The sequence below is a fragment of the Rhinolophus sinicus genome, linkage group LG04 (genome assembly GCF_036562045.2).
Source record: "Rhinolophus sinicus isolate RSC01 linkage group LG04, ASM3656204v1, whole genome shotgun sequence".
In the NCBI taxonomy this organism is placed as follows: Eukaryota; Metazoa; Chordata; class Mammalia; order Chiroptera; family Rhinolophidae; genus Rhinolophus; species Rhinolophus sinicus.
In genome coordinates, this window is record NC_133754.1 from 30,332,733 (window position 1) to 30,621,090 (window position 288,358).

The 288,358-nt window shown below is 35.8% G+C and overlaps 1 long non-coding RNA gene and 1 pseudogene across 1 annotated transcript; one reads left to right on the forward strand and one right to left on the reverse strand.

The window, feature by feature from the left end:
- Positions 1-8,153: 8,153 nt before the first annotated feature.
- Positions 8,154-211,887, forward strand: LOC141571291 (uncharacterized). Its single transcript, XR_012496051.1, has 7 exons — positions 8,154-8,218; positions 118,165-118,258; positions 120,106-120,273; positions 173,482-173,565; positions 197,048-197,148; positions 198,717-198,889; positions 207,698-211,887. It is a non-coding gene; the product is annotated as an uncharacterized LOC141571291 (long non-coding RNA).
- LOC109453078 (translationally-controlled tumor protein) lies at positions 19,070-19,574 on the reverse strand (annotated as a pseudogene).
- Positions 211,888-288,358: the final 76,471 nt, after the last annotated feature.

Sequence of the window (288,358 nt, forward strand, 5' to 3'; positions counted from 1 at the left end):
TACAAGAGTCCAATAGGTGAATTACTTCTCAAGCTGGTACATTGTCTAGACAGGTATTGATGACTATGTTGATCAAGTTAAGAACTATTTTTTAGGCCCAAAATATTTGGTCTTGCTCTCTGCCATGGGGCCCACTAGGTCCTGAGTAATTAAAATTCAGACTTGAATTGTCTTTAATAAGTATAATGAATATAATATTGAAGTTAAAGACAAGTGATTAAAAAAAAGTATGTATAGATCCAAAATCATGTTTACAGCTCTTTCTTATCTAGGACTAAAGTTTTACCTATTTACTAAATAGTGATGTTTTTATAAGCTCTCTTTGGGTTTGAAATATATATGTTTTTCTAACCATGTCAAATAGTCTGAAAGGGTGTCTGTGTATGATGAAAGAAAAAAAAAAAAAACCCACAGGAATCACATCTGCTCTTGCACCTGATTTAAGAAAGACTTACTACCTGTCTGTGATCATACTGATAGCAAGATGCTCATGTTTGGACCTGCATACCAGACTGGATTTTTATAAACAGTTACTGATAACAGAATTGCTCCTGTGTTTCTTTCAGAACTGTATGATACAAGAGAACCTTAGGAATACATCTTGCTTCTCTTTTCTTCATATCGTCTTTCAGAGGTTTCAAACTAACAAAAGTTAATAAGAGTAATTTCTGTGTGTATAGCACACATGTACTAATTCAGAATGATATAAAGATGAACATATCTTACAAGTTTTTACACTGGATGTCATTTCATTTCCAATATCTAAACATATGGATGTTTAAACCTGTGCTTCCGTATAGATTGTATGACTCTTTCTGAAAAAAAAACAAAAAAAACCTGATCTTAGGGCTAAGTCTGACAATGACTTATTTTTCTGGCTTACACCTAAAAGTTTTTCTTCAGTTATTTGTTTTATTTTTAAATTTAATTCTTCAAGTCATATATAAATATGTCCTCATTGCAAAAGATGTAAACAATACAGATAAAACGGAAGTCCCACCTGTAACCACATCTCTATCGCCTAATCTCTCCCTTTCCTAAGAGTGACCAAGACTAGATATTTGATGTGTGTTTTTGCTAAACTTTAAAACACATATTTCATGTATGTTAATGTATATGTTAAATATGTCACCTAAATATATCAATAAATATTTCATGACTTAGATCAAACCACTCTCTTTCTTAAAACTCTCCAGTGGCTTTCCATTTCAGTTAGTATGCAACCCATGTACCTTGCCCTGGCCTACAAGGCCCTTCAGGTTCTGGTCCTTACGTGCTTCTCCAACTTATTTCCTACACTCTCCCACTTGTTTACTATGGTTCAGTACATTGGATCACTCCACCTCCTTAATATGTCTTGCATGTTCCTCCCTCAGAGTGCTATCATGGGCTGTTTTCTATACTCAGAATAGTCTACACCTAACCTTTACATGGCTGGTAACTTCTCATTGTTCAGAACTCAGCTCAAATACCATTTTCACAGAGAGTCCTTTCCCCAGAAGCTATTCTGATTATTTAGTCTCCTGCCAGTTACTCTCTAGCTAATGATTCTGTTTGAATGTTCACAACACTTATTATTACTTAGAATTGCATATTTTAAAAAACATGATTATTATCTTCTTTCTCTACTAGAATACAAGCCTCATGAGGGCAGGGTTTTTGAATGGTTTGTTGACTTATTTATATCTCCAGTGCCTAGAACAGCATCTGGCACATAACAGCTAATTGTTGAGAAATAAAACTCGAAAGGAAAGGAATGCCTGTTCACACCATGATTCATGCAAAGGTTTTTAAAGTCCTCAGGAAAAGACAACGGTGCCCACTCTCACCACTAGTACTCAATGTGGAAGTCCTAGCCAGAGCAATCAGGCAAGACAAAGAAATAAAAGCCATCCTTATTTGAAAGGACGAAGTAAAACTATCTTAGTTTGCAGATGATATGATCAAATATTTAGAAAATCTTAAAGACTCCACCCAAAAAATTATTAGATTTAAAGTTAAAATTCAGTCAAATTTCAGGATACAAAATCAACATTCAGAATCAGTTGCATTTCTATATACTAATAATAAAATCTCTGAAAAGTAAATGAACAACCCCAGTCACAATAACATCAAAAACAATAAAATACTTAGGAATAAATTTAACCAAGGAAGTAAAAGATCTGTAAACTGAAAATTATAATACTTTAATAAAAGAAATTGAAGAAGACACAAGCAAATGGAAGGTATTCTGTGTAATGGATAAAAATAATCAATATTATTAAAATGTTCATACTACCCAAAGTCATCTCCAGATTCAATGTGATGCTTATCAAAATTCCAATGACATTTTTCACAGAAATAGAATAAACAATCTCAAAACTCATATGGAACCACAAAAGACCCCAAACAGCCAAAGCAATCTTGATAGAACAAAGCTGAAGACATTAATCTTCATGATTTCAAATTATGCTACACAGTTATAGTAATCAAAACAGTATGGTGCTGGCATACAAACAGACACGAGACCAATGGAATAGAATAGAGAGCCCAGAAATAAAGCCTCATGTTTACAGTCAAGGATCCAAAAATATTTAATGGGGAAAGAATATACTCTTCAGTAAGTGGTGTTAGGAAATTGGATAATCATGCAAAAGAATAAAATTGGACCCCCATCTTATACTATGCACAAAAATTAACTCAAAAGGGATTAAAGACTTAAACATAAGATCTGAAACCATAAAACTTCTAGAAGAAAACATAGAGAAAATTCATGCAATTAGTTTTGGCAATGATTTTTTTTTTTTTTTTTGGCTATGACACCAAAAGCACAAGCAACAAATGTAAAACATAAATAAATGGGATGACATCAAACTAAAAATCTTCTGCACAGAAGAAGATACAATCAACAAAATCAAAAGACAACCTATGGAATGGGAGAAAAGAATTGCAAATTGTATATCTGCTAAAGGGTTAATATCTAAAAAATATAAAGAACTTATACAGCCCAACAGCAAAGAAACAATCCTATTAAAAAATGGGCACTGGAACTGAATAGATATTTTTCCAAAGAAGATATCCAAACAGCCAGGTACATAAAAAAATACTCAACATCACTAATACCAGAAAAATACAAATCACAGCTACAATGAGGTATCACTTTACACCTGTTATAATATCTGTCATCTAAAATACAAGAGATAATAAATGTCGGTGAGGATGTGGAGAAAACGCAAACCTTGTGTCCTTTTGGTGGGAATGTAAATTGATACAGCCATTATGGAAAATAGTATAGTGGTTTCTCAAAAAATTAAAAATAGAACTACCATATGACCCAGCAAGCTCACTTCTGGGTGTATATTCAAATGAAATGAAGTCACAACCTCAGAGAGATATCTATCCTCCCATGTTCACTGCAGTATTATTTACAATAGCAAAAGTGTGAAAACAACCTCAGTATCTGTCTATGGATGAATTAGATAAAGAAAATATGATGTTATTAACCAATGTTACTCCAATACACTTAATTTAAAAAAGAAGAAAATGTGATAGATACACATGAATATTATTCAACCATATAGGAAGAAGGAAATCCTGCTATTTAACAACATGGATGGAATTTGAGGGCATGATGCTAAATGAAATGTCAGACAGAGAGAAATGCTGTATGGTATCACTTATTTGTGGAATCTAAAAACCTGAATTCATAGAAACAGAGAGTAAAATGGTAGTCACCAGGAGCTGGGCATGGGGGAGATGTTGGTCAAAAATAATAAATTTTACTTTATACGATGAATAAGTTCTGGTGATCTAATGTACAACAAGTTGACTATAGTTAATCATTATAAATACATGAAAGTTACTAAGAGAGTATATCTTAAATGTTTTCAACACACACATGTGTGCGAAGTCATGTAGGTGTTAACTAACCCTACTGTGGTAATCATTTCCTAATATATGTTTCAAATCAATGCATTGTATACCTCAAACTTAGACAATGTCATATGTCAGCTATATCTCTATAAATCTAAACAGAAAATGACAGCTAAGAGAAAAAAAGTGAAAAATAGAACTAGATTTAAAATTTGGTGTCAACTAAGAAGTGATATTTCTGAGGCCTCTGTCTTTTTTTTTTTCTTCAAGTGTTTTAGCTCAGTGTTTCTTACTAGAGAGAAAAAAGAAGTGTTTTTGTTGCTATTGGGGTGTGTGTGTGTGTGTGTGTGTGTGTGTTTTAATTTAAGAAATATGAGAGCGTAGGAAGGGAAAGATAAACGACCTTGGAAACTCATTTCTTCTTGCCCTTGGATGGCTCTGCCTCCTGTCTTTTATTTTTTGGAAATAATTCAGGTATGACTATAAAAGGAGGATGTGGAGACAGAACCCCTAGAATTCATTATTTATTTACTATACTGTTGGATGTGTACTGGTCGTGCAATCCTGTAACTACACAGTTTAGTCTATCCTCAGTGGGCAATTAGCCATATTATAAGCTGCAAACCTGAGATAGTCAGTTTGTTAGTTTAGGACTTATGCTTGGCCATTTCTAGTAGACAGAATTTAAGTTTATCTAAAACTGTAGACAAGCCTTTCCTACCAACCAAATAATCTCTGTTGTTTACAAACAATTGCAATTTGGAGTCCCATTTAATTTATTCATGAAGATAAACAGGAAGGGAAAGAAGTGAAATTCTTAAGACTCTGCAATATAAACAATTAACCAATGAAGAGATACAGACCATTACAGCCAGGTTCTCCCTGGCCCTCTCACTCCTTCATCCTCTTTTCCTGGAATTAAACCAGAGTGAAATTAATCTGGTTAGCAGGAATTTCTCTTGTTTAAATGTTATTTAAAAGTAGGGTGGAAAACTATACAAAATGTATGCCTTGTATAGCAGCATAAGCTGAAACTATCCAAGTCTCAGCCACCACTTCAACTATCTGTAACAACTCTTGTTGGAGGGGTCTGCAGTGGGGAAAGCTTTAATCTGGGAAGTTATAAGCACAGGATTAGCTGGGAATGCCTGACCTTGTAATTCAGAATAAGAAATCTACTATATAATGAACTGATTCAGCACCTTTAGATTCAAGAAAACATAAGCAATATGCAGTAGTTTCTCTCTTAATTCCTATTTTGTCCTTAACTGAAAAGTCAGTGAAATCCTTAATGTGACATATTGTCAGGAGATCTGGTTTTATCTAATTTTAGATTTCTCCTCTTGCTTTGTCTCTGTTCTGCTGCTTCTGTTCTCTAGTTCCTTGGCCTTTCTGTAGCACATTTCCTTTTCCCCTTCTCTCTTAAGAACCTTGCAATGGGTCCCCCTTGGGTAGAATGTGGAGAGGAGCCAGAGGGGGTTTCTGATCTGAGCTCGGCTGCTTCCAACGCGGACTTTCATGGAAGTCACTTAACCTCTCAGTGCCTTGCTTTTCTTTCTCTAACTGAGATTTAATTGACATGTTCATGGGGTTGAAGTGAAGATTAAATGATTTAACAAATGAAATGTGTTTAGAAGGTTTCTAACACATAGGAAGTGTTATGTATACTTTACCTATTATCTTTATTTCCAGTGGAAGATTTGGTTTAGTTTCCGCTGCGTTTGTTCAGTTTACACTTTTACGAATCAGTCCTTTCAACAGTATTCTTGAAGAGTTTTCAGCATTATTATTAATAATAATTATTGTTATTATTCTGCAAACTGCATCTACTAATTGCTTATTGCTCAAGAAACAGTTTCTGTAATGAGCATTATTATTATTATTGTTGTTATTATTTCCTGTCCAACAACCATGCCCCCTTAACTTTTAAATAGCATCTGGTTTTCTTTTGGGGAATTCTCTCATTAACTTTAGGTACAATCTGTCAGTACAGTGCTTTCTTTTCCTCCTCAAGCTTAATCTGGCACTCCTGAAATTGAGAATTTGTGTAGTGGGCAGAGCGACACATACACTGAAAATGGTTGGACCTGTTCATTCCAGCTCTAGCGAACCTGGACGAACTTCTCAAGTAGTTCCATGTAACTTAAATTCTCTAAAAGCTACTGATGGCTACTTGAGTTTTCCTCTTAGTTCTGAATGGTCCCCCTATATCCATCCAATCCATTATCTTCTTATATACTTGAGCTGGCCCGAGTAAATTTCTTTTACTCAAACATGATGAATCCTATCTGATACAGATTCTTTCCCCATGCGTTAGTGCTGCAGCCCTGCTCTCTGCCCACACGTTCTGGGCCGACCCCGGTGTTTTGCTCTGCTGTGTTCTTTGTGCTCTGTCCAGCTGCCTCTGTGTTCTTTCCCACTACTGCCATTGTAAGCATATTTCATTCTAGTGTATTTGGCAGAAAGAATCATTTCTTGATTAGTATCTGAGTTGAAAATGGTTTCTCAGTTGAGAAAAAAAAAAATCAAAGCTGTACCAGACTTGTTTACAGTGGCATGTTATTTCCTCAGCACCTTCTAAGGGAAGCTGCTGTGGTCTTTGCTAGCTAATGAGTGGGTGTGTTCTGGTCATGTACCGTGTAACCACACTATCTGGCTGATACTTATTAGACCAGGGATGTACATCTACCCCAAGATAGCAAGTCCAGCATGGCAGGAACTTAGGACTTACACAGCCTGGCTCAAAAAAATGTAAAGAAAGCCAATCAGATCCATCTCTGAGGAATTTAGAATGGGGCAACAGACCTGCTGAAGGCAGCTAACCTTAGGGATATGTATCACAGTGACAAATGAAGAGTCATTGTGTAGGGAGAGCTGAAGTCTTCACTGGAGACTTGTGCAAGTTGAAGCAGAAAGGAACCCTGGAAGAGTGGCAGATGAATAAAGTAATCTAGCATAAAAAAGCAGAAATGCATGAAAACATGATCAAGACAGGGAGACAGGGAGACTGGCTTCTAATGGCTTTCCTGGTATAGTTCTGGCGAGGCCTGACTATTTAGCACTACAGCTGTCAAACTTTGAGGACATTTATATATCCTCAAAATAGTATATCCTACACTTTCCCCTATGATTCGTGAGGTGAAATATTTCCGGCTTAAAGCAGATATTATGACACTTCCTATGTAACACCGATAATCCTACTCCTTGGCAGTAGATCAGGATTATTTCTGTTAAATAGCATAGAGATTCTCTTGTTACATTTCTTGTTTTTTATTAAGTTATTGGCTTTGCGTATGCTACCCCTTCTTCCTAGGTTGCCTTTTCAACTTACTATCAGGCTGGTAGTGACCTGTACCAAGACCCACGACACCATTAGTCTGTCCCTATTGTCAGTGTAGCCCACCAACTCTGTGTGACTCATTCAGCGGTGCCATGGTTCAATCAGAAGTTTAAAGCTCTTTAATTTTTCCCTTAAGTTTTCAATGGAATTGAGACTGTTGCTTCATTGAGATGTCATGTAACTATCCCCTCTCCTTTTGTAAATGCCAATTCCTTTTGAAAACCAGTGTGGAAAATCTTTTAGGAGTTTCTTGGAATCATGCTGTTACAATAGTACAATGACTTTTATAAACTCTAGTTACTCAGGTAGCATTGCATGGTGGCCAGCACCATGGGGTTCTGGAGTTATAGTTGGTTTGACCTCAGCTTTTACAACTCACTAGTTGTTGCTTTGGTTTAGTTTCTTAATTTCTCTGATCTTCATATTTAAAATGGTGATAATCATAGAACCTGTGTAATTGCTCAAAGGGGATAATCTATAATAATAAATATTCTAACTACAGTGGATGAGAAAAACACAGGAATTTATTTTTCATTCACATAATACCATGTTTCCCTAAAAATAAGAAAACAGGTCTTATATTAATTTTTGCTCCATTAGGGCTTATTTTCAGGGGATGTCTTATTTTTTTATGTATAACAATCTACATTTATTCAAATACAGTCATGTCATCTTCTTCTGGAACATCGTCATAAGGTACTAAATGTGTCCACCTTGCTGAGATCTTAACTAGAGTTTATTTTCAGGGTAGGTCTTATTTTTGGGGAAACACAGTAGTCTAAAGGTATTTAGAGTAGGAAAATTGGCCTTATAATTCCTACACCCAGCTGCAACATGTGAGTCCAAAGTGGTTACTAAAATGTTCACCATCTTCATCTAGCAAAAAGGAGAAAAGGATGAGGGGATTGTATGATAATTTTTGTTTCTTTACAGGAAATACCTGGGAATCGCTCATATATTATATCATTATCCTTTGCTGGAAAGTCACCTCTAGCTACAAGGGACGTTGAGAAATGCGTTCTTTGGGTGAGTAACCATGTGCCCAGCTTCACGACTGGGGAAGATGAGAAGAATGGCTAGTACGGTCATTTAGTTTTCTGCCACAGTGCTTCATAAAGTTGTGGTGAAGTTTACATTAGTTAACATAACTAAATTATTCAAAAATAAGTTAGCACTCAGAAAATAGAGTAATAAATCATATACAGATTCCCAGTTACATGTCAATTCATTTACAAAAAAATTCGCCTTCTTTGAGAAGAAAATAGAAATTTTTTCTAAACAAATCACAAACACAATATAACATATTATTTAATCCAGGGTTACTAAACTTGATAGTATTGACATGGAGGGCCAGATAATTCTTTGTTTTTGGGGACTATCATGTGCATTGCAGGATGTTTATTGGACTACACCCAACAGATGCCAATTGCACCCTTACTCATAATTTCCAAAACCAAATATGTCTCTAGATCTTGTTAAGTATTCCCTCTGGTGGACATTTGAGAATCACTGGTCTAATCTCATTAACTGTGTCATTATGATTGTTAATGCATATGTTGATTTTAAGTAGCCTTCTGAAAAAAATTAAGAGTATCTTTACCATTTATGTCAATGAATTAGTAAATAACATTCATGGTAGCTAATTAATGAGGATAGTTTAAAAATTTGCTGTGTCAAGATACATATTCTCTTGGATTTTCTGGAGTTTTTCATGTGTTCTTTGAGTTAAAAATAATCATGGTTCTCTGTTTTCAGCTAATGTTAACTTTTTTGGCTCCTCCTAAATCTCTAACTGCATTCTTGAATTTGCAAGAAGCTTTCTCCACAATATGTACCATAAAATGGCCACCAGTGTGTAATTTTGTGTTCTTTAGAGATCAATATGGAAGGCTGATGGGTAAATGATGGGAGTTTGAAAGGGACATTTGGGAAAATATTATCTGAAAATGCCATTGAAAATCCCTCAAAGTAACAACGTATGTTTTTCAAATTGCCAATTAAGGCTAAAGGGATTGTGAATCCTCAGTGGATAGAAAAATTTTGTACAGCTTGACTGATCTGTAGTTGTTTATTTAGAAGAGTTAATGCATCTTTCCCATGATAATGTTCTAAATTATGCTGTGTAGGTGGAACTGGGTTAAGACTAAGAATCCCAACCATTTTGTCTACAAAATTTACATGCCCTTATGAAATAATACATTTTTTGAATAGAATTATTGTAATCTCCTGGCATAAAGCATGAGAAACTCGGAAAAGGTCAAAGATAAAAATGACTAAATTTTATTCCTCTCCCCCAATGAACTATAGTTAATATTTTGATGGATGTCCTTCTAGTTGTCATTCCCTTATCCTCTTCCTCCTTAGATACAGATGCTTCCAATTTATGTCATCATAAAATAATGGTCATTTTATCATCTTTCCCTATATAAGACTAATTCTTTTTCTTACCTATTACATCATCTGGAATTACCAAAAATTGTAAATGTAGAGAATAATAGCAGTAGTAATGGAAATAGTGGTATCTTAATCTTGTGTCTGACTTTATTGGAAATATTTCTGTCATAATCAAATGTGACATTAGCTATTGTCTCAGAATAATATTGTTTTGTATTTATTTTGTATAGATATGCCTTACTATATTAAATATTTATATACTTATTGATGATTAAGGTTTTATAAGTGGATACTGAATTTAATCGCATGTTTTGATTCCTATTAACATCCTCTTTTTTTTTTTTTTACTTTATTTTTGATGTAATAGATTATATCAGCAGATTTTATCATATTCTATTACTGGAATTAACTATACTTGGCTATTGTGTGTGGTTATTCTCAGATAGTGGTGGATTTCCTGTATTCTTTAAGATTTACTCTATGTATAATTGAGATTGGCTTGTGTCATATTTTAAATAACATATTTTTTTCAGAATCCTTTTCTGACAAGAACATTTTCCACAGTTAAAGTAGGTTAAGAAATGGTCACAGATTAATATTACCCATTATCATTTAGATACTCTGATTAAATCCTTTAGTCAGAAACTTGTTTTACATATGTAAACTTAGTATTTCCTAATTATGTTTAACTAGAAACTGCCAATTTCCCCAAGAAATATGTAACATTATCCCAGATAACTAGAATTCTCTAGAACTCACCTTGGGGAACATTGGTTTGCTCTTTTTCTTGTTGGGGATACCTTGAATGATTCTAAGTCCTTTAAGAAAAAAAATGGAATAGTTTCATCTATTTCTATGTGCCTGACCGATTTAAAAAGCACTGTAATTATTGACTCATTTAACTTGCTGCTAAATATATGTTAAGAATGCAGTTTTCCGTTGAAGGAACTTTTTTGAGAACATTGCAGGCACTTCCCTGGTTATAGCTCTAATTCAGCTTTCTTGTCTTTCCTGAATAACTTATGATTTGTATTTCTCCAAAAGTAATTTTTCTTTGGAAAAAATTTACTAATACAAAGCTCTATTAGTATTCGTCTATAATTAAGAAGAAAACCTCTGTAATGATATCTTTTTTCAAAGGCCTACTACAATGTTTGTCATTTATTATTTCTTAATCTTGTTAGGTGTTTATCAATTTTATTAGTCTTTCTGATGAACCAGCTCTCTTGATTCTACTTTTTCAATTCTATTGTCATTCTGCTCTATAATTTATTAATTTTTGTCTTTAATTATTTTAAGATGTTTTGTTCTTTCCTACATTTAGTTGAATTTCCTGAATTTAGTTGAATCTGATTGTATTTTGATTGTCTGCCTTATCCTTACTCTTTTAGGGACTTTGTTATTAATAGTCCTATGTCCTGGTGACTTCAAGTTTATAAGGAAATGGATAATAATAACAAAAAAGGTTGAATAGCCCACTTTAGATCATTCTAATTACTGTAGCAGCTTCTTAAAATTCTTCTGTGGCACAATTATTTATAAAAATGTGAACCTTTATATCTATTCCTCTATTTTTTGTTCTCATTTGTTTCACAAGTGCTTGGAATATTGTTTTCAAAGATGGCTACAATGTAGTCCCTTAGTAATGTGACTTTATCCTTCTTTTTTTTTTTTGGAGACATGAAGTTTCTCCTCCCCTTAATCTGTGCTGGTGTTGTAATCTGCTATGACCAATGGAATGAAACAGATGTGATATTGTGTAACTTCTGGCCCTAAGTCTTAAGACATCTTGAGACTTCCATTTTCACCCTTGGAAAGATGCTTAGCCTATAGACTATCAAATGATAAAAATAAACTAAGACTACCAAGTACAGAGACAGGTTATGTGGGGAACAACTGCCAGTATCACATTCCCAGATATGTTAGTGTGCTATCTTGGACCTTGCAGCCTCAGTCAAGCCACTTCAACCAGTGTTGTATGGAGCGAGAGCCAAGCTGTCTCCTATTAATCATGCTTGAATTCCTGACCCACAGAATGGTGAGCAATAAAATGACTGTTGTTTTCAACCACTAAGATTTGGAGTGGATGGACCTTAAGGGCATGATGCTAAGTGAAATAAGTGCAGCATTAGATACTGGAACTATCTTTTTTTCTTCTTGACATTATGCTCTCTTTCAGAGCAGGAACATTTTTTGGTGTCTCCCCACAGAGCAATGTACTGACTGCACAATAACTGTAACTGAGTAAATTGATTCTATTTCGTATACCCGGGGAAAATTTCTCAAGGTTAGGTTGACAGAGTTCAGTGACTATTAGTGTGTTTTGGAAAAGCACAGCCAGATAGTATACAAATGAAAATGTGACTACTATACAACTCCATATTTTCTCTAAGAAAAATACCACAAATTAAGGAAACAAATATTAAATGACAGCTGTAGTAAAATGTGATACAATATACTAAACACAATCTGTGGTCTTTTATCATGAGGACAAAAATAAAAGCTAACCTCTGAGTAAAGTATAATATTTCAAAGCAGATGTGTACATCATTAAAGGTTTTACTGTTTTGAGTTCTCCCTCCCTCCATCCCTCCCTTCCTTCTTCCTTCCCTTCTTCCTTCCTTCCTTCCTTCCTTCCTTCCTTCCTTCCTTCCTTCCTTCCTTCCTTCCTTCTTTCCTTATAGTGGATGGGATAACATATATAAGAGAAGAAAAATCCAAAGTGCCAAAATGGATTTTTTGCCATGTTCTTTCAAGTAACTAAATTCAATGTTTTGATTGGTTGAAAATCACTTCCTATCTTACTGTCACCTCTGACAGCTACACATGGGAAGTTGTGTCTTTACTTATCTATTTTTATTTCTTCCATTAGTGTCTAAATAACAGCTGCTTGTACTGAATTACGGGAGGGATTGTCTCTCCTTCTTTCAAAAGAAAGTCATTCATTAGGGCGCCTTACCTTTACTAAGAGACATGTTCTCAGCTTCATGATGGCTGGCAGCCAGAGAAGCAATTTCCTTTCCTTTAAAAGGGGTTGGAAAGCATCTGATTATATCGGGAAGAGGTATTTCAGTTTTCAAGGTGAAAGAACACTTGCTTCTTTTATAGATAATGAAAGAAATAAGATACATTAGTGAAAGGCAGAGGATATACCAATTAAAAATATCCAGGAAGGGCGGGATGTAGTCTCTCCACATGTTATCTCAATGTAAATTAGCAGAGCCGGTAACAATACCAGTTTTTCCCTTTATGACTTAAATAGCTCAGCTTTTAAAGCAGGTTTCCTTGAACATATTTTCTATAACAGAACAACCGATAGGAAAATATTTACTAATTATGAAATCTTAAATTTTGTTTCCCTGTGTCATTAAATGCCTGGAACAGGAGTTACAACTCTGGGAAAAAACACACAAAAAAAACCACAAAAAAAAAACCCCACCTTTCTATCTAACTAATTTTACCCGGACCTTTAGAATTTTGTTTAAGAGAAAGAAAACGTGGAGATTCCTGGGATTAACAGATACAAGAATAATAGCTATTGAAATTATCTTCATTATTGTGACTTTCAGATAAAATAACATAAATGAAAAAATACCCAGTCCCCACAGGGTATTTCAATTGATATTTGTTGTCTACCTTTTTCCACATATCCTCTAAACCAATACTGTTCAATAGAAATATAATGTGAACCACAAATATGAGGCACCTATGTCATTTTAAATTTTCTTGTAGACACATTAAAAAAAGCAAAAGGAAACCTGCAACACTAGTTTTAATAATATATTTCATTTAACATGATATAGCCAAATGATATAATTTTACTATGTAACCAATATATACATTATTAATGAGATATTTTATATTCTTTTAAAAAAAATACTGGGTCTTCAAGATCTGTTATGTACAAATTTTACATACAGCACATCTCAATTTAGATTAGTTACCTTCCAAGTGCTCAATAACTACATATGTCTCAGGGCCACCATACCAGAGGCACAGCTTTATGTTTTCTTTATTCAATTTCTATGTTTATTTCTTCCTCATGTTTGCTTCTAGGACCATGTCTGTAACTTCTGGTGTATGTGGTAAAGTTCTTCTGTGTCTACACTGGGGGAGACACATGAATTCCCCTCTTCCTGCCTGTGCCGTTTTTGTGTGCCATTTTTATAAATTTCCTTCCCTCTTTATTACCGCTTTATGAGCCAGCTATCTAGCATTTACTTAGGAATGCACCAGCTTTCTATGTTCAGATCATTCACACACCTACTCTGTTTATTTCTAATGTCCATCCCCACCTACTTCTCTGAGGAAGCTAGTTGACATTTTGCAAATCAAAATCTTTGAGGCTCAGTTTGATTTGTAGAACAAAGGGTGTTAATTAGATAATTTCAAAGGTCTTCTATACGTTTCCTATTCTGACTCTAGGGCTCTTCATGTTAATGGTGCAGACTCAGCGTTGTGAAGGTGGCTGCTCACTCACTCAATGTCCAGGTTCCCCATCACAGTGGGTCATTTCTGTAAGCACAGAATATCCTAAGCAAAGACGCTCTTTTACATAATGTATTGCATCAATTCTTCCTTCATCATGTATCACCTATATCTAGACCCTAATCATCTCTCCAGATATTTTATAGCTGTTATTCCATTCCTCATGATGTCTCTCTCTAGTGTTGGTTTAAGTTTGTTTGATTTATCACATGTGTAACTTTGACTATATATTTATGGGGATAAACCAACAGGAGAGGCCCTATGTTTCTATATGTGAGAGAATATGAACTAGACATTGGGGAATTAAGGTCCCAAATTCAAGAATGAAATTTAATATCAGTCTAAATGTGAGCAGTAAAAGTTGGTCTGATCTAGAAAACTTCAAAGAAGCTAGAATGCAGGAATATGTTAGTTAAGAATTTAATATATCTTATTTTTACCATCAAATGGATTCTGTACCTCTATAGTGCAAATTATGAAACTCTCTGATAATGAAGTAGTTTAAATGCCATAAAATTTGAATTTTATAAATCATATAATATATGATTTAAGACCAGTATGTGAAATTTATATAGCCATCTGTGATCATGGGATATTTTAAAAATATGCCATATAATGCCAGCACAGCCAGGCCCCATGAAGAAATGGAATATCATTTACCCTGTCCAGTATATGGTATATAGCAGCCCTTTCAGGACCGATGACATTACTTATTATCCAGCAGCATATCATCAGCTTGCCATTCCCAGAAGGTCCTTCTCTTCTAGCTATTTCACTGTGCTCATGGTTCAGTGCTCTCTACTGCCTCCCTTGTTACTACTATCACTGTATCTGCTTCTGTTAATTTGGTCTTATTGAAAACATCCAGAGATAGTTGGTCTATATATTACACATTCAATATAGAACAACTTTCCTGCTTAGTGTTCTCCAGACTGAAGTGTAAGGAGACAGCTTCCTTTATGTCTAACCTAGAAATGGCTTATCATTTATCCATTCAATTATTATAGGGTTTTACTGTCGCGTAACTTGAAGCATAGTAACTTCCATGCAAAGAACTGTCTAGAGCTGCTTTTCCTAATTCAGTTTTGGGTATGTAGCAGATACTTGGGGCTTTATGAGTTTCCTAGGGCAAGCACCTACTGTCCTCAAGGAGCTCTTTGAAACACTGGTACTATAAAACAAATAGTACATAGGAGCTAAAGGAGCTCATAGTCTGTCCTAAAGTTGCTTGCAGTCCAATGTAGAAATGCAGATTATTGTTTATTTATTTATTTATTTATTTGCTAAAAATGTGGTTATGCAGAGAGATAAGTGGAGGTGCAATGAAGAAGTGGTTAAATTTGGTTGGAGTGTCCAAGAAGCCTTCATAGGAAAGTTGATTTTGAAAAAGTGTCTTAATTGTAGATGTTTCCAGTTAAGTGTGGAGATAGGTAAGGAAAGGGGAATGTAATTCTAGAATGATGATGTAATTTGAATGAAAGTACAGACGTGTAATACAGAAACTGGAAGAAATGTCTTATGTTAAAGTGTATAATGCAAGGATGGTACAGCAAGAGATAAGTGGGGTACGTACCTGGGGGCCTGATCAATGAAGGCCATGTGTGATGGGTTTGGACTTTATCCTACAGTGAATGGCAAGTGATTGAAAGATTTCAAGCTGTTGAGTAAAATGACAAGATTTGTATTTTAGGTTAGATAACCCTGATAGCAGTATAGAAGATGAATTAAAGATGCAAGAGACCTGAGGAATAATACTTAGAGTGGGGTTATTACCTCCGTGTGTGAAAGTGCTGATGAGGTAAGGCTTTGAAAAAGAAAGCAATAGATAGAAAAAAGGGATCAAACAAGGAAAAAGAGAAGGATTAACAATATACAAGTGTAGGTGACTGATGTGGGGCTAAGGATAAAAGAGGAGACTAGAATCATTCCCAAGTTTTGTCTTCTATTTTTATGTGAATCATGGTGATTTTGAACCACGATTCAAAGGTAACCCAGAAGGAAAAAGAGATTTGGGAAAATTCTATATACAATACTTGTCATTTCAAGAGCTCCAACCAAGGAGGCATGGTAGCTGTTGGGGCACCTATTTTAGCTAAAGTTATAAAGAAGAATGTCGGAGAATGTCTAGAGAGAAGAAGAGAAGACCCAACCAAAGCTGTCTCCATATGTAGAAATCTCCAAAAGTAGGAGTCTCAATACTGTTTTCCATATGTGGAATCTGAAAACAAAACAAACAAAAGAAAACAAAAACTGACACATAGAAACAGAGACCAAAGTGACTGTTACCAGAAGGGATGGAGTGAGGATGAATGAAAAAGGTGAAAGGGAATATGGTCAATAATATTGTGATGAGTTTGCATGGTGACAGATGATTACTATAATTTGTGGGGTGATCACATCGTAAGGTATAAAAATGTCGAATCACTATATTGTAGACCTGAATGTAATATAATTAATATAGTATTGTATACCTACTATATTTAAAATAAGACAAAGTTGTAGAGACTCCAAACTTTAAGAAGTCAGCAAGCAGAAGAGACTGAGGAATATTTAGAGAGGTTGGTGGAGAACCAAGAGACAGTAGGAAAGAGTTTAACCGTGACAAGGAGTATACATAGGTCAAATGAAATAAGGACTAAAACAACCCATTACAAAATAGTGACATTTACTGGAACATTTATAGAGCAATGGGAAGGATAGAAACTTGTTTCAAGTCATTTGAAAAAGTAAATGTGAGACAGTGGAGACAGCGATTTCAGCTCATTCTTTTGGAGACACTTTAAAGGGGAAAGGTTAGCATAACGTACAGTAGGAATCAATGGAGATCATGAGACAGGTTCTGCTTTTCTTGATTACTCAATTAATCTATAAATGGGGGGAGCCGTACTTAGCATATTTATAGCCCATAAATTAGGAACTGAAACCAGGAGGGAAAAATTATGCAGAAGAAAGATATAACTGTTGTACCAATTCATATCAAGAGTAAAACTTGGAGAAAAAAAAAGAGTAAAAATTAGCTTTGAGGAGGAGAAAATCTGAACAACTTCCTTTAAAATTAATGACAGGTGATATTAATTGCAAACTCTTTTTAAAAAGGCAAAATGATCAATGCAAACTCTTTCTAAGAATCTGAGCCTCTTTAAGGTAGCAATTTCTGAGACCATTACATGAGATAATATGTGCAAAAATGCTCAACATATGATGTGATTAGTGCTGATTAATCTATTTGCTTCAAACCTTACAATTTTCTCTTTTCAATACTTGTGTCTTATAAATTTTTCCCCCAAATTATTTTTGGCACCAGAAAATTCCCTCTGAAAATAAACCATTAGCATAGATTCTCATTTCCATTACTACCAGTGCCTGTTACTTCAACAAGTTTAACCTTTAATGGTCACAGATCTGGTTAATTTTAAGTTGGAGCTTCTTTCTTTAAGCCCAGAACTTGCTCCCAGGTTGTTCCAACATGCCATATAATTTCTTTAAAAAGCTCAAAGCTTAACGTCCAATAAAATTATTTCCTAAAATTACTTTAAAAATAAATAAATATAGTAATAAGTAGGGAAGTAAAATAAATAAATGTATAATTTTCATAAAAATTGTATTCCAATATTTGTATAAGGATTTTTTTTTTTTATGTAAAGCGTCTATTCTCCTCTCCTTTTTTCTACCTCTCCCGATCAATTTCAAATCTTTTATCTATTTCTTTGGTATTTACCTATAATTAATGAAAAATAGTCTTAACTACTTTAATAATATAGGTATACTTTTCCAGTTTTAGACATTATGTATTCACTTACTACAGTGAAAGATAAATTATAGCCCCAATCTTCTGCACTTTTTTATCCCATTTTTCCAATATGTTTATTTTTGTTTGTTTGATCAATAATCAGTTTTTACATTATTGTGAGTATATAAATATTTTTCACAGCTAACCCATATAAGTTATTAAGTTTATATCAGGCATTTCTTATGAATTCTATCTGCTTAAAGATGTCCTTCTAGGAGAGTTTTCTCCTACTGATCTCCTCTGGAATTACTGTTTCTTGGTCCTTTGTATAACTATTTTGTTTTGGTGGGGGGATCTTCCTTCCCAATCACCCTAGGAATTCCCATTGTATTTCACCTGCATTGAATCTCCTGTGTGTTGGTTCATGTTTTTATTTTTCTTGGTTTACACTCTCATTTTAGTGACATGTCTTCTATTAATTTCTTGAGAAAAAGCTCATGGTAGATCAAGTTTGTGGTACTTTATAAATATGAAATGTCTTTATTCTACTCTCACACTTTATTCCATTTGGCTGCTGTAAAAATATAGGCTAGCAATAATATTAATTCATAGTTGTGAAGTCATCCTTTGATTTGTGTATTTGTTCGTTTGTTTAGTGTTGTTGCTGACAAGTTTGATGCTATTCTGTTTTTTTTTTTTTTTTCTCTGTTGGAAATTGTATCCCTGTGTTCTACATTTTAAAGTGATATGCACTGGTATGGGTCTTTCCCCCAACTGTGTGAGATATTTCATGGACTTTTCACTCTGAACTTCAGTTTTGAAACATTTTGAATTATTTCCTTGAGAATCTCCCTGCCATAATTTCTTGTGTTTTCTTTTTCTGATTGTTCTATTATTCGGATAATGAAACTCTTAGATGGGCATTCTATTTATCTCTTCCTATTTAATTTTCTACATGTAAACTTTTTATTCTAATTTTTTAGAGATTTCCTTAAGTTAAAATTCAGCATTTTGTAGTTGTTTTTCTTCTTCATTTCTGCTATCATATTTCTTTTCTTTTCTTATTCTTTTAAAGGAATATTATTTTTAGACAACATATGTGACATGTTTTTCTTAAAAACAATGCCTCTGCTCCAAATAAATCAAGGTCAAAATAAATGAAGAGCTCAACATTAACATCACTCCCATTTGTCCAGTCCTGGTGTGTGGATGAAAAGCAGCAGCCAGTTATGATGACAGGTGGTAAATCCAAATTGCCAAATTTGTTAACATTTTTCCATTTCGAAACTGTTCTTAAAGAAAGTAATACATTGGGTCACACCATCCTCACGGTAGTCCAGCAGAGCACCCGTCCCGCATAGATTCATGTTTTCACCAATAAAGAACTTGCAGTTTTTGAAATTGGCAAGGATGTGCTTGATTTGTTCTGCAGAAAGATTTTACTCTTTTTGGTCTCTGTTCTTCAAGTTTCCCTTTGACTGATGTCTTGTAATCCCTGAGGTACTTGAAGACTTCTTTTGTGAAGATGGTTTCATGCAAATGATAGTTGATGATGATCTCAACAACAGTGATTATTGTGCTTCTGGTACCTTCATCCTTGGGTCCTTCAGAGGAGGCATTTCCACCAATGAGTGAGTGATCAATGTTACCCTCTGTCCTACTGACCATCCTCTCCTCCACCTGGAGGAATAGCCCGTCTGCAATCTCCTGGATTTTGTAGATGTCAGAGAACATCTCATCATGGCTGATGAGGTCCTGGTAGATGATCATGACTGTGGCTGGAAGGAGACGTCATGGGTGCTGGCTTAGCAGGAACCCAGAGTCAAAAGGGAGCTTGATGCAGCCAGAGCAGCAGTGTGTGTGTGTGAGCGTGTGTGTGTGTGTGTGTGTGTGTTTGTGTGCGGGGGGGAAGTGGGTGAGGAGTGGATGGAAAAGCTCTGCTATCATATTTCTAAATTCCAAAAGCTTTCCTTTACTTTCTGGATATTTATTTATTTCCACTTTTCTTTTGCATTCACAACTTGGCTAACTGTTTGGCACGGGTGCCTAGCTTTCGACGTGCCTTCCTCACTGAGCTTATTCACTTGTAGTTTTTTTCTTTAATATTTAAAAAAAGTATATATATATATATATATATATATTTAATATTATGGTTTTTTTGTGGAAGCTAAATTTTCTGTCTCTGGTAGACAATGTTAAACACACACACACTCACATAAGTTTTCTTCTGCTTCCATCACTCTATTTTATTCAAATTTGTTATTTTTGTTTGTTTGGTCTGTGTACTTCATGCTAGAGGCTTTCTTCAAATATCTGGGGATCCTTGGCTGCCCATAAATTTTTAAGAATGAGTCACCAAACACTTGATTAGAAACTGATGGGCTTGTCAACTGGTGAAAGTCCACCAGTTGACAACTAAATCCATTTAGTTATTTTAATAGAGCATCATGAGGAAACAGAGGTGCTGGCTTAGCACCTGTTGGTTTTGCTATACAATTTAGATAACTTGAACTATGTAATTTTTGATACAACCTCTTAAGATATAGCATTACTTAACACTGATCTAAGCATGAAAGTCACAACTTCTAATATGTTATAAAATGCAAAAGATTAAAAAAACACACAAGTTTCTAAAGGTGATAAAATTGAATCATGAATCCTTTTGATAACAAATAAGCTACATCTATTTTAATGTGTCTCACACATCTCTGAATAACCATGAAGGGATTACAGTATTCTCAGTAGATCAATTCCATACTTCTTCTTATTAATCATTCTAACTTTTATAATGCTGGAAGTGCCAAAATATCTCCTCATTGCAGCTGCATATTCACGGTCCAAAACATTCTTTCCAGTATGACTTGATTATCCTCATCAAATTTGTAATAACCTTCATATGTGAGGTGAGAGAGTGAAAAAATCAATCTTGCCACGAGTAAGAGTGGATTTGGAGTTCTAATGTGAATTCAGATTAGAAACAGTGCACGAGTTGTGAGAAGAGGTAGTTGGAGTGCATTGCTCATTCTGTACCAGAAACAATGACAAAAATGAAAAAAAAAGTTAAGTAGAGTAAAAATCTTTGGAAACTCCTAATTTTTAAGAACTTGGTCAAATATTGAATAATTTCAAAGAATAAATAAATGTTGGATCAAAGAAGTAGACATAATAGTAAATGTTAAAAATCAAGGCAAAGAAGATGAAAATGTCTGTATATAGTGATATCAGTATGGCTTCAAGCCTATACGCTAGTAGAAAAGAATAAATAACATATAAATTAGGATGAAGAACTGCCGCCATTTCTGTCAGATGCAATTTTGAGGTTTGAGGAATTTCTATAAGAGTTAAATTAGTCCACGTCAGTGAGTGGTTTTTATAGGAGACCTCTATATGGCAAAAGAAATTGAAGAAGGTAACAGAGTTCCCCTGAGGGCTAACTGCCCTTATTCAAGTTAATGAGATATGTGCCTGAATAAAGCCTTAGTCAGACATTTAAAAAAAAAAAAAGAGGTTAGAAAAAAAAAAGACCATTTTTCCAAATGACCTTCTTCCTAATGAGCACTTCAGATTACATTAATTAAGAAAAGAACAAAATTACATGAATTCTTTTTTACCAGAAAAGTTTATATATTTTTATGCCACTTGTCTTTCTGTAAAGAAAAATATTCTTATTATTACTATTGCATAAAACAAAACTGAAAACACAGCAAAAAGATTGGTGGAAGGAGAGGAAGGGTGGTGAGATGTTCTGAAATTGTCAGAACAAAAATGGAGAGTAGTCATGTTTCTTTTCTCTTGATTCTGTTTCTAAATATGCACTTTCAAACTAGCACAGAAAGATAATTATTAAATATTTAATGGCATGTAATTCCATTAGAGAAAGAAAATGAAAGCTATATTTACAAGTTATATCCAACTCTGAATTTTAAAGCCAACACAGAAAGCAAAGTAAACAAATTAAAAATAGAAAATAAAAGCTAAGGAAACAGTGCAATGCAGAACCAATTCTAAGGGGAAAAAAAATCTATACCAATTAAAAAATTAGTGGGCCTATTTTATTGTGTTGATGTATGAACTCAACTTCAAAAGATATCAAATGCACTTTTAGTAATTTGTCAAAATTGGTCCAATTGTTCAATTCCATTTAACCTAAGAAGGTGAAAATTGCATAATGTTGACCAGGGCTTAAACAGTTTACTACTTACGTCAGTTATATAGCTATCATTCATTCATTGACCTTATGAGCATTTACTGAGTGTTTATTATCAGCTGGGTATCACCACATTGAAGAGGAAAAACACATGGTTTTTATTCTTCAGAAGCTTGGCGGTTGGAGAAGGCACATATAAGAACATATATAACAATGGAACTAGCTGCTATGTGATAAGTTTTTAGAGAGGTGAAATGTTAAGTGTTGTGGTGAGGAGAGTGAAGAAAGATTTCAGAAGAAGTCATGCTTGATTTCTATCTAAGTATGACTGAGTTCTCAACACTAAATCACTTGAAGAATTATTTCAGGTAGAAGAAAATGTGCAACAGTGAAGATCATGAATGGGCATGGATTGTTTTGGAAACTACAGCGTAAGCTTGGCAGAATTTAAGGAAGTGGTAGGAGATGAGCTAAAAGAAAGGGGTGTATAGGGTCTTATGCATGCTACACCAAGGAATTTGTACTTTAGTATTTAGATATTGGGGCATCAAAGATTTTAAGTGGGAGACAGACATGATTGGATTTGCCTTTGGAAAGATCTCTGGTAGCACCTTGAAGGGTGAACTGGAAAAGATGGAGTAGTTAAGGCAGAGAGCACAGTAAGTAGCAATTGTAATATGGGAGAAAAGAATAGCTTTGGGAAATATTTAATAGTCAGAACTATCAGGTCTTTATCACTAATTAGATTCAGTGGAAAGGATTACCTGGCTTCTAATTTGGCCAAATAGTGAATGGTGTTTCTATTACTCAGGTAAGGAGAGGAAAAGCAGAGGAAAGGTAATGAATTGGGTTTGAGTAAATTGGATACTTTAACAATGGAGAGTAAAATAATGTACTTCAATACAAATACAAACAGAGATTTGGGAGATAATAGTTTATCCTCTAAAATGAATAAGCCTTTTAAAAAAGAAAATCCTGGAAACGTATTACTAATACCAATTGATTTCCACATATCCGTACATCTATATTTCCCATTCCTGGAATCAGGTATTATTTAAACTTACTTCCTCTGGAACATTGCCTTGGCAAATAGCCTGAAGAAGTATATAGACTTAGGAAAGTCTTTGCAGATGGAAATTCTGCTTTCCCCATCTTATTAACATTAATGTCCTTCCGTTTTCTTGACCATGAAGAGGAAGAATTCAATTAGAGGACATTTTTAGATTTGAGATTTGCCTTATAATAACTGGATTTATTTAGTTATTATAGGCCCTACAGATGTGCCTGAAAACCACCTTATATTTCCCAACACAATATTGTTGATCTCTGTTTTGTTTTTTTTTTCCTTTTTGGACCAGGGACGAGACAAATGGTGACCAGACGGTCCCGTCTAGAGAAGCATAATTGCCAACTCTGATTTAAGCTGGAAAACTCCTCAAAGGAAAATGGGAATTTAGCTTCAAGATAGTAGTTTCCATGTGTGAGTGGGTTTTAAATTCTCCAATGGGAACAAAAAAGGAATAACAGGGAAAAAAAAATCATTTACAGGATTAAGACGATACGTTTATTTTTAGGGAATCTATTTAAAACAGCTATTTCTTGCTTGTATATACTTGTACTAGTAGAAGTAATTAACCTTTTTTTTTTTTTCAGAACTTAGTGTTTCCCATCAATACTTTAGAAGGAGTTAACTGAGCTGACAGATTTGATTACTCAAAGTGGTCAGTTTCATTTTTTATTTTGCTTTGACATAAGACTTGGCACAAGTCTATTACAAGCTATGCTCATTTATTGCTTCACTTCTAAGTTATAAATCTGGTTTACATCTATGGAAAATGTAGTGCAGAACTGAAGACATGTCCAATTATCTGGGCAATTTGTTTTATGAACTTATACCAAATTAAATAGAAAGCATCACCAGTATTTGTTCTTCCTCTGTGGGCTGCAAATCAGTTAGAAAAAAAAACACCTTCTTGAACAGGGGCATTGAAAGTTCTGGCTTTTCAGACTGTTTCCTGAATGTGTTCTGATTAAAACAGGATCTGAAAGTCTGATTGATAGTCTCTATTTCCTTTCTTAATGTCACAAATACATTCAGAATGTTGACTCCTATGAAAGGTAGAATTGCTGAGCTGGATTGCATTGCCTTCAGCAGTTCTTCATATTAGAGGAAATGATTTGACTAAGCATTTAAATCATGGATATGCAAGGCTGGTTTTCTCAGGAAATAGTTATTGAAAGGGATTTTGTGAGTCTCTCACCTATAAAAATGAAATAAAATTCAGTCTAGGATGGGCAATCAAGACATAACATTATATGTATACACTTTTGAACTTTTATGAATAGAGTGACTCATCTGATCAAGCATAATATGTAAAGGTGAATTGCTAATCATTTATATATAATCACTTTTTTTTTAATCAAAGGACAAAAATATCAGTAGGGAAAATATTTTTATTTAAAAAATTTTTTCAATTATAGTTGACAAAGTTATTTTATATGTTTCAGGTGTACAGTGCGATTAGATATTTATATAATTTATGAAGTGATCCCTCCAATCAGTCTAGGACCCACCTGGCACTATACATGGTTATTACCATATCATTGACTATATTCCCTATACTGTTCTTTACATCTCTGTGACTATTTTGTAACTACCAATTTGTATTTCTTAATCCTTCACATTTTTCACCCAGCCACCCCTAACCCCCCTCTCATCTGGTGGGTAACAAGATGGGGAACAAACATCAGTTTGTTCTCTGTATCTATGAGTCTGTTTCTGGTTTTTTAGTTTGTTTATTCTGTTCATTAGATTCCACATACAAGTGAGATCATATGGTATTTGTCTTTCTGTCTGACGTATTTCACGTAACATAATACCCTCTAGGTCCATCTATGTTGTTGCAAATGGGAAGATTTCTTTCTTTTCTTAATGGCTTAGTATTTTATTATCTATCTATCTATCTATCTATCTATCTATCTATCTATCTATCTATCTATCTATCTATATCACTTCTTTATCTAATCATCTATTGACGGGCATTTGGGTTCCTTCCATATCCCTGCTTCTGTAAATAGCACTGCAGTGAACACAGGGATGAATATATCTTTTTGAATTCATGTTTTGGATTCCTTTCGATAAATACCCAGAAGTGGAATTGCTGGCTCATAAGGTGTTCTATTTTTAATTTTTTGAGGAACCTCTAAATTATTTTCCATAGTGGCTGCACCAATTTGCAATCCCACCAGCAGTGTATGAGGGTTTCCTTTTCACCACATCCTCACCAGCTCTTGTTTGTTGATTTATTAATGATAGCCATTCTAACAGGTATTTTAATTTGCATTTCTCTAATGATTAATGATACTCAGCATCTTTTCATATATCTGTTGACCATCTGTATGTTCTCTTTGGAGAAATGTCTATTCAGGTCCTCTGCCCATTTTGTAATTGGATTGTTTATTCTTTTGGTGTTGAGTTGTATGAGTTCTTTATAAATTTTGGATATTAAGCTTTTATCAGATGTATCTTTAGTGAGTATATTCTCCCATTTGGCAGGATGTCTTTTCATTTTGTTGATGGTTTCCTTTGCTGTGCAAAACCTTTTTAATTTAATGTAGTCCCATTTGTTTATTTTTTCTTTTGTTTCCCTTGCCCGAGGAGATAGATCAGAAAAAATAATACTAAGGGCAATGTTGGAGAGTTTATTGCCTATGTTTTCTTCTAGTTTTATGGTTTTGGGCCTTACATTTAAGTGTTTAATCCATTTTGAGTTTGTTCTTGTATATGGAGTAAAATGGTGATTCAGTTTCTTTTTTTCTTTTCTTTTTTTTTTTTTTTTTTTTGCATGCATCTGTACTGTTTTTAGGAAGAAATATTTTAAAGTTGAAAACTAATGGACACTTTACCTCACCCTTAAGACAACTTGCAAATATAAAATACTGTTAGGTTCAAATCTGCATTCACATATGGCAAATCAATCAGCACAAATAGAAGGATTTAGAAAATAGTGTTTTGTGATAAAGGCATGATTTAATTGCCTAGTAAAAATAATTTATCTTTGTAGATGAGGATTTTTTACCCCTAGAGGTTGGTCAACACTTTTCTCTTTTGAATTATATATATGAATTTAAAACTATTTTTCAGAAAAGCTACTGTGGAGGCCTTAAATGGAATCTCCTTATTTCTATACACATTTTCTGATCTGTTTTTCTTCCCGTTGTTAAAATTAGGTGGATACTGTATTGAAACTTATCCTCATTGTTTTTTATTTTCTCCAAAAAATAAAACTATTCACATAATAGCTTATTTTTATCCAGTTACTATATTAATTTGCTTTAAATGTGACAGTTTTCCTCATGTTTCAATGCATTGTTTTGACAGAGTTACTCATCAAGATTTTACTTAAAAAAGAAAATAATTCACCTTCACATTTTAAAGTTAACTCATTTTAGTCTTTCTTTTTATTTCATAGTCCTATGTACATTACAATGACAGACTATAACTGACAAGATAATAGATTAAACTTTATAAGTTGATCTAATTTAAGAGGGTTCATTGGATACTAAAAAGTAAACTAAAAAAAAATTAGAAAAAAAAGTTAGAAGAATGTCAAAACCCCCACAAAAGATGGACAGTATGATTTATTTTAAAAAGATAATATTTTTTATGCTTAATCATTAACAAGCTAAATTATATACAATTTAATCCTGTTCTTTCCTCATGGCATGTATGACTGGGATTGGTATGTCACTCACTGACTTATGAATAATATTACTTTACTTTAGTCTTCACTCTACCTCTTTCCTTGTTTGCATATTCCCCTTGAAGAATGAGTTTTATTTATTTCACTTATGTCCTTCCCTATACTTTGTCTTTTCTATTTTTTGATTCAATTATCTATCTATCTATCTATCTATCTATCTATCTATCTATCTATCTATCATCTATCTATCTACATATTTATCATCTATCATCTATTTTCTTTCCTGCTTCTCTCTCAAGTATTTCAATAATACCCTCTGACATGGTTCTGATGATGACTGTAAGGTTTTCTTTTGCACATTCTTTTCCATTTCCTCCCACCTCCTATTCCTCATAAAGTTTGACAAAGACGATTGAGAAGTTAAAACTCTTTGACCCTAAAGTTTAGTTTTTGGAAAGAACCTTTTGCTTGCCAGTGTTTACAGGTCCATTAAGCAAAGTTATCCAACAGTCTGCAGAGCGTGTGGTGGGCAGCAAGCACATAGGTCTTTACTCGGTATGTTTTGTCAGGTACCATCAACCAACAGCCCTTGAACTGGACTCTGTCTAAAGGATAGTGAAAGACAGATATGGAGAGGAAATTCCTGCCCCATTCTGAGTCCCCTTTTTTTCTTGTTAGCGAGACCAGCTTGGGGTGGACTCTGGGGTAGGATGGAGTTTTCTTCTGATATAGAGTCAAAGGATTTCATGACTTTCTTCAAAAAGTTCACATGGGAGCCCATGGAGTAGAACTAAATAGCTTCCTATACCTCATTCAGGATAATTAAGAAAAATGATTGAAAGCATTATACATTTTGAGTGTGAGTTTTATGAACACAATATGAAATAATGCTTTTAATTTAATATTTAATTTGCTGATAACCCTTGTTTTATGGTGATGATTTTAGTTTTTGAATATTTTTGGATTATAGTGATCATGCTAAAATCCATGTTAATATGATAGAGAAACATAATAATCCTTTGCATAGATTTTTTAAAAAGCTTTTTCCAATATACATATAATTTTATTTAAAAATGTTGTGAAATGATTAGTACTAATTCTACAGAATGTATATAGAATTGTAACATGACTGTACTTTAACAATTATTCTTAAATGAGGTCATTATCACTTAAGTACATAGCTGTTGTGTTTCCCCTTCTTTGAAGCACTGTTCTAGGCAATGAATGGATAAAATCATTCTCATTCCTGAAGGTCAATTTAAATTTAATTGTGTGAACATCCCATTTACTTTACAGAAAACCACTACTTATTAGAAACATTTTGACAAAAATTACTTCTCACAAAGAAGTTAAATACCAGTGTTCAATGTTTTATTACAGTGCTGGGAACATGAAATAAATAACAATGGAAATAAAACAGGACAGAAAGGCTGTTAAGCAGGCTGGACTTATTCACAGGAGAGACTGTTGAAATTCATGCTCAAGTTACTGAATACCAATGTATATAACATCTGAACATGTGGGTGCCACATTTAATTCTTTAAAAAAATCTGCTTTTTAAGAAATATTAATTGGACAAATACCTGATACTTTCTGAAACATAGAACTTTTGTCAATCCAGTAGCCCTACCTTTTTAGCTAGAACCAATACCTTACCCCATTTCATTGTCCTTGAGTTGCCACTTTACTACGCAATAGTTGATTAATTTCAAATCGGAAAAGTTATAGTACCCCATTTCCTTAGCCTCTGATTAATCTAGTTATGAGTACATGGTTAAGGTTGGCCAATGCATTCCTTCTGTAGTATTTTCTTGTTACCATGTGCATTTATAGTGGGTAAAGTTTTAATATATAAAAAGATCAACATTTGCAAATAGCCAGTTGCCATGCCTCATTGGCTAGAAGAGCAAGGTGAGTTACCTGGGGAGTAGGTAAGGAAAGGGACAATAGAAAGAAGGAGAACAAAAGAGAAAAAAATAAAAGAATAATGAAATGGACAGAAAGACACCCCCCTACACACACACACACACAGAGCAAGAGAGAGAGAGAGAGAGAGAGAGAGAGAGAGAGAGAGAGAGAGAGAGAGAGAGAGCTGTTAAGTAGACCCACAGGTCAACTTGGAAGAGAGATGGGTAGTCCTGATGGCATTCAAATTATTTGAATTCTTGGTTCTCTGCTTTGCCTATAGCTTGGTTGTTTTGTAAGATATCCCAATATCTTTCCAATAAAAAGTCCTCTTTATAATTTGTTCTTATTGAGTATCCATCATTGCTACCAAAATATTTCTAATAAATACAATTTATAATTTATTTTACAGGTCTCATTTAAAGAGATGTCCATTCAAATAAAGACAGATTTGCAAATACAGCTATGTCCAAATCCAGAGATCTCCATAAACCTATTTAATAGCAGTTATGGTTACCTTTTAAAGAAAGCAAACAGCCAAAGTAAAACTGCTAAATTCTGTTGAGATACTTATAAGTCTTAGGCTTTGAGACAGTCTTTATTTAATGAGTTAGAAAGGCAGTTGATGAAATAAGTTTACATAAGAGATTTGATTATTCAGTTTGTCTCATGCAGACCTAATGATCCCAGTAATTCTGAATGGCTTTATAGAATCACCAAGTTGTCAAATGAATTTTGCCCATTTCCCTACATACATCCAGTTCATTATTGCCTATAAAATAAACTCTTAAAACCAACTCCGAAAATCTTTCATTCGATTGGTTGCCTCTTTATTTTGTTGATGGTTTCTTTTGCTGTGCAGAAGCTTTTTAGTTTGGTATAGTCCCATTCATTTATTTTTGCTCTTACTTCCCTTGCCTTTGAGGTCAAATTCATAAAATCCTCTTTGAACCCAAGGTCCATAAGTTTAGTATCTATGTTTTCTTCTATGCAGTTTATTGTTTCAGGTCTTATGTTTAGGTCTTTGATCTATTTTGAGTTAACTTTGCTACACGGTGACAGATAGCAGTTTAGTTTCATTCTTTTGCACATGGCATTCCAATTCTCCCAGCACCATTTGTTAAAGAGGCTGTCTTTCTTCAATTGTATATTTTTGGCTCCTTTGTTGAAAATTATCTGTCCATATTTTTTGTGGGTTTATTTCTGAGTTCTTGATTCTATTCCATTGGTCTATGTGTTTTTCTGCCAATACCATGCTGTTTTGATTATTGTAGCCCTGTGGTACAAGCTGAAGTCAGGGAGTGTGATACCTCCTGCATTATTCTTTTTTCTTAGGATTGCTTTGGTTATTCAGGGTCTTTTGTGGGTCCACACAAATCTGATGATTTTTTGTTCTTCTATTTCCTTAAAAAATGCCATTGGGATTTTGGTGGGGATTGCTTTAAATCTGTATATTGCTTTGGGTAATATGGCCATTTTAACTATGTTGATTCTTCCAATTCATGAACACAAAATATCTTTCAATTTCTTTGTATCTTCTTCAATTTCTTTTACAAATGTTTTACAGTTTTCAGTGTATACGTCCTTCACATCCTTCCTAGGTATTTTTTTCTTTTTGCTGCAATTGCAAAAGGAATTGTTTTTTTTATTTATTTATTTATTTATTTATTTATTTATTTATTATTTTATTATTTTTCTGAGATTTCTAATAAGAGGTAATATCCAAAATATATAAGGAACTCATACAACTCAACAACAACAACAACAAAACCCAATTAAAACATGAGCAGAGGACCTGATTTCTCCAAAGAGGACATGCAGATGGCCAACAGACATATGAAAAGATGCTCAACATCACTAATCATCACAGAAATGCGAATAAAAACTACAATGAGCTACTACCTCCCACCAATTAGAATGGCCATCATAACAAGACAGATAACAGGTGTTGGAGAGGTTGTGGAGAAAAAGGAACCCTCATACACTGTTGGTGGGACTACAGATTGGTGCAACCACTATGGAAGGCAGTGTGGAGGTTCCTCAAAAAATTAAGAATAGAATATGACCCAACAATCCCTTTCTAGGGTATATACCCAAAAAACTTGAAGACATTTATCTGCAAAGATATATGTGTTCCGACATTCAATGCAGCTTTATTTTTGGTGGCCGAGGCATGGAAACAACCAATGTGTCCTTCGATAGATGATTAGTTAAAGAAGATGTCATATATATACACAGTGCCATACTACTCTGCCATGAGAAAAGGTGAAATAGTGCCACTTGCAACAACATGTTGCATCTCGAGATTATTACGCTAGGCAAAATAAGTCAGACAGGAAAAGTCGAGAACCATATGACTTCACCTATATGTGGGATATAAAGCTGAAAGCAACAAAGGAACAAGACAAAAAATGAAGAAACAAAAACACAGATACAGACAATAATTTAGTCATTACTAGAGGGGAGGGTAAAAGGAGTATAGTAGAAGAGGGTAAAGGGAGTCAAATATATGGTGAAGAAAGGAAAACTGAGTCTGGGTGGTGAACACACAATGTGATATATAGATGATTTATTACAGAATTGTACACCTGAAAGCTATGTAATTTTACTAACCATTGTTACCCCAACACATTTTTTTAAAGTTTCTTGGGGTGGTGATGGTTAGTAAAGTTACATTGGTTTCAGGTGTACAATTCTGTATTACATCATCTATATATCACATTGTGTGTTCACCACCCAGAGTCAGTTCTCCTTCCATCACCATATATTTGATCTATTTTACCCTCACCTACCACCCGACGCCTCTCTATTAACCACTAAACTATTGTCTGTGTCTATGAGTTTTTGTTTCTTCATTTGTTTTACTTGTTCCTTTGGTGTTTTCAGTTTTATATACCACATATCAGTGAAATCAGATGGTTCTCGACTTTTTCTGTCTGACTTATTTCACTTAGCATAATAATCTCGAGATCCAACTCCAAACTTCCTGTATTTTTAACACCTCTTTTAAGGGCCTTCATTAAAGCAGTGTTCTCAGCTCTATGTTGATATTAATATATAGTCCTTGACATACTGCAACTTTTACTTAACAGAGGAAGTAAATAAAATATGTCACTATAATACTGAGTGATACACACACACACACACACACACACACACACACACACACATACGCACACACTATAAGTGTTAAAGGATCCTTAGATGCAAAGGGTCTGTGTCTGCCTTCTTGGAGATCATCACTATTCTCTGGGCTTCAGCCATCACCCAGAAAACTGGGAAATACAACTTATTGGGTAGGCCAGCAACCACTGTTTATAATTCTATAGTCAAGGCATTTTTTTGAGGACAATGGCTGAGTGGAATATTTTGTGTGGAGTGAGAATCAGAGCAGAGCTCTGCCTCTGAAAGATACGCTGAGGAACACACACACTGGGCAGGTCACCAGCTTTCCAGAGGAAGACTTTAGCAATGGCTGAACACTGATGATGTCATTCTGGCCCCTCATAATCATTTCCCTGTTTTCTTGACTTATTTCTTTATCAAATTCTATAGCTCCAAGTCTCTGATTGCCCCCAGAGCTCTGCTTTGCTGCTTTCCTGCTTTGCTTGCTTAACTTTTGCTCTAAGTCAACTTTCTTACTTTTGACCTATGTTCATGACTTCTAGGTGATGACACACTCACTACATTGTCCCTGTTTTCTGACATTGGTTCACACTCAGCTTTGGCGTCCCTGCTCTTCTGTTTTCAAAGCTTAAGTCTCTCAGGGACTGCAATTCACTTGTACCTTAGTTTTATTAGACAAAATTAAATTCATTTTTGAAAATTTAAATTCATTTTATTTAAATCCATGTAAATCTTTTTCTGAAATCTACTGCTGATTTATGGGTTATAAGGAGTGATTGGAGGTTTTTCACTAGATTAGAGAAGGGTATGATGAGAAAACTGACAATGTCAAGGATAGAATAGAGGCTAGGAAGAATTTAAGAAAGAAATACCACTTAAAAGTAAGGTTATTATATGATTCCATGTTTGCTTGTCTGTTTCTCCCAGTATAGACATTAAAAAAAAAAAAAAAATATTGAGTTAGCACAATGTCTGACACATAATTGATGGCAAATAATTACTGTTTCAACAAATAAATGAAAAACAATAGTGAGAGTGTAAACCAAGGCCTCCAGGGCATGAAGGAGAAATTCTAATCAACAACAGTGCTTGATCCCTCTTTGGAACATGAAGGAAAGGAAGAAATTCAAGCTCTCTCGATTTCAGGTTAGTGTTTTTCTGAGTGTTTGGAGGTCTCATTGACAAAGCAGGGGAAATACGGGAGCTAGCTATGTTCTGAAGGTACAGATTATGACTTTGATTTTATTACATTTAAGTTTTGGTACCCAAAGGACATGCTAAAGGACCTGTTCAGGAAGGGGTTAGATATTTGGATCTGGAACTCAGAAAAGAGATGGAGGCTGGAGACCTGGGCTATATGATGGGATCCTTAGAGAGGGCAACCCCAGTATTTAAAAAGGGAACTACAAGAATATTATATAGAAGAGATGGAATAATTGACCCAGGAACTGGAAAGGTGAACAAAAGAATAGTGTCATGGACTCGTAGAGAAGAGAAAATATTAAATGTTAAGAGACGGCATAAGTATACTTCCTGTGGTAGTCCTATGGTTCGACCTAGCCGAATGGGAGATGCATAACGAGATAATACATAATAAACATTAGGAGAGAATCTTAACACCCTGACCTGGTTCTTTAATCCAAATCCACTTCTGCAGGATTGGCTGCAGAGGCTACTAAAGGCTGCATATTTCTTTTTTTCTAACCGGAGAGCATTTGCTTGGATACCTGAGAAAACTGTCTTTGCTTTTAGGTGAATAACTTAACTTCTGAGTCCTTAAAATTGTCTCTGGGCAAACAGTCCCACTTTAACCTGTAATTATTTGTTTCCTAAATAGTATTTGGACACAATTTGTAGTACAGTGCTTCGTACATAGTGTGTGTTCAGAAAATGTCAAATGAGTGAATGATGTTGATATTGACTCCTTCATTTATTAATCGGTTCACATGACACAAATGAGGCTGATGCAATAAATCTTTTTACAATATGCAGGTGGGTAAGATCACTAGTCAATCTAACACATTTGGAAAGACATTTTTGGTAGCTTTAAAGTGGATCATTCTGTGAGATAAGACTGGAAATTAAAGGAAGTGAAAAACGATGAGTTCAATGAATAAAATGTTCATTCAAACATCCCTTACTCATGGTAATTTTGAGTTTCCTTACTATGTCTATGCTTTAGTTTTTGATTCTGGAAAATTGGACTTGGGCCCTTGGCCTATTTTTGTGTTTCCAGTTTTTGCAAATTGGAACATATCTGAAATTTAATCATTTCAGAGTCCCTAAGCCAAAAGTATATTAAAAAATCCCCATTTGCTCTTTTCTAATGGAAAAAAAAGAAGTGATCGCCAATGGAGAAGGACTTTTGGACTCATTGTGCCAGAAAGGTGTTGTGTTTTGATATATCCAATCAGTCATTCTACTTTTTTGTGAAGAATTTTGTGTTTCACAGACTATAACTCTGGCTTATTGCCTTTAAATATTCATGCAGAGTCATATATTATTTTTAAAAATTTATATTTTTCTTGGCATGATTCTTAGATTAGAATTAAGAGCTTCTATAATTTATGAACAAATCAAATGAGTTTATGAATATAAAGTGAAACCAATCAAGCCATCAGAGTGAAGATGCATAAGACAATGCATAAGACAAGATGCTCTGGAAATGATTATTAGTTACTCATAGTTAAGAACTGTATTTTGCTGAGAACAAAACAGATTACCTCTATGAGAGATATAGCATAATCAAGTCAAATAATCAAGCAATTGTTTTTGCTGTTGTTTCTAAATCTGGAATGCTCTTGTTATGGACTGAATGTTTGTGTCCTACCAAAATTCGTGTGTTGAAGCCCCAAACCCCCCAAGTGATAGTATTTGGAGATGGGCCTTTGGGAGGTAATTAGGGTTAGATTAGGTCATGAGGGTAGGGCTCTCAGGATAGAATTAGTGGTCTTATAAAAAGAGGAAGTGAAGACACAGCCAGAAGGCAGCAAGTCAGGTAGAGCATTCTCATAAGAAACAAAATTCACCTGGACCTTGATCTTGCACTTCCCTGCCTCAAGAACTGTGAGAGAAGAAATTTATTTTGTTCAAGTCACCCAGTTCATGGTATTTTGTTACAGAAGCCAAGACAAATCAATAAACAAAATGTTCAGAGATTGCGAGGTATCGTATAGGATATAAACAGGGTGATGTGATAGAGAAGTAGAGAGTGATCCGGGAAGACCTTTTGGGAGATGTGGTTGTCAAGAATAAGTTTGTTTAGTGTTGTGAAGAGTAAGGGAGAGAGAATGTTTCAGGGTGAGGAAATAGCCATCTCATTTTGTGTGTACCCTGGCACCTCTCTTTGTGTAGTCTAAATATTAAATAGAAATAGTTGACAAGAAGTAAACAAAGGTGAAGTTTGTTTTGGATTTGGCTGGGGATTGAGAGGGACTCTGAAAATACTTTTTTTTTTTCTGGGCATGTATGCAAATTATTTAAAAGGAAATAATGTGAAATGATTTAAAATTGTAACAATTATTGAAAATGGAGCTTCTTGGTAAAATCCATATTGTTAGTTTACCTTCTTTCTCTTACTCTGCCTTCTGCTTTTGTGTTGCAAAACAATTTTATGTGTCTCTGAGTTCTGTAGGATCTACATTCACGATTGTAAATGCCTCTTTACAGATGCACATTGGAAACTATGAATGGATTTGGGAAATCGGTATATATTTGCTTGCTGGAGTGCAGTGTTTTATTTCTGCTGTTTAAGTTAAGGTCTAACCTCTGGAGCCAGATTTCTACACCGATTTCCTGGCTGAGGCTCTGCAAATGTGGTTGGCACCATACTAGGGGAGCTCAGGTAGCCGGGAACTGAGATTATGTTTACCATTTTCATAAACCCTCATGGAATAAATATAGGCTCCAGTCATTCTTTATTCTACCCCCCACTATAGCCTTTAGCAGGAAGGAAGTATCATTTTCATCTCTTGGTACAATGAAACCTCTGAGAATCTAGTTACAATTTCTCTTAGCAAATGGAATCCCAGAAGTGTCTGCACATAGCTAAAATGCACATGTATTCTCCTCTTAGAGTTTCTTTCTTTTTTTTTTTTTCAGACCATGGTTGAAAAATATCTGCTCTTTAAATTATTCCATTGCTTTACAGAGGAAGTATTAATTACATGACTGCGAGCATAGATCAGGCTGGGATGTAATTACAGGGCTGGCTTTGTCTCTGTTGTCCAACAGAATTAGGCAGGAAGTGTTCATGATGCCAGCAGTTTAAGGTGTTTTGGAGCCCATTATGTTTCTGGTTCTCGCAAGAACTTCAGCATGGATCAAATAACATTTCTGTTGCCCAATTGTCTGGAAAAATGACAAAGCAAGTATTAACAGAGATACATTTTTACAAGTTTTATGTTTGTACATTGATAGAAAATGTTGTAGGCAGCCTTAAAAAGGTGGTCTTCTGTAGCATCACTCTTGTTATCTGATTGTTCTATCTTTTGTCACAGTGTGAGTCCATTACTGGCTCTACATTTGGTTTTACATTAAACAATGATGTTGCTGAGAAGATAAACATGTTTTTGTGTTATAAAGTTTATTCCTTTTAAACAATACTTTTACATAAAATTATTTTCCTTCAATGTCTAATTTCAAATTAGAATGTCAGAGTAAAAATAAATGTTTCTAAAATGACCCTTCTATCTCATTCGTGAGTTACGATTTCCTGTATTATGATTTTTTTCTGTCATTCTTATAAAAATTGAATCTATTTACGTTTTTATTTGTTAATTCCTTGGAAATTTCCTTGCAATGATCATCTTTACTGAGCTTTTAAGCTCCCCCCTCAAGCAGTTAAAGCAGCTTTTTCATTTTGCTGCTGTTTTCTGTCGTTTGGGATTCTACATCTTCTGAATTTTTTTTGCGTAGTAATGGATTCTCCTCCATCACTTCTTGCATATCAAATGTTATAACTCTTGATATTTTTCTTGTCGCTGTTGGGCAATCCATACTACATCCTTAGTCTTTCCTCAGACTTTCACATGATTAGAATGTTGGATTTCCTCAAAAGCCACCCCAAATTGCACTTTGAGTGCACCTTTTTTTCTTTAAGCATGTGTGCATATAATTACTTTTAGTCCCAGTTACATAACACTGACACTGTTACTATTTTTGCAGTCATTACTTTTATTTTTTATAAAAAGTTTCATTTTTCATATTCTTATTCTTTTCCTTGTAAAGCAGGATGACAATTTCTATCATATATAAGGGTGGAGGAAATGAACCTCCAGGATTGTACGTCTCCTTCCCCCTGTCTTTTTTAGGGGGATCATATTAATAAAAGCCATCGCTTGAAAGACAAAAAGACTTTGATTTTGACTAGCATCTTCATTCTTTGCTAGGAAAGTAACACTAAATAAGACTGGTTGGTTTGTTTCAGGAGGAAATGTGAAATTATATTTAATGTAATGCAAGTGTTGAAATCTAGGTAAACTTAGGTACTATGAAGCAAAACAAAAATACTCAGAGTGAGGACAGTGTGTTCTACACAGCTCCCTAGTGCAGCAGCAGGAGCAGTGATATGAAGTCGGACGGCCTAGGGCTGTGTCTTGGCTCTGCCTCCTGCTTGCTCTGTGATATTGCTGGACACGTCTCCCAATTTCTTTAAGTCTCAAGTGTCTCATGTAAAAGGGAACAGGTTCTTCCATCTCCAAGAGTTGTCATGTTACAATTCAAATAGGATTATAATGTGAAAAAGCCTAATTTTCTCTTGTTATCTTTTGCCCTACACCTTTATGCTAGTTTATTGGTGCTCATTTTCATTAAGATAATGCTTTGTTTTTAAACCTGTACTTACCGTGGAGTAGGAAGCAGCGATGTACCTTTGGTACATCCCTGTACATGAGTGACTCAACCATCACGGTGAAGAGCACAGAATCTAGTCACGCGGATTTGTGTTTCCATATCAGCTCTCCTGCTTCCTGTGGTGCGATCTGGGGCAAGATGCTTAACTTTTTATATTGAAGTTTCTTCTTGTGTATATTGGAAATAATGTGAAACAGCACTTAAAGCAAGTAGCATGCAACTGGCACATAGTTCATAAATATTCGATCAATCTTGGTGATCACAAAAACCACCTACAAGTCCACAATCTCATTGATAAGCATCATAGTATCGGTCAGGGATATAGTGTTCTGGCTGTTTTTTTTCTTCTTTTCTTTAAAATTGTTACAACATAATATCCTAGCATCACTTCGTATGTAGAATAATTCCACTTCATAAAAAACAAAAACAACAATAACAACAAAAAAACACCTTAGCATATTTGCTGAATTAGTCCACAGTACAAATATTGGGTTTTGTTTAAAGAAATGAAAATATTCATATATTTTGTATTTAGTTTTCTCTTTTGTTTGATCTTTACATTTTCTATAATCTCTGCCTCCTTGCATTTATCTTTTCTAGTCAGAGGAAACAGGTACAATTTTATGAAGACAAAATGGCAATTGTGAAATGGTCTTAATATTTTTCTTGAAAAATATACAAATACGTGACAAAGATAAGAATTCCTCATTTCATTGTACATAAGGTATCTTACTTTAGTTAACTGGCATCGGACTAGACCAATATGAATATGTTTCAATTCTGAATTTTTTTCATTGAGGTATAATTGACATGTATTCTATTAGTTCCAGGTGTACAACATAATGATTTGATTTTGTATATACTGAGAAATTATCACCATAAAAAGTCTAGTTAACATCCATCACCATACATAGATTTTTTTCTTATGATGAGAACTTTTAAGAAGCACTGTCTTATCAACTTTCAAATATGTAATCTAGTATTATTAATGATAGTCTCCGTGCTGTCTGTACATTATGAATTTTAAAAAGTGATTGAAATACTAGTGCTTTCCATTTCAGAGAACTGAACTCTTGTATTCTTTTGGCAAAAGTTTTAAGGAGACAAATTATAATAACTAGGCAAGGATGATTTTAACAAGTATGTGAATTACTGATATATTCATACATCTTTCCCCCATTCTTAAAAATGTTTGGTTTACCAACACTCAACATACCATAATAGCCTCTAATTGAACAGATAGGTAGTCTTGCATCAATGATGAAGAAACTGCATTTATAGATTTTTAAAAATTTTCTTTTTAGAATTTCTTGTTTTTAAAGTTTTGAATTATATTTTTATTTTTAAATTAAATTTGTTGGGGTGACATTGGTTAATAATAACATTATATAAGTTTCAGTATACATCTTTATAATATGACATCTGTATACTCTATTGTGTGCCCATTACCCAAAGTCTTGTCTCCTTCTGTCACCATATATTTGACACTTTTTGCCCTCTTCATCCCCACCACCTGTTTCTTAATAAAACATTAACTTTTAGTTCCTCTTCTCACATCCTATTCAATTATATATACTCCTTAATTAATATCTCAAATGTTTTACACACTTCTGTACTACCTAAATTTAGAGAACTGACACTTTTCTGAGCCCAGGAAATAAAATAAAACCCTCCAAATCTTGGCTTTCAGAAAAGAGATCTGAGAATGATGATTCAACAGTATTCTCCCTAATCTTTTTGTAGTTTGCATTTCCCCGGAAGCAAATCCTGAAACAAGTATTAAAGTTCAAGTTATTTATTTGAAAGATAATTTCAGGAAATGCCAGTAAAAATGGAAAGTCTAGTAGGGAAGGAAAGACAGCCAAGAACAAATGTATTAGCAAGTTATTAATGGGAATAACTACACATTGCTCTTGTTGAGAAAATTTGGGTGCATTTCAGAGTTACATCGCAGTGGGGAGAACAAGCTGGGATATTTACATACCAAACTTTCTTCCATCATTGGTTGAGGGATGCTCCTAGGGGGTGTTAATTAGGCCTTTCTAGGACACAGTGGCTTTGGTAGCCAGATGAAATGTGCAGGCAATGAAATGCAGGTGTAGACAGCTGGAAATATGGAAAGCAGGTATTGGAATGGTTTGAGGGAATTTGAGTGGGGCACTAACTGTGACAGTTTCCTACTTCAAAATCTTACAGAATAGGAAGCATAGAAATGGAAAACTATAAAACGTTGGCATCTTCAGTTACCATTTTATTTTCTAATGATATGTACACAATTCTCTTTTTAGCCTAATTTTTTATTCTTATAACATCAAGACCAAAATTTTCATTTCTTCCGTGTTACTATTTCTTCTGGTATCCTATCCTTAAGGTATATATCACATGGTTTGGTCTCTTGGACATCTGGTTTTGTGTTAAAAAAAAAAAGCATCTTTGTTTTACATAGTGATTTTATATCAGTTCATTTACCATAATCTTGATTTGGATAGTTACATTAATGTGGTTTTGCTAAAAGAATTATGGAGGATAAATCTAGATTCTGAAGAGGAGAAAGAAAGGGAATGATTAGAAATCATACTTACGCCTCCTACTTTTCTGCTCAGGGCAGATATCACTAATGGATTACATCATTCCCCTTGACAGACACTTCACCTTGAGCTTGAATCACGTTTGTCAATATCACTAACTTTCATGTCCTATTATACTTCCATTGAGTGTCTTTACAATTAAAAACACAATGTTTGGTCAATTCAATGGCTGACCTTCTCTTTATTTATCCTCAGACTACAGAATACTTCTGCAGAAACGTACACACCAAACTGATGAATACTATTGCCATTTATTGTCTCAAACTTTATTTGGTCCCCATAACAGTGTCTGGTACTGGTTAGGTGTCCTGTAGTAAGCTCTATTGCTAATTCTCCAAAACAATTTTTATTAATTATAATCTTTTCATTGCAGGGTCAGAATATCAACTTGAACTGGTTTAAGCAATGAGGGAATGGTTATTAAAATCCTTCTTGGATGGCTCTCAGAATCAAAGAACTAGGAATAGGACTGGTCCATTGTTACAACTGGAATCAGGGGATTAAATTTCATCTCTCTCCATCTTGTGTTTATTATCTTCTTTGTGAATCAATTTAATTTCCTTTTTTTTTCCTGTGTAGATCACATCTGTTCTGTGTCCCAGATGGGAAGAAACGTGGGAAACACAATGAAAGGACAATAGGATATGACATTCAGGTTTCCATCTTAAAACCCAGAAAACTAGAAAGACAGTGACTTTTATGGATCAGTTCCAGAAGCTCTAGGTGAACACTCTGATTGGTTACACTCACGTCTGGTGGCTGTTTCTGGGTTAATCAATTGTGGCCAAGGAGACATACGAGTTTTGGGGATAGAATAGTTGGGCAGTTCCAGTAGAAACAGTATGAATGAAGCAGAATGGACAGGACAGTTACTGGAACTAGAAGGGTAATGGACAAATACTACTATAGATGTGGATTCATTAACCTTTCTACTTTCCTTAAATTGTAACCTCACCATCCTTCTATTCTTCTCAAAAAATGAGAATTACTTTCTAGTTCATAAAAATAATATCAGCATGAATCTGAAACTCCATTTGTTTTGTCTTCTAGCCACCTGTTTTTATAATAAAATTGTTGCACCTCATACTTATGGTGAATTTCTAGGTCCTCATTACTTATGGTCTGTCGTATTGTCTCTGAACTGGTCCCTACAACTTTTGCCTTTACACTATCTGGTTCAACAACACGCTATTGCCAGATAAACCTTCTGAATCAACATTTCTCTCCATAATATTCTTTTAAGAAGGTACCTTTTTGGGATCCTTATTCCAATAAAAAAAGTAAAAAAAAACAACAAAAACATTTAGTTTGACATTCAGGGCTCTCTAGTCCATAATATGTTATAACCGACTACCCAGTTTAATCTCTTATTGCTCCCCTATATGTATATATTATACTTTATTTCCTTGATTTCTTTAACAGACTCTGAGTTTTCCCATTCAGTGACTTTCTCCTTCCATTGCCCGTATCTGTCATTCTGTTTTTATGTTTTGAAATCACATGCACTTTTCAGCACTCATGTGAGTAACCAGCTTTTCTGAAATGCTTTTCTTCATCCAAAATAATTTCATGTTTTTTACAAAGTCCATTGTACTTCATACTCTGGTTTATATTGTGGTAACTGTGGTACTTGTGCTAGTCCATCCATTTACCTAAATTTTTAACCCAGACATTACATAGAACCATCTTTGCCTTTAAAAAAATTTGCATATTTGGAATAGACAAGCATACTCGTAGACTTTATGTGATCCTATGGGTGAAAAATACCTTTTCAAATTTCCTCTAGTAGAATTTACTTACACACAGCATTTGCCACAAATGTAGACTTTACTGAAATTTACATATGGGCTTTAGTTGTGGGGTTTCTATTAAAATGTACACATAGGTAGCATGTTTTCACCATAGCACCCTTTCTCCTTCTTGTGGACTCCTCACTTTAACATCCGTTTCTCTTCTCCTTTAGTCTTTTACAGGATTAAAACAGCACCATCCTCCACCCTTCTCACTCTCTTCCTTAGAGTAAGTTCTCTCCCTGAAGCCTTGGCATGGGCCACATCCTTCTTACATATTTTACTGAATTGCAGGCGGGGGCTGGGTCTTTATTATCTCCGTGTCTTCTGCAGCGTCAGCAACCAAGCCTTATGAACACTTGAATTGCTAAGTGGCATTGAGCGACTCACGTGTAAGTGTCCCATTGCTTCAACACAGATACATAATATAGGGACAGAAACAAAACTGGAGAATTATCGAACCCATATCACACTTTCAGCTGTGCCTTTTAAACTTGTGAGCGTTCTAGCAATTATGAACATGTCCTTCTGTGAATTTATACCAGCATATTCCTTCCTCTGTTGGGTAGGAAATAGTAGAAGGGAATTAAGTGTATGATATAAATTAGACTAATAGCCTGTATGGAGAACTGTATCAGGGGAAAACATTTGTATTCATAAATAATTTTATTAGCTCAGCTCCTGGTTTCACTTACAAAATATTTTCTATGTCTTGAAATGACTTCTCTTATTTTCCCAAGTGTAAGAAGAATTAAGTCTTCATGATGTTAAAACTGGGAAGTGGTTTCAATGTTTTGGATTACAAAACTCATCCATGTCCTAATTAAGAACATTGTTCTCTTATGACTGAATTAATTTCTCTATGAATGTGGCTTTCAGAATGGTGTATGGGAGGTAATCTTAAGTTTCCAATAATTTTGTGTTTACATTTTACCCATGGAAAACTGTTTTAAAAATAAAATTATTTGAAAGGGGAGAAAGTTCAAAATATCAACTTAACACGATAAATGTGGATTTTTTCTCCTTTACCATTCCAAATTTTAACATTACATGAAATAGGTCGTTGAAGGCTATTTTACTAGATATTATCCCCCTGAGTAAAACAGATATGCATATTTTATTAGTCAAATTTGAGTCAGAGAAACAGAGCAACTAGGAGGGATAAGAACTAGGGGATTATCACAGGAATTTGGCTTTACACATTTGTAGGAGCTGGTTAAATAGTTTATATGAGCCTGTTTTTCTATATTGGCTGCTGGGCTTGAAGTCAGCAGGGCGGACCATTGGGAAGGAAAGCTGGTGAAGCTGGTGAGGGCCAGGGTAACTCTGTACCCACGAGAGTGACTGGAACCCATGCCGGTCTCTTGCCACAGCCAAGTCTCATCGTCAGTACTGCTGGTGTGAGGCTGCTGCCCTTCACCATGGAGCTAAACACATTACTGGCCCAACAGTCAGAAACTCAAAAAAGAGACCTGACAGGAGTTGGAAGAGCAAGTGCTGTTGCTGCCTCAGGAGCTGCTCACATTGGCTTGGGATTTGAGGGAGCTGAAGGAGACCCAGTGGACTGGAGTTGTTGCTGGCTGGCTGAGATCCCTTAGCCAAGGTGAGCCAGCAACTCAGAAGCAACGTGCCAGAGTTGCAACAGCGCTTGATGCCTTGCATGAACTTTCCCAGTGTAAAAGAATATGGCTGCTGCTTCTTTCCACCTTGCAAATGTCACCCCGAATATCTCTTGAGGCCCACAGGAACTTGGAACTACGCAGGAAAAGGAATTCTGAGAATCACCGTTCCAACATAGATGAACTGACATAGTGCAAATCACCTTGCATATGTTAAAACAAAAAATGAAATAAAAATCTAAACCACCTCATTTTCTCTCTGGAACAAGCATATTATCTTTTGGTTGATGTTATGTTTTCATCAGAGCTTCAGTACCTGCATCAGATAACATCTTAGGAAGTCTCATCCACGTTACCTTTCCTCCAGACACACTGGATATGATCTTAATTGCCAAGGATATTAAGAGAAGATAATAAGATAATAAGGGAAGCAACAGCCATATGATGTGGTAATTGCCAGTCCGGGATGTGGAAGCTTTAAAAAAGATATTGGGAAATAAGGACTTGGAGACTTGCATGTTTAATGTCTTTATCCAGAGTGACTTGATGGGTGTGTTTAATATGATGGTAAAGATCTTATGTTCAAATTCAAGCCCCACCTGAGAGGACTGGAAGACTATTTAAGTTGTCATTGTAACCTGATAATGGACCAGAGCTGCATACAAACATTAGTGCAAAATACGAGGGTACATGTGGCACACAGGGCAATAAACAAAGAGAACCTTGCATGGCGTGTAAGAGAAGCATAATGCCTACAAACTTCCCGAGCCTTTGAAAGCAATTTACTGAGAAAGCTTTTACAGTGGCCCACTTTGGAGCCATTGACAATTAACCAAACAAATAATTCAAAGTACATCCAACTGGTTTTAGCAAATTTCCTTAGGGAGTTGAAATACTTTAAATTTCACATTATGATACTATTGGATCTGTGTCTTCAGCTGCAGCATGTAAACACACAGAACTTAATTCATGATTGTGTGGGTAATAACCTACGATCAATATTTTAAATGATGTAATAGAAAAGCAGCAAGGAATCTCTCATAAGTAATAAAGAGTAATTGAGCCTTAGTCGTGGACATATGGAGCCATTATGACTTCTGCCAAGCCTATAGATTTATGCTTATACAAATTACTGACTGATAAAAGAGATAACATGTTCTCATCATAGCACTGTAGTTTCATAACTTATTAAACACTATGGATGTATGCGTGTCTGAGACCCATAAACCGAAAGTATCATTCTCTCCACTTATTTTTATGGAGTCTGAATGTAGCTGGTATTTCTGCTTTGCAGGGACTCTGTTTTTCTCCATCTTGATATGTAGGCATAAAGCTTGTCTCACTCATACTCTGACATTAGGGAAGAAGCTTAGACTTTAGTCCTGAAGACCATGTGCTTAAGGGATCTGCTTAGTGCTAGTTTCTGCTTCTGTATAAGGGAGGAGGGGGCGTCATTATTCGTCTCTCACAGGGTTACCCTGAGGGTCATCAGACATAGTAGAAGGCAAAGGACTATAAAAATGACACTGAATTTCTGATTTGCATCTCAGGTTTGTAGTACATCAAGGGCTAGTGACAAAGGGCAACCATTCATGTAAAAGGACCTAAGTCAAGATGTCTGCTTTATTTGTGAAACTCTCAGTTTCTGCCCTAGGCACACTCTTTATGATGCTCACTGAAATATACATAATTTGATCTTTCTCATAGCTTGATATTCTTTTCCTTTTCAATGAACTATAAAGCATGGCAAGAAGCATCATAGTCTCTCTCCATTCTCTTCATTATTCTAACTACTTGTGGTCAGCAGAACTTTCTATTGTGCCATTGTGAGTCATAAGTTATCCATATCCAGAATTTTGATTTGATTTGAAGTACTGTGTTTAGATATGGGATTGCCTTTTCGGTAAGCAATCCCATATCTAAACATACTCTCTTTTTTCCACTCACTTGTTCTATAGCCATCCAGTCCCCTATTCTCCGATTTATTAGCAGACTTCTGCCAGCTCTTTTCTTTTTTCTTCTTCTTCTTTTTTTTCAATCTTGCCTGGATCATTGCTTGTTGATTTTCCAACATTCTTGTCCAACTGACATCAAACCCTGAGTTATTCTAACTATCCAATTTCTTTGTTCCTACTCCAGGCCTGTGGAGATTACTAGAGAAAATCATGCATCCTGGATCCATGTATACCCTTGTAAGTGTCCTGTCTGACCCTGCTGAAATGCTCCTAACCATAGGCAAAATGAATGGAACAGCCAAGTAATTGTTTGCAAAATGCATTCTCCTGAACCAAGTCTCCACTGCCTACAGACTTTGCTCTCTTCCTTACTGCTCAGGCGCTGACACTTTGCCTCCTCATTCCATCAGTGTTTGTCCCATTTCCAGTCTTGGCATCTCTGCCTGCTCTTACCTGTCTGCTTTAGTTGCTGGCTTCAAGGTAATCTCCACTGGTTGCCATGTTTGAACTGATTATCTAATATTCTGAATACTTTGGCTTGGCCCCAAGACTATGTTTTATGAAATTTTCCCATGGATAGTCTCAGCAAGGTTGGTGTCCTTTCCTGAGGGGATCCAGAGTTAGACATTTGTTTCCAACCCAAACTAAAACCACAAATCTTCTTGGCAATACTTTTCCTCCCTATTCTAATCAACTTTGTTTTTCCAAGGCAGATATTGAAAAGCCTACCACTTTCATCAAAGTACTTTACTCCAGCCCTTTCATTTTTAATTAGTGACTTTGTCTTTTACTTCCTAGAGAAAATGGAAGTCATGAAAGTGCATACTCCCGTTGGTCATCCCACCACCCCCAATACCTGTATCCGTAACAATTCTATGCTATTTTCTTCAGATCTCAGAGGAAGAAAATTTCTTCTTTTTGATAGTATCCCCTCTTTTCTCCTGTCATTCTGGAATCTTATTTTCAGCCTATAAACATGTTGAATTCTTTCATGTTGTTGGTAACATGCCTACAACCTTTAAGCCATTACTCTTACCCTATTTTCTTCACTTCCTCAATTCTTGCAGAAGTAACTTCTCTTATTGCCTATGTACGTAACTTCTGCAGGATGTGCAGTTTAGCAGCTATTTGCCTCAAAGTAGAAGTTTATGGGAGGGTTGGCTTTAAGGAATTTTGTGAAGTAGTAAATACTGAAAAGTTTCCTCATCCATTTGTTCTTAGTTCCTCTTCAATTTGGCATTTTAAAGCCTAGAGACTCAGTTTCCTCTTGGTGCTTATTCCCTGATGGTCTGGTTCCCTTACTGAGTAACTGCATCCGGATTTTCCTTTTCTGGTACCATCTCCTTGAATTCCTCTCCACTATCAAAATCTGTCCACTTTCTTTTCCCCGTTTTCCAAGGTTACTTGCCTACTGTTACATAGGCTTACTTCAGTGTTTTGAGCATGCCTTATAGAGAACAGTAAGAATTTTAAGACAATCCCTAAAATGTCTTAATCCCATCATTATTATTGTTGTTGTTGCTATTTGATGCCACCAGAGATTTCTGGTTTGTAGTTTTTTTGTTTTTTAAAATATATTCTGAAGTCATGCCATTGAGACAGCTCCTTATTTTGCCTATAGTGTAGCTTCTTTCCTGAGAAGTTTTGGGGAAAAGAATTGAAGAAGAGAAGTAGCAGAAATAATTGTCATCTTAATGAATTCCTTTTTTCACTTTGTTGTTTCATTTCCCCCCTCAGTTCCTATAATTTTCCTTAAGTTTTATTTTCATTTTATAACATTATTTCTTAAATTATCTACCTTGATTTCTATTTATAAGTATTCTAAAGTGAGCTTGACTTCTCAGCATAGAATACTTCATTGTGGCTTTCATATAATTCTTACTATTCCTATACATAATAGGCATCTAATATGTTTTCATGAGAAAAAAAATATTGTAAACAAATATAAGTGGCCAAGAAATAGTTGGTAGAAAAATAAAATGCAGTAAACATCAGTCGATAGACTATTTATTTTGGTTGTAACTCTAGCAACATTTGAGGACCAAAAAAAAAAACACATGGCCTACAATACATATTGACATCAACCTAGGTTTTAATTTTGTGGAATGTGATCTCTCTAGATGAGCTCCTTTGTTCCCATTTGTAAGCCTGATGAGCATGAGCATTATAGTACATCTGTGAAGTATGTTGGAGTAGATTTCATTATTTTCATTTTCAAGTTGGAAACTGAGGCATTGAAAGTTTAGGAAAGTTACATCAATCAGTTCCTAGTGACAGGTTGTAAGTTCCTTCAGGTCAAAGGTCACATCTTATTGCAGCCTACTTTTCTGAAAATTTGTATCTTCTTATAGTCAGCGCTCTGGACTCAAAATGCCTGGGACTAGTCCTAGGTGTCCTCACCTTCTGCCTAGAGTTCTTTCCACAGCACTATTTTGCTGTATAAAGAAGGTATTACAAACTGGAAGTGGACTCCTCATTAAACTCCACCTCCTGCCTATAGCCTCGGGCAATCCAAGGTTGAACAATGGGTACAAGGTTAGGGTAGGAAGGGTACTTTGTATTTATCACATTTACCTGCCTTTTGCTTATGGAACTAACCACTCCAGTTGATGACTATTGGCTCCTCTCATTCTTAATAGAGTCTAAATCATAACCAAGATGTGGATTATAACCAACATTGTTGATCCCCAGCCAAATTTGCACCAGCTAATGACTTTTTGTTGCCACTGCATATTAGTTTTAGCAAGTAGTCATAGCCAAGTTTCATACTGCCTTCAGGGAAGTACGCTAGATGTTGAAATGGAAATAGGTGAGGGGTGGGAGCATATGGTGTACAAGGGGCACATTTCAGAGAGTGAGGCTTAAGGGGCGTGTCATTGTATTGGTTCGTACAAAGCAGGTCAAGTCATCAGGAACTGTTTTTAAGTAACATGGTTAGAAATGCCAAGCATCTGGGCATGATGGTGCATTTATAGTGACTATCCCACAAAACACCTAAGTGCAGATGGTCATTATATTTCATTTACCCGAATCTTAGAAGTGTCCTTTTAATTCTATGTAACTGCCCTGATTGCCTAAAGTACACATACAAAACTGGTTTAATCCAATTTGGACTGGGTGATTAGTCATTTATATAACTGATGTGGCAATCTTTGAAAATTTCTCACTCTATACTGTATATGCTAAAAAAGTCAAAACCAGACATTCTGTTCTTAGCACTTACATATTTACAGTTTGGTTACAGGATGGAAGAGGTAGGTTTAGAAAAAATGAAGTTTAACCTCCTCAGTCTAGAGAAATTCTTTTAGATAAAACCACCATCTATTTTTCAAAGTTGAAATGAAACAAAACACTGGCAATAGGTATCCAGACAAAGATTCTTACGAGGGCTACCGACAGACAAATCTTTAAGATCATCATTAATCCAGTGTGTAACTGGAATATGGAACATATGCAGTTAATTCATCATTAAGATCAAGGCATGAGAATTTTTATGGAACTGAGACAAAACTGGTTAAATTCCCCCCCCCCCCTTAATCCTATGTGTCATAATGTAGCATACAAAATAAACATTATTGTTTTAGAGTCTTCCTACTGAGAAAAAGAGTTTTACATATAAAACATCAATTGTAACTCCTTGTCTTACAACTTTTATTTATTTTTTTTGGTGGTACCGTTCCTGCTGAGGTTGAAGTGATTCAGATTTCTCATAATTTTGTGCTAGTATCTTCTATGTGTCCAGCTGGCTTCATGGCCAAGAAATTTTTTTTAAAGCACCACATACACCTTGACTAGATAATGGAAATGTGATTAGAAAGTAGAAATTTTGTCACACCAAGAAATCACAATACCTTGTCACTTTTAAGCTTCATATTTTGGAAACTAGGAATCTTTTAGAAACAATGTGGAAAAATCCATAAGGAAACAATGCAAACACACCCAGTGTAAAATCGAATGAATCAGTAGCTCCACTTTCTCAGGAAAAAGCCAACATCAGTTGTATAACCATTAGTGTCAATAGTTCAAGAGCGTTCATGAATGCTGCAAAATTGGATCAAGCCAATCTATATATATGTAGAAAAATAGATTTTATAACAAAAAGACATGCCTTTCTACTTAGCAATGTATTTAACGTAACTACCTTTATTTTAATGTCATCTTCATCTAATTTATCATTAACATATAGCAAATTATATTTGGGATTTAATTCCCAATGCATAATGGATAAAGAAGCACATATATCTCATTCCTTCAATGTGTCTCCATGCTTTCTTCCTACTCCCTCAAAAGGATGTTATTATAAAAATAAATGAAATCTCAGCTTTCCATATATCCTTTTGGTTTTATAATTACTGGCAGGAAACATGCTGACCACAAAACTGAACAAGCCAATAAACAATAAGTCAAGAAGGAGACTGGTGAACAGGGATTTTAGTGATGCTAAGGTAAAGAACCAAAAGACGTTTCAGGAAGTAACATGACTTTTTGATTCATTCCAGAAGAGATCTCACATGTAGTTCCGATGGCATCAAATTCTTCCAGGAAATTATGAGGACAAGGATAGGAGAGGCAATAAAACTGAGCAGACGAATGGCAATAGTGGTTTGGTGAACTTTTAATAAAAATTAAAATGCGATAGACCTTTAACTCGACTGAAGCAAAGGGACCTTATTTCACTTACATCTTATAGGATAGGGATTGGAGAAGGAGAGGGACAATAGGAGAACGCTGTCCACTGTGGATCTTCTAATATCTTAATTGAGGCTTTGGAGCTCTGGCTGTAAACATACCCACCTTCTGAATTTATCCTCAATTTGTGGACATGTCTTGCCCCCATTAACGACATTTTGCTCACGCTAATGCTTACTTCAATCTCAAAACAATGAAAAATTCCTTCACTCAGTGTCTAGACATCAGTGCATTATTTAATATGAGTTGTTATAACAGCGCCTGCAGTCTTAGTCTCATACTTACATACATAATTTACATTTAAATAGGCAAGGTGGCCACCCAGCGACACCTGGCACAAGCACAATGCCACCTGCATGAAGGAAAACAGTGTTTTATGAGACAAATACATCAGTTATTTTCAGGAATGTGCACAACGTGCTGCACTAAGTAAAACAATATGATTCAAAAGATTTATAGAAAACAAAACCAGAGGGCCACAAGGGCAAAAGTAAAGGGAGTTTTTAGAAAGAGGACATACTTATATTTGAAAATTTACATAAAAAATAAAAACAATTTTTCCCAAGTTTCCAAGAGACTTTCTGCAAAGTTGCAAATCAGAGGAGAATGAAAGATTCAGGGGAAAATTTTTTATTTATTTAAATGAGTGGCCTTGTATTGTTTGAAATAACGTGCATTTTAATATATAATATTTGGAAAATATTAGAAAGGTCCAGAGAAGTATATACACACAGATAAATCAGAAGTAACCTCTGAAGTATTTTGGTGTATATCTTTCTAGTCATTTCATTTTTCCTTTTCATAAATGTTTATGCATTTAAAAAAGTGAGATATTTGGGTTCTTCCTTTTTCTCTGAGAAATAGTTTTCTGAATACCAGGTGGTCATGGGTGTCTCTTGTTGCATATGGGAAATCTACTAGCATTCTCTGGGAGGAATCTAGTCTTTTGTAGGTCCTTTTCTTTCATTTTTTTGTTCAGTATGAGGACTCAGTGGATGACTTCTTTGACCACTGTGTCCCCAACGCAGAACTTCATACTCTCCTGCTTTGTGGCCTGAGCTAAATTACAGAACTTTTTGTTCTCTGTTTCTGCCCAAATTTTAAATGTTAGGAGATATTTCTGAAATGGGGAAATGCTCACTTTCCCATTAATTTTAGCGATTTTCTCTATCCGTATTATATTTTTCCCTGTTTATAGTTTTGCCAATAATCATGACATTAAAAGAATAAAATGTGAGATCATTTTTGAAACAATAATAGGAGAACCATACTGCTTAATACTTTAGTAAGTTGGTTTAAAAAATTATATATACTTTCTGATAAATTGATCACAAATTTAGTAGTGACACCAGAAAAACCAACACTTTTAACTAAATCAAGCTTGCTGTTAATCTTAATGATTAATCTCCTTAAATTGGTTAGATTTAAGCATGCAGATTCACAACGGCTAAGACCTTAAAATAACAAAAAATTGTATTTTGATAATTGTTAAGTGCTTACTTAATATGTCATATCATTTTTACTCACAGTCTTCTACAGGAGGTATCTAAACTGAGAACACATTTGTTAATTTTCAGTGCTAGTTCAGGCTCAATCAGTTGTAGAGGGGTCATTTCTTTTAAAAATTCTATAGTGCTTTCTTGGGGAAGTACGAGTATATATTAGCAGGCTTGAGAAATTGTTTAGCAAATTTACAATGCTACACCATATTATGTTTAAATGTCTCCTACCTAATATATTGAATTCCATTTTTACCCTTTTCTAAAATTAACCACAGAGTAAGATATTTTTAAAAAGCAGATATTAAAATGTCTGTGTGGGACATATGTTAGGAAATTTTGTCCTAAATCTATTATTTTGCAACCCTATAAACCATATATTCAACATCAGTTATAAATATCTTTTATGCATTCATCTTCAACACAAATTTTTAAAAGCCTATTTCACAAGAGTGCCTAGGAGTTCCCAAATGTTTCCTATTAATTTTTTTTTTTTAATGTAGTGTGTTTGTGTAGCCACCTTTTCATAACTGCCTTGGCTTTGGATCTTGGTTGCTGAGTTTACAACTAGACTCCGTGGCTCTGAACTTTTTCACTATGCCTTGCATTAAACTTTTTCTCTAAGAAATCACCCTCTCCTGCATTGATAAAGCATTATGTATATTGCCAGTGTGACTAACATGTCACTACGCATCAGATCATTCTTGATGTGTTTCTAGTGTTTGTATCCATTGTACACAGGTATACAGAAGGAACTACTGTAGGTGGTAGTGATTCTTTGGGAAACAAGACGCACCAAGTCCCTGACTGTGGGTGTGAGCACACAATGTGATAGTAGGTGATGTATTATAAAAATGTACACTTGAAACCTATGTAATTTTACTAACCATTGTCACCCCAATAAGTTTAATTAAAAACATAAGTAAGAGCATTAAGAAATATCAGGAAGTGGTCAGAGCGATGAAGAAAACTGAAGCTGGGTAAGGGACTAGAGAGTGAAGACGTTTCCATAGACAGGGTGCTCAAAAGAGTTCTCTCTGGAGAGGTGACCTTTGAGCTTGGAACTTTTTAAATGAGGAGGTGTACGAAGTAAGGTTCCCAGTAGAGGAAACAGCAAGTGCAAAGGCCCTGAAGTGAGGCGTGTTTTACATGTCTACTGAGAAGATCTGTATAGCCTAAGCATTGGAAGAAGAAGAAAAAAGTAGAAAATGGCTGAAGAAGAAATCTGGGTCCAGAAAATACTAGAGCTAGTAAGCCATGGTTCAGCCTGTTTACACTGGTACAGTCAAACTCATTATTTAAATATTGAAACACTTCCACACTGTTGAACTTCTCAGAGCCCCTTATTATCTCCTTGCCTTGGTCTTTCCCTCAGGATTGATTCATCAGTAAGGGGTTGGGTGGTCAATGCTATTGCACTAATGATAATTTTTTTCTAAAAAAATTCATCCATGACAATGAGAATGTATGCCTCTACTCTTAATGTTAAGAAAAGCTACTGGATGGTTTTAAGTAATGGGTAGGGAATGTGTGTGAAATAATCTTATTTACTGATTTTAAAATATCAGAAGAATAAACTAAGGGGATGGAAGGGATTAAAGCAGGATATCATCTAGAAACTATTGCAGAAGCCTGGGCAATACATAATAGTGTGTTGCGTTCTGCACGACAAAAGTTGTGGGGAGTGAGGAGGGAGGCACAGAGTTAAAATATACAGTAGCCAAGAATATAGTGCAAGCAGGTCCAAGGGACTCCAGCTTCAAAGGCTGAGCCCGGAATCGGGCCAATGCATAGCTTTTATTACTTAGGTGAGGAAGTAAAGGAGATGAAGCTTGTCAATCTCAAGATCTGTGAATCCCATACATTATAATAGGAAACTGATTCAAGCCAATCACCCTTGCCTGCAGGCAAAACCTTTATGCATATGAATAGATGGAGAGCACATCATTGTGTCACTTCCCCTGAAGGTTGTAGGAAGGAATGCAGCCACAGAGGCAGAGGGTCTCCTTAGCTGGGGGAAGGTGGGGGGCTGTGCCCATCTCTATCGACCCCCTGAGTTCCCCAGATGGTCCCCACGCGGCTGTGTCTGGCTTGGGTTTGCCCCCCCTCCCCCCCCTGGCCCCATGGGGAATCTTACCCTTCATTGAATAGCCAGCCATCTTTTTGGTGCCAAACAGGGAGACATAAGGTGCAAGCACAAAGGTGAAGCAAAGTCCCTGAAAGGATCCATCTCACAGACTCTCCTTTGTTTAGGGGCAGGTACGAGAAGACAGATGGGTAGGCTGTTGCATGGCAATAATAGTGTGTTAGATCCCAGTGGTGGAGATGGAGAAAATGAGGCTTGGTCAGAATCAGGATATATTTTGATAGTCATATTTGATAGGTAAGGACGAACTTCTAAAGTGTCTTTTTTTTTCATTGCTATTGGTTTAAAACAGCCCTGAAATATTTCCTAAACATAGAATCCTTAGAGAGTTAACACTTATCTTTAAATGGATATATTTTAGTCATGGATTGTGTGTTACTATCTAGTAGAGTCTTACCTTGTTTTAGAACAGGCTGTAATCTAAACAAACAAATAAACAAACAAACAAAAAGTAACAAACTTACCATACATATGGTAATACCTTCACCTGTAAATTTTTTTGAACATATGATCAGGCTATATAATTACAAACTATACATGTTTTAGACCTCAAAAGCAACTAATTACTGATTACACAAAGTGGCAAAGATGTGTGTGTGTGTGTGTCTGTGTGTATATTTGAAAAACAAGGTAATTATTTTTATTTTAGTTTTGTAATGATGTTATATCCTTATTATTTATTTGTTTAGAGTCCACCTTGGTTCAAAAAAACTGACTTCCAAAAATACATGGAAAACAATATATAAAACTGATAAAAGAGAAAACAGTAGAATAAAAAGATGAGACCAGAGGATGCATTATATACAAATCATATATCATAAGGCCTTATTAGTATTAACATATAGTTTAATATGTGTTTGTGTAATATATATGTGTGTATTTAAGGAAATTTTGTCCTAAATCTATGTATATATATACATATACACATATACAGAGAGTGCCAAAAAATGTATACATATTTTAAGAAAGGAGAAAACTGTTATTAAAATTGTAATACTCAATATATACTGATAACAAAAAGTACAACTCATGTGTACACATTTTTTTGGCACCACAGGTATATTCCCCTAGTTATAAAAGCAAAGGAAAACGAATGGCAGGGCTTATGAATGTCCACTTTAAGCTATTCAACAACATTAAGAATTGAATTTACTGATCCAAATCTGAAGAAGATGATTGAGGCTGATAAGGTCAGAGTCAATTTTACAAATGGTACAGAAATTGGTATGATTGTTGAAACAAGGGCTCTATTTAACTTTCTTGAATAGGAATCATATTATATAGAGTTTCCTGCTGCCTTAAGTGCAGTAATACCATGAAGAGGTAATGTGCAATTTGTTCTCAATTTAATTTAAAATAAAAGGCTCTAAGACAAAAGAAGCAGTCTAGCTATCAGAAAACAATTCTCCAGGAGACTTGTGGGAAAGTATCATTTTAAATCATCCATTTGTGTGTTCCTGTGTTCACCAAAGCCTGCACTTAACCCAGATAAAAAAAGTATGCTCTACTGGGAAAAATGATTTTCAAAATAATATCTTGATAATAAGTGGAAATAATCATTATAAGCCATAATGTCTTCCTTCCCATTGCTGCCTTAAAGTGTTCTTTTGCCTCCCTCCCCCAGCTTTGATGAGTTTTTTTTCTTCTGTTCTTTGCATTTTCATTGCCTTTAAATATAATTCTTTCACTTGTATGGACTTTGAGACTTATATTCATAGCTAAGAAGTATGACATCACTGTGCTTTTTGAAAAGTCAGATATGCTCTGTTTCTTTTATTTTCTACATCATGATAAAGCATTAATTTCTTTTAGATTATTCATATTTTGTCAACACTCATGATGTTTTATTCTTTGTGATTAGAAAATGGCAAAATCTATGATCACTTCATAGAATAGGACAAACAATTCTTCTCATAGAATAGGACAAAAAGCTCTTTCTTTGCTTATTCTAGTCCACTCAAGGTAAATACAAGGTGTGATCAAACAATATGGTGACTGTTTGAATAAAAAAATATATATACATATTACAGTAAGAGACACATTGCCATTAGTCCCCCTCAAAATACTCGCCTTTGTTCAAACACGTTTATACCATTGTTCTTGCCACTTTCTGAAGCAGTTCCTGAAATCCTCTTTTGTGAGTGTCTTTAGTTGTGCTGTTGTGGCTGCCTCGATGTCCTGAATCACTTTGACTTTTGGGAAGAGCCAGAAGTTGCACAGTGCCAGATCTGGTAAATAAGGTGAATGAGGACATGCCATAATGTTTTTATTTGACAGAAGTTGCCATATACCAGAAGTGGTGTGTGACACGGAGTGTTGTCCTGATGGAGGATAATTTATGGCACACTTTAAAGCACACCTTCTCTCAACTGTAGCTCACACCCAACGGACTGTACTGAACAAGTTGGAACTTGTAACACACTGTTAATGACATTCGATGGGCCACTTCCCATATTGAAGATTCCTGCCTTTTTGTTGGATGGCACTCAGCGGTAGCATTCACTGTATGTTTTGATCACAACGGAAATAATCCATGTCACACATCACATCTGGTATATGGCAAATTTCTGTCAACTAAAAACATTATAGTGTGTCCTCATCCACCTTATTCACCAGATCTGGCACCATGAGACTTCTGGCTCTTCCCCAAAGTCAGAATGATTCAGGACATCGAGGCAGCCACAACAGTGCAACTAAAGACACTCATGAAAGAGGACTTCCAGAACTGCTTCAGAAAGTGGCAAGAATGATGGGATAAGTGTGATCGAAGCGAGGGGGCGTATTTTGAGGGAGATTCATGGCAATGTGTCTTTTACTGTAAAAAAAATTGTTTGTATTTAAACATTCACTGTAGTGTTTGATCATACCTCATATGTTAATTCCTCCTAGCCATCTCTTTCATTACTTTAGAAATATAACAGAATACAAAAAGAGGGATTGACCTACTAGTAACCTTTACACTGACTAAGCTCAGATCACCTCCATTTGGGAAAACACAAATGAGCACATTCTTTATAAAGCCTGAGGCTCTTTCAAGAGCTTGCTTGCTCTACAAACAAATGTAAATAGAAACATTCATGAGGTTCTAGATGGGCCCCTCTTTTCGTAGAAGTCCAAGCTTGCACCCCTGCATCCAAGAGTACACTGGCTGTACTCTTGACTACATTTTACTTCTAAACCCACCTACCTAGGATTACTATGGTAATAACAATAACAATTCAAGCAATAACAGTAAACATAGTATTAATATATACTGAGAGTTTTAATGTATGACACGTTTTATGCTTTTTGCACACTATCTCATTTAATTCTTGTGACAATCCAATAAATTAAGCATGATTGATCAACCTTTTAGCCACAAAGAAAAATAAGGCTCAAAAGCCTGAGTGATACCTCCAGGGCATACCTCCAATGTTACAAGGACAGTAAATGGCGGGGTCAGATTCAAACCCAAACCCCACCTGGCTCATTTCAAAAACTGCTCTTAATGATTGGGCTTAAACACCGTTTTCAGTCTCAGGTTTAACTAATTTTAAATACCCTCATATTTCAGTCATAGAAAATTGAGAGGCTTCTTCCTGGATTTCAAAATGCAAAGAATTATAGTTAATATGAATTAAGTCTCTAATCCAGGGCCAGGCAGTATTTTTGGTTCTTTACATGCATTATCCATTTTATATCTCACAATGACATATGTTACATCTTTTAAATTTAAAAATAAAATTTTACAATTGAGGAAACTGAGCCTCAAAGATATTAAATAACCATGCAAAAGTACTCAGTTGGTAAATTATGGATCTGTGATTCAAACTCAGGCCTGCCTGATGACAGGAAAGGTGTTCTTTTACATTTCTGCACGTTTAGGGATTTCTGAGCAAAGAAAATTGGAACTGGGGTCAAAGGACAAGCCTGGGTTAAAGGAAATAAAATATGACTGGATAGATATTGAAAAACCTTTAGAGAGTTAGGGATTTATTTCCAAATCTGTTTGTTTTTCAAAGGGGCATAAAATCTGGAATCATGGAGCCATCTGTTCACATTCCAAAGAATTGTAAAACATTAGGGAACAAAGGTTTCTTTCCCCCTCTTAGGAGGGGCAGGGGGCACTGGGTAGCCTATACAAGCTTCCAGATTCTTATATTTGGGCTTCCTCTTCTGTGGTATAAGAATCCCCCTGAGTATATACATAGGATCTATCTGGTTCTTTTCCATCACCCTGAAGAGGGAAAACTGGAAGTGGGGAACCTATGTAATTTTTGCTACAAGTAATAATAGTCAGTCCCTTATTCAGACACCTCATATTTGCTTTCCAGATAACAAAATAAATATAAATGTTAAAGCCTTATTTTTTTCACTTCACATGCAACTCTAACATTGTGCTATATTTCCTTTCATAAGACTCGTCATAATCCATCTCCATCTTACGATCATCCAATTTTCTATTATTTCTGAAATGAAATCTTGGTTCTGGTTATCACTATCCCATGAGAATGGGCATTACTATATCTGGGTCATTATATGTTTTATTCCTCTCTTCTGGTTTTCTTTTATCTTATCTAATTTATGCATATTTTCACAGTCAAGCTCAAATGCTACATTCTGCAAAAAGTCATTTTTTAACCATTTTGCTTTTGAAGTCCATTTTTGGACTTCATGTAATTCTTACCTCAACTCTTATTTATTACCATGCTATGTGTGATTTTCCTCCCTATGTGCCAACACTGAGTTATTAGTTCCTTGAAAACAGGGTACAATTTTATACGACTTTGGTTTTCCTCCAGCAGCTGTTGTTCTGACACCAGTACAAGTTCTTAAAAATAGGTGATGATTCATGAAAGACAGCAATGCCTCTTCTTACTGAGCCAAGTGTCTTAGACTCCAGAACCTTTAATATCTCTCTGTGTAGGTTCCCTTTGAGTCATTGGCTATTCCATTCAGGGACATAACAGATATGAGGAAATAGCAGGACTATGTTATTCTGGTCCTAGATTTTTAATTCCTGAATATTTATTTTATTGAAATTAATGCTCTTTTAATGTGATGGACAATCAACTACAGTTGACCCTCAGTATTCATGGGGAATTGGTTTTAGGATTCCTACAAATACAAAAATCCTCGGCTGCTCAAGTTACTTATATAAAATGGTGGAGAACAATGCATATTGTCAGCCCTCTGCATCCCCAGATTCCTCCTGTGGACTGAAAATACTGTTTTCAATCTCTGGTTGGTTGAATCCACAGATGTGAAACCTGGGGATATGGAGGGCTGACTGTATATGTATTGAAAAACAATATATGCATATAAGTGGACGTACACAGTTCGAACTCATGTTGTTGAAGGGTCAACTGTATTGATTTTATCAACCTTTACTTGTTTGGATTAACTCAGGGTTTTTATACTCAGGATGCTTTTATTTTCACATTAGTAGTAATTTTTTTTCAATTTTTTGTCAATAGTAACAAAACTAAAAAAAATCTTTCTTATGTTTGCATTTTTCCATGTTTTGGATCATAAACATGTATTTTCTTTGAACTGAGAATCTTTTTGAAGTAAAATATTTTCATTTGCTGTCTAATGATTTTTGAAAACAAAAATTTTAGTACCTTTTGGAATGTTTCAAACATTTGACTGAAATGCTTTGTTTTTAATTATATTTCATTCCAATAAAATCAAGTATTGGTATTTTCTTTACCTCCATTCCATTCTATTTTAACTTTTCTCCTTAAAATAATTTGATCCTCATAATTAATATTTACTCAATTATCTCTTTTATTTCCTTTATTTATCTGATTTCTCTAAAAAGTTAAAATTTATATATTTTGTAACTCCAGTTTTGAGCACGTTCACCTAAGAATTTTTCTTCAGATTTCAAGTATGTCCATTAATATGTTGTTTTCTTGCACTAGAAATTCTTATTTAATAAATTGCCTATTTGTAGCATTTTTATCTTTCATTCACTTTATTAATAGTGATGATCAATTCTGATCACAGCTCCTGCATTTTAGAAATATACTATGTTCAAATACCTTCTTTTAGGTGTATATATAAAATATAGAATCAAACAATTAAAATCAAGTGAATCAAATATGTCCTTTATTCTGGAACCAAAGACCAATTAATCAAATGCCTTACTAATTTATTTTTCTGGGACTCAGTATTTGGTGCCATTGTTTATTTATCTCTGTGAAATGATAAAAATTAGAATAAACATTTCAAGAATATGATAGTGTTCACACCACCATTTTATAAAACAATATCAATTTGGTTTTTACCTCTCTATTGAGGTGTAATGAAATTTAGCAGAAATGGATTCTAGAGTGAGCTGAGTTCTCATGGCAGTGCAAGAGTGGCTATCAGACTAAGTTTAATATCCAGGAGTCAAACTCACAAGTGGGCAGAGGTCATTAATACAAGAAGGCATCCAAGTGTGTGTGTGTGTGTGTGTGTGTGTGTGCGCGCTTGATAAGCCAACATTCTTAATGTTAGAGGTAAAGCTGAACCAGTGTCTGTCAGGTATTGAATATAAGAGATACTTAGAAGAAAGAGGGACAGAGAAAATTTGGAAATTGGAGGATATGTTATATAGCAGAGAAAAGAGCAGACGTTTAGACAAAGGAAAGCACTGACCCAGGTGGTTTGCAGTTGTTACCAACACTATTAGAACACTCAGAAAACATCTTATCAGGTCAATGTACCTTCCTCTCATTGGGGAAAATAGAAGATTCTTGAGTTTTAATAGATAGGAAAATTTTTCTATGAAGACATGAGGGAATGACACACAGAGAATGAGACTTATAAAAATGTGTTGTTGGAAAGTTATATAAAGATGTCAGTTTTGGCCATTGTTCCACCTGGTGGAGTTGGGTTCCCATGAAGGACATCTTGACACTTAGAAGTTTGAAGATGGACAAGCACATTGTTGAGACTAAGTGGGAAATCTGTGTGTAAAATGAAGTTTGGAGGGGCTCAAATTCAAAACTTTGTTGTCTCATTTCATCTAGAACCTTCTCAGCCTTGAAGGGGACAACTAAGTGTGTAGGGCATAGTCATCTTTCATTAATTGGCCTATAAGTCACTTAGTGTTGCCCTTTTTTATTTCATTTATAATAGAATGCAGGAATTTGGTTAAAAAAAGACTAGGTTGATTAATATAAGTAATGGTTTAACTTTAAAAATAAATGAATAAATACAAATTGTATGTGCATGTGTGTATGTGCGCACACATACATGTATTATATATTGTATAGTGAGAACAGTTAGGATGCAATATACTAGGGTTTGAACTCTGACTCTATATCCAAAGCTCATAGGTGAACTTGAGCAAGATATTTAATCTTCCTGATCTTCAGTACTCATATCTGTAAAATGTGAATAATATTCTTACACTAAAATATCATAAAGGTTATATGAACTCAAATATGTAAAGACTATAGCATTGGGTCCAGCAAATACTAGGTGGTCAACAAATATTATTTATTTTTATTGATACCACATCACTATGCCTTGTTAATTATAACATGATACAACAATTCTTCATGGTGCCAATTCTTTATGCTTTTAGGACGGTGGTACCCAGTAGTTGTAGAAACCTAATAATATTTCTTTTTAGCTACCTTACACATCATTCTTGGTTAAACATTAGATTCAATTGTATGCTTCTCAGGTTTTCTCAAGCGTCATTGCATATCATACATCAGGTCCTGGTCAGCCATTATAGTACACAGTTAGTTAATTTAGGAGTTTAGATGATAATGGCCTCATTGCATCCTTTAACATTTTAAACCAAGTCAAATAAAGCAAGCAGGAGAGTATTTTACATGAATTCTCCAAATAGAGAGGGTTATCAAGTTCACTTACATGTTTACCAAGGCTGCCAGCCATCCTGACTTGTTTGGTGGAGGACTATTTTTATATGAACTGAACTCCATTTCTGATGGTCTGTTGGCAGTAAAACAGCATGAAATCTCACTCATCATTATTACTTATTCAGTGGACCTGTTTCTCATCAGTAAAGTTTGGCATTTAGTCAAGAGTTTGGGGTGCATCATTTCTGAACATGCATACAGTGCTAGAGGCAACAAAAATCATTAAAATTTGGCTCTTGGTATAATGACGAGGTGCGTGAATGGGGTGGAAGTTGTAAAGAACTATAAAACTGTTAAATTTGGTGTGTGGGAGGAAGAAATTATTTGTAAAACCCATAAACTTCTTTAGCCAAAATATCTATTACATGCTAACTGGCGCTAATGAGCTGTTCTAAAAGTCCAGGTCACTAAAATATATATTTGCCTCTCTTTCTATGTAAGTGAACATTACAAAAAGGAACTGCAGGTTTTCCTTACTATTTCTGAAAGAAAAAAACAAACAATCTTAGTACTATAAATTAAGGGTCTAGGCCACATTAAAAATAAAGTATTACTTTTAGAAACTATTACCTTAAAAACAAGAATTTCACATAAGGTTTTGCATTGAGATTTTCTAAACAAATTTTTTATCTATACGATGAACTAAATATGTAAATTCTCAAAGGAGTAATGTTTTAAAATACTGATATTAGCTTTTAAAAACAAAAAACAAAAAACTAAGTATGCCAATAAATGTAAGTAAAGCATACAATAAACACTCTGACTCCTCAGTGAAATTGATGAAAAGAAAGAAAAACCAACATTATATCTCTATCTCTATAGCTACATCTATATTTCTATATCTATTGCTATATCTATAAATCTATGTCCATATCTCCATATCAATGTGTATATATCCATATCGATCTGACTAAGAAGAAAGATGCACTGAAAATCGGCTTATAATCAGTTATAAATATCCTATAAATGAATCTGACATAACCAGATAGGAAAAATGAAATAAAAATCTTCTTAATACCGTAAAGTTACTGTTCCAGTCATTCACTTTAATGTGCTTCTTTGAATACCTTTATCCAAATTGTGCTGTTAGTAAAAGGTAGGATTTGAAATATGGCTTGGTGATATGAGATTATAGTGGGGTTGGCTCTTAGATCAGACTCAGTATTTTTTGGGGAAAGTTAAATCCACCCAACCAGTTCCGTTAGTAAATTAGCACTAACGCAATTGTAAATCACACAGCCACTGCTATTTATGTCAAATGAATAAGGATAACTCTGGCTCTGTTCCAGTAAACTGCCAGTAAACTGATTCCAGATCTCCAGAGGTGGAAGGATGAGTCAGTCAATCTTTATGAGGCAAAGAGTCTGAGCAGGAATAACAATAGGAAACCAATCCATTAATTAACAGAAAGAAATGAAAATTTAACTAAAATTTAATTCGATTTCTCTATTGAGATTGGGAATAATGACAAATAAGGGGATAAAAGACATTTCTGGAGATAGTTTGGCTTCCAATCAGTTTTGATGTGGAAGAGTCTTCTACTAATTGCTATCTGACCTTTTAAAGTTGTCAAAAGAGGACGATTTGAATCCATATAAACCCATTTTGAAAAGCTGTTGCTTACGAAATTGGACAATTAAGCTCGCAAATTCATCCTAAAAAATAAAAAATGCTATTAATACATACCTCATTGCTGAATATCACTACAGTCACCTTCAAAGTAGTCCCCTTGGGAAGCTATGCACTGATGTCTGTGCCTAGTCCACCCTTCAAAGCAATTTTGGGACTCTTTTTTCTGCAACAGCCATCAGAGCTGTCGTTGTATTAACCTTGATGTTCTAAATTTCACCAAATTGTCTTCCTTTCAATATTTCCTTTATCTTCAGGTAAAGACAGAAGTCATTGGGGGCCAGATCAGTTGAGTAGGGAGGGTGTTCCAATACAGGTATTTGTTTACTGGCTAAAAACTCCCTCACAGACAGTGCCCTGTGAGCTGGTGTATTGTTATGATGCAAGAGCCATGAATTGTTGGCGAAAAGTTCAGGTCATCTAACTTTTTCACACAGCCTTTTCAGCACTTCCAAATAGTAAACATGGTTAACTGTTTGTCCAGTTGGTACAAATTCATAATGAATAATCCCTCTGATATCAAAAAAGGTTAGCAACATGGTTGCAACAAGTTTGTGAACTTGTCAGATCTCATATATCATTAAAAACAGACCAGATTTTGGTACCTGCCTTACTTTATCTGTGACCTAATTAACTAACTTAATATAATAGTCAGGACTAAAACACATATTTTGGGTTTGTCTGCCTTAAAAATTTCATCTATTTGACCCAAATGTACTGAGTAACTACTAATCGAGAAGAACTCTTGCTGCTAGGTGCTGGGGCTGCTGTGATATCGAAGGCAGACACATTCCTTATTCTTTCTCAGCTTATAGGCCACATATGGATAAATAAAACCAATTCTATTAGAGTGTTGTTTGTATGGTGCTATGGAAGTCCAAGTGAAGGATCAGGCAAGACTTCCAGCAAGATAATGGCTAAATTGAAATTTGAAGGATGACTTAGAGTTAATTGTATGATCCATGGAGGATGACTATTTCATCAGGGAGCAATATGGAGAAACAGACTTGAATGGTGTGTGGTAATTCCAAGGAATTGGAGAGAGGTCTATGTGGTTTGGGTCACATTTAGTAGGGAGAAAGTTAGAGAGATCAGGTGACAAAGGAAAGCTGGGCTCCGCTCATAAACCCATTGCTAAGTCAGGTGAATGACTTTGAAATTTTTCAAATGGCAAAGAGATGTTTTTGAAGCACTACCAACTATTAAGAAAATAGTTGCAGAATGATTATACTGTAATATGGACAATAGATTGGACAGAAACAGGCTGTATATTTAGGAAACTGTGGAAATAAGGGTTTAGGCAAAAGATGATAGTAGTGGGTTAGGAAAGTGTTAGTAGCAGTGAGGCTAAGTGGCTGTGTGTGTGCCTGGGGTGGTGGTGGTGGGCAGTAATGTACCTGGGTCACCAGACTGTGCAGTGGGGTAGAAGCTGGTGCTATTTCTTCGTTTAGGGATTATAGTAGGAGGACAGACTAATGGAAAAAAGATAATAGGTACATATTTAGACAAGTTGATTTTGAGATCGATACCTGTGGAATAGATGGGTTGTATGCAGTTGAAGGTAAGAGTCTGGAACTCAGGAGAAAACTTAGGCCTGTAGATACAGATTTATGAGTTATCAGCATATAGATGGTTATCAAGGCCTAGGAGTAGTGGGGGAAAGTCTGGAGCGAGGAGTATATGGAGTGAAAAGAAGAGAAAATTTAGGGCAGGGATGTCAATTTCCTCTCTCAGGGTCTCATCCTCTTCTTTTACCATACTCTTCTCCCATGTGGATGATGGGGAAGAATCACAGAAGGGACAAACATACAATACTTTAAATTCTTTAGAAGAAAATTTAGGAGAATATAGACATTAAAAGATATTAAAAGACAAGAACCTGGACTACACACGTAACAATGAAGTGATTTGAGATAATTTTTCTGATGAGAACTGTGGCCCAACTGAGAGTCCTGTCCTTTCAAAATAATGATATATGCATGAAGGAATAATTAATTACATGTATCTGCTAGAGACACAACTAAAAATGATCTGGAACTTGTAATTGGTCTCCGGCCTTAGGACCCTTAATAATCTACAGATAATATTTTTAGTATTCACTATAGTTCGTTTTATAATTTCTATAAGAGCGGTTTAAGAAGTCATCTGTAAGATTTCCTAAAATTCTTTCCTAAAGTAAGGATTCATTTCCTGAAGTATTCATTTCTTCATTCAATAATTTTTTTACCTATGATTTAAAAGACAGTTTTTCATGTTTCATGATAGATTTAAATATTTCCAAGTATCTGCATTATTTTTCAATTCCAGAACATTCTTTCTCCTTTTGCAATAGCTTGCCCATTTATAGAAAGTTTACTACCCTGTTTTATTTATTTATTTCTTTTATTGGGGAATACTGGGGAACAGCGTGTTTTTCTAGGGCCCACCAGCTCCAAGTCATTGTCCTTCAATGTAGTTGTGGAGGGCACAGCCCAGCTCCAAGTCCAGTCGCCGTTTTCAATCTTAGTTGCAGGGGATGCAGCCCACCATCCCATGTGGGAATTGAACTGGCAACCTTGTTGTTGAGAGCTCGTGCTCTAACCCACTGAGCCATCCGGCCACCCCTCCAGAACCTCAGCCGCAGGCAGCTGGTTGTCTTCAACCTAGTTGTGGAGGGCGCAGCTCACTGACCCATGTGGAAATCAAACCAGCAGCCCTGTTGTTAAGAGACCTGCTTTCTAACCAACTGAGCCATCCAGCCACCATACTCTGTGGATTTTGAGGAGCATAAAGGCCTTTCATTCTTAGGAAATAAATCTGTAAACACATACAGTGTTTCCCTTAAAATAACACCTAATCTGAAAATAAGCCCTAGCATGATTTTTCAGAATGACATCCCCTGAAGATAAGCCCTAATGTAAACCTTAATATAAGACCCGGTCTTATTTCCGGGGAAACACGGTAGTAACTTTGTTTGCAGAGACAATAGAGTATATATCATACAAATGACCACTGAATCCTGCTTTTACTGTGAATGCATTCAGTAAGAGAATGTAATTTATATGTTTAACTTTAAAGAAGTTATGATAGAAATACGTTCCATATACACATCAGCAAATGCTACCAGTGAAACATTTTTGCTACACTTAGACCTTAGGCAATCACTTCTGAGTGAATTTGTTTTACTAAGTGGGAAGATTTATCCTGAAAATTAAGCTAGGATAACAACAGAGAATGGGGCTTGGAAGTGAAGGTCTTTTGAAAGCCTCCATTATAATCTTCTTTTATAATCTTTTTGTTCTTTTTGTTTTTGTAATGTAACATTTCTTATCTCTAAATGGAGTAGTCCCTTCCTCTTTTTCTACTTGTCTTTTAAAATAAGCAAAACAAAACAAAACAAACACTTCTCATCCGTTCTGGGACAGGAAAAGATATAACTGGCAGGGAAATGGTAAAGTGTAGAATAGGTAATAATATTGTATCTTTATTCTATGTTTAGGTTAAAAAAAATTTGCCTTGACAAGTCACTTGATATGCCATTCATTGGCCTATGACTCAGCAGAGGTCACTCTACATTTGCTAGGACCCCATCCAAAAATTTGCTCATCCTAGCTCCTTACTCAGATTGTCATGTGGGACAACTGGTAATGCCCAAACTCCCATTTTTGAAATTCTAATGAGTTGAAATGAAAAATGAAAAATATCCTAGTAATCAATGTAAATATTTAGAGATAAGTGAGGGAAATTTCTAATGAAATAAATTAATATCTATCACAAAAACATCTCTCATTCATTTTGCATTTTCTTTACTTTTAAAGGAAGTTTTTAGATTTGTTTGGTTTTGGTATATGTTCTATTAAGTTGTTTTAAAACATTGTCTTTGTTTGGAATTGCTGTGGAATAAATTTAGGCATTACAGAAGAAATTAAATATAACCTATGAGGAATCTAATGAATATAGAAAATTACCCACTGCTGTTTTTATATTTGCAGAAGGATGTAAATGTCTTTGGTAAAAACTCAGGTATTTCTTTATAAACTACAGAGTGTGCCAAAAAAATGTATACACATTTTAAGGAAGGAAAATAACTGTATTGAAATTGTAATACTCAATATATACAGATAACAAAAATTAATACAAGTCACGTTTGACTTCTGCAATCACAAGAGGTGCTCAAAGTACTTACCATCAGTATCCAGACACTTCTGATTATGGCAAACTACTGCTTGAGCAACGTTGACCAAAGTGTCCACTTGTATACATTTTTTTCCGCCCCTGTTTTTTTTTTTCTAACAGGCATTAAAACATTTTTCTTGGCAATATTTACTCTATTACTCACTTACTTGTAGTGATAAAAGCTTTTGAAGAAAAATAGAAAATAAAGTGAAAACAAAGAAAAATATCTAATACAATGGATGTGGCAGAAATGGTTTTATACTTAATTCACCTACACAAGTGAAAAAAGCTTCTAACATTCAGCTAACTAAATGAAATAAAGAAATAACTATTATAATCGAACTAAGAGTTAAAGATAAGGGCATACAGGTAAAGACCTCTAAAGTGAAGGTAGCTGCAGCAAGGATGAGGAGAAAGCAGTGGGTCTGAATTAGGAGAATTTGTAGGTAGGTTAATATCATTACAATATGTGCTCCCATTAGTTGACTGAGGTGTGTCTTCATGGAGAAGGTAGGACTCCAGCTGAGGAAAGGGTCGATTTTTGAGGAAGGGGAATAGGTGTTTTGTTTGGGAAAAAGCATGGTAAGTGTTGTGACACAGAGGAAAAAAATATATGTTTTCCTGGAATGGCAAACACTCCCTGGAAAAGTTTAGGGGATGTTTCAACTACATGCATTAAGTGGTTCTAGAGGAATATCATAATTCTGAAAACATCAGCTCATTTACCTTAGTTTTTAAGAATGGAGGAGAGGTAGCTTCAGTGATAGCCCCCCTTCTCATCACACATGCATACCTGGTTTTTCCTAGATAAGATTCCTCAAAGGCATCATCATTCCACCTCCACTGTCATATTCCTTGCTTGAAATATTTAAGTATTTTTATCCCTTACAATAAACTTCGTTTTTAAAAATTATATGCTAAAAATAGATTTTCCTTTTTAAAATTCTGGGACCCAGAATATATAAAATCTGAACCCCTGTAAAAAGCTAAATTTTCTATAATAAAAGTGTCAAAATTCTGCTTTATATAGGTGGAAGAAAAAAATCATAATTCGTACCAAAAATAATGAGGCTATAATATACATTTATTTATGTGTAGTATAATTAGATTATGAACTAAAACTTGATTTATTAAGTCATTGGATTTTTGACTTATAAACTTGAATGGGAAGTCATGGAACTTCTCACTTCAATGTATTTTATACATATTATATAAGAATGTTATTTGTAACTGAACTTGAATTTATTCATAGAAATATAGAATAGTTGGGCCTCCCAGATTCTTTTGGGTGCCTCATCCAGTTACCCTTGAGCATGATTTGCATTTCCTTACCATATATATCACCCTTTCTGGAAAAACTCAGGTTCACTAATGTCTCTCTGAAAGCGCGGTCCCCAGAATAAGCATTTATTTCAACAATTATCTAAGCAGAGTAGAGAGGGATTTTCAATTTCCTCATTTCAGAAGTCATATTCAATTGACAAAATTCAAGATTGCATTAGCTTCTGCAGAAACAATTATTTGACTGTTAAAACAAAATACTCAAGTCTTTATAAAATCTATTATATTTAAGTTACCTCAGGGATGGGAAGCAAATTGGATTCCTCTTAAAATCAGTTCAGCTGAAAATGCAATGAAATCCTTTTGAATCTGTTAAAGATTTGTTATAATTATATCCAAACATGCATTCTCAGAACTCGATGTGATGTGCACGGAAACAGTCAGGGAGAGGGTAGGCTTGCAAGCTATTTTCAGGATTAAAAAATACATCAAAAACATTTGGTGTTTATTGATAATAAGGGTGGAAAAGCTAAAATGTCAAATTGTTTTTCACTTTTAGCTGCAATCATATCAACTCAATGTTATAACGCTGTTCATTTGATGTATTATGTAGTTGTATACATACATATAAATGTGTATCTGCAATGTATATTTACTTAATAAATGCAGGAAATAAATACATTATTCTTGACTAAATTTAGCATATCTGCTGCATAAATTCAGTTGAAAACATTTGGAACTGGTGTCTTCAGAAGGCAGGAAATCTGAATATATTTTAGAACACTTAGTAAGGTTCTTGGTTGTAGATGAAAACCCTGGTTTATAATTTTGACAGGTATTCCTTACCCTCTGTGGCTGGCAGAGTATGGACTGGAAGAACCTTCTACACAACTTATTGCTTTTGTGGCTATTTTATAATGAATGTGGACAAGTTTTCCTTTGAGATCCGCACTTAGATAAAATCTCTCTTTCTGCGCCATCTGTAACAGCCACTAGAAGCTCTCTCCCTGGGTTTCTCACATTCATACACATTTACTACAGTTAATGCTATGGAAGAAAAATGATTATCTTTCAGTAATCTTAAAAAATTATTTGCTATTTCCCCCCCAATCTAGTCAGAAAGACTCCAAATTCTGTAATACACAACTTAAATTTTAGGTAAGGCAAATGGAGACAATTCTGTGAATTTTCAATTTGGAAGTTTGATTTCGTCTCTCCTGGCAAGTCCAGAATTCTCATCAAGCTTTATTGTCTCTTGGTTTCAGGATGTGTGTTCAGAGATTCTGGCCACCAGAGAGTTCCCTTGCTCAGAGCTCCAGCCTCTTCTGGTTAGAAGCCACAACATCTGCAATTCTGTTTTTCTATTGAATTGGGGTGCCATCATCATTATTCTTTTTCCTTTTGGTAATAACATGATATGCTGAAAAAAATGGTCCAGTTATTATGCATTTTGTGTACATGTTGTTATGCATACAGAAATCATTTATTGCCATTAGGAACAGCATGGATATTTGAAAGTGATTTTTTTTCTGTTATTAATTTCCTAAATATGAACTTTTTATTGTGTATTTGTGAATATCTTTATGGAACACCAAGCAATTGGTATACTGTTAAAGGCAAGAGGAGGAAACTAGAGGCAATCTTATCATAACAAGTTGGAGTTCTTTTCTAACTTAAAAAAGTGAATATATTTTATTAGAGAAAATAATCTCAAAAGTTTTCATCCTATGACTTATGTATACCTTCAAGCTACTCCTTTGACAGCATAGTTTGGCGAAATTTCCTTTTGTTGAGAAAGAAGCACAATACTCATAACCATTTCAAGTTGTGGCAGGTGAAGGGACAAGTTAATGACAGGAGTTGGGGCCAGGCACACAAAGTGATAATTGCAAAGGGAACCCTTAGGATACCACAAGCTCTAAATCAGCACTATGAAGATTTAATCCCCTGCAACTGAAAGAAGTGAACTGAATCAATTGATTTAAAAATAAGCCCTATCTTTTGAGATTTTACACTAAAGCATACTAAAATAAAACGTTTATTAAACGAAGGCCTTGAGATTATATTTTGAGACTCTTTTAAGTCATCTTCAAATACTGACTTCTATTTTAAATATCTGCAAGTTTGTGAGACATTTGATATTTACCCCTATCTATCTAATAATATAGATTGCAAGCCTGGAACAGACACCCAACACATGTTAAGGACTTTAGGCTGTTCCTTGTTAGAACAGAGTGGCACATTGAAAATATCTGTGCCACTCATATGGTAGTGAGCTTTTTTCCTATGAAGAAAGTCGGTGCGTAGGTTTTGGATGGATTGAGTTGATCAATGCAGATGTAGATTTTACTAACACTTCAGATTCTAATTCCTCTGCATGCTTTGGTTTTAATTTAATTGTTAAAGAAATAGGATCTTGTTGCGACCAGCACAACATGGGGAGTGAGAGAACAAGAAGGGGCGACGAAGGGTTAAGAAAGAAACAGAAATCAAGAAAGTTTTGAAACAGGGGCCAAGGGTCTCGCAGCCTCAAAGGACTGAGAGCCCCGAATCGGTCCACCTTGTGGCTTTTATTGATGCACATACAAGGAAGCAGCATTGTTTTTAATGGGGTCTGTTAGCCTCATACACGATACCAGAACACTGGTTCAAACCAATCACCCTTGCCTGTCGAAAGTCCCATGATGTATACATAATTATTGTTTGTACCTCCCCAGGGGACAAAACTTTTATGTTGAAAACTTACTGACATGGAGAACTGATGTTATCACTTCCAAAGAGGTTGTGGGAAGGAATACAGCCACAGAGGCAAAAGCTCTCCTTAGACGGGGGAAGGTGGGGACCTACACCCACCTCTATCAACCCTGTAAATTCTCCTGGTGGTCCCCACACGACTGTGCCTGTCTTAGGTCGTTCCTTTCTTGAGGAATCTTACCCTTCATTGGCTAGCTAGCCATCCTTTGGGGCCAAACAAGGAGATGGCATAAAGATGAAGCAATGTCCCTGAAAAGAATAGTCTCACAGGTTCTTATTTCTTTTTAGCGGTAGGCACGAGGGGACAGACGGGCAGGCAGCTGCATGGCAACAGGATCTATGTTATTAATCTGTGTTTTTTATTCCATTTTCTTATCGTCCCAGAAATGTTTTTTATTTCTTGTTATAGGACATCTGATGTCTCTGTATTCGAAATGCAGGTTGTGGTATGGTTAGAGTTAGGGCTTAGAATCAGACGATTTCTGATGTAGCTATGTTAAGTATATGCTAAATGTATGTTGGAATTTGTAGTAGTTTTAAAGAAAATCTGAAATGCATAAAAAAATATATACAAGTACCAGATTTTGTTTCTTCTTACTTTCTTGTTCCTTTTGGAGAGTTATCATGAATTTTGGTTCTTCAGAGACATTTTTATTTCCTGTCCTTTGTACTCAAACTATTTTATATAAATTTAGAGACAATCACATTGGCTATCTTCACTTCATTTCTTTGGACCTGATTTCCTCTTGATTATAAATTTGTCATTGGGGAATACTTTTGTTCCTTTAATCCAAACAGCTGTTTTTAATTTTATTTTTCTTCTTCTTTTTCTCTCCCTCCCTCCCCCCATTAAGGAGGTCAGGTTCCTTTGGCAGAAAAACTTTAGTTCATTATGTTCTTTTCTTTTTATCAACATGTACAACAAAAAATACAAATTAGTTTTGCGCTGAGGGTTGCTATAGTAGATTTAGTAGCATTTACTTAAATACCTTTCATTTCCAAGTGGTAGCGCTGCTTCCACCCTTCAGATAATGTCCAGTTAGCAGCTTATTATAGCTACTTTACTGTCATCTGTAAATATGAAAAATGCAGTCTTACCCATGTATTAGTGGATTGATGAAAAAAGTGACGTCGGTTTATCTTTTTTGTTTTGTTTTGTTTTGTTTTGTTTTGTTTATCTTTTGTCCCTATTTTGTTGTGCTTTCATGTTCCATTTATGAATACCTAGGCCTGGTTAACACAAATGATTAATCAAAAGTCTATTTCAGGTACTGCCAGTGTGTTAGATACTACCTATTCCATCTATATACAGATTAAATGACTCATTACATCTCTGGTGCTGAGAACCAATGGACACTGTTAATATGAAATTATATAACCAGAATAGTGACTGGCAATACAGATGCTGTTCAATACACATGCTGTTATATGCTATATTTCAATGCCCACTTGGCTCCTGCATTTATTTCAATTAAGTTAAGAAATCAGGGGTGGGCATAGAAATGACCAATAAGCCTCTACAAACTCTCCACAAGGGCAAATCTTTGTTTTTGTGTATTTTTTATTACTTTTGTTCTCCTGGTGCCTGGTGAACTATTTTGTTTTGCCGATGTAAAATTATAATTGATTTTTTTTTGTTATTTTACACTCTTTGAGAGAAGATGTTGGAAATATGGGTAATTTCAGATGGAAAGTTACATATATTCATGGCCTTATTTCTTTTTTGTTTTTGTGTGTGATTTTATTTAATTTGTGAAGTATTATGCCAAATTCCAGACTCTGCATCATCAGTTCCCTTTCCTGGTGGAATCATAGAATTGTCACCTCTAAGATGGGATTTACTGTCTGAGAATTCAACAGAGCCACTGTTTCTCTAAGCTGTTTAGGCTATCTCTTATTATAGAAAAGAACTATTTTCTATTACAATACTCAACCCAATAATTTACCGGGCTGCCACTCACCAACTTGATAAACCATCCATCCTGAGATATGAACCCCACTAGCATGTTGGACTCAAGTGCCTTTCCTTAGCCTGATCTTATATGCTCTGTATCTGGCAAAATTTGCAAAGTGATTGTCATTTGGTGACTTCCATGATTTTAATCATAAATGCAACTTCTCTTATTTTATATTTCAGAGTCATGTTTCCATCTTTCCCCACAATTTTTGAATTACAAACTTTATAAGTAGTAAATGACTAGATGTCTGAAACTTTAGAAAGAGAAAAAATTAAATAAAAAAAAAAAAGTTTTTTTTTTCCCACATAGCACACACCCATAGATTTCTCTGCCCATATTCAAATTTGAAGAAATGATTATAATCTTTCATGCCTGAAAGCAACAAAAAAGATATTTTTAGATAGGCGAAGGCTGAGATAGCACACTATGTAGTTCTGGTAAAAAAAGAGAATGAAGTTGTTTTTATATAAATTTCTGTCTGAAATGACTGAAATGATAAGAAAAAAAGAAAAGGAAAACTAACCTTAGCTATAATAAAATAAGGAATAGCTAGCTACGCTAACAAACCACATAATATCTTTTAAAAACAGTGACAACCTGAGTCTAAATAAAATAGAGTATCAGGAACTAGTATGTGCCTCTCCAGAAAAAATACAGATGGCAAATTTCTTTAAACCTAAATCAGAGGATCCTAATGGGCCCTAATCAAAAATTCTTTATTTGGGAATATGAGGACTGAGGAATGGGCAGGGGATAGTATCCAGTTTCCCATTATAAGACATCAGAGAAAAGGAGGCTTAATGAAGGAAGTGCAGTTTTCACTTGCTTTGAGCTGGAAAAAAATGGTGGAGATCTGTGATAATGCAAATGTTTTAGAGGAAGCATCACCAACATGCAAATAAGCTTCAAGGCTACTGAATGACATTCCTACGCAGAGATAAGTTAACATTCAAACATAAATCAGTAACAGAAATGAGTGTACGCCATATCTTTACAGTGAATCCTGAAACTCTATGGTGACACAGTTTTCTGTTGGAGAGAGCTGTTTGGTAGGAAGCAATGGCTACAAACAGAAGATGGATTTACTGCAGTTTGCAGAACACATTTTCTTGCATAGAATAATTGAATCGAAGCTGCTCAGCTATTCTCTAACTCAGTGACCCCATTTGTCCCTAAGTAGCTAAAGAACTGAAGAGATACTTAAAACTCTCAATAGCCCAACCTCCAAATTAAGTTCTAAGGAAATAATTAAACCAGTTTACAAATTAAAAAACAAGATCTGAGACAAAGAGAGAGCACCATACCACTCTTACTGTAATGGCAACTTTAGAAAGATCTATGGCAATTTGATGATGAACTACAGATAGAATAAATCCATCAAGAGATCTGTGTGTGGACACTTAGAAAAAAAAAAGTTAAAAAAAGGGGGGGGATGGTACAAAACAAGCAGAGTGAAACCAGGAAACAAGAAAAATTTGGATAACACATTTTTTTTTTTCCCCCCAGGACTAAAAAAAATCAAATAAACAAGCAATTTAAAATAAATAATTAAAAATAAAGATGATACAATAAAATTGAATTACACTTTTTTTTTTAAGGAGCTGAAATAGAGAAGGAAATAGTAGAAAATAAGAAAACCATAATGGAAATGAAAACCATAATGCAGAAGGAAGTAGAAAAAATATTTCTGAAATCAAATTCAGTGATGTGGAGACAGTCCTGAGAGAGAAAAACTGTAACTATATAAAATAAGAATAATAAGATAAATAAGATTGGATAGAAAGTGACAGGCATAGATATAGAAGGTGCAAAACAGGTTACATTATGATGACATTTCTAGATGCCTACAGTGAAGAAATAATTGTGTAAGTATCCAACCAGAAGAATCTGGTCACTAAAGCCAGCACTTATTAACATTTGCAGAATTAAATGGAGAAGTGTTTATACACTATTGAAGGGAAAAGGTATACATCCAAAATTTTTCACCAAGCCCAAATCATACACATGTAAAGAAAATGGAAATGTATTTACAATTGTTCAGTAACTTATAATTGCAGCATTTATAGATCTTTCTAAAAAGTTACTTAGAAACAGAGTCTTATTGACTAAAACATTAATCCAAAGGGCGGGAAAGACTTGTGAATTAAACATCTTCATGTAAAGACTGGTAACATTGCATCCAAGCGAGAATTCATCTTCTTTGCAAGTGCTTTTGTAACATTTGCAAAAATAATAAACTTATAACAGACCCAAAATAAAAGCATAAACACATGCAACAATTGAAATGATAAAAATGAAATAAGGTGAGTAAACTATATTAGAGCAAAAAACACAAGAAAAATCAGAAGCAAATAAATATCTAATTACTAGAACATAGTGAAATGTTTTCTGACTTTGATTTCCTTTTGGCTAAAAAGATATTTTTAAATAACAAGACAAATGATAATATGCTACTTATAAAAAATATGTCACAGATTCAGCTCTGCAGAGATAAATTTTATAGCAGTCAACAATCATTGAACTACAAAGAGTGGGATTAAATTAATTAAGCACTGAAGGTAGGAACTTCAAAAAAAGAGCAAGAAAACCATAATTAAGGAGCAGTAAAAGGTATTGCAGTAGAAATGAGTTTAGCCTGGGGTGCAAGCAGAAATCGCAAAAACAGAGTCCAGCTATGAGGGGTTTACAAGATTGGAAAGTTATTACTTCTGCATCCCAAATAGTAAAGGAAGACTGAAAAAGGCTTTGAACAACAGACCTAGTAGATTTCTCACTTGACTGAATCAGTCTGGTGGCCAAGAGCAGATTAAGTATGTTATTATCTTGCGGCCCACACCAATTTTTTTTCAGATGCTATCAAGATAGCCACAGTGAAGTTAATTGAGAAGGATAGCATCTGTGAAAGGACTTAGGGTGTGGTAATTAGTATACCCTCAAAAGCAAATGAACAGAAGCCTCATAAGCGTTTCATGGAAAAGCATGAACTTGGACAAAATAAAACAATCTTTCATTGCTAAGGACTTAAAATAATCTGTGGGTCCTCAAAATGTCTGCTCAAGAAAATTCTAACAACTGCTCTCTTTCTTAACTAAGTTATTCCAAAAGGTGTTTCCTTCCCACCCCTCCACCCCTAAGTTATCTTATCTGTGGATCAAGAAGTAATTGATCCTTTTAGTTCATAGGTCACTGGACCCACAAGGAACCTCACTCTAGATCTGATGGAGAGAACTGCCCCCCCTCTCATTTAGAGATTCTGAACTTTGAGATAGATATTTGGTTGTTTCCCTGGAGGAGGCAGTGCTGTACTCTTTGTTTGGAAAGACAGGTACAATCTGAACCTCCAAGGGGAGGCTAGAGTGCTACAGCTTAGTTATTTACCAGTTTCCTTTCATCCTGTACACATAGTTCAGCTCTCCCTCCCAGCCTACCTGGCAGTTATGTGTGTCTATGTGAATGAGTTCTTGCAAATGTAATGTGAACAGAAAGTAACATGTCACATATATGTTATTCTAAGGCCTTTTGCCTTTCTTACAGAATGAGGCTGGCTTCATTGGCTGCTTTGGACTGAAGGTGGCAGAACCAAAAACTGGGAGCAGCCTGGGTCATTGAATCTTGAATTAGAGGAAAACCATTACTAACCAGAAACACTTGGTTTATACTTTTATATTTGAAGCATTATATCTGGAGGTTGCTTCTAACAGAAACTAGTGTTCACCTATTAATATATGATACATGACTTTTATTCCTTCTATGATTAGAATGTATACATTTTCCCCTTATTTTCCTATGTAAATAACCTATTGTGTACTGTCCTTGGTCCAAATATCTGATAATTTTCTTAGGGTTTCTAGACAGGAATTTGCTATATGAAGATGTAGAATATTTTTAAAGATTTGATAAATATTGCCAAAATTATCTTTAGGAAGATTGTGCGAATTTTATAATCCCACCAGAAATAAATACGGGGTCAAAATTTTTGGACTAATATTCTCTCTTTTCACTGATTTGTGATAGTATACATATTTTTTTCTAATACAATATATTGCTACAGGGCTATGAATTCTGATTTCTGTGTACACTAGACACAGATACCACTGTTTCAATTACTGGAGTTCTCGTATGTCTTAATTTTTGGTAGTATGAACTCTCACTTGTTCCTTTTTCTAAAATGCCTATTTGTTTTCAGCCACATGCTGTTTCAATGAACTTTAGAAATACTTGTTATGATCCTTAAAAAGTTCCATAGGGAATATTATATGAGATGTATTCATTTAATAAATATTTTCTGGAAATTTAATATATTTATAATATTTAGCATTTGCAACGAGAAAGATATTTTTATGTTTGCTTTGTTAACCAGCCTTAGTAATTTTTTTTTTTTTTTTTACTTTTCTTCAGGTACTCATGCACACTTGCTATTTAAGTTTAAGTCAAATTATTTTATTATTTTTATTGCAAGTATGAATAGCATGTATTAGATTTAAACCTGTAGGGAAAGCATGTTTTAAAAGTCAATTGTATTTGGAATCATTTCTGGGCAAAATGTTTTGCTTTTTTTCATAAATTCATATACCAACAATGACTAAAAACATAAAAGATCCATCTGTTCTAATTTTTAGGTTGATTAATATAGGTATACTCTTTAAAATATAGGAATTAATAGTTTCATCACATTTTTACTAGTCAAACTAGATCTGAGCACTACGTGTAGCTAAAGTTTCCACACTTTAAGACAAGTTTCAGAAAGGTAAACTTGTCTAGCAAAGGAAGATAAAGCTTGTGAAGATTCTGGAAATCATGCTAAACATGAAAAATTTTTAAGAATTGGGAATGTTTAGCCCAAGGAAGGGAAGGCTTGATATAATAGATGTAACAAAATATGTGAAGAGTTATCCTGTCAAGGGAGTAGATTTTTCAGGTCTCTGATGTATGACGAAACGAGGACCAATGAGATACTGTTTTGTTTTGTCGTCTGAGGCAATGTTAAGTGAAACTTTTGACCACTGGGAATGTCCAAAAGTAAGCAGGGTTATTTTCTGAATCCAGCTGGAGCTGGGCAAGCCATTTGTCAGGGACGTAGGATAAGACATTCTTACACGGGATCACAGCCTGGCCTTGATGTCCTGAAGTCCCCGACCAGCTGTGATTGTGTCATGAGAGTGTCATGCAGGGAAGGTGCTCTCTACAGATAGGGGAACTTCATTTTAGCCATCTCAGCTGTCAGTGCCAGTGCCAACTATGATTTTATTCTTCTATCTACTAGTTCTGTGCGTCAAAAGTTTGTGCAGAACAACTCCCTATCTCCTGCACCTGCAGTTGAAAATTTAAGTTGCACAATCAGGAGTTTCCTTCTCCTATTCAAATAGTGCTTCCAACAGCAACCCAATTTCCTTTATCACAATTAAAATTTTCCCTCCTTAAAAAACAAAAATCTTAACCATATTATGAGGGAACCATTTAAAAATAACCTCAGGTCCAAGGCCCAAAATACAAAACATTTCTAAAAATGTGTGGCATCCAGAATAAAAATCATTAGAATAATAATAGCTCTTTATAATTGAGGGCATTTTATGATATGCAGTCTGTTACACAACAATTGTTTATTTAAAAGGCAATCTTATGAGACCATCTCTTCTCTAAGCTCGTGAATTTCAAAATGAATTAAATCTAAGGGATAATGCAGTATGCAGGGATATTATAACTGCTATAACACAGTCTTTATGTCCTAATTTCGAGCTCAAGGAAATGAAGGTCTGAAGGAATTAGCCTCAGAAGACATGATGCAGGTCTTTGTTGGAGGGGAGATGATCACACCGTTCACCAGATTTTAATTCACTCTGCATATGCTTGCTGCACTCAGGACTCATGAAAGCAACACCATGCTGTGGTTGCTCTTTAATTTTTTTTTTTTAAGAAAAACAAAAACGAAAAAACCCATCAAAATATATTTTAGGACTTTCTTGTTTTTATTTCAGGGATTTTTTTTTTTTTTTTTTTAAACCATTCTCTCAAGTCTGACAGGTCTGGAAACTTGGGTGATGGTACATTTTCTTTTTGCTGTATCTCGTGCTCTTCAGACTTCCTTGGCTCACTGAAGAAGGAGCTGGGAACCTGACAAGAGCCTTCCTGGTGACTGGACAGCCCATGTCATATTACCTTCTGGAGATGCAACTCTATCCCTTTTTCCAATCCTCCTTACTGTAGTTTCTGGGACCTACCTACTATGTTCGTATAACTTTGTGTTCTTTTCATTGTTTTCCTGGGAGTGAATTCAAATATGTTATGTTCAATCACTGAGTATGATTAGTTTACTTGGTACAAAGTTTATTTTGGAAGTGCTGTAAGGGAAGAAGGATAAATAACCTATTTTAATAAATCAATTTCTTTTGATAAAGAGTTCCGAAGGCCTGAATTGGACTGCAAAATGAGGCAATGTGCACGGGTAATATTTAGAAGAAAACATCAGCAGATATTGTTGGTGTGTTGTATGCAAGAAGTAAAGTGAGTGAGATAAATATATGAAAAGATAACTATAAGGGGGTGTATTAAATGCAATGATCCAGATAAGCACGGGGCATCATAAGAGTTCAGGGTAAGGAAACTTAAGTTCAGGGAGATCAGGGAAGGCCAAAGATGAAGAGGCATAGGGTTTATTCACTTGAACGTCATTGTTAAGAAGTATGGCCACACACAGGATTTTAAGAGGTTGAGGTCGAGACAGTGAGGAAAGCTTCTTTTTACAGGCTTGGTTATTAAAGGAAGGAAAGCTCTGAGGCAATAGCTAGAAAGGCATGTGAAACCATGGAAGAGAGAGAGAGAGAGAGAGAGAGAGAGAGAGAGAGAGAGAGAGAGAGAGTTTTAATTTAATAGGAGTGACTGGAGAGTATTTATACGCTGATGTACCAGAGCCATTAGAAAGCAAGATTAAATGCACAGGAATCAGGTGACAATCCAAGGTTGTGGAGGGGCTGGGGTGTCAGATTCAGATCCATGGAGAGGCTGATGCTGCTTCCTCTGTGACAAGGTGAACATGGTAAGGAGAGGTGCAACTACCGCTAAGGAAGCGGAATGCAAGAGGGGTGCATGATGACCTCTAACATTTTCTGTGATGAGGACAGTGAAGTAATCTGCTGTGAAGTGAGAGCGTGTTGAGTCAGAGAGCATGAGGGCAATGACAAACGCTTGGAATGATCACAAAAGGGGCTGTGAAACGCAGCTCATTCTGAATATACAAACGGACAGCTAAGTAGTTTTGAAAGCACTGATGAAAATGTATAACATCAGGTTTCATTGGAATAATCTGATAGTCTACATACATTGTTGTATGGGTACACTTTTTAATTTCTTTTTTTTTGTTTGTTTCTGATTTTGGCTGTGCCTCGCATCCAACAGCAGTTGTTTTCCCAGAAGTACACTTTGGAAGAAGAGCAGGGTAAAAGGTAGAGAGTGATGAATCATCAGAGATAGGGGAGGGGATGACATCAGGAGATTTATTGGGCAAATTCAAAGGGAAAATTATAACATAAAATTACTGTTGTAGGTAAAAAAATATATTGCAGATTGTTTGCTGAAGTGGAATAGCAGTGATAAGTTGAAGATGATAGTGGTTGCAGAAGTTAAGTGAAAGTCCAATCATTCCAGTTGAGGCGATTAAGTTTTAGGAAAGTCATCCACCTGATTTAGGAGTCTCTTCAAAATTCGGCAGGAAGGAAAATTATGAGGGAGATGTCAAGTCTTTGATGGGGTATGGACCTCAAAGGAAATTTGCTTTTGAAAACATTTAATTATTAAAAATTAAAAAGTAATACAACAATGCTCAGCAAAATAAGTAAGACAGAGAAAGACAAATGCCATATTATCTCACTTATAAGGAATCTAAAGAACAGAATAAATGAGCAAACAAAAAAGTTCTGTCTGAATACATGATTATAAATAATTTAAAAAATACAAAATAGTACAAGCTAACGGATGAAAGTTCTCACCTCTCACTTTCCCTTCCCTCTCTCTCCAACTTCCTGCACAAAGGCAGAAAGTGTTAACAGTGTAGGATGTCTCATTTGCAAGATTTATTTAAAAGGAATACATATTTCAATATGTGTCTTCCCATCCAGGAACACAGGTCTTGCGCTGCATTTGGACCTTTTCTACAATGTTTTCTAATTTTTTTTGTTGCTAATTCATTGAAAAGTTACTTTGATTTTTATAATTTTACCTTGAGCAACATTATCATCGGCTCATATTTTAAAAATATTTCTAAATTGAGTCTATGTTCTAGACAGATGTAAATGCCATCTATGCATAAGTACATTATCATTATATTTAGTATTTAGTTCTTCTATTCATTTTCTTTCTCTTACTGCACTATTGAGTAGTAGTGATGATATTTCAATCAGGATCTTTTTGGTTGCAAATAAAATCATATTACTTTGTGTTGTTATGGCAAATAACAGTACATTTAACTTGAATAAACATAGGTAAAAAGAGGAGATTATAAGGAGATTCCAACAGTTTACAGCTGGCCTGAAGGACACTCTAAACCAGTAACTGAAATACAGCCAGGACTCATTCTCTCACTAGTTCATTTTTGATATTCTCTCTATTTGGGCCTCTTTTTCTACAGCTATCGATCGACCCCTCATTGACAAGGGCCATAGATACAGAGAGCTTCATGTATCCTATCTCAAACTTTCAGCTACTAGCTGAAATTGAATCCCTTTCTTCAACTGCATTTGGAAAAAAATGAAAACAAAACTTGGAAAATAATGATTGGCTTGGCTGGGCTCACTCATCCCTACCATATAGCTGTCTTGCTGTGGGGAGCAATTCCCCGTAGAATGGGGTTATTTTCCTAGAGGACAAAAATAGTGCTAAGCAGACACTCAAAAGAAGTCCATGACAGTGAGTAACCTAGTTTTATTAATGCACTTAATGGAACTGCATTTGAAAAATGATTATCTATGAAGTATGATATGTGATAAATGCTATAAATTTCTGATAGGTACATTTTAACGAGATAAGGAATTAGTGTTAAATTAATGGTAATGTGTTTTCAGCATTTTTCTAGATGACTTCATATTTTAAAACCTATTCATGTCATTTTAGCATTTAAAAAGATTTGAAAACAAAACAAAACAAAACCCAACTATCCCTTGCTTCAACTCTTGCCTCCTTTGCTTTTTTTCTCATGTATTTTCTCTCTCCCCTATTCTTCCCCCTAACCCCCACATATTTATTTATTTTGCTCCTTCCTTCCCCCCTCCCTTGAACCTTGACAAATTATAAGGTTTAGAAAAACAGCTCTCAAAAGAAGTGTTGTGACAGTTGTTAGGGTGGTATTTCGCGAGCGATCCCAAGCAAGAGGCATGGAAAACTGGAAAAATCTTCAACTGTTCAAAACAGAAGTTTAGCAGCAGGTAGAGATGAAAAAAACCGCAACCTGGACCAGACCACAAGAATACTTACCTGACTGCTCTTGCGTGTTCCCTATCCCCCCACCTTCCCTTAACACTATAACACCCCAGCCTTCCTTTGACTCAGGGAGTTACATGTTCTTCAGGTCCTGGGAGGTGCATCAGCTCAATAAAGCCTTTAGTTTCTATTTAAATCTTTTAAACTACTTCATAATATTCAGAGATGCCCTAGAGATGAGCAAGTTTTGCATTCGTGGGGAAAATTCTCCTTAGTCACAAACAGAATTCCAACCTCCAGCTGGACTGTACTTTAAAATGTATTTATCTTTTTATCTTTTTTTTTTTTTTTATCAATGAGATTGGATTAGAATTTTTTGGTAATGCCAACTGTTAGCATTTTGCCACAAAGATTTTGCAACGCTGAGAAGCCTTCTGTATTTTTCTATTTTCTATATCATAGGATTTTCTAAAAAAAATCTTTCTATATTATAGGATTTAACTGTACTTTGATGGTTTTGAAAGACTTGTAAATAGGGCTGTAGGGGTTTGATGCTTTCTAATGTATGTGTTTAGAACTATATAAATTACTCTGAGTGCAACTTTAGTGCTATTCAGCAGGTTTTGATATATTGTGCTTTTCTAAATAATCTCTAATTTTAAAATTGATATTATCCGCAACCCTACTGTCATATTGAAGTGTGTTTTACATGTTTAAGAGGATGCATTTATTTTGGATAGGTTTGCTTTTATTTTCCAACAACTCATATTCTGGCGAGATGTTTGAAGCAAATACTCATATGAGTCTAGTTTAAATAATCTGTTTTCTTCAGCTTTCTAATACTTTATTTGAACTCTTACTGGTATTTTATTTTCTTTCTTCCATTCTCTTTGTTCTCTTCTTTTGGAGCTATTATACAGATGTTTGAATTGAGACTACCCTCAAGTTCTCTGATGTTATTTGACTCTATCCTTTTTGACTGCTTTCTGAGTGAATCTCTTGGCTTTATTATTGATTCACTAATTCAGTCTTTAGTTAAATGCATTCTATTATCACTCTATGATTTTTAAAATTTTAGCAATAGCTTTTCTTTTTCCAATTATCTTGATATGTTTTTTTTTTTCTTTATGAGAATCTTTCTAGGAATGATAAATCCTATCAAATTTCTTTGTGGATATTTATTACAGTTCCTTAAAATTGCTTTTTGCCTTATCTCCTATCTGTTTCTTGAACATAGTCATTCTATTTGTCAAAATTGGTTATTTTATAATTTTAGCTTCCTGAAATACTTGGAGATTCATGACAGAGTTCCATTTTGTACATAAGTGTCTGTATCAATCAGTTTTGCCTACTGGAATGTTTATTCTAAGCGCTAATTAAAATTATAATGTTTCTCTAGCAGAAGAAATCTTTTGCATATCTGTAGTTATGTTACTTCTCCAAGCTTAAAGCAGTATATTTGTTTTCTGTTTTTAAAAAATGAGATTTGGCATAAAACATTTTTTATTGCATTAGACTTTTCAAAGGCCAGCTTTTGGTTTTATCCACCTACTACTGATTAGTTAAAGAAGCCTGGTTGTGTGTGTGTGTGTGTGTGTGTGTGTGTGTGTGTGTGTGTGTGCTACTTATTTATTTTTCCAGCCAATACTGTCTCTGATCATGTAGTGATTTTGGATTTATATTTCATGGAGCATCTGTCTATATATATACATATTTTGTAAATGGTCCTGGGACTGCCTGCCTCCATCATCAACTGCTTGTGTTATATTAGACAAGTTACTAAGCTTTCTGAGCTTTGACTTGGCCTTTGAGTTACACAAAGCAGTGTCCTTTAAACTTTATAAATTATCTGGGTATCCTGCTAAAATGTACATTTTGATTTGTAGGTCTGGGATGTAACCTGATAATCTGAATTTCTAGTAAGTGACCAGGTCATGCTGATGTTACTCTGTGGGATACAGTTGACAGTTGGAGTAGCAAAAAAAAATGTATTTCCCTTAAGCGATCTTGTCATATCAATTAAGTGAGCACTTAATGACATAGAAAGAGCCAGTCAGATGTAGTGACTCCACTATCATCTCCCCAGTATCTCTATTCTATTCTCTGGACAAGATAATCTCACAGAGTAGATGTGGCTAGCAGTGGAGTAACATTAATGATGTGTTTTGGACCATAGTTTGATTTCAACTAGGCTCCCATTATATTTGTCCTCCCAGCCAAAGTGGGTTCAGCCTAGATTTAAAAATGAGTCTCAGTGTGTCATGGGAGAGGGTAGAATGTGCACTATTGTTGTCTCCCACTATCATATTGTTGTCAGAGGAGAGACCTGGGCCTTTATGGTTCATCTCCCACAAGTGGTTACATTAAAGCAGAAACTTTACTGCCTATTGACTTCTCACCTCTAAGGCCTGTTCTTAAGGATGACTACTTTACCTCCTGTTCACCCAGTAGCTTCACCTTGTATATTACCTTTGCTGACCAACTCAGAAATATTAACTGTTTTCTAATCAAAGTACTTCTCGTTAAACTGACAAAATCCTTGCTCTCCTTTTTTCATTTCTTAATGCCAGGGAAAAACAAACAGAAAATTTAAGACATTCCTTATATAACCCATTACACTAAAGAGTGTAATTTGAATTTTATATATTTCCTCCTGTATCGATATATAAAGGAAAAAAAAGTAATTGTGGTCTTTGCAATTATTTTTAGCCTTTTAAACCACAGTTACTTTTGCACCAACATATATATACACACACACACACACACACATATATATGTATACATATATATGCGTATATATATATGCATATAAGTAATTTTTAGGCTTGTATTTTTTCATTCAAATAAGTTGTAGGTTCTTTTTTTGCAGGGATTATGCCTTTTTTTCTTTGATACTACTTATTGCTTCAGTATAATGTTTTGTATACACTGGCACTCAATTTTTGTTTTTGATCAAATGAGTTTTAAATTTCAGTTTTGTAAATATTTTCTGAGGGACCTTCATTGCCTCCAAGGTACAAAAAGAATGACTAATAACTGCCTGTCAAGTTGAATATAGTGATGAATAAATTTTATTGTTAGCTCTTTCCTTACCCTAAATGTCACAGAAAAAACTAGAGCATATTGTATGGTGATTAATGGCTTCTGCCAAATGTGTGCGTGTGTGTGTGTGTGTGCATGCGTGTGTGTGTGTATTCAAAAGCAGACAGTCTAGTGTGATACAAGTAAGCAGAACTCTTGAAATAACTTCCTAAAGATATATACTGCTTAAAACGATACAATAAAATTAAAAATGGTGTCAAGGTTTGTGGATACTTAGAGTGTGTAATAAATGCTAAAATGAAGCCTCCAAGTTCATATATGACAAAAGAATAGTAAAGTAGATAGCACGCATGAAAAGTATTTCAAGTAACAATAAGGAATATGAGTAGAAGAGGAGCACACCATTTTTATTGGAGAACATAGACTCTACTAAATCCTTGAATCATATCAGATTTATTTTTTTCAAAATCTACGTAGCATTTTCTCAGATTTCACATCCTATAACTACTCTTCAAAATCTCATTCAGTTGAATAATCCTGTGTCCTAAGTCCTCTACAATCAATGGCATGAGATAATTATTAAGAGCATCTCTTTCACTATCAAAATGTCATTAGATGATAAATAGGATAATAACCTTCCCTAGGTCAGAAAAGGAACGTAAACAGAAATAATAGAAATGGAAACCTATGTTCCACCATTAACAGACACATTAAAGTCTGTGTTGTGCTGATTTGGAGAATAACTGAATTTTCTCCGGAGCAGCAACAGTTTGTACTGAATCGAACAGCAAGACAAAGAGGCAGGCAGCGGGAAGAAAAACTACAGTGTTTGCTGGAATGTGTCCTTCAGTGAAGGAATCCTTGCTCAAGGTCTCAGTTCCTGACTCATCAGCTTATTCTCTTAAAGGCTTGGAGCCAGTGATTCTGTCTGGAGCAGGCAAAACCTGTCTATGGTCGAGGTCATTGCAAATGGCAGCAGAGAGGAAATATACTCCCACACTTTAATTTTTTTTCTGGATGAATATCTGTTCTCCTCTTAGAATCAGGAGAGCTAATATCGTGGAAAGTAAAGGCGATTTCCTAGAATGGTGTGGTACCTGTTACCACATCCTGGGATGCTAAGAAGAGAAAGAACAGCTGGGAAGGTACCAGGGCCAGCTGCTTGGAGCCTGATCCATGATTTTTATGATCAAATGTATGAAATTGCGTATGTAAGACCTGCATGGAGACTTGAAGTTCCAAAACCTTCTTTAGAAGGATCAAAGAAGCCGAACATTTTTGTTATAATAAATATAAAATAAAAATTACTTTGTAATGGGAAGAAAAAGTGAAATTATTTCATTTTCTATTTTGTAAATGTTTAACAAATAGTGTATCAACATGATTTTATCCTGAACATTTATAATGTGTTGCTTCTCTAATAGTAATTCCCATAATCTTAGTTGGTAAGAGCACTTATTTTGTTTTCTTTAGTTTACACATAGATCAAAATCTTAGAGTCACCTTCTATACTTTTCTCTGACATCTTAATTTTAAATCTTTACCACTCTAAGTTTCTTTATAGGTACAAACATTTTCCTCCATCAAACAATCCTGGACACTGTCATTGAGTAAGTTTTCTTCAGGCAACACCTCTAAACTTCCCAGCTTAAATCCTTCAATGAATTCTCATAGATTTCTAAAAGATATATGAAATATTTATTATACTATTTAAGGTCCTTCAAAATTTGATACCAATCAATTTTCCAGTGGTATCTTCTATACTTCTTTTCTATAAAAGTCATGTTACTCACCAACTGGGATACTTAACACAGCAGGAAAGACCCTTCACAGGTCCATTTGTCCACATGTACCCCGTGTTCCATCCATGTAAAGCCATCTACCTCTGATGCTTCCAGATGATCTATGTGTTTGTGCTTTTGTAAAATGTTGCTCCCTCAAATATTCCCTTTCCTTTATATGCTGGAATTCCAAGTCATTTCTCAAAAACTAAAACAAGAACACCCTGGGGAGTTTATCCACCTTACCCAAACAGAAATGATCATTTTATTATTTTGGCCATCCGTATATTCAATGCTTTTCTTTATAAACATGCTTATGGCAATATGCCATGGTAATAGATGTACTTCTCTCTCTCCCCCTAGACTGATGAGCTCTTTGAGGGCTAAAATACTCTTCATTCATCTTTGTAAATCTTGTGGTTTTAGCAGAGTTCCTGGCACACAGTAGGTTCTTGGAAAATTAATACTGACTATGTGATATTCCTTATTCCTTGAAGTGTATTTTTCATCTCTGTACCACTTTTGAAGCCATTTTCTCTTTGACTTCTCCTCCATTTGTGCTTTCAGCTGTTAGTAGTAAGAGAATGCATGGGCTTTGAGCTAAAGCAGTGTTTGGGCTGAGAACCACCACTCTACTCCCAACTTGTCATATGCTTTCAAAGCATCTTATGTATAAATACATCATGTGTTTAACACTTGACATTATAGTTCTTTGTTTACATTGCAGTCCTAACCACCTGGCTGATGACTATATCAATACAGGAACCATATTTTAAAAATCTCTTTGTAATTTAATACTTGGTATATTGCCCTATATATGGGGAGGTGCTCAAAAACTGTTACTGAATATGAATTGACGGCTTTATTTCCATCAGCTTGACATTGCACTATTTAGAACAGCTATGTGCCGCTGACAACATGGGGATTGTGTTGCGTTGCTCTTTCTTTCTTTCTTTCTTTCTTTCTTTCTTTCTTTCTTTCTTTCTTTCTTCTTTTCTTCCTTCCTTCCTTCCTTCCTTCCTTCCTTCCTTCCTTCCTTCCTTCCTTCCTTCCTTCCTTCCTTCCTTCCTTTCTATTTTATTAGTTTCAGGTATACAAAACAATGTAATAGTTAGACATTTATACTTCTCACAAAGGGATAATGCCCCAAAACTACTAACCTCTGATATCGCATATAGCTGTTGCAATTCCATTGACTATATTCCTTATGCTGTACTTTACATCACGTGAATATGTGTATCTATATATATATATATAGATACACATATTCACGTGATATATATATATATATATATATATATATATATATATATTTGATATTCAATATTATTCAACTTCAGCTTCAGTGTATAACTCAGTGCTCAGGCATCTACACAGTCCACGAAGTGGTTTCTCTAATAAATCTGGTGCCCCTTTGGCACCCTGCAAAGTCTTTACAACTTTATTGATTATATTCCCCAAACTGCATTTCATATCTCCATGGCAATATTGTGACTGATGATTTGCACTTTCTAATCCCTTTACCTTCTCCCCTATCCCCACCCCACTCTCTTCTAGGATCCATCAGTTTTCTTTTTCCCCAATATTTCTGAGTCTATTTCTGTATTTGTTAATTTATTCTGTCCTTGAGATTACACGTATATGGTATTTGTCTCTCTCCATCTGACTTATTTCACTTAGCATGATAGTCTCTAGGTCTATCCATGTTGTTGTAAATGGCAGCACTTCATTCTTTTTTATGACTGAGTAATATTCCATTGTAAAAATGTACCACAGTTTCTTTATCCAGTTGTCCATCGATGGGCATTTTGGTTGTTTCCATGTCTTGGCTATTATGAATAGTGTTGCAATAAACATAAGGATACATATATTTTTTCTAATTAGTGTTTTGGATTTCTCTGGAGAGTACCCAAGAGCAGAATTACTGGGTCATAAGGTAGTTCCATTTTCAATTTTTTGAGGTACTGCCACTGTTTTGCACAGTGGCTGCACCAATCTGCAATTCCTCCAACAGTGTATGAGGGTTCTCTTTTCTCCACATCCTTGCCGACACTTCTTGTTTGTTGATTTATTGATGATAGTCATTTTCACTGGAGTGAGGTAGTATCTCATTGTGGTTTTTGTTTGCATTTCTGTAATGATTAGTGAGGTTGGGCATTTTTTCATATGTCTGATGGCCATCTGTATGTCCTCTTTAGAGAAATGTCTCTGTATCCTCTGCCCATTTTTTAATTGGGTTGTTTGTTTTATTGGTATTGAGTTGTATGAGTGTTTTTAAGAAATTTTGGATATTAACTCCTTGCCAGATGTATGATTGGCAAATATCTTTGCCCATTCAGTAGGATGCCTTTTTTTTATTTTTATTGATAGTTTCCTTTGCTGTGAAAACAAATGTTTAAGTTTGATGTAATTCCACATGTTCATTTTATTTTTTGATTCCCTTGCCCAAGGGGGTATATCAGTAAAAATATTATATATAACATAAGGGTAATATCTGCAAATTTACTTCATATATTTTCTTCTAGGACTTTTATCATTTCAGGTCTTACATTTAAGTTTTTAATCCACTTTGAATTTATTCTAATATATGGCATAAGGAGGTGGTCCAGCTTCATTTTTTTTTGCATGTGTTTGTCCAGTTTTCCCAGCACCACTTATTAAATAGACTGTCTTTACCCCAGTGTGTATTCTGGCTTCCATTGTCATAGATTACATAACCACATAGGTATGGATTTATTTTTGGGCTCTTATTCTGTTCCATTGATCTATGTGTCTGTTTTTAATGCCAATACCATTCTGTTTTGATTACTGTAGCCTTGTAGTATATTTTGATGTCAGGTAACGTGATACCTCCCACTTTGTTCTTATTTCTCAAGATTGCTGTGGCTATTTGGGGTCTTTTATAGTTCCATATAAATTTTAAGATTATATGTTCTAGTTCTGTGAAAAATGTCATTGGTAATTTGATAGGGATTGTGTTGAATCTATATATTGCCTTAGGTAGTATGGATATTTAAACTGTATTAATTCTTCCTATCCATGAGCATGGTATGCATTTCCTTTTATTTGTATCTTCTGTAATTTCTCTCTTCAATGTCTTAGAATTTTCTGAGTACAGGTCTTTTACTTCCTTCGTTAAATTTATTCCTAAGTGCTTTATTGTTTTTGAAGCAATTGTAAATGGGATTGTTTCCTTTATTTCTCCTTCTGATAGTTTGTTATTGGTGTATACAAATGCAACTGATTTCTGAATATTAATTTTGTATCCTGCTACTTTACTAAATTCATTTATCAGTTCTGATAGTTTTTTGGTAGAGTCTTTGGGGTTCTCTCTATATAGTATCATGTCATCTGCATATAATGACAATTTTACTTCCTCCTTTCCAATTTGGATGCCTTTTATTTCTTTTTCTTGTCTGATTGTTGTGGCTAGAACTTCCAGACCAATGTTGAATAAAAATGGTGAAAGTGGGCAATCTTGTCTTGTTCCTGATCTTAAGGGGTGCACACTCTTTCTTTATTCATTTCATAAGCTCTAGGGTCTTTCACTCTTTGTTATTTATATCTTAAGAAATCATTTTTTTTCTTTCACTTCAGTATCCTTCTAAGTTAATTCTGAATCTATAAAAATATTTCCCTTTTACATCTTCTCATTTAAAAGTTAATTTTCATATGGAATCATAGATCTTTTGAAAGTTTAAACAAGTCATCTTCATGTATTTCTTCCCAGTTATATGTTTTGTTATTTCTGAAAGCATCCACATAGCTTAACCCTAATTTTTCTTTTCTAACAGAAAACATTTCCCGTTTTCATGTTTATTGTGTTTGTCTCATTGCCCATCTATTAATATAACCTCCATATGTTTATTAAGTAAGAAATTGATACTCATTGGTCTATGTTTTTCAACCTAACCATTATGATTTTTAATTTGGATTTGATTCATATTAGCAATCTTATAGTCCTGGAGCATAGTGAAGTGGAATAATAAATTTTATTTCTCAGCCAAGAGTTACATATATTCATCTTTGTATTTTTCAACTTCTTTCATGGATATAACCCAACTCTACTAAATTATACTGACAGATATAATGAACTTTACACTGGGGTGTAATTTTACAACCTCTAATAAATATTTAGGAAAATACACAGATGTTTTCCTCAACAAAGATCAAGACATTCAATTCAGTACCAATTTTCTACCTTTCCACCCCCTTGGTACACATTAGCATGTGGCATACTAACTAGTTTACTTATTTGTTTTTACTGTCTCTCTTTCCTCATTGGCATATAAGGGCCATGTAGTCATGGACATGAGACTGTTTTATTCATTGATTGTCATTATATTCTAGAGTCTAGAAGAGTGCTTGATATAGCATAGTTCTACAATAAATATTTGTCAAATAAATGAATTCATTTAGTTTTTTTTGTCACTTCTATTTATTCCTGAGCGTGTCTTCTGTATATGGATCATCAAACGCCACCGTTGCCATTCTTCCATTGGTGAACTGCATTTTTTATATTTGTTTACATGTTTCCCTGTCCTTCTTTTAGCTGATTCTTTCCTGTTTCTCTATTGAATATTCCATAGCTTTTTCATTATATATGTCACTATAAGTAGATTTGAAAGGGACTTGGAACAGACAAAATAGATCAATATTTTATTCATGTCTTGTGCGAAGAAAGCATCTGATAAGATTCAATAAATCTATAAGCCAAAAAGCACTTCCCATCTCAGAAATGAGCTAGCATGACCTCTGAATAAGTGGAGTAGAATGAAGTGGAGGATCAGTTGGTACTGAACTGTGGAATCACCATTGGACTTATTACTACAACGACCATGATTTCTACCTTAGGAACTACCATTGTTTTTGTAGTTATATTTGGCTCATAACATGTTTTTCATTCACTGCTGATAGTTTCGGACTTGTTATTTTTAGTTCAAATGTGCCAGATAAAATAATGCAGTATATCATGGTTCTTATAGCACAATCTATAAAACAGGATAGACATCTCAAAAAAATTTTTATAAATGCTTATGAATATGAAAAATTCTGAGTTTGTCATACTTGGTCAGTTTGAATGACACCGTTCAAAGTTGTAAAATGAACTCCTTGATTCAATCTATTTAACACCTTTCAAATTTAAATAGTAGGGTCCAATCAAATTGTCTTCCTTGCACATAACTTAAGAGTTAGTCACATGAGACTCAGTAGGATTATATTAAACTTTTGATAGTGATGTCTGCTCCTAAAGCATAACAAAAACAAACAGTTAAAGGTAGACAAATTTACATGCATATCTAGAAGTAACTTATCTTCAGGGGTGCAAGTATGGAACACAGAGAATTCTTATTTGTTTCTTTGCCAATTTCTCACTGTTTCTTCATTCAAACCATAATTGCATTGCTAAAGATTCCACTGTGGCAAGTGAAAAGATGAATGGAATTTAGGTCTCTTTTGTGAGCTCTAAGAGGAAAGAGAAAGGACCCAGTAAAGCTTTTATTGACTAAACTCCAAATCCAGTGTGTCTAACTAGAAAATTGTTCATTCAGATGAAAGCCAAAATGCATCTCAGCCTAATGTGGCTGAGACAGCAAAATCAATTCTGAGAACAACAGCTCTGTTTAGTAAATGTTTAAGGGGGAAACAAGGACCGGCACAAATTAATATATAACATTAAGAATAAGAATTATGTAGCCTTTGCCTCATATCCTATTTATAATATGCTTTTTTATACATATTATTTTACTGGTGAAATAAAGTGAATATTTTCTTCATCCATTAAAAAGAAATACAATTTTACTAAAAAACAGTGTTTGTCCTATAACAGTTATTTTTAGTAGCACAATTAATGTATGCTTCTGATCTAATCTTTCTTTCGAAAGACAGGATGAATTTACTCTCCCCTATTAATCATATTTTATTGCACCCTTCTAGTATAGATAATTCTTGTGCATATTTAAGGATAGGTCTTCACCTTTGTTTTGATTTTTTAAAAAATTATTTTATTTTTCAAATATAGGTGACGTTCAATATTATATTAGTTTCAGGTGTGTAGCATAGTGGTTAGACATTTATATAATATAAGCAAAATATTTTGCTTACTGCTAATTAAAAAAGGGATAAAGCAATATTTAAATTGATTTCTATGACTCATTCTAGGAAGAAAGGATTTTTAAATGACTGATTATATGATGTTATGAAACAGACATGCCAATAAACATATATTTCTTATTAGATTCCTTGGACAATGATTCAGAATTGTTAGTCATTGTCTAACTTCCATTATTAAAAATTTGTTGGATCCAGATACATGCAATATAACTTATTTCCATTGTATAGCTCTTTGTTATCCATGTTTTGATAGATAAGATCTAGATTTAGTACCAGTCCATCAATACAAGCCTTTAAAAATATCTTTATCTAACAATCACTTCCTCATATTGTGTTGCTACTGAAAATGTCATCTTACTTGATTTATGTTTTCATAATGACAAATTATATTCAATATTCTCTAATACTCTTCACTCGATATATACTAGGAAATGAAGTAATCACTAGAAATCATGCTTTTCTCTGTAATAATAGCATTTTACATTTAATTCAGCTTCATAAGTATTTCAGCCAAAGGTGACCAATATCACTTAAATATTTGTCAAATTATGAGTTCACATTTACTTACATTGGAGGGAATCTGTTTTATAGATGTGAAATTCTTATTGATTTCAATAAATAAAACTTATAGGCTAGACTCTGGAAGGTTGTGCCAATAAAAATATCACAATAACTAACTGACCTGAAATATAGACTTTATGCCATGTCCATTGGTCTATTTGTACACAAAGTATAAAGTAATGGATTTTCTTGCCAGCAACTTAATCTAGTGTCTCTAAAATCCCCAACATAGCTGGATTACATCTGGACTATTTTAAAATATCCATCATATGATCATTACAGTTGTTGAAAGAACTGATTTGATTGCTTCTATTAATAGTTTTGCTGAAGATTCTAAGGCCAGATACAATTGTATTGTGTAGTATTAAGCTATTTGTGTCATTATAGAATGTATTTGTGCATTAATGTATTAGAAAAATTGGAAGAGCATATATAAATTTATTTTAAAAGTCATATTGGCATCTTTATTTCGAAATAAGTATGTACTATTTGATCTTTTCCCACTTCATCTTGTATGCTCCAGTTATGAGTTTCTATATCAATTCCAAGCCCCATGCCATCTTTTTCTTTTCAGATTTTGCTCTTACTTCTGTTTAGAACACCCTCTATACACTCTCCTGGGTAATTTCTTTTCAGTTCAGATATTTTATACAGGAAGTGTTAAGACTCTGTATTTGAGCCTGGACTAAGTGCTCTGACAACAGAGTGTTTCCACTGTTGCGTGTACCCAATTCATTATTTATTTATTTATTAAAATTGTGACAAATATAATTGTATATATCTAAAGTGTACAATGTGATAATTTAATATATATCCATATATATCCATTGTGAAATGATTACCAAGATCAAGATAATTAACACATCCATCATATTTAAAACATCCACCAGTGTTTCCATTTCATCCATCAGTTGTTCTAAGACCACGACCATTTTAATTAACTTTGTACCTCTGTGCTTACAACAAGGCCTATCCATAACAGATTTTCTGGAACTAATTTGTTTTTGTTCTTAAGTTTTAACATCTTTATTATAAAATGAAACACAGATACATAAAGCCATACAAAATGAATGTGTAGCTTAATGAATTTTTAAAAGTGGAACCCACTTATAATCACCACCCAGGTTAAAAAATTAGAATGATGTCAACCACCCCAGAATTAACTCTATTTGCTCCTCTATTCAAAACTAACAATTATAGTGATCACTTCTGTGCCTTTCCTTATATTTTATACAGGTGTACATCCTTAGACTCTATAGTTTACTCTTGTCTATTTTGCATTTGACATATCTTTTAATTTATAGCCTTCATGTTCATTCATTTATTTTCCTTATAATTTATCTGTTAAAGACCCTGGGCTGTTAGACTTATGAAGTTTCCCACACTGTGGATTTTGCTGATTTCAAAGTTAGAATGTAGTTGAACAAATTCTTCTGTCTTTTATTTTCTGCTTCTGGACCCAGAGACTTGATCAGACTCAGGTTTGATCCCTTTGGCAAGTTTATAGGTGATGATATGTTCATTTCATCAGAAGGAATATAATTTCTAGTTTTCACATTTTTATTTTTTATATTAGAATTCATTAATGCTCAATGCCTTGATCTGTTGATTCATGGAGTTTCAGAATGATGTTATAATTCTTTTAATTACTGGTTGTTATATTTTTAAAGAATGCTTCATTTCATCTGTATGTTACCCAGTGATACAATTCATATAAGATAAATGTTCTAAATTTCTTTATTTAACAGTTTTGTATATAATATATTCATCATCCTCCCAAACTGATCAATTTAGGTTTCAATAGCATTATTAGTTCTGTAACTAACTACATATTTAATGTTTGTCACCAGATAAATGTATAAACTTTGTAAATATAAAAATCATTTATAGAATAAAATGTTGAGATTATTAATTTTACAAAATTGCTCATATGAGTAAGCACAATAAAATGTTTTGTGTGGTAATAAGTAAAAACAGTAATTATCAATATAACCTGTTGTACAAACTAGAGTGAATGATTTGTTGGATAAAGAAAACCAAACTATTTACTTCCTAGAGCCATGAATCTTGCTATTGGTTTTATTAGGATCATCTGGGAAGTATTTTCTTGTCTTTTATTTTTTTCTAGCTTTATTGAGATATAGTTAACATATAAGTTTGTGTGAGTTTAAGGTGTACAATGTGATGATTTATACATGTATGCATTACAAAATGATTACCACAGTATGGTTAGTTAACATCTCTATCACCTCACATAATTGGTTTTTTGTGTGTGTGGTGAAAATATTTAAGATCTATTCTCTCAGCACTTTCAGGTATACAATGCAGTATTGTTAACTATAGTCACCATGCTGTATCTCAGCACCAAAATTCCCTCATTTCCTTCTCACTTAGTTAGCCCCTGGCAACTACTACTCTATGAGTTCAGCTTTTAGATTCCACATATAAGTGAGCTTATATAGTATTTGTCCTTCTCTGTCTGATTTATTTTACTTAGCATAATCTCAAATTGTTGCAAAAGGCAGAATTTCCTTCCTCTTTTATGACTGATTATGTGTGTGTGTGTGTGTGTGTGTGTGTGTGTGTGTATAACAAATATATCACATTTTCTTAATTTATTCATTTGCTGATGGATACTTAGGTTGATTCCATGTCTTGGCTATTGTGAATACATGATGAATGAACATGGGGGTGAAGGTATTTCTTTGAGATAGTGATTTCATTGCCTTTGGATAAATACCCAGAAATGGGATTGCTGGATGTTATGGTAGTTCTATTTTTAATTTAAAAAACAACAAACACAACTCTCCTACTGTTTTCCATAGTGGCTATACCAATTTGTATTCCCACCAACATTTTAGATATTGATTAAATAATTTATATATATGTAAATAAATATATGTATTTAAATAATATATATAAATTATATATAATTTATGTTATATATAATTATTTATATATGTAAATTATATACATATATAATGTATATATATTATACATTAAATAATTCATATATTTTTTATATTATTAAGTATTTTAGATCATTGATTTAAGACTTCATTGTTTTCAAATATAAACATTTATGTTGTAAATCTTCCTCTAAGCAATTCTCTAGCTGTCTCCCACAAATTTTAGCTAGCTATTTTTATTTTAAGTTAATTCTAAATATTTTCTAATTTTCTTTTAAACCTCTTTTTAAAATACATTACTTATTTAAAAGCATTTTTGTTAAATTCCCAAATATTTGGGGATTTTCTTTTTTTTTCTTCTTCTTCAATTACAATTGATATTCAATGTTATATTAATTTCTGGTGTACAGGATAGTAATTAGACATTTACATAACTTATGAAGTGGTCCCCTTGATAAGTCTAGTACCTACCTGACACCATCTACAGTTATTATAATATTATTGGCTATATTCCTTATGCTTTACATCCTTGACTGTTTTATGACTGGCAATTTGTACTTCTTAATGTGTTCAACTTTTTCTTTCAGCTCCCATTTGTGTATTTTTCTATTGCTGATTTACACATTATTTCCACTGTGATAAAAAAGCATACTTTGTATAATTTCAATTTTTAAAAATTATTTGCATTTTTCTTTTTTCCCCAAATTACAGTCTATATTGGTGATTATTTTATATGCACTTGAAAAGAATGTGTATTTTGCTCTTGGGTGGAGTGACCTAATGTTAATTAGTTCAGTTTGTTGTCTACTCATTCTATCGATTAGTGAGAGAGGAGTTTTGAAGTCTCCAACTGAAATTGTGCTTTCAGTGCTGTTAATTGTTGGCTTTGGATAATATGAAGTTCTCTTGATAAATGTGTACATATTTAGCATTGTTATGTCTTCTCATTGAATTTACCCCTTTATTGTTAGAAGTTTGAGTTTTGCCATTTAGTTTCTTTTCTTTCTTTTTTTAAATTAAAGTTTATTGGAGTGACAATTGATAGTAAAGTTACATAGATTTCAGGTGTACAATTTTGTAATACATTATCTATATCTCACCTTGGGTGTTCACCACCCAGAGTCAGTTCTCTTTCCATTACTATATGTTAGACACCGTTTATCCTCTTCTAGAGCCCCCCTCCACCCTTACCCTCTGGTAACCTCTAAACTATTGTCTGTGTCGATGAGTTTTTGTTTCTTCTTTTGTCTTGTTCTTTTGTTGTTTTCAGTTGGTTCTCTACTTTTTCTGTCTGACTTATATCACTTAGCATTATAATCTCAAGAGCCATCCATGTTGTCACAAATGGTCCTATTTCATCTTTTGTTACTACTAAATAGTATACCGCTGAATTGTGTATATATACCACAACTTCTTTATCCATTCATCTATCGAAGGACATTTTGGTTGTTTCCATGTCTTGGCCACCGTAAATAAAGCTGCAAGGAACATTGGAGCACACATGTCTATATGGATAAATGTTTTCAGATTTTTTTGGTAGATACCCAGGAGAGGGATTGCTGGGTTATATGGTAATTCTATTCTTAACTTTTTGAGGAATCTCCACACTGCCTTCCATAGCTGCTGCACCAATCTGCATTCCCACCAACAGTGTATGAGGGTTCTTTTTTCTACACAGCCTCTCCAACACTTGTTACTATTTGTCTTGTTGATGACAGCCATTCTATCTTGGGTGAGGTGATATCTCATTGTGGTTTTTATTTGCATTTCTCTGATGATTAGTGACATTGAGCATGTTTTCATATGTCTATCTGCCATTTGTATGTCCTCTTTGGAGAAATGTCTCTTCAGATCCTCTGCCCATTTTTCAATTGGGTTGTTTGTTTCTTGTTGAGTTATATGAGTTCCTTGTATATTTTGGATATTAACCCCTTATCAGAGGCGCTATTTGCAAAAATCTTTTCCCATTCAGTTGGTTGCCTCTTTATTTTGTTGGTGGTTTCTTTTGCTGTGCAGAAGCTTTTAAGTTTGATATAGTTCCATTCATTTATCTTAGCTTTTACTTCCATTGCCTTTGGAGTCAAATTCATAAGAGTGCTCTTTGAATCCAAGGTCCATAAATTTAGTACCTATGTTTTCTTCTATGCAGTTTATTATTTCAGGTCTTATGCTTAGGTCTTTGATGCATTTTGAATTAATTTTGCTACGTGGTAACAGATAGCACTCCAGTTTCACTTTTTGCATGTGGCTTTCCAATTCTCCAAACACCATTTATTAAAGAGGTTGTCTTTTCTCCATTGTATGTTTTTTTTTTTTTGTACTTTGTCAAAAATTATCTGTCCCTATTTATGTGGGTTTATGTCTAGGTTCTCCATTCTATTCCATTGATCTGTGTGTCTGTTTTTCTGCCAATACCATATTGTTTGGTTTATTGTTGCCCTGTAGTACAAGCTAAAGTTAGGGAGTGTGATCCCTCCAACATTGTTCTTTTTTCTTAGGATTGCTTTGGCTATTCGTGGTCTTTTGTGGTTCCATACAAATCTGATCATTTTTTGTTCTATTTCTTTAAAAAATGCCTGTGGGATTTTGATGGGGATTGCATTAAATCTGTATATTACTTTGGGTAATACGGCCATTTTAACTATGTTGATTCTTCCAATCCATGAGCACAGAATGTCTTTCCATTTCTTTGTGTCTTCTTCAATTTCTTTTAAAAATGTCTTGTAGTTTTCAGTATATAGGTCTTTTACATCCTTGGTTAACATTATTCCTAGGTATTTTATTCCTTTTGTTGCAATTGCAAAAGGAATTGTTTTTTGTATTTCTTTTTCTGAGATTTCGTTGTTAGTATAGAGGAATGCAATGGCCTTTTGTATGTTGATTTTGTAGCCAGCAACTTTACTGTATTTGTTTATTGTTTCTAATAGCTTTTTGGTGGAGTCTTTAGGGTTTTCTATATATAGCATCATGTCATCTGCAAAGAGTGACAATTTAACTTCTTCCTTCCCAATTTGGATGCCTTTTATTTCTTTCTCTTGCCTGATTGCTCTGGCAAGGACTTCCAACACTATGTTGAAAAGCATAGGTGATAGGGGACAGCCCTGTCGTGTTCCTGAATGTAGAGCAAAGGGCTTCAGTTTTTCACCATTAATTATGAGATTAGCTGAGGATTTGTCATATATGGCCTTTATTATGTTAAGGTATTTTCCTTCTATACCTATTTTATTAAGTGTTTTAATCATAAATGATGTTGTATCTTGTCAAATGCTTTTTCTTCATCAATTGATATAATCATATGATTTTTGTCCTTGATTTTGTTTATGTGATGTATCACATTGATGGATTTGCATATGTTGAGCCATCCTTGTGCCCCTGAGATGAATCCCACTTGGTTGTGATGAATAATCTTTTTAATGCATTGTTGCATTCGATTTGCTAGAATTTTGTTTAGGATTATTGCATCTGTATTCATCAGAGATATTGGTCCGTAATTATCTTATTGGTCTGTAATTTTTTTGTGTTATCCTTACCAGGTTTTTCGTATCACGGCAATGTTGGCTTCATAAAATGATATAGGGAGTATTGTCTCTCTTTCAATTTTTTTGGAAGAGTTTGAGCAGGATTGGCATTAGATCCTCTTTTAAGGTTTGGTAGAATTCACTAGTGAAGCCATCTGGTCCAGGACTTTTGCTTTTAGGAAGGTTTTGGATGACTGTTTCAGTTTCCTTACTGGTGATCGGTCTATTTAGATTTTCCAATTCTTCGTGATTCAGCCTAGGAAGGCTATGTTTCTAAGAATTCGTCCATTTCTTGTAGGTTATTGAACTTGGTGGCATATAGTCCTTCATAGTATTCTTGGATGATCCGTTTTATTTCTGTGGCATCCGTGATATCTTCCCCTCTTTCATTTCTGATTTTGTTTATTAGTGTCTTCTCTCTTTATCTTAGTCCAGCCAAGGGTTTGTCAACTTTATTAATCTTTTCAAAGAACCAGCTCTTTGTTGCATTAATTTTTGCTATTGTCTTTTTGTTCTCTATTTCATTTAATTCTTCTCTGATTTTTATTATTTCCTTTCTTCTTCTGACCTTGAGTTTCATTTGTTCTTCTTTTTGTAGTTCTTTAAGGTGTAACTTGAAGTTATTTATCTGAGATTTTTCTTGTTTCTTGAGATAGGCCTGTAATGATATAAATTTTCCTCTCATACTGCTTTTGCTGCATCCCCAAAATTTTAGAAGGATGTATTTTCATTCTCATTTTTTCTATGTATCTTTTGATCTCTCCTCTTATTTCTTCTTTAATCCAGTCATTCTTTAAAAGTACGTTGTTTAATCTCCACATATTTGTGTTTTTTTCCTACTTTCTTTTTGCAGTGGATACCCAATTTCAAAGACTTGTGATCAGAGAATATGCTTGGTATGATTTCAGTCTTCTTAAACTTGCTAAAGGTAGTTTTATGTCCCAGTATATGGTCTACCCTTGGGAATGTTCCATGTACACTAGTAAAGAATGTATAGTCTGATGTTCTAGGATGAAGTGCTCTATAAATGTCAATTTTGTCCTTTTCGTCTAATGTGTCATTTAGGGTTGCTGTTTCTTTATTTCTGTTTGGATGATCTATCCATAACTGTCAATGATGTATTTAGGTCCCCTACTATAATTGTGTTTTGGTCAATTTCTCCCTTTAGTTCTGTTAGTAGTTGCTTGGTATATTTAGGTACTCCCTGATTGAGGGCATAAATATTGATGACTGTTATGTCTTCTTTTTGTATAGTCCCCCTTATTGTTATGAAATGTCCATCTTTGTCTCTTGTTACCTTTTTTATCCTGAAGTATGTTTCACCTGATATCAGTATGAATACACCTGATTTTCTCTGGATACCATTTGCTTGGAGTGTCAATTTCCACCCTTTTACTTTGAATCTATATTTGTCCTTGTAGCTGAATTGTGTCTCTTGGAGGCAGCATTTGGTTGGGTTTAGTTTTTTGATCCAGTCTGCTACTCTGTGCCTTTTTATTGGAGAGTTCAGTCCATTTACATTTAGGGAGATTATTGATATGTGAGGATTTTCTATTATTCTCTCTTTGGTTTTCTGGTTAGACTGTGTCTCCATTGTTTCTTTGCCTTTTTGTAGTTGTCTATTATTTCTGTGTGGTGGTATTCTATTATTTTTCCCTCTGTTTCTTCTATTATTACGTTACATATTTCTGTTCTGGATTTTTTTTTTTTTTTGAGTGGTTACCATTAAGTTTATGTAAAAGAAAGTTTGATATTTAGAGTATTCCATTTTCTTCAGCATGCTTACTTCCTTCATTCCCATATTCTGGTTCAGGCCTTTACTCTCCCCCCTTTTATGTTTTTGTTGTCACAAATTATCCCTATTTATGCTGGTCAAATAATCTCCTTCAGTAGTTCTTGTAGTGTAGGTCATGTGTTAGAAAATTGCCCACCTTCTGTATATTTGGAAAGGTCTTTATTCCTCTTTCATATCTAAAGGATATCTTTGCTGGATATATTATTCTTGGCTCATAATTTCTCTCTTTCAATAGTTTGAATATTTGATTCCACTCCCTCCTGGCTTGTAGAGTTTCTGCTGAAAAATCTGTTGATAATCTAATGGACTTTCCTTTGGAGGTTACCATCTTCTTTTCCATGGCTGCCTTGAGGATTCTTTCTTTGTTGTTGATTTCAGACATTTTTAATACAATATGCCTTGGAGAAGGCCTGTTGGGGTTGAGGTAATTAGGTGTTCTATTTGCTTCTTGGTTTCTTTCCATAAGTTTGGGAAGTTCTCATCTGCTATTTGTTTGAATACACTCTCTGTTCCCCTCTCTCTTTCTTCTCCTTGGTATAATGGTATATGACCATTATTCATATATTGCTCTTTCTGATGGAGTCAGAAAGTTCTTGTGAAGTTCTTTTATTTCTTTTAAATCTCAAGTCTCTTTCTTCTTCCAACTGTGTCATTTCCAAATTTCTATCTCTGATGTCACTGATTCTTTCCTCTATCTGGTCAACTCTACTACCTAAGCTGGCTATTTCATTCTTCATTTCTTTTATTGCATTATAATCTCCAGAAGTTCTATTTGATTCTTTTTAAAAATTTCAATCTCTTTGGTAAAATGTTCATTTTGTTCTTTGATTGTGTTTCTGAGTTCATTAAATTGTCTGTCTGTGTTTTCTTGCATCTCATTGAATTTTTAAAGAACTGAAATCTTGAATTCTCTTTCATTAAGTCACATATTTCCATGTCTTTAAGTTCATTTTCTGGAGGCGTTTCATTTTCTTTCTGAGCTGTCTTGTTGCCTTGGTTATTCATGGCTATTAATGATTTATTACTTCTCTTCCTAGACATCTACAGGAGTGGGTTCTGCAACAGCTTGATAGAAAATGGTCTTTCTTTTGTTATCCAGTAGGTGTTGGTAGAATGTTTTATTTTCTCTCCTACTGCAGCCTTTTATTCTCTCTCATACTGTAGTGTTATATTTTCTCAGTACTATTCCAGCTTCTCACACAAGGTGGGGGGGTACCCTGGAAAGCAGGCTTCTCCTCTGTGAAAAGTTCCCTTGGGTCATAGGCACCGCCACTATGGGGATGTGGAGAGCTTCTGAATTTACAAAGGTCTTCCTGCACCAGATTCAGAGCCCATGTGTTTCTGCGGTTCTGGTTACTCTTGCAGGGATCCGCCCAGATACGTGGGGAGAGGGGTGGGGTGAGTTGTGAGAGGTGGCCCAGAACAATGGCAGTGACCACTACCACAGCCTGTCCTGCTTCCATGGCTTCCTCCGTTTTGCTGGATCTGGTTGGGCTGTGAGTCCATGTCTGCGGACCACAGTTCTCAGAACTGCAAATGTTCTGTTCTTTTGATCTGACACTGCTGTTGTTCTGCTTCTAGCACTGGGCAGGTGGGGGCGGGGTGAGCTCTGGGAGGATAGGGAGGGACAAGTTAGGCTCCGTGCCTAAGTCTTCCATTCTCTGCTAGGCAGTGAGGGCTTAAACCACTGTTTTTAGCCTTCATCCCTCAGTCTTTGCTCTGAGGTTTCTGCCGTGAGCGTTGGGTTCAGTCGTGTTATATGCTGTCCTCTCAGTCCTGTGGGCCATAAATGGAGCCCTAGCAGTCCGAGTTCTTCCCTCTCCTGCAGCTGTGGTAATTCCGGAATGCAGCGAGCTCAGAGCACTGATCTAGGTCTGTGTCCTGTGCCGGGACTGCCCATCTCCACACTTCTCCCTTCCCTCCTCACCCCTCCCACTCACTCACTTTGCCCACCTTTAGATGATTTCAGTAATGCGCCTGTTAGTCTTGCCTGTCTGCTGTGCAGCGAGTCCTTTGTGGAGTTATAGTTGTTCAATTTGCCATTTAGTTTCTCTCTCTATTTTATGTGGGGATTGAACAACTCTGTGTCTACCTTTCTGGAAACCTCAGGAATGGTTTTTAAATGAATAAAATGACCACGGATATTTCAAGCTCATAGACTTTGTGTGAACTAGAGAAAAGATATCCCCTCTCACTGGGCACACATCTATGACATACATCTCGGTAAGCAAACAGTTTATTTGTGTGAATAAAAAAAAGGTCCCTCTTCCTATGGACGCATGCAGCCTCCTATCAGACATACAACTTGGTGTGAAGCATCAGGGTTGATTTTTGGCCCTGATCACTCTAAAGCTAGGTCCCTTTGTGTTTTAAAGAAACTGCACAACTATATGCAGTGGTCCTTGTAATGATTTCCAATGAAGATATTGCAAATAGTTTATGCTTCAATGTTGTGTTTTCTATGACAGACCCATAATGATAATACATGAAGTATGGAAAGGAAAGCTAAAAAGTCTTAGGTGGGATCAAGCATAACATAAAAATCTCCATGGCTATAAATTAAATAGAAATACATATGAACAAAATGAATTCATGGGTGTGCTGCACTATGAGTCCTGTCAAAGTCAGGAAGTTACCCCTTCAGGGTCATATGAAGTAAGTGTTCTGTGTGAGATGGTGAGCCAAATCCACTGCATGAATATGGGGGTTGGATTGGCACTGCTCCCACCTTCCACCTGTGAAAGAAACCTGAAAAATGTTTTCCTAGTTGGTTTCTGTTTCTGTGGGTTATAGGAAATGGTGAGCCTGGGGACTTGGGAAGAAATAAGACAGGATCACCAGTAGGATCTGAAACTTATGTGCCCTCAGCTCCATGACTTGATATCTGCAAAGCTTATCATGTCATTGCATGGCATAGGGACCACACTTTCATTTTAAGATCTCATCCTGTTCTTGGGATCCAAGGATAAATTTCTGTGACCTTGCAGGAGTCTATTCCTACCTCTTTTGTTTTCCTTCATATGTAGAGTACAGCAGGCTCACAACTTAAGAATATTTACTCTTTCAAAGCTTTATTTTGGGGACAATTGGAAAATCTGAATATGGATGATATATTAGGGATGACAATGGCATTGTGTTTATATGGGACAATGTTCTAGTTCCTAGGAGATACATGCTGAAGTATTTAGTGTTCAGGAGGCAATGATGCATGCAAATTCTATATTTATCTGTCTATCTGTCTATCCATCTATCTATCTATCCATCTGTTTATCATCTATCTATAGATGAAGAAATGTGATAAATATTAATATTAGATAAATATAGATGGATGCTTATTGTAGTAGTCTATGCAGATTTGAAAACTTTAAAAATAAACCAAATAAAGCAAACACAAAATAGGACCACTGAGGTCTTCTGATTTGCTTCTTTTTGTTCCCATATTCTGGCCACCGTCCTACTTTCCAAGATAATCAGGACTAAGGTCTTAACCAGTATAGTAACCTCCTTATCTTCCTGTTGTCTCAGTGACATGATAAGCCTTAAATGACCAAGTGGCAGTCTCAAATTCCAATTCAATGTAGTGGACATTATATTCCCTGGTATAGGTATTCTCCTTGGTATCTACTCCACCAACAGAGGACAAAGTTTACTGAGAAGAAGAAATGCTTTATGAAAGGGTCTTTTGGGGTATGGCTATAGAAATCTTTGCAGCAGTGAATTTTGATCATGAAAGGAATAATATTGTATATCAAGTGTTGATTTAAAGCACACGTCTTAAAGGACCAAGCCCTCAAGATGGTACCATCCAGAATGCACCACAACTGACTACGCAATAGACCATTCAACATTTTTTCAGGCTAGCTATTTCCACATCATACATTTATTGCCTTACGGCTTTGGTCTAAAATGAGATTCTATACCAGAAACCACTAAGACCATTAAAAAGCATTCAGAAAATTCATGGGCAATAGTGTTAGCAGAAGCATTGAAATCATGAATCAAATACATGTCTTGAGTATTTGTTCAGTGAGACTAAAGCACTGACATTTCCATGATGGAAGATGTCCAGTGGGGGAAAAAACAAAAAACAAAAAACAAAAACTACCACTAAGTGGCTGGCTGATGCCCTGTAGGAAACTGGGCTTGGTGTTTGTCTCTGTTATTTGTCAGGTTGGGTAATCTAGCATTGCTATGAATGTTAGTATACAAACTTTTGTTTGAAAACTTTTTCTCATATACCTAGTAGTGAAATTGTTGTGTCACAGGTTAATTCTTTATTTAACTTTTTAAGAACTGTTTAGCTGTGTACTGCAGCAAATGCAGCATTTTAGAATCCAGCCAGTAGTGCATGAGTGTTCCAACATCTTCATATCCTCACCAATATTGCTTTTTGTTAGTATTTTTTAAATTATAGTTATCCCATTGGGTTTAAAGCAGTAGCTCGCTGTGATTTTGATTTGCCTATGTTTATGATCATTGAATATTCTTGATTGACACTTTTATAAATAGATAATGTCTTCTTTGTCTCTTGCAATGATTTTTCACTTAAAGTTTATTTTCTCTGATATTAGTGTCATGACTCCAGCTCTGTGTCAGTTACTATTTGCATGGAATATATCTTCCATCTTTCATTCTCAACCTATTTGTGTCACTGGGTCTAAAGTGAAACTCCTGTAGATATGGTATAGTTGGATCATTTTTTAAAAATTCACTCTTTTAGTCTCTGACTTTTAATTGGTGACTTTAATCTAGTATATACATTTAAAGTATTTGCAAATAAGAGATAACATACTTCTGCCGTTTTGCTATTTGTTCTCTTTATGTCATATTTTTTCATCCCTAATTTCCTCCATTAGTTCCTTCTTTTATATTTATTTGATTTACTTGATAGTGAATAGTTTTGATTCCCTTGTCATTTCCTGTTGCATATATTTAAAGTTATTTCTTAGTAGTTACTGTGAACATCACAATAAACACCCTAAATTTCTGACAATCAGGTTAGACTTGATATCAACTTAACTTTAACAATACACAAAACTGCCCCTATACAACCCTGTATTCCTCCTTTTTGTTGTTCTTGTCACTAATTCATGTTTATACATTGTTTGCCCAATAATATAGTTTATAATTATTCTTATTCATTTGTATATTAAACCATGTAAAAGATAAAGAACGGATTTACAACCAGAAATACATTCATGCTGCCTTTTATATATGTCCACATATTTAGTTACCTTTACTCAGGATCTTTATTTCTTCAAACGGCTTTGAGTTACTATCTGTTGTCCTTTCATTTCAACCTTAAAGTGTCTCCTTAGTGTTATTTGTAGGGAAAGTATACTGGTAACACACTCTCTCAGCTTTTGTTTATCTGAGAATGTTTTAATTTTCCTTTCATTTTCAAAGGACAGTTTGACAGATATACAATTCTTGGTTGATATTTTTTAAATCAAAAAGGTATAAGGTAGAAGCATTTTAGATTCAATATACAATGGAAAAGGAAGAACTTGGAGGAGTGTGCCAAGGTGTATAGAGAACAACGGGCAAAGAAACTCTGTCTAGGGTGCAGAATTGTTCTATTCAAGGAATATCCTCCTTCCTCAGGGTAGGTGGACCTCAAAATTTCTACCCAGTGTATTTCAGAATTTTACATACCTCAACATGATTTTTATCTCCCCTCTCCTTTTTAGCAAAAATATATATTTTTTGATAACAATTTCTATTTCTCACTGTTTTTTGAGAACAATTTATAGTTCTCATTTTTTAAAATTGGGTGTGTGTGAGCAAAAATAATATGTCTTTTTAATTCATAAGTTTCAATGCAAAAGAAGTCTTTTCTGAATGTAATGTGGACAACCATGAATCATTTCCTGATGGAGTACCATGCTCCATCCAGAGATCTTGCTCCTCAAACTTGATGCTATGATTGGATGGGATTTGTGGGCTGTCTCCATTGAGTGCATTTTGACAGCAAGGAGAGTGTTCCCAATATTGTTGACTAGAAGGTTTGACTGGTAATCCTTAGAGCTACTCACAATCATTTTCCAGTCCTACTCCAGTAGCATATGTGTTAGGATGGGGCTTCCCTTTCTATATGAGTAGAAATGACATGTATCTTTTAGGAGTCACTGCATTACTCACTACTATCTCATCCCTCTTCCACAATGATTATGTTGAGGTGCATGGAGCCTCTGTCAGACTGGATCTCTGAATGATATGCATTGAATATTTAGTATAAGCAAGAAATAAACTTTTGTGATATTAAGACATAGAGGGTTGGTATTTTTCTACTTCATCTTAAACTAGGTTATATTGCCATTAGTACTACCTAAAAGTGAAATCTACTATCAAATGGATATCTACAAATAAAGCTCCCAGAAACAGAGGAGATATGGTAAGGGAGCTGGTGGTAAGCATTGAATACATTAAAAAACAGAATAGACAAAATAATAGTTAGAGTTATGGTTTAAAAAGAGAAAACTAAATATTTGATACCTTGATAATATAAAAATAAGAACATTACTAACAAATTTTATGAGATAAAGGAATAGTAAGAGTGTGAAGATCTTAATATAGAGGGTGCCAAAAAAAGTATGCACATTTTAAGAAAGGAAAATTGTATTAAAATTGTAATACTCAATATATACCGATAACAAATATGAATACAAGTCACATTTGACTTCTGCAATTAAAAGAGGTGCTCAAAGTGGTTACCATCAGCGTCCAGACACTTCTGATTACGGTGAACTACTACTTGAGCAATAGTGTCCACTTGTATACATTGTTTTGGCACACCTGGTATTTTGTAACAGGAAGCAAAATAATGTACAAATCAACATGTAGTTAAAATGATTCTAACTTCATAATATTTAAGAAGCTATCTCTTGTGCAGTAAGAACATTCATTTAAAGTTTGGGAATTCCTTTCTTTTTAATTAAGTTCCTCTTTCTTCTGTTAATTTAAATACAATTTAAAGGTTAATTTTTTACTATAATGGGAAATATAATAAAATCTAGGTTTATGAAATTGTGTCCATTTACTCATCCATTCATCTATCCACCCATCCATACATCTGTAATCCATACATCTGTGCTTCTATTTGCATATTCTTCTATTTATAAATAGTAGTGTGGATATACACCTGAAATGCTACTCATAGTCAGGTAATTACTGTAATTTATAGATGGTAAGATTTGTAGTCATATTTTCCCATATGTTTTTCACTTTTCTGTATTGAATGCCTTCTGCCATTTTTTTCAAAACCATAAAGTCTTAAAACCTGAAAAAAAGATAAAAAAAGACAAGCTTCTTACCTTGTCTTACCGTGAAGTACCTAAGGTACTTCAAGTAACTTACTTCTTTAACATGAAATCTAAATCTCTTGCTATGTTTCATTTCCCATCAATTTTTTTTTCTTTTCTCTTCAATAATTTGGATATACAGAAAAAAAGACTTTGAGGCTAAATAATAAGATCTGCTGGATAGGGTACAGATCCAGTGTTTTAATTGTTCAATGTAATACAAGGAAATAATCTAAGAAGAAGACATTGGGAAAGTGGGTAAGAAGCACATATTAGCTTGAAGCCACATAGTAACTCAGCCTTTGAAAATAATTATTCTCTAAGGCTTCATCTTCTCTTCACATCTAATTTATCAATGAATACATCCATATTTTTAATCACTGGATTTGGGAAATCAAATTATTACTAGTCTGGTGATTAAATTCCTCTATCCATCTGCTACTATATCGTCAGTATTATTTGGGTCTAGCTATATAATAAGAGATATTATAAATCATTTTCATTAAATTCAGGCAGTGATTGTATAAAATGTTTTAGAAATACATGAATGCTTGAACCAGATTTTTTTGTATTAATATTAAGATAAAATATGAAATGCAATATAATTAAGTTGAAATTGGAGATTTTCAGAAAGGGTGGTGTCTAATGATGTCTCCAAGTAGCAGGACTTTTTCTTGGATAATCTCTTGGTTGAGATTGAATCCAGACAGATTTCTGGTCTAACAGATACCCAAGCACTGGTAAGGTTGTGATGTTTAATTAGTGTGGCTTATTCTACTCCCAGAACAATTTTAATGCTTTCAGTGTACTTGTCAAGTCTTTTAATTCACTGAGAATTTTTATGATTTTAGAATAAACTGTTTATTCCTGAAGTCACAAAACAATTGTTATCATCAAAAATCACCGTTTGATTTCTAAGTCATTTGCGTGGTCTAAGAACAGCAATGTGCCTGAAATAAAGAAGACAGGGTAACAGTCTATGGAACCTCATTATTCTCTTGCTGTAACATGGTTTAAAAAGAATGAATAGCCTCCTAGTTGTACAACTAGCCTTTCCATTTTCTTATTACTATGAACTCAACAATTGCTTGAAGTATTTTTGAAACTGTTTAGCCATTTAGTAAACATGATTCGAATGCCTCGTATGTATACAAGGTTCCCCGGAGATGCCACAGACACGTGAACTCTCCTCTCAAAGCATTTGCCATCTAGCAATGCTCTTCCCCATAAATAACACAAACACACTTACTACACGCTGTTCTGTATCTGCTTTCACAGTACTCACTCTACCATGTACTTATTTTAAATAATTTGTTAAAAGTCCACTTTTACTGCTGGGCTTTAAACTCCGTGTGGTGTGGGTGGGAGCAGTACCCTTTTGTGACTAGCTGTCTGCCCAGTGCCTAGCACAGCGATAGGCACATCTCTAACACGTCAGCTGTATATTTTTTACTGCTTTATGCAGATTGTGAGCATTGTTAGAGGACAGGTACCATCTAAAGGAAGGTGACTAAGGAGGTGTAAGTTACTAGTATGTAGAACCTGTGCCAGTTTGGAAAAGTGGTTTCAGATGAAATGCATTGACACTGGAAGAGAGAGAAGGAGTAAGCCAAAAAGAAATAGCATGTTAAATTTTTTGAAGTAATTGAGGAGGAGCGAATATTTATGAAGTGGTGAATTATGCAGGTCCACTAGAACACCAGCTGGATGTCAGAAACTCAAGCAGGAAGGGCAATGGACGCTGGAAAGAGCACCTGAGTCAGATGATCAGAATCTGATGTGTAAAACTAAGGAAACTTAAGACTTTGTTTAATGAAATGTTGAGAAATTTTAGGTAGGATTTGTATAATTTTGGTTTTATGACTAAAATCAATTACATTTTAGTCACATATCCATTTTCTCAGTTTTCTAAAAACTTTTTTTAAGAGAAGATTTTTCAGGGCAGAAACTGTATTTTTAACTGTGTATTCACAATAACTGGTAGAGTGACTAGCATATTTTAGGTATTGAGCATGTATTTGTGATCAGGTGGTCATTTCAATTTAAGTGAAACAATATTTCAAAAGTTGTGAAGTGATTCTTGTTTTGGAGTATAAGTATATAGGAGGTAGGTAACTAGGTAGGTAAATAAGACATAAAAGTTTAAAGGAAGATAGATGGATGGATAAATAAAAACAAATATGCACACATAAACACATAAACACATACATAGTCAATAGACATACACAACTATACACACATAGACGCACACACACATACACATATCCACACAAGTACATATATGGTCATACAAATACATACACATGTAGACAATCACAAACACAAACCTACACAGACATTTACACATTCACATACATGTTTGTGAGGGATAATAGAGTAAATATTATCATTGTTATAGGAAAAACAGACAGCTCATGGTATTATCAGGGAAAGTGATATTAGAAGTGAAGACAAATAACAGATGGAAAAGGATTTGAAATAACAAGTTAAAGAATAACTAGTTTAGTGACCATGACGAAGAGGAATCACCCTAAGTAGATTATCACATTGTAGGCAGATTTCCCAAACTCATATTGTGCACTGCCAAATACTTATTTACACATCACCTATTATGTACACTAGCTTCTGAGTCTGAGGATGGGTATCAGATCATATTTATCATATTTGACAATGTTTTAATTTTTTTCTTTACAGAATTTAATGCTTGTTTTAAATGAAAAATTAAAATAAAAAAATGAATGAATAAATTCCATATCACAAACCTAAAATTAAACAGTGCTGATATTTTGTGTTTTTTCATTCCAGTTCTTAAATCTATAGCACAGGTGTTTCATGCTGACATTTGAGACCACACTCTTTAAGGTTTAACTGGTTTTGTCCGCTCTCAGTCTCAGAATTTGTATTTGCAATATATCAAGGGATTCATCTCATCTGGCTAGCCATCTGTAACAATACCAGAAAGGGTTATTAAGCATTATACTTCATGAATATACTAAAGGAGTAACTAAGAGTGATAAAACCAACATTTAGAAAATGCTACGGTTAATTTAAACAAATGTATACAACCAATTCTATAGCGATGCATAAAATATTTAAAGTTTTTGTGCCTTCTCACTGAGAAAGGTGAAAAACTTTCCCCTGTATAGGTAGACTCTGAGTCAAGATACTGGAGAGGACTCCTGAGTCAGATAACTTAAATATGATGTGTAGGGTAGGTCTGATGATGAAAATTTCTTTTAGTTTATGCATTTGTTTGTTTGTTTGTTTGTTTGTTTGTTTTTTCTTTCATTTGAGAGCATCTTGACTTTCACTAGAGTCCTGAAATATATTACATTGGCTATAGAATTCTTGGTTTACAGTTCATTTCTTTCAGCACTTGAAAACGTGTTACTTTCTTCTGACCTCCATTGCTTCTAATAAGAAATCCACTGTAATACAAATAATTTTTTGCCTATAGATAATGTGTAGTTTTTCTTTCGCTGCTTTCAAGATTTTTCTTTGTCTTTATTTTTAGAAGTTTGAATATAATGTGTCTTGGTGTGGTTTTCTTTGGGATTATTCTGTTTGTGGTTCACTCAGCTTCTTGAATATATAGGTTTATTTATCTTGTCAAATTTTGAAATCTTTCTGCCATATTTCTTTGAGTACTTTTTCAGTCCCTTCCACCTTATCTTCTCCTTTTAGGACTCTGATGACACAAATGTTAGATATTTTGTTGCAGTCCCACAGATCACTGCACATCTGTTTATTTTTGTTCCATTTTTTTAAATTGAATTTATTGGGGTGACAATGGTTAGCAAAATTACATAGGTTTCAAGTGTACAATTCTATAATACAGCATATATATATATATATATATATATATATATATATATATATATATATATATATATCACATTGTTTGCTCACCACCCAGAGTCAATTCTCTTTCCATCACCATATATTTGACTCCCTTTACCGTCTACCATCCCCCTTCACTGTTCATTTTTTCAGTCTAGTTTCTCTCCGTTGTTCAGATTTGCTATTTTCTATGTTCAACCTCACTAATTCTTTCATTTTTCCCTCTTCATTTGTTATTGAGTTTATTTCAGTCAGTATATTTTTCTGTTCCAAAATTTCCATTTGGTCTTTTTTATATCTCCTATTTCTTTGCTGAGATTTCCTATTTCTTTGATGAGTGGTTATAATTTTTAATTGGTATAAACATGGTCGCAATTGCTTTTTAAAGTGAATTTTTGTCAGATCATTCTAATACCTCTATCTTTTCAGTGGTTTCCTTTATTGATTATAGTTGTTCTTCAGTTTCAGATCTTATTTGTTCTTGGTGTAGCAAGTGACTTGTGATGGAACTTGGAAGTTTCTGGTACTATATTATGAAACTCTGGATCTTATTTAACCTCTATTTTTGATAACTTTTTTTTTTTGACATTATTCTGGCAGTTTCTTTACTGCCATGGAGAATAGAAATCTAAGTTCCCTGCTCAGCCTAACGACACATGAGGAAAGCAATCCTCTTTACTACTGAACAGAGGTGGGAGTTCTGGCTTACAGTGAGGCCTCCACTCACACCCCAATGACTTGAAGGGACAGGGGTGCCGCATTGCTTCCCTACACCCCTCCACTGATATCACATAGAGGGTGGCCTCTGCCACCAGAACAGCAGATGGAGGGGAGGACACCTGATTACTACCAGGTGCAGTGGATATTTAGGCTCTTCATTGTGCCTTTGCTGGTGGAGATGAGGATCAGGCCACTTTTTTGTTTTATTTCCCTGTGGTATTTGGCTTGAGTAGAATGGTTATTATTATCTAAGCGTTTGAGTGTTTCTCTCAGTGGGCTGCCCATCCTTGTACCCCCCCCCCCCGCCCCTCCGTGTCCATTGGAATTTCTTGGTTGCCAGCTGCTTCAGGTCAATGTCTGGAATATATAAAGGGGGAAAAATACAGGGAACTCATCATCTTGTCATTCCCTGGGTCCCAATGCCCTAGCCGTTTTGCCCTCTCTACATGTCTTAGAGTCTTCTTACGTTTGCTTTATATAAGGATGCTAGTTTTCTTTCTTTCTTGCTTGCTTGCTTTCTTGCTTTCTCTCTCTCTCTCTCTCTCTCTCTCTCTCTCTCTCTCTCTCTCTCTCTCTCTCTGGTATGTAGTGGGAGAAATAAGGAAAAATATGTCTATTCCATCTTCCCACATGATAGATTTTGAGAAAACAGATTTTGAGGAAATTGAGATGAATTTGTGGAAAATCAGAAGGCAGAAAAGTTACTCAATAATGGTTTCCAGGCAATTCAAACGTTGTGCAGATTAATTATCATTCACATTCATCTTCATTAAGAATGATCAAAAAACATATTGAGAGCCATAGACTAGATCATAACAATTATCTGACCAGTGTCTTAAGAGGAATTTCTTGAATAGTCTTTCTTGGAGCAATTCTTTAAACCAGAACATGTTTTCATTGGATTCTGCTGAAAGATAGTGTTGTAACTCAAGGGAGTCTTGTGAAACATCTTTCAACTCCTTATTTATGTAGATAATAATATGGCTCATAACATGTTATAAATGTTAAATAGGCATTTAGTTGTTTTACCTTCTATGTAGGTAATATTTCCTTTCAAAGTAATAGTTCTAAAGGCAATTTTGAGCTTATTTTATTTCCTTACACGTCTTTCAAAGGGTAAATTATTCCAACCCTGGAATACAAATGCTTAATCTCCTGAGACTTCTGTGATGAATAGCCAAAGGGATAATTGCTTGGGTTTCAACATATTTTTTAGTGAAATTACAGATATCCAAATGTAGATTCTGAAAATTCGGGATGTCATGTCAATATGAAGAATTCCCAAGGGGACTCTGGAACTCCCATGGAATTACTAAGTTACAGCATTAAACATCGTAGGCATAGTTTTTCAATAGTCAAAACAAAGTATGATCTATGTAACATATTTTGTATAATAAGTAATACAAGCATAATATAAAACAGGTGACTAATATTGCTTGGATATTTAAGTATACCATATGTGATAAAATATAGCCAAATGGTAATTTAATTATTTCCATGAAAATACAGATCCATTCCAATATTTAAAAGGCAGATGATCTACTGCATTGTGAACTTTGAAGCTATGCAAGTTATTGTGTATTGTGATGAACTTTTCAGTTTATTACATATAATCAGCTATGAAAAAGTAAGTGAATATTCAAATATTTAAGGAAGGAATTGTGCTTTTTATGTGAAGAAACTAGTCATCTAAAACATTATATATTTCCAAGAAACATGTTCTACCATGTTGAAATGAACGTTTGTGCTCTTCAGCTCAGTTATTAAGAACATGAGGCTCATGGATAAGACCCAACTCTTTGGTGCACCTTAAGATGCTGATCTTCTCCATGGTTGTGGTGACACCCCTACCTGAGATTTTTCCTTGGATAATGTAGCTTGTGAAAACCAGATGAGAAAATACATTTGAACAACTGGAAAATCTGAAGTATTTATCTTGATGCTGGATCAGTAACATTCATTTTCTTTACAATAGAGAAAATTTAAATAATTAAATAGAGTAGCTGAGACGTGTGTAAGTGATACATGCAGTGACAGAATTAATCAAGTTCCTTGTCCTGACCTGTTGTGGGCCTCTACTCCACTTGTGTGGGATAATACTGGCTTAAACCAGTATCCAAAATTGTAATATTATCTTCCTTAAATTCTTCTTCTAGTATCAACATGTATATTTTCACTCCGTCCATCTGCTTGGCCTTAACAATATATATTGTTAGGTGAACAAAGCCAGTACGAAAGGCTACATAATGTACTGTTCCAATGGTATGACATTTTCTGGTTAAGGCAACACTAGAGAGACAAACACATCAGTGGTTGGCAGCAGTTCAGGTGGAGTAGGAAGAGGAATAAATAGGGGGACATTTAGAGTAGCGAAACTATTCTGAATGATATTTTAATGGTAGATACATGACATTATGCATTTGTCAAACCCATAGAATAAATAGTACAACATAAAGAATGAGAAGATGTAAACTATGTTTTGTAGCTAATAATACGGTATCAATGTTGGGTTAGCAATTGTAACAAATGTACCATATAAACAAAATGTTAAGAAAAGGGGAAATAGTATTTAGGGGAGAGGAGGTATGTAGGAACTCTGCATTATCTGCTCAAGTTTTCTGTACATGTAAAACTATCCTGAAAAATAAAGTCTACTAATTAAAAAATGCAAACACTAAATTAAACAAAATTGTAGAGTGTAGTATGTAGTATGTAAACTTTTTATTAAGGTTCCTACTTTGAGACCTGGGCCACCCCTCCCTCTCAACTTTATCTGTTATCTTAGTCTCCCTACCTCTATTCCCATGTACACACAGTCAGTGAAGAGTCTGAAAGCTCTGACGTCTTGAACCAGGATTTTTAACCAACCTCCTGGTTTTCTGTTTTAACACTCTGCCTTCTGTAGACCTTGAACCTGAGTTTACCTGCAATTCTATCTAAATTTGCTCACTGCTCTTCTATATTTTCCTGTCCAGACAGATTGATGGAAACTTCCTCTATTCTGTTAATTCACTTACTATTCTATTTATTTTCCATCTTCAAAAATTTGTTATAATATCTTGTCTACTGTTATCTCTATTTTTTTGTCCTTGTCAGTTTAAACATTCATCAGTTGCTGTACTTTACTTTAGTGAAGCTTCTGGGATGAGAAGGAAAAAGCATATATAGCCAAATAACTGTGTTTAACTAAAAATGTAGGCACTTTCTGGTCCTCTTTCTGTTTTCCTTTCATAGTCCCCATCTTTTCCTTCTCTGGACACAACCCTGCCTATTAAGTAAAGTTAAACATCATGTTTGTCAATGCACTGCATAATAATATAAACTACTTTAAATTGAATAATGACTGGTTTTGACAATGAATGGATTCAACTGAATCATGAGATAATGTTGGATGCAATTATTTAATTAATGGAAATGAAGTATTGCAATATTGAGGGACTTGAATACATGTTAAAGGATCCTGTGGATAGGAACTATGGCTCAAAGCCAACTCAGAGCAATTCACACTTCAAATAATGAAATGATGAATTTTCATTGCTTTTTTTCTTTTTCCTTCTTAGCTTTGCATCCTGATTGAAGCAAAGACATCTGTCTCTTCCCGGATAGCAAGAACTTTGGTTGCTGTGGCAACATGTTGACTGGGGAACTTAAAATAAAGGTGGCTCATTTCCAAATCACTTTTTTTTTTCTCTTTTTCTTCACAAAACAGCATATATTGGCAAGAAAGCTGTGCTGGAATCCTTATAATCAATAAACCTGTTGTTTGCTGAAGGATTGTATCCCCAAACTTGCATGTTAAACAGGTGAGTAAGTGCACATTTGGCTTTCATATACTTTTAAACTATGACACACAGCACTACCTCATTTTAAACAAATGTTTTTTCCTTCCTTCCTTCCTTCCTTTTTTCTTCCTTCCTTCCCTCCCTCCCTCCCTCCCTCTCTTATTATTTTAATTGGGATGGTAGGGACCTGGGTGCCAGTAGGAGGAGAGACAAGGCAGTGAAAGACTCTTCAAAGGATTCTGCTAAAGTAGAGTCTGGTTGCTAAGGCTTGAAATGATTGTTATTTGTAGCTAACACAAAGTTGTTCCAAAATGCACTCAGCCTTACAAGCAAACAAGTTCTAAATTTTTAAGAGAGGCATGGATTGAATCTTCCAACATATGAAAATAATATTTTGACACTTTGCGATACACATGTATTTGTGCATTAAATTTTATGAAATGCTAGGGGGAGTTTGTTTTTTTTTTAAGTTAAAGACATAGATCTTTAAAAACTCATATATTTAAAATGCTTGAATTTTTATAGCATTTATTTCTAAAATTTCATTTTCTTTTGAGTCCTGTTATAAAATTGGGTTGATGAACAACAAACCTGCATGACAGGCAAATAAATGTGTGATTGTACTTTAGTTTTATTTATTGACTTTCTTCCAAACCCAGAGCCTTGTAATTTGTTTCTTTTCCATTTGTTTCATAAGGACTCTTAATTTTCTCCAAATTAATTAATGTGTCAATTCCATTCACATTCCTAATTTTTGAAAATGAAATTATAAGCTAATCCTAAAGTTAATAGTGACTGAAAAAAAAAAATAGGAAAGAAAATTAAGGTGATGAAAACGAGCATCCTGGTTATCTATTGATGTGAAATAAACCTCTCCAAAGTTTACTGGCTTAAAAGAATAGTTTATTATTATTTTTTTCATTTTTCTATGGATTTGTTGCAAGCGCCTGGAAGGGCAGTCACCACATTTCAGTCTCTTCCTGAAAGTCAAGGGGACATTGACCCCTCCGCAGGACTCTACCTCCCTGTGTGGTATTCATGACGCGAGTGGGGAACAAAGTCCCGGCACACAGGTTCAGATAGAGTGAGTAATACAGCTTTATTTGGGAGCCAATGTCCCTCCAGAGGCCAAAGCTCTGGTAAACACAGGTTATACAGAACAGAATAGAATTTAATAACGAACCAAGTCCCAGAGTTAACCGGGATGGAGAAGTTTCCTGGTCCGGGAGAGGCGACTGGGCCTATGATGGTCTGAGGCAAGCTGGTCTCTCAAGGAAGAACTTCGGAGAGTCCCGGGGTATTGCGGCTTGCATCTCACAGAGGATTCTGTCGGATCATCCAGATGAATGTCCCGTAGGATCCTTCTAGAGTGTCTCGCTCAGCGCCTCGCAGAGGGTCTTAGCTGGGGCGCCCAGTCAGACCACTCATGGCATTGCTCTGGAGGTCTGCTTTTATCCTCTTTTCCTTGGGCTTGCTTACTTCTTAGGTGATAACCAGAAGTTGTTTGCCAGGAGTTGTTTACCTCTCAGGTGATAACCAGAAATTGTTTTGGTGAACATGTTTACCACTCAATTTTGTTATGCTCGGTTTCACACATAAACATAAACATGTTTACTTTCATGTATATGCTCTACACATAAACATGTTTAATTTCACTTTACTCTTATCAGTCTCCCACATGTGCGGCCAGAGTCCTGTCCTACTAGTAAACAACTTGTTTTGCAAACCTCAATCCAACATGTATAATACATTTTATATGCTCTATACAGGATTGAATGGGTTTAGGTGGGTGGGTGGTTTTGCTTAGAGGTTCTGTCATGGAGTTGCAGTTAAATGAAAAAATCTCACCGAAGCTGAATGTCTGTCAGGGCTTGTTCACATTGTTGCCAGTTGATGCTGAATGAAGGCTGGAAGCTCAGCTGGAGTTGTCTACAGGTACCTCTACACAAAGGCTCTCCTCATGGCCTGGATTTGTATCATTATGGCAGTGTTCTGAGAGGGAGACATCCAAGAGACAGCATTGCAAAGAGACCAAGGTAAAAGCTGCAAGGTTTTTATGTCTAATGTTGGGTCCCACAATTGTGTTTATTCTGAATTGTATTCAGTCAGTTTTCTATGGCCACCCCAGATTCAAGGGAAATCCTGTCTCTTTACTGGAAAAAAGACATTGCATCCATCTCTAAGCCACCACAGAGAGGCACTGGATTTCCCAGATTTCAACACATGTAAAGTTATGTTAATTTTAAAATTTTGCATGGGCATAGGGATAGACAAACACAGACACAGCCTTGTCTGTGTCTAGAGAACCCAGACACAGCCTAACACACATGTAGAATCTTGGAATCTGAGAGAGGAAAACTTTTGAAAGTGTGAATAGAAGATAGATTATTTAAAAATCAGTGTTAGTACAACACCCTGTTCACAAAAATAAATAAATAAAAGTCCTACTTAATACTGTATAAACATTAAGGTTGTCTTGTAGTATATACAATAAAATAAATATAATAGAATAGGAATAAGTCAATGTATTGTTGTGAAATGCCAAATAAAATACAAGAAAATGCAATATTAATAGCAGATGAAGAGGAATTAAAGATCAAAATAATAATACAATTCAATTAACATAGCGTATGTGATAAACTTTTCCATGAATTCTCCTAGGTATACATTCATAAGGAGAAATGCCTAGAAATATAAGTTCCTTCAGAATACAGTAGTAATAGAGATTTAATATATATCTGTCAGTACTAATGAATTACATAGTAAAGGAAACAAGGAGTAATATGAAAATGGCAAATAATAAAATCAACAAGCACTATCATATGTATACAATATTGAAAAATGAGTAAATAAGTATGAAATAAAGACCTAAAACAGAGATGAAACATTTATCTCTTATTTCTTTAAAAATATATTAAATTGATCATATATTGATCTCCCCTCAAAAACTTCAATAAATTCAATTAGGTGCAGGCTACATTGCCTCTGCATAAGCCATATTAGTTGAAATTAAATAAAAAAATTAAATGTACACATACCAAAACCTTAGCAACTTAAAATAAAAACTACTTAAAAAACAGGGATCAATAAAAATTCTCAAAATCAATATTATAAGTTACCTAAAATTTAGTAAAAAAGTGAACAAAATTTTTAAAATGTTCACAAGTTTTCCAATGATTATATAACGTTAGCAATTTCTCAGCATACAGTGGTACCTTGGTTTTCGAATGTCTCCATTGATGAACATTTCGGTTTACGAACACTGTAACTTTTATGGATCTATGGTATCATTAGATAGTAAAATTCATGGTAAATTTGCAGTTTTAGGGGTTGATTTTAAAGGTCTGGAATGGATTAATCTATTTTGCATTATTTTCTATGGGGAAACTATGCCTCGGTTTTCGAAAGTTTCAGAACTTGAATGGTCTTCTGGAATGGATTACGTTTGAAAACCAAGGTACCACTGTAATTTTTTCAGGGACAAATTAAACTGAATTAATATATTCACATCACTTGTACTGGAACAGGATTGGTAAAACTCAGCAGCCCTTTCTAATTAAACAATAGGCTATGTAAAAAAATAATAGAATAGAACATAAATATTATGTAAGGATTACTACAAACCAATACTAATTTGCATAATATTGTTACAAAACCAGCTCTACAAATTAAATTGTTTTTGAAGTTAAGCCTAATGTAATACAAGAAAATGAAATAATATAATTATTGGAAATAAGATTATTTTTAATTTCATATACATATTGTTATATACTTAGAAAAATCTTTTATAAAATGTTTTAAAATATTTCAGAAGAAAAGCTACTAGTCATATTTAATATTTATGAATTATATTTAAAATTTATAAGATATCCTTGTATCATAGCAGAATATACCAGTATAATAAATAATGAAAATTAATAGCCTTCTTTTATGGCAGTATTAATCAGCTGGCAGTGAAAAATGAAAAATAAAATTTAAAGTATCATAACAAGGGCTAACAGTTGCAGAGACTAAAATATTATTGATGTAGGAATAGTTTTCTGTGTGTCCCCAGATGATGTAAATGATGTTGGATCTGCCAGCAGTGTCTGGGTGTGGGTCGGGATGGTGTCTCGTGAGACCGAAGAATGGACACACGGACCAGGGAGAGGCAAAAAGCTGTAAAGGAAGAGTTTATTGGAGGCAGGAGAAGAGGTTGCAGCGTGGGGGTCCCAACCAGTTGCCCAGTGACTGAGGCAAAAACTCTTACTTTTATACGTTCCCTTGCCTGTTTGTGGAAGGGGGCTGGAGCCTTCTAATTGAATTTATCTATCAGGTTTGTCCTGTTTGCCCATCCTGAAGGGATTAACGAACTAACCCATTCCTATCTATCAGATCTGCTCCTTTGTCCGTCCAGAAGGGATTTGAGATAATTTATTAACCTCAAGGCGCGGTCTCATCTTTGTCCTGGAGTGAAGGAGACATTCCAGAACCTGGAATTTCAGGATATGGCTGTTTTTTTGTTTATTTCACCAGGGATCCCCCTGTCTACCTAGCAATCATCTAACTGTCTCAATTCCCCCTCTGAAGATGTAACCCTCACTGCTGTTAGGGAACAGGGGTGATGACCACTCTGGCTACTTCAGGCTGACGAGGGGCATAGTAGGGAGAGACCGGCAGCTAGAACTTGTCCAGAGGTCTATCTAAGGGTCCCCGGTAGATGAACAAATCCAGGTAAGGATTTTGTCTTGTAGGCCATTATAGCCAACCAGTGCACCCACTGATAAGCTGACACACATTGTAGGCAACAGCATGAGGTAATACCTATTATAATGGATAAAAGAAAAATGAGAAAAGTTTCCTTAAGTCCCGCTAAACTGGGAAGCCAGGAAGTAAGGAAGGTAAAGAACCTTGTTTTTAGTTTAATATTGGAAACTATATTATGAATTTGTTGAACTTTATCTTTAATTAACTGTGAATTATCAGAGAGATTGAAACAGCATAACCTTTTAAACTTTTCATATCCTTGATGAGAAGTAGATAATCTATGGCAGCTCTGTTTTTGAGAACTGTTTTTCTGACCTGTCCTAACTCTTGCCTCATGGCATGGGTAGCCTGTGAGGTAAATTAAAGCACTGGTTGGAGCTGCCAGTGAAACTAACCCATTGATTAGCCAGAGTTACGGCTCTTTTTTCTTTACTCTTTTCTAGTATTTGGGTGAGAGTTATTAGCTTAGCTAGTAGTGTGCTGCCCCAGAGGGAAGGCTTGTATTTTCTAACATATTATATAGAGTAACTACAGCAGCCTTTTGTATGTTGTTTTCTATAAAAGAGCTCTCATCAGTGAAGAGTCCAATCTGGGTTGTCTAGAGGTGTTTTTTATAAATCTGCTCTAGCAGTGTAGGTCTGTATTAAAACTTGTTGGCAATTAATTTTTTCTCCATCTCTGGGAGGAATGCAGCAGGATTAAGTGTGGAGCAGGTCTATATTTGGATTACCGGACTTTCTAACAACAGGGCCTGATACCTTAGGAGATGGCTATCAGCAAGCCAGTGACTATTATTGTTGCAGAATCCAAGACCAGAAACAACCGAAGCAGCACTCAGAGAGTTAGGAGAGTCAGTTTTACTACGCCAGCAGGCTCAGCGGGATCCTTCCCAAAAGACTGAGCCCCTAGCAAGGTTTTGAGCAGGTTTTTACGGGTTGGGGACTTCCTTGAGTTGGGGAAGGGGTAGGTGTCGTATGGTGATTGGCTCGGGGTGTGGCTTGGAGGGGGTTATGCGGAAGTGGGCTGGGGCTTAGGCTGGGGACCTCTCTCTCTGATCAGGTCACCATTTTAGGTCAGTTTCACGTGGCAGGGAACCACTTTAGGTTCAGTTTCCCCATCATTATTAGTATTTAAAAGTCCTTGAATATGATGGAGGGCAAAGATGGTTAAGTCCTGTCCCATCGTGAGCTTGGTGGCTTCAGGAATGAGGAGGGCAGCTGCAGCTGTGGCCCGGAGGCAAGCTGGCCAGCTGTGTGCTACGCAGTCTAGTTCCTTACTTAATAGTTTCAGAGTCCTTTTTAAGTTTAATTTGTTTCTTTTACATTTTCTTTAAGGTATAGACCAATGATAAGAAATCGGCTGAGTAAAATGAGCCCAAATCTGGGGGCTGCCTTTATGTTTACAACCAAGCAGTTTTCAGAGGAAAAAGGTCCAGAGTGAGCAGTTGAGACAGAATAAATGGCTTCTATATCAATTAGGAAATTAATAGGCTTACCTGCCACGTTAGGGTCACCCGCAGTTTGAGACTAGCTCGGCAGCTGCTGGGAACTTCAGGCCCAACAGTGATGACAGCCATTTTTGGGGAGGGGGTTGATCCCTTCTCCCTTCAGAACAAGGGGTACTCTCTCCTGTAGTGCCCTTTAGTCTGTACAGGGGGCACGGCTGTTTTGGAGGACTAGGGCACTCCTTATTCCAGTGGTCTGGGCTTCTACATCCAAAGCAAGCTCCTTTATCTGGCATTTCCTCTTCTGGGGCTTTTGGGTGATTTGAGGTGGCTTCAGCCCTGGATTGTCTATAACTGTGGCCAAAAGTCTGGCCTGTCTCTGGTCTCATCCTCTGGTCTCACTGTTCCTTTATTCCTCATTTTTCTGTCTTGGTTGTTAAAGACATTTAAACAAATTCCTGGCCTTCTCTAGGATCTGAGCCTCTTAATCAGCGATGTAACTGTGGGTCAGAACCATTAGAATTCCCTGCCAGTTAGGGGAAAACATTATGCGAAGCTTCCTTATATTGGCCTATAGCTGATACCAAAGAAGGCACATGAACTCTAGCAGTTCTACAATATAGAAGTTTACTTAACTATTTCAAAACTTAGTTTTTAGATTTAATTTTTGAGTAACCAAGGACCTGACTGAGAAAATACAAAACATAGAAAATTATTTTGGTGACATATATAATCTTTGCTATTTTAGGTAGAAAACTTTTTCATAATGTCAGTAACAGACCAATAGTCTAATAAACTTTATCTTAGTAGAGAGAGAAAACTTAACTTTTATTTTGTATCAGCTTACTTTTGAGATTTAAATTTACTTGGTTAATAACTCTCAAAACTTCTCACAAACCTACAACTTTCCCAGTTCCTCTTAGTTTGTCTCTTTTTACTTATTCAGAAATAACCATCTTTAGGACAAACTGCTTTCTTTCAGTACCTTCAAAAATGTATTTCCATACCTTATACCTTCCTTGAAAACACACACCATTTTCTTCCATGTTAGAATCCATAACCTTCAGAACCTTAATTTTTACTGACAACCAAAAGCAAGCAATTAGCACTTCCATTGGCAAATCCAGGAATATATTTGGTAATCTTTAAAAGCTTTTGTAGGCTTTTGTAATAAAATAGGCTTTTGCAATAAAATGTAAGATATACTTATTAACTGATCTTACTTTCTCTCTTAACATTCCTGTGACAAGAAGCTAGAAATAGATTTAGACCTACCTAATAATTAACACCTTGGCATTTTGTTATTTGAAATAACTAGATATTTAATCTAAGCTACTTTCTTGACAAATTCTGTAACAGAGATAACATGACTTTAAAAGTAGGCTTATTTGGAACGTTAGTACTCTAGAACTCCAATCTAAAGGTGATTTCCTTTATAATGAATCCAACTTCGAGTGGTCCCCGCAGGACTTAGAATTAGAGCAATGGAGTAAGGGGTCTGGCTTGAGAATTAGCTGCTTGGTTTTTAAAAGTGCCATGTTTTTCCTTCAGATACCTCAGCCTCAGGTATTTCTGTTTATCGGTGGATTAGGAGATGGGTGTTTGTTGAAGGGACATCCTCAGGAGAGGAGGTTCCTTTGGAGGAGTCCTTTGGAGGAGTCTCTTTAGGAGCGGTCTCCTTAAGGAGACTCTCTCTAGAAGGAATCCCCATAGGAGGAGTCCCCTTTGGAGGAGGGAGGCAAGCGATCACGGCCAAAAGAACCGGGTCAACGCTACATATTTTACCAAGATCTGGATTGTCCCTCGGCAAAAATAGCCTAAACATATGGAACTTCCGACCATTTGTCCTCCTGTCTGGAAAACAGGTCTAGCTGCATGATAGTATTGTAATTAAAACTTCCCTCAGAAGGCCAAGTCTCCCCATATTCTAATGTATATTTAGGCCAAATCTCTAAGAAAAAGAAAACCAGGCACGGCTTCTTCAAAGTCTGAGGGTCAAATTTGTCCCAGTGTTTCAAGATGTAATTCAGGGGGGTGAAGGCATGTGAGGGCTGATTGCCCACCTGAAAGGGAGGAAGAACAGAAAGGTGTCCCTTTGCAGTTCATCTCCCACAACTTGCTCTAGGGCGTCCCCTAGACCCGTGGGCCACGGACGTCACATGACCAGTTCTGAGGCAGGTGGGGAGACATGGCGCACCAGGATTATTCACACTTACCTGCGTGGCCTGGCCTGTGCCTCCAGGTGGGCGCCTACCCTGTCCCCGCCTGAATGTCTGACACTGGCCCACAGGCCAATAAAGGCTGTGGCCAATAACGAGGTGCCTTAAGGTAAAGCAGTGTATGTCCCAACTCTGGGCATCACAAAAATTGATGGTCGATTAATATAATAGTGGCCTTTTAAATAAAGATGTTTAAGAAGGGAGTATATACTTAAAGCTTGTAGGGAAGGCATGCGGCCTAGGCAAGAGGGAGTGGAAGGAGGCCCTGAAGCCCAATATGTGAGTGGGGACAAAAAGAGATACCTGAAGCCCAAAAGGCTTCAGAGAAGGCTGTTTCCTTAAGGAAAATCGAATCTGGAATATGTTGGTCCTCCTTAAAAACTTTGCCTGGTGGTGGCTGAGGTGGCCTGGTGGGTGGGGGCTCCAGAGAAGCTGCGCTCTTGCGGCCCCTCCCTCTCAGCTGTCTCTGCAGTTGAGCCTAGTTGGGGGTGGAGCCAGGCAGCAGAGAAGCCACAGGGTCCCCAGACGAGTACAGAGATAGAACAGAGGAGATGAAAAATCAAGTCTCCAGAGAGGCATTATGCCGCGCAAACAGACCTCTCTGGTGCTTGGGTTTGTCTTGAGCCTGGCAGGTACTAAATGACCTGTTCCAGGACTGGGTTACCCTGTCATGGGAGGTTTCAAGCGGTGGACAGCCTAATGGCCATTTAACTGTCCCACCCATGCCCACAAAGGACGGCAAACAAAAGAGGTATAGGAAAGTGAGTGAGAGGTTTTGTTGTCCCCTAAAAGGGACTCAGCTCCTGGCTAGCTTGTTAAAATATGTTACTGGAGAGTGTTGAGGAGGTCTCACAGGGAAGGGACCCCAGACCAATGTCTCATGTGCTAGGGAGCGATAGTGACAGGATGAAAGAACAGCAGAGATAAAGGAGACCTGCTGGCACCCTTATGGGCAGTCAGGCTGGGAAGGGACCAGAGGGACCTTTGGGGCCCACCACAGAGTAGCCATGCCCAGGGTCCCTCAGTTGTCCACAAAGGCCCACAGCAGAAGGAATAAGAGAAAGTAGCAGAGAGTGGGAGGGAAGCCTCTGAATGGCATCCTCACAGGCAGTCGGGCTGGGGGGAAGACCCAGGGAGCCTTTGGGACACACCGCAGAGTAGCCACCGTCAGAGTCCTGCAATTGCTGCCAAGGGCCATTCACCTCAACCATGCACGTCTTTGGGTTTTACTCCCCCCAAGAGAGAAAGCAAGAGAGAAGGCAGTTGGACTGTGGCCAACATTCCTCCGGCTCAGTGCCGGAGGGGATCAACCAGAGCCCTTCTGCAAGACCTGCCCTCAGAGGGTTAAGGTCGGCAGCCACACTAGTTGCTTTGAAATGGCTGACAGAGGCCCGATATTTGTGTGATAGAAAAAGGAGACTAAAATGATGAAGGCCCATAGGGTGGGCAAGTAGAAAGGCACAGATAATATTTACCTCTCCTTCAATCCTGGACGAGCCCCCAGATGATGTAGGAAGAGTTTTCTGTGAGTCCCCAAATGATGTAGATGATGTTGGATCTGTTGATAGTTTCTAGGTGTGGGCAGGGATCGTGTCTCGTGAGACCAAAGAATGGACACACGGACCAGAGAGAGGCAAAAAGTTGTAAAGGATAATAGTTTATTAGAGGCAGCTCCCAAGCGGGTGGGGGGTCTCAAATGGGGGTGCCCAGTGACTGAGGCAAAAGCTTTTACTTTTATACCTTCCCTTGCCTGTTTGGGGAAGGGGGGGCTGGAGCCTTCTAATTGAATTTATCTATCAGGTTTGTCCTGTTTGCCCATCCTGAAGGGATTAACGAAATAACCCATTTCTATCTATCAGATGAGCTCCTTTGTCTGGCCAAAACGGATTTGAGATAATTTATTAACCTCAAGGCTCAGTGTCATATCTTTGTCCTGGAGTGAAGGAGACATTCCAAACCTGGAGTTTCAGGATATGGCTCCTTTTTTGTTCATTTCACCAGGGACTTTCCTGTCTACCTAATGACAGGCTAACTAACCTGTCTCATTATTCAGTATGTTCAGGGCCCTGGGGGAAAAGTAACTAATAACTGTCAGAAAGAATAACTTATTTACAACCATCCTGCAAAGATGAAAATTGTTGCAATTATTTATATTTTTGTTCAACTTGTTACAACAAAACAAACTCTTTATCAGAATGAATTCCCATAGTATTCAACTCCTTCCGGTGCCTTTTTATAGCTTTAAATGTAATATGTTTTAAAGAGCTTTGAGTCCTAGAATGTGAATAGTGTTGTCTATTGACCAATATAATTAACACACTAATACTACTAAGCAATTCTGGGTGGTGGGAAGCACAGCAGAGAAATAAATACCATCATTGGTCTCTGTGAAGAATGAGTCCTAAATATGCTATGTACTGGTGAAGTTTTTTTTGTTGAGTTTTATCAGACAGAAAAAGCCTAGATATTTGTTATTAATAAAACAGAGATTGGAATAGTTGGGATAGTCACCATAATGCCAAGTAATTAATAAAGCCAATAAATTAACACTACTAAAAATAGGTGGTATCAGAAGTTGCACAGTAAAGGAAACCATCAAAAAAAAAAAAAAAAAAAGCAACCTACTGACTGGGAGAAGATGTTTGCTAATGATATATCTGTTAAGGGGATAATATCCAAAATATATAACTCAACATCAAACAACAAACAATCCAATTAAACCTGGGCAGAGGAACTGAGTAGAGATTTTTCCAAAGAAGACATATAGATGGCCAACAGACACATGAGAAAATGCTCAACATCACTAATAATCAGAGAAATGCAAACCAAATCCACAAACATCACCTCACACTTGTCAGAATGGTTATTATAAAAAATACAACAAAAAACAAGTGCTGGTAAGGATGTAGGGAAAAGGGAATCATTGTACACTGTTGGTGGGACTGTAAATTAGTGTAGCCGCTGTGGAAAACAGTATGGAGGTTCCTCAAAAAATTAAAAATAGAACTACTTTATGACCCAGCAATCCTACTGTTACCAGAGAGTGAGCCTTTCTCAGAGGGATGTCCAGGCTTGACTCTCACACCGGGGGTCGAACCCACGCAGAGTCTGGGCTAGATTCCCAGACTTGGGCTTGAACCCAGGACTTTGAGCAAAACTGGGAATCTTAGCCACTCTGGCTGCTGGGGGAAGGGTCCTCTTCGGCGTGGTATCCAGATTCTTGGCGTCTCGAGCAAAGAATTGGACGAGATACCCAGGTAAAGTAATGAAAAAGCAGTTTATTAGCAAAAGCAAGGGTAAAAAAGGCCTGCCTACTGAGGACTTGGAGTTTTTATCCCCTTTTCTTTCTCTAGAATGGGTTGTTTCTTTCCGGGAGTGAAACCACTTGATTGACACCTATGATTGACAAGAGGCTATTACCTCATCTTTTTTAAATGCCCATGTTCCTTCCCAGAATTCAGTCTGTTATAATGAAATTAATGAACTTCCGGGCGTATGTATGATATTATAGTGATGGTATAATGAGGCCCGGGTGAAATGAAGGTTGTTGTGGCCTTTAGTGAATAGGTATGAGTGACCGGTTTTGTACCAATTGGGTATTTTTGTACCCATTGGGTATTTTGTACCCATTTGTTTCCTCAGAGGGGTAGATAATTACAAGAAAAGTTGGGCGGTCACATTCTGTGGGTTGTGTTGGACGTGCAGGCATGAAGAGACCCTGTGGGGACAGAGCCCCAGAAAGCAGTTTCCAGGGTCCTGGCCTCACATGGAAAGGTTCTGGCTCAGGTAGTAAATGGCCATCAACTGTGATTACATGGCCATCAGCTGTAACCAGTGAGCCATTGGCCACTAATATAACTGCTGTGGCTACGCTAGCAGAAAATGGGGGCTAGCAAGAAGATGGTGGCTGGGCCTGCAAGTGGCAGCGCAGTGAGGGTTGCGAACAGTGTGGCTCCTGCTTCCTGTGTCTCCAACCCAGCTGCCAGAGAGAATATAATAGTACGACTCCCCTACCTATGGCTCCGTGGGTGTTCCTTTTTGGCCTCACCATATCCTGCGTTCTTATGTGGGAAGCAGGAGCAGAGATCCCGCATGACACCCCGTAGGCCACCCCGCACGACAAATTGCGCAGTGAACAGGGTACAGTGCCGGCCAAAGCTCCCCAAAGGGCGGTGGAGCAGTTTGTGTGTGTGAACACTCAGTCTCAGGAAGACCAGGAGGAGCAGCTGCCGGAGAGCTGGACCCCCGTGGAGGGGTGGGAAGACGTGGACGGTTCCCCATCCAGCATAGGCCGGAGAAAGAGAAGGTCGTTGTGACACTGTGGCTGGGAATTGCTTGCTGAGGCCTTCATCCCCAGATTGGGGAGGACTTGGAGCCCTCGCCCTGTGGAGAGGGCACACATTGTGAGGCTAACACACAGCCTGGGCGAATGACTGTGGACTATGGGGAATGGGTTCCGTCCCTAATTTAATGGACCACTTGACTGTCTGGGAACATACCACCATGTAGTGGAACTGGCGGATGTTTGCTTTTGTGTCTTGACTGGCCACCATTGAGTACATGTAAGCACCTTGACTGTGAGCGACTGTTGTTCCAGCAGGGTACCCTGAGAGGCCCAGAGAGAGTGGCAGTGGCCCGAGAGCCCTGGCTGAGCCCAGGAAGTCTTGCTGAGCCCAGAGAGAGTGGCAGTGCCCTGAGAGCCCTGGCTGAGTCCAGGAAGTCTGAGCCCAGAGAGAGTGGTAGTGCCCTGAGAGGCCCTGGCTGTACCCAGGGAGACTGGTAGTACCCTAAGAAGCCCAGGAAGTCTGGCTGTGCCCAGAAGACTGATGGTGCCCTGAGAAACCCTGGCTGTGTCTGGGGAGACTGGTGGTACCCTAAGAAGCCCAGGAAGTCTGGCTGTGCCCAGAAGCACTGGTGGTGCCCTGAGAAACCCTGGCTGTGCCCAGAGAGCCTGGCTATTGCATTCACCTCCAGGCTCCTCGCACAGGGCCCCTCGCGGAAGATGCTTGTTGCGTAGATTGTGAGGCGAGAGCCTATAGGGGTGGAGTGTGGGGACAGAGCCCCAGAAAGCAGTTTCCAGGCTCTTGGCCTCACATAGAAAGGTGCTGGCTCAGGTAATAAATGTCCATCAACTGTGATTACATGGCCATCAGCTGTAACCAGTGAGCCCTTGGCCACTAATGTAACTGCTGTGGCTACGCTAGCAGAAAATGGGGGCTAGCAAAAAGATGGTGGCTGGGCCTGCAAGCGGCGGCGCAGTGAGGGTTGCGAACAGTGTAGCTCCTTGTGGGGGCAGAGCCCCAGAAAGTAGTTTCCAGGCTCTCGGCCTCACATAGACAGGTGCTGGCTCAGGTAGTAAATGGCCAACTGTGATTGCATGGCCATCAGCTGTGGCTAGTTGGCCGTCAACTGTAACCAGTGAGCCATTGGCCACTAATATAACTGCTGTGGCTACGCTAGAGAGAGAAGAAGGATGGGGGCTAGCAAGGAGATGGCGGCTGGGCTGGCAAGCGTGGATGGCGGTTTGCGGACAGTGTGGATCCAGCCTCCAGTGAGAGTATAGTGCCGCCAGAGAGAATATAGTGGTATGACTCCCCTACCTATGGCTCCGTGGGTGTTCCTTTTCAGCCTCACCATATCCTGCGTTCTTATGTGGGGAGCGGGAGCAGAGATCCCACATGACACCCCACAGGCCGCTCTGCATGACAAATGGCACAGCGAGCAGGGTGCCCCACATGACAGACCCAATGCCTGTCTCTAACTGCCTGCCTTGTTTTCCCCTTGAGAGTTGTGATCCCCATTAAATCTCTATGGGAAGTTGAGGGACAGAAGTTCTTTTTTTCTGTATGTTTCCTGCTGGGCAGAGGCATAGAGCTGTTTCTACCTATTGTGGGAGTCACTGAACTCTAGCCCTATCTGATGTTAGATGAGAGGAAGGGGTCTTGAGATTTGCCTGGAAGACCATATTGGCTTCTTTAGTTGGGACTGGTAATCTTGCTGGGATATCATCTGTATCCCCAAAGCCCCTGAAGGAGGAAAAATAGATTTTAATTAATAAATTTCTTAAAGAGCAGAGCTCAAAGCTATTGATGAGGGGTGGCTACGTGACGGAAAATCCATCAGCTCTTATGGAGCCTGTGGCCATTCAACTGCTCACTCAGGTGGCATCAATTTTCCAGGAGCTGAGCCCAGAATGGGTTGGAAAGAACATTAGGCTTCAATGATTACAATCAACAAGTATAAATCACAAGTTTTAGGGTAATTATTTAAAGCAGGGGGTAGGAGATAAAAAAGTGGGGGAAAGAAAACTTAAGCATAAGGGAACTTAAAGTCTCTATAGGAAAGAAAATTGAAGTTTTTTAGTGGGTGGGGAGGGATACTCGCTTGGCCCATATCATTTCCCCCCTGTTGCGTATGTTATATAGATTTAAATTGGAGCCAGGAGTGGATCCCATAGAGACGCAAAACCTCTCCCAAGTCACAGGGAAGAAGTAAATAGAAGCATTGAAACTGGTATGCATAGTAAATGTATAGGAAGCAGAATCATTAAAAGGCAAAGAGAGAAAAGAACGTTTTCAAAAAGATCAGAGTATCATTTCCCAGCGTTGCATATGTCATGTAGATTTAAGTTGCAGCCAGGAGTGGATCCCATACAGAAGCAAAACCTCTCCCATATCACTACTGCTGGGTATTTATCCAAAGAAAACAAAAACACTAATTCAAAAAGATATATGCATCCTTATGTTCATCGAAGCATTATTTACAATAGCTAAGATATGGAAGCAACCTAGGTGTCCATCAATAGGTGAACAGATAAAGAAGATGTGGTGCATATATACAATGGAATATTACTTGAGTATAAAAAAACAAAATCTTGCCATTTGCAACAACATAGATGGACCTAGAGCGTATTATGCTAAGTGAAACAAGTTGGAGAGAAAAAGAGAAATACTGTATGATTTCACTTATATTGAGGAATATAAGGAACAAATGAATAATGAATACAGAACGAATGAATACAGAAACACATTGACAGATACAGAGAACAAATTGATGGTTGGCAGAGGAGGTGGGGTGAGGGGATGGGCCAAGAAGGGAAAGAGTAATAAGAATTACAAACTTACAGTTATAAAATAAGTCACAAGGATGTAATGTACAGCATAAGGAATATAGTCAATAATATTGTAATAATATGATAGACTATAATATAATAATATATGATAGACTATATAATAATATGATTAACTATAATAATATAGTCAATATCTAATAATATGTTATTAGACTTGTACTGATCACTTCGTAAGATACATAAATGCCTAATCACTGTATTGTATACCCGAAACTAATATCATATTGTATGTCAACTATAATTAAAGAAACAAAATGAACATGATAAAGTAAACGATCAGGTATTTTAGCACCAGAACTGTACACTGAAGTTGTTACAGGAGAGTGGGCACGTCTCGGTGCTATGTCCAGGTTCTTGGCATCTCGAGAAAGAATTGAACGAGATACTGAGGTAAAGTAGTGAAAAAGCAGTTTAATAAAAGAAAAAGGACACTTCAAAGAGGTAAAAGTGGGCCCAAACAGAAAGCAGTGGCTCAAGGCCATTGTTAGAATAGAAAGTACACTCCAAAGGGTTTGGAGCAGCCTGGAGCAAAGGCAAGGGGGCAGTGGCTTGTAGGAGCCTGGGGGTTTTATCTGGGATGGGCTGTACCTCTCCAGGTGTGGACTACTTGATTGACACCTGTGATTGACAAGAGGCTATTACTTTATTTCTTCAGACTGCACATGTTCTCTGCAGTTTGAAATTGTTAATTACAAGCTGATTGGCCCTTCCCCGCTATACCTGAGCTGATAGTTTTGGGAGGCTCTGCAGCTGGAGTGGCTTTGTTACAAACTGAATGGCCCTTCACCGCCTACACCTGAGCTGATGGTTTTGGCGGGTTCTGTAGCTTGAATCTATTTGCTAGCTATTAAAGTTATTCCCTCCGACTTTGTTAATCCCCTCCACCAATGCCATGTCCCTGACTGCCTATGGTTTTTTCTATCTCAATCCCCCATATGATGACGTGACCCTAACTGCTGTTAGGGAAAGGGATGAAGGTAGCTCTGGCTGCTTCCTGCTGAGGAGGGGTGAAGTATGGACTGGCAGTTGGCTAGTCGGTCAGAGGGCAGGCTAATGGCCCAAGGTAGATGGGTAGGTCTTGTAAGTCCGTAGGTGGCTCCATGTTGAGTACCATTTGTAGTCTTATGGCTTCTAGGTGAGAAGAGATAAACCACGTGAGTAGATTGAGGATGCAGGACCCACATGAGAGTAGAAAGAGGAGGACTAGTAGAGGGGCTAGGAGGGGGCATAGCCATCATAGGAGTTGGGCTCTAAGGGACGCCCACCAGCCTGAGAGACCTTCAATGGAAGTTATGTAAAAACAGGTGGTAGCTAGAAGGAGAGCGAGGGAAAGGAGTCCCGTGGTCGTCCCAAACTTTGGGAAGGTTTCATAGGACTAACAGAGTAAGTACAAAGAATGCAATGCAAATCAGTCCCAAACTCAAGCCTGCGCACGAGACCGTGGCAGGGAAGTGGCATCAGGTCTAGGGCAGCACAGATGAGGGTGACAGTGATAAAGAGAAAAAAAGGCAAGTATTACGAGAATGTAACCCCCCAAACCCCCGACTATCGTCCCTTTGGGGTTAAGTCCCACCATCCGGGCACTCATCTAAACCACCCAGATCACCCTGGGGGTGGCTGGAGTATTCAGGGCTCTGATCTGTGGGTGTCCAAGGCTTGACTCGTGAGTGGTGAATTGAGGAGAATCGAGGAGTCGAATTCTGGTAATTGCCAGATAGATTTCCTTCTCGGGGAGTCCTGTGGACATTTAAATGAAACAGGTTTAATTAGAGGGAAGGGGACCCAGCTGTTGATTCTCTAAAGCCCTGACAACTGGGCTGTCAGGGAGCCCACCCATCCCCCTCTAGGCTTCTAACAATACTTGGTCCTGACTTTAGGGGGCTGTAATATGTAGAGGGGTTGGCCTGGGAGAGGTACTGGTCCCTGTATTTTTTGAGTGCCTGCTGAACCTCTCAAGTTAACCTAGGAAATAACAGAATTGAGGTCAGAATGTATAAGCAATGTACAGTAATTAGAACTAGGGGGTTTAGAGGTCTCCTGACTAAGCTTTCCTAGAGTCCTTTTCTAGGGGCTCTATTTATCTTTACAACCAAGCAGGTTTCAGAGGAGAGATCAAGAAAGAATAAATGGCTAATAAACAGGCTTACCTGCCATATCAAGGGTCACCTGCAGTTTTGCCCCTGTGATGAGAACAGCTTAGGAGCCACTGGGGGTTTCAGGCCCGACGGTGATTACAGCCATTTTGGGGGGAGGGAGTTGGCCCCTGCTCCCTTCAGAACAAGGGGTACTCCCTCCTCTAGTGCCCTTTTAATTTGTACAGGGGGCACGGCTGCTTTGGAAGATCAGGAAGTCCTTATTCCAGTGGTCTGGGCTTCCACATCCAGAGTAGGCTCTGTTATCTGGCGTTTCCTCTTCTGGGGCTTTTGGGGTACCTTGAGGTGGCTTCAGCCCTGTGTTGTCTATAACTGTGGCCAAAAGTTTGGCCAGCCTCTGGCCTCGTCCAGTTTCACTATTTCTTTATTCCTCGTTTTCCTGTCTCGGTTGTTAAAGACATTTAAACAAATTCCTGGCCTTCTCTAGGATCTGAGCCTCTTTACAGGGATGTAACAGTGGGTCAGAACCATTAGAGGGATACACTGCCAGTTATTACAATGAAAGATATATTTATTAACAGATCTTAATTTATCTTTTAACAGTCCTGTGATAAGAAGCTAGAAATAGATGAATTTAGACCTATCTAATAATTAATATTTCATTATTTCATTATTTTGAAATACCTAGATAATTAATAATTTTTATCATTTAACACAACTTAGCAAAACTAAAATCTTAAGTTACCAATAGATGCTGAGAAATTATATCTAAGCATCCCCAATATATGATTATTACTGAAAAGTTTCACTTAAACTTTATTTTAGTTATTTTTTATTTGTTCTTAACTCTATGAGATCCCAAACTTAATAATCTGAGCTATTTTCTTGATAAATTCTGCAACAGAGATAACATGATTTTAAAAGCAGGCTTATTCAGAATGCCAGTACTCTGGGAAGATGGCAGACTCCAGTCCAAAGGCCTCCCTTACAATGAACCCCACTGCGAGTGGCACCTGCAGGACTTAGAACCAAAGCAGCAGAGTAAGGGGGAGGGGTTGCCAGCTTGGAAAGGGAAGTATTTTATGTGATGTCTTCGGGGGAGGGGGTGTGAGACAAGGGCCAGAAGGACCGAATTAATTTTATATTCCTTTCATAAGTCTGAATGGTCTCTTAAGGCAAAGAAGGCCTGAACATATGGAATCTTGGACTACTTGCCTTCCCACCTGCAGAACAGGTCTCACTACATAATAGTATTACCATATAGTTGCTACTTCCCTCAGGAGGCCAGGTTTCCCTATCTTCTAACTTGTATTGGGGCCATGTTTCTGAACAAAAGAATATCATGTGTCTTTTCTTCAGGGTCTGGGGGTCAGATTTATCCCAATGCTTCAGGTTGCATTTCAGAGAGGTGTAGGCGGTTGAGGGCTGATTGCCCACTCTGTGAGGGAGAAGAGGTAAGGCATCCCTTCATGGCTCTTTTCTCCTGCTACTTTGTCTAGGGCATCCCCTAGACCTACCCCAGTGATCTAACTCACTCCATGACGAGGTGTTAGACTGGGGGTCACTGGTGGCCAGGATTAACCATGCGTACCTAGGCCACCTGGACTGGACCCAGAGTGCCTGCCTGCTGCCTACCCCCATGATAGGGAACCTGTATAATGTGTGGCCAACAATGAGCCATCTTAGAGTGGAGGGATGAGGGGCCCTACTCTGAGCATCCTGGAAATTGATGGTGTGGGATATGTAGAAGTTACTCCATTTGAAAAGAGCAGAGATGAGGGAGTAAATGACCAAAACCTGGAGGGAGGGAACCTGCCTGAGAGATAGGGATTCTAAGGAATCCCAGTCCTGATGGGGGCTAAGGAAAAGATTGTAAATACCCCAGAAGGCTTCAAAGAAGGAGTATTCCTTAAGGTATAGGGAATCGGGAATAAGGGATGTGGTTCTGATGACCCTGCAAAAACAGAGGTGTGAGAGTAAAGCAGGGAAATATTCAGGGCCCCAGGGATGTCCCCTGATGTATGCGGGCAAAAGCTAGTGTAAGGGCAGGAGTGGGTCAGGGTACCAAAACAACAGAAGTGGTGGATGAGGAACTCAGAACAGCACCATCGGCATTTGGGAACTAAGAGGAAATTATAAGGAATTCTGCCAGGTGCCTAAAGATCTGTGGTGATCTGTGGTGATCTGTGGTGGCTAAGGAAGTACGGTAAAGGCGAAGTTCCATTTTCTTACCTTAAGTGTTGCAGAGATGTTGGGTGGGTGAGCAGGTCAAACGGGAAAGACCATGGACCAACACCTCACCGGTGTTGAGGATAAGAAAGGCTAGAAAGAGAGCCATAGTGTTGGAAGGGTCTGTCCAAGGCACCCACTGGGAGCAGTCGGACTGGCCTGGGACTGCAGAGACCTTTGGGACCCACTGCAGAGTTGCCCGGGGCCCAGCAATTGCCTCCGCAGTCGAGGCCGTCTGTTGCGCGCCCGAGGACATCCTGCTTTGAGAAAAGAGAAGTCGGGTGGCAGGCTGCCGACGTTCCCGATGTAGATGGGGGATCAACCACCTCCGTTTCTGGAAGACCTGTCCTCCTAGTCTTGTAGGTCGGCAGCCGTGCTAACTGCATTTAAATGGCTGATGGAGGCCCGATGTTTTAAGAGAGTGAGAGTCTTCAAACAATGGAAGCCTGAAGCCAGGCAAGCAGCTGCAGAAGAGGCAGCAAAGCTTGAAGTGCGCTTACCTCTCCTTACATCCCGGACAAGCCCCCAAATGATACAGGATTCTGGTGTCTGGTGTCCCGAGTTCGGGTTTTACCTACCCGAAGAATGAGAACAGGGACCGGAGAGGCAAGCAAGGTTTAAACAGGAGCAGTTTTTATTGCAAAAGCGTAAGAGAACAGGCACAAGAGAAAGGCTCTCCTAAGAGGGGAGGGTCCCAAGTGGAATGCCCCACAGGCTGGGCTGTGCTGGGAACGATAATAACTCTGACTCAAAATTGATTGGTCTTCTATACCTGGGCAGCTACCCCTGGCTGGCTGGCCAAAATACGTTACTGAGGAGTGGGCCCTTCTCCACGCAACGTCCAGGTTCTTGGCGTCTGGAGCAAAGAATTGAATGAGACACTGGGGCAAAGTAGTGAAAAAGCAGTTTATTAAAAGAAAAACTACACTTCAAAGAGGTAAAAGTGGTTCCGAGCAGAAAGCAGTGGCTCAAGGCAATTGTTAGAAGAGAAAATACACTCCAAAGGGTTTGGAGTCTGGGAGCAAAGGCAAGTCTCAAGAGGGGGGTGGCAGCTTGCAGGAGCCTGGGGGTTTTATCTGGGATGGGTGTCCTCCAATAAAGGCGTGGTTCTACTTGATTGACACCTGTAATTAACAAGAGGCTATTATTACCTTATCTATTCAGGCTGCACATGTTCTCTGCACTTTGAAATTGTTAACTACAAGCGGATTGGCCCTCCCCCCTATACCTGAGCTGATAGTTTTGGTGGGCTCTGCATCGTGAATCTATTTGCTAGCTATTAAAGTTATCTCCCCTGGCTTTTTTATGGTCTCCGCCTTAATCCCTCCCACCATGGACCTGTACCTGACTGCCTATGGTTTTTGTCTATCTCAAAGTCCCTATGGAATGATATGCCTTTTCCCACCAGTAACACTGTCATTTGGATATTTCTCCCATCACCTCCATTCGAAAAAAAAAAACCACCACAAAAACACAAGGCATGTAACTTAATATTGTTGTTACCGAAAGCATATAGAGAAGTTTGTTTTCACAGAATGCCTGAATAATTTGAATTAATTTTTATAAAAATAATTATTTGTAATAATGATGTAAATGATGTTGGATCTGCTAGCAGTTTCTGGGTGTGGGCCGGGATCATGTCTCGTGAAGCTGAAGAATGGACACACGGACCAGGGAGAGGCAAAAAGTTGTAAAGGAAGATAGTTTATTAAAGGCAGGAGAAGAGGTTGCAGCTCCCGAGTGGGAAGGGGTCCTGAATGGGGGTACCCATTAGCTAAGGCAAAAGGCTTTTAGTTTTATATGTTCCTCTGCCTGCTTGGGGAAGGGGGATGGAGCCTTCTAATGGAATTCATCTATTAGGTTTGTCCTGTTTGCTCATCCTGAAGGGATTAATGAACCAACCCATTCCTATCTATTAGATCTGCTCCTTTGTCTGGCCAGAAGGGATTTGAGATTATCTATTAACCTCAAGGTGTATTCTCATGTCTCTGTCCTGGAGTAAAAGAGACATTCCAGTACCTGGAGTTTCAGGATATGGCTGCTTTTGTGTTTATCCCGCCAGGGACCACCGCTGTCTACCCAGCAATCATACTAGCTAACCTGTCTCAATCCCCCCCTCTGAAGATGAAACCCTAACTGGCATTAGGGGATAGGGGTGAAGACTGCTCTGGCTACTTCAGGCTGAGGAGGGACGTAGAGAGACCAGCAGCGAGGGCTTGTCCAGAGGTCTATCTAAGGGTCCCGGGTAGATGAGCAGATCCAGATGAGGGTTTTGTTGCTTTGGAGGCTGCTATAGCCACCTAGTGAGTGGTCCACAAGCAGAGATACACCGTAGGCAACAGCAAGAGATAATTCCTATAATGAATACTGGAAATATGAGAAAGACTTCTTTAAGCCCTGTTAAATTGGGAAGCCAGGAAGTAAGGAGGGATAAATCTAAGCCAAAGAATCCTGTCTTAGTATTGGAAAAATAACTTATGAATTTGTTGTACCTTATCTTCTATTAAATGAGAATGATCAGAAAGATTGAAGCAGCATAATCCTTTAAAATTTTCACATCCTTGATTGTGTTTGAGGAGTAGGTAGTCTATGGCAGGTCGGTTTTCAAGAACTGCTTCTCTGACTTGTCCTAACTGTTGGTTCATGGTGTGTATAGCCTGTGAAGTGGCATTCGGGGCCTTTGCCATTGAACAAGCAATGTGACTAATCTCTACATCTAAGGCTATGGTCATAGCAGGTACTACAAAGAGAGATGAAGAAATATATTCAGCTGGACTAAATAAATGTATATCGCTGTCGCAGCTGGGATCTAGAGTGAGTTCTCTGCAATGTCTAGCCTGATGAGGCTTTTGGGGTAAGAAGACAGTTAATCTTCCGAGAGATCAGGGTCCCCTAGTGCTATAAGCTGGAATATAGGAGTAAGCCATTTTCTCACATACAAGGAACCATCCAGCAGGTAATACCATGTGTATTAGCATAAATTGTAGAAGTGGCAGAGCTGCAGTTAAGGTCATCATTGGTCAAAATGGTTGGGGCAGCCAGTAAAAATAACACATTGATTGGCTGGATTTACAGTTCGAACCTGTATAGAGAACACGCTTATGTCTTTTTGGATGGTAGTGGGACCCCAGTTGTAGATATTGGAGTAAGGTATGGGATTATCAATGTATGGAAGGGTGCTACAGTTCTTTATATAACTCAGGGGTGTGCAGACTCCAACTAGACAGGAGGTAAAGGTTTGTCCAACATAATTTCCTCCTTTAAGGCAAAAGTTTGACACATTCATTACATGTTTGACTAGGTAAATCCACACATTTTTGTTTCTTTGGAATGGTATGAGGTCCTCTGGAGCCCCATGTTGAAACATTATTATAAAGAGTAAAACTTGATAAAAAATTATGTAGTAATTGTGAATGGTGTCTTAGATGTCAGAAAGTTTCAAAAGACTGATTAAAATATAGCATGCAAAAATAATACAAAATATTCCTTGGCTCCGCCCTGCAACAAGGCAAGTAATGGCAGGAGAAGGGACTGAATCTAGGACAATACACATAACAGATGCAGCAAAAAAGAGAATGAAAGCAGAAGTGAAGATAATGAAGCCCCCTAATATGGTCTTTTTGAAACTAGACTGTATCATCTAAGTACTTATCTGTACGGTGCAGAAAAGGTTTTTAAGTCCCCTAGTGGTTGACTGGAGTACGTAGGACGTTTGTCTTTTTCTTCTGTTTGTGTGGGTGCACTCGTACAGGGTTTGACTTAGGAGTGATGAATCCAGGAGTTAAATTCTGGGACTTTTACTGCTGTGGAACTAGAAAGAATCATGGTGTAGGGTTCTTTCCACACTGGATCTAGTGTCGGAATTAGAGAAGGAAGAGATTTGATAAGAACTTCATCTCCTGGGTTAAGTAGGGGATTTTGATTCCTCGAGGTTGAACTTCTGATAATTGTTGGACGGCTTGCTGGAACTGTGCTAAAGAAGTTATATTTTGGGTTAGTTTTATAGTTTCATGATCGGTTAGGAGACCATTGGTTAAGAAAGGCCTACCAGACAACATTTCAAAAGGGCTTAGGCCACACTTAATTGGAGTATTTCGAATACGAACGAGAGCTATGGGGAGTAAAGCTGTACAATTTTGGCTAGTTTCTTGTGGTAATTTTCCAAGATGTCTTTTGATAATGTCATTGGTCTTTTCTACCTTGCCTAAGGATTGTGGCCTCCAAGCACAATGGAGGTGATAGTCTAGTCCCAGGGTTTTGGATACACCCTCCATGACTGAAGATGTGAAAGAAGGCCCATTGTCACTTTGAAGAGACTTGGGGAAGCCAAATCTAGGTATAATTTCCATAATTAGGACCTTCACTACTTCTATTGCCTTTTCTGTTCTACAAGGAAAGGCTTCAACCCAGTCGGTGAAGGTGTCTACCCATACTAGGAGATACTCATATCCTTTGGCTTTAGGCATATGGGTGATGTCTAATCGCCGATCCTGTCCTGAGCATTTGCCTTGTCTTTGCCTATGGCTGTCTGAGGATGTGTTAGGGGGTTATTCTTAAGGTAGACTTCACAAGATGTAAGAATATCTTGTGTAGTCTTTTGAAGGCCTTCTCCTGTGAATAATTTTTGAGCCATTTGTAAAGTTTTGTCCCTTCCTAAGTGGAGGGTTTGGTGAAGAGTTTTTAGAACTTTCCATTAATTGGCAGCTGGGAGGTGTAAATGACCACCCTTCCATTGTAACCAACCTATGGGTTGGGTGGTGTAGCCCCTTGTCTTAGCCCATTCTTGTTACTTTTGAGTATATTGGGGCTTAATGTGGGTTATGGACCCATCCCAAATTAGGGGAGTTAGTGTAGGGTTGAAAGTTTGGCAGCGCTTTTAGCTGTTTGGTCTGCTAATCGGTTGCCTTCAGAAATCTCATCACTTCCCTTTTGGTGTCTCTTGCAGTGTATAACTGCTATTTCTTTAGAAAAAGTACTGCCTGTAGCAGTTGGTTGATTTGATAGGAGACCCGTTGGCAGTTAGGAAGCTTCTTTCTTTCCAAATGCTTCCATGGGCATGTAATACTAAAAAGCATATTTTGAATCAGTATATATGTTGGCTCTTTCTCCTTTACTCAGCTCTAGTGCTCGAGTAAAAGCTATTAGCACAGTTGGTTGTGCACTGGCTCCAGAAAGAAGGCTTGCATGCTCTAAGATATTATGTAAAATAACAAGAGCATATCCAGCCTTTCGTGTGCCATTTTCTACAAAAGCGCTCCCATCAGTAAAAAGTGTCCAATCTGGGTTGTCTAGGGGTGTGTCTTGTAAGTCTGGTCTAGCAGCATAGGATTGTAGTAAAACTTGCTGCCAGTTATGTATCAGCTCTTCTCCTGCCTCGGGAAGGAATGGGGCTGGACTGAGTGAAGAACAGGTCTGTATTTGAGTTACAGGACCTTCTAGTAAAAGAGCTTGATACCGTAAGAGGTGGCTATCTGTGAGCCAGTGACTATTGCCAGTATTTAAAAGCCCTTGAATGTGATGGGGGGCAAAGATGCTTAAGTCTTGTCCCATCGTGAGCTTAGTAGTTTCAGGAACCAGAAGGCAGCCGCAGCCATGGCCTGGAGGCAAGCCGGCCAGCTGCGCGCTACAAGGTCTCGTTCTTTACTTAAATATCCTACTGGTTGCTGTGAGGTCCTCTGGGTTGTGTTAGGACTCCTAAAGCCATTCCCTTTCTTTCTGTTATATATAAATAAAAGGATTTTCCTGTAGGAAGGCTTAAGGCTGGGGCACTTAACAGTACATGTTTTAAAAGGCTAAAAGCTTGTTCTGCCTCTGAGTTCCAAAGTAGTAGATGAGTATTTGCAGTTTGAGTATCTTTAATTAGTTGGTAAAGGGGGTGGGCCATTTCTCTGTATCCTGGGATCCATAGACGGCAGTAGCCAGTAATGCCGGGAAGCCACTTAATTGTTTCAGGGTCATAGGTAGGGGATATGTAAAGATGGGATGAATTCTGTTCTACCCTAGGGTCCTAGTTCCTTCAGAGATACTTAGCCCAAGGTATTTGACAGAAGTCTGACACAGTTGGGCCTTGGCCTTTGAAACCTTGTAACCCTTAGAGGCTAGAAAATTTAAAAGAGTAGTAGTGCCTTGGCTGATGAGGTCTTCAGATGGCGCACACAATAAAAGGTCATCAACATATCGTAAAAGAGTACAGCTGTTATAGGAAAACTCTGACAGATCCTTAGAGAGGGCCTGTCCAAAAAGGTGTGGACTATCTCTAAACCTGAGGGAGGACTGTCCAGGTGACCTGTGAAATCTGGCTTTCAGGGTCCTCAAAGGCAAAGAGATATTGAGAGTCAGGGTGCACGGGTATACAGAAAAAGGCATCCTTTAAATCTAACACCGTGAACCATTTGGCACTTTCAGGTATTTGGGCTAGGAGAGTGTAAGGGTTTGGAACTATAGGGTGTAGAGTAATGACTGCTTCGTTGATGGCCTGGAGGTCTTGAACTAATCTCCATTCTCCATTTGGTTTGGGAACACCTAAGATGGGGGTGTTGCAAGGACTGTTGCATTCTCTAAGGAGCCCTTGTCGTTTGATACTGATTTTTTTTTTTTTTTAATTGGGGAAGGGGAACAGGATTTTATTGGGGAACAATGTGTACTTCCAGGATTCTTTCCAACTCAAGTTGTTGCGCTTTCAATCATAGTGGAGGGCACAGTTCAGCTCCAGGCCCAGTTGCCATTGTTAGTTGCAGGAGGCACAGCATACCATCCCTTGTGGGAGTCGAGGAGTCGAACCAGCAACCTTGTGGTTGAGAGCCCACTGGCCCATGTGGGAATCCAACCAGCAGTCTTTGGAGTTAGGAGCATGGAGCTCCAACTGCCTGAGCTACAGTGCCGGCTGCAGAGACTGTTAGTGACAGGGATTAATCCTTTCCATGCCTCGGGTTTCAGAGGGTATTGTTTCCAGCAAAGAAATAAAGTGGGGTCCTTAAGATGAATGTGGACTGGAGTGGCTGTTAAGGCGTGACCACTTGTCCCTTGTGATGCCCAAACATCAGAGTTGATGTTGGTTTTTACTACTGGGAGGCAGCTAGAAATCCTTCCAGGGGCTAGGAGAACAACAGTTCCCATCTCAGTCTTAATGTCTCTTCCTAATAGAGGATTAGGGCTTTCTGGCATGATCAAGAATGAATGGGAGAACATTAGGTCACCCCATATGCAGCCTAAGGGCTGGGAAAACTATTTAGTAATTGGCTTGCCCGTGACTCTGCAGACTGTAACATGTCGATTGGAGAGGGTCTCTGGATTGGAGAGGACAGAGAATGTGGTTCCTGTGTCTAGAAGGAAATCAATAGGTTTTTCTTCTATTTTTAGGGTTACCCGGGACTCGGGGGTCCCGATGGTTAGATGGGACGAAGGAGCCACTTATAGAAGCCCCGGGCCCGTTCAGTCCCGAGTAGGAGTCTGACTGGATGAGGCTGGCCTCGAGGATGGAGGCCTTTGGGGACAGTCTGACTTCGGTGAACCCCTTCACAGAAGGGACAGAGCCACGGAGGTCTCTGAGTTGGCCCTGGTTGCCGTGGACATTCCCCTCGCTAGTGACCGGACTGTCCACATGGGTGGCAGTCAGACCTTCCCTTTCCCTGGGTGCCCTTTAAGGCAGCCACTAATATTTCTGTCTTTTTTCTTATTTTCCTTTCCTTGTCCTGGGTTTCCTCTTGGTCCCAATTGTAAAAGACGGTGTTGGCCACCTTGAGTAGTTGGTCCAAGATGTCTTCGGGACCAATACACAATTTTTAAATTTCCTCCAGATATCTGGGGCAGCCTGAGTTTTTGTCTTTTAAAAGAATTTCCCCTGCAGGATTGTCTGGCCCTATAGGAGTATATTTAATTAAGGCCTTCCTGAGCCTTTCTAAAAAGCCTGAGGGATTTTCTTCCGAATTCTGGCTAATAGTAGATAGTTTTGAATAATTCATGGGTTTGGCCCTTGTTCTCCTCAGTCCCTCTAAAATGCATGCCAGAAAGTGTTTTCTTTGCCAATTTCCCATGGCTGTATCAGGATCCCATAGTGGGTCATCATGGGTACTGGCTGCTTCCCTGTAGGGAAGGGTTCCCGAGTAGAATCCTCCTGTCCTGCCTGTTCCTCATGAGAGGCTAGGAACTGATCATCTCCAAACTTTTCGGCAGCTTGCAAGGCTGCTTGTCTTTCAGAACTGGTGAGAGTCTGATTCAGGATTAACATAACATCTTTCCAAGAGAGCTCCAAGACCTGAGTTAAATTTTGGAAAGCTTCTATGTAATTGTCGGGGTCATCTGAGAACTTCCCTAGATCTCCCTTTATTTGTCTGAGATCTTACAAGGAAAAAGGGACTTGAACCCTGGCAGACTCAAATTCTCCTCCTGGCATCTCTTGTAAGGGAAGGAAATTTACTCTATACTGGGGGCACTTTTGATTTACTTCAAGCTGGAAGCGCCTTTGATTTACTCCAAGCTGGGGGCTTTTGTACAGGAGGTCCTGGATATGGAGGACAATTAGGAGCTGGGGCAGCAACCGGCTCCAGAGGAAGAGCAGGATATTTGTTTTTGGGGTGATCCCCTGACAGGGTATTTGTTGAAGGGACCTCCTCAGGAGAGGAGGATCCCCCTGGGGGTTCTTTTGGAGGAGTCTCTTTAGGAGCCGTCTCCTTAGGGAGAGTCTCCTTAGAAGGAATCCCCCTAGGAGGAGTCCCCTTAGGAGGACGCACCTTATAAAGGGACTCATTAGGGGAAGGGAGGCAAGAGATCACGGCCAAAAGAGCCGGGTCAACTCTACATTTCTTACAGAGATCTGGGTTGTCCCTCAGGGCAAAAAAAGCCTGAACATATGGAACTTCTGACCATTTGCCCTCCTGTCTGTAAAACAGGTCTAGCTGCATGATAGTATTGTAATTAATACTTCCCTCAGAAGGCCAAGTCTCCCCATCTTCCAACAAGTATTTAGGCCAAACCTTTGAAAAAAAAAAATCAGGTGCCACTTCTTCAGAGTCTGAGGGTCATATTTGTCCCAGTGTTTCAAGATGCAATTCAGGGGGATGTAGGTGTGTGAGGGCTGATTGCCCACCTGAAAGGGAGGAAGAACAGAAAGGTGTCCCTTTGCAGTTCATCTCCCACAACTTGCTCTAGGGCATGATGTTTAAGGAATGAATATATACTCAAGGCTTATAAAGAAGTCATGCGGTCTGGGCAGAAAGGCAAGGGGGGAAGTTTTGATTCCTGATAGGTAAGAGGGGGAGAATAGAGGAAACGGAAGCCCCAAAAAGGCTTCAGATAAAGTTTCCTCCTCAAGGTAAAGTGACTCTGGAATATATTGCCCTTCCCTGTGAATTTTGTCAGATGGCTGATGAAAGCAGAGGTATAAGAGGAAAATGGCGAAGTATTTGGGACTCCATGGGTGGAGCCCCCGATGAGTCTAGGCTGCCAGACAATTATTGAGGAATCGACAATAGGTGGAGAGATCACAAAAACAACAGAGACTTGGGGTAGATATCAGGACACTTCCATCTGCACTTTAAAGCTTGGAGATCTCAAGAGGATGATATGGGAAGGAATGTTAAATGCCAGTATATCTTATCCTGAGTGACAAGAGATGTCCTATAGAGGCAGAGATCCATGTTCTTACCTTAAGATGTCTTGAGGTCGGCAGGGAGTGTTGAGGCGGTCCCTCAGGGAAGAGACCCTAGACCAGCGTCTCAAAAGCTGAGGAGAGATAGTGACAGGATGAAAGAAAAGCAAAGACAAAGGAGTCATCCTGCTGGCACCCTTACGGGCAGTTGGGCTGGAAAGGGAACAGAGGGACCTTTGGGGCCCACCGCAGAGTAGCCATGCCAAGGGTCCCTCAGTTGTCCGCAAAGGCCCACAGTCCTGGCCACACGCCAGTATTCAGTCTCCTTGTAGAAAGGAAAAAGGCAACAGAAGGATAGGAGACAGTAGCAGAGAAGGGGAGGGGGAGGGAAGCCTCCGAACGGCACCCTTATGGGCTGTCGGGCTGGGGGAAGACTCAGGGAGCATTTGGGACCCATCGCAGAGTAGCTACTATCAGAATCCGCAATTGCTGCCAAGGGCCATTCACCTCAACCATGCACGTCTTTGGGCTTTACTCCACCCAAGAGAGAAAGCAAGAGAGAAGGCAGTTGGACTGTGGCCGACATTCCTCCGGCTCAGTGCCGGAGGGGATCAACCAGAGCCCTTCTGCAAGACCTGCCCTCAGAGGGTTAAGGTCGGCAGCCACACTAGTTGCTTTGAAATGGCTGACAGAGGCCCGATATTTGTGTGATAGAAAAAGGAGACTAAAATGATGAAGGCCCATAGGGTGGGCAAGTAGAAAGGCACAGATAATATTTACCTCTCCTTCAATCCTGGATGAGCCCCCAGATGATGCAAATGATGTTGGATCTGCTAGCAGTTTTCTGGGTGTGGTCCAGGATCCTGACTCGTGAGACCAAAGAATGGAAGCACGGATCAGGGAGAGGCAAAAAGTTGTAAAGGAAGATAGTTCATTAGAGGCAGGAGAAGAGGTTGCAGCTCCCGAGCGGGAGGGGGTCCTAAATGGGGGTGCCCACTAGCTAAGGCAAAATGCTTTTACTTTTATACTTTCCCTTGCCTGCTTGGGGAAGGGGGATGGAGCCTTCTAATGGAATTCATCTATTAGGTTTGTCCTGTTTGCCCATCCTGAAGGGATTAACAACCAACCCATTCCTATCTAATAGATCTGCTCCTTTGTCTGGCCAGAAGGGATTTGAGATTATCTGTTAACCTCAAGGCATATTCTCATGTCTCTGTCCTGGAGAGAAGGAGACATTCCAGTACCTGGAGTTTCAGGAAATGTCTGCTTTTTTGTTTATTCCATCAGGGACCCCCCTGTCTACCTAGCAATCATACTAACTAACCTGTCTCAATAATAATAAAATAATTATTGATCATTTACTATTTGCCAGTCACTATGGTAAGCACTTTAAAAATTTATCTCAATTTAATTCCTTCAGCGACTCAAGATGTTCCAACTTATAAATGAGAATGTTGGAGTTTATAGAAGTTGCCTAAGTTTACACACCTAGAAATTTTCAGGATTCAAAATATAGATATAATCAGAAGTTAAGTTCTAAATTACCGTGCAGTATTTTTTTCCATTGAAGACTTTTGACTGGAGAATTTCGTTCAAGTAATATCTTCATGTAGTCAATATTAAAATTTTAGATAAATCAAATTTCTTAGCATAAATGGGAAATCACTGTGTAATGGATTGATTGCTTGTCCAGAATAGTTCAACAAGGAATCATTTCTATTAGCTTCTAAAATTAAAGGGAAGTCCATTTTTTAAAAGACCTATTTGTCTTTTAAAGAATGACCTATTTGTCACTTAAACTTTAGGCCAGTCACTTATGGTTACTTAAGAATAAAACTAAACCCAAAACTAAACAGAAATAGTCTGACAATTTAATAAAACAATTTCATGATACTTGACTGAATGTGTGTAACAAAAACCAAAGTATTTAGCCAATTTAGTGTCCTTTAGGTTGCATTTATATGATAACTTTGGAGTGAATGTGAAACTCATGTATTTGGCCCTATGTAAATCAAACCATAAATAAAAAAAAAAAAAAAAAAAAAATATATATATATATATATATATATATATATATATATATATGTTGTTCACTTTTCAGCGTGTTTATATTTGTGATGAAAGAAAAATAATACGTGTGTAACTTTTTAAAAAGTCAGTTTGGATATTTCGTTATCTTGTGTATACCACCAAAATCAGGAAAGCATCCATCTTCCTACACAATAGAAAATGAAAACCAAGGAATGAATCACAACACTCAAGCTGCAGCAGCTGCAGACTGAATTGACATCATTAATACACTTCAGGATATTTGATTTTTCAAGTAATTTTAACATGCTTTGTATATTATGAATGTACTTGAGAGATTGATTTGGGTAGCCCAAAATTCAAACTCACAATAGAACTTATAGTTCAAGAATAATAGCTATTATTTCTTTGAAAAACTATTACAATAAAAAAAAGACTAATTATGTTTTTGGTACCAGTTTAATTACTTTGACATCATTATTCATCTTCATCAACTGGCATTTATGTGGTTTTTTTTGTCACTTTGTACATGGAATTATACTACATTCAATTAGAGCTCAAATCTTGATTTTGTGATTGTTATTTTTCTTGAAATAAGTAGATTGTTATAAATAGCTGTTTTTAGTATAAATGGAATATTAAGAAAATATAATGGTGTAATTATAGACACTTATGACATTTTAAGTCTACTTTTGCAACTGAATACATTTATTTCTCTCTGAATCCATTATGTTTGAAGCTATTTAAAAAGTTCTATTCTTTTTTCTTATTTCTTTCACCATTGTAGTATCTGCAAAATGATAACAACCAAATCAAATCCATTTGTAATTCCAAGAATAAATTAAATGAATATATAACCATGGAATGAATTTATTCCTCAGTTTCAGACACCTTGTCTTGAATAGAGACTTCTAAAAATTTTTAATGCATCTATTGTTTTCAAAATTAATTGTGACTAAATTTCCAGGCTTTGTGTTTATGTTCCCTTCCTTAATATTTTGTTACCCTTTCTCTCTGCACCTGCACTCTGAATGAGTGTGTCAGTTCAGGTTTATAAATCCCTTAATGAAAAGAACTGATTTAAAAAAAAAATCCTTTATGACAGTGGTTCTCAATGAGGAGCAAGTTTTACACCCAGGGGACATTTGTCAATGCCTGGCGACGTTGTTAGTTCTCACTAAAATTTGGGGAAGGGATACTACTGGCACCAGTGGATAGAGGACTGGAATGCTTCTAATCTTCCTACAATGCATAGAACAGTCTCCTACATCAAAGAATTATCCAATTCAAATGGTAATAGTGTGTGTGTGTGTGTGTGTATATGTATATGGGGGGGTGATAGAAGAGGGAAAAGGGGATCAAATATATGATGAGGAATTATAGAACTGTACACTTGAAACCTATATCATTTTACAAACCAATGTCACACCAATAAATTTAATAAAAAACGGTAAAAGTATGACTGTTGAGAAACCTCCTCTATGTAATACCCTTGAGAAATTGCTCTATGTAGATTTTTAGTTGAACTATTTGGTAAAAAGATGAAGTAAATTTAATATCTCTAGCATGAGTGACATGCTGTGGAATGACATGAACTTCAAACGTCAAAGGGCACTTGCATGGGGATAGAAAATCAATAGGTGGCAATAACAGATATGAAGTAGTTTAAAAAAATTATTTTATTTTATTGGGGAATATTGGGGAACAGTGTGTTTTTCCAGGACCCATCAGCTCCAAGTCAAGTCATTGTTTTCAATCTAGTTGTGGAGGGCACAGCTCACTGGCCCATGTGGGAATCCAACTGGCGATCTTGGTGTCATGAGCAGTGTGCTCTAACCAACTGAGCCAACCAGCCCACCCAAAGGTGAAGTAGTTTCAATTCCACTAGCTGGAATCAAAAGTTTCGGATGCTCTTTAGGACAGAATCTTGGCTGTATCAACACAAATAAAAGTTAAACATTTAATTCCAATATGAGAATTAACCCGGTGGCATGTGGAGTACATGATAACACGCAGTATCCACTTGAGAGAGATATTAGTTGAACAGGTTTTAACGTTTTCTATGGAAAGTGAGGTTTTGGTTAGGGTAAGGACATCATTTGAACATGTTGAAAAGGTTGAGCATATAGATGAAAGCTATTTGAAGTGGAAGTAGGCTTGGGAGAGCTGAGTGTTTATTGCTGGGAGAGAAGTCCTACATGGAGGGGTTTTTTGGGGGTGGTCTTCCTGTGTTGTTTAGGCTGAGGCCCCAAGGACTAAACATATTTCAATATTTTGTAACTCAATAATGCCAACAAGACAGAGACAAGATATTACTCAGAGCTTTAACCTCGTATGTGATACTAGCTTTTAAAAATTTCCTGAATTTTCTAATTGATGAATTCAACTCAGAGTGGTAGATGACAGTAAACACAGGGTATTTTGTCACGTGGACCAGCCTAAGAGAGATAAGGGGCATCGTTGCATTAATTGCATTTGAAACTATACAATAGTCAATGTGAAAGCATATTAGTCATCAATATATATTTTTTTTGCACAGGTTGGTGTCACACATTTTATAATAGTGATGGATGCAAAGATACTGGGGAGGCTAAGCTTTTCAGGTATTACTTAAAACTGATGACACCTTTATGGGCTGGAAAAACATATTTATTGGGTAGAATTCTCCTTAAATGAAGAATTTTAGACGCTTATCTCTTGCTGGAGTCACTCAATCCTTTGACAATTGGAAATGAGGGTGGGAGATCTAATTTTAGGAACTCAATCAGTGATAAAGAAGACAAAAGAGCAAGAGGGGAGATTTCAGCATGGAAAACTCAGATTCCATTGCCTCCTCTCTGAGAGGTAGGAGGAAGGGATGCAATTCAGGAAAATCATCGGACATGTGTGATATCTCACACATATCATAGGACACTGTATCTCACAGATCCTGAATCAGATTACCCAGTGAGGCAAGGACAGCACTGAAGTACCTTCTCATGTTGGTAGAATGTTGAAATGAAATGAGATTTCAAGTGGTGGTCAAGGAGTGAATTCAACTTTGAGGAAACATAAAGCGAATCAGGTGGGAAAGGAACTGATATCTTTTGAATACCAACTATGTGCTTGGACACTGTCCTAGGCAGTTTTCACATGCTATCCTATTAATGTGATACATTTAGTTTAGGTACATTTTACTGTTCACAAAAATGAGAAGCGGTAAATGTCATGGTTCATAGATCTGGCTTGTGGCAAAACTCAGAAGGAAGTGCACAGACTGATGATGTCTATAGCATTTGAAGGGTTAGTCAGCTTTAGAATGCTTTGGAAACCTGTTTATCCTTTTCTCTTTTTACCTCTTTTATGCACTTCTATCCACATAAACTACAGGGTGGATTACTTATTACCTGGGTAGCTGGCTTCTGTTTTTACCTTTGTGATTAATTCTTGGTATTTCTCTAGAGCTTGCTTATGTACTTTAGTTTTTCTCAGCTAAGGTGGCCAAATGGATGATCTAACTCTATTCTTTTGATGTGACACTAAACCTGATATAGTATTTTTGTAAAAGTGCAGTTATTCATTCATCCCAGAGAAAAACATGCAATTATTTTTATAATATAAATACAAAATCTCCAAGATGAACTAACAAATAATCTGGAAGAGTTTTCAAGAACACTCCCTAACTGGCCATCATATTTTGCAAACTGCTAACATAATAGTTGTGGCAGCAATACAATTGTATTCTAATATTTGCCGATTCATTTACTCTTGGGAAAATCTATCCTAAGTACAAAGTTCAATGTAGAACGAGCATTACCATGTTGGTTTTATCCTATAAGGAGCAGGCAAATAGTGGAATGTCTAAGGTAGGCTGGGGTTCAGAGATTCTATTGAGAGAGGCAGGGATTGTGGTGAAATGAAAAGGCACAAGTTCTGGCTGAAGATGACACCACTTACTCAATGCTATTGACTGTTGTCATCTATGAATATGGAACCAGTATGACAGGTCTTCTGATGTGTAAAGCAAGATCAAATAGAGATTTTTAAATGTGCAATTTCCTTATGTTTTTAAGTTGGTAATGATTGAAAATATGTACAGATTTCCCATTTTCTTTTTTCTTTTCTGTAAGAAATGAGCATTTCTAAGACGTAACATTTCATATCTTCTTTCCTCTTGTCAAAGAAGATTATACATTGTTTTGCAGTCCATAATGTCTGCTCTTCACATTTAATTTTATGTTTGTTTCTTTTTTAATAATGACCAGTATATATTTGTGAAAAAATAGCCTTAAATGTTGCTGGCTAGAAAATATAGTGCATAGATACTGCATATAGTAAGATGTTCATGATGGAAAAACAATTGAATTCAGTTTAAAATTTGTCAATAATGATACAGTAGGGTTTAATTCATTTAATATTTCAAAGCACTTCAGTTTATTAAAATCAACTACATTGTTGATTAAAAGTACCCTAGGCAGAGATTTCCAATTCTAATAAAATGGGTGATGTGTTATCCACCCTCTTTAAAAATTCACCATTGCAAAAAAGAGACATTTTTGTTATAATTTGTCAACATCTGTACACTCCACCCCCAAATAAAAAAAAAAAAAAGGAAAGCAGACCAGGATATAGCAAATGATTTGGCAAAATGAAGGGAGGTCAAAATTAAGTGCTTATAGGAGAATCAAACCACCAGCTAAATCATAGACAATGAAATAGTAAACATAATGGGCTTTGAAATATAAAGCCAAAGCGAATGTCTGGAAACACATGGATTGTTTAAAAGTTTGTATGAGATGCAATTAGATCTTCAGGGTTACACCTTTACCACGTGCATGGAGACTGCTACTGCTCCTTCCCCAGGAGACACCAAGCATTTTCACTAGAGACACTTCATTCACAATATGACAAACTCCATTTCTCTAGACCAGGGGTGTCCAAACTGCGGCCCGCGGGCAAACTGTGGCCCGCAATCCATTTTTAATTGGCCCACAGCAAATTCAAAAAATATATTTAGTTTACTTAAATAAACCAGGTGAGGCAATACATACTTCACCTCGAGTGAGTGGCCCAGCTGTTCGTGTATTTTACTGCATATGGCCCTTGGTAAAAAACATTGAAAAAAGTTTGGACACCCCTGCTCTAGACACACAGAAGGGCTCGATTGAAAATAAGCGGTGATATATGAGGCTAGACCTGAACATTAAGATGTCCAGGTCTCCTTCTATATCAGTTTCATGTTTGCTGATAGCTGTGTAATACCCCAGGAAGGCAACTAAATGATCCTCCTCTGAAGAAATTTAATGCTCCAGAGAAATGCCCCCAAATTCTGACGTTTGCAAGTTTCCAAAACAAAGTTTGACTATTAACTTATCACTCTCTAGCCTACTAACATTTCCATGCACTGAGAACTTGTACTCGGCTTTAATGCCTAATTCTGGTATATAATTTAACAATAAAGCATCCTGGACATTTGAGCAAAGTTTCCATGTGAAAGAGGGAGCCCCATTCCTGTCCGTTCCACCCCATTACATTAGACTAGTACATCGAGGCTCTGCTTCCAACTGAGGTCAGAGAAGTTCCTGTTGGACAGACCTCCCACCGATGTAATAACTATAAACTCTGAACAAGATATTTTTAAAACTACCCAATGACATTAGAAAGTAGACAAAGCAAGAAGATATTGTGGAAGAGCTCATACTTGGAAGAAAGAATGGCATGGAGTGAGTTTCCCATCTTTTAAATCTTTAGCCTGCTATCAGGCTGAAGTCTGTCATACAGGGCGATTACTTAAGACTTTATATTTAAAATTGTTTTTTCTGTATAAGGATTTTCCTTTTTTAAGGATGGGTAGGGTAGAGTCAGGGGGTCTCCTTGCATAAGGATTGGAAGACAGAAAGAAACATAATGCTCTAGTAAGGAAATTTATTTGCACAAGTGTGTAAATGATGGTGAAATGAAAGAGAAGTTAATTTTATGAAAAAAATTATTTGAGTTGAAAGAATTGGTATGATACTGTGTGCCATCCTCTTCTCTAAATGGTTTACAAATACTAACTCATCTAATCGTCATAAAAATCCTAGGAAGTAGGTGCTATTATATACACAGTTCATAGATGAGGCTATGAAAGGACAGAGAGGTGAAGTAACTTCCCCACGGTCTCACAGCCAGTAAGCGTCAGAGTTCTCTTAGACTTCAGTATGAATAGATGAGATACCTAAACAATACTACCTGTCCCCAACACACACACACACCACACACACACAGACATACACACACATTCTTACATGATGTTTTGTACTTTATAAGGCCTCAGCAATGTTTTGATTCCAAGAGTATAAGTAGCTTCTTTTTGACTCAAAGCTTTAAGTAAACAAGGCTTCTTGTTGGCTGCAAGTCCACTCAGCTTAGTTAAGAGGCACCTGGCATTTAATTAAAATGTCAGACTGTTTTCTATGATACTATATCTAATCACTAATTCACTGTGCATTCCTTTCATATACTCTAATCCCTTTTCTCCCAACCAGTGACTGGCGCCTGGGCAGTAGCCCAGGTTGGGTGCATTGCCGAGGACCACGTGACCTCCGCTCCTGGCCACCGTCTGGTGCTTCGCCAAGGCGCCAGCCCAGCGGAACCCTCTCCTCCCTCTTCTATCTTAGAGGACGCCCGCCTTTCATGAGCTCTCCTCTCTCTGGTCTTGAGAATTTCCTGTATTTGTTTGCCAGTCCCTCTCTGAGAATTTCTTGCTCACCTCTTCCTGCCTCTTTCCTTTTCTTTTCCCCCTTTTCATCTCTTTCCTCACTGCCCTTCACCATGGGACTCAAAGGTTGCTCAGAACTTGGTCCATTGTCAGCTTTGCTGTTCTCAGCAATGCCCCTCAATTTCCTCACTGCTTAGTGCAACTGCTTTACTTTATATACATATTTTTGGGAGAGCTGTCAATGGTGAATAAAGTCGAGTTTCTTTTTGGAAAGCGTTGATGTGTCACAACCTTATTGATAGTACAACATTTGTGTGCTAGGGTTTAACTCATACAAGATCGGTATGTCTTCTTGGCGGGTTGAAAATGAATAAAATAACAGAAAGGCAACCTGTCCCTCATAATTAACACAACATAAAAGATCATGTAGTTAATAACCACAAAATGAGAGAGAGAGAGAGAGAGAGAGAGAGAGAGAGAGAGACAGAGAGAGAGAGAGAGAGACAGAGACAGAGACAGAGACAGAGAGAGAAAGAGGAATTTCAGACCAATTCTTCATTTAAATTATAGAATGTCCTTAAAGAAAATTAACATGAATTTTCAAATTCCTATAGTCTAATGAGGAGAAGTTTTGCCACCTTTTAAAATTTTCATGTGGTCTCACCATTGATTATTTTTCTAAAACTAAAATACTAAAAACTACCTCTGGATAAAAATCTGGGGTCAGGACTTTCTGCATATACATTCTATTTATATAAAGCCCTTTCTTTAATCAATTCTTGTAATCTGTAATGATAGGCAAGTAGGTATAATTTTCTGTTGGTTATTGCACTCATATACTCACGCAAAAATAGTAAAATGTTTTACTTTTCTTTCTTCACTTTACTGAAATTGGTGGCTTACATCATACTGAGAGGCCCACTTGAGTATTTGTTTTTAAATTAGGACCATATTCTCAATTCGCTACACAATAAAGGGATTATATATTTAAAAGAACTGTATGCAATCAAGAAGAAATTTTAATTAATCACAAATAGAACAGGCCCAATGGAAATAATTTGACCTGACATTTTGAGGTTTGATCAGCATAACACAGAGATTAAGAAGACTTTTGACCTGAACAGAATCAGAATTGGTTCAGTCTGGAACTTTATAAAGGGAAAGCTAATGCATTCAAATCACACAATATAATTGTTTCCCGTAATGCTACCATCCTACTAGCAACCGGTGAGAAGCTTGCCTACTTTCTGCAGAAACCATCCAGTAGCTATATAGCTGTGGTCCACAATGAAGCAATAGAGATTATACAACAAACTATAATTTTTCTCCCATGTTCTCTATGTGTAAAATACTGAGCGAGATCCTTTGAAGCACTAATTGACTGTCCGTATCAATTAGTGGCCTGATCACTTTCTAGGTTATATTTATGTCTCCACAACACCCAACTGGCATTTGGAAAATGGAAGTACTTACTGAGAAGTATTTAAATATGTGCAATATAAAATAATAACTAATTTGTTTTTTTAGATAGCTAGAGGAACAGGTCTCAGCAATTCATATTTTGCAACAGAAACTTTGCTGAAAGTTTTACTACAGTGGAATCATTTATTCAAGTAGCAACATTAATATTATAAGCATATGGATTATACAGCAAGAGTGAAAAAAATTCAACAAATAGAAGCATTCAGAGTGAAAGACTGATGATGAGTTTAAGAATCATGTTATAAGGAGAATGGATAAAAAAACATGAGATACACTAAAAAGTACAGTGTGTAGTAGGGAAAACTTGGCTTTGATGTCAGAGAAACCTCGAGTATGCTTCTTGTTTGCAGTTTCTTGGCTGGTTTACTTTAAGAAAGCAGTGTAGTCTCTTTGAGCCTCAGTTTTCTCATATAGTAAATGGGGCTCTAGTATCACTTGTGTGGGTCTATTGGGGGAATTAAATAAGCTAATGCATGTGAAAGACTATGAATCATTCTTGGCCCATGGTAGGTGCTCAGTAAATATTAGGTATTATTATCATCTTCATTCAGGGCCTGGTAAAAGAGAAAAGGGAAGTGCAGTATGATAACTAATGACTAATATTAAAAACAAAATCCCCCCAACACTTTGAAAAAATAATAGACATTCTGTGTTACTCCAAAGGGCCAAGCTAAATCAAATACATTGAAATTATAATGAGAAAACTTTAACTCCATATAAGCAAATCATTTTCTAACAATTTGAATGAAATAGCATCTGAAATTAACCTAACTGTGGATGTCCACCTACCAGATTTTTAGAGATAGGATCATGCCTACATTGTGATAACATGGGCCTAGAGTTTCTATTAGCTCAAATATTTTACAATTACAATATTTTCCTATTAAAGTAAGAAATCTACATATAGGCCAACTTCCTGAAATTGTTAAAGGATAAATGCTAATAATTATAAAGGTATCAGTCATATAACAATGACAAAAAACTGCACACAAAAATGTGTAAGAAATGAAATTAATATAGGATTGTAATAAATACAGACTGATAATATTTTGGACACAAAGTGTTGTAATTTGACATTTGAAATTATACAATATACACATCAGTTATAGTAGCAGTTACTAGCCATTCACTTACAAAAAGAATGAACAAATAACAATTCAGTCTAGAGATTATATAATTTCCAGATTACCAAAGTAGAAGGATTAATGTTTTCTGAAAGCAAATTGTGACCTTTGAACATTGGTCAATAATGATTTTCACAATTTTATGTTATTAGAATTTTGAAAAGTATAGTTCTTTCAAAATTTTGTAAGTCACTCAACAGTTTTCATAATGAATAGAAGAAAAATCCATAATCATTACATTCACTCTACGATGAAGCAAAAACTTCAGTAACGTCTCTTTAGGAAACAAAAATGTACACAGTTAGACACCCGATGGTTCTTAACCTGTTGTTAGGAAACCACTATAGGATATTAGTGGTTTATTTCTTCATATATGTCTAGAGTCTGAAATTAAGTGTACCATTTTCATATAACTAATACAAAAGTAAAAAGCTTGCTATGAACCATCAGATGATTCATTGGAAATGTTGGTGATGATCGTAGCAAGTGGCAGGGTAAAGCATAAGAGTTACGTGGGAAGAAACATGAGTTCTAGTCATGATTCCAGCACTAATTAGGTGTGACTTTGGGAAAACCATCTAAACCATTATTTCAATTTCTTCGTTTACAAAATTGTAACACTGGTCTGGATAATCACGGAAGTTCAGATTAGAAAATTTTCTAAATTTTAAATGAATAAACCCTCTCATATACTCCTTTATTCTATCTGGGATTAAGTGTTACTAATTGTAATTTATTGGTAGCTAGATAGGAGCTGAAAATTAATTTCCACCTTTAAAAATGCTATGTTGTTTTCCCCTACTAAATCCATGAGTGCTGATTTGATGTCAAAAGTCAAATCTTGAGAAAGACATTTCTTTTGGGGATTGAAAGTATAAGGTTTATAGAACCTGGATATTTTAATTAGAAAATTGCTGAGGTAAAATCTCTATTCTGATTTCCCTGGGTTATGATGATAAGCAGAGGAGATTCATTGAACAAGTCAGCACTGTCTTTCCCCCAGGACTACCATAAAACAGCATGGTTTCAGCTATAGACTTCTCTAAAGCCCCCTTTCAAATACAGAGCCTCTGACTTCCTTACATTTAAGGTCAATTACTTATTTAACCAATTCCAGATCTGGCGAAAGTTTCTAAAACGCATATGTTCATCTGCAAGAAGACACATTTTTTTTCCAACGTAATTTAAACATTATTTCTAGGTTTAAGATTGTGATACATGAATTTCCTCATAGCACATTTTTGTCTATGGGTAATGGAGTCATTAGGAGGAAGTATTCTTTTTTAAATTGAGATATAATTGACATATAACACTGTGTAAGTATAAGGCGTACAACATGTTGATTTGATACATTTATATATTGCAATATGATGACCACCTTAACATTAGCTAACACCCCCATCACTCACATAATTATCACTTCTTTTTTATGGTGAGAAAAATTAAGATCTAGTCACTTAGCATCTTTGAAGTTTATAATATGGTATTGTTGACTGTGATCTATCTGCTGTCTATTAGATCTCCAGTGTTCTTAAATAAATAGCAATGCACATGAACAGTACAGAAAAACTTATTAGTACTTTACAGTTGAATATGAATAGCTTGTTCTCCCCCCAAAGTTTTTGTATTATTGTCTTCTTGGTCTTTGCTGATTTCTTTCGGTTTAGAATTTCTTGGAACTATACTTCTCTGTAGATTCCTTTTATAAGATTAACACAATGACAAGATTAATATAAATCTGCTTAGAATATTGTCACATGTGCAAGCCTACACCAATTTCAGGTATAACAAGGAAATAATGTAATTGTTTTAAAATAGTCATAGTTCACTCCATGGGACCAAGGATATTCTCGTTGTTTATGAAGATGTTGTCCTTGTCAAAGATGGAGGATAACTGAAGAAAGTTAGAAGAGAACTTGGGAATACTTGTTGGGTAGTGACCCAGCAGTTTGGTTTCTCAGTTGTGTGAGTCAGGGAAAGAAAGGCTGTGGCCTAAATGGCATAAAGCAAAGAGCGTTGTCAGCATCATCTCCAATTCCATAAATAAGACGGGGAACAGAATCTAGAAGAAAAAAATAAAATTATCTTCTGGAGTGCGTTTCTCAAATTTCAAGTGAATATGAATTATATGAGGATCTTTTGGAAATGTAGATTGTGTTTCAGTGTATGTGGGGAGAAGCCTTAATTTCTACATTTCTAACAAACTTCCAGGTCATGTCTATGCAGCTGATCCAGAGACCACGTTTTGTATAGGAAGCATGTGATGGGAACCTAACTTCACTTCCTTGCTAATAAACATCACCTACTCAAAGAAAGTAATCAGAAATAGTTCTAGAATTACAAAAGAGAGTATGATTCCTTGAAGTTTAGATGAAATCTTTTGATTTCATAGGATGTTATGAGCCAATTATATCACGGTTGTTTATATATCTGCATTGCATAGGATACTCTCTAAGGAGCGCAATACACATTATTTTTCTGTAATCAATGAAATTAGAACCAAGAACAATTTAATCCACTTTCTAGTTTTTTTTAAATTTATTGGGGTGACAATTGTTAGTAAAATTACATAGATTTCAGGTGTACAATTCTGTAATACATCATCTATAAATCCCATTGTGTGTTCACCACCCAGAGTCAGTTCTCCTTCCATCACCATATATTTGATCCCCCTTACCCTCATCTCCCACCCCCCACCCCCTTTACCCTCTGGTAACCCCTAATCTATTGTCTATGTCTATGAGTTTTTGTTTCTCATTTGTTTGTCTTGTTCTTTTGTTGTTTTTGGTTTATATGCCACATATCAGTGAAATCATACGGTTCTCTGCGTTTTCTGTCTGACTTATTTCGCTTAGCATCATACTCTCAAGATGCATCCATGTTGTCACAAATGTTTTTATATCAACTTTTCTTACTGCCAAATAGTATTCCATTGTGTATATAGACCACAATTTCTTTATCCATTCATCTGTCGAAGGACATTTTGGTTGTTTCCATGTCTTGACCACCATAAACAAAGCTGCAATGAACATTGGAGCACACGTGTCTTTATGTATAAATGTTTTCAAATTTTTTTCGGTAGATACCCAGGAGAGGGATTGCTGGGTCATATGGTAATTCTATTCGTAATTTTTTGAGGAACCTCCACACTGCCTTCCATAATGGCTGCACCAGTCTGCATTCCCACCAACAGTGTATGAGGGTTGCTTTTTCTCCACAGCTTCTCCAACACTTATTATTTGTCTTGTTGATGATAGCCATTCTGACTGGGGTGAGGTGATATCTCATTGTGGTTTTTATTTGCATTTCTCTGATGATTAATGATGTTGAGCATTTTTTCATATGTCTATTTGCCATTTGTATGTCCTCTTTGGAGAAATGTCTCTGCAAGTCCTCTGCCCATTTTCAATTGGGTTGGTTGTTTTTTTGTTGTTGAGTTGCATGAGTTCCTTGTATATTTTGGATATTACCCCTTTATCGGAGGCACTGTTTGCAAAAATCTTCTCCCATTCAGTTGGTTGCCTCTTTATTTTGTCAATGGTTTCTTTTGCTGTGCAGAACCTTTTAAGTTTCATATAGTCCCATTCGTTTATTTTAGCTTTTACTTCCCTTGCTTTTGGAGTCAAATTCATAAAATGCTCTTTGAACCCAAGGTCCATAAGTTTAGTACCTATGTTTTCTTCTATGCAGTTTATTGTTTTAGGTCTTATGCTTAAGTCTTTGATCCATTTTGAATTAATTTTGGTACATGGTGACAGATAGCAGTCCAGTTTCATTCTTTTCTCGTGGCTATCCAATTCTCCCAGCACCATTTATTGAAGAGGCTGTCTTTTCTCCATTGTATGTTTTTTGCTTCTTTGTCAAAAATTATCTGTCCGTATTTATGTGGTTTTATTTCTGGGTTCTCAATTCTATTCCATTGGTCTATGTGTCTGTTTTTCTGCCAATACCATGCTGTTTTGATTATTGTAGCCCTGTAGTACAAACTAAAGTCAGGGAGTGTGATACCTCCAGTATTGTTCTTTTTTCTTAAGATTGCTTTGGCTATTCGGGGTCTTTTGTGGTTCCAAACAAATCTGATGATTTTTTGTTCTATATCTTTAAAAAATACCACTGGAATTTTGATGGGGATTGCATTAAATCTGTATATTGCTTTGGGTAATATGGCCATATTAACTATGTTGATTCTTCCAATCCATGATCACGGAATGTCTTTCCATTTCTTTGTTTTCTTCAATTTCTTTAAAAAATGTCTTATAGTTTTCAGCATATAGGTTTTTCATATCCTTGGTGAAGTTTCTTCCTAGGTATTTTATTCTTTTTGCTGCAATTGCAAAAGGAATTGTTTTTTGTATTTTTTTTTCTGAGATTTCATTGTTAGTATATAGGAATGCAATGGACTTTTGTACGTTGATTTTGTAGCCAGCAACTTTACTGTATTCGTTGATTATTTCTAATAGCTTTTTGGTGGAGTCTTTGGAGTTTTCGATATATAGCATCATGTCATCTGCAAAGAGTGACAATTTAACTTCTTCCTTCCCAATTTGGATGCCTTTTATTTCTTTCTCTTGCCTGATTGCTCTGGCAAGGATATCCAACACTATATTGAAAAGCCGAGGTGATAGGGGACAGCCTGTCATATTCCTGAACATAGAGCAAAGGGCTTCAGTTTTTCACCATTAATTATGAGATTAACTGAGGGCTTGTCATATATGGCCTTTATTATGTTAAGGTATTTTCCTTCTATACCTATTTTATTAAGTGTTTTAATCATAAATGGACGTTGTATCTTGTCAAATGCTTTTTCTTCATCACTTGATATACTCACATGATTTTTGTCCTTGATTTTGTTTATGTGATGTATCACATTGATAGATTTGCAGATGTTGAAACATCCCTGTGCCCCGGGGATGAACCCCACTTGGTCATGATGAATAATCTTTTTAAAGCATTGTTGTATTCGATTTGCTAGAATTTTGTTTAGGATTTTTGCAGCTGTATTCATCAGAGATATTGGTCTATAGATTTCTTTTTTGTGTTGTCCTTACCAGGTTTTGGTATCACGGTGATGTTGGCCTCATAAAATGAGTTAGGGAGTACTGTGTCTTCCTCAATTGTTTGGAAGAGTTTGAGCAGGATTGGTATTAGATCCTCTTTGAAAGTTTGGTAGAATTCACTAGTGAAGCCATCTGGTCCAGGGTTTTTGCTTTTGGGAAGGTTTTGGATGACTGAGTCAATTTCCTTTTTATGATCGGTCTGTTTAGATTTTCCAGTTCTTCATGGTTCAGCCTAGGAAGGCTATATGTTTCTAAGAACTTGTCCATTTCTTCTAGGTTATTGAATTTGGTGGCATATAGTCCTTCATAGTATTCTTGGATGATCCCTTGTATTTCTGTGGTGTCCGTGATAACTTCCCCTTTTTCATTTGTGATTTTGTTAATTAGTGTCTTCTCTCTTTTTATCTTAGTGAGTCTAGCCAAGGGTTTGTCAATTTTGTTAATCTTTTCAAAGACCCAGCCCTTTGTCACATTAAGTTTTTCTATTGTCTTTTTGTTCTCTATTTCATTTAGTTCTGGTCTGATTTTTGTTATTTCCTTTCTTCTGCTGACCTTGGGTTTCACTTGTTCTTCTTTTTCTAGTTCTTTAAGGTGTAACATGAGGTTATTTATTTGGGATTTTTCTTGTTTCTTGAGATAGGCCTTTAATGATATGAATTTTCCTCTCATACTGTTTTTGCTGCATCCCCAAAATTTTAGAAGGATGTATTTTCATTCTCATTTTTTCTATGTATCTTTTGATCTCTCCTCTTATTTCTTCTTTAATCCAGTCGTTCTTTAAAAGTATGTTGTTTAATATCCACATATTTGTGTTTTTTTCCTGCTTTCTTTTTGCAGTGGATACCCAATTTCAAAGGCTTGTGATCAGAGAATATGCTTGGTATGATTTCAGTCTTCTTAAACTTGCTAAAGCTGATTTTATGTCCCAATATATGGTCTATCCTTGAGAATGTTCCATGTACACTAGTAAAGAATGTATAGTCTGATGTTTTAGGATGAAGTGCTGTATCTATGTCAATTATGTCCATTTCATTTAATGTGTCATTTAGGGCTGCTATTTCATTATTTATTTTCTGTTTGGATGATCTATCCATAGCTGTCAATGATTTATTTAAGTCTCCTAGTATAATTGTGCTTTGGTCAATTTCTCCCTTTATTTCTGTTAGTAGTTGCTTGGCGTATTTCGGTGCTCCCTGATTGGGGGCATAAATATTGATGACTGTTATGTCTTCTTGTTGTATAGTCCCCTTTACCATTATGAAATGTCCATCTTTGTCTCTTGTTATCTTTTTCACCCTGAAGTCTGTTTCATCTGATATCATTATGGCAACATCTGATTTTCTCTGGTTGCCATTTGGTTGGAGTGTCAATTTCCACCCTTTCACTTTGAGTCTATGCTTGTCCTTGTAGCTGAGATGTGTCTCTTGGAGACAGCATATAGTTAGGTTTAGATTTTTGATCCAACCTGCTACTCTGTGCTGTTTTATTGGTGAGTTCAGTCTATTTACATTTAGGGTGATTATTGATATGTGAAGATTTCCTGTCATTCTATCTTTAGTTTTCTGGTAAGGCTGTGTCTCCATTGTTTTTTTGCCTTTTTGTTGTTGTCTATTATTTCTGTGTGGTGGTATTCTATGATGTTTCCCTCTGTTCCTTCTTTTATTACAGTATATATTTCAGTTCTGAATTTTTTTTGAGTGGTTACCTTAAGTTTATATAAAAAAAAGTTTGATATTTAGAGTATTCCATTTTCTTCAGCGCATTTACTTTCTCCATTCCCATATTCCGGTTCAGGAATTTACTCTTCCCCTTTTTATGTTTAGGTTGCCACAAATTGTCCCTGTTGATGGTGGTCGAATAGCCTCCTTTACTATTTCTTCTAGTGCAGGTCATGTATTAGAAAATTCCCTCAGCTTCTGTATGTCTGAAAGGTTTTTATTCCTCCTTCATATCTAAAGGATATCTTTGCTGGATATATTATTCTGGGGTTATAATTTCTCTCTTTCAATAGTTTGAATATTTGGTTCCACTCCCGCCTGGCTTGTAGAGCTTCTGCTGAAAAATCTGATGATAATCTAATGGGCTTTTCTTTGTAGGTTACCATCTTCTTTTCCCTGGCTGCCTTGAGGATTCTTTCTTTGTTGTTGATTTTAGACAGATTCAATACAATATGCCTTGGAGAAGGCCTGTTGGGATTGAGGTAATTAGGTATTCTATATGCTTCTTGGATTCGAGGATCCAGTTTTGTCCACAAGTTTGGGAAGTTCTCATCGATAATTTGTTTGGATATATTCCCTGTTCCCTTCTCTCTTTCTTCTCCTTCTGGTATGGCCATTATTCTTATATTGCTCTTCCTGATGGAGTCAGAAAGTTCTTGTAGAGTTCTTTCATTTCTTTTAAGTCTCAAGTCTCTTTCTTCTTCCATCCGTGTCATTTCCAGGTTTCTATCTTCGATGTCACTGATTCTTTCCTCCATCTGGTCAACTCTACAACCTAAGGTAGCTATTTCATTCTTAATTTCTTCTACTGAGTTCTTAATCTCCAGAAATTCTATTTGGTTCTTTTTTAAAATTTCAATCTCTTTTGTAAGATGCTCATGTTGTTCTTTGATTGTGTTTCTGAGTTCATTAAACTGCCTTTCTGTGTTTTCCTGCATCTCATTGAGTTTTTTCAGAACTGCAATCTTGAATTCTCTGTCATTTAAGTCACATTTTTCCATATCTTTAAGTTCCTTTTCTGGAGATGTTTCACTTTCTTTCTGAGCTCTCTTGTTGCCTTGGTTATTCATGGCAATTACTGATTTATTATTTCTCTTCCTAGACATCTACAGGAGTGGCTTCTGCAATAGGGTAATAGGAAGAGTTCTTTCTTTTGTTTTCCAGTACTTGTTGGTAGAATGTTTTATTTTCTCTCTGACGGCAGCCTTTTTTTCTCTCTCACACGGTAGTGCTATGTTTTCTCTGCACTATTCCAGCTTCTCACACAATGGGGGGATTCCCTGGGAGATGGTCTTCTCCTCTGTTAATAGTTCACCTGGGTCACAGGGTGCAATGTCCGTGTGGGTATGCGGAGAGCTTTTGAAGTTCCAAAGCAGTTCCTGCACCAGATTCAGAGCCCGTATGTTTCAGCAGTTCTGTTTACTCCTGTAGGGATCCGCCCAGATAGGTGGTGCCAGGGGCGGGTTGAGTTGTGAGAGGTGGCCCAGAGCAATGGCGGCAACCACCACCACAGCCGGTCCTGCTTCCATAGCTCCCTCCCCTTTGCCGGAACTAGCTGGGCTGCAAGTCTGTGTCTGCGGTACACAGTTCTCAGAACAGCAAATATTCTGTTCTTTTGATCTGTCACTGCTACTGTTCTGCTTCTAGCACCGGGTAGGTGGGGGCCGGACGAGCTCTGGGAGGGTAGGGAGGGGGCGGCTAGTCTCAGGGCCTAAGGCTTCCGTTTTCTGCTTGGCAGTGAGGGCTTAAACCACCGTTTTCAGCCTTCTTCCCTCAGTCTTTGCTCCGAGTTCTCCTCTGTGAGTATTGGGTTCAGCCGTGTTATATGCTGTCCCCTCAGCCCTGCAGGCCATAAATGGATCCCTAGCAGTCTGAGTTCTTCCCTCTCCCACAGCTGCAGTAGTTCTGTGATGCAGCGAGCTCGGAGCACTGAGCTAGGTCTGCGTCCTGTGCCCGCATGGCTCCGTCTCCACACTTCTCCCTTCCCTCCTCCTCCTGTTCGCGCGATCCACCCACCTTTAGGTGAATTTAGTAGTGGGCCTCTTCGTCTTGCCTCTCTGCTGTGCAGGGAGTCCTTTGTGGAGTTATAGTTGTTCAATTAGTTGTAAATACCAGGGGAGATTTATAGAGGCTCACCTCTTGCTGCCATTTTGTTGACGTCTCCTAATCTACTTTCAATAGTTCTCAATTCCTAAAATATGGTTTATTTTATTCATGCAGAATAAAACATAAAGAATGTAGCGCTTCAAATTTCTGTTTAACCAAGGAAGGATGTGGTTAATCTGAACAGAAATTAGTATATGTAACTATTGTTTTCTGAATTTTATAAAACGTACTGGGAGGTGATTAAATACAAGATTGGCTGACACTACTTGATAAGAATCTAATGCAGGCATATGAACCATTTAATAACATTAGTAATAGAATATTCTACAGCGTTTTTAAAACAGTTCAAGCCAGATGCTTTAAGTAGGCTATGTTGAACTTGTCAACCTCTGGTTGTTCACTTCTACAGTGCACAACAACTGGTTGAACAGGAAATAATTTTGATACTCAATGTTTTTTAGTAAACTTGATTTTTAAAAAGGACTGCATAAATATTATACTGAATTTGCTTGCACTTTAATATTGTGAAAACATGCTCCTATATAACATCTCAACCTGGAAGTGAAAGAATAGAAACGATGGTTTAGTACTTGGTACATAGAAGCCATTAATGATCTCATAGGATATCTGAAGACCATTTTTATGAAACTGTAGCAGATGATTTTTTTTTAATTTATTGGGGTGACAATTGTTAGTAAAATCACATAGATTTCAGGTGTACAATTCTGTATTACATCATCTATAAATCCCATTGTGTGTTCACCATCCAGAGTCAGTTCTCCTTCCATCACCATATATTTGATCCCCCTTACCCTCATCTCCAACCACCCCCAACCCCCTTACCCTGTGGTTACCACTAAACTATTGTTTGCATCTATGAGTTTCTGTTTCTCATTTGTTTGTCTTGTTCTTTTGTTGTTTTTGGTTTATATGCCACATATCAGTGAAATCACATGGTTCTCTGCTTTTTCTGTCTGACTTATTTCGCTCAGCATTACACTCTCAAGATCCATCCATGTTGTCACAAATGGTCCTATATCATCTTTTCTTACCGCCGAATAGTATTCCATTGTGTATATATACCACAACTTCTTTATCCATTCATCTATCGAAGGACATTTTGGTTGTTTCCATATCCTGGCCACCGTAAACAAAGCTGCAATGAACATTGGAGCACACGTGTCTTTATGGATAAATGTTTTCATATTTTTGGGGTAGATACCCAGGAGAGGGATAGCTGGGTCATATGGTAATTCTATTCGTAATTTTTTGAGGAACCTCCACACTGCCTTCCATACCAGCTGCACCAGTCTGTAGCAGATGATTTTGATACTCCATGTCACATCTGTGGATTCACCTCTGGGTTAAACTGGAGCTGTGATGAAAAATTCCATGGCTGTTGTCAGCATTGCTCCTCAAATGTTCATTGTGAGGCTGCTCAGCCTATGTTCAAAAGCAGCCTGAAAGTTTGGAGAGACAGTTCTTTGAATTATTCTATATGCATCTTGCAGACTGGATCTAAAAAAACCCTCAAACTTATGTTGTCTTTTCTTCCAGACCCTTCTCTCTTATTTTTTATTCTTGGGATCACTTCCACATAAACGACCTTCATGTTTCAGGCTCACTTTTGAGTGAACTCAAACTAATATGGGATTTTTACAAAACGTGTTATATAATAGTAATTATTTACTCATTTATTCATTCAGTATATGTGAAACACCTAATATGTGCCAGACCCTGTGATAAATCCTGGAAATGCAGCCCAATGCCACAACATGAAACCAAGTAAGTGAAATCACAGTTTAGGGACACTGATAGACCTTATAAGGCACAATGGAAGCACATGGGGTGCAATGGCTTTTTCTGTTAGGTAAAAATGAGCATTTAGGTGTTGTGGAGATTACATGATAGAAATTGAAACTTGAATTAATACACTTTACTAGGCTGTGGAGTAGGAAAAGGGTAGAGAACACAGTCAGAGAAAAGTCAGAATATACATGAGTCTTACAGGTATTTCAAAGAAATTTCTAAGGCTAATTATGGGAATGTAAGAAGATAATTAGGAGATAGATCATCAAATGTCTTGTTTCTGAGTTCATTGGATGAATGCAAATAAGCAGATAATAGATTCTGTGAACTTAATGCATTTTAACTAAAGACACATATTTACGTAAAATTTATGCACTAAACTTGTTTACTTAGTTTTATTTTGTAATGGAGTTAAATAAAATAAAGGGCTATTTTTCATTCACAATTTACTTTGTATTCTGGAGGAGTTAGAATAACTGAATTAAAGACTTCAGAGCAGGCACTTTAATGAGCCTGTTTTATATGCACTAATGCATCACCTGGGCAATGTCTGGAAATAACTATCAAGACAAAGGGAAGATAAACCTACCCTGAATAATGATATAAAATACTTACTTACCCTGCATAGCAAGAAAAATCTCAGAAGCTTGTGTGCCTTCTGGGGAAGTTTTGTTTTTACCTTAATTTGATTATAATATCTTTAAAAAATATCCCTAGAGATGTATACATTTGTGTATAGGTGTGTGTGTGTCCAAGTGGAGACTGTGAGAACTTAGGCCATGGGAAATGTCAGATGTCTTTACCATACAATGGTGGAGCAACCTGAAGGGGAAGGGACTTGGCAGCCCCACCCACACATACTGTGGCCACCAAGTATTATCATTTCAGACTCTGATACTCAAACTTTGGAATTTGTACTGCTGTGAGTTTCTGAGACAATTTTATTTTCCTGGATGAAGAAGGTGTCTATCCTACGCTAAAGCCATTATACATGAAAATTTCTGAAGGAGTTGGAAGTTGAATCAGGGAAGACTTGAGGGGAGGAAGATTACAGCAGAACTCAAGACAAGGAAGTAAGGATAGGGAAGGGACACAGCATGTGGGAAAGGATGTAAGGATTCAGGAGAAGGGCTTAGTACTGGCACGCACCACTGTTGAAAACAAGAAGTGATAGGAAACTGCCAACATATATTAAGCTCCTTTGATTTGTGTTTACAGTTATTGCTCTCATTATTATATTTCTTTGTCTAGTTCTCCATGCTAGCTTCTCATCAGCCAATTACTAGACCTAATAGATATAAAAGATTAGATGATAGTTATTAGCATAGTGCTTGATGTAAAGTAGCTGCTGGCTATGTTAGTGGTATCTGTATTTAGCTAAGTTATTGATAAAAGAGGAGACTTGTGACATATATGGACAACAAATAACCAGAAATATCCTGTGCATTCAATGGATGGGCCTCTGTCTTCCTTGTTTCACTCCTTGACTACACAGCTGTATGATCATGGCTCATGGCTTCTCATGGAGTGTGGGTAGACTCGCATCCAGGAAGTCTTTGTCCTTTTTTTTTTTTTTAACAAATGTCAAGATAATATGAAATAGATAAATCATATGAACTTAAAATAGCACAAATCCAGTTAAGGGGGAAATGTCTTCCTTTTTCTTAAAAAAAAACAAACCTTTAAAGTATAATTGATATACAAAGGACTGCACGTAGTTAACCTGTAAAATTTGATGAGTTTGGGCATATGCAAACACCACAATGAAGGTATTAGACATATCCCACAACTCCCAAAGTTTTCTTCTCTCTCTCTCTCTCTCTCTCTCTCTCAGTAAGAACACTTAACATGAGATCTACCTCTTAATAAATTTTGAAGTACATGGTAGTGTATTAACTATAGGCAATATGTTCTACAGAGGCTCTCCAGAACTCACTCCTCTAGCATAATGGAAACTTTATATTCATTGAATAAAAACACTCCATTTCTTCAATGCCCCCAGCCTTGGAAGCCACTATTTCTGTAAGTTTGACTATTGTAGATTCCTTATATAAGTACACTCCTGTAGTGTTTGTCCTGTGATTGGCTTGTGGGTGAACCTGGAGAACATTATGCTAAGGGAAGTGTGTTTTCCTTGACAAAGTGTTATTCTTGCAAAATTTTATGCACAGAATATTTTCCACTGGAACTCACCATTTTTTTTCCCTTACAGTCATTGTGGGCATAGATAATTTCCCTTTCACCTCTCTAAATGCTTAGTTTATCTGACTTAGAAAAAGTAACATAATTCCAAATGGTGAAATTGTTTGTGGGATGAAAATAACTTTTACATGTATTGTCCATATGTAATGTTCACTAAATTCAGCAAAAAGTCACTAAGTCATAGTTGGGTGAAAAAAAAAAAAAAGATTATTTGAATACTTGCCCAATTCCTTACTATCATTGAGGCTTAAATGCTACATATTCTTAAAGTCTATAGTTTAAAATAAAGTTGTTGGTATCTAATTCATAAGGATGATTTGATGATATCAGGAAACTACCTTGAAATGGTGGTTGTTTCATAAATAAATGATGATGCTGTCTTCTAACTTCCATTTTTGTTTAATAATTTACTTAATAAAAACTGTATCCAGGTTTTATTCTATAATATTTATAATTGCCTTCTATTGTGCTAAGTATGATATGGATAATAAGATATGTAAAATTCTTAATATACTTAATAAGACATACTCTCTTGTATTGAAATAATTTCTAATGCATATATTCCTTGACTTATCCTATAGATAACACTACAACATTGAAATTTATAAATAGGTAAAATAAAGCCAGAACATTAATATAAAGATCAATATTGTTAGGAAGAGCCATAAAAATTACATAAAACCAGAATTTATGCAAGATTTTAGATGACATGATTTTTGAATTAAAAAAAATAGCAAATATTCATGATTTGTCCCATGCTACATTCTAGACTTGCTCATGGAGAAAATTTTGATATATAATTTGTCAAACATTGATTATATTCCTTGTTTTGGCATTTTATAAATGGAAATTTGTTAAATTGAAAGGATAGTTGAATATAATTTTGGTAATGGATTGATATGTTGCATCAAGACTTGATTGACACTAGCTGATAATTAAACACCTACATGCAAGATATTACATTAGGAACTGTGGAGGATATGAAAAATAAGTCCAAGGCATTCTTAAAAATTGAAATTACAAAAGAAATCAAGAATAAAGTAAAGGATACCATGTTTGTAGAAACAGGAGAGCAATTGTAATCACATATGTATTTAGTATAGTTTTTGCTTCCACCAATGATTTTCTTTTGTTTTGTATTCCTGATGATAGGCTCTGATAAGGCCAATACACAGCCTTACTCCATATAGGAAAATCTATCAGCCTTTAGTTTTCTGGAGTAGGAAAGCTACACATTTTAGATAAAAGATCTGAAAGAATCTGCACCCAATTTCAACGTGTGGTGGTGGTGTTTCCCGGACACCAACAAGCAATTCTTGGACACCTGCAGCGTTTTTTATAATTCAATCCTGACACTATCTACCAGGAAATAGCATCAGATTCCATAGGTTAAGGGTTCAATCCTATTAGTCCTCTCCTTTCCTCACTTCAGATGCCAGTTGCTAGTCTCGTTGTCACCCATACTTCTGACCAACTGGCTATAGATTGGAGGTTCCAACGACCCCTTCTTGGGTTCCATTAATTTGCTAGAATGGCTCACAGAACTCAGAGAACTCTTTTACTTACTAGATTACTGGTTTATTTTAAAAGGATATAACTCGGGAACAGCCAGATGGAAGAGCTGCACAGTGCAAAGTGTGGGGAAAGGTTGTGGATCCTCAACACTCCCTCCAGGTAAGCTACTCTCCCAAATCATGTGTTCTCCAACCCGGAAGCTCTCTGGACTTGATCCTTTTGGATTTTCTATGGAGGTTTCATCACACAGGCATGAATGATTAAATCATTGGCTATTGGTGATTGAACTCAATCTCCAGCCCCTCTCCCCTCCCCAGAAGTCAGGGGGTGAGATTAAAAATTTCAACCATCTAATCACATGGTTGGTTCTCCTGGCAACCAGTCCCATCCTTAGTTTGGGGCCCCAAAGTCACCTTATTAACATAACAAAAGACAACTTTATGGCTTTCCTCATTTAGGATATTCCAAGGAGCTCTGTGCCAGAAAAGGGATGAAGATCAAGGATTAGGTTGGTGCAAAAGTAATTGCGGTTTAAAAGGTTAACAATAATTGCCAAAACTGCAATAACTTTCGTACCAAACTAATATATACTTATTATAAATCACAATCGCACAGATAACTGTTTCAGAAAGCTCAGAGAAATTGGAGACAGTGATGTTATTTTGGAAGCTACAGAAAATGCAGTCACAGGGAATGGTCTTAATTCCCATTAGATGTTGCATCATCACCTCCCATGAAACATGACAACTGTTTATACCAGCACACACCAACAAAACACATCAAAACGTAAGAAGCTTGTTTAAGTGTCCATATCTCTCAAACTTCTATTTTAAGCAAGCTGGATTCATGACAGTCATTCATTTGGAATAGTTTTGTAAGTGGCAAACAAAATGATCAGTAGGCACTTGACTTGCTTAATGTCAGTGGTTGGACCCTGAACTATCAAATTTCTTAAAGTAGTTTTGTATTCTCTGTCCTACTTGGATTTATTGTACATATACAGACAGATATTAATCCATTAATTTTTCCTTTCTTTATTCTTTCATTTCTGAATTCCTCATTTTTTTTTTTTTTTACTAGTTTCTAACACATATTTAAAAAGAAAATAAGCAGGAACACTGAAACAAAAACATGACAAACTAATTAACGTTACTCCTTGTTACCAAGCCCCATACAGCAAGGTCTAATGGAGTCAATGGTTGTTTATATCAGACTCCAGCCAGATCACAGCTTGTAGGAGATCCTAATGCTGGAGGACCCCTTGCCAAGGAAAAAGCACTGTATCTGTGCTGACACAGAATGACCTATGTGGATTGTTTATTCTTGGGCCATTTTCTCAGCTTTCCTGCTTGTTCTGTATCTTACACACACCCAAAATTAGGTCTTCGAATAGGCCATGTGAAGCCCCACTGCCACCGCAACTGGGCAAAAATCATACAGCTTTCACTATGAATCCACTGTCATTAGACACACTGTAGAAATTACTTCCAGAACTACATGACAGATATCTCAAGGCTCTGACTATATCTGATACTGCTGCCACTGCTCTCACCTAATTGAGTTCTGTAAACCCTTGGGTTCCTTCCTTTGTTTCTAAGCCCATATATTGAGAGCATCTAATTGACTGCTGAATTTATGCATCCATGCCTCAGCTGAATGGGAGGTTACAAAACTATCTGGCATTTTCAAACTCAATTATGAGAGATGTTCTTTGTTTTATTGGATGGAGGATTCCCTAGACACAGCGAAAGGCAGACTGGATGATAACAAAAGGCCACAGCATCTCTTTCATAATAAGTCAAAAGATTTAGACTTTACTCTTGGTTCTGTCACTTCCTTAGTAGTTAATTTTATTATTTTGGACATTGTTTTTCTTATTCTCAAATGGGGTTGAAGAATATAACCTTTTAGTGTCCTATCTGCGATTGATCCTTCCTTGAGGTGACGCTTGTACACTGTTGCTACCGGTTTCTGTGATCTCTGAGCCAGATCCTACTGACATGTTGAGCCCTCTTCCCCTTTATTAATGTCCTGGTAATTGAAAGAGAAATTAATACTATCATTAGCATATTTACATCATCCCTGTCCATTTTTGCCATGGGTATACAAAAATTTGTCAGAGTACTGATCTTATCTAATTGAGAAATAATATAATAGAATGCTTTTTTGGGAAATACTTATGTAAATTGTTTTATTTAATAGATATCCACAATACCCAAAAATAAACCGCATGACTTTGAATAAACCATCAGAATTTAAGAAGAAGCAAAGTACATTAATTTGTATAAAAATGTCTATTTTTTTCCCCCCTCCATTCTATCTCCATATAACACATGTCTATCAGTGTGGTGAGGTCAGGTGGGATTTCATCTAAAAATTGCTTTACCTCTGCTCTCCTATTGTCCTGTGGTGGCTCAAGGGTGGGAAATAATGGAATTCAAGGGAATGACAGTAAAGGACACTTTGTGTTATTCACACACAGGTAGGTCTCACAACCATCAAATATATAGTGATTTCCCTGCACTGTTGATTCTTTTTCACACATGAATTATTAGGCGATATACAGGACTTCAGGGTTTATGACCCTGACCATCTCTATCTTTGGTCTGTTTTGATAAGGTTTGTGAAAGAGACTTACTCTGAAGTCTCAAACCAATACTTTACCCATGAGAAATTAGGCTCTTGTACTGGACATAGATTAAACCCAGGGTATCTAATTAATAAGAACCTGGTTTTGGTGATAATAGGAAATTTGTTCTTAGGGTCAACATTAATTCACATTAAAATAGTCATAGCTGCAATGTGTATGTTTTTGGGTTTCAGACTGGTGGCACCTCACATATCCGAATGGTGCAGGACTGGCTACCCCAATTCTATTCCTTACTGTGGTTTTGTTTTTGTTTTATTTCAGTTTCCCCCCCTATTCTTCGTCACTATCTTCATCAACTTATAGAAGCAAGGAGGCAATTTTGTTAGGATCAACTTATAGGGTTTAATGTGACACTTTTCTGAGAAGCAACCCCAAGATGTCCTTTCAAATAAGCTCTTGTTTGTTTGTGAGTTTGGGAGTATTTGGTGAGGAGAGGGTGAGAAAGAAGATAAACAGAGAAAAATTAGAGCTGTAACCCTAGTAATTTGCTTGGCTTGCCTTCAGAACATCCAGAGATGCATTTCTTTTTCCTTTTTATTTTTTTTGTGATTGTCTACCCTGACTGACTCCCAATGGATATTGGGCAAGTGAAAATTAAGATTTTAGCTGTAGAAAATGAATTAACCACAGGAAGTGAGTGAAATTAGTTAACAAAGATGAACGGAAACTCAAACCTACATTACATAGACAATTTCCCATCCTAATAATATCAGGTGGAGGAAAACGTTAACCAAATTACCACCAACAAGGGCTCATCCTCTTTGGAAACATCCTAATCTGGGAGTTAGGTTTAATAAGAGCAAAAAGGAAAACTACAATTAGGAGGTCAACTTCATGGCTTTGTAACTGAACCAGAAACTACTACTGAGGTATTGTGAGGCACAGAGCTATCTTTTCACCCAGGATTTGATGTTGTAGTCAAATGACAACCTATGTGAAAATAACAACAACAAAGATCAGTGGCAAGATGCATTTGTCCTTTCGGTGAAGGAGAAACAGGACCAAAATAAAAACCATGTTGAAGAGGTTAAGAGAATCTCAAAGTAAGAGCAATCAAATCTTTCTAATACAGCATATGGCTATCATAGCAGAACATTTGCCATTAAAATTACAACAGTTACTCGGGACCTGAAATATTCAAATTTGAGGAAATGGTAGATCTTAGGGAGAAGTACAATGATGCATGTTGAGCCACACAGGACTTGGACAACGGTCTTGGGAAATGCAGCTAACACTGAAGGTTGGATAGCACACATTTCCACTTTAGGTATCTGTCCTAAGGGATTCTCCATACAGGCAGATGTGTAAAGAGGAGATTATCTCAAAAGAAAAACAACACACACACACACACACACACAAATAGGCACCAGGAAGATTGTATGTAATGTCTTTGCTCCTTACACCAAAGTTGCTGATGCTGAGCCCTGGAAGTCTCCATGTTGCTCTGAAATTCACCTTAGAAGCACAAGTGTGAGTTTTAACGATTCAAAGTTAAACCCCTTATAGAACTCATTTTTCTTATCATGCCAGTTACCGTCCTTCATGAGCCAAATAAAGTAAGCAATGATGGGCGAAACACCAGAAGAAATTGAAAGGAAGGCACTGAAAAGCTCACAGAAGAGCTGACATCATCCCTGTTTCCCAACTATCATAATACTACAAGTTCAGGTTAAGGGTGAGAAGGAGGGCAGAATAACACAAAAACTTGGCTTTAATTTACGTTGTCAGAAACACAAATAAATTATTAATAAGGTAATAGTGGGGCAGAGGTGAGGAGAGAGCCATGCCTTGTAGGTGTTGGTAAGAAGAAATAAGGGAATATTTCCTAATAATTTATTATACATGGGTAAATTTTTAATTAAGTTGAATTATTAGAAACTTTTACTGGATTTATATTTTTATTAAATGTGGCTTTAGTAACCTGTAGGAATATTTTGCATATATTGGCATAGATTTTTTTGGTAGGATTTCAAAATTACTGTATGCGGCTTTTCATTAGCTAAAGGCTTTTAAAGTTCCAAGTTATATTTGAAAACACAGTAATATTTAAAGGAATTATTGACTTTTTAAACTGATACTTTGATGAAATGGAATTCCAGACTTTAGAAAAATTTGTAAAATAAAGACAAGGTGAACATACCTAACAGAGAAAGATTTAAAGAAGTACAATGGAATTGAGTGAATTTAGAGATCAGATGGTGCAAACCTGGGACATTTCTTTCCAGAGCTCTACCTTACCTTTTCCCACTCTCATTGCTGAATCTTCATTATTATAAATAATAAATATGAAGTCTGCGTAAAGTCCAGACTGTTCAAATCGACTCCTTACTCTACTTTCTCAATGTTCCTCAAACCCCTTTTATTCTCATTCCCAACAACACCTGCATATACCCTACAGCAATATCATACTTTTATCCAACACACCATTATTCAGTGATTTCTGTGGGCCAGACACTATCCTACATTCAGGAAAATTTTTTGGAGAGCCTTTTGAAATACAGAGAAATAATCTAATAAAATAAAAGGTGACTTATTAAAATTGGTGAATTATTTCATCAACAAGATAAAACTAATATCTTCTCATGAAATGAATGGTAAAAATAAACCCTGTTTTAAAGAAATAAACTAGATGCAGACAAGTTCGGAAGTAGTACATGACATATGAATGGGTTCTATTTGAAGATTCTAATGGTTCATTTTCATTTGTCATCTTCCTCCACTAATAGGCAACACTTCAGTTATGGGCCAAGCCCTTCTGAAACTCTTTTCTTTAGTTTCCTAGAAGAAATGCTCTTCAAGGTCTTTTTTTGACATTTGACATCCATTTCACCTCTTGTTTCTATAACTTTTTAAAGACATGCATTTCTCCAAATTTTCTTCTCTATCTCTTTCAGTATTAAGGATCTCACCAAAGCTCCTGTAATTATCATCAACTCTATTTTACTAACATCTGAAATGAAATATGTCCATAATTAAATACCTCATTTCCCCAGCCAAACCAACTCTATCTTCATTGTTTTATTTATGTGTGCTCAACTTAAGAGCCTTATTTACCGTTTTGTTTGGTTCTCCATTGAGAATTAGCTCAATCTTTGCCCAGTCCAGTATTTTAAAAAAGTTTCTTAAATCTCTAAAATCCAATGCTCTGCAGTCTTTTTTGGTTTATATTATTTCAATATTTTAGGACTGGTCTCCCAACATCAGTTTTCCCAATGACCACCCTCATCCTTTGTAATTAATCTTGCTTGGGATTTTAAAGTATTTTTCTAAAACCTTTCTCCTATTACTTTACTGCCCCCAAACAAACACAGGTCAGACTTTTGATGGCTTTTTGATGTCCACAGAGTAAACTCCAATCTCTTGGGTATTGCATTTAAGGTATTTCATTATCTAGCCAAAACTTGGCATGATATGTTGTATCACAGTATATATATTTTTAATGTATTTTATATATACATTTCTTCTCTATTCCAGGACTACAACTGGTTCCTGGAAGGCACATTCCCTATTTAATTAGTCATTGTTTTCCTCAAGTAACATAATGCCTGCCCTGGGGTTGTTTACTTAGTAGGCACACAATAGTTGTTTGTTGAATAAACAATTGCATTAGAAAGTCTGAGCCAGATAGGTTCCTATATCTTCTTTTATCTCCTTCCCCTTTTCACTTCACAGAAGTGTGTCTTAAAAAGTGCCTTCTGTTTTGAAAATGAATTTAGTGATAAAGTCTTTAATTAAGGGTCTTTCCTATCTGTGTGGTGAGTGAGAGTGTTTTGTGAGAAAGGTCGTTCTATCCTCCTAAATTAGAATTTGGAATGCGTTTTTCAATGCATTCCAAAAATGGAAAAAAAATGTATGTATTGGTTAGGTGTAACTAAAATAATGCAATTGATGCTATGTTTCTGGGCACATAGATTAAAGAGATTATTGAGGACTCTGGAAACCAAATTACCATTACTGTGATTTCTATAGAAAAAATGTTTACCAAACTTCAAAATAAATATACAAAAGATTTACAATAAGTTTTTAAATATAACATATCCATAACTTGGATTCCAAACACGCAGCTGAGATAAATAAAAGGGGAATTATATTATTACAGTGGATTCTTTATTAAAAACCATCAAAGGCGTTTATAACCAAAAAATTTGCTGAAAACATTAAGGATTTTATATGATTTCATAAATACTGTTTCTGTCAGGTTTTCCAAATATGTGTTATATTAAGTGCAATATCCTTACCTCACGTTCAGTTTTGTAAGGTTCTACTATCTAGCTTAAATATAATTTTTTGAATATTATGTCTTAGTCCATGTTGAGAAACAGCTCTTTGCCTGCAAAAATAGACTAAGATAATTATACATTTCAAATCTTTAAACAAGTTTGATCTGACTTTTGTTTAAAATTGTGGCAAAAGTCAAAACTAGTTCTCGTTTGGTACACAGCTCATACTCCCTACTCATTTTTAATTTTTTAAAAATTTGTGTCCTTTGAGAATATCAGAAATATCAGGCATCATTTTTTTGTGAATAATTTTCCAGATGTTGCCCCACCAGTTATCGGTATAAATGCATTTGCAGGAAAGTTTAATTGGTGCTGTTAATTCGACTCAGGATCCTGTTTATTTTCCTAATTGCTGCCAGGCATTGAATGGGTGGTGAATATATTAGAAACCTCCTGTTTTTCTGAACCTTTACCTTACCCACTGGCAATTTTGTGAGGGAGAAAATCTGCTTCTCATTTATTTTCTCTACCTTGAAAGCACTTGCATAAGCTCTAGTAACATTATTCCTGAAGATAGTACTTGAAAAACTTTTTCCTCTTGCATCTCCCTGTATGACAATGCCACCTCATCCCATTTATCACAAATGCATGACAACTATTATTAACAGGTGTATATTATGTAACAGTACCATTCTCGTGACAGAAAAGATGTACTTTCAAGTTTAATAATTGAATGTTGTGAGATACTCACTAGAAGCTCTGCGAAGTGATAAGAGATGTTGTTCTGTCAGGGGCAGGGAGTCAAATGTGTGAAGGGATGCTAGCACACCTAACAGGATGAGCTCTGCAGTACAGATGCCACATGATGGCCTTGAGTATGGAGGAGACTTGGGACATCAGAGTGGCTATCCAACGTGTTCCATTGTATAAATCTAAGAAGAAGATTTTTGTTTCATGTTTTACCCTATAAATAACTGAGACATTAGGTAAGAAGAAATAATTTTGATCTTTTTTTTGCACACCCTATTTATTTCTCCTCATTTCAATGTTTTCTAATTTTGAAGTGGTACCTTCAAAGAAAGAATTTTCCTTTCTCCCTGCCTCTCTCCCACCTCTACCAGATAAAAATGTTTGCGAGATAGTTAAAAGTAGTACATCATCCCTGTTTTATTTCAGGTACTCAATACCTTTTATTGTTGTCTTTTTCATTCTGAAAGGGAAGCATCACTGCAATGACTAACTTGGCTACCTGCTTCGTGTCTACCCAATTAAGTTGTACCGACAAATTCAGTGTTTCCTCAGATTTCAGAGAAGTTTATGTCTTATTAGTGGAACTTTAATAAATGATTCACTAACTTAGTATCACATTTACCTTTTGATGATTTATTACAATTTTGTTCACTTTCTTATTTTGGTCCTTTCTTGTTTTCTGTGACTCAGTATACTCTCCATACCTTATTATGAAAGAATTATTGCCTCCACCTGCCTCCATGCTTAATTCTTCACCCAGATCCCTTTCATTCTGGAACGATGACAATATTACACCCCTCCTATCACTTCTTGTCATAGTTCCAAAGAAAGTTCTGATATTTCTATGATCTTGGGAGGGTAACTTCACCATCTGGCACTTGTGATTTTTATTTGTAAAAATGGAGGTGGGAACTGTTTGACACCTAGAGTCCATTCAAGGTTTAAAGATCAATCTTTATTCTACTCTACATTACCTGTATTTTCCTATTTTCCATAAACTCTTTCTATTAGACTATATAATTGATACTAACTTCAGTCAGGAATGCTGTCATTTTCAGTAATCCCAAAAGCTTAATATTTTATTGCCTAGTTTAATCAGTAGACTCTTTAATAGATACTGATAATTTATAGTCCGCATTTGTTTAAAATATTTTTTTGTTAGCAAATATTCATTTATTAATATTATTGCACATATACCATTTCTAGCTGATGCAAATGAATAATTTATACTTTCTTAGGTTCCACTCCCTCCCTTCTTATTTCTAAACTCTTGGTAGAATCTTGCCCTTATTTCAGAAAATAATTTTTTTATAGGCCTCCTGTTTTTATTCATTGTGCTAATTAGATTTTCAGAGTCCTGTATTTTTGTGTTATGATTTAATAAAAATATACAATCTTTCTCTTAAACACACACATATATTATATAAGTCTTACAGAGACATATTCAGGTTGTGCTTTTATTTTTGCAACAGTAACAATCTTAATATAAAATAAATCACTTCCTTTCCCCTGCATATGTCAGTGCTTACCACTTGTGTCATTTTCTTCACACCCTTTCACTTTAGAAACAGATGTTATATGCCAACTGGAAGAAAAAATGCTAGCAGGCATTTGCAGACCACCTGGCTACCTGAACAGGGTTTTCTGCTCCGATGGCTGGTTTTTCCACTTTTGTGACATACTTAGCCTTGCTTCTTGTTCAGCCCTATAATAATTTCCAACGGCCAAAACCAACCGACTTTGTGCAGAGGAATGAAAGAGGGATGTGATGGATTATGTCACAGGACACCAAGCCATGTTGACTCTTCCCCACTGAACATTTAGCCTGAAGAATGTTAAATGTTAAATACCTGCATGTCAGCAAAGTTTCTTAAGGTTACAGATACAATAGCAAAGTATAGCAAAGGAATAAGGTAGCTCTGAAAATGCTTTGTGAAGCTTGTGTCTGACATATGCCCAAGTACTCAAGGGACAGAACAGTTGGTTTCTGTAGTGTGGATAACTGTGCTCTGTGTATACAGCATGAGCACGCTTCTCCCTGATGACAGAAAGTTTGAATGCGATTTTGTCTTTCTTCCCTTCTTACCTTCTTTGAATCATCTCTATTTCTATTAAGCCATCTTCCCAGTTTCCAAAGCTCACACCCTTAGTAATAATTCCATTTTTTTCTCCTCTGTTGTTCTCTGTATCCAATTAGTCACAAAATTCTTTTTTTTTTTTAAATTAAAGTTTATTGGGGTGGCAATTGTTAGTCAAGTTACATAGATTTCAGGTATACAATTCTGTAATACATCATCTATAAATCCCATTGGGTGTTCACCACCCAGAGTCAGTTCTCCTTCCATCACCATATATTGGATCCCCCTTACCCTCGTCTCCCACCCCCCACCCCCCTTACCCTCTGGTAACCACTAATAAATAAAGCTGCAATGAACACTGGACACACTTGTCTTTATATATAAATGTTTTCAGATTTTTTGGGTAGATACCCAGGAGAGGAATTGCTGGGTCATATGGTAATTCTATTCGTAATTTTTTGAGGACTCTCCACACTGCCTTCCATACCGGCTGCACCAATCTGCATTCCCACCAACGGTGTATGAGGGTTCCTTTTACTCCACAACCTCTCCAACACTTGTTACTATTTGTCCTGTTGATAACCATTCTGACTGGGTGAGGTGATATCTCATTGTGGTTTTCATTTGCATTTCTCTGATGATTAGTGATGTTGAGCATTTTTTCATATGTCTATTTGCCATTTGTATGTCCTCTTTAGAGAAATGTCTTTTCAGGTCTTCTGCCCATTTTTCAATTGGGTTGTTTGTTTTTTTTGTTGGTGAGTTGCATGAGTTCCTTGTATATTTTGGATATTAGCCCCTTATTGGAGGCACTGTTTGCAAAAATCTTCTCCCATTCGGTTGGCTACCTCTTTATTTTGTCAATGGTTTCTTTTGCTGTGCAGAAGCTTTTAAATTTGATATAGTCCCATTCATTTATTTTAGCTTTTACTTCCCTTGCTTTTGGAGTCAAATTCATAAAATGCTCTTTGAACCCAAGGTCCATAAGTTTAGTACCTATGTTTTCTTCTATGCAGTTTATTGTTTCAGGTCTTATGCTTAAGTCTTTGATCCATTTTGAATTAATTTTGGTACAGGAGTCACCGAATTCTTTGAAATCACTTACATATCCTTTCTTTCTTTTAAACTTTTATTTATTTTTAAGTGTGTTTGTCCAGGACCCAAGTAAAGTAGTTGTTTCAATCTAATTGTAGAGGGTGCAGCTCACAGTGGCCCATGTGGGGATCAAATTGGCAACTTTGTTGTCAAGAGCACCTTGCTCTAACCAACTGAACTAACCGGCTGCCCTCATATTCTTTCTTATATGTATTACTTTCCTGGAATATGGTTGTATTTCTTTAATTCATAGTTCTCTGTCCAGTTTTGTGGCTATTCAGATATACCTTCATGCCACTATATTATCTCAAAGTTTAACTCTGATATCATTTTATTTGTTTGAGAACTGTTGTATGCAGATTAGAGAGTCCAAGGTATTTGAGTTCTGACTCTATTATGTGTGACTTTAGGGAACTTAAACTCTCTTTGCCTCAGCTTACCCAACTGCAAAATAAGAATACTAACAGTGCCTCTGCTAGAGTTTGTTAGGGTTAAGGGAACTGGTATATTTAGAGACCTTAGAAAAGTGCCTAGCACACACTCAGCACAAGATGCGTCTTGTTTAGAAACTACCACTGGGTTCCCATTAACTCTAGGACACCTTACCAGAATAGGTAAGGTTCCTTGAGGTCTGTTCAGATATTGTGACCCAAAACACACACAAATTAGAGTCTGGATGAGAGGTGATGCTGGTGAAAGGTAAATTGCCTTTTCAGATACTAAGCGGCTAGTTTGGACAACGATGGAAAGATACAATGCTAATAAATACTTCTTTGGAATACAGATAAGAAAATGCTTGTCTGCTAGCTTTTTTGGCTCATTATATGTATAGTACTGTTTCACTTTTGATTGTATTGGGGGCACAGCTCTTAGAATTTCATTGAAAACATATTTCAAATGATCACATCACAGTTATTTCAAAAGTTTAGCTGTTAGCCTCTCCCACTACACTATGCAACCTTAAAGGGCTTGGCCACATGATATTCTATCAACAAACCTCCTATGTAGCACAGTGCACAGCATAGAGTATGTGTGCTGAGGATGCCATTATCAAACATTTGAGGAAGTAGCCAGTTAAGTCTTTCTTACCTTGCCAATAGTTTTTTTGTTTTATAAAGTGTCTTCATATACATTTACTTTTAAGATGCAATGGAGTTGATTGTAAAAGGTACTGCGTATGTAACTATCTTTTCCTCTGCAGGTATTACAGCAAGATTTGGGCATGGGGATAGCACAACGACTGTAATTTAAGCTACTGCATTAGTCCTTACGAAGCGTCTGTCCCTATGGTAATTATGACTTCCCTAGAATGAGTCAGGGTTGTTTATGCTTTCATAAATGAAGCAGCTGCAGCAGAGCAGACACACTCCATATTAGCACTTCCTCCTAAGACCATTAATGTGCTTAAAAGATTTTCGCAAATTTCTCTTGAATTTAAGTTGTCTGTTAAAAGCGATAGTTTTATGAGACTGCCACGTGGAAAATGTCCTTCACTCTCAGATTTTCCATTTGTGATATAAATCCACATTTAGCACCATTTTTAGAGGCATTAAAGTTGATATAATAACCCCCAGCTGAGTTTGATAAAAGGAGAGTTTAATTTACAGGTAAAGTATGGTTATATGAAATGACAGCTAGGGAAGTTATGAGTAAGACTTGGAAAAAAATACACACTAACTGGTTGATAATTTATTTCCTGCATTCAGTCTTCTGACTACAGGGAAAATCCTGCTATAACAAATGCTAGTCTTTCAAGGACTTTCTTTAACATAATAAATAGACTGTTTTGAAATCACATTGAAATATGTGGAAATACATCCATGTTTTAAATACCTTTCATTAAGATTATTAGGTATCTTGAGGTGAATATTTGTAACAATTGATGCAGAGAGTATATAATTGTATGTACATATATGTATAACCATTGATGGGACTTGATCATGTCATCTTTGCTGAATTATTTTATATCTCAGGGCTTAGTTTTATAAGCCATAAAATGAGACTTTCCAACTCCATCATGACTTTTTAGACAAGAAAACTTGAAAAAGAGATAGCTATATATATCAGAAAACAAAGATTCCCATTTAGGAAAAAAAGAGAGTATGGTTAAAAAATTATGACAATAAGCGTATGCTTTAGTGAATATGCAATTATATGATTTAGAAAACATTAAATGTTTTTCTTTCCTTCTTCCTGTCCCTTCTCCTCCTCCTCCTCCTCCTCCTCCTTCTTCTTCTTCTTCCTTTTTTTTTTTCTAGAAAGGAACTGAAATGTCAATGAAATGTTTTCCTCTTATTTTATATGTGAAAACCTGGAAAGCACAGAGGTTAAATGAATTTTCTGTGGTTATATATCGACAAAGAATAAAACTGGCACTTGAAAGCCAGCTTGAAGTTCTAACTTCAAGGTCATTGCCCTTTCCATTACTTTAAGACCTGGCATCTACATTATACTAAAGATGGGATAAATGAGTTCTCTAAAAAATTAGTGACATAGCAGTCAGAAAAAAAAAAAAAAAGACAATGGGTACAAAATGCCAAACTGAATTATACACTTTATTACTTTCCTTTTTATAAAATATAAATATTTAATCATTATGTTGTACATTTGAAATTAATACAATATTTTATGTCAATTATAATTTTTAAAAATTTAAAATACTTTCTATTTCTATGATATATTACTAGCTTTCATTTGGTTTATTCTTTTATGTTTTTGTATTTTCAAAATATATTAAAATTACCCAAATGTGCCTACCAAGTATGATTAATTTTCATTGAATCAAGCATAACATTTTGTCATATTTAGGATGTATGCCCTAATCTGTATTATCACATACAAATTTAAAATTCAAAATATGTGTCCTGTTTATTCTTAGTGTTGAGTAAAACAATAAATGGAATGATTATTTCAACATATAGTCTCAATTGACCATCAAGTAGGAGGGTAAATGTAATAAATGTCTTTAGGAGTCAGCAGTTTTTGAGGAAGTGCTTTAAGGCAAGAGAGAATCTACTAGGATGGTTGCTAGTGATTAATAGACGTTGCTGCTTTCACAGCATGGTGACCACCAGACCCGGCCTCCCCCAACCCCGGGTGGCTTGTCCTCAGTTTCTCTCTCTCCCTCCCTCGCCCATCACCCCAAATTCTCCTCAGTCCTCTTGTCACTTACTGTGATTCTAGGCTTCCACTTCAGGCCATACATGATGAACACATCCTTATCAGGATTGTCAATCAAATCTGTTCTTCTGTTTGCTTCACCTTATCCTTTCAACTTGTTCAAAATGCCCCTTCCCAACTGACACTGAACCTACCATCTTGTTCTACCTTCTGGTATCCATGTACGTCTCTTTTATCATAGTCTGTCTGGCTTCTGACCTTTAGCTTTCCCTGACCCTCGAACTGTGAGTTTGTCCATACCCAGTATTGACTCACAGATTTGTCCTGCCTGCCTTGACTAAGATTCTCTAATCTTTGTCCTAAATTCACAATTGGCTGTATTCCATGATTCAGCAGAATATTATTGAGTATTTTTTCCTCAATGGAGTTGAAGAGAAAAAGATTCAATATCTTATAATGGTAACAATATTAATTACATTACAGTGGTGCCTCGGTTTTCGAACGTAATCCATTCCGTTCGAGAAGCCTGTTTGAGTTCTGAAACGTTCAAAAACCGAGGCATGGTTTCCCCATAGAAAGTAATGCAAAATGGATTAATCCATTCCAGACTTTTAAAATTAACCCTTAAAACTTCAAATTTAGCATGAATTTTACTATCTAATGATACCATAGATCCATAAAATTTATGGTATTTTTAATGAAATGTTCGTCAACGGAGATGTTAGAAAACCGAGGTACTAGTGTATACATATATTTATATTTCTGTAATCATAACATACATTGCAATAGGTTTACAATGGCCTAAGTATTTAGCAGCCTGTTTTCTTAAAAACAGTGGTCATTCACAGAGCACTTATGTGCCAAGCACAGTAAAAGTTAATTTATGTATATCATTTCCTTTAATCATAGCATTATGACTTGTAGATACCATGGCCAATGTTTCAAATTAGGATACTGAAGCTGGGAGGGGTTAACTTGTTTAACTTAGTTCTCATAGCTATCAAGTGGCAAAGCCAGGATTTGAATGTAAGTGCACTGGGCTCAGAAGTTACATTGTGGTATATACGAGGTCAGACAATTAAGTTTGTGAATTGGTTGCAATGATGTTGCTAACTTTTTTTTTTTTTTTTATCAGAGAGATTATTCATTATGAATTTGTACCAATTGGATAAACAGTAACCAAGTTTACTATTTGGAAGTGGCAAAAATGCTGGGTGGAAAAGTTAGATAACCTGAACTTTTCACCAACAATTCATGGCTCTTGCATCACAACAGTACATCAGCTCACAAGGCACTATCTGTGAGGGAGTTTTTAGCCAGCAAACAAATAACTGTATTGGAACGCCCTCCCTACTCACCTGATCTGGCCTCCGATGAATTCTTTCTTTACCCAAAGATAAAGTATATATTAAAAGGAAGACATTTTCATGACATTCAGATCATCAAGGGTAATACAATGACAGCTCTGATGGCCATTCCAGAAAAAAGAGTTGCAAAATTGCTTTAAAGGGTGGACTAGGTGCTGGCATTGGTGCATAGCTTCCCAAGGGGAGTACTTCGAAGGTGACCATAGTGACATTCAGCCATGAGGTATGTAGTACAGTTTCTAGGATGAGTTCGTGAACTTAATTGGCAGACCTCATATAACATATACCATTGCAGTACCACCCATGTAAGTTTTGGTCTAACTCACAGGATAAATTTATATCCAGTTATTGGGTCTCGTATGAGTACACTATGTTAGTGAACTTTGCTAATATAGTGCATCCCTATACCTTTTTGGCCAGGTCATTGGGTGGCTATTAGAACATCTTATTGACAATATTTATTAATAACTAAAAGTGTATATCATTGTAAATTTCAAAAATTTACATGGATGCATTGATATTCAAATAGTAAAAAATGGGCTCAGGCCATTTTCTATATAGTATGTGCTATGACAGTGACAGAACCAAAGCACAACCTTGATAATTTCTTGATTTGTTTTTGATCAAGGATTTTAGGTTGGAATTTATGAGCCGTCACGAGGTTTAGGTGTTCTCTGAATCACCTGAAAAAATAAATCATTGTATATGTGTGTGTATGTGTATCCCATCCCATGTAAACTTTTAATAGATATATTTGTCTATAGATATATCCATTTTTCTATATGAACATGTATTCATATTAGTATATTCTTTTTGCTGATATATTAATCCAAATCTCAAAGTGGACTGAGTTCTCAAATAGGGTTAGAGCCAATAGGTCACTCTCCAAAAACCCACTATTAGGTAGAAATTAATTTCATCATTATGTTTGTCAAGTATAATCAACCAGCAATGAGGTTACTAAAATACATTATCACTTAGCAGCCTTTTCCTTCTTTATATGCAATCAAATAATACACTATATTAATAGTTGACTTTTGAAATCTTTATATGAACATAAATCTTGCTCCCATCAATCCAGGAATCTTTCTTAGCAAGAAAGTGAGATTATGTAGCTGGAAGAAAAACAACAACAACAAACCTTTTTTACCTCCTCTACAGCTAGACCAAGGTGGTGTTGAGTCTGAACCCTTAACCAGGTGCTCACAAGTATTTATATTATTCTTAGCCTCCGTTAAATCTTAGAATGAGCAACAGAAATTTCAGAATTTGATCTGCTGGTAGATACTGAAGAAAAGAGGTGCGTGTGTGTGTGTGTGTGTGTGTGTGTGTGTGTGTGTGTGTGTTAGTGCAGGGAAGAGAAAGGAGAGAGTAGATTAGAGTAAGTAGATAAAGAAAAGAGAAAAGATGGTCTAATACTGTAGACAAGCCAAAGGACTTCTATGAATAGAGATTAAATTTTAACTTCTTTGCTTTCTCAGCAACAATGTAACAATATGTACAACTAATATTTATTGGGCTCTTACTTTGTGCCCATGTATTGTGCCAATGCAACATGTGTTGTCTCATTAACTCCTTACTATAATTATTTGAGGTAGTGCTATCATTTTACAAGTATGTGACCAAAATCATACAAGCAGTACGTAGTACACCCAAAAGCCAGATTTGTATACTTATCCATCCCCTTCATATTCTTCTGTAAATCCCTTCTCGCTCATCTACTTGCAGCGTGTCTGTCCTACACATAAAGTAGTAGCAATGTGTGTGCATGTATTTGTTAACTTATGGTTGAAACTAAGGCAAATGGTTGAGTTCTCTATTTGCATGGATTCCAATGCAGAGATAAAGAATTACTCTGAGAAATAATGAAATAAAAAAGATCCTAGCACACAGAAATTTGGTCAGAAACCTGAAACCAGAGATGACCCAGATAGTGTAAACTCTGGAGTTCCCAGAAATCTTGTTGAGTGTTTGAGATTTTCCATAAGGCATGGACTGAATAAAATCTATCCGTATGTTAAGGGGTAATATTACCTCAGCTGACATCTCAGTTCTTGTTGGAGTTGCACTGGGTTTTTGGGAACTTATGTTTATCTTTACTAACAATCTAGTTAATAATCTTTTCTGTATTTTCAGGCAATTTTGCTTCAATATTGCCTGGGTTATAGTTTGATAAATGATATCATTACTCTTTTCTATGTGTAGTATATTACCTATCTCTCGGTTTGAGAAAGGTAATCATACATCCCAGTTTGCTCCAAATAGTCTTTGTTTATGTCTTCAACCCTAGAAAAATTATTAATAGAGTCCTAGTTTGCACAACAAATTACATGGTCACCCTTTTAGCACAATGTCTATTTCTTATTATCTCTGAAGGATTCCAAAAAGCAGTTTATCAGCCTCATCTTCCAAGTTTTCTAAGTTCACAATGATGCAATCCAATTAGACAAAAGATATGAACTTATTACTCTTAATGTAATTTCTCAGACATATGACTATCATATATCTATAATTGACTGTAAGGTAGATGTGATAGAATACTTCGCCTATACTTCTCTAGAAAGAACAGAATAGACTAATGAATAAAATGTGGGCAGTAGTTACAGTGATACCAGTGATCATCTCTCACTTGGACAACTGCTAGTAGCATCCTAACTGTTCTCATTGCCTCTACTCTTTCTGACTCAAGCATCCAAGATGCTTTTTAAAAACATGAGTCGATACCATGCTGTTTTGATTTCTATAGCCTTGTAGTATGATTTGGTGTCAGGTAGCATGATACCTCTTACTTTGTTCTTATTTCTCAAGATTGCTGTGTCTATTTGGGGTCTTTTATGATTCCATATAAATTTTAGGATTATATGTTCTAGTTCTGTGAAAAATGTCACTGGTAATTTGATACAGATTGTGTTGAATTTATACATTGCCTTAGGTAGTATGGACATTTTAACTATATTAATTCTTCCCATCCATGAGCATGGTATGCATTTCCTTTTATTTGTATCTTCTGTAATTTCTCTCTTCAATGTCTTATAATTTTCTGAGTATAGGTCTTTTACTTCCTTGGTTAAATTTATTCCTAAGTATCTTATTATTTTTGAAACAATTGTAAATGGGATTGTTTTCTTCTCCTGATAGTTTGTTATTGGTATATACACAGGAACTGATTTCTGAATATTAATTTTGTATCCTGCTACTTTACTAAATTCATTTATCAGTTCTGACAGTTTTTTTGGTGAAGTCTTTGGCGTTCTCTCTATATAGTATCATGTCATCTGCATATAATGACAATTTTATTTCCTCCTTTCCAATTTGGATGCCTTTTATTTCTTTTTCTTGCCTGATTGCTGTGGCTAGAACTTCCAGCACTATGTTGAATAGAAGTGGAGAAAGTGGGCAACCTTGTCTTGTTCCTGATCTTAAGGGCAATGCTTTTAGCATTTCCCCATTGACTATGATGTTAGCTGAGGGTTTATCATATACGTCCTTTATTATGTTGAGATATTATCTCTCTAGTCTCACTTTCCTAAGAGTTTTTGTCATAAATGAATGCTGGATTTTGTCAAATGCTTTTTCTGCATCTATTTATATGACCATATGATTTTTATTTTTTATTTTGTTAATGTGGTGTGTCATGTTAATTGATTTGAGGATATTGAACCAAACTGGCATACCAGGAATGAATCCCACTTGGTTGTGATGAATGGTCTTTTTAATGTATTGCTGAATTTGGTTTGCTTATATTTTGTTGAGGATTTTTGCATCTATATTTATTAGGCATATCGGCCTATAGTTTTCTTTTTTTTTGTTATGTCTTCTGGTTTTGGGATCAGAGTGATAGAGGCTTCATAACATTAGCTTGGGAGGCTTCCCTCCTTCTGAATTTTTTGGACTACTTTGAGGAGAAAAGATTATAATTATTTTTTGAATGTTTGGTAAAATTCACCTGCGAAGCCAACTGGTCCAGGGTTTTTGTTTGTTGGGAGCTTGTTGATTACCAATTCAACTTCGTTGGTAATAATTGGTCTCTTCAGATTTTCTGTTTCTTCTTGATTCGCCTTGAAGATTGTATGCTTCAAGAAATTTATCCATTTCTTCCAGATTGTCTAATTTGTTGGCATATAGTTGCTTGTAGTTTCTTAATTTTTTTTGTTTTTGTTTTTTGTATTTTTGTGGTGTCTGTTGTCATTTTCTTTCATTGCTGATTTTATTAATTTGGGTCCTCTCTCTCTTTTTCTTGACGAATCTGGCTAAAGGTTTGTCAACTTTGTTTATCTGTTCAAAAAAACAGCTCTTGGTTTCATTGATCTTTTGTGTTTTTTTTTTTTTTTTTTGTCTCTATTTCATTCATTTCCACTATGATCTTTGTTATTTCCTTCCTTGTACACCCTTTGGGCTTATTTTGCTGTTCTTTTTACAGTTCCCTTACATGTAAAGATAGACTTTTGATTTGAGATTTTTCTTGTTTCTTTAGGTAGGCCTGCATTGCTATGAATTTCCCTCTTAGGACTGCTTTTGGTGCATCCCACAGAATTTGGGTAATTGTGCTTTCATTTTTGTTTGTCTCAAAGTATCTTTTGATTTCTTCCTTGATCTCATTGTTGACCCATTCATTATTTAGTAACATGTTAGTCAGCTTCCATGTGTTTGTGTGTTTCTCAGTTTTTTTCTTGTAATTGATTTCTAGTTTCATAGCACTGTGGTCAGAAAAGCGGCTTGATATAATTTCAATCTTAAATTTTATTGAGATTTGTTTTGTGCCTACCATGTGGTCTATCTTGGAAAATGTTCCCTGTGCACTTGAGAAGAATGTGTATTCTGCTGCTTTGGACTGAAATGCTCTAAAAATATCAATTAAATCCAACTGATCTAATATGTCATTTAAGGTCACTGTTTCCATTTTGATTTCCTGTCTGGAGGATCTGTCAATTGGTGTCAGTGGGGTGTTGAAATCCCCTACTACGATAATGTTACTGTTGATCTCTGTCTTTATGTTGGTCAATGTCTATTTTATATATTTACGTGCTCCTATGCTGGGTGCATAGATGTTTACTAGGGTTATGTCCTCTTGTTGGATCGGTGCCTTTATTATTACGTAGTGCCGTTCTTTGGCTATGGTAATCAAAATGGCACGGTACTGGCATGAAAACAAACACATAGATCAATGAAACAGAACAGAGAGCCCAGAAATAAATCCATGCCTATATGGTCATTTAATCTGTGACAATGGAAGCAAGAATTAACACTGGGGTAAAGACAGTCTATTTAATAAACGGTGCTGGGAAAACTGGTCAGAAACATGCAAAAAAATGAAGCTGGACTACCTTCTTACACCAAAATAAATTCAAAATGAATTAAAGATTTAAATATAAGACCCAGAACCATGAAACTCTAGAAGAAAATATCGGAAGCAAATTTGCAGACATTACCCTTAGTAATACTTTACTTCTATATGCCCCTCAGGCAAGGGAAGCAAAATGAAAAATAAACATGAGGGATAACATCAAAATACAAATTTTTTTTCACAGCAAAGGAAACCATCAATAAAACAAAAAGGCATCCGACTGAATGGGAGAAGATATTTGCCATTGATACATCTGATAAAGGGTTAATATCCAAAATTTATAAAAAGAATTATACAACTCAACACCAAAAAAACAACCCAGTTAAAAAATGGACAGAGGACATGAAGAGACATTCTCTAAAGAGGACATATAGATGGCCAACAAACACATGAAAAAATGCTCAACCTCACTAATCAATAGAGATGCACATAAACACCACAGTGATATACCACCTCACCCTGGTCAGAATGGTTATCATCAATAAATCAACAAACAACAAGTGGGCAGCGAGAGTGTGGAGAAAAGTGAACCCTCGTATACTGTTGGGATTGCAGATTGGTGCAGTCATTATGGAAAACAGAACCTCAGAAAATAGAAAATTTAACTACCTTATGACTCAGCAATTCCACTCCTGGATATCTATCTAAAGAAATATAAAACACTACTTGAAAATAATATATGCGTTCCTATATTTATTGCAGTGCTATTCACAATAGCCAAGACATGGAAACAACCGAAATGCCCATCAATAGATGATTACATAAAGAAACTGTGGTACAATTATTCAATGGAGTATTACTTGAACGTAAAGAAGAATGAAATATTACCATTTGCAACGACATGGATAGACCTAGAGAATATTATGCTAAGTGAAATAAGTCAGATGAATAAAGACAAATACCATACGATCTCACTTATATGTGTAATCTAAAGAACAGAATAAACAAAACAGAAATAGACTCAGAGATATCGGGAAAAAAAACTGACGGTTGCTAGACTGTGAGGGGGGAAAAGATAAAGGGATTAGAAAGTACAAATCAGTAGTCACAATATTGTCATGGGGAGACGAAATACAGTTTGAGGAATATAATCAATAATGGAGTAAAGATTATGTAGGGTGCCAGATGGGCACTGGACTTATTAGGGAGACCACTTCATACATTGACCATTGCGCTATACACTTGAAGCTGAAGTTGAATAATATTGAATGTCAACTATAATTATACACACACACACACACACACACACACACACACACACAAACACAGTCACATAGATAGTCACAGGATATGGAATACAGCATAGGGAATATAGTCAATGGAATTGTAACAGCTATATATGATGTCAGACAGTTAGTAGATTGGAGGGGGTTATCACTTTGTGGGGGGTGTAAATGTCTAACTATTACATTGTTTTGTACACCTGAAACTAATTAAAAAAAAAAGTACTACTTAAAACTCTCCAGTACCTTCCCATTGAGAATAAAATCCAAAATTCTTTCCAAAATTCTTTCCAAAGTTATATGTGCACACATATAATTTTATGTGTGTCCACATTTCCAATCTTACCATATTAACTTTGCTCATATCCTGCAGCCACAGTGGCCTTTTTCTTTTCTTTTCTTTTCTTTTTTTTTTTCACCTCAACAAGATCTTGGGTCTTCTTTTATTTTCATGCTAATTATTATTGATTATTTATATTCTTCACTGAAATATAAGGTTCCTGAGAGCAGGAATCATGCTTGTTTTATTCCCTGCTGCACTACAAGTATCTGTGACAGTGTCTGGCACACAGTAGATACTTAATAAAAAAATATTAAATGAACCTGCTTTCTGTATACACATTGGTTTCTCTCACAAATGAAAAAACAAACAAGCAGAAAAACCAGCTGAAGTATTTTTAAAATTTATATATTAATCTCAATTTAAATTCTACAATTTTGAAAAGCCCAAAATATGTTTGATGGGTGCAATCCTGGTATTGTACTAGATTGAGTTAATGGTCCCTGTTGTAGTGATTTGTATCAGGCAATGTGATACATAGATTTGCTGTGGTGCTCTTATCTCATCCATGTGTAAATTGTAACCCTTAAATAACAATAGAATAATACACAGAAGAAAAGTTACAGAAGAGATCTACCCCATAAGTATAAATGGGAAATACCACATCTTAAGGCCTCCATGAGAATGCTCTAGACCTTTGGATGAAGACAATAAAAAGTTAGCATGAGCGAAACTCTGAGGAACATTTTATTTGGGTGTGTCTGGAGTTTATTCAACTATATGTAATTATTATTTCTTATTAACATTTTCTATTAAGTTTTCATAGTTTTAATCTTCTTAAAAACTTGGAGCTATAATTATATCATGAACTTGGATAAGGCTGTTAGTGTTCTCCTAAGAAACATCATGACATGTCTCTGGTGGCGAGTGCTACTCAGATTTCACATTGACTTTTCAAGCTGAAGTAGAGCTCAGACAGGGAAAGAGAGCAGCTGTGATAAGAAAATAGGTTCCATTTTGCCATACACAGGAAAATAATTCTACAACATTTCTACCGTGGGAGATTTTGGATCTTGAGTAACAAAGATGTATAAACAAATCAGTTGAAATGGTTAACCACTGACAAGAGTAAAGGTATGTTCTTAAGAAACAGATAGAGGTGATCATATTTACCTTAGATTCACAATCCAAATTGCCCAAATCTTATACTTTTCTTACCTCATCTCCATGTGCTCCATGAGAATATAAAAAAGCATTATCTCTTTGTCTCTGTGAGTATGTGTGCATGTGTATGTATATATGTATTTATATGTGGGTATGGGGCGGTATGCATGTACACATATACACACATACATATGCATGTATACATATATAAGAACATTGTTTGTAATCATGTTGGGCCATATGACCAGTCCTGGCCAAAGGGCTGATGTGGAATTATTATGCATCACTTCTGGATCAAGCAAACAAGAGTCGATTTGAATTCTTTACTTTTTTACCTTCCCTTCCCGCAGTGATGTAGCAGCCAAATACTCCAAATGGCATAGTTAAAAATGAAAGCCACCTGGACCCGTGACTCACCACTTGGAAACTGGCTGCTCTGTATCAGTACAGTGTGAGTAAGAAACACAATTTTATGTGTTAAGCTGCTGAGATTTCGGAACTTGTTGATTATTACAGCATAATTTTACCAATTAAGAACTTGCCAGAAACTGTTCAGATTGTTCAAATTCAGTGCATTTAATGTACGAGAGTCGTTGCACAGATGAGGTGAGAGTAGACACAGCAAACTGAAAACAGTAAGATAGCTCAGAGATTCGCTGTAGGAAGCTGATACCCTTGGAATAGAAGGACAATGGGAGAAGATGGTATTAACCCAGAAGCTAAGGCCATACAATGAAGTTTAGATCCATGGGAAGTCCTGTCTGATAGAAATTGGAACAATAGAGGGAGGGGCTATCTGGTGGGAACTAGAAAGAGATGCTACAGAGATCAACGAGGATAGGATATCCACCATTCTTCCTTCTTCTCTTCCGCTATTCTTCTGTCTGGGTTTCACATTGGCTGCTCCTATCAAAAACCCAGAGAAAAAAGGGAGCTGAGGAATGTAGTTCCTGTAATATATAGTAAAGCCAGGGAGAGGTGGTATGAACCTGAAAGCACATTGACTGCTGATTGGCACAATAGCCTGGCCTATTCTAGTTAGTAGACTGACTGAGAGAGAGCACAGAGAAAGCGTGTGCTCCTCAGGTCTGAAAGATTCACCCTTCTCTGTCAGAAGAGAGCCGTGTCAGTAACCAATCAACTGTTTCCCCTTGATTTTGAAAAATTCCTGAAGGAGAAGGGAAAAAGAATGTTGGAATGAGGAGGAAGTGGAATAAGGCTTAAACTTCTCCTGGAGGTGAATATGTTCCTCAGCTTTTGTTTCTCTGTTAACCCAGTGGGCTTTCTAGCGATGCCTTAGAGAACTAGGAACGTTCATATTGCCTGAACACGATTTTATTCAGATTGTCACTGCACATCGTTAGAAGACCCATTTTTCAGCAGCAAGTTGAGGCTGTGTGCCTTCTCACTAGTAAAATTAGGAAAAGCACTCAAAGGAAACTGCTAGGTGGAAGGTGGGCATTTTCAGTCTTCCATTCTTCCTCTTTCTTGTTATTTTAAATGCTGAACTGATGCTTGGAGCTCCAGTGGCCCTTTTCAACTGTAAAGTAAATCTCAAGTATGGGTGTCATATTGTGGGATAATAGATCAGAAAGAGAGAAGAGACCTGGGTGCCTGATGCACAAGGAGCCACCTAACCTGCCCTAGACTATGTTCCTCTGGAGGTCTGCCACGTGAGCAGTACATATAAATGTTTCAGCTCTTCCTACTTTGGTTTCATTTATTAAATACAGTCTAAATTAATCATTACCCACCCCCACCTTGCCACAGCTTCAATCCATATTCCTAGTCCAAGAAGAAGAAGCATATTTCAAGTGATGAAATCTTTTACTCAGTGTGGCTGAACCCACAAAAGAAGGGTCTGAAATCTGCTAGCAAACTGAGGGATTATTGAATGTGTTGTATGGATCTCTAACAGAAAAGAATGAAGCAGGGTTGGATTTGGATATTCTGTAGTCAAGTCATGCACAGTAACATACTGTTTTTCTTTCACATCTCTCTCTGACCTTCCCCTGTAAGACTTCAGAAATGAAGGTTTATCTAATGGACTGACCAATGACAGAATGGATGCTTCAGAGCTATTTCCAGTCGGCTACAAGAATCCCCTACTTTAGTCCCACCACAAATCCATCGTCAATCCTGCATGCAGGCTACAGCTGGCAAAGGAAAGGAAATACAGAGTTCAAAGTAAGGTGAGGAGGCTCATGGCCAAAAAATCCCATATGCAGAGACTACTTATGGCCTACCCCAGCCCATATGGAAGTTCACTGCTTTTACCATTTAGAGTTCCCAGGAGAGCCTGTCTGGAAGGAGAAATAAATCCCTATCCCTACTAACACCAGACCCTGCTTGCTGCATGTGGGATATTACTCAGCAGGCGCAGCTGCACTTGCCGTTTTATATAAACATCCGAGGCCTTTCCTAAAGCATGAGTTTCACTCTTTCTTTTGGAGCACTTCCCTCTTAATTTCAAGTTCCCTGCACGTAAATGATCTCCAGAAACTGATCCAAATGTAAATCATGTTAAAGCGTGAAAAGAGATGGTATTTGGCCCAGGACCCAGGATACCAACCCCTTGAATCCTTCCTTCAACCCACACTGCGCATATGCAATATGCCTGAGAGATATGTGCACAGAGGGCAAGGCCAGGCTAAGGCATATTATTCATCATGATGTGGCTTTTGCTCTGAATCCCAATGTAATATCACCTCCTCAGGCAGTTACCAAATAAAACTGGCCCCCGACTGGTCTCACCTGCCAAATGTGTGGGAGCAGATCCCACCACTACTGACTCAGGGTTTAACTTTGCACCAAAAACTCTCCGTCTATTAGGACTGAGGCCAAGTAACATTTCCTGTCTTTGACAATGACCCATTCTTGATGAAAGAAGGAGGAGTGAGGAGGAGGCAGGAGCTGGTCCCATTTGGTTGGTAGATGTGCAAGGAAAGGACAGGAGTGTTAGCTTCCTGTAAGAGGCCAAGGCTAAGATGCTGTCTTCATGTTATTTCTATTCTCTTGTTGAGATAGAAAAATCTATGCACACTTCAGCCGAAAAATCTTTTTGCTCGCATAACATCCATTGTCTCTTTTATTAGCAACAGTTCCCTGATTTTCCTTACTCGTTCTGATTTTGTATGAACCCTACCTCTTTGCATCCATCCAGAGGGATGATGCGTTCCAGGCCCAGACAATCAGAGCATTCCATCCCTCCAGCCACAACAATTCAGAGATGGCGGTGAGAACTGATGAACGTCAAGGAGTTTCAATGTCAAAATGCTCACTAGAGACCTTTAGAAAGAAGTTATACTTTAAACTAGAAGTTTCTGAAACTGCAGGCAGCCATTTTGTCACTGTAAAAATCTGCCTGAGAATGGAGCCAAGGCAGAGGAAAAATATATTATTCCTAGATTTTTCAATTTAATGAGGGAACCACTCCTTTTCTTCCTTTAGTTCCTTCTTTACTCTCCCTCCTCTATTTCCTTCCTTTCTTCCTTTACCTCCATAATTTTTTTTTTTTTTTGCTAAAGCACATGTAGGTTACATTTTTGTCACTCTTGTCTCATAGAGATTTGCTATACATCATGTTTTCCAGATGAGTTGCCTATTCCACTTATGTGTTAATTGCATGTATAAGGAAAATGCCTCCATGTTTTATTCATATATACTATTGTGAAATTCTACCGGGCATGTTGAGCACACGATCCTGAGTCCAGTCACGGTAGTCAACACCATGAAGAGCTGTCATAAATAGGTTACTGCATCTCTAGGGCAGCATTAGTTCATTTCAGGAAATTTACCCTGGATCCATCATCCATTTGTCATTTCTGTTATTCCTATAAGAATAATGTTACTTTTGTTAGCTACTCTGTACTCTTTGAGACCTTCCCTTCTATTAGACAGCAGAACTATCTAAATGTCAGTTTCATGCATTAACTGACTTTGTTCAGAATAGCTCAGAGGATTGGTTTGTTGCCATTAGTGGTACAATCTTTAGGAAATGCTCCAGGTTATTTTTGTCCTCCCCATCGGGCCATTAAATACAATTCTCTGATTGATTACAGTTTATGTTATGCTTTCTGTAGGAAGCTTGGAACCCGTGGAGAAAGCATCAAGTATCTATCTTGTTTTCCTCAGGCCGTTGAACTTAAGAGTTGGCAGGACATCTAACCATAACTTAGTAGAATGTATGCTAGTGAGATGCTGTATATCCATGGTGAAAGAGTGAGCTTTAATATGTGCTTGAAGCTTTTTGTGAGTTGAAACTAAGAGTTGTAGATGCATTAAGTCTCATTATTTGTGAGCCTCAAGCTGGCCAATTGAAGGGTTTCAGGCATGCATTGTTTTCTAAGTAGCATGCTCTCTAGGCTAAACATGAAGCCTCTGTAGCAGCTTAAATCAGTCCCTTAGTTACAAAGACAAAGTAATAGCATGAGTGAGGTAGTTATCTTAAGCTCTGAAGGCTTTCTTTTACCCCCAGGACATTCTACTTGCCAGGGATGTTTGCTGCAGTCTGCTCTCTTTGTCGGGGCTGCCTTCTGTTCCTGGGTCCTGGCACTAACTGTCCCTACAGGTCTTCTAACCTGTAGGGGTCATTTTATAGAAAAGCTTGCCCTGCAGACTATCCTAAATTTGTAGTAGAAAATGAGTCCAGGCCATATTATTTGCTCTGTGGTGAACAAATGGGCATGTACTGAATTTCAGGGTTTGGCCAGTGCCCTCACTCTTCAAAACCCTGAGAGTCGGGCTATAGTTCTCTCTAAACTCTCTATGAAGTCTGGATTTGTGATAGGCTAAATAATCAGTTTCCAGTCTTTCTACTCCCCAGATACTTGTTGGCAAATTTTAGAATTCATCAACTTAGGAAAATCACACAGAGCTGCGTGTGATTTTTCCATCTTCCCACATATTTGTACATATTTTATACATAAGGTGTCAACACAGCCCCTCATCACTATCTAAAGGACTTGTTGTCCCTGTGGACGTTTGCCTCCTCTATGTACACCAGTCCTCTAACAATTTAGATTTTATGTTGGTATATTATGTCCTATTACCACCCATATGGAGAACATTAAAGCTGGGATCACACATTATTTTAAAACTAGTAAGATGTACTTGTCCAATATTATCTTTTGTGAAACAACACAAATATTTAACACTTCCAGGACAAGTTTTTCTCATGCCTGTGTAAGTTAGTAATATAATTTTTTCATGTATTTCTCCAGGTAATTTGTATCATAAACTAGGTAGGATTTGGATATTTTTCTTTTTCAGCAAAATGTGACATTTAGGACCCATTCTCTTATTTCAGAGTTTTATTATTAAGATTACATAGAATCTTTCAGTTTTTCAATTTGACTCTGGACAACTGTTTGTCTCCAAGCTACCAAATTTTGGAGCCTATGACTGTTTGCTCAGTAGTTTATCGTGACTAATGACTGGATGATATACCCAAGGAAGAGATGGGCAAGTCTTTCAGGCTGACTTTCTTCAATTTTCACCAACTAAATCATCTGCTGTGGTGTCATTTCTTAATATTTATTGTCAATTTGCTAGAATCCAGCTGCTTCAAACACTGTGGACTCCCACTGCTTACTCAGATTCTGGAGCTTAACTCAAAATTTCCCTTGGGTACAAGAGAACTAAATCTCACTGGAATATATCTTTAGTTGTTTTTTTTTGTTGTTGTTGTGTTTTCATAAGTCTATTTCTCCTACCTGCTTTTTCTCTCCAACAAATTCAGAGACTGTTTCTTCCATGGTATTAAAATCAGTGCAGGTCCACAATATTTCCATTTACAGTTGCATCTGGAATATTATCCTGTTGTTTCCTCTGTATCACTTTAGCCATCCCCAAAGAGACAATGTTATGGCGAGGAAAATTAATGTCATTTAAAACAATAGGCTCAGGTTAGCAGGAGTCCAAATTTATTTTATGAGTTTGATCCTCACATCTGAATGAAATAAACAGATACATACACTGCTCAACAGCATCAAGTAAGTACATTAGATTGTAAGTCTAAGATATAATATATAAGTATCTTTTTGGAATCAGAGCCATCACTTAATTTAGTGCTTATTAAGTGCTTGGAGATTGACATAAATTAGCTAAAGCAGTCCCTATAAGAACTTGGTGAACAGTGCTACCATTTTGCTGATGAAGGAGATTCAGGGAGGTTGATATAGCCACTGCACTACTACACTGCACAGTTTGTCAAATTCTATTGGTCCATCAAACCTGCAGATTTAGGAGTAAAGTTTTATTCATTGAGACAGTGGGTCTCAGACTTTGTTTTCCCTTTAACTTTGCTTTTATTCATTTGTTCTGATTCATTTATCCACCCATTCAAAGATATTCATTGAGTGCCTTTTACTGGCAGATTATACTTGGACAAATGTATAGAAAATGGTCCTTAAGTTTTGAAGAAGATGAAAATCCCCTGGGATACATGTTAAGATGCAAACATCAGGCTATCGACCTACTACTATATTAGACATTTTGGGGGAGGGTATGTATTGGTGAGCTCTTTACCTTATAGCCTTGGTGTGTCAATAAAGCCCTCTAAAAATCTAAATGCAGGAAGAGAAAAGCCATGTTACCTCTAATTTAATAAGAATCAGAATGGCATCCAACTGAAAAACACTTTAATTCTTGTGTCATCAAAAGTTCTTGGGCAAGAATAAATTTCTTTGGGAAAAATATTTTGATCCAAAGTTTTATATTCAGCTCAGCTAAACCAGCTTTCAAGTGTAAAAGCATATTTCAAACACATTCAGATATGCAAGGTAGACATACTTCCTATTATCCTTTCTGAAAATGTTTCTTGTGCAGGTACTGTAAAATATCAAAAATAAATTCTAAAATAAAAAACATTACCACAACAGGTGGCCATGCAAAGAGCTCCCAAGAAGCTACCTGAAGAGTAGAAGTACACAACGTGTGGTTATATCTCAAGTCCTTTTTCCAGGGGATCCAGCCTCCCTCTAAATTAAGGCACACAGGATCTATAAACTGGCTTATGATCAGAAATTGAGTGTGAAGCCATGAATTTCCATTATGGTCACTGTTCCACTCACTATACCTGTAGTTTTCTTTGCTTGTTTATTTTTATCATATTTGTCATGACATACTTTATGTGTTTTCTCATGTTATTCATTCTTAGGATCGCAATGATTACTTAGCCACAATCACAGATCCTTGTAGATCAGAAACTCTGTTTCTTCTATTACAGTAATTGTTCCCATCTCATCTTTGAAAGTAAGAGGCGACTCTCTGGTCTCTGCCGCTGTGAAATTCTCTTGCTCCTACTGCAATCAGTGAGCCCCATTCTATGGCAGCATCTCCAGCCTGCAGAGGACAGCTACCACAGAGCTTCACAAGGAGCTCAACAGAACCACACCAATGTGTTTCCTGATGTCTTCATTAAGGACGTGTCCCCTGAAGTGGATGATGGCTACTGAATATGTTGCACATACTTGATCTTCTTCAACATTCCTATCTCTCTGAGCCTTTGGGTTCCCTCTTCTACAGTATTCCAGGGAAATTACAGTATCTCAGGCATATTGAATAGAGGCTGCTATTGAGCCTAGGCTTTGATTAAGTAACCAAACTGTCACTACTTACTACTTAAAATTTACACATTGAATCTAGAGTCACAATGAGAGTACATATGGTTTAATTTAAACAAATCTAAACTTATGTTTCATCATATTTGACTATCATCCTCAGAAGGCATTCATACATGTATTCCTCAGATTTTTGTTGATATATGTAGTAAGATTTTACAAGCTCTTTGGCAGATTCACTATCTTTTTCTTGGATAGTGTATATGCCAAATCATTTCTCCCTGGGACATTCTGAGATCTGATGTTTTTTATGAACCTGGAGGCAGTGAAGAGTGGTAGAACCTGAATAAGAAGTAAAAATAAGAAACCTTCCTTGGGGCATAATTTATGAAAGGTTTAATGAAAGGGAAGCAGTTTACTTCCACACGTGAGGTGGCTGCTTCTGGCAAGGGTGGCTTATAGGTTTGGGAGAAAATGTTTCTCAGACTTGTCTATGTCTGCCCAAATTTTCCCATTCCATGTCTAAGGGTCAAATTCCTTGCCAACCAGTGCCTATCCTTGGTATGGAAGACTTGGTGAGTCAGTCATTTAACTAGTCTCGTAATTTTTGCACAGTACATAATTATATTTTGGGCTTTATTCTTAGCCATTCTGATGGGCAGAAAAATGGCCCCCAAAGATGTTCATGTCCTAATGCCCTGAACTTATAAATCTGTTACCTTATGTGGCAAATAGGACTTTGCATATATCAAGTTAACAAACTTGAGAGGTAGAAATTATCCTGAATTATCCAAGTAGGCTCACTCCTATCACAAAAATCCTTATAAGTGAAAGAAGGAAGCATGAGCATCAAAGTCAGAATCAGAAAGAGAGATTTCAAAAGGAAAGAAGTAGCCATGAACCAGAAATGTAGGTGGTCTCTAGAAGCTGGAAAAGGCAAGGAAATGTATTCTCCTCTAGAATCTACAGAAAGAACATAGCCCTGCTGACACACCTTGATTTTAGCACACTAAGACCCATTTTAGACTTCCAATTTCCAGATCTATAAGATAAAACAACAACAACAAAAAATATGTTGTTTCAAGCCATTACATTTGTGGCAATTTGTGGGGCAGCCAGATGGCTCAGTTGGTTGGAGCGCGAGCTTTCAACAAGGCTTGATTCCCACATGGGCCAGTGAACTGTGCCCTCCACAACTAGACTGAAAACAATGGCTTGAGCTTGGAGCTGAGCCTCCCGGTGGGCGGCTGGTTGGCTCAGTGGTTAGAGCACGGTGCTCATAACATCAGCGTCACCGGTTCGAGTCCCACATGGGCCAGTGAGCTGTGTCCCCCACAACTAGATTGAAAAACAACGATTTGACATGGAACTGATGGGTCCTGGAAAAACACACTGTTCCTCAATATTCCCCAATTAAAAAAAAAAAAAAAATTGTGGCAATTTGTTACAACAGCAAAAGGAAACTAATACCGCCATGCTTTCTCCTCAGGGATTATTTCAAAACTATGATAGAAGCTTTTATGTCTTCCCATATGTACCTTGAGTAAATAGGTGAAGCCTCTCAGATTCTCTCTTTCATTATGCCATCTGTACAGTCCAGTAAAGGTTAACTATTTCCTCTCCCCTCACAATCTCTGCCACCACCACTGTTGCCACACTGATCATAGTATCAGCCACTAGATCATCCAAAGCCCTGTTCTCCACTGTACTTTATCCTACGCCACTATTGAGATTTTCTAAGCAATCACAATTCCCACATGCCAGGGATTTCTTGTGACCCATTTCTACTGGACAATGAGTCACTCTTATGTTCAAGTAATGCACTTATCCTTTAATCCCATTTTGAACATTTTTTCCCCCCTAGGGCCCCTTATGGTACCAAATACTATGCCATTCCAGAGCCAGGAAGAAAATACAATTTACTCCAGATATTTTAAATGGGTGGTGTTAAGGGATAAAGCACTAAGAGAACTGACATATTGGAAAGCTGTGGATGGATGCATGAAGGGACCGGGGAGAGAAAATAGTCAATGGAGTTTAATTCTTAAATTTTTGAGGAACCTCCACACTGCCTTCCATCGCGGCTGCACCAGTCTGCATTCCCACCAACAGTATATGAGGGTTCCTTTTTCTCCACAGCCTCTCCAACACTTGTTATTATTGCTGACATTTTGATGTAGTCTTTCATTCTTTTCTTCTTGGCTTGTGTATATGTACCCGTGTATATATACACATATATATATGATATATATATGTATATACATATATAAGGGTAGGTGCTGCTTTATGAATTTAATATACTTTTACACAATTTAAAATTTAAAATTACTACTTATTTTTCTATGGTATATATACACCCATATACATACCATATAGATACATGTATATAATATGTATTTCATATATCATATACGTATATAGACATACAGATTACTTGAAAATGTTCACTATTATAAATAATGCTTGTACATGAATATTCATGTATATTTCACTGTTTCCTCAGGTTTAATCCCCACATTTATTTTCAATTTCCAAGTCTTCAGTTCCTTGTGATCATTAATCACTGACTTAAAGTGGCAGGTGTTTTCTTCTTCTCCTACTCTGCCAGCTCCCATTTCACAAAGCTGTCTTTTCTATTTGCACCTCCTACCCATGTGCTCCCAGGACCTCATGGTCAGTGTCTTCCCTGAACAACCTCATCTCACTCTTCTTCCTGGCCTTTCCACAGCGCTGAGTAGGGTCCACCATCTGGTCTGGTCTGATCGTACGGCCTGTACTAGCTCTGCTTGCCCTGACTGTCCAGTCTCTCACATCTTCTCTCAGGAAAATTGATCCCTTTAGAGCTTTTTATACAGACTGTCTTTCAAAGGGGGATGAAAAAATGTCCGGGCATGGTGCCAGTCAGAAGGGTGTCACATGGACAAACCAGACCTTCCCATCCCCGCCTCCTTCCAACTCTAATTTTCCCCTTCCAGAAACTGCTTCCTGCTTTTCCATAGTTATGAGACAAGGGACAAAACAGTCCTGTTTGATATGCAGGAGCTACTTCACAATCAGAGGGCTGTTTCCCTAGTAAATTCGTTTTTTGTTTTTTTTTCACCCCCACTCCCCTCAAAATCATTTAACTCTTTCTTGCCATCAATATTGAAGTTAAAACAACAGAGGAAGAAAAAGGAGGTACATAATACCCAAAAGTATTTCAGAGCAGAGCTCATCTTTCAGATGATAAAATAAATTGAAAACAGTGGCAATTCTTATATTCTAGACCTTGGATTCCAACTTCATTCAAAGTCCAGTTTTCCAAAATTTCTGCTGTTCTCTTTAATGTAACCAAGTATGAGAAGTGATGTTAATTTAATTTCTACGGCCTGAACAATTAACTATCTCCTTGTATGTTCTTTGATTCGATGGTAACAGAAAAGTCACTTATATTGACAGATCATCATCCCTTAGGAACCACAAAATCACTGTGTACATGGAGGTCACCCTGGGAGAGAGAAGACCTGCCCTCAGTTAACCTTGGGGCCTTTCCTGATAAGTGATGCAGTGACCTCTGGTGGAGCAAAGGGCCAAAGAGCCATCATGCTCCATAAGGGACAGCTGGGCCGAAACTGTTAAGGAGTTTTTTGCAAATTCTTCAAGATGCACACCCTGTAATAAAATTTACAAATGCCACTGAGAATGTATCCTATTGTATATAGCTACTTCAAATTTATACACCTAACCCTGACCTCTTGTTTTTTTGACTTATGGCAACAATTTGTTTTTCCACGTGTGGAGGAATTTGTATGTTTTTGAATTCTGGCAAATGCTAATTAATTTTGTTTACCTTTTATATTTCCATTTGCAAATAAATAGAAATTGGCTGTATGAAGGGTACATATTGTTATGGGTTTAAATTAATAATATCAATATGAGTGTGTAAAATAATGAATGACTAATAAACTTTCCAATTCCAGTCACTATTGAAGCATTTACTAGATATGTGAAATTTGGCTGGTTACTTTTTGTTTCCTCATTTGTAAAATTGGAGTAATAAATAGTCACTTGCCTTATAGGATTGCTGTAATTATTCAACAGCTAATGCTGTAAAATCTTAGTTCATTTGCTGGCACATAGTAATCCTCGATAAATATTACTATGATTATTTCTTCTTTATTATACTTTTACAATTATATTGTGACCTGACTTGTGTGTACAAATGTGTTGATCAGTATCTCTACTCTACCCACACTGGGTTGTATAATCTTTTTTCATTATTGTGTTTACTTTATTACTTTCCTGATTTCCAAGAATAATAATAACTCATATAGATTGTTTTCAGCTCATAGAGAATTTCCATATTTTATCTCATCCTCATTACAACAAATGAGCAGGTATAAGTTCTGGTTCCCTGTAATAAATAAGTATATGTGGCTTAAAAAATGCATTCATATATTTTTAAACTTCTGTTATTAATATATTTTGTATTATTTTATGACCAGCCCAAATATTACAAGCAAGGAAAGTGGCAACACTAATATTTTAACTCTGTTATTCTGGTTCCAAATCACATACATTCCATTGTTTGTTTTATAACAGTTTGGCCACCCAAAAACTTGTCAACCATCCATATTATGGTCATCTGAAGTAATCACAACTAATTTACCAACTTTAAGCTAGATTGCTCAAAAACTCTCCGTACAGGTGAGAACCTAACATTTTTAAATAATCTCTCAATATTGTATCACAATTTTCCTAGTTTCTGTGCTTTTATAAAATGCTTCCCAACTCTCTTGATGACAACAATTGTAATTAGATTGAACTAAGTCCTTCACACTTCAGTTTCAGTGAATATATGGTTTACCAGATATAGAGTCAAAGCATGTAGGATAGGAAAGGTTGGGATGTGGAAAGAGCTGCTATTTTGGACCTGAAGAAAGTGAGGGAGAGGACCATGCAGAAATTTGAGAAAAGAGGATTCCTGGGAGATGGATCAGCAAGTAAGTGCAAAGCCTCTGAGGATTTTTGAAGGACAGCGAGAAGAGCAGTGTGCCAGGAGCAGAATGGGTGAGGGAGATTTCTAGGTTGGCTCAGAGAGTCAAGAAGAAGGAGGTTTTGTAGGGTCTTGAGACATGGGGAAGATTTTGTCTTTCATTTACACATGTGAAGCCTTGGGAGGTCTGGGGACGAGAGTGGTATGAGCTGACTTAAGCTTTAAAGTGGCCATCATCAATAAATCAACAAACAACAACTGCTGGCGAGGATGTGGAGAAAAGGAAACCCTCGTGCACTGCTGGTGGGATTGCAGATTGGTGCAGCCACTATGGAAATAAGTCTGGAGGTATCTCAAAAAACTGGAAATGGAACTACCTTATGACCCAACAATTCCACTCTTTGGTATCTATCCAGAGAAATCCATAACGCTAATTTGAAAAAATTTATTCACCCCTGTTTACTGCAGTGCTATTCACAATAGCCAAGACATGGACACAACCGAAATTCCCATCGGTAGATGACTGGATTAAGAAACTGTTTTACATTTATACAATGGAGTATTACTCGGCCATAAAGAAGAATGAAATCTTATCCTTTGCAACGATATGGATGGGCCTAAAGAACATTATGCTAAGTGAAATAATTCACAGAGAAAGACAAATGCCATATGATCTCACTTATATGTAGAATCTAAAGAAAAGAATAAATGAACGAACTAATCAGAAATAGTCTCAGAGACATAGAGAGGAAAACTGAGGGTTGCTAGGTGGGACGGGGGTGGGGATGAGAGAGAAGGTAAGGGGATTAGAAAACACAATCGGTAACCACAAGATTGCCACAGGGATACAAAAGACAGTTTGGGGAATATAATCAATAATGTTGTAAAGATTTTGTAGGGTATCTGATGGACACTTGTCTTATTAGGGAGACCACTTCATGGATGGTGTACGTGCCTGACCACTGCAGTGTATACCTGAAGCTGAAGCTGAATAATAATGAATGAATGAATATATATATATATATAGTCACAGGATGTGGAGAACAGCATAAGGAATAGAGTCAGTGGAACTGTAACAGCTATATACGATGTCAGAGGGGTAGTTGATTGGGGAAAGGAGGTTATCACTTTGTGAGGGGTGTAAATGTCTATTACGTTGTTTTGTACACCTGAAACTAAAAAAGAAAAGTAGGAGCAAGGGTAAAAAGTGGGAGGCTTGTAGCAGGAGGAGGTGATTTTCCCCACACCTTTCACGCTTTTGCATAGATCTTACTTTCTAACAATTTTACGAAACAACTGAAACAAAATAGTTGGTGAACTACCAAAAGCTGGCCTTAGTGACCTTATAGAAAAGCTTTTGGATCAACTCTATTTTACCTTGCAGATCACTTGGATCTGCAAAACAGGACTCACACTATTTACTAAATTAATGATTCCCTGTATTCTTAAATACTTTACCCCTTATTATTCTTTGCTTGATCTACTGAGACCATTTTTAGCAAATAAACACATATACCTATGTGTGCATTATATATACACTTGAAAAGCAAATAATTATTTTACTTTTTAAGTTAGTATATATTTGTTTTGTACCATGAGTACATGATAATCTTATAGCAGATGGTGAAGTAATTAGAGAAACTCTTCAGTATCGGCAAACATCCAATTGTAAGTACTTTGAGAGCAGGAACCATATCTACCTAATCTTTATATTCTTCTATCTACAGGAAAGTTCTTTGTTGAAGCGGTCCTTTCAAAATAGTTACGAAAATTCTTTCATTTGTTTGCTAATAATATCTGATCATTATTAATATAATAATAATGACTGAATTTTTATTGGGTACCTTCCCAGTTCACCATGATTCTCCTTTTTCCAAAAACTACCTCCAATCCAAAGGGACACTCAATCCTACATCATACTGCCCCGTTATGTCTGGTTAAAATGTAACTTTGGCCTCTCTTTATAAATAGGGCCATGAAGTAATATCAAAAGGTCAACAATAGCCTCTCTCTCTTGTTTAGAATTGAGACCAAGGCCGGACCTATAATATAGCAGATTATGATCTACCTACCCTTTGGATGAGAAAAGTAAAGGAAGTTAGTCTGCTGAGAGGAAAATATTGAAGCAATGTCATCTAGGAGATGTGCAGGGGCATGAGGAGTTTGGACACTTAACCATTTTCTGTTTCTAGAAACTTCAGAGGCATTGACTTATTCCAAGAGAATTTTGTGTCCACATATTGAATTATCATTTTCTCTCTGTTACTTATCCTAGTGAACATAACTTTCCATTTTTCTAATAACCCATTTAAACATTATTAGGCCTAACAATACTGCTTTAATGACAGATACAGCACACAGTATTAAACCAAATTTTACTAAAAGCCAAAGAGATCTGATTTTTAACCTCCTCCCTTTTTTTTTTCTTTAAAGAAGCAATTTCAAATGTATGAGGGGCAATTAATTACAATAATAGTAGTGATCAGACATCTTGGTTATTGCCTAACACTTTCTCCTCATTTTTCTATAGACTGCTTTTTAAAGTAAGTACCCTGACCTTATGAAAAGCATTTCAAAAAGTATGCATTTCTATGTAATAGGTACCCTATTTAAATGTTAATAAAAGCTGTTTGCATGTAGGTAAGAAAAACAAAACATGGAAACATCAAAATGTTAATTTATAATACAGTGTTACAAGTGGATTAAAGTATAAAATGAAGTAATAATACCAAGGCTTTTTTTTTTTCTTTACTAGTTTATGAAACCTCCAGTTTAGTGAAGTTTAAATAAAGACCTAAATATATTTGGAATTGTAACTAAGTTACAAACAAATAAACGGTCTACTTCTAGAGATCAGGAGTCTAATTGGAATTATTGACTCTCCATGGAGAGTCATTCTGCACACACTCATTCTATAGTTACAGGGTTGCGAGCAGTTCTTGTGTAGGTTTTTGTCTAGACTTATAAAAACTTTCAATAAAGCCATGGAGACATTCAATTGCTTCCTGTCTCATGGAAAAAGTTGTAGAACCCAAGTCATGCTGCCTGCTATAAAGTGATTTCTGGGTTTGTGGTCTTTCTTTTAGTGCTTCATCTGAATCAAAAAAAGAAAACCAGGAACTATTACTATTAATGGTACGGTGAAAGAATTGCCAAGAAAACTTGTGTTGAACAAGATTTTTATCAACTATGAAAGTGAACAAAGTAATTGTTTTATGATAAGAAGCATCATTGTGGAGCCCAGACAGAATTCGTATGTACTCATTCATTTTGTAGCACTACCTTCCTAACTATACAAAGTAAAATTTTCATTGCAATAATGTTGAAACCATGCCAATAATTCTTCTGTCATCTCAAAAAGCCTGTCCTCCATAATTTTCTTATTATAACTTTTGCTGTGATATATATTTAAAGTAGTACATTCTTGAATTTAGAAAATTTAGAAAATATTATACCACTGAAACATTTAAAGGAATTTACATACACAAGAAAATTATTTCTGTATCTTAGAAGCGTATTCACTTTACCTGTTTCGCTTAAAGTTTTTATTTTGCTGGAATGGTTACAGTAGTTATAAAATGCTCATCTTAATAGTTAACAAGATGGGTTAATATGCTAATTTTAAAACGTCCAGATGGATGGAGATTAAAGTTTAGAACAGTTGGCTCTGCTTCCTCTTTGATCACCAGTCAAAACAATGCTGGGAGCGAGGACATACCAGAGGTTACAGAAGAAGGCCTTAAAGTGGCTATATGGAAGGGATGAAACCAAAAGGATCTGTTTCAAAAGGAGACAAAAAATCTCAAACCCGAAGGCTGTAAAAGTTTATGAAGAATTTGCAGGTAAAGTACAATGAAAGGTACAGAATCAGAAAATTAAAAAAAAAAAAAAAATTAAGTTAGGAAGCACACCTAGTACAGCATGCAATGTAACATTAATAAAGCTGGATTCATCATCCAAATGCTGGATCAGGGTAAGACTTCTTAGATGGGTGGATGTAGAAGTAATCATTGAAAGAATATCTTAATCCAAAGTCTATTTGCTAAGCAAGTGCCTAAGGACATTTAAGCAGGATAAATTGTAGGAATCTCAACACTACAATATCTCAGACAGATTACTGCTGCAATCACAATGTGTAGACCAATTCTAACATGTCTGAGCAGCTGATCCCTTCTGAGCAGTTGAGTCCTCCTCTCATTGGTCTGGATGGTACAAAAAATTGGCAGGACAACCCTTGACGATCACCTCTGTACCATATAAAAATGGGTTCTTTTATCTTTTGCACTCCACAATCTATGAAAAAGCATATATTTTACACATATTAGGTTGGTGCAAAATTATTGCGGTTTTTCCAATTATTTTCAACCTTTTAAACAGCAATAAGTTTTGCACCAACCTAATAGTAATATAAAATTATACACACACACATGCACACACACATACACACTGTTAAAAATGTATACACATTTTAAGAAAGAAAAACTGTATTAAAATTGTAATAATATATACCAATAACAAAAGATGAAAGATGAGTACAAATCACGTTTGAATTTGCAATTACAAGAGGTGCTCAAAGTGGTTACCATCAGCGTCCAGACATTTCTGATTATGGCAAACTACCGCTTGAGCAATGTTGACCAAAGTGTCCACTTGTATACATTTTTTTGGCATTCCCGGTATAACTATTTATATCTCTCTCGAATGAAACCTCTCATTCAAATCTCTCTTTCTCTTTCTCTCTCTCTCTCTCTCTCTCTCTCTCTCTCTCTCTCTCTCTCGCTCTCTCGCTCTCTCGCTCTATCTCTCTATAGTAAAAATAAATGATTTTGGAAAATATTTCCTGAGTGACTAATATGTATAAGGCATTGTGCTATGTATATTAGGACCCAAGGAAATCCACCATGTTTGATGATGTAGATGGTGGAGAATCAAACAGATATTTATACAAGTAACATAATGTACTTGATTAATGAACAGGTAGAGAGAAGGCAATCAATAGAAAAATCCAAGAAGCTAGCCTCTAAGTACCAAGTAAGAACACTGGGATTTCATGATGAAGAGATCTCATTTAAAGTGACTCGATGGTATGGCACATGCCAGTTCTACTAACAGAGCTTCTAAGTTTGTTACCAGTTGTCACCCTTAGTTTATATCTATAAAATCAATCGTTTGTCTTATTAGCACATTCAATCTGTTTCCAACTATTAAAGTGCCTGAAAATTGTACGTAATCAATGAACTGACCAAATGGCCACTCCTTTATATTCTTTAGACTTAACAAAGCCACTGCTAGGAGTAATCTTAGATATTCACACATTTTACAAATACATCAGATTATAAAATTTAAGGAGGATTTTTTCTAACATTTTCATTTCTGTGATTCAGAAAATAATAATCAGAAAGAAAAACCTTTCCGTATGATACATATTATTGAAAAGTTTAATTGAAATTATTAACTGGCTCAGGTGACCAGGGAGAATGCATCACAGGGCCCCAAAGAACACCTACTACATAAGACCACTCTACCAAGACCAGAAACATATGAGCTCCATCGAATATATAGAAACAAACACAGGGAAACAGCCAAAATGAGGAGACAAAGAAACATGTCCCAAATGAGAGAACAGAACAAAGCTCCAGAAAAAGAACAAAACAAAATGGAGATGAGCAATCTACCAGATGCAGAGTTCAAAATACCGGTTAAAAAGATGCTCAGTGATCTCAGTGATAACTTCAACAAGGAGGTAGGGAACTTAAAAAGGGGGGTAGAAGACATAAAAAAAGAATCTGTCAGAAATGAAGAAAACAATAATTGAAATGAAGAATAGTAGAGGGAATCAATAGTAGACTAGATGAAGCTGAGGGCGGAATCAGTGATTTGGAAGATAAGGTAGCAGAAAACACCCATTCATTATAGCAAAAAGAAAAAGAATCCAAAAAAATGAGGAGAGTTTAAGCAGCCTCTGGGACAACATCAGGACTAACAACATTTGCCTCATAGGGGTACCAGAAGGAAAAGACAGAGCAAAAAATTGAATATCTATTTGAGGTAATAATGACAGAAAACCTCCCTAACCTGGTGAACGAAATGGATATTCAAGCCCAGGGAGCACAGAGAGTCCCTAACAAGATGAACCTAAATAGGCCCACACCAAAAAATATCATAATTAAAATGTCAAAGATTAAAGACAAGATTATTATCTTAAATGTCAGAAGAGAAAAGCAGTTAGTTATCTACAAGGGAGCTCCCATGAGACAGTCTGTTGATTTGTCAACAGCAGCTTTGCATGACAGAAGGGATTGGCATGGAATATTCCAAGTGATGAAAGTCAAGGACCTACAACCAAGATAATTCTACCCAGCCAAACTATCATTTAGAATCAAAGAATAGATAAAGAGCTTTCCCAACAAGAAAAACTAAAGGAGTTCATCACCACCAAACCACTACTGCAAGAAATGTTAAAAGAACTTCTTTAAGAAGAAAAAAGGATTTAAAAATATAAATAATAAAATGGCAATAACTACACGTCTATCAACAGTTACTTTAAATGTAAATGGATTAAATGCTCCATTCCAAAGACATGGAGTGGATGGATGGATAAGAGACAAAACACTTACAGATGCTGCCTATAAGAGACTCATTTCAGATTAAAAGATGCCCACGGAACAAAAGTATAAGCAATGGTTTCTGAGGGCTTGGCTAAGAAAGATGAAGATGGGCTTCAGGGAAAATGTGGCATTCATCCTACGACTTGAATGATGTATAGGATTTCAACAAATATAAGTAGTGAGACAAAATAATCCAAGGAGGAGTGAATAGCATGAATTATTAAACAGAGAAAGAAACAAACTGGGCCTGTTAAGGAAATGTCAAGTTGTCCATACTGAACTGGTAATAAGACAAGTGAAGAAAAGTGGTGAGACTTAAGTAGAAAAATATGGAAGGAACTGGATTAAGGAGGATGTTGAATGCCATGCTAAGGAATTTTAACTTTATTGCAATAAGGAGTTGGGAGTCATCAGATTTACTTTAATGAAGAGAATAAATTTTGATTAGAGATTTTAAAAATAAAATTGTACAGTAGAAAAAATTTGCCTTGTTGGAGTCATGTAGAGCTAATTTCTATTTCCAAATCTTAAACTTGCTAGTCATCTGAATATGTTTCTTCTTCTTCTTGTGCCTCAGTTTCCTTACCCAGAAAATTTAGGAATAATTACTTTTCTATTAGGATCCCTGTGAGGATTTACTTAGGTAATATATGCAGTACGTCTTAATAGAGTATCTGGGCTATACTTGGTGAACAAAAACTTTGCCTTTCTCTGTTTTCTCCAAGGGTTTAATGAATGGGGAACTGAAGACTGGAAGCAAGAAAATAAAACATAAATGTGACCCGAGGTGGTAACAGAATATTAATATTTTATTTTATTTTTAAAAGATTTTTATTAAAATGCAGCTAACACAATATTATATTAGTTTCAGGTGTACGCCATAGTTATTCAACATTTATATACCTCAAGAAATGATCACCATAAGTCCACAACCATCTGACACTGTGCCATGTTATCACAATATTACTGACTACGTTCCCTATGCTTTTCTTCACATCCTCATGACTATTTTGTAACTATCAGTTTGTACTTCTTAATCCCTTCACCTTTTTCACCCAGCCCTGCAACTCCCATTCATCTATCATCCCAACAAATCTATGTAGGATTTCAACAAATATAAGTAGTGAGACAAAATAATCCAAGAAGGAGTGAATAGTATGATTAAACAGAGAAAGAAACAAACTTCACCATACATAGTAATTACAATATTATTGACTATATTCCTTACGCTATACCCTACATCCCCATGATTACTGTGTGACAACCAATTTGTACTTCTTAATCCCTTCCCCTTTTTCACTCACTCCCCAACCCCCCTCCCATCTGGCAGCCATCAATATGTTCTCTGTATCTATGAATTTGTTCTGTTTTATTTGTTTCTTTTGTTCTTTAGATTTCACATATAAGCAAAATCACATTGCATCTATCTTTCTCTATCTGACATGCCACTCAGCACAACATCCTCCAGGTCCATCCATGCCGCCACAGATGGCAAGAACCCTTTCCCTTCCATGGCCAAGCAATATTCCTTTCTATATATGTACATTTACCCATCTATGGACACTCAGGCTGGCTTCACATCATGGCCCTTGTTAACCATGCTGCAGTGAACATATGGATGCACATGTCCCATCAAAGTAGTGTTTAGGTTTCTTCAGATAAACACCATGAAGTGTGATTACCGGGTCCTTCTTAGTCTCTTGTTATAGCCTTTGTTTTAAAGTCTATTTTGTCTGGTATAAGTATTGCTACCCCAGCTTCTTTGTTTGTTTTCTTCATTTCTGTTTTCATGCAATTTATTAGGTATATACTATTATTGTAAATAAGATGATAAAAACTTCTTGCTAAAAAGTTTCTTTTCATTTAGAAGCACAAATTTTGAATTTATTTTGTACAAGTGTTCTCAGCTTTCATTTTTATATAGTGAGCAATAAAATATTTCATCAATAAATTCTATTTTATCATTATGGACTTAATATAGTCAAATATGTAATAAATGATATGAATATAAAATACTTTCTCATAGATATACAGTGATCAATGACAAATATAAATCAAAACAATGATGGATACAATTATGAAAATCAAAACACATACCGTGTTTCCCCGAAAATAAGACCTAGCCAGACCATCAGCTCTAATGCACCTTTTGGAGCAAACATTAATATAAGACCTGGTATATGATATGATATGATATGATATGATATGATATTATGTTATATTTATTATATTAAAGACCCGGTCTTATGTTAAAATAAGACCAGGTCTTATATTAATTTGGTAGTTACTTCATTTTTAATCTTCCTTTCTATATTTGTGTAGTATAACCTGGGTTCTGGAGCTCAATGGACTAGATTCATATCCAGATCTCTCCACTGAAAAGACGGCTGACCTTGATAAAGACACATAATCCTTCTTTGTCCCTATATTCTCGTATGTAGAATAGGAAAATAATAGTACTCACCTCACTGAGTTATTGTGATATAAAGGGATGAAGTAAAACATAAATTATTTAGTACAATACCCATTATAATAAATAATGAATGCTAGAAATTGTTATTATCATTTTTACGTATTTTGCATTTCATTTATCCACAGAAGATAATAATCTGCATTTTACAGATGATAAAAATGGGACTCAGAGAAGTTAAGTAAGTTTCTGAATCTGTCTAACCTCAGTTTTGATTCCCAAATCCATCTTTTCTCCCACTATACCACACTGCTGTTCAGCGGAATTTTATTCAGCTCTCTTCCTGAATCTATTTTACATCAGCTGTAATGATACATTTAACTTCAAGGACACAGAATTCTATTTCTTGCACCAAATAAGTTATTTTAAGAAAATGCCTTAATTTTCTCTTGCTGACACTTCTTACCAATGGTTACAGACATTAAACCAGGATTCGTCTCGAGCAATTTAAAAATGTTATTATGAACCAAATCCTCTAGTTTTTACACAGTTCTCTACTTCTTATTTGTAAGCTAAAAATAATGGAAGACAGAATGAAATAACTGTCCTATTGAAGTAGTCTTTACACAGAGGATGGTTTAGCAGAGTTTATCTATATTTCTCCCTCAATGTGGCAAAAATTATTTGGGCATTCTAGTAAAAGCATTCCTACAATCATTCCATTCTTCATTCATTATTTATTGATATAAATCATATTGAATTAACTATATGCAATCTCACACCAATAAATCTACTTTGAGAATGTAAAACTTCAGTCATCTCACTTTTTAAACATTTTAACCTTTGCTTATTTTAAGCTAATGCTCAACCAATCCTGTGTTAGGACATAGCAAGTAGAGATACAAAGACAATTACTTTCCTATTATGGTACCATATTTTTGTCATACCCTTTGGTTAATCTTACAGCAGATGTTGGTCTTCTCTATTGAGTTTTCTGTCTTTATTTAAAAATTGCTTAAGTAAAACCATTAGGCAATGTCAGTAAAATTATTAAATTGTTTGCTTTAGTCTGGCAAGCTAAAAATCTTCATGAGTCTGCTGGGCGTCCTTGTTGTTTTTCTCATTTTTCAAAGTTAACCTTCAGAGTTTATCTAAAATAATATATTTTATTTTTGTCAGTTTTTATTTAGCTAGTAAAATGCCCAGCAAAGTAATGAAATCGTGTGGTTACAGTGGCATGGAAATAAAACAAGAATAGTTATCATTTATTAAGAATGAAATGATAAGCACTTTGCATTGACTCATGAAATTTCCACAATAACCCTAACCATTTTACAGTTGAAGAAACCGTAGTTCAAAGAATTTAACCTATGATCACACAAGGAAGTGACTGAGCAGGGGACAGGCCTGGCTTTAAATGACTGTTAAGATTCCTTCCCCAATTACTACATCAGTGATGTTCAAATTTGAGAAAGGAGTAAAATCATGATTTCTGGGTAATGGACAGAAACCTCCACAATTTTGCAATTACAGTTACATAGGTGGCCTCTACATATGTGTCACTGAGAATCATTGCCAGTGTCTACATTAAGAGATCAGGACTGCATCATGAATGTAAACCAAATTTGGTCCCAACATAGTCTAGTGTGCTCTGGTTTAAAATTTAGTAGTACTTGTAGCAATTCTCATCCCTCAATCGTTAGAAAAGGAGAACAAAGAAAGAAAAGGTGTGACGGGTAAAACCAGAGGTGACTAAGTAAAAGGAAGGAAACTCAAGACTGGATATATCCCCTTGGCACAATGTCTTCCTCTGTCCATCTATTTTTGGTAAGATATGACAATATATTTACATAATTATTCAGATTGTTGTATTTCTAGAATTTATTTAGATGCAGGATTTACACTGTATAAGCTTCTCTGGTAAAAGTTGATGCATACCCAATTTTCTTAGAGTAAAAGAACTGTTGTTGCAAATTTATAAGGGCAGGTTGGCCACTCAGAAATGAATGGAACATGCTATTTTCTTAGGCAACAAATTCATCCCAGGCATCAGCAGATGAAAGCACAAGTACTGCCACATTTATAGCAATAATCCATGCTAAGTGAACATAATGGAGGCAGAGACTGGAATGGTGGTTGCCAGGAGAAATGGGGGAGATGTTTGCCAAAGGGTACAAAGTTTCAGTTATGAACAACAAATCATTCTTAGAGATCTGCTGTACAACATAGTGCCTACAGTGAACAATAATGTATTGTATACTTAAAAGTTTGCTAGGAGGGTAAATCTTACATTAAGTATTCTTGTCACACACACACACACACACGCACACACACACATATAATAAAGATGGTGGGAGGATACTTTTAGAGGTGAATGATATGTTTAAGGCATAGGTTGTGGTTATAATTTCACAGGTTTATAATTACCTCCAAAACCACTGTATACATTAAATATGTACAGCTTTTAGTATATCAGTTACATCTCAATGAAGTGGGTAATTTTTTTTTTTTTTTTTTTTTTTTAAACATATGAACAATCCCAAACTCAAATCTCTGAGTCTGGAAATAAGTCTTGTTTAGGATAAGCAGAGACCTACTGGGTACTCTTGTGTCTCTGCAGGATTCAGGAATGCTTGCAAAGAGTACTCAATGTGAGAGCCATTACTTTGAGGGCCCAGATGAGGTCATATTTCTCCAGACAAGAAATGTGCAGAGGTTCTCTCTGCAGCTGAGCAGTTGCTTAGCTGTGCCTGGTGCCCTTACCACCCCTTGCTCCATTGTGTTCTGTCAGTCAGGCTTCTAGTCTCATGCTCTCACCAGCTTACAATTCATTTTACAATCTTGGACATTCACAAGAAAAGATTTGGGCATTGTGGAGGGGATTATGGGTAGGTGAGAAGGCAGAATTTGAGAGTCAGATTTGGCAATGTCCAGGACGCAGTGTTTTATATTTTATAGTCTTATTTATTTACATTTTTAAAATTTTATCTCAGGACCACTTGTCCCTCCCATAACAACCTCCAGGTAATATCTTCTGACAGAGTTGGTGGCCTTTACAAACACAGCCAAACTGGTAGAATCTGAAGTCGCATTATTCATTAATGATTTAATCATCCAAAATGCAACATGATTTACTAAAGAGGATTTTTGTATGGGGCATTCTATAAATGGAATGCTAAATCAGATACTGTGACAGGAGACATTTATTCATCCACATAAATGTTGACTGATTTTTATGTTTTTATGTTTTCCTTGAATTGAGAAGTAGGAAAAGTAAAAGAAGTTACATACGTATTTCAAACTGTTCATATTTGAGTTGGGAATTGCAACATTTAACAACAAATTAACAAACTGATTTAGCTGGTTATGCATTTTATATGTACATGTAAAGAGTATGTAAAATATTATTTTACATGTACATATGTGTGTGATGCAGGAGTTATCTTTTCTAAAGGATTAAAACACTGTTTAGAATTCTGTGAAACTAGAATAGGCTATTGTCTAATGTAAATAAAGATACTTAAAGCTAAGAACTTAATGAGCAGATTTATTTGACTTGTGTAACTGAATATTGGAGAACATAATCTATGTGATTAAAGTTTATGACTTAAAAATATAAATTGTAACTTTCAACTTTTCATAAATGATGTTGAAATGAGGTGGGGTAAATTATCAAGCTAAATAGTATTCTGTGGCATTTATATATTATAAACATGTAGATAAGGCTACATTGAAGATCTATTGCATTTTATACAAACCTCTATTAAAAATAAAATATTAAGATCCAAGATGGTGGAATAGATAAACATTGTGCCTGCTTCCTTTGTGAACAAATTAAAATTACAGCTAAATTATAGAACAATCAATCTGGAGAACCATCTGAAGTCTGGCTGAATAGAAGTTTTATAACTAAGGATAAAGAAGAAGCCATGTCAAGACTGGTAGGAAGGGCGGAGACACAGAACTGGTAATCTCAAACCTCCTTGTGGTGGTTGAGAATTGGGAGGGATATCTTGGCCATGAAGGTTACCCACAAAGGAGCGAGGGACCCGAGCCCCATGTAGCCTCCTGAGCCCAGAGTACTGGTGACATGAAAAAGAGCCCTCCCACATCTGGCTGTGAAAAGCAGTGGGGATTCTGACCATTCAGGTGGGATGGAAGGTGGCAGGAACACAGCTGTTCTCTTAAATGGCCCTTGCACAGACTCGCACTCCTGGACATTCACCTTGGGCTCCACTGGAGGTACAGTAACTTGGTAGGGTGTCAAAGACATACAGGGGCTAGAGTGAGTTGTGTTGCTTGGGGTTGAGCGCTGGAGGACTTTGCCATTTCCCTGTGAGGAGGTCTTCCTTTGGAGAAGCTGGAAGGTGGGTGCCATATTTCCTGTGTTGGCCCGTCCCCACATGGCCAAATCTGAATCTGATTGGTCTGGTGAGCTCCATAGCTCCACCATGTTGACTCACTGGGACCCTGCCCCACCCAACTCTCCCAACGCCAGAGGCACTTTCTCCATGATCAGCCAGCCCCATCGGCATAGCACTCTTTCTTGGAAAACTATCAAAGTCCGACAGATCCCAGGCAGGTGGCAACTGGCCTTGGTGTGGTCTGAGACTTTTGCTGAGTAGCTTTAGGTTCAGCACTGGCACCAAACCAGAATTTACATTAGCCTGCTGAGCAAAATTCTTCTCACTCTAGTGAATCCCTGAGACCCTGCCTCACTCTTCTTGTGTACCATATGAAGCTTTATCAGCAGCTGAACCTTAAGAGAGCCGGCAGGTGGCAGCAGGCCTCAGGGTGTCTTGGCATTTTGTGGAGCTATCCTAGGCTCAGTACTGGTGGCAGACGTCTTCGGTTCACAGTATGGTCTTTTCAACACGCCTCCAGCATTAGCAGAGGCAGCAAAAAACTATGGATTGCTTTGTAGCTCTTACCAGGTATTCCCTGGCTGGTCACAGGCAGGGGGTGACCTGGGCCTGCACCTGAGCCCCTCCCAAGAGGCCCCAGACCAAAATTCTTGAAGGTTGGCTTCAGACCATAGCAGAGCACCACAAAATTAGCCCCACAAGCGGCATACCCAATGGGAGGGCTCAACAGGCACTAGAACCTGCTGGGGGAAATCCCACTTAAGGAGTGAGTCTCCTTCATGGTAGCCCATAAGTTGTAGACGTTGTTAAACCCCAGAGCCAATTAGCATGAGGGTCAATCCCACCCATTGATGTACCAATAGCAACCAAAGCTCAACTATAATAGGAGGGCACGTACAACCCACACAAAAAACACTCCTGGGGCATCCAGGACAGGTGACCAAGGAGACTGAGCCACTGGGCCCCACAGGGTACCCACTACATAAGACCACCCAGACAAGACTGGGGGATGGGGTGGGGTGTTGCAGATCTACCTAATAAATAGAAACAAATTTATTTGTTTCTATTTACAGAGAGGCTGCCAAAATGAGGAAACAAAGAAATACATCCCAAATGAAAGAACAGGAGAAAACTCCGGAAAAATAACTAAATAAAATGGAGGCAAACAACCTACCAGATACAGAATTCAAAACAATGGTTATAAGGATACTCAAGAAACTTACTGAGAATTTCAACAAAGAAATAGCAAGAATAAAAAAGGACATAGAAACCATAAGAAAAGAACCAGTCAGAAGTGAAGAATATAATAACTGAAATGAAGAATATACTAGAAGGAATCACCAGCAGACTAGATGGAGTAGAGGATCCAGCAATTTGGAAGACAAGGTAGCAAACAAACAAACAAACAAAAAGGAAAAAAAAAAAGGAGAGTTTGAGAGACCTCTGGGACATCAAGCATACCAGCATTCACATCATAGGAGAACCAGAAGGAGAAGAGAGAAAGCAAGAGACTGAGAACCTATTTGAAGAAATGACTGAAAACTTTCCTAACTTAGTGAAGGAAATAGACATACGAGTCCAGGGAGCACAGAGAACCCCAAACAAGATGAACCCAAACAGGCTCATACCAAGACACATTATAACTGAATGGCAACGTTAAAGACAAAGAAAGAATCCTAAATGTAGGAAGAGAAAGGCAAATTTTTTCTACTGTACAATTTTATTTTTAAAATCTCTAATCAAAATTTATTCTCTTCATTAAAGTAAATCTGATGACTCCCAACTCCTTATTGCAATAAAGTTAAAATTCCTTAGCATGGCATTCAACATCCTCCTTAATCCAGTTCCTTCCATATTTTTCTACTTAAGTCTCACCACTTTTCTTCACTTGTCTTATTACCAGTTCAGTATGGACAACTTGACATTTCCTTAACAGGCCCAGTTTGTTTCTTTCTCTGTTTAATAATTCATGCTATTCACTCCTCCTTGGATTATTTTGTCTCACTACTTATATTTGTTGAAATCCTATACATCATTCAAGTCGTAGGATGAATGCCACATTTTCCCTGAAGCCCATCTTCATCTTTCTTAGCCAAGCCCTCAGAAACCATTGCTTAGCCCTCTGGTTTGGATCTTGGGCAATCTGATCCTATGCTGTAGTTATCACTCTTAGCTCCTATATCAGACTCGTAGAGGGAAGTTCATCTCTATATTTTCTGCAGTGCTTGTCATAATTCTTAGTACATAGTAGAGGTCCAATAATTACCTCTTGAATGAGTGAATTAAAGTGATAGGCAGCTGAAGAGAATTTTAGATTTTACGCCTTATGAGTGAAGTCCTTTTGTTGTTGATTTTTATAGAACTGTTAAAATGAAACTTGTTTACAATAGAATTTCCAAATGTTATCCCCACGATAGGTTCTGAAATAGTAATATATAAAATCCACTTATAAGCATTCCAAAATGTCAAACATTCTGGATTTAAAAACAATGATGATGACATTAATATGGAAAACACATGCAGTAATTAAGGATGTATATGTATGTGTGCATGCAATGTTAGATTTTTTTGGGGCGGGGGATTGCTGTACCTACTTCCCAAAGAAGAGAACCCATCTGTGACACAGAATGTTAAGATAATTTGTCAGTAACACATACATTGCTATAAGTTATAATAGCAAAAGAACCAAATACTATAAATTAAAGCACCCATGGGTCATTCAACTCAGCTGGCAATACACCTGAATAAAAAAGGAAAGCTGAACTTAATCTCCAAGCCTGTCATTTATTTCTTTCACACAAAAAGTATGGGACACAGGTGGCCAGAAGTCAAAGATCATACTCTGCCTGAATGCTTCATAAGGTACAATACAAATGTATGGGACCTGCTGGGTGAAATCAAAAAGTCTCTAGAATGGAGTACCATTTTAGTGACCCAGGTCAAAGGCCATACTGCTTTTGGTGTTTTACAAATGTTTGACAGATTAAATACCCACCTCCTAGGGACAATGAATTGGCCATGGAGCTAAAAGTATTCACAAGCATTAAAGCTTCATTCATAAATCTCTTTATGAAGGATGTAGATCACATAAGATTAGTTATATGGTTACAATAATTTTTTCCCATTGTAAAAAAATTATACTCTAGACAATATTCCTGAATGTAAATGCTGGTCACCTAATATGAAGACTAGAAAAACAAAAAAAGAACAGAGCAGACAAAAAGCAACAGTGATACCTAGACTTGTCCTTTTCTCAAATTTAGCATTAACATTTTAGCATTTTTCATACTTCACTATATATTTTTTTGGGGATGTAATGTCATTTTATTTTTAGTCTGTGTAAACCATTTCCTAATATTCAGCACTTTTTATGGTTTAATATCTCTAGAAATTAAATTGACCTGTTATAAAGCTATATTTTGACAAATAATCTAGGGGCGTTATCAGGTCAATGAAATAGGTAATGTATGGAAAAGTACCTTATACATATTGTAAAAACAATGCTCTGAAATTAAGGCCAAGTTATCATATAACACAGGATCTCTTCATTCTTATTAAACTCTTTGGGAAAATATGCCCACAAATTAGTTTGTGTTGTAATATGCCTCCCCTTTTTAGTGTTCTTTTATAATTTGAAAAAAATAATTTAGTTTCCTTTGTGGCTTTATATATATCAGTGCTTTAAATTATTGTGTCACAATCACCTAGAAGGCTTGTTAAAATATAAATTGCTGAACCCCACTGCAGAAGTTTTGTTCAGCAGGTCTGGGTGGGGTGTAAGAACTGCGATTTTCTTACAAATGCCCAAGGATGCTGGTCTGGAGATCACACTTTGGGAACCACTGTTCTTAATAATGTGCCATCATAACAATATAAAAAGTGAAAGAATTCTCTTACTAATTTGGCCATGTTCAAATATGCCGATAATTTATATCTTGTAGATTTAATAATAATACTTTCTTTAGTTTCCACTTTCATCTGTATGTTTTATTAAGAAATTTGTCTTTCTTCCTCAGCTAGGTATCACCATCCACATTGTTTTCCTTAATAGTGATATAAAAACTACTTTAAAGTAATTTTTATTAATTTTCCTGAATCCTGCTCAGCTTATCAATATCGTTGTTATTGTTCTTTGACATCAGAGATAATTTTATTATTTTTGTATCAGGGAGAAGATGTCTGAAAACCCGAGCCAGTCATTTTCTAAATTAAATAATGTTTACCTGCTCTTACTGTTACAGATTAATTAGTGTTTCCAGGATTTTACTATGTGTAACTTTTTGTGTTTTTTTTTTTTTCATCAGAAGTAGTAAAAGCCACCTTTGCCTCTAATACCTTGATATTATATTGGTATTGTCTGCTTTTTCTTTTCCAAGAACGCAATGCAGTTGCCACATAGATTTTATATCTCTTTACGGCAATTCTAGGTTACTCTAGTTTTAACATATAATATGGGAAAGTCTTGGATAAACTGTGCCCAAATCACTTAATTCTCAGATTCACTTTAGCAGAGGTGAGATGTATTGAGTTGATTGCCAATCTCAGACATTCTATGCCAGAATAGATTAATTTTGTTCTATCCAAAGAGAGCAGCAGAAAGATGGGAACCTAAGGATACAGGATATGAAAGGATCACTTAGCCCTTAGCATCATATCAAAATGCTGCAGTGGATATTGCTATTAGTTTGCTAGTGTGGTGTTTTATCCTTTATTCCCCCTCTGATTATGTAGGTTTCTAAATCTATTGTTATTTTTAGGGCAAGAGACAGAAAAAAATAAGCAATGGTTTTGGTGACCATAATTTTCTAATTTATAGTCATTAATTCTATTCTAATTCTCACCATACCTCATTGTAGATAAAAAGTTTTAGTTATTAGCTATGGTTTCAATAACTATTCATACATAGGATGTTGCTTTGTTAACTTCTTTTAGATTTCTATGATTGCACACAGACAAATACCACACAGAGAGTTTTCAGTCTTAAGAAAAATTGGAAAGGATTAGTAGTATGCAAATAAAGGGATATGGTCAATATAAAAATATGTGTTGATAATACAGTGTTTAATTTATTTAACAACCTTAGAAAAATGGATGTGACTGTGACATTTGTTTTTAGACTTTTCAAATTGATTTTTTATTCTTAGCTCAATTATAATATATATATATATATTATGTGTATATATATATTACATTATATATGTATATTATATAATAATTAGGCTAAATACATATGTGGCATCTCTCTGTGTGTGTATCCCCAGGGGGTGGAGAGGAGAGAGAAAATATAGAGCAAGTATTATAGAGGGCAAAGGTATGAGTATGAGAAGTTGTAAAAACAAAATAAAAAGAAGTTACAGAACCATTAAAGTTTGTTCTTTTCCTTATTTTCTTCTGAAAATGTTGTCAAAATGAGTAATTCAAGAAAAGGATATACTCACAGAGTATACCTTAGTTTGCTCAGTTTCACTTTCCTTCTCTCATTCAGGTTCTTATCAATTCTGTCAAAGAATTGTAGGTAAAGTCCTGCTGTAATTTATAACAGAGTATAAAAAAACTGACTGACATTTCTTTAAGATTACAAATATTTTTTCCATAAATCTTAAAATTTCATTTTCACTACTACTAGGACTGTGAATTTATATATTAATTTCCTCTCTCAAATGATTTATATTTTAAGCTTAACTAGTGTATTCAAAAAGTTCTCTTTCTAAAAGAAGCAATTCAAAACATGGTTTATCTTTTTCATGTTTATCAAGTCTTTTCCTTCATTATTCTACAAAGCTTGATTCCTTTTCTCTGAAAAAATAATAAATTCAGTATTAATAAATAAAATGTTTGGCTATGTTCACACCATGAAATTTCTCTTGCTTCACCCACCTTCCTGCTTCCAGACATCTAAGCAGATTGAGACATTTTTTCAAAACTTGAAAGTTATTGTTAAAAACAGATATAAAAATCCAGCAATAGTTTTCAAGTCGAATATTTCTAAGACAAAATAGGGAATTGTTTTTATCCAACACATGACTTGATATAGTATTTTCTAATAAGGAAGTTTCCTGTGAATGAGTAGAAGAGATTTGGAATTTAAATATCCTTTCATAAATCAGCTCTCCAAACATGGGATTTTACCTTTAAAAATTAAGCTAAGAAAATAAAAATCTGCCTAAGTAGGAAACATATTGATTATTGTTGTTCCTATGTGATATTCTGAGGTTTGAATATCTATCTCTTCAGTTACCTTTTTCTTTGTTCTCCTTTATGGGTTGTTGTGAAATTACACGTGCTTTGAACAGTAGAGGAAAACTGAGAAAATTACAGTGACACCAAGCAAGGGCCAAGATTTGGTCAAAACTTTGAATTAAGCCACCCTGCGTTTGCCTACATCCAAGTGAATTGTTTCCTAAATGCATTTTAAAAAGCCAGTTCTCTCCTGTTTCTTTTCAGAAAAGCAAAATCCAGCTTATTTCAGAAAGATACGAGTTGATAACTCTTATTTATTTATTTTTTATAACATAAAGCTGAAGACAGTGTCTACTTATAAAATATGAAAATTGGAACCTGGAATTAATACACTGAAAGAGGAAAGGAATTTGCACTGGAGCTGTAGTGACACATTCAGGCACAGAGGGAGAAACGAGATGAAGCACAGAGAACCTGGCATTGGTAGAACAGTCGACATCAACAAATCCCTGCTCTTGGCAGCAAGAGAAGTTCTCCAGCTAAGTGAAGACGCCTTAAATCCTGATTTAAACCTTCTACACTTTTTTCCCCATGTGCCCTGGTTATGTAGCTTTGGGTTTCTGTGAGATGTGGTCCCATGTTGGTGATTATCTTCCTTCTATTCATGTAGTTTCTGATGAAAAAAATCCATTACTTGAACTAACGTAACGGAGATTATTAATTGCAACCATAACGATGCCATTGTTTATTTCTTTTGTTGCCAGTTGCTGCTGTGAAAATGGTGTCAGTATACTGTTTAGCTACACATTCTTATCCAAAATGGTGGAATATTCTAATAGGTTAGGGTACCAAAGACAAATCCAAATCTTTTTAAAAATTCTAGTTATAAATATGTTTTAAAATGTTTTTAAATTTAAAATAAAATAATTACTGATTACAACATTGGACCAGACCTGTGACTATTCTCCAATGTGTCCACATGAACTTTTCAGGGCTTGATCGAAATATCTTATTATCAAAGATTAAATTGTTTACACTGACTATGATGTGGTGAATTACTGCAAGCGAGCAACCAACAAACCACAAAGAAAGTAAAAGCCTCTTAACATTGAAGAGAAAATATTAAACCGGGTAGTTATTGCACAGGGTGCGTAAACCCACAATTGGGCAACTTGAGCCTAGAGAGCTTGGCTGAGCAACTCTAACTAAAAGGTACAGTTTTCTTCTGTCTCCATCTTAGCGCTACAGCTTGTTAATGATAAATCTATTGAGCTCCTGAGCACTGTAGGGACACAACAATAGGTATTCTTCTGGTCAGAAGGGAAAAAAGGTCCTTCTTGCCCCTTTCACAGTCCTTAATGTGACTGGATTTAGATTCATACTCTGAACCCTTTCACCCAATGAGAGCTGCCTTGCAGAGCAGTTAAGAGCATGGGCTTTTGGCCTCTGCTTGAAAGGGTTGATCAGTTCTGCCATGCAGTGATTGTGTGACTTTGAAACTGTGTTTCCATTTCCATGTCAAAAAATAGGTGGTCAAGAAAGGAGCCTACTTTATGGAGATGTAAAGTATCCGATACATAGTAAACACCTACCAAATGTTAACTTATATAATTATGAGAGAAAATATATTCTATCTTCTATCTATCTATGTATCTATCTATGTATCTATCTATGTATCTATGTATCTATCATCTATCTATCTATCTATCTATCTATCTATCTATCTATCTATCATCTATTATCTATCATCATCTATTCTTTATCCATCTACCTTCCACCTTGTTACAAAAGGCATTCAATGTGGACAAAGCCATCTTACCAAAAGAGAACATATTTCTCTTCCTAGGCATTATTAGGATATTCAGGAAGATGTAACTGTCCTGCATTTCGTCCTGAAAATGGTCTGTGCGTGCCTTCATGTGAAGGCCACAGTGAGATGGAAACACCCCTTCATGAACTGAGTAAATTGCAATTTCCTCTCCCTGTGCAAAGGCTGTAGTTTTCTCCTCAGTGGAGTTTAGTATGTTTGAGTACCTTCACCTGGATTTGTAAGATATCAAGCAAATTGTTTCATTAGGTCTGCCCTTTTCATTATAGTTTTGGAGAGGTCTGATATGACATGCAATAATAAGGCAGGAAAGTGAAATCAGAAAATACAAAAGCAGCCACATTAAAGTGTAGCTTAAGAAAGAGACACAGGCCCAATATACTTTGAAGTTAATAATAAGCGGGCAGAAGACTCTGCCTGGTGGGAATCACGATTAACTGCAATTCCACACAAGCACCGTGCCATTGTATCTAGATGGATGACTTCAGATATTGAGTGAGGACATAAAATACTGAAAGAAGAAACAAAATTCCAAAAGAACTTTCGTGGTTGTAACGTACTCTTATTTTTGTGAGTTTTCTCATGGTTTGCAAATTATTAGCAACCCCAGATGGGTAGATTTGCCTCAGAGCCATGCTATAAATCATCATCAGAATCGTTGTGATCGTCACTATTAATGCTTGTGTTCCATCCTGAAATGCTTACTTTCTCTTCTTCCTTTGCACTCCACTGATCATCAATCACAAAGGCAGCTTGGCCATTTCTCTCTGTCGTGCCTCAGTGAACTCTGACTTTCCTTGACCGTTAACCCCTCGCTGGAATGCACATGGCCTGTATGCCTCTCTGGGCCCCTATTCACCTCTCCCAATAAGCCTCCCTTCCTGGCACTGAGCTGCAAGGCAATATTTTCCATCTGTTGAATGAAGAGCATGACACAGGCAGTTTGATACGGTTTCAGAGACCACAGTAAACCAACGATGCACAACTCACTTTTATTCCACGAACCTATGGGAGCCCAAAGAGATAAGGGGCCTTTCTGCTAGGCTGAATACAGAGCCTGGCTTTCAGAAACAAAGATTCCTTCCCAAAACACTCAATATGTTTTATATTCAAGCCAGAAATGTTGAGGGTTGGAATAATCTAAGGATGAATCTAATCGGAAGTTGTCTTGAAATGTGTGAGCAAGCTTCTCTTTCATGTACCAGCTGTTTTCTTTCGTCAAATGTTTACTGGATGAGGGATCAGCCTGTGCTTGTTATATAGTAGGAACAAGGAAGTTTTGTCTTTCCTAAAAGAACCTATGAGACCTTTCTCAGGAGAAGAGAGGAAGAACGGTGCATCACGTGTTCAGGAAAATGTTGGTGGCTCTGATATCACATCCTCAAATTAGGGAACATTTTTTTCTTTTCTTCTTCTTTTTTTAATTAGTTTTAGGTGTACAAAACAATGTAAGAGTTAGACGTTTATACCCCTCACAAAGTGATAACCCTTCTCCCCCAAGCTACTACCTCTGGGACATTGTATATAGCTGTTACAATTCTACTGACTCTATTCCCTATACTGTACTGCACATCCTGTGACAGAGAAGGCGAGGGGATTAGAAAGGGAACATTTTTCTTTATACAGCATTTAAAGACTGTTTCATGACTGCTTCATTATCAGAATGTTTGTGACAAAACTGTTAAAGTAGCATTGTTAAGGGTACAAAAATAATTCTCACAAGCATTTTGTAACATATTGCAGGACTTGTGATAAATAACATACAGAGGCTGCCAAACAATGCATACTCATTTTAAGAAAGGAAAAAACTGTATTAAAATTGTAATACTCAATATATACCAATAACAATGGATGACTACAAGTCACATTTGACTTCAGCAATTACAAGAGGTTACCATCAACGTAATTTAATACAGTTTTTCCCTTTCTTAAAATACATTGTTTTGGCAGCCTCTGTATATGGCTTCTAAATTTACACATTTGAACAATAAATTGAGTTGTTAGGTATCATTAACAGGATCATTGGCTTTAAAAATCAAAATACAGAGAAATAATCTTGGTAAAGGAAAAAGTGTTACTTAATGATATTTACTTGTTCAAAACATGTCAATTGCTCTTCAGTGTTTCAAGCATCAAATTATACTTCTTGGTGTGATGGTCAAGACTCTTTATGGATATACCCAAACCCTTTGCAAACAATACCACTTGTCCATATTATAATATAAAACTATTCCAGAATGTTTTTCTACTTTTATCTCTGCATGAAATCCTCCTTCCCATCAATTTTGCATATTAAAATTCTAACCACCCAGAGAGGACATTTTTATTAGTGAATTTTTCCAAATCTTCCTTCTTTCATTAATTATTTGTAACCTTATCCTCCAGAAATAATCACATTTTAACTATTTTGTGTTCTGGATAGAATCAGTATCTCTTTTTTTCTTGACAATTCTCTTTTCACTATGTGATAACTGCCTTTTCTTGCACATGTACTGTGTTTAGATTCTGTGCCAGAAGTAATACATGAAGTCATTACCTCATTCTACCACTGCAACTATTTTTTTAGGTTAATATTTTTATCTTCATTTATAAATAGGAAAACAGTTCAAGAAAGGCTAAGAAACTAACCTAATGCGAAATGATCAACTGGAATTAGAACCTGAATGTGTTTGGTTAAAAAGCCCAATTTTCTCTTCCTCTGCTTTAGTTTTGTGGATATTTCTATGGACATGCACCAATCGCAGGGCCTGCTCTTAATCTTTCTGGACTCCAATGCATCTAATTTGGTGCTATTTGCCAATCAATTTTACGCGACTAAATCAAATCTGAAAATCCTTGGACAAGTTTATTGAAAAATGAATATAAAACTACCATTGGCACTGTTTAGGTATTTGTCTCAGATTCCACAACTATTATGTACAAAATAATAATTCCAATATAAACACATAAAATACTCAGGCATATATGGTTTATGTGTGCATATATATATATATGTGTGTGTGTGTGTGTGTGTGTGTGTGTGTGTGTGTGTGTGTGTGTGTGGTATCGTCATCCACTGATTTTCAGGTAAAAGACAATTTATTATTTTGATACCTGTCATAGTTTCTCTCATTTACAGAATTTTTATGCTTATTTTGGTAATTAAAACAAATCTGAATTTTTACCCGTTTAATGCCTAGTGTTTTATTAGTGGGTTAGGAAAATGCTTTTGCTTAATTTTTTCACCTTTAAGGTATTTCACGAATTATTTAATAGAATTTAGATGAGATTTATTTGCAATAAGCATTGAAACATGTTCCTTGTAAGCAAAAAAAATTAAGATCTTTGAGAACCCAAATGTAGTCATGAAGAATATTGGGGGAAACCAATTTAGGGATGATGCCAACTTTAGCTTTTAAATCAAAGAAAAATTTTCTCTATTCAAAGTCCATATCAGAACGTGTTGCCTTCTAGGCAATAAACAATTACGATTATGGTAACATAGATACTTAATAAATTTATTTGTCTTTTTAAAATTTGATTAACAAAAACATGCCTTTGCTAATTTCAGTGTAACAGATGTGTGTGTGTGTGTGTGTGTGTGTGTGTGTGTGTGTGTTTAAGAAGCAAAGTTATTGAATTAATTGTTGAAAGGCCCATAACCTTTTGTTCCTCTCCACTTTAAAATGTAATGAAATTTTACATAAGCAGTGAAAGTTTAGTATCCTTACAATTATAAATTGTTGATAGTGTCACTTGGTAATGAAATCTTTATGTATAAAATGTACTCTATACCATCAAAAAACTATAGTCTATTTTGTATATACATGTAATTACTGAAAGAGAGAAACTATTTCCCCCAGCTTCAGTCTTTCTTGCTTCCAATCTCTCCTTTATTTTCAGTTAGAGGGATTTTTCTAAAGCAAAAATAAGAATATAATATGTTCTTGCTTAAAGTCCTTCATGAACTCCATGACTTTCATGATAAAATTCAAATTAGTTGGATTAGCCATGCAAATTGTTTTTTTCCCCATGGCTCCTGTCTACATCTCTAGCCTTGACATCAGCCTAAATACTCTAAATATCAAGACATGCATCTTTTTGTTTCCTGAATTCACTGTGTGTTTTGGGGGAATCTGGATTTATTTAATGAAGGAAGCGATGTTTAAAATGACTCTCAAAGGAGAGCTGGATATTGATACTAGAGGAAGGGGTGGGTACAAATGTCCTGGGTATGAGGCGTAGGGGCCTAGGCATGAGCAGAGAGAGACATGGATTGTAAAGTGAAGAGGAAGCGTTTATGATCAGAGCAAAGGGGACTAGAATCCAGATGAAGGATACGGGTTCTTGTTCTCTAACTCACAGGTCACTCCTAGATCTTTAGAGCTAGAAGCAGCCTCAGAAATTGAAGAAAGGAGACTAAGAAGAATAAAAGGAGAAAAGCAAAGGATAAAGAGGAAAAAAAAGTAACCTTAACACTTTACTAGAATTCATCTTTACAATTTCATTCTATATTAACTGCATTTCAGCAAAAATATTTTTCTATTAACATTAAGTCCATCTAAATTTATTACATGTTTTGCTACTAGGTTATATCCACAAAGGCATACAAATCAATTCATAGTCAACGTTGTGAAAAAATAATTATTTTACATTGAATACTAAATAGTTAATGAGTAGACCGGGGTTTTTGTACCCTTAATTCTTATGCTGAAAACATGTACCACGACAACAGAAAATCACAAACCAATATAATTTTAATTGCTGAACAGTGATTCAGGTCATGGTTTTCTTTTACTGGTTATTATTTAGTACTGATGATAGGACATAATGTAAATACTGTTTAAAAATATCGTGATATATTTCTTTCCCAAATGTCATTTCTGGCATTACAGAATGCCTAAAATTTCCCCAATACATTTACAAAGAGCCTTAAGAGGGAACAGGAGAAGGAAAAGCTGATTCTCATTATTCTTTTGAAGTTGAGACTAAAAACAAAGATAAGAGTAGGAAATTACTTATATCCGAGCCAGCTTCCTATCACCATTAATGAAGTTATCTTTATCTTCATGAGTTGTTTATTGTTCTGATTTAATATTAAAAAGTTGATGTTTCTTAAAGACAGTGTTTTCTTTTGAGGTTAGTAAAAACTAGGTAATAAACTATCCAAAAACCACAAAAATGAATATATAAATCTACTGTGTACTTTTTATTACGCTTCAAGTTATTTATCTTCCTCATATATTAGTCATGAATCACATGTTGATTTAAATATGTTTTCTGGGCTTTGAAATTAAATTAAGATTGTAAAAGAAGCTGATTTTTACTGTTTTTAATTTGAAGTGAATCTATTTTATACATTTTTATTGAGAAAGATATTGTTAAATGCATCAATTTACCAAAAAAAAAAAAAAAAGACAATTACTTTGGTGAAGTTCATTGAAAAGCATAATTTTTATCATTAACATCATTACTTAGATTTCATTTACAAAATACGTCTCTGTAAAATGTAAATGAAGCGTTCCTATGTGGAGCAAAAGTGCTCACTCCCCTTTTCTTACCTCTTCAAGATAGTTGGGTTTATGCAGAGTCTCCATAGCTGCTAGCTCTTTTTCGCTGTGTCGTTTGGAACCACCACACAGCCATAATCACTATATCCACAGTTTGACTTCACACTATACTTCCTCATTCTAACGTTGTAGACTCAATTTCATTCATTGGATTGGGAAGCAAAAGACTGAGTACAAAAATGACAATCTACTATTCCCATGAATTTGAAAGAATGACGTTATCTATCCAGTAATCCAACCAAAAGAGTACAACAGGAAGAGCTTTCAATCTATATTGTCATTATTGTATGCTTTTTAGGCTCTGTTCTTTTTTTACTGTACATATACGTACATTTTACAAGCTTTCTGAAAATCAGGTGCAGAGTATCTAACCCTTGTTTGCAAGTAAGATACATCCAGGGTCTCCAGTTAAATGGCATGGAAAGCCCAGAAGCCCCTTGATCAACCCCTTGCTAAGTATTTTATGCAGGAAACTTCTCCCATGGCAGAGTGCACTAAAAAGACAGTTTCACCCCGAGACTAGGAATTTTGTATTTAGAGTATTTCTCACAGTGCCTGTGGTGTATAAATACATAGTTGTCCCTTTTGTTTTATAACCTCATTACAACTTGTACAGGCCATGATTAGTTATTGGAAAAGTACGATTTTTTAGAGGAAATTTTCCTTGGAATTGTAGAAATTAAACATAGCAAGCATTTAATTTTTTATATCCATATTTTGTAATGATATATACATATAATACAGTCAATACTCTAAATAGTCAATATATATTTTAGTAAGAGCAATTCGTATATAGCACTAAAATCATAAAATACTGATTGGACCTCAGAGAATGAATCCTTAAACTTACAAAAATAGTTTGGTTTTATTTTAGAAATTTTACCCTCATAAACCTAGCTAGAAGAGTTATTATTGCACATTGAATTATCTGCTAACATTACCAAGACAGAATACAAAGGTAAGATAGCAGCCTAACTTAGTCATCCATGTGTTTAATCCTATGCTGTCTACTCCAAGCAACATGGAAAGTTGCAATCTCATTGAGGAATGAAGTTTTATGCAGAGCAAATAAACAGAATAATATCTGACAGTATATTATCAGTTGCTAAATTTTGTGTAATGGGTTGTCACTTCTAAAATAATTTAGCTGAGAGAATATGATAAAAACTGATACTTAGTAAAATTACTCAGTTATCTAAGATTTCTCAGTAAATAACTACTAGAGTTAGAATCAAACTTTATCATGTTCCTTCATTTTCAGTCCTGCCATTATGCCAAATTGCTTGTATTTATTTATTTTTTTAAGAATATAAATTCAAACAGGAGTATGCATATTGTGTGGAGGGTCTCTGGGTGACTTCATAGAACAGATCACTTATACAGCACTGCAAAGCATGGGAATGACGGACTTACTAGCCTAATTAACTTTCTAAATAAGGTTAATTCTTGTTCACTAACATATTCTCCTTTGAGAGTCAACTAAGGCCATACATGGACTATAGATTGATCCATGTCTTTGGTGTAATTCATGTTATAGATACAAAATGACCTTTATTACTTCTAAATCAGATTCCATATAATGTATGTGTATATTTTTCAAAGTATTCTAATCACTTTTTTAAAATTAAATTTATTGGGGTAACGATGGTTACCTAATCTCTTTTTTTTATGTGATTCACTTATGACTATAGTCTTTGTTTTACAACTGTTTATGCATAGATTTCCCTTAAGCTAGGAAATGACTAATGACTAGAACATACCCTATTATTATTGAGCATGTACCACGTACATCACATGTAAGCACCTCAATGTCTCTCTCCCGACACTGCAAAGCTATGACAATATATTTTCAAGAGACACAAGGACGGAATCCCTCCATTCACAGGAATTAGGATCTATTGGAAGCTGTAACCATTTGTACCAATACTTAGATATGCTTTTCTCCTATAGAAAAGATACAGATGAAGTTGTGGTATCTCCCTGAGACTTGAACAAAGTTCACTGATGTGTTTAGATGCATTTCCTTCTCTCTCCTGGGTCAGGTGTGAAGCAGGAGCAGAAGGATAATATGCCCCCCCAGCCCCCCCGAAACCAAAGCCAGATACCATTAAGATGTTTCTACTTGTCTACAGGCAGAGCAGGTACCTCCTGACTTTTGAGACAGCACTGATTGTTGGAAATTAATTACACTGTGTTCTATTTCTGACCCTGAAAAGAGCTAGCAGCTATCTCATATAATGTCATTCAACATCCTTTTTATTTAGTTTCTTCATCTGTTGAGTAAAGATAAGAACACTTGCTTATAAAGGGCAGAGAAAGAAACACACAGGTATGAAGATAAGTGTGAAGATAAAATATTAAGCTACTCCCATAGGTTTGAAACTTTGGCCGAGTAGATTTATTACTATCTCTATTTATATTAAATGTGTCAAAATTAACAATATCTTAGTTATGGGTATGAGTTCACATTCCTTAATACATTCAGCATGAAGTCCTGCTGCCAAGGGAGTGTCTGAAAACATAAAACGTACCATTTCATGTCTATGTTACAAATGCTTTAATGGCTCTCCTTAGCATAAAAGTCTAAACTCCCACTCAGGATGTGTAAGATCCTTCTAAAATAGGACTCTAACTACATTTATAATTTTATTTTCTACCACACATCCAGGTACATGCCATGTTCTACCCACACTGACATATTTGTAGTTCGTAGCCCAACAAACTTATTCCTTCATTTCCATTTATGAATCCCGATAGATCAAGACCACATTGTCACCATTTTGTTCCCTTCAGCAGCCCAAGCAATGCCTAGATGTAGAAGACTTGGAGACCTTGTGGGTTGAATGAGCTCATAACTTACATAGTGCTTAGAGTTCACAGAGTAGTATCACATACCTCCTCTCATTTAATTTTCACTACAACACTGTTAGCTAGAGGGCAGATATTATCATATTCTGCAGGAAACAGGTTGCTAGAGAATAACTCATTCACCTGAGGTCTCAAAGCTCTTTGTGGGTCTCAAGCCTGCCCACTTGTGGACTGGAACTACACCACTGGTTCTTCTGTGTCTCCAGCATGCTGACTACAGATCTTGGGAATTCTCAGACTCCCTAATCATATGAGCCAATTTCTTATAATAGATATAATAAATATGGATGACATATTTATATCCCATATAGTATGTAATGTTATAATAATACACACACACACACACACACACACACACACACACACACACACAGATGAGGTCTGGAAATTAAGTTTGCAAACTTGTTGCAACAATGTTGCTAACCTTTTTTGATATCAGAGGGATTATTCTTTATGAATTTGTACCAACTGGACAAACAGTTAACCATGTTTATTATTGGGAAGTGCTGAAAAGGCTGTGTGAAAAAGTTAAATGATCTGAATTTTTCACCAACAACTCATGGCTTTTACATCATGACAGTACACCAGCTCACACGGTACTGTCTATGAGGGAATTTTTAGCCAGGAAACAAATAACTGTATTGGAACACCCTCCCTACTCCCCTGATGTGGCCCCCAATGACTTCTTTCTTTACCCAAAGATAAAGGAAATATCGAAAGGAAGACATTTTGATGACATTCAGGACATCAAGGGTAATGCGATGACAGATCAACTGGCTGTTCCAGAAAAAGAGTTCCAAAATTGCTTTGAAGGGTGGACTAGGCACTGGAGTCAGTGCATAGCTTCCCAAGGGGAGTACTTCGAAGGTGAGTGTAGTGATATTCAGCAATGAAGTATGTAGCACGTTTTCCAGGATGAGTTTGCGACCTTAATTGTCTCACCTCGTGTGTGTGTGTGTGTGTGTGTGTGTGTGTGTGTGTGTGTGCATACTGTTGGTAAAGTTTCTTTAAAGAATCTTTGGTCTTCCTTGGTTTGCAGCTGCAGTGTCTTCTCAATCTGTGCCTTCATCACCCCATGGCAAACTTCCTGAGTCTCTCTTCACATGGCTCTGTTACTATGGCACCAGTTATACGGGAATAGAAGACCACCTTACTCAAGTATAACCTCATTTTAAGTTGACTATTTATATGTTCAATTATCTTATTTTCAAATAAAGTCACATTCTGAGATACTGGAAGTTAGGATTGACACATGAAGTCTTAAGGGAATTCTTTTTCTTTTTTTATGGATAAAGGAGAGTTCATTATATTTGTAGACTTTGGAGAGGAAAAGCAAGAATAGAATAAGTTGCAGTTATAGTAGTGGCTGAAGAAAATTGATGAAGTCAAGTAATGGAGTAGATTGGAAAGTGTAAGATGGACAGGTTAGTTTTAAACAAAAAACGTGATATATCATTCTCTAAGATTGTAAATGTAGGATAAATGTAAGTGTTAATACATCTGTAAAATTGGGGTAGAAATTTGAAATAGTTCAAATACTCAGCATCTAAGTTTTCTCCAAGATAATTTTCTTTGAATAGGGTAGAGGAAAAGATTTGAATAGGAGACTTCTGGGAAAATTTTAAGGTTTGAAATAATTTTTGAGAAAGTAGCAAAGAAAATCGCTTAAGGGAAATCCAAGTTTATTGAGAAGCACTAAGTCCCCACCTGAGTTGACAGCTACACATTTACTTTCAGACAAATCTGTATACTTGAGAGAATTTCTCAAGAAGTGCTCATGAGATGAGTCATAGTAGTATTAAAATTTTAAGATTAGCAGTTCATATTATACATAATTATTATATAGTCCCAGTTTTTTAAAATTCCCGGCAATCAGTGGTTTTTATTGGTATTGATGTTAGTATAAAGTAGAAATTCAAATAATTTTTTCACTTGCTTCTTCTCCAATCACTTAACATTCATTCATCCAGTTGGAGCGTCTCAAAGGAACATCACTTTTGATATGCCAGGGGCTCTTTCAGTCATTGTTCAAATAACATCCATCATCACTGTATACAATACCCCTTGGAGATCTCTTACATCTAAATCTCTCTACTCTTGCCTCAGTCTTTTATTGAAAATATTCTAATGAGAAAATTTCTATCAATGTCTTATGAGTGTAAAATAAGATAAGCAAAGGGCCCTTCAGCTCAGTGAAACTCTACCAATTGGCATTGTAGTTAATAAAATTATGTTAATAGATCCATAATTTTTATCCTTTTTTTACAATTCAAATGCAGGGGGAAAGGATTACAGTAAATGTTTAATGTTTGTACTACTGTACTGTTGCTTATTTATGTATTTGTTTATTTTCAGAACTTTCCCCCAAGAACATGTTTACAATGAACAAAGAAGGAGAGCATGATAAACCAGAGTGAAGCACCTACTTATGTATCGGGAATTGGGAGACAAGTACAAAAGTGAATGAAAGTAGAGAAAGGATTGGAAGCCTGTTTTGACTTTGCTTTCACTATAAACACCAAAGCCGTATTCTGTCACTTCTCCTGACAGCCACATCTCCTCTATTCTCTAGGTGGTGGCTGTCAGATAAAGGAAAAGTATTCAATTTGAAATCTGTGGTATAAGTTTTGTTTGGAGTCTGAATTTGTTTGAAGAAAGATGAAGCATTTGAGAGTAAATGAAGGTGATGGCAATATGAATATAAATGGGTATCAGTGCTGTCAGAGCATTTTTAGGCATTGGGAACTGAAAATTATCAGGTTAGGAAGGTGCTAAACTTTGAAGACAAATTTGCAAATCATTCACATAGAAATGATCTCTGTCATTCAGGTGATGGATTCATGTGTTATTTATTCCTGGAATGGGCAGGATGCTAAAAATAAAAATGTAGTTCAATGTAGTGATTGAGAACTCAGTTCTTGGACTCTGAGAGTTTGATGTCAAATTATTGCTCCAGGAATTTCTATGTCACTTTGGGCAATATACTCAAAATAGCTTAGCCTCAGTGGGAACACTGGTAACAAGGAGATAATTATTTCAGCGTTTCAGTTGAGAATTAAATGGGATAATGCATGAAAAACGCTGAGCAGATTTTCTCAGAAGAATGCTGAGTCTGATATTTACTATGCTCAAATAAAAGTTAGTTAATATCATTATTAATGTTATTATTACTTTATGTATAAAAGTTATCAGGCTTGCCTTTTACCAGTTGTTTGTTTCCTAAACAACTGTCTATCACAATGTTCTTCATTGTGTACATAGAGTACTTGATAAACACATAAGGGGGCTATGTAATGTTTTTTTTAAAAATTACTAGCTAGAGCTAGGAAAAGGCACCTGGTCAATGTTAGTATATTCACAGTCTACAGGAAATTCAACTCAATGGAAAAAGGAAACCCAACATCAGTCTGGAACAACTGTCAGTCTCCAAAATTGATTTTTTTGTGTGAGTGTGGAGTGATAATCTTTTACCAAAGTTTCTTAGAGTAAGGGTATTACAAGGGGGTTGTCTGATAGTTAGGTCTGTTTTAAAAGATATTTCTGTAAACATGCTAAAGTGCTTCCTGTCTCAGACTAGTTCTTGCTGAATGACATGGCATTGTATAGTGTGAGTGCCTGGAGTTTAAAATGCAGGAAGCTATAGATCATTTTTAATGAATAAATCATGTGTGTTCCTGCTGTCAATTCTGCTAACGCTTTTGTAAAAGCCAAGGCTAGTGCTGTGGCAACCTATCAATAATTAGAACAACTAGGTCAGCTATTTAGTATCTTGACCCAGCAGTAATATCTGTCCTTGTGTATAGTTCTTTCCTTTAAAGCACTGAAACACAACTTTGAAAATAATTAGTTCCTAGAATATCTTTTTTTTTTTCATGTGAAGCAATAAAGCATCTATAAAGTAAACAATTTTTTTTTTAGATGTAAGAGCTTATTTGAGAAAACATTGATTCAAATCAGGCAGTGCTAAACCAGAAATGGTTAGGAGCACCCCACCATCAGGAGATAGGAGCAAAGCTTTTATAGAGAAGATTCAGAGGCAAAGCAAGGAAATTGTTTGATTGGCTAAAGTATTTTATTTTAGCTTATTAATTTAACAGCTTCTTCTTTTACATGACCCACTCCTAACACTGGTTTCTTTTTTTTTTTTTAAGTTCCCATCCCCCATCCCTCTCCCCTTTAGCAACCCTCAGCTTGTTCTTTATATCTATGGGTTTATTTCTCTTTTGTTTGTCTATTCATTTGTTTTGATTTTTAGATTCCAACTATAAATGAAATGTTATGATATTTGTCTTCTCTTATTTCATTTAGCATGATACCCTCAAAATTGATCCATGTTGTTGAAAAAGGTAGGATTCCATTCTTTTTTTTTGGTGATTAATTTATATTGTGTATATATACCACAACTTCTTTATCCATACTTCTATAATGGACATCTAGATTGTTTCCATATTTCGGCTATTACTAATAATGCTGCAATGAACATACATCTTTTGAAATTAGTGTTTTTGTTTTCTTTGGATAAAGTAAACTATTTTTGAAAAATAAAAATAACTCTTTTGTTTGAGGCACTGAATTCTCTAGTTATTTATTAAAATAAGATTGAATACCTTATATTTAAAACTTCATTACTTGTCATAACAATCTTGTCAAAGTATCTACCTAGTGGTAGGGAAAGAAGAAATGAGCTCGGAAAAACAATTTAAAGGGAAAATATTTTAGTTGCTTTATCTTTTCAAAAAGAATCTAAATTGACAATTCCATTTTGGAAAGAAAATAGATTATTGTTAAGAAATATACAAATGTATTAGTAATAGTATCCCTTTAAAATCAGGGACGTAAAATAGTAACTAAATACAAAATAGGTGTCCTCTCATTTAAAATAATTTTGAATGCTTACTCTTATTCTCTTCAAAATCATAAGTTTAGCCAGTGTTTGTTTAGTTCTTAACTGAATCAGGTAATTTTTCTTTATTTAGCAAGTATCTGTATATTTTTGGAAATTTTGGCTTTAATATAAATTTTTTTATACAAAAGCATCCTTTTAATAGACATAAACGTGAAGAAAGCACTATACTTTTTATGAACATACTTGGTCAAATAATCACGTGATACTTTCCTAAGGAAACTTTTATTAGACTAGATAAAACTGCTAAGTGAATACATTTTTACATACAATGTAATGTGGGATTGCTATGATAAAGGCATTTACAGGATACTATGTGAGCATAGAACAGGAGTAGTTAATTCCTGTAGACTGGCAATAAAAGTATAATTAGAATAGAAAGTTCAGGTAGGAGAATAACAGAATATTACATTAGAGTGTTAGGTAGGGTCCTGATCTCCACTGGCCTTGTGGATTAAATTAAAGCACTTGAAATTTTACTAGAAAGCTAAAGGAGGCAGTAAATAATTTTAATTAGGAGTAATGTGTGATCAGATATATACTTTTAGAAAGTTTACTCTCAGCCCAGGATAGAGGGTAGACATTAGAGTGGTAAGACTGGAAGACAGGAGGCCAGGCAGCAGGTTGTTGTTATAGTTAAACAATGAAATATGGATTTCTGGGTTAATATGGTAGCTTATACTGATAGCATATTTGTGGAGAAGTTGACATATTTGGGAGTCCCTTAAAGTAAAAACACACAAATGTTTGGTAATGTGGGTGGCAAGGAAGAGGGAGAGGTATTTCCCTTGTATTTCTCCAAGTAATTTTTCCATAAAATTAGAGACACACATCATTGGCAAGAATTATTGAATATTTACTGTATGCGTTAGTATAAATGGAATTGCAAATAAAATTTAATATTTAAATATGTATTTATTTATATTACTTTGAGTATAAAAATTATAAGGAGTTAAGAATCCTGTCCTAGATTTCTGTGGCTGCTGTAACAAATTGCCACAAACTTTGTGACTTAAAGTAATTTAAATTTATTTTCTTCTAGTTCTCCTCTGAAATTCTGAAATAAGTATTACTGGACTGAAATCATGCTCCCTTGGGAGGATCTAGGAAAGATACTGTTCTTTTACTTCTAGTTTCTGGTGGCTGCAGGCATTTCTTGGCCTGTGTCCACATCATTCCAAGTTTCAAAGCCTCTCTCTCTCTCTCTCTCTCTCTCTCTCCCCCCCCCCTCTGTTCTCTGTTCTGCTTTCCATCACCTTCTCCTCTGTGTAGCTATGGAATCTCCTTTTGCCTCTCTCTTGTGATTGAATTTAGAGCCCACACAGTAATTGAAAATACGTGTAGTTTCCCCATCTCAAGGTTCCAATGATTAGAATGTAGTACTTTTGGAGGCCATTATTTAGCCAACTAAATTTCCACTGTTATATAGTCAAAACAGTAAAATAATAAGAGTAGCTATACTTCTCTGCTTGAACAACAAGTAACAATAAGATTTGAAAAGAGAGAGCTTACATTTTTGTGGACTAGTGCCTGATTCCACCTTTCTGAAATCCCTAAAATAGTCAAATTCATAGAGACAGAAAGTAGAATAGAGGTTATCATTAGGGGCTGGAAGAGGGGATATGGAGAGTAATAATTTAATGGGTACAGAGTTTCCATTTGGGATGATGAAAAAGTTCTGGAAATAGATAGCGTTGATGGTTACACAACATTGTGAATATACTTATACTGAACTATACACTCAAAATGAATAAAATGGTAAATTTCACGTGATTTATAGTTCACCACAATAGAATAAAACGTGTTTTGCTTTATAAAAATATCTGCTGACCCAGGGAGGTCAGAGGACTGATACAGACTTGTGATTAGATGCCATTCAACTTTCCCACTACCCCCTTGACTGAAACTATATAGTAGCAACATTACCCCAAATGGGTGTTTTGAAAGTTGCTTCCCTGAAAAAGACCATGAGACAATGTGGATGTAACTACAAAACTGTGAGCCAAAAAAAAAAAAAGAGTAACTAAAAACATAAAAAAAGAACAAAAACCTTCCCCAATCCACATACGACTACAAATTTCAAAAACATGGGAAAAATGTGATGTTTAGAAAAGCAAGTCAATCAATTGGATGAAATTCAGAATGCAGAACAAAGTAGGGGAAACATTTAAAATAAATATGTTTAGAGGATTTATACTTCTGATCACTATGTAATAACAAGTCCTGGGTTTACATTTTCTCTTTAAAGAATAAGGAGAGGGAATAAAAAAACATGATACATTGATTTTCAGACATTGGATAATAAGCAGCAAAGAGAGTAATCCTTGAAAGAAGGGAAATAATTGACATAGATGACCATAACAGATACCCCAGAATTGTGCCTAGGACAGTTTTCAGGACTCAGTGAAGGCAAGGAAAAATTTAATACAGCTTGGTGTCTCAGAGGTAAAGATCAGAGTTTGGGGAGATCAAACTGCTAGAATTTCTGGGGCAGCGTAATGGAGAGAAAGGAACTACATCAACAAGTAAGTGACTGAATCTCTTGAATTTTTTGATAATTACTGAAGTACAAATATGAGAGAGAACTATTTAAGGCCAAAGTGAGGTGAGGGGGAGGGAACCAAAAATGTGTAAAACAGCAGGCTAAACAATTCCTTTCATACCATTTGGATAGAAGGTAGAGTCCTCAAAAGTGTTATCGCCTTTGTTGCTCAAAAAACTAAGCGAGAGACAATGGAACAATATCCTTGAAATACTGAAAGGTTGAAAAACCTGTCAGTCTAGAATGATATACCTAGTAAAATATCTTCAAAAATTGAAAATAAAATAAAAATTTTTCAGACCACCAAAAGGAAGAATATTTATTACAGCAGAAACACACACACACACACACACACACACGGTCAGACAATTAAGTTCGCGAACTCATTCTGGAAAAAGTGCTACATATCCCATTGCTGAATATCTCTATGGTCACCTTCGAAGTACTCCCCTTGGGAAGCTATGCACTGATGCCAGAACCTAGTCCACCCTTCAAAGCCATTTTGGAACTCTTTCTGGAATGGCCATCAGAGCTACCTTTGTATTACCCTTGATGTCCTGAATGCCATCCAAAAGTCTTCCTTTCAATATGTCCTTTATCTTCAGGTAAAGAAAAATGTCACTGGGGGCCAGATCAGGGGAGTAGGGTGGGTGTTCCAATACAGTTATTTGTTTACTGGCTAAAAATCCCTCACAGACAGTGCCGTGTGAGCTGGTGCATTGTCATGATGCAACAGCCATGAATGGTTTACAAAATGTTCAGTTCATTTTTGTCTTTTTCATGCAGCCTTTTCAGCACTTCCAAATAGTAAAGTTGGTTAACTGTTTGTCCAGTTGGTACAGATTTATAATGAATGATCCCTCTGATATTAAAAAAGGTTAGCAACATTGCTGCAACAGTTTCGTGAACTTAATTGTCATGAAGTTTACATAGATACATAAATACATATATATACACACATATATGTATATATATGTATGTATCCATACATATATATGTATATGTATGTATGTATGTATATATATATATATATATATATATATATATATATATATTCAGTAAGCAGTAAGAAAATGATGCGATGTGAAAATATGGAGCTACCAAAAAGAATGAAGGTCCACAAATACAGGTAAATATTTAGGTATGAGACAAGAAAAATAATAGTAATTATAATGTAAGCAGAAGTCAGGAACATATAAAAATAAAAGGAGGGGGTCAATGAAAATCTCTGTAAAACTATTAGAGAAAAATCAATGAAACTTAAATCTTGTTCTCATACTCAGAATGTACTCAGAATGATTGAGAAGAAAGAAGATAGAAATTATCAAGGTCAGGAATGAAAGAAGTCACATAACTAGAGACTGACTGTACAGATAATAAGAGAATGTTAAGGAAACATTACAACAAGTTTAAGCCAATAAATTTTGCCACTGGATAAATCCCTTAAAAGTAGTAATCTGCCAAATGTCACTCACTTAAACAATAAATGTATAATAAATAAGTATATGAAATAAATAATATTAATGGCCTCTTTTGCGGGCTAAATCGTGTCATCATCTCTTCCCTCCACCCTTCAAATTTGTGCCCTAATACCCAGTGCTACAGAATGTGACTGTATTTTGAGATAGGGCCTTTAAAGAGGTAACTAAGTTAAAATAAGGCTGTGAATGTAGATGTAATCCAACCTATCTGACATCAGCACAAAAAGAGTCAATTTAGACACACAAAGACATACCAGAGAATTGGACACACAGAGAAAAGACCATGCGAGGACACAGGGAGAAAGAGGCCACTACAAGCCAAGGAGAAAGGCCTTAGAAGAAACCAAACCTGTCAATCTTGATCTTGGATTTCTAGCCTCTGGAAGTGTGAGACAATTCTGTTGTTTAAGGCACTCACTCTATGGTATTCTGCTATGGCAGCTGTAAAAAACTAATATAGCCTCATATCTATTAAATAAAGTAAATTCATAATTAAATCCTTCTAACCAAAAATACTTCAGGAGGATCAGGTGGCTTCACTTGTGAATTCTTCCAAATATTTAAAGATTAATTGAAACTTATTCTACACAAATTCTTCCAGAAAGCAAAAAAGAAAAAACAAAACAAAATACGAAAATATTTGTAATGTATTTTATAAGGCTAGCATTATTCTGATAACAAAACCAGACAAAATAATTCTGCAAAAAGAAAATTTCAGTCCAATATCTTTAATGAATATAAACACAAAAATCCTTTAAAAAAACATTTTACAAAATCAAATCTATAGATAAATTAAAGGATTTTGTGATAGGCAGAATAATGGCTCTCCAAAATGTCCACATCCTAATTTTAGGAAACTATGAATATGTTACATTACATGGAGAAAGAGACTGCAAATGTGATTAAGTTAAGGACCCTAAAATGGGGTGACTATTTTGCTACATCCAGGTTGGTCTAACATAATCAGCAGGGTCATTAAAAATGGAAGAGGGAGGCAGAAGAGTGAGAGATGTGACTACACAGGAATGGTCAGAGAAATGCAAAGTTTCTGCCTTTGAAGATAGAGATTGGGAACCAAAGCTAAGAAATGTGGATGGCCTATAAAGCTGGAAGAGGCAAAAAACAGATTCTCTCTTAGAACATCCGTAAAGAAATGGCCAGCACCTTGATTTTAGCCCAATGATGTTTGTATCAAATTTCTAACCTACAGTCTGTAAGAAAATGAATTTGTGTTGTTTTAAGCCAGTAAATATGTGAAATTTGTTTTAAAAAACAATACAACTATTTTGTTATATTTAAGTAGCACGTAGGTAAGAAATGCAATGTTGGTTTAACATTTGAAAATCAATTAGTATGATATACCCTATTTATAGACTAAAAGCAATAAAATTAGCAGCAAAAAACAATCATCTCAACAGTTACAAAAAAAGTATTTAAAGATTTCAACACTCACTCAAAACAAAAAAGTTCTAGCAAACAAGAAATACATCTACTAAAAACCTACAGCCATTGTTTTACTTAAGAGTGAAATACTGAATTATTTATTTTCAGGATCAGGAAGATGGCAAGGATGCATGCTCTCACCACTCCTACTTAGCATTGCACTGGATTCTAGCCAGTGCGAAAGTACAAGGGAAAACAACAACGACAAAAAAATCACATTTTTTTCATAGTTGTCATAATCTTCTATATGAAAATACTGAATAATGTGTTTACAGAACTAATAAAACAATGTAGAAAGGCCCCAGAAAACAAGTCAATATACAAAATTGACTGGAATCACACTATATATACATTGATGATGAACAATTGGAAATTAAAATTTAAAAAATGAAACGACACTGAAAAAATGAAAAAAATTAACTAAATATTAAAGATAGTAAAAAATTGGAAATAAAGAGATATAATCAATGAAAGTTTTTATTTGAAAAGATATATTCTATATTTATGGAATAGAATAGATATCTCAGGAAAAAGAAGATCATTTACATGAGAAAAGACACCATAAAAGTTAAAAGGCAAGAAATGAATTAAAAATGTTTTTTTTTTTTTCATGGCAGGATAAATACCTAGAACATACACTGTTGCACACACACGCACATGCACACAAACATATACAGCTAGAAACAAATCATTACAACAAAAGCAACAAGAAAATTCAACACAAAGTTGAGAAAATGATATAAACAGGCTCTTCATAGAAAATAAAATAAGACCAATAAAAAAAGAATAAAATATAAAACTTGTAAACAGGTAATACAAATCAAAACAGTGTGATACCTTATCATACTCATAAGTCTGGCATGTGTATGAAGCCATTGTAGCTCTTCCGAATAGTTGATTCAGAGCGATTATCAATATCATGTTGAAGTTATTTATATTATATATTTTAGCTTTCTACTTTTAGATATAAAACCTAGATAATAAGGCTGTAGCATATATGCAAAAAAACCCACGGTTATTCATTGAAATTTTGGTTTGATTTTAATAGTGAAAATTTGTAATAATTTAGATGTCCATCAATAACAGAAAAAATAACTGATGTGAAAAACATTACTGCAATAAATTAGCACACAGCATTTAAAATGAACTAGCAATATAAATACATATGTATATATATCAATATGGACAAATCTTAGCAGCATAATTTTTAGTGCCAAACAGCAAGATGAAAAGAATATATAAAACGGGACATTATTTATATGAGTTTTAAAATATTCAAAATAAAATGCAATATTGTTTATGGCTACATAGATATATGGTAAAAGTACAAAATTTTTAATCAAAATGAAAGCCACAAAATTTAGGTTACTGAATACCTCAGCAGAGATGGAGGGAAGTAAATCAGAGAGGTAAACAATTAAAAGATTATAAAAGACCCAAAACAAATAGGGCAAAATGTTAAGGTTTCCTGAACTCGAGTGAGTTTGTAAAATAAAGTTTATAATATTTTTATTTATATATTTCAGCGTGTTTGAACTATTTTATGATAAAATATACTGTATTGAAGAGAAACTGCTATTATCTTTATCAACTAGCTTAAGGGTTAATTTTGCGTGGCATTTAAACCTAGTCTTACCCAATCTATTATTTTACTATTATGTGAAATAGTTCACACTGTGAGTTGTCCAATTGTAAAATTATAGCCCTTGAGAACAAAGAATTAAATCTGATTATATTAAATTTAAGTCATACTTTGTGTGTATAACCTTTTGCCAGCTGCCTATTTCCATTTGTGTTGAGTTTATCACCCCCTTTAAACAATTCTAAATCTTTCTTTAGCCCATAAACTATTTTTTTCATGTCCCATAAGGCAAGAGAAACTGTTTACATGTTTGATAACTCCGATGCTGAGACGGGAAGGACAGTAATATTGTAAAACCACTTTCATATAAATGTTATCCTCACCATAAAAACAATTCTTGAGAAGTTTTTGTTCCAGAAACCAAAAACTAATAAGTCTATGTGGAATATGTATGTTTATTTACTTGTGAAATGGATTACAGGTAACCCCAGTATGACACGGTTCTTAGGTCCTTAAAAATGCCGTGTTATGCTAATCTGTGATATATGAAACACATAACTAGTATAAAAAAGGGGGTTAGGTTCCAAAAATTAAAAAAAACAAAAACAAAACACATACTATTACATTTCTATAATTAAGAGAAATGTCTTTATTAAAGCAATTTTCACCAAAAGTATAACATATTAATATGTATTAAATATTTTCTTCGTGAACATTACTACTAAGCACCATTAACAGAGGGCATTTTCTTTTCGACACGATAACTTCATTCTCTGAACTTAATTCTCCACGAACAAAATGGATTTAAAATTCTAATAAATTTTAAAATTCTGCAGTCAAATCTGATATGACATTCACACTCGAATGAAAAATTTCAAATGAAATATCTTTTGTTCTTAAAAGCTTTTATTACGTTCCGTGTTATTCGGTGAATTCCCTAATTTCGAATGAGGTATCTTTTGCTCTTAAAAGCTCTTATTACACTCCGTGTTGTTCAAGGATTTCTCTAATTCTCAGACAGTGTTAGAGCGAAACCGTGTTCTAGGAGGCCGTGTTGCATGAGGGTTCCCCAAATTCTCGAACTGTGTTAGAGCGAAACCGTGTTATAGAAGTGCCATATCATATGGGGGTTACCTGTACTAAGGTAAACCAGTTGAGGAATGTAACATTGATTTTTAACAAAATGTAAGATCCTTATACTTATTTCATTTTATACCCAGTGGTTCTATTGTGTTCTTTAAAACTTTGGACACCTCGGTTTTAATATTCTATTTCCTTATTCTGGGGCTTTTCATCTCAACGTTGTGGACAATAGTATTTACCTGATTTCAGAAAGCTTTATAGTATTTGACATCTCTGATTCTAACTCTAACAATAATAATCTTCCTTTTTAAAAGGAGAAATTAAGTAGAAATGTGAAAGTACTGTCCAGGCACTCATTGAACAATTCAGCTCTCTTGCCTTTTCATTTAATTGTAACATATACACCTAAAATTTGTCTCGTTTGAACAAATTTTAACAGGTTTTAAACCATTAGGCAAGACCCTCTCTTCATTAAAGAAAAGAAGATTTTGAAATTTATTGGCAATAGGCTTAACAATAGAGAAATCCTATGTAGCATATACTTAAAACTCTTGAAAACTGATATGCCATTTCATTCACAAAGACTCATTCCTGGAAAAAATAATTTTAATCATCTGGGACTGTATTTCAGGGAGGTGTAAATATCTCTATATAAAACATAGTAACATAACATTCTGTCACTGAGGAGAAAGGAAACTAATCTAGTTTCATGAACAAAAAGATTAAGTGGTCTCCCATTGTAGAAACCACCATTTAAGGTAGGGTTTTCAGGGTGGCAAAAACTCAAAGCTTGGGCCAGATGTTTCAATAACCTAGATTGATTTTGGATGTTTGTAATGAAAAAAAAAATCAGGTAAATTTTTCATGACTTGAGGTTTCATTACAATTTTTGCTGCATCCAATTACAGACAGCTGTTACTCAATCACACATCATGTTATAAATTCATACCTTCTGTTCCAAAATCAAAATCAGTACCATAGGAGAGGAAATGAAAGAAAATCTATTTTACATCTCACTCTTTGTCAATCAGGGCCTCATGCCACCAAATGCATATTAGTTTCTCATCAAATAAAAGTGATACTCAGTGAGCTAACACGCATGAGAGAAGCCATAATTTGGAAATTAGTTGTAACTCTAAAGCCTTGCAAATGATGAATAATACACTTTCCAATGTCACACAGAACTTAATTTCATTAAGCTTTTCAAATTGCAAATAACGGAAAAAACAATCAATTATATATGAATGATACAGATATATACACATATTATGTAAATGTGTGTTTGTGGATATATACATACTCTGAAGATAAAGTAATAATTGACCCACTTAAGAAAGACAATTTTGGTAGAGAGAAAAATATTCAAATATGATAGAGAAACGGAGGTAGGTAGTATACTTTTCCTACTTGTTATTTTCTTCCTGAGTCATGCTTTTTAGAGACCTAGAAATTCTATGGTTGTTCTGAAGATGCCATCATGGCGATTAGGCTAACTATCGATAATACTTATTTATACATCGAGACCCCTTGTAATATTTCATTTGATTTTTGTTACTAAAAGTATTTAGTTTTGAAGAACTTGATGTGGGAATTTAATTGCCTTTGTAGCATCAACACACACATACACCCACACGCATACACACACACACACACACACACACCACTAGCTATGGCTCACTTTTATCTGTTAATGCCCAGAGTTACGTGAAGTCTTGTGCTGGGAGTAGAAGCAGCAATCATGTTAAACAATGTGCATTCAAATAAATCATATTTCAAAGAGATTTATCTGGTTTTACAGTTTTCTAGGCTTATTTTCATGTCAAAGCATAGGCTAGAGGCCTTCTACCCGATATTTGAACAAACTGTCTGACTGTAATCCTAGGGGATAAAACACAGGAGTAGCAGATCTCAAGAAGTCTGGGTAAGTCACCCCACAAATTCCAAGGTATAGGGTAAGTATTACCCCAAAGACTCTTCAATACACTAAGGGAATATTGCCCCCTGATGACGTATGTCTTTGCGGGAGTTAGACAAAATCTGTCTCTGGAACCCACAGTTTTAGGGAAAGAGCTACTGTAATAGGGAGGGCCATGCTGTTTTAAAATAAAAAATATTTTCTTTGCTTTAGTCCAGGGCTGTTGTCAAAGTTATAAGCTTCTCTCAGAACCACTGATGACCTGGGCCTGTGAGTAGGTGTTCCATACTGCTGCCTGTGTTACTAGCGAAAGTATACATGTGGGCCTCATCTGTCTCCTATTTGCCCACTCAGTTAAAACTCAGACGGTGTCCTGTGGAAGGAAACAGCCCTCTAGGTTATCCAAAATTTGATCTCTGATTTTATGACCAAAACATTGACTATGTCAAATATCCCAGTTCTTTTAAAACGCTGAAGTTCTAAGAAGAAAGCTAAACAAAGGCATGAATTCCATCTTTATGTACTGCACTGAGATTTACCAGGACATCACTCTGGGTAAATCAAACTTAAAAAACATTTTTGTTCTTGTTGTTGGAAATATATATGATTTAAATCACATTCACTTAGTGTCGTAGACCATTGAGAAGCTTTGTTTAGCTTTGAGCAAAATTATTTTCTTGGGATGAAGTCACTTTCCGTGTTTATTTCTGTGATATGCAATTCTTTCCAATCCATCTAAGAAAGAAAGCATCAGTAATGTCATCTATGCCATTTCTTGAGGAAACATTTCCCCAGAGAACTCATAGTCGGATAGAAATAGGGTTTCTATTAAGAAATCAGATTTCAGGTGTAATCCACAATTACCAGAGTACAAATGTGTGAAATAACCAAACACCATTAAAAGGTAAACGGACAATTTTTGGAACAAGGGATCACCTGAATGTGGGGCATAAGAAGCTGTCATGTCGTAAAGGGCCTATTTGTAAAAGATAATTGACTTTTAGGCCACTGTTTTTGACACTTGGCTCCTATTATATAGTAAAATTATACAAAAAGTTTCAAAAAATTCAGTGAATATAAGCGCCACCCCAGATTTACAGAATTTGAATCTCTGAAGTTGAGAGGCAGGAATTTATGTTTAAAACACTCCTCCAGCAATTCTGATACACAGCCAAACTTGGAAACCCACTGTCTAAATAGTAAATGTGGAAGATAATCTTATTTTCATCAAAACCAGCGGAGTGCAAGACAATTCTCATCATAATCCTAGGATGCATTCCTACAAGTCATTTGTAGAAATGTCTGTGTCAAATGCATTTTGTATTAGAGCAGTTATACCTTCTGGGTTTCTAATACAGTCATGAACTTAAGTTAGGATAATTAAAAGAATAACTGCATATTTGTATTAAGATATTTTTCTTCAATCACAAAAATATAAAAATGTATCAGAAATAAATATAGCAGTTCAAATAACAATAAAAAACACTATCACTCGTGGAGTGTTTACCTTGTGCCGTAATACACTAAAAGAAGGTCAGAGTTGGCCAGACAGGAGGTCCAGAAATAACGAAAGAGAATATGGATTAGTCCACATAAAAACTATTAATTTAGCTATCCCTGGTTATGCAGTTCATTTTTTCTTTAGTCTATTGAGATGTTAGTTAACAATAGAACTATGCTGTAGAATTCTGTTATATCATTTAACATTTCTGTATATTTACCTTAGTTTTAAGTAATGGTTTTCTCATGCTTGATTAGCTTAATTTCCTTGTATGAATTACCAAGAACCCAACAGGTCCTTATTAGAGAGTTATCTAAGTCTAGTGAACTTTTCTGTCATTTTAATCATGTACAGATATAGAAAAGCAGATAAGCGTGTTTCTTACAAAATGGTATCTGAACAGTGCCCACTACAAATTCAGTGTGCTGCATTTTATATGGTTAAAGAGACCTTAATGTTCCCCCAAGGATCAGTTGCATTTCCACCTGTCCCCTTCCATCCCTCGGAAATCCCAAATATTTTGAAGTGGCTCTTGTTTTGGCTCATGCATGGTTCCAATAGGATGACTAAAGATCACAATCTATATGTCTTACGTTTAAAAACTATAGGGAGATGCATTTGTCATTATGTCGTTTGTTATCACAATAGTCCAAAGAAGTAAGTAATGACAAAAAGGGTGATGAAAATGTTGAGAATAGCAGTGATGACAATGATTGCAAAAGGGGTAGGGAGAGAGGGAGAGAGAAGAAAAAGATGATGGAGAAATAAAGAAAAAGAAGAAGAGCATGGCTTCAGAATTTTTATTGGATTCATTATTATAAGCCAGGTTCAAAGCAAAGCAGTTTTTGTAATCTATCAAGTAGGTACTGCATCACTCCCATTGCCGTATGCAAAAGCAGCTATGCGATTTGTTCTAATAGCAAAATAAAAAGAGGGATACTAGATCTCAAATCCAGATCTGCCTAATTCTCTAGAATAAGTTTATGAAAATTACATGGTTTTGGAAAAACTGATGAACAGAAGCAGAAAGCCCAGTTTGGAAAAAACATATAGCAATAAATTTAGGTCTCTGTTTGCACAAAGAAATTCTAGATATCTGCAAATATGTTCTCCTTCCATGACATTTAATGACAAAGTAAATTGATGGCAATACTTGATAAATACTCAGTTAAGTGCATTTTTGGAAAAGTGAGTGTGTGGGTCATTCATTGAAATTTTTATCATATGCATAAAAACAAATTATATTGTATGTTTTTATATCATGTAATATTGAAAGTGTTAACAGTACAAACAAGACTATGAGACCAAGATCTCATCATGTTGTATAAAAAGGTATTGAGTTAAGAGTGAGACTATTTCAATATTACAACCTACTGTGTGATGATCTTATTTAAAAAAATAATAATATTGGTAATTGAGTTTTAAAAATACTATAGAGTAAATCATTATAAAATTTTATGTTTGCTTATACCCAAAGAGTTAGATATACTTATTAGGTATTAATTTAACATATGTTTTTAAAAAGAGATCTAAGATCCCTTTAAGAAACCTATTTTTCCAAAGAGTATGTTCTTAAGACAGAGAGGCTTTTTGCTCCCTTCAAATAGTTCTAGTATGGTATCATTATCATGTGATTTCACTGATACGTGGTATATAAACCAAAAACAACAAAAGAACAAGACAAACAAATGAGAAACAAAAACTCATAGACATAGACAATAATTTCGTGGTTACCAGAGTGTAAGGGGGGTGGGGGGTGGGAGATGAGGGTAAGGGGAGTGAGGGGTGAGGGGTGGGAAATGAGGGTAAAGGGGATCAAATATATGGTGATGGAAGGAGAACTGACTCTGGGTGGTGAACACCCAATGGGATTTATAGATGACGTAATACAGAATTGTACACCTGAAATCTATGTAATTTTACTAACAATTGTCACCACAATAAATTAAAAAAATAAATAAATAACAACAACCAAAAAAAAAAAGTAAATGGTTCTTATATTCAGACTTTTTATTTCTTGACTTCCATTAAAGAAACTCAATCATATTGTCCTTCCCTTAGTGTCCCAGATACACATTTTGGATGTGCTGCCTGGAGATGATGCAAGTGCTGTCAAGCTTCCTATTTTATTTCCTTCAGGATGAGAAGTAGAAGCACATAATTTGGCAGAGAGAAAAATGATTATTCTGTTGCCTAAGAGGCAAATGTTTTAGTGATGTTCAAAATAAAAACCAGTACAGATTCCAAATGATATGTGATGCTTTTCTAAGTGTGGGAGGTAAGAATGTCTGGGGAACAGAAATTGTTTGTGGAAGATGGGTGGGTCTGAATGAGTGGGAGTTTGTTCCAGAAAACTAAGATGGACAGATGGAGTTTGGGTTTGGAGCATGACTTAGGTTGCAATCTGCATCCAGAAATACCCACTGTTGCTCTATTTTTCATTTTCCTGATTCAGCCCCTAACTTTGTTTTCTGTGTGCCTTCTTTTTTCTGTGTTTCACTCCTGACCTTTCCTTTGCACTTTTTTTTTAAAACAATTATGCCTTTGATACCTTATTATTTGACTTCTTTTTTAAAAATACAAGTACAAAATGAAGTTCTTTGTCTACATATAGAAGTGCTATTGGACTTAAAGGTCCAAATGGCAGAACACTGAAGCCTGGACTAGCAGGAGAGCCTCGTCCTGCACTACGCCTCACTCAAAGTTGGCAGATTTTAGAATCAACCTGATAGATAAGTTTGTTTTGACCAGTACATTCAAAGTGGCATATGTAACTTCGAAAATCCAAAAGAGATATACCGAGGGTGGAGTTTTCAAGGGCAGTGCTTTTTTTTTTTTTTCAATCTTGAAGTAACTAACCTACATTTCTGACCTATTGGAATATTGGAAACTTTACAGAGGTAACAGGCTCCAGGATTTATCTCCTAATACATAAATAGAATTTACAAAGTTTTCCATGATAACTGGTAATTCCAGGTTTCCGGGTCTTATTAGAATATTATTGCTTCAGTGTTTCAAAGATCCATAAATACATCCTAGGTCCTGGGATCTGTGTTGATTTTTCAATTTGAATAAACAGCTGATTAAGCTTATAATAACTCTTAAATATTCTAAGAATAATCATCACCTACACTAGCCAATAGGCAATTTAAATGAGAATGCAATAGGAATCCCAACCCTTGCATCTTTTAAAGTTTTGATGGTGGCATAAATTATTGATTTTCCTAAGAGTATAATACAGCTTTTAGCTTACAATTTTGAAAGGTATGGCAAATTCCAGGAACTTTCAATGGTCAAAATTGTTCTTACTCCAGGAACTGGAAAGGTAAAATGAGGATTGTGCCAGTTTTTAGAATACCTGTTTTAGAGACGTTTTTGTTTCTGGCCAATATATAACAAAGACTGGATTTATCCTTCTACCTAAGAGAAATAACTGGACAGAAATAAATGAAGACATGCTTTTCAAGATATTGCACATGAGGCAACAGAGGGTAGTGACTCTTGAGAGAGAAAAAACAATGAGTGAGCCCTACAATTGACTAAGTTTACTGACTTGAGGAAGTTTCCAGGTCACAGAGCAAAGAGAAGAAACCCAGGTAGAGCTTGGAAGACTTCCTCAGTTGAGCAGACAGATCTTTTAGTCTAGGGAGAACAGGTATCTAGACTTTATAAGACAGAGTATTGAGATAACTGCTACACAGAGAGAGAACCATAGAGATCTGTAGAGGAATCCCTCGAGTGTTTGTCAGAGTACCGATCATTGCAAGCATGTGAAAAACTACCTGAGACTTGGAAACAAATCACCTAGAAGGATTAGAATAGAGTAACTTGAGCTCTTCTAGGGCTTGGAATAAACCACTATTTCCATCAGCCAGACTGAAAATCCATATAGTTCATTGAACATTTGGTAGTGTATTCAGAAGAATCTTGCCTCAGTAGTGGGGAATAATTAGCCATAGACTGAGCACTGTTCCAGAGCCACCTAACAAATCTTAAATGTAAGACTCAAAAGTCTCAAGCTACTTGTCAGTAGCATAAATGTGTCCCAGAACAACGGTTGAGAATATATGATTAAAAATATATCTAACCCCAACAAGGTAAAATTAACAATGTCTGATATTCAATAAAAAATTATAAGGCATGCAAACAAGCAGGAAAATTCAACCTATAATGAGGAGAAAATTAAATCAATTGAAACTAACACAGATGTTAGAATTGGCAGACGAGGACATTAAAACAGTTATTACAACTGTATCCCATATGTTCAAAAAGCTAGAGGAAAAATTGAATATGTTAAGTAGTGATGGAAAAGATATTAAAATATAGCCAAACTTCTGGAGGTGAAAACTAAGTGTCTGAGATGAAAAATGCATTAGATGTCATTAACAGCAGACTATACATCACAGGATAAATTATTAGTGAGCTTGAAGACACAGCGACAGAAATTATGCAAAATCAAACATACAGAGAAAATACATATATAATTTTAAAAATAAACAGAACATCAGTGAGCTTTGGAACAACTTCAAAAAATCTAATTATAATTGCAAGTGGAAACATGAAAGTTGGCTGAGGCAGGGGAGTAGCAGAAAAAAATATTTGAAAAAAGAATGACATGAAAATTTCCAAATTGATTAAACTATAAACGCATAGTTCCAAAACTCTCAGTATAACTCCAAACACAACATGTCTCTCAACATTTATATATATATATATACATACATATATACACACACACATATACATATAATCAAGGTAGATCGTAATTAAAATTGGCCCACACATCATATTTAGGAGAACAGAGATAATTTCTTGCTGGAAACAAAGTAAGCATTAAACAGTTGAACATCTTTAAAGAACTGAAAATGAATGCAGAATAAGAAAATTTCTTAGTTCAGATTCAATGCAATCTCTATCAAAATTCCAACAGCAGAGAAATAGAAAAAATAGTCCTAAAATTTGTATGGAACTACAAAAGACCCCAAAAGACCAAAGAATTCTGACAAAAAAGAACAAAACTAGAGGAACCATGCTTTCTAATATTAAACTATACTAAAAAGCTATGGTAAACAAAATAGCATAGTACTGGCATAAAAATGGACATTTAGACAAATGAAACAGAATAGAGAACTTAGAAACCCATGCAAATCAGTCAATTAATATTTGATAAGGGAGCCATGAATACTCAATGGGGAAAGAACAGTCTCTTCAGTAAACAGTGTTGGGAAAACTGGATATCACAAGCAGAAAAAATGAAATTGAACTATTACCTCACACAACTCACAACAAATTAATTCAAAATGGATGAAATCATCTCAGCAACAATTTTTTGGACTTGACACCAAAAACACAAGGAACAAAGGCAAAAATAAATGAGTGAAACTTCATTAAACCAGAAAACTTCTGCACAGCCAAAGAGACAACAAAATGAAAGACAACTTACAGAATGGGAGAAAATATTTGCAAATCATATCTGACAAGGGTTTAATATCTAAAATATATATAAAGAACTCATACAACTCAATAACAAGAAAGCAATCCATTAAAAAAATTGGCAGAGGTCGTGAATAGACATTTTCCAAAGAAGACATACAAATGGCCAACAGATACTTGAAAAAGAGTTCAACATCACTGAATCATTAAGGAAAGCTAATCAAAACCGGAATATCACACCATACCCGTTAGAATGGCTATCATCAAAAAGACAAGAAGTCGGTGCTGGCAAGGATGTGGAGAAAGGGAACCTTTGGCACTGTTTGTGGGAATGTAAATTCGTATGACCACTATGGAAAACAGTATGAAGATAGTTCATTTTAAAGATGTTGAATAAATAATGTAAACAAAGTAACGATCTATTGTGGAGGTTATGAAACATGCAGAAATAAATGCATTGAAGTTTCCTCAAAACATTAGAAATAAGACTACCAAAGTTACCAGGAATCCCACTTCTGGGTATGTAGCCAAAGGAAATACAAATAAGATACTGAGGAGCTATTTGCACTTGCATGCTTATCGTAGCATTGCTCACAATAGCCAAAATATGAAAACAACCTGTCTGTCAAAGGACAAATACATAAATATATTTTATATGTGTGTGTGTGTGTGAGAGAGAGAGAGAGAGAGGGAGAGAGAGAGAGAGAGATAGTATACATCTCTCTCTCTCTCCCTCTCTCTCTCACACACACACACACACACACACACACACACAGAGGAATATTATTCACAGATAAGAAAGAAGGAAATCCTGACTTTAATGACAACATGGTATCATTGAGGGTATTATGCTAAATGAAATAGAAAGGCAAATACTATAGAATATTACTGATATGTGGAGTCCAAAAAGTCAAACTCATAGATATAGAGAATAGAATGGTGGTTACCAGGTGGGTAAAAGTTTGGGGAAAAAGGTACAGACTTCTAGTTATAGGATGAATACGTTCTGAGTATTTAAGGCACACTATAGTGACTACAGTTAATGGTATTGTACTGCATGCTTAAAATCTTCTAAAAGAGGGGTGGCCAGATGGTTCAGTTGGTTAGAGCTCAAGCTCTGAATAACAGGGTGGCCGATTTGATTCCCACATGGGCCAGTGAGCTGCGCTCTCCACAACTATATTGAAGAACAACTACTTGGAGTTGATGGGTCCTGGAGAAACACACTGTCCCCCAATGTTCCCCAATGAAATTAAAACACACACACACACAAAAAAACAAAACAAAAACAAAAACAAAAAAACCCACAACAACTTCTAAAAGAGTAGATATTAAATGTTTTTTACCACCGAAAAGAAACAATAATTATGTGAGCAGGTGGAGGTGTTAGGAATACTAGGGTGGTATTCATATTGTAACATATACGAGAGTGTGTTCAAACTATTGATTTAGGACATTGAAGCAGCCATGACAGTGCAAATAAAGACACCAAAGAAAACTTGCAGAACTGCTTCAAAAAGTGGCAAGAATGGGGATAAGTGTGTTCAAAGTGAGAGGGAGTATTTTGACGGGAATTAATGGCAATGTGCTTTTTACTGTAATTTTTTTAACTTAAACCTTCACTGTATTGTTTGATCACACCTCGTAAGTATATCCAGATCAACACGTTGTACACCTTAAACTTAAACAATGTTATATGTCAATTATACCTCAGTAAAGTTGGAAAAAAATAAACAAAAATGCAAATGGGGTCTTTTTAGTCCTTCCCTTAAAAGTCTCAATGACTTCCTTTGCCTTTTAGGATAAATTGCCAAAGTTTAACATGGCTAAACCATTCTCTGTAAGATCATACTTCAGCTTACTTCCTTTTAAACCATTCTCCCTCAGTTATCCAGGTCCCCATGCTTATGCTCATACTAGGGGACTCATACATACACTTCTCTCTGCCTGTATTCTTCATCTTCCTCTGTTTTCCTACTATGCATAATTCTTCCTTCATGCAACTTCCAGTGACCCCTTTCCACTAGCTTTCCAGAGTAATTAAGTTTCATCGCTATATAAATTTTCATTGCATCTTGTATTTTCCCTTTCTGATATTGATAAAAATTGCAATTAATTGCTCAATATGTACCTTCATATTAGACTGTATATGAAGACTCAGAATTCAGGAACCACTCTTTCCCACTCATTGCTCTGTACCAAGATTTATCACAGGGTAGGGATCAATAAATATTTGTTGCTGATTTAATATCTTTACTATTTCAAGCTTAGGTGATTTAAATATAAAATAATGATTGAATAGAAATAAGGAACTCAGAGTCATGTTTCTATGAAAGAAGATATATTTCTGGTTTTATGCTCAATTTTAATTTAGATAGAACTTTCAGGTACAGATATTTAGTGGTAATTAGAACTATGAAGCTTAAAAAGTGGGAAAAGAGACATTGAGGTGAATACCAAACTGAAAATACTTACAACTAGTTTATATTGGTAAACAAATAAACAAACAAAAATGTTGCAGAAAACACTAAATTGTTTAAGTAAAAGCATCCACTATGAGAATCTAATCATTAAAGCTATAAGAATTAATCATATTCCTCAAAGAAAATACAAGAATAAAGTCAAGGATAAAACATTGGGGAATGGTTAAATTTTAGCAATAGAAGGAATAATAATAGCAAGTAAAGAATATAAAGAAAGAAGAAGAGAATGAGCTTTGTACAATGTTATAACAACCAAAGAAAGGAGTGGGCCAGTTAGAACAAGAGCTACAAGACAGTTTGAGGATGGAGACCAAGCAAATGAAGGTGGATGACAATAAATTCTCTATATATACTTTTTAAGGAACCGTTTCAGTAGGGTGGAAAAGTTATATTAAAAGGTTTCAGTAACTATTTGGAAAAGACAAAAAGGCAGGTAGGGTAGAAACGTTTCTCAAGGATACTGGCCAAAATTTGGGGCAATGGGATTTTAGCTTGAGAAGAAGGCAGGCTTTTTACTTTTCTTTTAAAGAAAAGGGAAGACTTGACTAGGTGTAAGGAAGAAAAATATCCAATGAACTGAATTAAGTTAAAGAATTGAGAAAGAAATATCACTGAGGAAGTAACTTACTGGGAACGACATGAAGATTATTGTTTATCATCTTCCCCATCATCATCATCATCATAATTATCATTATCCTTATTAGGACCGAGAGGCTCAAGAATTCAGGTTTAGAGCTTTGGCTTTTCAAATAATAATAATAGCTGTAATTTGTTAAATGTTTATTATCTGCCCAAATCTCCTACTTATCCTTTACTACCCTATTAGGTAGAAATCATCACCTCCACTTTAGAGATGATGACATTGAGGCTAAAAAATTGGAAACCTTGTCGACGAAGTACCATGTCCACACTAAGTATCTAATTTAGTCTGCCTGACTGGAAACTCAAAGAACTCCACCAGCGTGGGATCTGTTTTCCTGCAAAGGAAACCATTTCCTCAAGTCATTGCAAAAGCAAAGAGATGCACAGATTTTTGGAGTGGAAGAAGAGGGCAATTGTGTAAACTTAGGTTGGGATGGTTTCAATTTTCTCAGTAGGAGGTGAGGTTATGTGCGAAGAGGGGCGGGAGGAGAGCTGGGATTAGGGACTTGAGCAGAGCGGAAACTTTTGGAACAGCTGCAGCAAGGAATGCAGTAGGGAGTCAACAAGTGATAAATAAAAGAATTGCTGAGATTCAATGAGAGCCCAGCTGAGGTCAGTTGACTCGGTCACTATTGTTTAGTGACTTGCTTCAGTTTACAAATATGGGAAGAGAAATTGAGCAACAGGGGCTATTGAAATGTGGGGATTGCTAAAGTGGAAATAGAGGAACAAAGAGGAGGGAAACATAGGCAGGTTGTAAGTACATTATTGATCTGATTAATTGCGTGGGTTTTGGCAGGCTGGAAAGGAAGGGTGTGGCTTATAGCCAAGAAAAAGAACGGACTAAGAAGCTACTAGACAGCATGATGAATCCATCCATTTGTGACAACATGGATGGATCTTGAGAGGGTAATGCTGAGCGAAAGAAGTCAGACAGAAAAAGCAGAGGACCATGTGATTTCACTGATATGTGGTATATAAACCAAAACAACAAAAGAACAAGACAAACAAATGAGAAACAGAAACTCATAGACACAGACAATAGTTTAGTGGTTACCAGAGGGAAAGGGGGGTGGGGGGTGGGAGATGAGGGTAAGGGGGATCAAATATATGGTGATGGAAGGAGAACTGAGTCTGGGAGGTGAACACACAATGGGATTTATAGATGATGTAATACAGAATTGTACACCTGAAATCTATGTAATTTTACTAACAATTGTCACCGCAATAAATTAAAAAAAAAAATAGATGAAGACAGGAGAAAAGACAGGAGGTAGAATGACAGGCATCTGCCTGCTGTTTAATAATAATCAAATTATCTTTTATAAAATGATTGCTAAGATTTAATGATAGCTTATCTTGGACGAGAACTTATACCTGCGTTACCCTGTTGAATACGCATAATAACACCATTAGTTGTATTATTAATATCTCCACTTTATATATGAGGAAACCAAAAGTTAGACAAATTAAACAACTTCAAGAGGATTTCAGTCCTCCTGGTAATGGAAAAAAAGAGATTCAGGGATCACAGAGCCCGTGACCTTATCCAACAGCACAGTCTTTGAGGAGACCTGAGGCGCACCCTTTAATAACATATATTTACATAGTTTCATATACATGAACCAATAACTCCAATTCTTTGAGATCCATTAGTAAAAACAGATACATATTTGCTTATATGTAATCCTTATGAAATCCAAGTATACTACTTTATACATTTCAAGTCATATGAAAGCTTTCTGGGGAAGGTACACACCTGTTAATTGTTACTAACACCCTCAGACATATTTTATTGGTCAGGCTATCGTGCTCTAGAAGAGTTTTAGTTCTTGCAGCTGGACGAAGCTGCACATTTTGAATGCCTGAAATTTGACCTAAATGGTGTTGACATTATGGTGACTGTGAGTGATGGAAAAGGAAACAAAAAATCCTGAATTTTTTTTCTCTACAGAGACCTCTTCTCCTCAAATTAATAACAACAACAGACTTAGAAAATATCTCTTCAACTACAGACTTCAGCCAGCAGTACAGCTGCATAGTTCTGAGAGGCCCACAGAGATTCCTGCCTTTCAGGCTAAATCCTTCCACTCATAAAACCCTCTTGTTATTTTGTTAAAGTGTCCTCTGCATTTTTTATTTTATTTTGCTTTATTTTATTTAGTTTAAGTGTCAGTGGAAAAGGTCTCCAATGCTTGACATAGATAACTTCGGGAATATACATTTATTGTGCTGAGGTTTAAAGGAAACAGAAAGGGAAAATATAATTTAATTCAATGAATATATATTGACAGATACATTAATGAGGGAAGTCCTATGTTCCTAGGGAGATTCCGAGGTGATTGAAGCATGGTCTCTATCCTCAGAAATGACATGGTTTAGAGAGACAGGCATATAGAGTAATGATTATCATGTGAATCATGAGGTTACTTTATTTTGAAAGGTTTTTGAAAAATGTTTTGGTAACATAGATGAGGGAGATATTACATATGACTACTGATCTGAAAAGTTATTGAAGCATCAAGGATAAGTAAGATTTTGACAGGCGGATATAAGAATAAAAACCAATCCCGGTAGGTAGTTATCTCAGTATCACAAGCAACAAGGCAAGAAAGTGAAAATAGTTTTCATGAAGTAATTAGTACTGCTCTGGCTTGTAGCCCAAACTGTACACAAAGAAGCATTAATTGAGGAAAAGGTTTGCAGAACCACAGAATGGTCAACTGGGGTCACTTTTGAGAGTCTTTTAATGTACAGTTAAGGGGTAGAGCAGCATTCTGTGTTCAATGGTGAGCAGTGAAAGATTTATGAACAACTAAGTCATCAGTATATTTCTCAGGTAACAGATTCACTTAAAATATGACTGAAGCAATTACCTGGAAAATTACACTTACACTTTTTATTGTCTACTGCATAGTTTGGTAAAAGTAATGTGTGAAATTTAATTACATATATATGTATCTATATATATATACACATATACATATATATACATATATACATATATATATATATATATATATATATATATATATATATATATATATATACTATTTGATCCTATTTAATGATAGAGACTTTGAGTGAGGGAGCAGGAGGAGAGATGATGGATATGTCCTCTCTTTATGGCAATAAAATAGACCTGATTGATACCTTAATTGACTTTCCCACTTGAAACAGTAAAAAAGCGAGTGTGTGTGTGTGTGTGTGTGTGTGTGTGTGTGTGTGTGTAGTGGGAAGACTAAATATGTTTATACCTGCATCACTGAGATAGCAAGACAGGAATAATCCACAGAGAACAAAAATGAGATGAAGAATATCTGGAAGGTAAACAGCCATAAAAGCCTGCTTTACCTTAGTCATTACTGGAAAAAAAAAAAAAAAAAAGGAAACCGGACACCTTGAATTTCTGCTCTGACAGTTGTATAGGAATGAGACTGAGGAGATAATATCTTGCTTAGGGTAGGAGCCCAAATAAGACACAGGTCTTACAAAGCGGGAAAAACAATTTCACTGGTATCATGAGGATAAAAAGGAAATAAAACTCCTGAGCAGAAAATGACAGCAAAACAAAACCAACAACAAAACAACTAAAACCTGTCTTAAACTTGGCATCTGGAGGAGAGGAAAAACAGTCGCCCTTCACATCAGTGTGTTCATACAGGTTATCTGTATGGTCAGAAAAACTAACTAATGTCATTTTAGATTCGTAGTACATCCATGAAGGAAAGAGATCCAGCTTCAAGGAAACAATTCTAACATACTCATATATATAAAGAGGATTTTAAAAACAAACGGTTTCACTCTCAAATTATTTTTGTTTGAAACTGCATAACTTTGATACTAAAACAGATTAGGACAGTGTAAGAAAGGAACCTTATAGCCCAACTTTTCTTATGAAAAAAGTCTTAAACCAAATAGCAGCAAAGCAAATCAGCACTGTTTTAAAAAAGTGATGATTCAGCATCAGCTAACTGCATTTATCCCAGATATGCAAGCTTGGGCTAATGTCAGAAAATTGATTTGTATAATTCACCACATGTGCCAGAGCTATTTATTTTCCCGATATTTATTACTACCTTTTTCCATATAAATACAATTTTTGCCTAGAAATATGCCTTCCCAGAAATACAGTCTTTTTAAAAATTATTATTCTTATTTTAATGTGAATATGTGTTTTCCAGCACAGCCCTCTAATTTCCCAAGTTTCTTTGCAAATATATGCTGTGATGGGACTAAATTCTGGCCAAAAGGATGTGAGATGGTGTGATGTGTTTAAGCTCCAGTCAGTTCTCTTAAATGAAAAAAAGTAAACCTGATTTCACCCCTTTCCTGTGTGCACAAATGTTGATATCAATACAATACCCTTAAGAACACTATAAGGATGGATGCACAATAAGGAGGAAAGCATCAGGAACAGATTCTATACAAGAGTTGCACTTTTAATGCTGGTCTATTCAATGAGAAAGAAATAAACTTCTGTCTTCTTTAAGCCTTTCTTATTGGAGACTATTTTACAGTTACTAAATCTATATAATAAGTACTATACAACATTAATTTCATAAAGGAGCAAAGCCAGGTGATCACATCAGCAGATGAGGAAAAAGCATTTTAAAATGTTTGACAATTCTTTTAAAAATTATCAAATTAGGAATGAAAGGAAATTTCATTAAGCTAATAAAAGGCATAAAGGTATCTATAACATCTACAGTTAATATTATAATTGAGATGAAATGATGTTAGCATTCTCATGAAGAATGTGGTGGATTCAAGATGGTCCTAAATTGACCCCCTTCCCATCAAGAGTTGGGTTCTCTGTCGCCGCTCCGTGACTTTTGGGAGGCACTGTGAAGGCTATGGGACAGGAGATGCTATACCAGTTTCTGGGCACAGGACTTAAGCAGCTTCCACTCCTTAAATCATGCAACACACTCTCTGGGAGCGCTGGTCACCATATAAAACGTTGAACTACACTGAGAACAACTTGCTGGGGAGGCCATGTGTACGCTCTCAGATCATTAGTCCCAGCTAAGTCCAGCTGCTCATTCATTCCTGCCAAGACTCCAGACATGTGAGTGAAGCCTTTTTGGACATTCCAGACCAGCCCATCTGCCAGCAGAACATTAATGAGTAGCCACAGTTAAAATAAATGAAGCAAGGAATTGCCCAGTCAAGTCCTTAATATTCTCTTAAGAATAACAGAAAAGAACGGTTTTACTCCCTAGTTAACTTTTAAAAAATTTAATAGACTTTAGATTCTAGAACAGTTTTCGATTCAGAAAAAAAATGAACGGATAGTATAGTATGGAGAGTTTCCAAATATCCTTTGCTGATATAGTTTCCTCTTTATTAACATGATGCTTTAGTGTGGTGTATGTTAAAAATTAATGAACCCCTTATAACTAAAGTTCTTAGTTTACATTAAGACTCACTCTTTGTGTTTTACAGTTACGTAGGTTTTGACAAATGCATAAAGTCATGTATAAACCATTACAATTTCATACAGAATGGTTTCACTGCTCTAAAAATACCCTGTGATTTTTCTATTCATTCCTTCACTACCCAATCCCTGGCAACCACTGATCTTTTTCCTGCCTGTATAGTTTTGTCTTTTCCAGAATGTCATATCATTGGAACAATGTGGCATGTGGCATTTTCAGACTGGCTTCTTTCACTTAGCGATATGCAGTTAGTTTTTCTCCATGTAGTTTCATGATTTATCGTTCATTTCTTTTAATCACTGAACAATATTCCAATGTATGCATGTACCACAGTTTTGTTTTTATCCATTCACTTACTGAAGGACATTTTCATTGATTCTAGATTTGGGTCATATAAATACAGATACAAACATTATTTAATGATTTTTGTGTGGACATAGTTTTCAACTTGATTAGATGAGCATATGGTAACATTATATTTAGCTTAGAAAGAAACTTAAAGTATCTTGCAAAGACCGAACCATTTAGAATTCCCACGAGAAATGAATATTGCTCTGTATCTTCACCAAAATTGGGCATTGTTGTTGTTATTATTATTATTATTATTTTGTATTTTAGCTGTTGTCAGTGTTTTATATTGCAGCCATTCTAATAGGTGTGCAATTGTACGTCATTGATATTTTCATTTGAAATTTTCTAGTGATATAGGATGTTAAGTATCTTTTCATACATTTCTTTGCCATTTGTGTATCTTCTTTGGTGAGATGTTTACTCAGGTCTTTTGCCCATATTTAAACTGGGTTGTTTGTTTTATTTTCATTTTTTTAATATATTTTTTATTTTTAATTACATTTGACATACAATGTTATATTTGTTTCAGGTGTACAACAGAGTGATTAGACATTTATATAACTTACAAAGTGATCACCCTGATAAATCCAGTACCTATCTGACACCATACATAGTTATTACAATACTATATTCACCATGCTATACTCTATAGGGTTGCTTGCTTTCTCATTGTTAAGTTGTAAGAATTATTTGCATATTTTGGATGCATGGCTTTTATTAGATATGCTTTACAAGAATTTTTCCCCATCTATAGTTTGCCTTTTTATTCTCTTAATAGCATCTTTCCCCACAAAAAATAATTTAATAATTTCCAACTTGTCAATTTACATGTTAATTTATGGTCAATTTTGAATTTATTTTTGTGAAAGGTTTAAAGTCTATGTCTAGATTCTTTTTCTAAAAAAAGTGTTTGCACGTAGCTGTCCAATTGTTCCAGCACTATTTGCTAAAAAGACAACCTTTTCTTCATTAATTCCCTTTACTTGTTTGTCAAAGTCAGTTGAATACATTTGTGTGGATATATTTCTGGGATTTATATCCTATTACATTGATTTGTTTATTCTTTCACCAATACTGTGTTGTCTTGATTACTAACCTTTGTATGTCTTGAAGTTGGATAGTGTCAGTCCTCTGACACTGTTTCTTCTTCAGTATTGTGTTGGCTACTTTTGATCTTTTGCTTTTCCATGTAAATTTTAGAAATAGCTTGTCAGTATTCACAAAATAACTTCCTGGGACTGTGTTGAATCTATACATCATTTTAGGAAGAACTGACATCTTAACAGTATTGGATCTTGCTATCCATGAACATGGACTCTCTCTCCATTTATTTAGATCTTTGATTTCTTTGATCAGAGTCTTCTAGTTGTTCTGTAGGTAATTAAAGGTCCTGTAGATAATTTTAATATTTATTCCTTATCATTCCAAGAAAAATAAGTCAGATCGAGAAAGTTCAGAACTGTATGACATCACTCATATGTGGGATATAAAACTGAAAGCAACAAACAAACAAGACAAAAACTCAGACACAGACAACAGTTTAGTGGTACCTGAGGGTAAGGGGGGAGAGGAGGTGGTAGAGGGGGAAAAGGGGGTCAAGTATGTGGTGATGGATGGAGAGCTGACTCTGGGTGGTGAGCCTACAATAAATATACAGATGATGCATTATAGAAATGTACACTTGACGCCTATATAATTTTACTAAACAATGCCACCCCAATAAATTTAATAAAAAGTAAGAAAAAAATCCTTGGTGGAGAAAAAAAAAATCCTAAGTGTTTCTTTTTTGTGTATGCTAATGCAAATAGTATTGTGTTTCTAATTTCAAATTCCAGTTGCTCACTGATAGAATATGAAAGCAATTGTTGTTTTATGTAATAACTTTGCATACTTTAATTGTGCTATCATTACTTACTGGTTCCAGGAATTTTGTTGTTGTTGATTGTTTAGAATTTTCTACATACACAATTATGTCACTTATGAACAGAGGCAGTTTTTTTCCCCCTCTTTTTAATCTGTATGCTTTTTATTTCCTTTTCTTGTTAGTGCACTAACAAGAATTCCTGTACAATACTGAATAGGAGTATTGATAGACTTTTTTTTTTTTTAAATCATGTTGAGGAAGTTCTCCTTTATTCTTAGCTTGCTAAGATTTTTTTTTTTTTTTTCCATCACGAATGGGTGCTAGACTTTGTCAAATGCTATGCCTTTTTTGCAATTATAAATATAATCATATAATTTCTCTTCTAAAAGCCTGTTAAGTACACGATTACATGAATAGATTTTCAAATATCAAACCAAACTTGCATACCTAGAATAAATCCTACTTGTTCATGATATATAATATCTCTTTTTTTGTACATTGTGGAATTCAGTATGCTAATATTTTCTTGAGGATTCCATTATATATATTTATGACAGATATTGGTCCTTAGTATTTGTTTTTCTTTTAACGTTTTGATCTGTTTTTGGTATTAAACTAATCCTCCTGTAGGGAAATTGTTCCCTGCATTTTCCTAGCTTCTGATGGTTTGCTTCTTTAGTTTTTATTGGCTTCTAACTGCATAATTCCAATCTTTGTCTTCATCATTGCATGGAAGTCTCTCCATCTCTGTATTCACTTGTCCATTTTCTTATAAGGACATTAGTCATATTGGGTTGAGAACCCACCTACTCTAATATGACCTCATTATGATTATGTAATACCTCTCTTTATATCTAATAATATTTCAATTCTAAAGTGCTTTTCCTGAAAATAATATAGGTACTCCATCTTTCTATTAGTGTTAGCTGGTATATCATTCCTAATCTTTTTACTTTTAATTTATCAGTTTCTTTAAAGCTATAGCGAGAGTGTTACAGATGATATATAAGTGGATCTTATTATTCTGACTTTTAATTGATATATTCAGATCATTCATGTTTAAGGTGATTATATAATTGGGTTAATACCTATCATGTTTGTAACTGTTTTCTATTAATTGCACTTGTTCTTTTGTTTTTATCTTCTCATTTTTTGCCTGTTTTTTTTAAATAGACTATTTTTTAGAGCAGTTTCATGTTCATAGAACAGAAGGTATAGAGATTCCCCATATATCCCCTACCCCCACACATATATAACCTGCTTCACTACAACATCCTCCACCAGAGTGGTACCTTTTTTTGGATTGATGGACCTACAATTATCACCCAGAGTCCATAGTTTACATTAGGATCCACTCTTGGTATACATTCTATGGGTTTGGATGAATGTATAATGGCATATGCAGTATGATTATAATATACAATGAATGTTTAAATAAAAATATTATTACAGTAAAAGACACGTTGCCATTAATCCCCCTCAAAATACTCCTCTTCACTTTGAACACACTTATCCCATGTTCATGCTATTTTCATAAGCAGTTTTGGAAGTCCTCTTTTGTGAGTGTCTTTAGTTCATCCTCCATCATGATAACACTCAATGTCACACACCGCTTCTGGTATACAGCAATTTCTGTCCAATAAAAACATTATGGTGTGTCCTCATCCACCTTATTCACTGGATCTGGCACCATGCGCCATTTGGCTCTTCCCCAAAGTCAAAATGACCATGAATGTTTTGAATTGATTCAGACCATCGAGGCAGCCACAACAGTGCAACTAAAGACACTCATGAAAGAGGATTTCCAGAACTGCTTCAGAAAGTTTCAAGAACAACGCAGTAAGTGTGTTCAAAGTGAAGGAAAGTATTTTGAGGGGGATTAATGGCAATGTGTCTTTTACTGTAGTGTTTTTTAAATTTAAACATTCACCATAATTTTTGATCACACTTTGTATTCACCTCTTTCTCCATATCCTGAGGCAGTAGCTTGCCATGTGATTTCAATTCTCTGATGGGCATATGAAAAACCATTAATTATGAGTTTGTTCCTCTTTTGTCTTGTAGACAAGGGAGTTGTGACAATGGAGTTATGACTTCCAAGCTCTTTACAAATTGGAGTCTTAAACTAGCATTCTCCCAATGAGCTTTTCTGAGGTCATCATAATTTTGATATCAAAACAGACTAATACAGTAAAAGGAACTTATAAGCCAATGTGGTCCCCAAAATTGTAAGATATAATAAAATTATTGTTGTTTTGGGCTACCATGTTTTGGAGTAGTTTGCTATGCAGCAAGAAACAACCAAAATTCCAATATATAAATTTATGTTATTATAATTAGAAAGAGACTTTGGTAAAATTGCTTGATACAAATAAATACAGAAAATCGATTGAATTCTATTTATCATCTGAAATAAGAAAATATAACCAGAAAATATTCTTTAGAATTGTAGCAAAACATAAAGAACATTGGGATAAATCTAACAAAGATTTGTATAAGACTTTCATGAAAAAAATTAAAAGTTTACTGAGTTAGTAATAAAGACTGAATTGATGGAGAAATACATGATATTATTAACTCTGAAAACTCTGTATTGTAAAGATACCAAATCTCTTCAAATCATCTATAGGGGGCCAGTTAGTTATATAATGGGTATAAAAGAACAGCAAGAAAAAAAGACTAACTCATTCCTTCAAAAGGAGGAAAAGTTTTGGAGGTCTTTCTCACTTGCTCTGGCAGAGATGGTGACTTTTTATAAGGCCAATAAATATAAAAGGAATAGTAGAATTCAGGAAGGAAGATCTAGGACACAGTTGACAGAGTACACTTAAAAAGACATTTGCCTTTAGTGTTCAATTGAGCCGCTAAATCTTTTCTTGCCATTCACTCACCCTCCACTGCCATCTTAATTTCTGATAGACATCTGAATTTCTGTTGTTTCACAAAACACGAATTTTTTTTGGCTACCAATTTACTGAAGTGAGTACCCAAGGGCATTAAGAGGTTAACATAGGTATTATTAACAAGGTGGGAGGAAAACATTCTTTTTTCACTTTGAACTTGTGAGGTCACATTAGTGAGCACTTCCAAGCTTGAAGTAGAGATCTTGGCTCTTGCCCCAATGCCACAATGTTATAACTGTATAGAAATCTTCACATTGGAAAACTGGGAGAGAAGAACCACTGCCGTCCTGTTCTCAATTTAATTTTACTGTCTTGTTTCTAAAAGAAGGATACTCGGAAGCACAGCTATATTTCATATAACACTGAATTAAGAGGGTTTGAGGTGGTAGAAGGTGGGAAAGAGGTTTGTTTTTTCCTAAAGTATTTTAGTACTGAGCTTTCATTTCTCCATTAAGTCATATTGGTTCAATTTTACAGAGATAAACCACTAACGTTAATGGATGGCTATGAGTCAGAATTCAAGGCTGTATTAAAGGAAAAATATTCAGAAAATAGTATAAATACTATTTGTTCACATTTTTAAAGTTTGAAGACAATAAGATGGAGAATCTGAATGCTCACATCTAAAAACCTCACATTTTGAAATCACTTCAAAGATATTTGACTATAAAAAAGTCCAATAAAATTCCAAACCCTCATTTTTCTCTGTGAGATAATTACAGGAATCAGTTGATGTGCTGAAAGGAAACTAGGGGCAGTGCAACTTACATAGTTTTCTCAGTAGATTATATGGTTCTTGTTTATTTCCTTGTTGGTTTAAAATGAACTTCAGCTACTTGTAGGCATTGTCTACAACTCCCGTGCCCCTATTGTTTGGCAGATCATCATACTGACACATGTAGAAACCTGCTATGTTCTCTGGTATTTATCAATTTAGCACACATCAAGTGCTTTCACTATCCCACAGTGGAACTGAAGTTGAATTCAGTACATTTTACTTAAAATACTTTCAAATATTTATTTTTCATAATTTGGTACTTGCATAATTTCAAAACTTACAAATACTTGGCAAATATATTTACATTTGTTAAAATTGCCCCATCCCCATGCAAGACAGAACAAATATTTCAAGTGTCTTCATAGCAGGTCATAGGGGTCATTCCAATTGGAAAACAAGACTTCAGATGCTATTTTCTTTACCTAAGCTAATTGCAAACAAATGTTCCTTTTGTCAGAAAGGAAGAAAAATTGTTTAAGCCCAGTGGAAAAGCTCTTTCTGTGTTTGGTGCTAGTTTCTGGCAGCCTAGGTAGTCCAAAGATCTCATTTTTCGTTTTGGTTCTCCTCAGTCAGGATTGTCTGGGCATAATTATTTTACTCCTAATTCAACTTCTTTTCTTGAACTGATTTTAAGGATATCTAATAATTAGAATTTACTTTGGGTTTAGGGATTATTAAACTCCTCATTATAGTAATTCTCATGTCTGTTGGCCAAGAGGAAGTAAACAAGGCAGCCCCAGGACTCAAACTGCCAGCCTCCCAGGCTTCCAGAAGAACAACGAACGAGATGCAAAAGTGAGAGGGAGGAAAATGTCAAGTTTCCTGATAGAACTGATACCACTGAAAAGAAGCCTTTCTGAAAAAGTTGATTTGAGCCCTTAAGCTGCGCAAGGGAAAAGACTCGACCCACTACAGAAAGCAAGCCCCCACATACAAAGAACAAGCCGCTTTATTCTTTATTTCGTATTTGCACTACCAAGTGCCCATTCTGAGCTTGTTTTCTGTTTGAAAGGCCTTGAGGGTTAGAGAACTATTCACCACTGGATTAATTGGTAAAGTTAAATCACTTGCCCGCTGCATTTGCTATAACACCCACATTCTCAGCATAACCATTGGCCACCTGTACTCAGCATGTTCTCACACATGGTCATTAACTCTGAAAACTAATGCAAGCCAAACAAAGCCTGAAGAATAAATGGGTTGCCATAAGAAAACAATTAAAAAGTCACCTGTTGTGAAAAGACATATTTAATCAAACCTGGGCAAAGAGACCACCCAAGATTAAACAGAAGTTTTTCTACAAGTCTGGCATTTACAATACAGGTGCATTTTTGTGAATGAGTGATTGTGATGAAAATATAGTTAGTTGATATGTATGAGTACTAAGAATAAAAGTTCCTGATATAATAAACATTGAATTAGTGTTTTTTTATTGATAACTACTAAAGGTCTATTTTTTTTCTTAAAAAAACTAAAGTAAATTACATTTAGCACAAATTTAATCATTAATGATATTGTGAATTATCTGAGATTGCTGATTAGATTGCTCATTGTATTCATCAAAAATCTGGGCTATTAACTATATTAAAATTTGAAAGATGGATCCTTTTTCTACTTTGAAATCAATAATCATGGAGATACCTATATATTAGTTCCAAATCTTCCAACAATTATTTCTTTCCTTAAGATAGATTCTTTCAAGCACAGTCTTTTAGATTTCCAACATAGACGTTTTTAAACATTTTAAATCCACTAAAACTATTGCATCATACATTTTCTGTTACTAAATTTTTAATTTCTAAAATTAATGGAGGAAAGCATTTGTCACGCTGTTTTATAGCAAAGACTAAGTTCACACTAGAAGACATGATTTGCATTGAATGCTTTGAGGAGAAAATGATCACAAACATGCACTCATATATGAAACACACATTAAAGAAACAGAATGTACATTTGTTGTTAAAAGAAGGGTAATTTAATATTAAGGAATATAATTATTAAGTTATAATAGTAAATCAAATATTATCATCAATGTTAGTCAATTTCTCACTTAAAAACAGAAAGTCTAGTAAAATTATATGATGGAAATGGTAAATCATTATTGTCCCTGTTCTAATAATTTTATTAAAAACTGTTTTTTAAATACCATTTGCTTTGCAAATTGTATGCAGAATTTGAAAGTTTTGCCTAAAATTCATAGAAATTAAACTGAAAAAACTTATTTAGACCTGAGTTTCCAAATCTGTTAAATGGGACAAATATTCTTTTTTTTACAGAGTCACTAAAATATGCAAATTGGTTAAGAACAAGCTGTGTGACCCAAGACAACTTTCTTAAACTATCTGGGCCAGTATGCGCATCTGTAAAATGTGTATAATATCAATAGCTACCTGATAAATTTAGGATATTAACTTATTTAATAGAAGTCAAGGGCTAGCATACATCAAATGCTATTTGTTAGTTATCAATGATGTTGCTGTTGTTTGATATTTCATGGGTTTCTGATGATCTCAGGAGATAAAATGTATAAAATCTCCCTGTATATTCTAAAGCATTTCTTTATATAACTCATGAATGGATATTAAAAATGTCTTAATGACTTTGATTTTTAATTAGTCTTTCAAAGGCAAAATGTAATCATAAACATAATGCTGGATGAATTATACCAATTAACTAATTAATACATATGCCATAGCAAGATGTGAATGTTTGTTTATGTTTCAGAATATCAAAAAAATGCAAGTGTACACAGAGTGATGTTGAATCTTTCTACCTCTTTTATAGAGCCTTTGTAAGCTACTCCAGAGCTTTGTTATTTTCTTCCACTTCATCTATGTAAGAAATACATTAGCATAGTAATATACGGTAGATATTACGTAGAACTTAAACTCAGTATGTCCAAAAAAGCTCTTATAAAATTTCATCTTTAAAGTATATTACCTGGCATTGCTAGATTTAACTAATTAAAACAAAAAAATCTTCAACAATTACTATTATCTTTTATCTGAGAGAGTTTCATTCTTCAGATTTACTTTTTACTATTCCCTTCCAGATGCCTTGGTTCAAGTTCCTCATCATATTTTGTACTGAACTATTACAATAGTTTTGTACTTATTCTCTCAACCTTTGGCCTTGTCCTTTTAAATCTGTCCTCCACACTGTCAGTATGACCTCTCTGACATGCAAATTTGCCATATGTCAGCATCTCCATTGGCTACAGATGGAAGTTTAAATTCCTGGGTATATTCTAAGGGGTCTTTAACCTCATCTTGGCTTTCCTCTGTCCCCTTTCCTCCCTCCCTCGCCCCCGCCCCTTCCTCCTGCCACCCCTCTGATCTCCTTGCCCCTCTGATCTCCTCCCCTCTTCTGCCTATACTCTTGCCATGTCATACGACTAGCCGTTCTTGAAAGTGGCCATGACCTTCTCCAGCTTCATACTTTTTTTTTTATTATTCCCCCTGCCTGGAGTCTTCTTCTTTTCTTTAAACAATGAATTCCACTCATCTTTCATGAACCAGATTGGTGCCATTGCCTTTTCAAATTCTCCCTTTATACCACAAAATAAATGACTTCTTCTTTCCTTGAGCCAACAGTGTTATATACTCTCTTTCTATTGTAGGATTTACCATACTCTATTGAAATTGTTTGTTTTCATTTTTCCACGTTTGAACTAGAAGCTGCATTAGGCAGGATTTTTGTCTGATTTTTAATATATTTTTTCCCTTTAAATTTACCAAAAATTTTTTTTCTGGAAATGAATTTATTTTAAATTCTACCATTTATTATCACCATATGTTATAAAATAAAATCTGCTTTACACAAAACATTGGAAGAATATACCCTCAGGAATCAGTCCAGACGTGAGTTTTTCCAAGCAACTTCACTGAAACCAAATAATGGGATGCATTTTTCTTTGAGAGGGTCTATATAATCATTTTCTAGAAAGTATAGTTATTTGTATTCATGTTTTTATATGAAGAACTTAGTGTTCTTGTGGTTTTGAAAATAACTGTGAAATGAAATTGTATCACCGGCTAAAAAAAAAATTCAATTATAACATGTATGGAAATTTGACTAAAGTTCTTTTGTGTTTTTGTTTGTTTGATTTTTTTTTTTTTTTTTTTTTTTTTTTTAATGTGGACATGTGTAAACCCTGTCTTGCACGAGTGCAGGTTCAGGAACTCCCTACTGGGAACCACTAATTTAATATACTAATTTAGTTGAACTCAGGTTCAAGAATAATTGAAAGGGACTCCAAGAGTTTACTTGTGTGGTTATTTTTTGCAATGCATTACATTTAGCATAGAGTCAGGGACTGAATACCTTTGATAAATATCCATTGAATAAATGAACATGTTAAGAATAACCACTTACTTAATTCATGTAATTTGTGGAACGATGCATCTCTACATCAAGATCAAGTTACAGGTAATTATTTTTAAGTCTATCTTTTTCTTCTACCCTGCCTACCCTTTGCTTTCATTACCCTATTTCATGTTTTTCCATTTTCCCGTTACCTTTAATGAACTTTCACACTGAAAAACTCTTTTTTTCTTTAAGCTAAAAATGTTTATGCTAACAATACTGCAGAATTTTTGTCCTATGTAAATTTATACCAAATTAGCAGAGACATTGTTTCATATCTATTCATGAGTTATCTTATTTTTTAATGTACTGTCATAAAACTCAGATTTTTACTCTTGTGATACCTTTAGATATGTAGCTACATCATCTTTGTTAGTTAATAGTTGTAAGAAAGGAACAGGTAGAAATTTCCGACTTCCAAAAGAGAAAGAAAAATGCATTTGAACCTTAAAAAGCAGCTGTAATTCTTATCCTGCTTTGGAATGCCTAGATTCCTATCTGGGCTATAACAAAGAGCAAAGAGAGTTGTGTGATCTCAAGTTTATTCATCCCTAAATAGGGGGAAATAGAGTTTCTTTTAATCTTTTTTCAAGGATAAGTTGTATAAGCAAATGCATCAAAAGCATTCTGTACTCAGAGAATCCATAATAATAAGAATATTAATGTCAATAATATCATTACCATAATATATTGACATATTTTACCAAGACTTGGTTTAGCTGAAATCCATGTATGGATCAAAGAATAATTTTACACTACTATCTGGTTATTATTAGTTGCAAATCATGCCAAACAACAGCCTGGCTGAATAAGGAATTTAATCCGGATCAGCTATGGGTTTGCTCAAAAGTGCCTTCTTGACAGAAGGAATGTATTTTATTAGTGTTGTTTTTTTTTTATAATGTTTTTTCTTGAATTATAATTTTAAGATAAGCAAAGTCCACTACATAATTCAAAATAAAAGAGGAAAAAAAAGTTGTTGCCATGTTTCTTTGACTCTGTGAAAATGCAGAGGGATCAGGAGTAACAGCAGGGACCACCAGCGAAGCACAGCTGTCTTATGAAACAGCAGGAAAGAACGCTCCAGGAAGGACAGGCGGAACACCAAATAGAGGTCTGTAACATGAAAGGGTGTGTGTCTGCGGGGCAAAAGTCAGGATGACTGGGAACTTCTGAAACTGGTAAATAAAAGAGCCCAGCAATGTAAAATGAGCAAATACTCCAGATATTGTGTAAACCAAACACAGAAATGTCCAAAGGAAACGCAACTCAAGTTCAGGATGTTCTTTAACATGACTCTTCTTAACTAAACTTAAACTGTAAAATGTTCTTTAAGTGAATGTTAAAAGTCACCAGTCACCCAACAGGATGGACCTAGAGGATATTATGCTAAGTGAAATAAATCAGACTGGGAAAAACATATACCACATGATCTCACTTATATGTGGAATCTAAAGAACAGAATTAACAACAAACAACAACAAGAAAGTCACCAGTCATGAGTATTTCCTTTAGATAATGTTTTCACGAATGTTGGTAGGCCACAAAATGAATTAAATATATTCATTTCTCATTTCCCATGATTATGACTGGTGACGTGGACCATCTATTATACATTAGGCAAAACCTTTGCCTCCGCCCACACCACGTTCACCACTTAACATTTTTTCCATCCCTTCTTAAAATGCTGCTCCAAAGCATCTTCTTTCTGATATCTTCCATGATCACACTCATTCTGTGATGGACAACCCCATCACTTATGTTTTATAACTCTGTCCAGCTGCTTCTGGTTCTGGTTATATGCCCAATACCTATATTCCTGTCCCACATACTTTTATGTGTGTTTGGGGTGTGTTTGATTACCTTCACTGAATTCCACTTTTTCATGGGATCAAATGGCTTCATGTGATCGTTTTCTTTGAGGAAACACTGCATGTTTTTCTTTGTTTAGTGTGTGGTCATATAGTCTTCCTGAGGCTTCTACTGCTTTTTTAACTGTAGTCCACATTTTCAGGAGCTTGATTTAAGATATGGCAGAAACAAAACTTCTGTAGGTTAAGTCTTCTCACTGCTTTCTCCTTAAAACACACACACACACACACACACACACACACACACACACACACACACACACAGAGATGCATTCATATCCATGTTTCATTACTTTCTCTTGTATTAAATAGCAAACATTTATGAATTTTTTTCAATAATAATTCACATTTTTGTCTCCCAGGTATAGCCTCCTTGGCTATTGTATACAACACTAATATCTCCCTTCACTTAACCACTCTGGGGTATATGCTATAATATTTAGGAATAAGATCCCTTAATTGTGTAAAGGCAGAAAAGCCTCAGCTCAGAGAAGCCAGAGGACTTTCCCAGGCTGAGTGTCATTAAATGAGATGATGGGTACACAGCAGTTAGTTAACGTAAGTGCTCTGGAGTTAGATATTATTATAGGTAATGGTGGTAATTAGTTCTTACTTAATGATTCCTTTAAGATAGTTTTATCTCCCTAATTAGACTCTATGTCCTTTTAAAGCACTTACTGACTTTTTACCGTCCTGTGTAGCATTTGCAGCTTAGCCAAGTGGGCTGAGTATTTGCTAATTGTTTGATTGATGGCAGGAAGGCAGAAGATAGGCAAAAGAGTTAGAGGAAAAACTAAGAACAACAAAAACAATCCTACCAAGATATGTAAAGTCTGCAAGATTCAGATGGTTATAAGCAAGAACTGGGTGGGCGATGGAGGCTACTGGAAAAAGCTTCCCAGAGATAATATTCTAAGAGAAAGCTAAAAAATATATTCTTCTGACAGTTTCTGACCCACATGACAGTTTTATAAAACTGAAAAAACAAACAAACAAACAAACAAAAAGAAACATTATTGAGTCCCAAGACTGTGATGATTTGATCTTTTGTGTCCTTTATATTTTTCTGTTATTCTATTACATACAAAAGGATGCACAATTACAACATAAAAGATTAAGTATAATCATTTTTTAAAGGCATAGAATTCATTAACAGAAAACAACATTAATGGAAACTGCAATGCACAGTTATAGCCAAAAAAAAAAAAAAAAAAAAAGATCTACAAAATAGATTCCAGGAACATTACAATAAAATGTTAGACAAAGTGGGAACCAGGAAGGGAAATGAGTTTTAACAGAAAGAAAAGTAGTTTACAACCTCCTCTGGCTCAAGGGAGAAAAAGCTCACCCACATTGCTCCCTTTAAGAGTTTTTCCAGGTTTAACTAGCTGCGTGGAGGTTCCCATATGGCTATTAAAGAATTATATTATCAAATAGAAAAATAATAAGTATATTAAAAACAGTATATAATCATGCTATTAGAAGGGAAGGGCCATGTCATGAGTGCATTATATTTGAGAGTTTAGAAGAGTAGGTACTCAATAAACGCTGTGCACAGCACAGGCTGTGAGAGCTCACTTTCTAAATCCAATATATAACTAAATAAATAATGCAGCCTTGATAACCCTCAAAATAGAAAGTAAATGGTCCATTAAGAGAACACATTAAGAAGTCTTATTGACTCATGCAAGTGCCCATTATTAGCCAAAAGTTCCCATCAATAGTATTCCCCACACAGAAAACACTCTTCTTAAATACACCTTCAGGCCATAAATTCCCACTCTTAGTTAGCTATTGACCAATGTTTCTAATTTGAAATTTTATAATTTTATAAAAATGTTACAATTTTTGCCTTAAAGTTGCATTTTTAAATAGGATGGCTTATTTTTAGAAAGCAATAACAGTCAACATTTTTTTTTATTTTTTATTTTTTTGATTAGAGCTAGTGTCCAACAGAAAGATAATTAGGTAAGCTACTGATCTCATTCATGCTGTCACCATGAAAGGGATAAAGCAATAGGCTTCTTCTTCAATCACACTGTAATCATAGACAAATCAGCTCTAAAAGAAATCATTCAAGTCATTTTCCATTAAATGCCAAGGGTACAAAATAGACTTGATGTAAACTGTATGAGGATGTTCTCTTTGCTTTTTGAATAGAGAACCCATTTCATACAGACCTGGAAGGCACACTAACAAATCCAAAATTATTGGTTTTCAATAGGATTCATACGTAGGCTGCCTAAATTACATTTCTCTCAACTTCAGACCATTTAAGCACGCAAGGTTCTTCAGTATGGGTTACAGACAAATCTCAAAGGTTAGAGTTAAAACTGTTTACTCAATTGCCATCCTACCTAGGAAATCAAAGCTGCTCTGACTAGTCTGGTTCATGAACTCAGATTTTTTGACAGAGTTGCCTGAACTTCCAGCCTAGAACTCTTTCCAAACTTGTTCTTCTTCAGCTCTTGCTGATTGAATATTATCTTTACCTTTACGATCTATATATTCTTCAGTTTATTACCTGCTAGATATCTTTGCCACCTTTCCCTTTGGTATCACTTTCTCCCTACTCCCCGCAAGCTAGACTTTTTGTCATATGGATTCTTTCTCTTAGTCATAAATTCCTTTTATTCCCACCTACCAATGCTTCTGGGGCCTTCTCTGGTGTGGACTAATGGTTACTATTATTACAGCTCAGACAACTTCTGGCATGGTTCTACATTAGCATTCACCCATTTCATTTTGTATCAGTAGATAAATGATGGCTTGTTTTTCTGCAGAAAGGAGATAAATGTACTACACACTTAATTTGAGAAGGGTTTAGTCATCACATAAGTCATTATTCAGATATAGCTGCACAGCAATTTATATATCTGCAAATGAATTAAGTATGTGTCATGTGGAATCTGTTTGACACAAATTTTAATCTCTAAAATATTTATAAGGAGGGAGTTGATGATATCCTTTCCCTTTGCTGAAAGGGCAAAGTTAAATGAAGTTTGTGTGAGCGGGGTGGTGAAAATATCTGAAAGTACTATCCAGAGAAAGAGGAAAAATGAAAAAGGAGGAAATAAAGGAGAATGGAAGGAAATAACAGAGAGAAGGTAGCAGTGAAAAGGAGAGGAGAAGACAAGAGAGAAGAGAAAGGAAGATGGGAGAGGAAAGGAGGGAAGGGGAAGGAAAATGGGAATAGCATTAGCTTTACGAGTAACAATGTTAGAGTCAAATATTCATGGTATGTAGGTTATATGCCAGACAAACTGAAATCCTTATTCTCTAGCTGCAGAACTAGAAAAGAGCTTGGATGGAAGGCACAGAAGACTCATCTCCTTTCTCCTTCCTGTGGAGTATTTTTTGGTAGTTGCTTCTCAGATACACCTTACCTCCCTTTGTTTATATTCCTCCAAGAACATTGTCAATATTAAGCCATTCTTTTACTCAGAAGGCTTTCTTTTCCCACCACAGAGAAAGGAATATCTACTTTTATACTAAAAACCAAAGAGAAAGAAACATAGCCAATGATATAAAATAAAAACATTATTATTGAATTAAATATTTAATTTAACCAAATTAATTTAGTTAACATAGCTTATTAATGAAGTTATTAACAAAAGGTTACTGTTTTATTTTAGTCATGTTCTTAGAGGCAAAATAAATGAATAATCATTACTAGGAAAATGGTTATGTGAAAATAGTCCATTTATATAGTGAATTTTTTGCAGCCACTAAAAGCATAGTTTACCTGATTTAGGAGTATTTCTATGATTTAATAGTAAATGAGGAAAGAAAATAAAGAAATGTGCATACAGTAAGAATCAATTTTTACAAATTAGTGACAAAACATCCTTCACACATTTATGTGTTTATAGGTATAAGGCTATGTAGACTTTCATATACATGCCTGTACAGTGTTACATGTGCACAGAGGAAAATAGAGAATAACATCTACTATGTTGTTAATATTGATTTCGTGGATGGGGGTGGGTGAGGGATGTGATGGAAAAGAACAGTAGAGAGAGAACAAGAACCAGGTTGGTAGTTGCTGAGGAGGACAATGGACAAAATATGTACGTATATATTAGAATTTGGCAGTTATTCTCTATGGAATTTATTGTATAGAATAAATTCACATGTGTCTCTGCATGTTTTTTCAAGTACTGGAAGAGGATTTAAGCTAGTCATAGACTTAGCCCTCTCTCCATCCCACTCAACATCCACTAAAACCACAATTATGTATTTAGAGTTCTACAAACAGCCCTGCACATACTCCTTCATATAATTCATCTCATCTCCTCTCCCTGCAACTTCCACAGAGTGGTGTAAACCGACATGTTAGGATGCAAATCATAAAGGGGCACGAGTAAGTCTAGAAGGTCAGAACTCTACAATGGTAATCCAAACTTCTAAGAAATAGCAATGTAACTAGACATAGGTTTGGTGGTGACAACACATGATGCAAAAATTAAATTAGCAAGAGAAACAAAGATGAACAAAACAAAAACCTGATGCAAGAAATTTTTATTAGGTCAACAATTGAAACTATTTTTGTTGTTTTAAAAAGCATATGATAATCATTAATAGAGTTTGTAATTTTTCAAATGCATATTTGCCACTTTGGTTTTTAATTCTCTCTTTTTTTAAATGAACATATATGTCTTTTTCTCTTGTATGTTACTTTTAAATTGAAGCTTTATTTTTGTCAAGTTAATATGCGCCCAGTTTGAATATTTAAATAATTCAATAAATCTTAGAATGAACAATAGCATTCAATTATGTTATTTTAGGATTTATCTCTGTATGTCTAAATATATTAAAACTGCTATATTTTGAGTGTTCACTTTACACATTATCTATTGAATTCCTATTATGGAAGTTGTATATTTAACTCACTTTACCTTATTTCTCCCCCTAACACATAACCCGTTATCAATTCTCTAAATATTGTCATGTAACCATTTTAGTTTCATCAATGTTAATTTTTTACATTTAAAAAAAAACACCAAACTGTTATCTGATTTAAAAGGAAGTCTTGTAAATGTTTCCCTGACTTGTGCACAACTGTTTGTTTTCTCTGGCAAAGTAATTCGTTTTTATTAATTTTTTTTCCTGTTTGATTTTCCCTGTACCTAATTTTTCAACAAACTTTTCATCACAGGTATAAAATTTAGTTCTACATCAAGCAATTATTTAGTTCATATTTTTTCTTGAGAGATCTTTTTTGTGTTTCCTTGTCTGCTCATCTGATATAAACTGGTCTCTCTGTGAGCATTACTACACAGCTCTCCTCTTGCAGCATCCCTTACCATAAATCACTGTCTCGCTCTTATAGTATTGGATCTCCTATTTCCTGAAAGCCATGACTTCTTTCTTCTTGCTACGCTTCTCTTGGGAGCATATCCTCTATTAGCTTCCTTTAAAAGAGTGCAAGGAGATGTTTTTGTTAAATTGACATGTCTAAACTTGATCTATGCTTATAACTGATTAATAGCTTGATGGAGTATTGAAACAGAGATTGGAGATTGTTTTTCTTCGAATTGCTGAAAAAAATCTAACATCATGCTCAATTTCATTTTTTTCTGTGTTAACTGTTTTCCTCTGTTTTGGAAGACTTTGGAATCTCTTCTTTTTCCTTGGGGTTCTATAACTTCATGATGGTTTGCCTTGGTGTAGCTTTTTTTTTTTTTTTTTTTTTAATTTATTATTCTGAGCATTTAGTGAGCTCTTTCAATTTGAAAATGGATGCTCTCAGTTTTGGAAAATTTTCATTGATAATTTCCTATTTTTTTCTTTTTCCTGTTTCTTATGTCTGAATTTCCTCATAGTTCGATTTTGCATGTCATGTATTGCGTCTTTAATTTTCTTGTATTTTCTCTCCTATTTTATATTTCTTTATCATATTACCTAGTTTCTGAATACTATTTTAATTTAATCTTTGGACTATTCTTGTTTTTAAAATCCAGTTTTCTTTGTTCTCTGAATTTTTGTTGCATACTGCTGTTTTTTCATATAACTCAATATTTTCCTAAGAATGTTAATAATGATTTCTGTTTGCTCCTAGAATTATTTCTCTTTCCTCTAATTCCCACTTTTTTTCTGTTTACTGTCATTGATACCTGTCTTTCATGTATTTGCATGTCTATTGATCCCTGTGCTTCCATTCACTTTTAAGAATTAGGTGCTAAAATGTTAATTGGAATATTTGTTTGGAGTGGGGCAAGGCATTTCAGCAGGTGGTCTTCATGTCTATACAGCAGAATGAGCAAATATGGATGTGATATGTTACTGTAAAACGCACACATATCAGTATCTGTAAGTCATCTTTCCTGGGACAGATTTCCTAAGGAACTCTCTTAACTTTTCCTTGAGGCTTACTGGGGTGAAAGCTATGTCTTGGCTAATAGCATTCACAGAGCACAGAGGAGACAGGGGTGGAACACTGATGATAACTGAATTTAGAGATTTTTCATTTTAATCACCACCGCCCTTCACCAACCTCAGGTTTAACTGGTGACTGACTCCATATCTTCTCTCTTTCAATCTTATGAAAGTAAACATCCTATCTTTTGACAGAAAGGGAGTGAGACAAGTGCCTGTCTGTACACAGCCTAAGAGGGACTCTGGGGTCATAACTGTTCTTTATGTAATCTTTCAAAAATTTAGATTAAGTTATAGTAGTGTTTTATATAATAAATATATTAAGTGTTTGTGAAATATATTACAAATGTTTTTCTCA